We start from the raw sequence: 252259 nt of genomic DNA on the forward strand, positions 1-252259 counted from the left end.
TCCTAAGAGTAAAAATTTTCTCAAGGGAGGTATAGCTTCCTGACTTTGAGGATATTAAAATTAAGACAGGGAGGATAAGTATAGATAGAAATAGTATTGCATATAGACAACAGGACAAGCATGAAGATTAAAAAGTATGTGAGAGAACAGAGAGAGACCACATCTGAATAGTTCTAGAAACATAGCAGTATTAAGACCTTTATTTTCACTCTATTTAAAAAATAGATTAAGTTTAAACTTTAAGACCAGTTTCTTGGAGTTGAGTACATACGTGAAGAATAGAATGGGTAACAGATCCAACAAAGCTAGTAATATCTCTTTTATATGTAATCTCTGAAAACTAGCATCAAAAGTCTCTTGCCACCGCCGTAGGAAATCTCAACAATCGCTCTAATTTACAGAATATCTAGGATTTTGCTTACCTGAATTGTCATTTTGTGGTCTCTCTTCAAATCTTTTTGAGATTTCTCCTCTTTGAGTAAATGAAGATTCAACACTGTGAGAAATTTCTTTTGGCTGTAGCAATTCTCAATGGCCATCTGCTATGTTACTGAGGGGTTGTACTGGGAAAGATATTCCTCTCAGTCAAAATTGTGAAATGTTGAAGTAATCTGACTTCACATAAAAAAATGTTTTAAACTTTTTATTTTTAGACAAACTTTAAAAGTATTTACAACACTGTGAATTAAACTGGCTCTTAACTTTTCATTGACAATGAATGATTTACATAATAGGTACTCAATTAATACTTCTTGTACTAAACAGGTAAGATGATAGAAGACTACTGGGGTACATCTAGGAAGGTCCTTGGGGATCTGAAATTCTTGGAGAGTTTGAAGACCTATGATAAAGATAATATCCCTCCCTTGATCATGAAGAGGATCCGAGAAAGATTCATTGACCACCCAGACTTCCAGCCAGCAGTCATTAAGAATGTATCATCAGCTTGTGAGGGCTTGTGCAAGTGGGTGAGGGCCATGGAAGTATATGATCGAGTGGCCAAAGTGGTGGCCCCCAAGAGGGAAAGATTGAAAGTGGCAGAAGGGAAGCTGGATGAACAGATGTCAAAGTTAAATCTAAAACGAGGAGAGTTGAAGCTGGTGGAAGATCGTCTTCAAGCCTTGAATGATGAATTTGAGGCCATGAACTTGAAGAAAAAGGCATTAGAAGACAATATTGAACTCTGCTCCCAGAAGTTAGTCCGGGCAGAGAAACTGATCAGTGGCCTTGGGGGAGAGAAAGACCGATGGACAGAAGCTGCCCGGCTATTGGGGATTCGTTATACTAACCTAACAGGGGATGTATTGCTGTCCTCAGGCACTGTGGCTTATCTGGGGGCCTTTACAGTAGATTATCGCACTGACTGCCAAAAGCAATGGCTAGAGTATTGCAAGGCAGGAAAGATCCCAGGCTCTAATGACTTCAGTCTTAGTAACACCTTAGGAGATCCTGTAAAAATTCAAGCCTGGCAGATTGCTGGACTACCCATAGACTCTTTTTCCATTGATAATGGCATCATTGTGTCCAATTCAAGACGATGGGCTTTAATGATTGATCCACAGGGGCAGGCCAATAAGTGGGTCAAAAATATGGAGAAATCCAATAAACTCTCTGTAATCAAGCTTTCTGATGATAACTATGTGAGGGTACTGGAAAATGCTATTCAATTTGGCACTCCAGTCTTACTAGAAAACATTGGAGAAGAGCTGGATGCTTTCATTGAGCCCATCTTACTCAAGTCAACATTCAAACAGCAAGGGGTAGAGTACATGAGATTAGGTGAAAATATTATTGAATACTCGAGAGATTTTAAACTTTATATTACAACCCGTTTGAGAAATCCCCATTATCTCCCTGAAATAGCTGTGAAAGTCTGTCTCCTCAACTTTATGATCACTCCTCTGGGTCTCCAAGATCAACTTCTTGGTATTGTTGCTGCCAAGGAAAAGCCAGAGCTAGAAGAGAAGAAGAACCAATTGATTATTGAAAGTGCTGACAACAAGAAGCAGCTGAAAGAGATAGAAGATAAGATCTTAGAGGTCCTCTCCAAGTCTGAAGGCAACATTTTAGAGGATGAAACTGCCATTAAAATTCTGTCTTCTTCTAAAGTGCTGTCTGAAGAAATCTCTGAGAAGCAGAAAATTGCCTCAGTGACAGAAACACAGATTGATGATACAAGGATGGGCTACAAGCCGGTGGCTGTTCATTCTTCCACTGTCTTCTTTTGTATTTCTGACTTGGCTAACATTGAACCAATGTACCAATATTCTCTGACCTGGTTCATCAACTTGTATGTACAGTCCCTGGCCCATAGCCAGAAGAGTGAGGACTTGGAACATCGTATAGGGAACATCATTGACCACTTCACAATAAGTATTTACAACAACGTCTGTCGTTCCCTGTTTGAGAAGGACAAGCTACTTTTCTCTCTCCTCCTGACTATTGGGATCATGAAAAGGAAAGGTGAAATTAATGATGAAGTCTGGCGCTTTCTTCTGACAGGAGGTGTAGCTCTTAATAACCCCTATCCCAATCCAGCTCCTGAATGGTTGTCTGAAAAGTCATGGGCTGAGATTGTCCGTGCATCCCAGCTGCCCACTCTTGGAGGTCTGAAAGAGGATGTGGAAAGCTATGTTTTGGACTGGAAGGGGATCTATGATTCTGCCAAGCCCCATGAAGAACCATTCCCTAGGAACTGGGAAGTTCTTTATGGATTAGATCGTTTGGTGGTTCTCCGATGTCTGCGACCTGACAAAATTGTTCCAGCTGCCCAGGACTTCATTGTTTATAACATGGGAAAGACATACATTGAACCACCTACATTTGACCTTCAGGGATCCTACAATGATTCTAACAGCTGTGCTCCATTGATTTTTGTGTTGTCTCCAGGTGCTGACCCAATGGCAGGTGAGGAAGCCAAGATTAGGTGGTAAAAAATAAATTTTGCATTCAAGTTGATAACAAAAAAATAGTTCTTTTGCACTTGCCATTAGAAGAGAGTTCTACACAGTTAATCTCTATTTTCAGGATTTTTGAGTATTCCTTTTATATCTCTAAGTGGGATATTTAGGAAAGAAATTCAAGAGGAAAACCAAGGAATAATAAAGAGAATTAGGTAAGGGTCAGAGTATTCAATATAATTATATACATTATAATCACAGAAGCTGGATTGAATTGTTACAATTACACATGTGCTGTACTGAGCACTCAGAAGAGGGAAACTTAAAATCTGAACATTTCTATATATAGGAGAAAAAGCAACAGAGGCTTTAACATTAAACACAGGTTTAACATTAAACACATGATACTGATATCTCAGCATAAAGGCTTATTACTAATTACTTTTGAATACTTTTATATATATTATTATAGAGTATGTAGTTATCAAAAGATAGAGGGAATTGTTGACTTTAGCCCTTGAGATGATCATACCAAGAGTAGCTTTCTCTGTGAGAGTTAGGTGAAACTATTTTCTGAAGAGCTTTTTATCTTGTTGACACCATGGGGAGAATTTTTTTGAACTCTTTTCACAAGGTGCTGGAATTTTAATTTACGTCATTGCTTTCATGGGATCATTTTAAACTCCGCAGAGTCATCCTGGTCTCTTCTAAAAACTCCATTGGCTCTGCTCACAGGTCTGCTCAAGTTCGCAGATGATCTTGGCATGGGAGGTAGCAGCATTCAAACGATCTCCCTTGGCCAGGGCCAGGGCCCCATTGCTGCCAATATGATTAACAGAGCCATCACTGAGGGCACCTGGGTGGTCTTACAGAACTGCCATCTAGCAACCAGCTGGATGCCTACTTTGGAGAAGATATGTGAGGAAGTGATTATTCCTGAGAACACCAATCCAGCCTTCCGGTAAGAATCTACCCGGATAGTTTCCTATTTCTTTGTTTAACCCTTATTTGTGCAGGTCCCTTTTTTATTTTTATTTTTGAAATGCCATGAAGTAAAAATGAAACAAAATAAAACATGTTGATTCACATAAATAATCCAATTGTCAGTTCCTATTATCTTAGTTTGCCCAGTTTCTGCATGACAGAATCATAGAATCTTAGAGTCTAAAGCGAGAAAATATCCACATTCCCTCTTCTGTGAGTCAGCGAGGTGGTGCAGCGGCTAGGGTTAGACTTGGAGTCAGGGAGACCTGAGTTCAAATCTTAGCTCAGACATTTGCTAACTTCATGACCCTGGGCAAGTCACTTAACCTCCATTACCTCAGTTTCCTAATTGGAAAAATAGGGATAATAGCCTTTTCCTCCTTGTCGTGAGGAACAACTGAGATTACGTATGTAAATCAAACCTTAAAGCATTATATAAATACTACCTATTATTATTAGAAGACTGCTAATTCAGTGGTTTCTAACCTTTTCAAGTATGAGGACCCATTTTTAGTGTCAAAAATTTTCATGAAATTCTATATGATAGTAGTTGTACTATTAGTATCCATTAATTGAGAAAATGCATAATGATAAGCTCCTATGAGTTTAATTGTTGCTTTTATATGAATATATGTTTTATTTATCACAATAGTACCTAAAGACTTGTGAGAAATAGTGAACATATATGTGACATCATTTGTTCCATCTATAGAAAGTATGTTTACTGTTTTCTATGCCTTATCAGAGCCTGGAGGTGAGCCTGGGTTCTCAAAGTTACACCATTGCTCTCATAAATTTTACAAGGCTGGAAAGGCATTGAGTACAATCTTAAAAACAAAACCACATCTGTTTTCCAAGGACAAGCCTAGCTAAGGGCAGAGAAGTTCATGAACAGTAGGCTAGCCACTTACTGTGAATTCTTTAGTCATAAAAATTCATGTAATGAGATGGTGCCTTTGCCATAAGTATCCCTACCCCACCTTTTGCTTCCCCCCCCCCAAAAAAAACAGTTCATGGCTCACAGGTTGGACTATTGATCTAATCCAGCGCAAACTTGAAATACAAATTCCCTCTCAGATATCTCCAGAAAGTAGTGGTCCAGTCTCTACTTGAGACCATCAATGACAGGGAGTTATCTTCTCCAGAGTTAATGACCTATGGTCCGTGAACTTGTTGATTTTTTTTTTTAGTATTTTGATAACTGTTTTCAATATAATTGGTTTCCTTTGTAATCCTACATATCTTATTTTATACATTTAAAAACATTCTTCTGAGAAGGGATTCATAGGCTTCACCAGACTACCCAGTGGATCTATGACACAAGAAAGGTTAAGAGCCCCTGTTTCCTGAGAGAGGCCATTGCAGTTTGGGATACTTCTTTCTAATTGTTAGAAAGCATTTCCTTATGTCAAACAGAAATCAGTCTCTGCATTCACGTCGAATGAACTATGTTCAGAGCAGCCTTAGAAAAACAGTTCCTTGTTCAGGTCTGATTTTGAATGAATTTATGTTTGTAAAGATGAGTCACTTTCCTTCTTTTATAAAATGACAGCATTCAAAAAATATTCTCTCAGGTCTCTTTCACCTCAAACTATTACTGGCTCTGAAGTAAAAAAAATTTAAAAGGAATGTAAATTCTATTCATTTTTGCTATTTACATACCTCTTGAGAATGGGAACCTATTGTTAAATTTATTTAAACTGTGTGACCCTGGGCAAGATAACAGGTAGGCAGTCAAACAGGATGGCAACATACATTTATTAAGTGTTTAATATGTGCAAGGCACTGTGCTAAGCACGGGGAGACGAATGCAAGCAAAAGAAAGTCCCTGCCTTCAAAGAGCTGACTTTCTAATGGGGGAGGATAACAAGAAATGAGCTGAAAAGCAGGGGGGATAGGGTAAGTACCCACACAAAATTTGGAGAGTCAGAAGCAGAAGGGCTTCCCCAAAATAAAGGCTCCCAGGAATAACTCACTAAAAGGAGAAGAGGGCTTTAGCAGTGGAAGGATGTTTCCAGGTAAGATCTTGAGCAAGTCGCTTGACCTCTCTCAGCCTCATTTTCCATACTGTAAAAGTAAGTCTAATAATAGTACCTACCTCACAAGATTGTTGTGAGGAGCAAAGGAGTAACTAACATATGCCAAGTGCTTTGTAAACCCTAAAGTGCTATCTAAATGCTAGCAATTATTATAATTATCAGATTTCAATAGGTAATCAAGTCTAGTTTAGGCCATAAGTCATTTTTGTCAGTTCTCAGATCATTTAAAACAAAGAGAGATTTTTTGCAGAGGTCTGGGGATTTCTAGGAATATTTTTTTGGCTTAAGGTGATAAATTCACTTTCAGCTAAGCAAATGAATTTCACTTTTCTCCTTCTAGGCTGTGGCTAACCAGTTATCCATCAGAGAAGTTTCCCGTCAGCATCCTCCAGAATGGAATCAAAATGACCAATGAGCCTCCCAAAGGTGTCCGAGCCAATCTGTTGCGCTCCTACCTCAATGACCCTATCTCAGATCCCCTCTTCTTCAACAGTTGTGAGAAAGCCAAGATTTGGCACAAATTGTTGTTTGGCCTCTGTTTCTTCCATGCCATTGTTCAAGAGAGAAGAAACTTTGGACCCCTAGGTAAGTTCTGGGAGTCTCCACAAATTTCTTTTGAAAAGAGGATTAAAAAAAAGGAAAACAAAAGATAATGAAAAGAGGATCTTTAAAAGATACGCACACATATTTTTTAAAAATTGGGACAACAGGAGATAAGTAAAAAAGAGTGGCATACCTCTATAGGAACAGTGTCAGAAGTGCTAAAGCAATGAATGCTAAAGATCAGATGAGCACAGGATTTTTTAAAAAAATAGAATTTTATTGTCATTTTTTGTTTTTATATTACCTAAATTTTACTTCCTCTTCCCCTCTCAGAGAAGGAGAGAGAGGGAAGGGGAAAAAAGGGGGGGGGAGAGAGAGAGAGAGAGAGAGAGAGAGAGCTATCCCTTGTAACAAATACATTTTTATTAATATATTTTGTTTTCACACTGCCTAGATTTCCCTCTTTATCCTTCCCCACTAGCATGATAACGATTTTTAAAAGAAAAACAAAAAGAGAAAATAAAGTTAGCAATACCGATCAATACATTGAAAAAAATCTACATTATATGCAGTGTTCCATAACCATAGAACATTCTCTCCCCTGACCTCTACAAAAGAGCAGGGGGATGATATGTCTTCTTATATTTCTTCTTTGGGGCCAAGCTTATTCTTTGAAATTTTGCAACATTATTTTGTGGTTTTGTTCTTCCCGTTGATACTGTTGTAGTCATTGTACATATTGTTTTCCTGGCTCTGCTAACTTTACTTTGCATCAGCTCACATAAGTCTTTTCATGCTTCTCTGTATTGATCATGCTCATTGTTTCTTACAACATAACGGGATTCCATTGCATCCACATACCACAATTTGTTTAGTCATTCTCCAATTGAACAGGAACATAGGATCTTTATGTAAGGGACTTTAGATATACATTAGTCTAATCCAATTTTCTCATTTTACAGATAAAGAAACTGAGGCCTTGAGAGATTACCCAAGGTAATCCTAAGGTCACATAGGTGGCAATAAATGAGGTTTTTAAAAAAAGGCTAGGGGGCAAGAAAGGATGTATATTTACTTCTTGGGGTAGAAGAGATAGATGCCAATAGATGATATAGAAAAGACAGACATATTCAACTCTTACTTTGATTTTATGAGTGAGCTTCAAACCAGGAAGGACAGAATGAAAACAATGGTTAATAGGAAACTGACATAAAATAGAAAGAAATAGAAAGAAAGCCCCTGGATGCTCTCAATGAACTAGTTACTCAAAGTCACCAGTTCTAGATAAACTAAAGTGCAAATTACTGTTAGTGGTCTCTTAAAAGTCATTAACATTATTATTATTTGAAAAAAAATGTTTGAAAATCATAACAGGAAAGATGTCATAAGACAGAAGATAGCCAAATAAATCAGTTATCTCAAAATAGAAAAGGCTGCATTCTTCAAATTGTATACCAGTGAGCTGGACTTTGTTTTTTGGCAAAATGCTAGAAGGTATTATTATAGGGATTATTTGAGAGCATTTTGAAAAGGAACTAGTAATCACTATGAACCAGAATAACTATATTTTAGGGATGTGTAGGAAATGTGGTTTGTGGGGTGTCATAAACTGCTGTATGAGGGAGACAGAGATCCTGGGACACCATGAACAGACACATGTGTACCACAAGTAAACTGCTGGAAGACACTCCAGGGAAGAACAGGTATACCATCTGGCACCTTCCTATTTTAACGAATTACTCTCATTAACTAGGTGTTTTTATTCATACAAAGCATCCAAAAAGCCCAGTTACTTAAGGAAGGAGAGGGAGATGGGGAAGAAAGTAGGTAACATAGCAAATAAATAGATGTTTTGGTGAAGGGGGCTGAAAGAGGGCTTGAAATCACATGTGGGCACAGACATACAGAAATGACTTGCTCAAGGTCATTCAACTCTTTCTGAAAGTAAAACTGAGGTGGAGTCAGATGGAGTACAAATCTCTTAGACTTGCATAATTTTAGAGCTGGAAGAAGCTCAAGCAATGACCTTGTCAATTTTATAAAGGAGGGGGAAAATAAACAGCCCAGGCTTCCAAGCAGTGATGGTACATGAAGGCAGAAGGGAATGGTGGATGTGCAGACCATTGGCAACCCACAGCCCTGTCTACCCTACTATAGATTGGATCAGACTTGGGCCCCTGCTCCCAAATTCCCATGGCCCAAGTGACTGCCACTTTTTTGGTTCCAAATTCACCCAAGTAAATGAATTTGGAACCAAAAAAGTGCCCCTGGGAAGAGTTAAGAGCCCTTCTTTAACTTTATTATTGTACTAATTTTGGAGGGTTTTGTTTTGTTTTGGTTTTGTTTTTGTTTTTTTTGCTATAAGAAAATATTTCAACCAAGATAATTAATCTTCCCTTCACAAATCTCAGCTTTCTGACATCTACCAATTCAGTGAATGGTAAAGAAATTAACTTAGAACCAATGTGGTCAAAGGTAGAATGGTTCCCATACTGACTAGAAACATCAGTGCAGATTTTATTTTTTCCTCTGGAAGAAAGATGCTGATATACCCCATGATGGCACTTCACTCTCCTGTATGTGATCAGTGAATGGGAGCACTAATGTCTATATTTCTCTGACTCTGGCAGGTTGGAATATCCCCTATGAATTCAATGAGTCTGACTTGAGAATCAGCATGCGGCAGATCCAGATGTTCCTGAATGAATATGAGGAAGTGCCATTTGAGGCTCTGACCTACCTAACAGGTACTGAAAGAGTTTAGTGGCTGTGGCAAATATTTATCTTCTACACCACTTCCACCTGTTCTCTTCAGCCACCTAAAGAGGAAGCATGCTTCTTTGTTGCCTAATCCATTAAACAAAATATTTAAAAATATTTACTGCTGACCTACTATGTGGAAGGCTGTTAGGAGCTGAAAGACACATAGTTCCTGATCTAAAGAAACTTACCAGGGGCAGCTAGGTGGTACAGTAGATAGAACACCAGCCCTGGAGTCAGGAGGACCTGAGTTGAAATCCAGCCTCAGACATATAACACTCACTAGCTGTGTGACTCTGGGCATGTCACTTAACCCCAACTGCCTCACCAAAAAGAAAGAAAGACTGACAGAAAGAAAGGAAGAAAGAAAGAAAGAAAGAAAGAAAGAAAGAAAGAAAGAAAAGAAAGAAAGAAAAACTTAACACGTAGTTAGGAAGACATGAAATTTTGACTAGCAATACAAGGTACTGTGTAAATTCTGGATGAGTGATACTGATAGGGCAGCATCCCTACTAGATTCTTGAAGGGTTAGGATACTGTTTACTTAAAAACAAACAAACAGCAGCATTTTCAAGAGATCATTCCAAAGCTACCTCTGAATTCCTTCTTAAGGCCCATGTGCCATTAGTTTTTCACCCTTGAAATCCAGTACCACCTGGAATAGCAAAACCTCCGCAATAAGCCAAGCACATTCCCATGTCCTCCTCCTAAGCTCCAGACATCTCACATTCTACATTTCTAGTTGCAGACTGGTTAGCTTTCCCTTTGAACTCAACTTGTCTTAAATCAGACTCATCCTCTTTCTTCTGAAATCTGTGCCCCTTCCTGATTTCCTATGTTGCCATGGATACCCGAGCACTCCTTAACCCTCTGGGGCATGAGTTTAAATGACTTGCCCAGTGTACATAGCTAAGTAAGAGTTGGGACCTGCACTCAGATCTCCTAATTAATATAATACTTCAGCCATAGCTGAACAGATGCTTTACTTTGCAAGGGAATTAACATTTGCATGCCTATCACCACTTAGTGTGCCTTTGTTTCCCTCTCATCCACCTTCAGCTTCCTTTTACATCTTACTTTCCCTCATTAGAATGTCTTTTGTTTTAATTATATTGATTATAAATATGTATGTTTATATTGTATTCTCAGCACTTAAGTGCTTAATAAATGCTAGTTGACTGATTGTAGTTACCTGAGAGATGGATGGCAGGAGCTCCTAAGGGCCACCATGAAATCCCACTTCATCATTTCTCTACAAGTGAGTAACTAATCATAAAAGAAATATTATCTGAGATTTGCTACCAAAACCCATTAAAGATAGACAATTTTAAAAAATACATAAATGCTAAAAAATAAAAAAAATTAAAAAAATACATAAATGCTAGAGACACTGTTCTGCAATCCAAGCTATAAGAAGTTGTGGGATTAATTTTTCTTGTAAACAACATATTGTAGGATTATGGTTTTTAATCCATTCTGCTATCTGCTTTCATTTTATGGGAAAGTTCATCCCATTCACATTCACAGTTATGATTACTATCTGTGTCTTTCTCTCTATCCTATTTCCCCCGTTTAAGCTTCTTTAAAGTGGTTTAATAACAATACAGTTCTCAAGAGTTACAAGTATCATCTTCCCTTGCAAGTGTCATTGCCTAGGGATGGAAACAGTTTGCCCTTATTAAGAACATGTTGGTTTTTCTGTCTCGTTTACCTTTTTATGTCTCTCTTGAGTCTTGTGTTTGAAGATCAAATTTTCTGTTGAGCTCTGTTCTTTTTATTGGGAAGGTTTGAAAGTCTCCTATTTCGTTGAATGTCCATCTCCTTCCCTGAAAGATTATACTCATTTTTGCTGGGTAGTTGATCCTTGGTTGTAATCCAAGCTCCTTTGCCTTATGGAATATCATGTTCCATGGCCTATGGTCTTTTAATGTAGAAGCTGCAAGGTCCTGTGTAATCCTGACTATGGTTCCATGATATTTAAATTGTTTCTTTCTGGCTGCTTGCAATATTTTCTCTTTGACCTGGTAATTTGGGAATTTGGCTACTGTATTCTTTGGTGCTTTCAATTTGGGATCTCTTTCAGGAGGTGATCGTTGGATTCTTTCTATGACTATTTTACCCTCGGGTTCTAGGACCTTAAGGCAGTTTTCCTTGATGATTTCCTGAAAGATGCTGTCGAGGTGCTTTTTTTCATCATGGTTTTTCAGGTAGACCAATAATTTTAAATTGTCTCTCCTGGATCTATTTTCCAAGTCAGTTGTTTTACCAATGAAGTATTTTACATTTTCGTCTATTTTTTCATTCTTTTGTTTCTGTTTGACTGTTCTTCACTCTCTCACAGAGTCATTAGCTTCCACTTGCCCAATTCTAATTTTTTTTAATTAAAAAAAATTTTTTTTTAATTTTTAGGCAATTGAGGTGAAGTGACTTGCCCAGGGTCACACAGCTAATATGTGTCAAGTGTTTGGTCTGAGGCCGAATTTGAACTCGGGTCCTCCTAACTTCAGGGCTGATGCTCTATCCACTGCGCCACCTAGTTGCCCCACCAATTCTAATTTTTAACAAATTGTTTTCTTCCATTAGATTTTGTACCTCCTTCTCCATTTGGCCAATTGTATTTTTTTAAGCACTTGCTTTCTTCAGCATACTTTTTTTCCAGTTGGCCAATTTTATTTTTTAAGTACTTGTTTTCTTCAGTTAATTTTTGTCCTTCCTTTTCCAAGTTATTGACTTTCTCTTGCATACCTCTCATTTCTTTTCCCAATTTTTCTTCTACCTCTCTTATTTGACTTTTAAAATTCTTCTTGAGCTCTTCTAAGAAGGCTTTTTGGGCTTCAGACCAGTTCATATTCCCTTTTGAGGTTCCAGATGTGGGTTTGTTGACAATGCTATCCTCTTCAGAATTTCTGCTTTGATCTTCACGATTCCCATAATAAGAATCTATAGTACGTTTCTTTCTGCTCATGGTGTTTGCTTATTTCCTGGCCTTTAAAAAGATTGAGCTCTCCTGCTGGGGAGCTGGGGGTGCTGACCCAAGCTTCTTGTGTTGGGAGCCTGGGGCCTGGACACTGGCTTTGTATGCTGGGGCCTCTGATGCTAGCATTTGGAGGCTGTAGGGTTCTGGCAGCTTACCTGGTGTTGGGCTGGAATCAGCAACACTGGGACTCTAGGGGTAGGATTGGGTAGTCTGGCCTCTGGAGGTTGCCTGTCACCTGGGCCTTTCCTTCCTTTCACTTTCTTCGGCTCCTTTCAGAGGGATGTTTCACCTGCTGTGGGATGTTTCTTTGCCTGGGGGGAACCCTTGGAGCACTTCCCAGAGTTTTGCTGAGGCACTGGGAGACTTGGTTGCCATAGAATGCCGAGGCACGTGGCGGTTTTTTGAGCCAATTTCCACTGGTTCCCCTACCCTTACTGAGGCACTCAGGGGTCCTGTTATTAGTGTTTGCCTGCTCCACCACCTGGGGTTCAGGATCTCCCCCAGTATGCTGAAGTAGGGCTTTCGGCTAGCTTGCTGGGACACTGCCGGTACTGTACTGCTCCCCTTCCCCCAGGGCAAGAAGGGACTTTCCCATTAATCCCTCAAGCTACCTGGGCTACTGGACTGCTGCACCCTATCTTTCTACTGGTTCAGCTGTTCCAAGGTTTTTCCTGGGGTGATATTTTCTAGGCTTTCAAAGGTTAATAAGGGAGGGTGAGAGCAACTTACTTCTTACTCCACCATCTTGGCTCCCGGAAGCGGAACCTTGGATTAATTTTTCTTAAGCATGACTCTGATCATGTTACCCCTTGTTCAGAAACCTTTGATGGCTTCCTATTGCCAACAAAATAAAGTTCAAACCTGATATTCAAGGCCCTCTATAATCTAGCATCAACATATCATTCCAACCTTATTTCCCTTTACTCTTTATATCCTATGCTTTGATCAACCAGACTAGTTGCTGTTCTTCAAACTTGTCCCTAGGTTTCCCACCTTTGTCCCTTGACTTATGCTATATCCTTTCCCTGGGACACCTTCCTCCCCCGGTTCCATCTAATTTTTATCTAATCCTTTAAGACCCATCTTAAATACCATTTCTTCCATGAAGCTTTCCCTGACCTCCCAACCCCTCCCATTTCTGATTTCTGCTGCTATCCATAGCATTTATTACATTCTAATTTGTTATAATTATTTGTGTAGATTTCTCATTCCCTCTATGAGACTATAAGTTATTTATTTATTTATTTATTTTAGGCCATTGGGGTTAAGTGACTTGCCATGGGTCACACAGCTAGTAAGTGTCAAGTGTTTGTCTGAGGCCGGATTTAAACTCAGGTCCTCCTAACTTCAGGGCCGGTGCTCTATCCACTGTGCCACCTAGTTGCCCCCTTATAAGTTATTTTCAAGAGCAGAACTTATTTTTATTCATTTTTGTGTCTCCTACAATACTTAACCCAATATCTGAGACGCTCAATAATTCCTTTTGAATGAATGATAACCAAACCAAAGTCCGCCTTTCTGCCCAGTTTCTGTTGACTTTCCCCAGGTGAATGTAATTACGGTGGCAGAGTGACTGATGACAAAGACAGACGCCTCCTCCTATCCCTTCTTTCCATATTCTACAATAAGGATATAGAAATCGACTATTACAGCTTGGCTCCTGGGGGCATCTACTTTGTTCCACCGGATAGTACATACTTGGTAAGATGTTGCTCCAGGGTTTTATCCCACATTTCTCAGTACCTTTCTATTAAGATAGAGTTCAGTGACTCTCGTTAGCTCTGAGGCATGCAAAATGATGGGAGTTCTGATGCCTGCCTGATCTCGGGAGGCCTGAATATATAAGCATGGGAGAAGGGAGTAAGGGAGAAAACAAAATGAGATGGGACATGAGGACATGAGGTGGGAGGAAGGGAAGGAGAGAGAAAAGGACATGGTAGAGGGCTTCCAACAATTATCTCAGCTCTTCTTCACTGGCACTACCCCCCTCATCCTCAGTTTTGAAGTTTGGTTTGATTTGGTTTTCTGCACAGAGGCTTGGTACATGGATATGACTGTGTGAGTAGTCTAAGGTTAACAGCAGACTAGGAATATGCAGTAATGTCTAGGGTTTATCTCCACAGCTTTCCTACAAAATTACAAATACGGATATTAGACAGTGGCAAATGATCTCTACAGTCAACCACTTGAAATATACTGTAGTTAGTGCTTTGGTTGCCACCCATGTTTATCATGTTTTGGTGGGAGATAAGTGCAATAACTTGCTTGGTATCAGTCATTAGGGTCTCTCACTGGTCAGTACTTTTTGAAGATCTGACCCATCATGCCATGCCTGATCCATGTGGACTCTAAGTTTGCCCCCCCCTTAATTTTAGGTTTTATTTCCAGGCCTACATTGACTACATAAGGAGCTTGCCCATAGCAACCCACCCTGAAGTTTTTGGCCTTCATGAGAATGCAGATATCACCAAGGACAACCAGGAGACCAATCTACTGCTTAATGGAGTATTATTGACACTCCCCAGGCAAAGTGGGGGAGCTGGCAAGTCTCCTCAGGTAACATTGATATGAGATGATATCAAAACCCTGCTCCCCTCCCCTCCCCCAAAAAAGGAATGACATTGTTGGGTAGCATCAGTTTCTAGATGGGGCTGATTTGGAGGGTTGGGAAGAAATTATCTAAGATATTCTCTGTGACTAGAGAAGACCTACAATCTGTAGAATGAGGAGGACTTCAGAATTCTAATCATAGAATGTAAGAACTAGAAATGGAACCTTAGAGGTGATCTCATCCAAACCTCTTGTTATAATAATGCCTTGCATTCATTTAATGCTTTGTATTTTCCTTTTGTAAGATTTTATTGATATCTTTTTTTGGTATATATTTATTTTGCTCTTAGATATCTTTTGTTTTTAAAACATCTTTATTTCTGAAATATTCCTATTCCCTTCCCTCCCTAGCAAATCATCCTTTGTTATAAAATTTGCTCAAAAGAAATAGAAAAAAGTTCATATTTTTCAATGCACTTTTATTTCTACTGGGCCTTTTGAATGTAGAATAAACCTCTGAAAGATGAAGCAAATAACCTAAGGAAACACAATGAGTTCATGACGGAATTGGAATTAGCAACCAATGTCTTGTGGCTCTCAGTTTCTGCTCTACAACATGTTGACTCCCTTCTCATCCCTAGTTTGACCATTTCTAACTGCATAGTTCTCATTCATTCAGTGTTTGAAATATGTCACATAATTGGCTATGAGAGCATTCCTATATGATTCTGCACAGAGTAGGGATGGTGTCAGTGTTTCTCAGTATAGGGGTGCTGATGATTCCCCCAACACTGAAGAGGAAAGATTGTAGAGACCGAACTTCCTGCTTTGCAGGACTTTTCTAAGACTGAAGAGGCCATCCTCCTTCTCTCTCCTCTAGGTTTAATCACCTCCTCAGCAGACACTACTCATCATGGGCTTTTCTGTTTGCCAGAGGGGATACTGCAAAGGAATAAGTGAGGGGAGGAAGGAAGGGAAGTACTAGGCAGCCAGATTTGCAGCTAACAGAGTCAATGAGTGAGAGGAACCGCTGAGTAAGGTGATCAACACCATCAATAAATGCCCTGCAGAGGTCCAGCCCTAGAGTCCCTGGGGACCCCACAGGTGGAGACTCAGGGATGATTCCCTTGGAAGAATGAGAAATTCTCTGATGACCAGTGCTAATCTCACCTTATTGACCCACTTGGCCAAAAAGCAAGCTTGTGCCTAGATCATAGCCTTTAATATTAGGGCCAGATTTGTGGATCTCACTGCCTGCTGTGAACCAAAAGGTTATGATTTTCCTACATATGCTTTCTTGCAGTTAGGGTAGATAGAATTCACACAGAGAATGGAAGGGGGGAATAAACTACATAAAGAATGGAAGGGGAATCCATATGGTAATTGGTTTACATTTTATGCCCTGCAGATGATTTCCAAAGAAATTCTATGAAAGCATATTTAAAAGGACTTTCTATTACATCTTAATTTCTTTTTGAAAAGCCACCGCTCAGAAAGCTTATTTCATATTTGTTTCTCTGCCAATTTGAAATTTAAGGAAGTGGTTGAAGAGCTGGCTAAGGATATCCTATCCAAACTTCCTCAGGACTTTAACCTGGAAGTGGTTATGAACATGTACCCTGTGGTCTATGAAGAGTCCATGAACACTGTCCTGAGGCAAGAGCTCATTCGATTTAACAGGTAGGATTGGTCCTTTATCTCTGTGGTCATGAGAGCTGCTAGGCAGCATGTAGTATATGGAGGGCTGGCCTTGAAGACAAATAGACTTGGATTCCAAGTTCTGTTTCTGATCCATACTAGATATGATCCTAGATGAATTACTTAATCTCTCAGTGATTTAGGCAGCCCTCTATAAATTGATGACTAGATAGCTCAGTGTGAATAGGACTCTGGGCCTGGCATCAGTAAGATCTGAGTTAAAATCTGGCCTCAGATACTAACTAGTTGTGTGACCCTGGGCAAGTCATTTGTCTTCTATTTGCCTTAATCCACTGGAGAAGGAAATGGCAAACCATTCCAGTATCTTTGCCAAGAAAACGTGGACAGCATGGGTGTGCTATGGTCCATAGGGTCACAAAGTATTGGACACAACTTAATGACTCAACAACAATAATAAGTTGTAGAGAAGGTGATGGCCTTCATTGATAGAGAGGATATTTCTTTATCCAGTAATTCCCTATACCGATCAAATCATAGGTCCAGACCAGAGGACTTTCAGATTAGTGGGAAACTATTCCAGCAGACACAGGGGTATTTGCCCTTTAAAAGGTAAAGTGATGGAGCAGCAACTATTTTGCCTGGTATAGATAAATAAAACTCTAGGCATCTCTTCCCCAACCACTTCCCACAACTTTTGTGTTCTAGTGGAATAAAGTTAAGGTGAACACCAAGAGCAGCCTTGAAGACTGTGTATGGAAGGGAGGGAAAGAGAAGTTCTACCCCTCTTTCTTGGTGATAGTGGCAAGGCAGGAACATATTGGATTAGTTTGGGACATAGGAGGCTCAATTCATTATTATGTTTGTTAGTTTTTTAACCACACGGTAGCAATAATTCTTCCTATCCTAGCACCCCTTTCAGTAGGGTTCAGGGCCCTAATTTGCTTTATTCCACTGATGATTCCAGCTTTGAAATGCTAAGAAACTAGACACACTAATATAAGCCAGATGTGGCAGTTCCATAGGACCTTGGAGACAACAGACTGTGCCTGTTGATACCTCCTTGGGCATTTTCAGTTTGTTTCCAGTCAAGTTTAGGTCCAGGGGATGGGTCTTGGGACAAAGAAATCCTTGTTGTCTGGGCTCCCTTGAAGTAGAAAACTTTTCTGTGGATTTCAGCAAACCTCCCTGAAATATAGCAAAGCTCTTTAATTTCTCTCAGTCCAACTTCCAGTCACCTCATCTATTGTGTTTATTATTGTGCCAGTAAAAAAAGGAAGGTATCTGCCTAAATACACTTGGGACAGGAGGAGGAAGTGATCCTTATTTAGAAGTATATGTTGAGTTTGGCTTCTATCCCCCACAGACTTACAACAGTGGTTCGGAGCAGCTTGATCAACCTGGGTAAAGCCATTAAAGGCCAAGTCCTAATGTCTTCAGAGTTAGAAGATGTCTTCAGCAGTATGTTAGTGGGAAAAGTGCCAGGCATGTGGGCATCTAAGTCCTACCCATCACTGAAGCCGCTAGGTGGCTATGTGGCTGATCTCCTAGCACGTCTGGCCTTCTTCCAGGTAATAGAGATCCAGTCTAGTGTAACACCCAATAGCTTTATTTGGGCGGGAGAAGACAGCAAGACACTAGATGAATGGCCTTGGGGCTAGCAACCAGCTAACCAACAATATGGTCCCAAGACCAATTGTCTACAGACCATCTTTCTTTCATGAGTTGGGTAGAGGGAGGGTGAGGTTAAGAATAGAGAGAGATTATTTATAAAGAAATAGAAGGCAAGACAAAAGACTAGGACAAATCCACATGACAAAGATATAATTTGAATTATTGCCCAAAGAAATGTCATCAATAATATCAATATAGAATGGGTAGTGGAATAATGAAATGATTGGTGGGCTTGTTAAGGAAATACTTTGTAGAGGAGGTGAGTCTAGAACATCCAAACTCTGCTACTTCCAGGCTTTAAAAGGGGAGGATTTTTTTTTTGAAGAATAGAAGCAGTAGTTTAGTGGGTGTGTGTTTAAGAGTCTTATTTGCCCAATATAAGCAAGCTTCTCCCTGACCTAGGCCATTTTCCCCCTGTGCAAGTATCTGTGGGTTGATTTTATTTTGTTCCTGTGCTTCCTCAGGAGTGGATCAATCACGGAACCCCCAGCGTGTTCTGGATCTCAGGATTCTACTTCACACAGTCCTTTTTGACAGGCGTTTCCCAGAATTTTGCTAGGAAGTACTCCATTCCCATTGATCACATTGGATTTCAGTTTGAGGTAAGGGTGGGTTCAATGGCTCAGTTCAAGGGCCAAGGTGAAAACCAGAATAGCTGATGATCCTAGGATCTCTTCTTGTCCCGTCTCTTTCACTTTACTGAGCTAAAAAGATAGATGATTTGGCATCTTTTCTCCTGAAAGGTGGCCTAGCTTGCTATTCCCATTGGAATCTGACTATTCCCACGATTTTCACTGTGCATTTCTAAAGGGAAAAATACAACTGAAATATATACTGCCACCTCTATACTAAGTGAAAGCAGTAGTCTGGCTGTGAGTTCTAGGCATGCCTATACAGTCTGGTGGGGTCCATCATTCTGGAGAATGTTACTATTTAGCTTTGCATCTGAGTATGATAAAGTATTACTTTGAAGCTCATGGCAAAGGTAAATGAATATATTACTGTAGGTCAAGCATTGACCTAACAAAGCATATAGAGGAAGGGAGCAGAAAAGGCATATAATAATCTTACAACAGTAGAATATTAGAGCTAGAAGAATTTTCAGAGATCACCTAGTTTAATACATTTGTTTCACAGTTGGGAAACTTGGGCCAAGGGATGGTTTGGAAATTAATGTATCTAAGGTCACACAATGAGTTAAAGGCAAAACCAGAACTAACTAGAATCTAGAGTTGTAACTAGAACTTTTTTTCACCTGGGGCAAAAACAAAACAAAACAAAACAAAAAAACCAGTTCTGTAGGGGTAGCAGTGCTGTAGAAGACAATTTCATGGCTGGTGTAGTCATTTCAGTAGAAGGTACAGATTGTCCCTGGTACCTGTATGGAGGGGAACTGGACCTATTAGAGAGAAGGCAGGACAGCAGGACCTGAGGGTGGCAGTTGTATTGCATAGCCACGTGAGCTAGAGGATTTTTATAAGGGTAAGATGAGGTGAATGGAGGGAGATCACCATTGGGAGGAAACATCTTGCCTTCCCTCCATGTCTAGGGGAAAAGTCTCATTCACTTTGTGCTATATATAGCTCTCCTAGAACAAGATGTCCTGATTTCCAGTCCAGTACTGTATTTGTCACACTATTCTATCCTTATTAAAAAAACAAACCAAACCAAACAGGATTATAAAAGACTGACCAGGATTAGAACCTGGGCTTCCCAGGGGATTGGGGAGAAGTCTACCACTTAACCACCCATACAAAGTAGTGCTGTATAAAACACTCCTGAGTCCAGGGGTCATTATAGCCAGGAAGACTTGTTGGTACAAGGAGAAGTAGCTTTCTGGGCTCCTGAGAAGTTAGCCACTCAAGAAACCAGCGGCAGAGCCAAGATGGCGGAGTAAAAGCAGTGACTTGCTTGAGCTCTTCCCCTAAACCCCTCCAAATACCTGTAAAAAATAGGTCTAAACAAACTCCAGAGCAGCAGAACCCACAAAAAGAGTGAAACAAATTTCTAGCCCAAGACAACCTGGGATGGTTGATTGCAAAGGTCTATTGTGCCGGGCTGGGAGAGGAGTGCAGTTCAGTGTGGGCCACACCGGTAAAAACTAGGCCTCAGAGAACCTGGAGCAGTCCTCAGGGGATTGAATCAAGGGGAGCTGTGGTGGTTTCCAGACTTCTCAACCCACAAACACCAAAGACAACTTAGAAAGTCAGTAGGAAAAGTCTGTCTGACCCAGGTGAGAGAGGAGCTTGGTTCAGCCCCAGTCCCAGTGCAACCCTGGGGCAGTGGCCGCTTCTGGATCTCTGGGCCCACAGATGGAGGGGGAATTGAGTGGCTGATCAGATGGGGATTGCAGGGATCTCTTTGCTGGTGCTGAGGTAGGATTCTCTTGCTTTGCCCATGCGTGGATTTGGGTCGCAGTTCTGGGTGGCGGTGCTGGGGTGAGGAGGAGTGCTGGCCAGGTAGAGCTTGTGGTGGCAGTGGAGAGGGAATCCTCCTCACAGTTCCAAGGCAGAAAAGAGTGCTTGTGGTCACTCATACACCAGAGCCCAGGCCAAGAAAGGAGTAAACACCTCACCCTTGATCATACCACCTTGGAAGAATGGAAAATGTATAGGTCTCTAGAAGTATCTCTGAAAACAGCTACACAAAACCCCTGAAGCTTGGGACAGTATATTCTCCACACTGGAAGCAGACCCCTACCTTAACAAAGAGTTTAAAACTCAAGTAATTGGCTGGGATCATCAGCAAATAGCACAAAAAAAGTCAAGCCATAGAATCTTACTTTGGTGACAAAGAAGATCAAAACATACAACCAGAAGAAGACAACAAAGTCAAAGCTCCTACATCCAAAGCCTCCAAGAAAAATATGAATCAGTCCCAGGCCATGGAAGAGCTTAAAAAGGATTTTGAGAAGCAAGTAAGAGAAGTAGAAGAAAAACTGGCAAGAAAAATGAGAGTGATGCAAGAAAATCATGAAAAACAAGTCAACAGCTTGGTAAAGGAAACCCCCCCCCAAAATTGAAGAAAATAACACCTTAAAAAATAGACTAACCCAAATGACAAAAGAGGTCCAAAAAGCCAATGAGGAGAAGAATGCCTTAAAAAGCAGAACTGGCCAAATGGAAAAGAAAGTCCAAAAGCTCACTGAAGAAAATACTTCCTTAAAAATTAGAATGGAGCAAATGGAAGCTAATGACTTCATAAGAAATCAAGAAATTGTAAAACAAAACTAAAAGAATGAAAAAATAGAAAACAATGTGAAATATCTCATTGGAAAAACAACTGACTGGAAAACAGATCCAGGAGAGATAATTTAAAAATTATTGAACTATCTGAAAACCATGATCAAAAAAAGAGCCTAGATGTCATCTTTCAAGAAATTATCAAAGAAAACTGCCCTGATATTCTAGAACCAGAGGGTAAAATAGAAATGGAAAGAATCCACCAATCACTTCTTGAAAGAAATCCCCAAAGGAAAACTCTTAGGAATATTATAGCCAAATTCCAGAGTTCCCAGGTCAAGGAGAAAATATTGCAAGCAGCAAGAAAGAAACAATTCAAGTACTGTGGAAACACAATCAGAATAACACAAGATTTAGCAGCTTCTACATTAAGGGACCAGAGGGCTTGGAATATGATACTCTGGAGGCCAAAGGAGATAGGATTACAAGCAAGAATCACTTACCCAGCAAAACTGAGTATAATCCTTCAGGGGAAAAAATGGATATTCAGTGAAATAGAGGACTTTCAAGCATTCTTGATGAAAAGACCAGAGCTGAATAGAAAATTTGACTGTCAAATGCAAGACTCAAGAGAAGCATGAAAAGGTAAACAGGAAAGAGAAATCATAAGGGACTTATTAAAGTTGAACTGTTTACATTCCCACATGGAAAGATGATATTTGTAACTCATGAGACTTTTGTCAGTATTAGGGTAGTTGGAGTGAAAAAATACGTATAGATAGATAGAGGGCACAGAGTGAGTTGAAGATGGAGGGATATCTAAAAAATAAAATTAAGGGGTGAGAGAGGATTATACTGGGAGGAGAAAGGGAGAGGTAGAATGGGATAAATTGTCTCACATAAAACAGACAAGAAAAAGCTTTTATAGTGGAGGGGAAATGGGGGAAGGTGAAAGGGAATGAGTGAATCTTACTCTCATCAGATTTGGCTTAAAGAGGGAATAACATACATACTCAGTATGGAAATCTATCTTACCCTACAGGAAAATAGTGGGGAAGGGGATAAGAAACGGGGAATGATAGAAGGGGGTGCAGATTAGGGGAGGGGGTAATCAGAAGCAAACACTTCTGAGGAGGGACAGGGTTAAAAGAGAGAACAGAAGAAATGGTGGGTAGGATAGGATGAAGGGAAATATAGTTAGTTTTCCACAACATGACTACAATGGAAGTGTTTTGCATGACTACACATGTATAACCTGTATCAAGTTGCTTGCCTTCTCAATGAGGGTGAGTGGGGAGGGAGGAAGGAAGAGAATTTGGAACCCAAAGTTTTAAAAACAATTGTTAAAAATTATTTTCACATGCAACTGGGAAATAAGATATACAGGCAATGGGATATAAACATGTATCCTGCCCTACAGGAAAATAGAAGAGGAAGGGGATAAGAGAAGGGGGGTGATAGAAGGGAGGGTAGATTAGGGGAAGGGATATTCAGAATGCACCCCATCTTATGGTACGGGGAGGGGTGAGATGGGGAGAAAATTTGGAACTCAAAATCTTGTGGAAGTGATTGTTGAAAAGTAAAAATAAATTAATTAATAAATGTTTAATATAAAAAAACCAAATAAAATGAACAAACATCCAAACCCTCAACAAAGACACAATAAATAAAAATATGGATAAGGAATGGATCTGAGATTTTGCTGATATAGGGGATTAATGGATGGAAGAAACTCTATTTAATGAGTCTAGTTAGTATCTACTCTTCAAGCTATAGTCTTAAAAGATTGACAAGAGCACTGAGAGGTTGTGACTTGCTGAGGATCACAACGCCAGGACATGTCAGAAGTAAGACTTGAATCCAGGATTTCATGACTTTGAGATCTGCTCTCTATATACTACTCCACACTCCCTCTGATCATCATCCTCATCACCACCCTCATCATTGTTAGTGATAATGGTGATGAGGGTGATGATGATGATAAATTTTATCAGAACTCATGATGAAAAATGCTATCCAGTCCTAGAGAAAGAACCATGGAGTCTGAATGCAGATCAAAGCCTACTGTTTTTCATTTTCTTTATTTTCTTCTTATTTTTTTATCTGTATTTTCTTTCACAATATAACCAATATGGAAATATGTTTTGCATTATTTCAAATTTATAACCTACATCAAATTGCTTACTGTCTTAGGGAGGGAGGAAGAGGAAAGAAGGGAGGGAGAAAACTTGGAACTCAAAATTTTAAAAAATGAATGTTAAAATTGTTTTACATGTAATTGGGGAAAAATAAATGTTATTTTAAAAAAAAATTAGTCACTCATTCACAGATGTTCACACGCCTGCTGTGTATAAGAGCCTTATTATGTGTTCAGGGGAAGGCACAAAGTTTAGATATGGCATAATTCTTGCCTTCATGGAGATTACAGTCAAATAGAGAGAAAAGACACAAAAAATGACTATTATACACAATATGACATGATAGATGTGTTAAAGGTACAAAACAAAGTGCTATGTGAGGTCCAAAGGGGCACGTTGTTAGGGGAGGCTTCATAGAAGAGTTGTGCTTTAAAGAATATATATGATTTCATAAGGCAGGAAAATTCTGGCCGGGAACAATATGAACAAATGCATAGAGACAGGAGAGTGCTGGGTATGTTGATAGTGATTGATGGTGGATAGAATAGTTTACTTTGTCTGGAACAAAGAATACACGGAGAAGAGTGACATAAGATAAGGCTGAAATGGCTGGGCAGTGCCAAGATGGTGTTCTTGCCAGGTCAAATACAGAAGGTTCAATACTTTGTGAACAACTGTGAGCCACTTAAATTTTTTGAGCAGAAGAATGACATGATCCGATTTTACATAAGAAAAGATTACTCTGGTAGATGACAGATAGATTGTTAGGGGCAGATGGTGAAGTTAGAAAGACCTACTAGGGGATTATAGCCCAGGCAAGTTGCAGTTAAGACCTATTTTAATGGCTATAGCCCTGGGAATAGAGGAGGGAATAGAAGCCAGGATGGCGTAGCTATAGAATTGATGAGACTTGGCCACTGATAGATGTGAGAGGTGAGGGAAAGAGGAAGTGTTAAATAACCCCAAGCTATTTTCATGTATGTGAATGCAACGCCATATGAGATAAATGTCCCAAAGGATAAATGCTAAAACTATTTTATACATTCTTCCAGGTGATCTCACAGGAATTAACAGTAGAAGAGAAGCCAGCAAATGGGGCCTATGTCAAAGGCCTTTTCTTGGAAGGAGCTCGGTGGGACAGGATTGCAATGCAGATTGGAGAGTCTTTCCCTAAAATCCTTTATGACCCTCTTCCCATTATTTGGCTCAAACCAGGGGAAAGTTCCACATTCCTGCCTCAGAGCATTTATCTGTGTCCTGTCTACAAAACAAGTGCCCGGAGAGGCACCCTGTCCACTACAGGCCACTCAACCAACTATGTTCTTTCCATTGAGCTCCCTACATTCCTGCCCCAGAAGCACTGGATAAACCGTGGAGTGGCATCACTGTGCCAATTGGATGATTAAAAAAATAATCTACTACTTACTCTCTAGTATACGCTTAACTTTTCTTCCCTTAGGTAAAAAAAAAAAATTGGGCCAGGCCAGTGACTGTGATCTCATAAAAGTAGAGATTATAGGGCCATAGTTTTAGACCTGGTAGGGGACTTCAGAAGTCCCATAGTCCATTTTACAGATCAGGAAACTGAGTCTCTGCAGCCTAAGTAAAGAAACTACCTTTACTAATTGTTCACAAATGTCCTACAATGTATCATCTTAATTAAGAGTTGCCTAAGTCACAGAGCTAAAGTGGCTTACTTAGTGTCACACAGGTAATACGTATCAGATACAGGACTTGCGATCTGGTCTTTCTGAGTCTGAGAATGCTAGATCCACTATGTCATGTTGCTTCTTCTGGGTTACTAATATGTTAATATTCACTTTTTTGTATATTGTTTTGCTGTTTCTATACTTTGTGTTCCACTCACCTCTCTGCTATTCTACAGTCCTGCTCAGATGAAGTCAGGAGAGCAAACAAAGCGGTCAATCTGGGTAGTGTTGTAATAGAATTTTCTCATACTCTCTTCATTTCTACCTTCCTCCTATGTTGATATATAAGCCAGGCCAGATGGGTAGGAATCTGAATATGGACAAACCTTCCTCATGCATCTGCTGTATCCCAAAAGTCAGAGGATATGATCATGGAACATAGCTTTTGAACTGAAAGAGACTTTAGGGGTCATCAAATCTGACTCCATCATTTAACATTTAGAAACTCACCCCAAGAGGTTGGTTATATGACTTCCCCAAGGTTACCAAGACAGTAAAAAGCAGGACTAGAATTTTAAACTTAGGTCCTCTGACTCTGACTCCCAATCCTTATTTTTCAAAGTTACATTAACCAACCCATATTTGAAACAAGTTGTCTCACTAGGTTTCCACATCCCCTCCACCTTTGTCATTTTCCTTTTCTGTCATGTTAACCAATCTGATGCCTATGAGATAATACCTTAGAGTTGTTTTAATGGGTATTTTTCTAATTTTTAGTGATTTAGAGCATTTCTTCATGTGATTATTGGTACCTTTGATTTCCTCTTCTGAAAACTACCTATTCAAATCCTTTGACCATTTATCAATTGAGGAATGATTTATTTTTATAAATGAGAACTTTATCAAAGAAACTTGTCATCAAATATTTCTCCCTGGTTTTCTGCTTTCTTTCTAATTTTGGCTGTATTGAGTTTCTTTTTTTAAATGCAAAACCTTTTTAATGGAATCAAAATGATCAATTTTACCTTCTGTGATCCTCTGTCTCATTTGGTCAAGAATTTTTCCCTTATCCATAGCTCTGACAAGTAATTTTTTTTAATGCTCCCTTAATTTACTTATTATAGTATCATCCTTTATGTTTAAATCATTTACCCATTTAGAGATCATTTTGGTATATGATGTGAGATGTTGGTCTATGCCTAGTTTCTGCCAGCCTGCTTTCCAGTTCTCAACAGTTTTTGTCAAACAGCGAGTTCTTGCCCCAGTAGTTTGAATCTTTGAGTTTATCAAACACGAAACAACTACGGTTACTTACTTCTGTATATTATATATCTCAGCTATTCCACTGATCCACCACTCTACTTCTTATTCAGCACCAGATTGTTTTCATGATTATTTTTTTGTAAAAGTTTGAAATCTCATGCTACTTGACCACTTTCCTTCACTTTTTTTCATTGATTCCCTTAATATTCTTGACCTTTTCTGTTCTTCCAAGTGAGTTTTATAATTTTTTCTAATGCTATAAAGTAATTCTTTGGTAGTTTGGTATAGCACTGAATAAATTAATTTAGGTTAATTATCATTTTTATTATATTGGCTCGGCCTACTCATGAACAATATTTCTCTAATTGTTTAGATCTATCTTTGTATGAAGAATGTTTTGTAATTGTATTCATATAGGTCCTGTGTGTGTCTTGGCAGGTAGATTTCCAAGCATTTAACACTGTCTGTAGTTATTTTAAAGATAATTTTTCTGTCTATTCCTGCTGGGTTTTTGTTGGTAATATTTAGAAATGTTGATGATTTATGTGAGTTTATTTTATAACCTGAAACTTTGCTAAAGTTGTTAATTATTCTGATTAGTTTGTTAATTGATTCTCTAGGGTTCTCTAAGTATCATCTGCAAAAAGTGATATTTGTTTCCTTGTTGCCTCTTATTCCTTCACAATTTCTTTTTCTTGTCTTTTTGCTAAAGCTCATTTTTTTGTGCAATATTAAATAATGGTGATAATGGACATCTTTGCTTCACCCTTGATCTTATTGGGGAGACTTCTAGTTTATCTCCATTACCCATAATGCTTGCTTAAAAATTATTTAGATACTACTTATTGTTGTAAGAAAAGCCCCACTTATTCCCATGCTTCCTACTGTCTTTAATATGAATGTTGCATTTTGTCAACAAATTTTTCTACATCTATCAGCATAATTGTATTTTTCTTGTTTTTGTTATTGATATGGTCAATTATTCTTGTAATTTTCCTCATATTGAACCAGCCCTGCATTCCTGGTATAAATTCAACCTGGTCATTAATATATTATCTTTGTGATGTATTGCTATAGTCTCCTTGGTTGTATTTTATTTAAAATTTTTTATGTCAATATTCATTAGGGAAATTGGTCTATAGTTGTCTTGTTTTTGCTCTCCCTGATTTAGGTATCAAAACCATATTTATGTCATAGAAGGAATTTGGTAGGACTCCTTATTTTTTTCATATAGTTTATATAGTATTAGACTTAATTGTTCTTTAAATGTTTGCTTGTAAATTCATCTGTACTTTGGGAGTTTTTTCTTAGTTCACTTATGACTTGTTCAATTTCTTTATCTAAGATAGGGTTATTTAAGTATTCTATGTCCCCTTCTGTTCATTTAGATTGTCAGTTTTATTGGCATATAAATAAGCAAAATAGCTTATTATAATTGCTTTAATCTTCATTGGTCATACATTTACCCTTTTCATTTTTGATATAGGTAATTTGATTTTTCTTTTTAATCAACTTAACCAATGATTGATCTGTTTTTTTTTTCATAAAGCCAGCTCCTAGTTTTATTTATTAGTTAATTTTTTTTCAATTTTATTAACTTCTCCTTTGAATTTTCAGGGTTTCCATTTTGTTTAATTGGGGGTTTTTCTTCTAGTTTTTTAGTTGCATGCCTGATTCATTGATCTGTTTTCTTCTACTGATGTAAACCTTTATTTATTTATTTATTGCTAGGCAATGGGGTTAAGTGACTTGTCCAGGGTCACACAGCTAGTAAGTTTTATGTGTCTGAGACCAGATTTGAACTCAGGTCCTCCCGACTGCAGGGCCAGTGCCCTATCCACTACGCCACCTAGCTGCCCCTGATGTAAACAGAGATATAATTTCCCCTCTATGTGCTGCTTTGGCTATATCCCACAAATTTTGGTATGTTTTCTCACTGTACTCATAATCTTCAAATTATTGTTTCTGTGATTTGTTTTCTCAGCCACTCATTCTTTAGGATTTGATTATTTCATTTCCAATTAATTTTTAATCTATGCTTCAAAGACCCTTAATCAAATAATTTTTTTGCACTACAGTCCAAAAAGGTTACATTTAATATTTCTGCTTGTTATGCCTACATACATGGTGAAGTTTTGTAAAGGTGCCCTGAACAGCTGAGAAAAATGAATACTATTTTCTAATCCCATTCAATATTCTCCAGAGATCTATCATATTTATCTTTTCTAAAATTCTGTTCATCTCCTTAGCTTCTTCTTTTATAGTTAGACATATCTAGTTCTGAGAGGGGTAAACTGAGATTCCCCACTAGTTGGTTTTTGCTATTTTTTCCTGTAATTCATTTAACTTGTCCTACAAGAATTTGGATGTTATGAACTTTGGTGCCTATGTTTAGTATTGATATTAACTCATTGTCTATGCCTGCTTTGAACAAGATGTAGTTTCCCTGCTTATCCTTTTTAATCAGGTCTATTATTGCTTTTTGCTTTGTCTGAAATGATTGCCATCCTTGCATTTTTTACTTTTACTTCAGCTGAAACAGTAGATTCTGCTCTAGACTCTTATTTTAACTCTTTCTGTTTCAAGTGTCCCTTGTAAAAAACATTGTTGGATTTTGGTTTCTAATCATTTTATCTACTTCCATTTTATAGGTGAGTTTATCTCATTCACATTTAGTTAGGATGGCTATCTGTATTTCCCTCCATCCTATTCTCTTCTATTTATCTCACTTTTTTTTTAAACTGTCCTCTCCTTAAATGTCGATTTTGCTTCTGACCACTACCCACTTTAATCTACCCTTCCTCTTATTAACCTTCTCTTAGCCCCATTCTCTCCTACTTTCCTGTTGGGTAAGATCAATTTCTATATGCAACTGTGTGTATACACACACATATATATTTATTCTTCCCCCTTTGAATCAGTTCAGATGAGAATAAAGTCAAAGTCTTGTCTGTTCTCCTCATTGTAAAAAACTCTTCCTTGTCTTTTATGTGAGATAATTTTCCCCATTCTTCCTGTCCCCTCCCTCCTCTCAATATATTCCTCTTTCTCACCCTGCCATCTTTCTTTTGAGATCACCCCAATTGTGATAGACACATCCATGCACTCTCTAAGTAGACTCCTTCCAACTGTCCTAAGGATGATAAAGTTCTCAGGATGTTAACATGTATCTTCTTCCCTTCTGGTAACGTACACACTTTAATCTTATTCAGTTCCTTATGATTTCTCACTCATGTTTGCTTTTTATGCTTAAATCTATGTTTGACTGACAGATATTCTACTCAGCTCTGGTCTTTTCATCAGAAATGCTTTGAAGTCCTCTATTTCATTGAATATCCATTCCCCACACCCCCACCCCCAGCCCAGTAGCATTATATTCAGTTTTGCTTGGGTAGATTATTCCTGGTTGTAATTCCAGCTCCTATCTTTCAGAATATCATATACCATGCTCTCCACTCCTCTCTCATGTGGAAGTTGCTAAATCTTACATGATCCTGCCTGGCTCCATGGTGTTTGAATTGTTTCTTTCTGACTGCTAGCAGTTATTTCCCCTTGACCTGGGAGCTCCTCAATTTGACTATAATATTCTTGGGAGTTTTCATTTTGGGATTTCTTTCAGGAGGTGGTCAGTGAATTCTTTCAATTTCTAGTTTGTCTCCTGATTTTAAAATATCAAGGCAGTTTTCCTTGATAATTTTTTGATAATGTTTAGACTCTTTTTTTCTGATTGTGGCTTTCAGGTAGTCAATTCTTTTTGTTTGTTTTTAATTTTTTAATTAATTTATTTTGATTTATCAACAATCACTTCTATAAGCTTTTGAGTTTTAAATTTTTCTCCCCCTCCTTCCCCAAGATGATGCACAATCTGATACAGGCTATACATATACATTCCTATTAAACGTATTTTCACATTAGTGATGTTGTAAGGCAGAATTAGAACCATTAGGAGGAACCAACAGAAAGAGGAAACAAAACAAAACAGAAGAAAAAAAACAGCAAATAGTATGCTTCGATCTGCATTCATATGTCATAGGTCTTTCTTTGGATGTGGATAGCATTTTCCATCCTAAGTCTTTTGGAATTGTCTTAGATCTTTGCACTGCTGAGAAGGGCCAAGTCTATCAGCGTTAGTCATCGCAGTGTGGCTGTTACTGTGTAGTGTTCTCCTGTTTCTGTTCACTTCACTCAGCATCAGTCCATACAAGTCTTTCCAAGTTTTTCTGAAGGCTTCCTGCTCATCATTATAGCACAATAGTATTCCATTACATTCATATACCACAACTTGTTAAGCCATTCCCCAATTGATGGGCATCCCCTCACTTTCCAATTCTTTGCCACCACAAAAAGAGCTGCTATAAATACTTTTGTACATGTGGGGTCTTTTCCCATTTTTACGCTCTCTTTGGGATACAGCCCTGGAAGTTCTATTGCTGGGTCAAAGGGTATGCACATTTTTTAAAGCTCTTTGGACACAGTTCCAAATTGCTCTCCAAAATAGATCATTTCACAACTCCACCATTAATGCATTAGTGTTGCGATTTTCCCACATCTTCTCCAACATTTATCATTTTCCTGTTTTATCATGTTGGTCAATCTGATAGGTAGTCAAATAATTCTTAAATTCTCTCTCCTTGATCTACTTTCTAGGTCAGTTTTTCCAATGAGATATTTCACATGTTTTTTTCCAGTCTTTTGATTGTTTTATTATTTCTTGTCTCATGGAATCACTAGTTTCTACTTGACCAGTTCTAATTTTTGAGGAATTTTCTTCAGGGAGGATTTGCACCTCTTTTACCATCTGGCCAACTCTCATTTTAAAGACGTTATTTTCTTCACTTTTTTTTAATACCTTTTTACCAAGCTATGAATGCCCTTCACATAATTTTCTTGCATTATTTTCCTTTCTTTTCAAATTTTTCTTCTACCTCTCTTTATTCTTAAAAATAATTTTCTTTCTGCTCTTTTTTAAAAATTATTAAGCTCTTCTGGGAATTCTTATTGGGCATATGTCTAATCTTCATTATTTTTTTCCTTTGAGGTTTTCCTTCTAGATGTTTTCAAGTCATTGCCATCTTGCGTTTGTGTCTTGAGCTTTTCTGTCACTGTAGTTGCTTTCTATTGTCATTTTTTTTTTGCTTGTTTGTTCATTTTTCCTATTTCTTGACTTTGGACTTTATTTGGGTTCTGCTTACCTCTGGGGGGAGGAAGGGTGGGACTGTCCCTGAACTTCAGGCTTTTATGTCCTGTTGTTTTGACCGCTAGGTCCAGAGGAGCCTGTAAGTTTTCAGTGCTCTTAAGGTAACATGATCTAGGGAAAGGTATGGTCACTGCCTCTTGATGTGCACTCTAGTCCATAACCAGGTAGGGCCCCTGTTTGAACTGGGTAATGGGCAGTCAAGTTGCCAAATGGCACCTGGTCCAGTGTCTGGTACTAGCACAGAGGTCTCCTGTAATTTTTCTGACCAGGTGTTCAATCCTCTTATTCTTGCTAGTCCCAGCATCACTGCTACTGATGCCTCCAAGGCCCAAAGCCAATGTATCTTCCACCATGCCAAGGTCCTAGCTAGCCTCCAACCCCAGTGTCTGCAGACTACTTCTTCTGTCCTCCTAACCTGTTCTGGGCTAGAAAAATGACTTGACTTTTTGTTGGTTATGCCACCTAACATTCAATTTGACAAGTTTTTGAAAGTTGTTTAGAGGAATGTTATGAGAGCTTGGCAAAAATGCTCACTTTACTCTGCCATATTTTAATATTTTAAATATTTTTCATGCCAGAAAATTTTGCTCTCTATGGTACTTTGGGATAAACCAGGTTGTGTGTATTATAGTGAACATCCAAAGCCCCCAGTGGATAATGGACCTTATTTTCCAAAAAGAGAGGGGGATATTTTATAATTTTTGAAATCTGCCCAAGATACACAAACTGTGACAGTTATGGCTATAGGGACAAAAAGTCCTCCTTGTCTTGATAATGGGTTGATGTTGCCTCAGAAGACATAATGAGACTAGCAGGTGAAAGGTATAGTGATGAAACTCACTTTAAAAGCATGTAAAACCACTGCTTTGCTTCATGGTTGTAAGGGATAAAGGGCTCCATTCAAAGAGCAAGTTCTGAGGAGTTTCGTACCTTGAAGCAAATTGCACAGAAATAAGCTATTAAGGATTTGCTAAGTGAACAACTGTATTAAAACTGCTAAAATGAGCATAAAGCCCAGCCTCTCACTTAAAAGTAAAAGGGGAAAGGGAAAGAGGGTTATTTCCCTAAAACCACAGGATGTCAATGAATAATTTTTGACTTTAAAAATCTGAAAAGATATGTTGCCTAAAATTCATTATTGTTATATTTGTATCCATAAAGCATGATTGCTTACTCATGCACAGAAGCAATATGCTCTCCTGAAACCTTGGTGAATTAGAGGCTAGCATCTCTGAGATGGTTAGTGATTAGGTTGGTGAAAAGCTGTGGGTCTGTTTTACAAATATCCCAGCAGATGACTGATCATGAATTTAGAGCTGGAAAAGATCACAGAGGGCACTGTGCCCAACCCTTTCATTTTACAGATGAGTAAACTGAGTTCCAAAGAGGTTAAGTGACTTGCCAAGGGGTCACACAGCTAGTCAGTGTCTGAGACAGATTCAACCTTAGGTCTTCCTTGATTCCAGGTCCAATGCTCTATCACTCTGTCACCAACCACCTCTGTGAGGAAAGTATAAGCTTACTTCTATCTCATGATAGTCCTCATCTGTAAGGATACTCTCTTATTTCCAAAATTAGGATAATGAAGATTGCGGCAATATGAGTCAGACAGCCCTATCCTAACTAGAAAGCTTCTTGATTCCAAATGCAGCACTCTTTCTGTTACCTAACTAAAATCAATAGACTATAAACCTGCTGCAAAGTAATTTTAGGAATGGGTACAAACAGTAAAGACAAACATAAACAATTTTTATTGAAGATTTTCATCATCTTTGAATACAGAACACTGACTCATGTACAGTGACTTGGTTTATCACAAAGGCACAGTCCTTTCTCCTTTTGATCTAGATTTTCCTTTTCCTATTTGTACATAATTTCAATTCAGCCTAGCCTTGTAATTTATTCCACATATTCTTCTGCTTGTGAGATTCCAATTTGGTCAATTAGAAATAGTGATTATTTTTATCTATTGTAGTATGTTTGCAGTGAGGCTTTGAGGCCAGAATTATAACTCACATGTTTTAGAATTTGTTTGTATAGAGTATGCATTTAATGGACAGAATTACATACACCAATTCTTGAAAATTTAGAAAAATTTCCCTCCTCCCCAAAATTTCCCTGAGATACTATGATATTTTCCACTAGGTTAAGGGGATGGGATGATGGGATATGATATGATGAACTCTGCTAGTGTGGTAAAGGAGAAACTTGAATATTAATACTTGAATATTAATGAAAAGTATATCTTTGAGTAAATTGAGCCAAAAAAAGATATCAGTAGAACAACTAAAACATAAAAGGGCTTATTTTAAATATATCCATAACTTAAATACAAAACAAAATAAAGTCCACAGAGATTTACAAGTCTGAGGCTAGTATCTGATTGCCATAGTAATTTTTAGAACTTCCAAGAAAGCTGCTAACAGGTACTGCCATATCTCTACTCTGCAGCTTCCTCTGTGTATATAGCTACATTATTTCCACAAAAAAAAAATTATTTTTAAAATTTAAATTTAAGCCTGATTCTTGCTATGTTCAGACTTTGATCTAATGTTACTAAGATCATGATTAGAAATGATCTTTGGGAGCATATTTCTATCTAGTAGCAACACACTGATACTGATAAATTCAAGGACATTAAATTAGTGTTACTGAGAATAAAGAATCAAATTTTTGAGTGCTTAAAAGAAATTACAGCAAAGACTCTATATTTTTTGTCCTTCCTTTATTTAACTGGACTTAAGTAGAAAAGATTCATCATCTAGTTTGTGCTCAGTTCCTGCCTGGTTCACAGTTGATACAGAGAACCTATTTCTTAGATTAAGAAACTTCATTGTGAGACTTGAGATACAGTGGTTTGGAAAACTTTCTTAGCTTCTCCTGGGTTTGAAGTCCACGACTCTGTAGGGGAGTGAGGGCCATTGGAGGAAGGTGAATCTGCACAAATCAAAAAACGCCTTTGTGAAAACCCAGAGATTGTGATTTCCCTTTTTAAAAAACAACAGTGTATGGGCTAGGCTCCCCACTATGAGAAAAACAAAAGAAATAAAAGAACTTTTTAAGAGGGTGGTAGTAATGCTACTTCAATTCCAAAACATTCTGCAAACGTCCCTTTTCCCTTCCCTTCCCTTCCCCCCGTTTCTGATCAGACCATCTCAATCTAGAGCAGAGGCTCTCAATCTGGGGTCCATGGACCACTCTACTCAGGGGTTCACAGGTAGATTTCAGGGAGTTAGTGAATTTAAACAAGAAGAAAAATACATCTTAATTTTCACTAAATTCTAAATGAAATTTAACATTTTCTTTAAATGAATGTAGGAAAGAGACAATTTGAGAATGGGTCCATAGTTTTTACTAGACTGTCAAAAGAGTCCAAGACACAAAAAAGGTTAAGAACCCCAGATCTAGAGTCTAAGTTGTGTAAATTGCCTTTGCAGCAGTATCATGCTTCCCAGAAACCACTAGTCACATGAGTAGGAATGCTCAGAAATTACCAGGTTTGGGTGATGCAGTGGTTTAGTACCAACAAGTGGAGATTGAACTGAGACTTACTGGCCTTGGATATGGGATCTGATAATGCAATCCAATTTCAATTCTTGCTGTGCATTCATCTATGCATTGTTTAATTAGTTCTGAATCCGTAAGCTGTTAGAATGGGAAAATGAGTTTAAAAAAAGTGTTAGCATATTTTAATGCTTCATAAAGTACTTGCCTATTTTTAAAAAATTTCCTTACAGACACAACCAATAAATTCAATATTGATAATGGAAAAGTAATTTAGCTTAAATTTTACTGCTTGAGAAATCCCACCTGAGAATGATCAGAAAGAAAGTAATTTCTGTCAGGTATTCTAGTCTGAAGGCTTGAAAAGGGGACATTTCAAATTCCAAAAATTGTCTATATGTGGTCCACAAAGGCAGTTCAATTTCAAGGAATGTAATGAATGGTGGTGTTTAAAAAATATAAAACTAAATAGGAAAGGAGGGAGAATTATGATTCTTACACAAAGTTTACACTGGGACTCTGAAAAGAATTCAATTTGTATCAGCCCACCAAAGAACCTCAGAATAATTGTATGGTCTGTGTCCTATGTCTGTCTTGGACACTCCAAAGGTCCTCTTATGCTCTGGTACTGACTGGATTGGTGGAAGACAAGTTCTGAGATAAAAACTCAGGATAAAAACTTGGCTTTCTTTCTCTTTTGAAGACGAAAGGCAAGGCCCGGTAGTCTCAGTTTCCCTATTATGAGAAACTGTTATTCTGTGACATCTATTTCAGTAACAAATTGCAAAATTCTCACCTGTCCCTTGGGATTTTATGCACTTCATCAAATGCCTTTGAACTAGTCAGTTTTCAGAGAGAAATGGCAACTCTTCTCACATGAGTGAAAGGGGTTATACGGGGGGAAAAGATAGCAAATATATCTAGTAAATATATTGTGAAAAGAGGTTCCTTAATGCTAAAAGGCTTGATGGCTCCTCCTCCTCCTAATCAACAGTCCATCAGGTCAATGGTTCCTTGGACCAATCCAACTTGGACAACCCCCCACCCCCCCCCCCAAAACATACTTCCTGAAAATGGAAAGGTCAACTTAAAACCTTAATTCAATTTAATAAGCATTAACTTAAAACCTGAACTTTCTCAATAAATCAATAATGACTCTACTATGTCACAACATTAATGTTATTCAATTTATTTTAAAGGCAATTAGGGTTAAGTGACTTGCCCAGGGTCACACATATAGTAAGTGTCAAGTATTTGGTCTGAGGCCAGATTTGAACTCAGGTCCTCCTGACTTCAGGGCCGGTGCTCTATCCACTGCGCCACCTAGCTGCCCCTATTCAATTTAATAAATGTAATTTAAACCTTTATTAAGCAACAACAATGTTGCGAAGCATATTACAGGTGCTGTATAATAAAAAAAAAAAAATAAGGCATCAAGGTTTCTGCCCTGAAACAGTTTACATTCTAATTAATTCAAACAACTATTAAGCACATAATATATGTAAGAAAATGTGATAGGAGGGGCAGAAGTCAGGAGGCTCTGAAGTCAGGAGGACCTGAGTTCAAATCCGGCCTCAGACCAAACACTTCACTTACTAGCTATGTGACCCTGGGCAAGTCACTTAACCCCAATTGCCTAAAATGAAAAAAAAAAAAAACAAAGCCAAAGAAAATGTGATAGGGATTTAAATGACTTAGCTAGACTCTGTCCTCCAGAAGCTTGTGTTCTTCTGAAGGATGGAGGATACATGAATTTAGTATGTTGGGAAAGGGAGAAGAAAAGACAACACAAGGTGCTCTGGGAAAATTTGAGTGGAGGCTTGAAGGAACCTGAAAGATTTTGAAAGGCAGAATTTAAGACAATGAATTTCAGGCATGAGGTATGGTCTATGTCAGACAATGGAGCGCTTTATATGCCAAACTAACATTTGTATTTTATTTTAGAGGCAATTGGAAGGCACTTAAATTTTTTGTGAACAGATAAGTGATATGGTCAAACCTGTGTTTTAAGTATATCAGTGTAACAGCTGTGTGGAAGATGAAATGGAGAAGGTGCAGAGAGAGGTGACAGGGAGATCCATTAGGAGGCTGTTACAGTCGCCAGGTGATGAAAGCCTGATCTGGATGGCTATGTGAATGGAGAAAAGAAGACACGTGAGAGATGTGAAGGTAGAAATGACAAGCCTTGGCTATGGTGGGTGTGAGAATAAAGAGTAAAGGATGAATTCCAGTTTACAAATCTGGGTGAATGGAAAGACTGTGTTAACTTCAACAGAAATAGGAAAATCTGTCAGGAGGAGTTTTGGGAAAAGTCAGTGAGTTTTATTTTGGACTTGTTGATTTGAGATGCCTATGGGATATCTGTGTACAGATGTCCAAGGGCAGTTGGTGATACAGGACCAGAGCTCAGGAGAGAATGTGGTGCTAAATCTATACATTTGGCAGTTATTTGCTTGGAGATGACAGTTGAATTCATGGGATCTTATGAGATGACTGAAATAGAAAATAAGAGAGCCTAGGATAGAGCCTGAGGTGAGACTTGATGATCCTGAAAAGGAGACTGAGAAGAAATGGTCAAGCAGGTATGGGGAGAACCAAAAGAGAGCAGTCTCATGAAAACAAGAGAGGGGAGAGTAACCAAGAGGAAAGGGTGAGCATTAGTGTCATAAGCTGCAGAGAAATCAAGAGGATAAGGACAGAGAAAAGAACACTGGATTTTGAAAGTGAGAGAGGTGGAGCCAAGATGGTGGAGGAGAGAAGTATTCAGATGAGCTCTCTCAAATTCCCCTCCAAACAATTCTAAAATAATGCTTCAAACAGAATTCTGGAGGGACAGAACTAACAAAAGGTCAGTTGAAACAATTTTCTAGCTCAAGAAAACTTAGGAGATTGGCAGGAAAGGTTTGTTTCACTGCAGTGGTGGTCAGGACTGGAGCAGCACAGACCAGGTAGTGCAGGCTGTGTTGTGCTGCCGGCACTGGGCCTTGGAGGTGGCTGCTGTGGTGGCAGAACCAGCTCTGGGAACTCCCAACCCGAGGACAGGTGAGGGGAGGATTAAGGGGCTGGACAACTGGCTGGAAGGAGATTGCAGGGGATCCTTTGCTGGTGCTGGGTTCAGGAACCTGTTGCATTGCCCATAAGTAGTTCTGGGCTGCAGTCCAAAGGCCAGAAGGAGCAACAAGAGCACTTGCAGCCTCAGGGTAGCAGGCGCCATAGTTAAGGTTCCAGGAGGGAGAGGAGTGCTTGTGGTCATCTACAGTAGGGCTCTGGTCTCAATTCTAAGACATAGGGGAGCATGAGCAATTACTGCTGCATGAGAGGAAAAGGACATGGTCACAGTCCTAGGGCTGTACAGGAGGGCTAACACTAGTGACTACAAGGAAATAAGGTTCCTTCATAGTTAAAGACCAGAGCACAGACCAGGAGAGCAGTGATCATACCTCTCCCTAGGTCTTACCACCTTGAAAGCACCAAAGACCTACAGAACCTGAAAGCTGGCTCTGAAGACAGCAGGAAAAAAGGTCTGAAGCTTGGGACAGTGATCCTTAGGAAGAAAGACCAACTTTAACATAGGGTTAAAAGTCAAGAAATAGGCTGGAAAAATGAGTGAAAAACAAAATAAGAACTTGAACATAAGAAGTTACTATGGTGACAGGGAAAACAAGACACAAATGGAGAAGACAATGTCAAAGCAGCTACAAGCAAAACCTCTAAGAAAATGTAAATTTGACATAAGCTCAACTAGAATTCTTGGATGAATTCAAAAATGATTTTAAAAATCAAATAGGAGAGGTGGAAGAAAAACTGGGAAAAGAAATGAGAGTGATGCAAAAAAAAAGAGTTTAATAAAAGCACCAGAAAAAAAAAGCACCAAACCAAAAAACAAACCAAAAAAAACCAAAAAACAAACAACCAAGGAAAATAACACCTTAAAAAATAGAACTGGCCAAATAGGAAAAAAGGCACAAAAATCCACTGACAAGAAGCATGCCTTAAAAAGCAGAATTAACCAAATGGAAAAAAAAGTTACAAAAGATCACAGAAGAAAATAATTCTTTTAAAAATTAGAATTGGGCAAGTGGAAGCTAATGACTCCATGAGAAACCAAGAAAACAAAATTAAAAAATGAAAAACATAAGAAAATGTGAAATATCTCACTGGAAAACAAATGACCTGAAAAAACAGATTTAGGAGAGATAACTGAAGAATTATTGGACTACTTGAAAGCCACGATGAAAAAAAAAGAGACCCTAGGCATCATATTTCAAGAAATTATCAAGGAATACATATCCTAGAACCAGAGTGTAAAATAGAAATTGCAAAAATCCACCAATCACTTCCACAAAAAGATTGGAAAATGCAAACTCCCAGGAATATTACAGCCAAATTGCAAAGCTCCCAGTCAAGAAGAAAATACCCATAAGCAGCCAGAAAGAACCAATTCAAATATCATGGAGTAACAGTCAGGATCACACAAGATTTAGCAGCTTCCACATTAAAAGATCAGAGAATTTGGGTATGATATTCCAAAAGGCAAAGGAGCCAGGATTATATTCAAGAATAACTATCCAGCAGCAAAACTGAGTATAATCCTTCTGGGGAGGGGTGGATGGGCATTTAATGGATTAGAGGACTTTGAAGCATTCTTGATGAAAGACCAGAGCCGAAAATTTGACTTTCAAATACAAGATTCAAGAAAAGCATAAAAAGTTAAAGAATGACAGAAAAACTACAAGGTAATCAATGAGGTTAAAATGCTTATATTCTTGTATAGAAAGATGAAAATTTTAACACCTAAGAACTTTATCATTATTAGGGCAGTTAGAGCATTGACAGAGAACACAGGGGTGAGAAAAAGAAATGTAAAATTCAGAGGTGAGAGAGAGGGATGGGATTTCTGGGAGCCAAGATGGTAGAGTAAGAAATAAGTCGCTCTCAGTCTCCCTTTCTAACTTCTGAAAGCTCAGAAAATATCACCCCAGGAAAAACCCTGGAATGGCTGAGTCAGTAGAAAGATGGGGTGTAGCAGTTTTACAGCCTGGGAAGTTTGGGGGATTAATGGGAACCCAGGCCCCTCTTGCTCTGGTGGAGGGGGTACAGGACAGGAGTCACTGCAGCAAGCCAGCAGCAAGCCCCACCTCAGCAAACCAGGGGGGAGATCCTGAGCCCCAGCATGGTAAAGCAGGCAAGTGCCAACACCAAGACTCCACTAAGTGCCTTGGCACAGGCAGGGGAACCGGTAGACTCCAGGTTGGAAAACCACCATGTGCCCTGCAGCAGCCAAACCTCCTCATGCTTCAGCACAACTCCAGGAGGCACAGCTCCAGGCAAGCAAGTGTCCTTAGGCAGGCAAGTGTCCTCTGGCAGCCAAGCCTGCCAGTGCTTCAAAGCAGCCTGGGTGAATAGGTATCCTCCTCCAAGAGTCAGACCCTCCCCCGCCCCCCCCCACACCTTGAATTTTTGAATTTATTTATTTATTTTTGGCTAGGCAATGGGGTTAAGTGACTTGCCCAGGGTCACACAGCTAGTGAGTGTTTTGTGTCTGAGGCTACATTTGAAATCAGGTCCTCCTAAGTCCAGAGCCGATGCTCTATCCACCACACCATCTAGCTGTCCCTCTCACCACACCTTGAGAGCTTCAGTGTTGCTGATCCCAGCTCAGCACCAGGTAAGCTGCTAGACCCCTAGAGCCTCCAGCTGCCAGCACTTGAAGCCCCAGGACACAAAGCCAGGGACCAGGTCACTGGCCCCCAGCACAAAAAGCTGGGGTCAGTGTCTCCTGCGCTCCAGCAGGAGAGCTCAACTTTAAAAGCTAAGAAATAGGCAAACATCATGAAAAAGCAGCAGAAAAAAACACTGACCACAGATTATTACTATGGGGACAGGGAAGATCAAAACACAAATTCAGAAGAGAACAACATTGTCAATATATCAACAACTGAAACCTCAAAGGGGTATATGAACTGGTCTCAAGCCCAAAAAGCCTTGAGGAAGAACTGAAGAAGGATTTTATTTATTTATTTATTTATTATTTAGGCAATTGGGGTTAAGTGAGTTGTCCAGGGTCACACAGCTAATAAGTGTGAAGTGTTTGGTCTGAGGCCGGATTTGAACTCAGGTCCTCCTGACTTCAGGGCCGGTGCTCTATCCACTGCGCCACCTAGCTGCCCCTCAAGAAGGATTTTAAAAGTCAAATAAGAAAGGTAGAAGAAAAACTGAGAAAAGAAATGAGAGGTATGCAAGAGAGAGTCAGTAACTTGGAACAGGAAGGATAAAAATTGACTGTAGAAAACAAAACCTTAAAAAATACAACTGGCCAAATGGAAAAAAAGTACACTGAAGAAAACAAGTCCCTAAAAAATACAACTGGCCAAATGGAAAAGGAGGCACAAAAGCTAACTGAAGAAAACAATTCATTAAAAATAAGAACTAGGCAAATGGAAGCTAATGAGACATGAAGAATCAGTCAAACAAAATCAAAAGAATGAAAAAATAGAAGAAAATGTGAAATACCTCATTGGAAAAACAACTGACTTGGAAAATAGGTCCAGAAGAGATAATTTAAAATTTATTGGTCTACCTGAAAGCCATGATGAAAAAAGAGAGCTTGGACAACATCTTCCAAGAAATCATCACTAGGACTAGAACCAGAAGATAAAATAGTCCTCGAAAGAATCCACTGATAACCTCCTGAAAGAGATCTCAAAATTGAAAATGCCAAGGAATATTATAGCCAAATTCCAAAATTATCAGGTCAAAGGAAAAATATTGCAAGTAGCCAGAAAGAAACAATTTAAATATCATGGAACCACAGTCAGGATTACACAGGACTATGCAGCTTCTATGTTAAAAGATTGGAGGGCTTGAAATAATGATATTGCGTAAGGCAAAGGAGCTTGGATTACAACCGAGGATCAACTATCCAGTGAAACTGAGCATAATCTTTTAGGGTAAGAGAGGGATATTCAATGAAATAGGGGACTTCCAAACCTTCCTGAAGAAAAGACCAGAGTTCAACAGAAAACTTGATCTTCAAATAAAAGATTCAAGAAAGGCATAAAAAGGTAAATAGGAAAGGGGAAAAAAAAACCCAAAACAAAACCATGTTAAAAAAGGGAAAGGTTTACATCCCTACAAGGTAAGATGATACCTGTAACTCTTGAGAACTGCATCTTTATTATGACATTTAGAAGGGGTATACATAGACAAAAGGCATGGATATAAGTTTACTTTCATGTGGTGATAAAAAAACTAACAAATTAATCTAATTAATCTAAGTGGTGAAGGGAAAAAGGAGGCAGAAAAGGGTAAACTACATCACATGAAGAAGCACAAAGACCTATTACAGTAGAGGGAAAGAAGGGAGGGAGATGAGCACTGTTTCATCAGATCTGGTTCAAAGAGGGAATAACATAATCAGTTAGGTATAGAAATCAAACTTACCCTAGAGGAAGTAGGAGGGGAAAGGGGAAAGAAAAGGTGGCGGGGGGGGGGGATAGAAGGAATGATAAGAAGTAATAAGGTAAAAAGGGAAGAAAAGAGAGGGGGCTGATAGAAGGAAAGGAAGATTGAGGGAAGTAGTGGCCAAAAGCAAAACTCTACTGAGGAGGGAAAGGGAAAAAGGAGACAGAAAAGCAGAAAAGCATAAATGGGGGTGGGGTGGGGAAATAGGATGGAGAGAAAGACAAAGATAGTAATCATAACTGTGAATGTGAATGGGATGCAGAGTGGATTAAAAACCATAATCCTACAATATGTTGTTTACAGAAACACATTTGAGGCAAAGGGATAAACATAGAGTAAGGTAAAAAGCTGGAGCAGAATACAGTATGCTTCAGCTGAAGTAAAAAAAGCATGGGTAACAATGCTGATCTCAGATCAAGCAAAAGCAAAAATAGATCTAATTAAAAGAGATATAAAAAAATAAAAGAGATAAGGAAGGAAACTACATCCTGCTAAAAGGTACCACAGACAATAAAGTACTATCATTGTTAAACATATATGCACCAAGTGGTATAACATCCACATTCTTAGAGGAGAAGTTAAGTGAGTTACAGGAAGAAACAGACAACAAAACTATGCTAATGGGGGACCTCAACCTCCCTCTCTCAGAACTAGATAAATCGAATCACAAAATAAACAAGAAAGAAGTTAAGGAGATGAATAGAATTTTAGAAAAGTTAGATATGGTGACCTCTGGAAAAAAGTGAATGGAGACAGAAAGGAATATACCTTTTTCTTGACGGTATATGGCACCTACACAAAAACAAACCATAAAAACCTCACAATCCAATACAGAAAGGCAGAAATATTAAATGTACCCTTTTCAGATCATGATGCAATAAAAATTACATGTAATAAAGGGACATGGGAAGACAGACTAAAAATTAATTGGAAACTAAATAATCTAATCCTTCCTAAAGAATCAGTGGGTCAAACAACAAATCATAGAAACAATCAATAATTTCATCCAAAAGAATGACAATAATGAGACAACATACCACAACTTATGAGATGCAGTGAAAGCAGTTCTTAGGGAAGGTTTTATATCTCTCAATGCTTACATGAATAAAATAGAGAAAGAGGAGATAAATGAATTGGGCATGCAACTAAAAAAGCTAGAAAAAGAAGAAATTAAAAATCCCCAATTAAGTACCAAATTAAAAATTTTGAAAACCAAAAGAGAGATTAATAAAACTGAAATTAAGAAAACTATTAAAAAAATAAAACTAAGAGCTGGTTTTATGAAAAACAACAACAACACCAACAATAAAATAGATAAACTTTTGGTTAATTTGATTTAAAAAAAGAAAATGAAATTGCCAGTATCAAAAATGAAAAGGGTGAATTCACCTCCAATTAAAAGGAAATTAGAACAATAATTAAGAGCTATTTTGCCCAACTGTATGCCAATAAATTTAACAATCTTAGTGAAATGGATGAATATTTACAAAAATGTAAATTGCCCAGATTAATGGAAGAGGAAATAAAATACTTAAATAACTCCATTTCAGAAAAAGAAATTGAACAAGCCACCAATGAACTCCCTAAGAAAAAATCTCCAGGGCCAGATGGATTTACAAGTAAATTCTATCAAACATTTAAAGAATAATTAATAGTAATACTATATAAACCATTTGGGAAAATAGGCAAAGAAGGAGTCCTAAACCAAATTCTTTTTATGATACAAATATGGTGCTGATAACTAAACCAGGAAGAGTCAAAACAGAGAAACAAAATTACAGACCAACTTCCCTAATGAATACAGATGCAAAAATTTTAAATAAAATATTAGCAAAGAGATTAGAGCAACTTATCTCCAGGATAATACACTATGACCAGGTAGGATTTATACCAGGAATGCAGGGTTTGTTCAATATTAGGAAAACTATTAGCATAATTGACCATATTACCAACAAAACTAACAGAAATCATATGATTATCTCAATAGATGCAGAAAAAGCTTTTTTTTTTTTTTTGGTGAGGTAATTGGGGTCAAGTGACTTGTCCAGAGTCACACAGCTAGCGAACGTTATGTATCTGAGGTCAAATTTGAACTCAGGTCCTCCTGACTCCAGGGCTGGTGCGTTATCTACTGTGCCACCTACTTGCCCCCAGAAAAAGCTTGACAACATACAAGAACCATGCGTATTAAAAAAAACCAGAGAGCATAGGAATAAATGGAGTCTCCCTTAAAATAATAGGTAGTTGTGTGATTAAGGAAGAAAAATGTGGTTCGGATTCGCTCCTACAATAAGACACACTCCCAGAGAAAGAAGTGAAGGTAGCTTTAATTAAGATTATAATATAGGTACAGAAAAGGTAGATTATTGCAACATACAATTAGCAATACGACTATAGTCAGGCTAAGAATACAAAGGATAGTAATAACATAAGAAAACATCACCAATTCAGGGAAGCACCAACACCTGAAGTCCAAGCTGGGGATTCCCGGGGTACAGCTTTCAGGGTCCTGATTGGAAAAGTCCCAAGCAGAGCATTCTCTCCATGGGTGAGAATCCAAAGATGGCTTTCCCAATTAGGATTTAAATAGGGCCTCTTACATAGAAGGCCCCGCGCCAGAGATGTCCATGATTCTAATAGATGTTTTTACTTGGTCCAGGAACTGGCCAAGTTCCTGGAGCAGGCAAAACATCTTAGAATGTTAATTAACTTGATATGTTCTGATGAACTGGCCAGGTTCCCAGAGCACATCTTCCTGAGAACTGGCTAAATTCTCAGGTCAACATAGATAACCACACTCTGGCTTATAGCCCAATGTTTAGAGTCATACAGGGGACATGGAAGATCTTTCCTTTTAAGATTTATTGATCAGTAGCATCTATCTAAAACCATCAGCAAGTATTAAGTGTAATGAGGATAAGCTAGAAGCATTTTCAGTAAGATCGGGGGTGAAACAAGGGTGTCTATTATCACCACTGTTATTCAATATTGTACTAGAAATGTTAGCTTTAGCAATGAGAAGATAAAGAAAAGAAATTGAAGGAATTAGAATAGGCAAAGAAGAAACAAAGCTATCACTCTTTGCAGATGATCTGATGGTATACTTTGAGATTCCTAGGGAATCAACTAAAAAACTACTTGAAATAAAAAACAACTTTAGCAAAGTTGCAGGATATAAAATAAACCCATATCAATCATTGACATTTCTATATATTACTAATAAAGCCCAATAGCAAGAGACAGAAATTCCATTTAAAGTTACTGTAAACATTATAAAATATTTGGGAGTCTACCTGCCAAGACAAACCTAGGAATTATACAAACATTACAAAACATTTTTCACACAAATAAAGTCAGATCTAAATAATTAGAAAAATAGCAGTTGCTCATGAGTAGGCTGAGCTAATAAAAATGAAAATTCTACTTAATTTACTTCATCAGTGCCATACCAATCAAATTACCAAAAAATTATTTTATAGAGCTAAAAAAAAACCCCAAAATTCACATGGAAGAACAAAAGGTCCAGAATATCAAAGAAATTAATGAAAAGAAATGCAAGGGAATGTGGTCTAGCTGTATCAGATCTTAAATTGTATTATAAAGCAGCAATCATCAAAACTACTTGGTACTGGCTAAGAAATAGAATGGTGGATCAGTGGAACAGTTTAGGTATGCAAGATACAACAGTCAATGAATATAGTTATCTACTATTTGATAATTCCAGAGACTCCAGCTTCTGGGATAAGAACTCACTAACAAAAACTGCTGAGAAAACTGGAAAAGAATATGGCAGAAATTAGGCACAGACATCTTACACCCTACACCAAGATAAAGTCAAAATGGATACATGATTTAGATATAAAGGCTGATACTATAAGCAAACTAGGAGAGCAAGGAATTAGTTTACCTTTTAGATCTATGGAGAATGGAAGAATTTATGACCAAACAAGAGAAAGATAACATTATGAAATACAAAATGGATGATTTTGATTACATTAAATTGAAAAGTTTTTTGCACAAAGTCAATGAAACTAAGATTACAAGGGAAGCAGAAAGCTGGGAAACAATTTTTATAGCCAGTGTCTCTGGTAAAAGCCTCGTTTCGAAAATATATAGAGAACTGATTCAAATTTATAAGAATACAAGTCATTTCCCAGTTGATAAATGGTCAAAGGATATGAACAGGAAGTTTTCAGATGAAGAAATTAAAGCTATTTATAGTCATATGAAGAAATACACTAAATCACTATTGATTAGAGAAATGCAAATCAAAATGACTCTGAGGTACCACATCACACATATCAGATTTGCTAACACAACAAAACAGGAAAATGATAAATGTTGGAGATATGGGAAAAATAGAATGTGAATGCATTGTTGGTGGACTTGTGAAGTGATCCAGCCATTCTGGAGAGCAATTTAGAACTATGCCCAATGGGCTATAAAATGTGCATACCCTTTGACCCAGTAATACCACTTTTAGGTCTGTATCCCAAAGAGATCATAAAAATGGGGAAAGGATCCACATGTACAAAAATATTTATAGCAGCTCTTTTTGTGGTGGCCAAGAATTAGAAATTGAAGGGATGCCCATCAATTGGGGAATGGCTTAATAAGCTGTGGTATATGAATGCAATGGAATACTACTGTGTTATAAGAAATAATGAGCAGATGGTCTTCAGAAAAACCTGGAAAGATTTAGTGAAGTGAGCAGAACCAGGAGAACACTGTATCCAGTAATAGCCACATTGTGCGATGACTAACTTTCACAGATTTGGCTCTCCTCAGCAATGCAAGGACATTGCATTGTTAAGACAACTCCCAAAGTCTCAAGATTGAAAATGCTATCCACAGAGAAACAACTATGGAGTCTGAATGCACATTGAAGCATACTATTTGTTGTTTTTTTTCTTCTGTTTTGTTTTGTTTCTTCTTTCTTGTGGTTCCTCTTATTGCTTCTAATTCTTCTTTACAACATGACTAATGTGAAAATATGTTTAATATGAATGTATATGTAAGCGCCTTTATCAGATTTCATACTGTCTTTGGATAGGGAGGGAAAGGGAGAAAATTTAAAACTCAAAAGCTCCTGAAAGTCAATGTTGAAAAACAAAAATAAATACATTTTTAAAAAAAAGAAAAAGAGAGGGATTCATGGGGAGGAGGAAGGGAGAGGAAGAATGGGAGAAATTATCTCACATAAAAGAGATGCAAAAGGACTCTTCCTTTGCTGTTACAATAGAGGAAACGACAATGGGGGTTAGGGGTGGACAGCAAGGTTTGAACCTTACTCTCATTAGATTGGCTCAAAGAAGGAATATCATACACACTCAGTTGGGTAGAAAAATCTATCTTACTCTACAGGGAAGTAGGAGAAGAGGAATAGAGAAAGGAAGAGAGGCTGACAAAAGGGAAGGTGGATTAAGGGAGACAGACTTTTAAGGAAGGACAGGGTAAAAAGAGAGAGAAGGATAAATAAGGAAAAAAATAGAATGGAGGGAAATATACAGTTAATAATCATAACTGTGAATGTGAATGGGATGAACTCACCCATAAAATGGAAGCGTATAGCAGGATGGATTAAAAACCAGAATCCAACAATATGTTGTTTACAAGAAACACACTTGAAACAGAGGGACACACATGGAGCAAAAATAAGGAGCTAGAGCAGAATCTATTATGCTTCAGGTGAAGTTAAGAGAAAAAATAAAAGCCAGAGTAGCAGTCATGTTCTCGAACAAAGAAAAAGTAAAAACAGACCTAATTAAAACAGAAGCAGGGAAACTACATTTTGATAAAAGGTACCATAGACAATGAAGTAATATGAATATTAAAATAAATACATATGCACCAAACAGCATAGTATCCAATTTCTTAAAGGAGAAGTTAAATGAGTTATAGGAGGAAATAGTAAAACTGTAGTAGTGAGGGACCTCAACTTTCTTTTATCAGAACTTAGTAAATTTAGCCAAAAAATAAACAAGAAACAAGTTAAGGAGATGAACAGAACTTTAGGAAAGTTAGATATGATAGACCTCTGAAGTTTTACCTTTTTTTTCAACTGTACATGGCACTTTCACAAAAACTGACCATGTATTTGTGCATAAAACACTCACAAACAAATGCAGAAAAACAGAAATATTAAATGCATCCTTTTCAGACCATAATGCAATAAAAATTATATTCAACTATAGAAACATAAATTAAAAATTAATTGGAAACTAAATAATATAATCCTAAAGAATGAGTGGGCCAAAGAACAAATCATAGAAACAATAAATAACTTCACTAAAGATAATGACAATACTAAGACAATATACCAAAATTTGTGGAATGCAGTCAAAGCACTTTGGGGAAAAGTTGTATTTCAAAACACTTATATCAATAAAACAGAGAAGGCAGATCAATTAATTGTGCATACAACTAAAAAAACCTAGAAAAAGAACAAATTAAAAATCCCTAATTAAACGAATTGGAAATCCTGAAAATTAAAAGAGATTAATAAAATTGAAAGGAAGAAAACAATAGAACTAATAAATAAAACTAAGAGCTAGTTTTAAAGAATAAAATAAACCATTGAATAATTTGATTTTAAAAACAGAAGAAAACCAAATTACCAGTATCAAAAATGATAAGATCAAAATAAAGTAATTATCAGAAACTATTTAGCCCAATTATATGCCAATAAAGCTGACAATGTAAGTGAAATAGATGAATATTTACAAAAATATAAACTGCTCAGATTAAGAGAAGAAGAAATTGAATACTTAAATAACTCTTAGAAAAAGAAATTGAAAAAGCCATCAATGAGCTCCCTAAGGAAAAATCCCCAGCACCAGATGTATTCACAAGTAAATGCTACCAAATATTTAAAGACCAATTAATTCCAATAATATATAAACTATCTGGAAAAACATGTAAAGATGGAGTCCTTCCAAATTTCTTTTATGATACAAATATGATGCCAACACCTAAAACAAGAAGAGCAAAATCATCAGAGAAAGAAAACAATAGATCAATTTCCCTAATTAATATTCATACAAAAATTTTAAATGAAATATTAGCTGAGATTACAGCAATATGTCACAAAGATCATACACTATGATCAGGTGGGATTTATACTAGTAATGCAGGGCTGGTTCAATATTAGGAAAATTATCAGTATAATTAGTTAATAGCAAAAACAACAAAAACCTCAATAGATGCAGAAAAAGCTTCTGACAAAATACAATATTCATTCCCATTATAAATACTAGGAAGCACAGGAATGAATGGAGCTTTCCTTAAAATGGTAAGTAGTATCTATCTAAAACTATCAGCAAGCATTATCTGTAATGGGGACAAGCCAGAATCCTTTCCAATAAGATCAGGGATGAAGCAAGGATGCCCGTTATCTCTACTATTATTCAATACTGTTCTAGAAATGCTAGCCATAGCAATGAGACAAAAAAAAAAAAGAAATTAAATAAATTAGAATACACAACGAGGAAACAAAACTATCAGTCTTTGCAGATGATATGACGGCAAACTTAGAGAATCCTAAAGAATCAACTAAAAAACTAGTTGAAATACTTAACGACTTTAGCAAAAGTTGCAGGAAATAAAACAAACTCATGTAAATCAATAACATTTCTATACATTATCAATAAAGTCCAGCAGAAAGAGATAAAAAGAGAAATTCTATTTAAAATAACTGCAGACAGTAATAAAATACTTGGGAGTCTACCAGCCAAGAAAAACTCAGGAACTATATGAATATATTTACAAAAGACTTTTCACACAAATAAGGTCAGATCTAAACAATTGGAAAAATATTAACTGCTCATGGGTAGGCTGAGACAATACAACAAAAACGATGATTCTACCTAAGTTAATTTACTTATTCAGTGCCATACCAATCAAATTACCAAGAAATTATTTTAAAGAACTAGAAAAGATAATAAAATTTATCTGGAAGAATATCAGATCAAGAACATCAATGGAATCAATGAAAAACAAAAAAACAAAAAACAAAAAAAAACAAACCCAAAATGGGAAGATGACTTAGTAGTACCAGATCTCAAACTGTATTTCAAAGAGGTAATCATCAAAACAATCTGGTACTGGCTAAGAAATAGAGTGGTGGATCAATGGAACAGGTTACATATACAATACACAGTAGGAAATGACTATAGTAACCTTGACTAAACCAAAGGTACGAGATTTTGGGACAAGAAGTCACTATTTGAAAAAAAAATTGCTCAGAAAACTGGAAAACAGTTTGGCAGAAATTAGGTACAAACCTCTCACACCATATACCTAGACAAAGTCAAAATGGATATATGATTTAGACATGAAGGGTGATATCATAAGCAAATTAGGAGAACATGGAATATTTTACCTGTTAGATTTATGAAGAAGAGAAGAATTTATGACCAAAAAAGAGATAGGGAACATTGCAGAATGTAAAATGGATCATTTTGATTACATCAAATTAAAATGTTTTTGCACAAACAAAACAATACAGCCAAGATTAGAAAGAGAACAATTGTAAAAAAAATTTTTTTACAGAAAGTTTCTCTGATAAAGGTCTCGTTTCTCAAATATATAGAGAATTAAGTCAAATTTATAAGAATATACGTCATTCACCAATTGATAAATGGTCAAAGGATATAGACAGTTTTCAGAACAAGAAATAAAAGCTATAGTCATATGAAAAAATGCTCTAAATCATTATTAAGAGAAATGCAAATTAATGTTATCCACCTCAAGAGAAAGAATTGAGAGTCTGAATACAGACTGAAGCATATCTTTTTTTACTTTCTTTATTATTCTTGTTTTCTCAGGTCTGCATTTTCTTTTGCAACATGTTTAATATAGAAATGTTCTGCATGAATGCACATGTATAATCTATATCAAACTGCTTGCCTTCTCAAGGAAGGGGGAGGGAAAGGATGAAGGAAGAGAATTCAGAACTCAAAAATTAGAAAACAAATGTTAAAAATTTTTGTTTAAATGTAATTGAGGAGAAAAAAAATAAAATAAAAAATAAAAAAGAGAATATTGGTGACCTCAGAGAGACGAGTTGCAATTGAGTGATGGGGTCAATAAGCCAGATTTCAGGAAACAAAGTGTAGACAAGTATAAACAGTTACTTCTGGAAATTTATCACGTAAATATAGGAGAGATATAGTAGGGTCAAGTTATTTTTTTAAACCATGATGATGATGATGATGACAGCTAACATTTATATATTGCTTACCATTTGCCAGGTGTTATGCTAATAAGAGCTTCACAATTATTATCTCATTTGATCCTCACAACAACTCTGGGAGTAGGTGTTATTATTATGTCCATTTTACAGTTGAGGGAACTGAAGTAAACGGGTTAAGTGACTTGCCCAGGTAAGTGTATACACACTAATAAGTATCTGAGGGCAAATTTGAACTCTTCCTGATTCAAAGACTAGCACGCTTATCCACTGAGCCACCTAGTTGCCTTGTGGCAGCTAGGAGATACATGAGAGAGATCTGTATAGGGAAAAAGAAAAATATTCAGTCTTACACTTAAGTTGAAAAAATCAGCTTCACAATTATAAGACTGGGGATGTGTGACTGGATAGCAGTTCATCTGACATAAATCAGGGGAGTTCACTTGCTCAAGCAAGTCAACAATATGATAATAGCAGCAAAAGAAAAAAAGATAATGTGATAGATATTAGATTTATACTAAGAGGCAATGTTCAGGACTAAAGAGATGACAGTCTCCGTGCGCTGTCCTGTTCCCACCATATGTAGAGTTTTGTGTTCAGCTCTGGATATATTTTAGAAAAGACATTGATAAGCTAGTGGAAATCAGGATATTAAAGGACCTTGAGAACATGCCACAAGATGATCAATTAAAGGAACTGTGAACGTTTAGCACACAGAACACGAAGGGCTATCATGTGGAAGAAAGATTAGATGTAAGGATCCAGAAAGAATTTTGGAAAAGTTAAAAATATGCTACATCTCTGGCGATGACTGAACAGTGACAAAAAAGATTTTTCTTTTTTTTTTTTGTATTTGTAGCCTAGAGACTAACAGTACCTGGCACAGAATAGACACTTGATACTCTCTTCTCTCCAGGTTTTTGGAAAATTATTCTCTCCTGGTTCTCCTACTTATTTGACCACTCCTTCTCAGTTTCCTCTGTTGGATTGTCATCATCCAACTTACTCACTAACCTTGGGTGTCCCATAGGGCTCTCTGAGCCCTTATCTCTCTCTATACTAATTCATTTGATGAACTCATTAGTTAAAGTGACCTCATCAGTTCACATAGAATCAATTATCTCTATGCTGATGAGTCTCAAAATCTACTTATTCAGCCCTAACCTCTCTGCTGACCTCCAGTCTCAGACTGTCTATTAGACATCTCAAACTGGATGTCACATAGATATCTTAAACTCAACAGGTCCAAACCCAAACTCATTATCTTTCCCCAAAAAACTTTCCCCCTTTTCAAACTTCCCTATTACCATCAACGTAATAGGACACTGGTTGCTTGTTGTCCTTCATTCTCAAAGAGGACCAAAAGGACATCACTATGTTAGAGTCAAGTTACAATGCGCCTGACTATGGCTGATCAGACCACTACAGGGTCTACCACAGATAGGGCACAAATAGTCCATAGAACATTTGGAGTGGATTCTCTAAATTGGTGCATCTCATTTCTTTTGAGCTACTTTTATTCTTCTTTGCTTATAGAGCACAGCACCTTCTCTGATGAGGGCACGCCACACTGGGTGGTGCTGTGCCAGTGTCATGGTACACAATCAATTCTTGAGAGAAACCTTAAGAGTGTCCTTGTATCACTTCTGACCACCATGCGAGCGCTTGCTCCGTGTGAGTTCTCCATAAAATAGTCTTTTAGGCAAGCATAGATTTGGCATTTAAATGTGGCCAGCCCATTAGAGTTGCACTGTCTGCAGCAGAGTTTGAATGCTCGGCTGTTTAGTTCAAGAACAGACCTCAGGGTTTGGTATCTTATCCTGCCAAGTGATCTTTAGAATCTTCCTAAGAAAATTCTAATTGGAAGCTATTCTGTTTCCTGGCATGGCGCTGGTATACTGCCCAAGTTTCACAGGCATACAACGACGAGGTCAGCACAACAGTCTGTTGACCTTCAGTTTGATGGACTGTCTAATATCTCTTCTCTCCCACACTTTCCTCGGTTACTCTCAACCTGGTTTATCCTGTCTGCTGAAACATTTCACTGGGGTGTTGCCATTGTGCATGCTACAGCTTCTTAGAGCCACAGGTGAGCATTAGATGGATCAGGAGGACACCACAAGTAGAAAACAGCCCTGAAAAGAGCTTGGCAGCCCTCACTTCAGAGGTACTAGTCTCCCCTGTACACAACCCTACACCCCTACTATCCTACCAGTCCCCAAGGCTCACAACTTGGGTGTCATCATGACTCCTCACTATCTTTTACCTCTCATAGTCAATCAGTTACCATGACCTATCTATTTCACCTTTGCAGCATCTTTTGAATATACCCCTTTGTTTCCTTTGATACTACCACCATTCTGGTACACGCCCTCACCTCCTTATGCCTGAGAGATAATAACCTAACCGGTTGGTCTGCCTATCACAAACCTCTCCCAACTCCAGTCCATATTTCACTCAGCCACCAAAGTGATATTCCTACAGTGCAGATCTGACCAAGTCACCCCCCTACTCAACAAACTCAAGTGGCTCCCTATCACCTTCAAAAACAAATATAAAATCTTTCATAACTTAGTCTCCTCCTCCACATGCAGGCTTTTTATTACACCACTCCTCACTGGCCCAGGTGCTCTGAGATCCAGTGACACTGGCCTCTCCTTGCTATTACTTGAACAAGACAAACAAGACATTCTAATTCTCAGTTCTGGGGATGTTCACTAGCTGTCTCCCATGCCTAGAATGCTGTTATGTGCTCATCTTTACCTCCTGGCTTTCCTGAAATCCCAGCTAAAATCTCACCTTCTACAAGATGTTTCCCTATCCTTCTTAATTCTAATACCTTCCTTCTGGTGATTATTTCCTATTTATCCTGCATATAGCTTATCTGTACACATTTGTTTAGGGCAGCTAGGTGACATAGTGAATAGAGTGCTGGGCCTTGAGTTAGAAAGACATCTTCTTGAGTTCAAATTGGGCTGCAGATACTTACTAGCTGTGTGATCCTGGCAAAGTCACTTAACCTTGTTTGCTTCAGTTTCCTCATCTGTAAAATGTGCTGGAAAAGGAAATGGCAAACTACTCCAATAGCTTTGCCAAGAAAATCTCAAATGGGGTCATGAAGAATTGGTCATGACTGAAACAAGTGAACAACAACATATTTGTTTGCATGTTGTCTTCCTTGTTAGACTGTGAGCCCTTCAAGGGCAGGGATTTCTGCTTTACTCTGTATTCCTGGCACACTGTAGATGTTTAATAAGTGCTTCCAGACTGAACAATTGCTTACTGATTGACTGAAGGAAATAACTAAAGACTATAGCCTGAAGACGAGAAGACCGGGGGGGGGGGGGGGGGGGGGGGGGGGGGGGGGGGGGAGGAGTGGGTAGATGAGGGCGAGGAATGTGAGCTGATTCCAAGTAATTGAAGGGTTATAAAATAGAAGATAGATTAGACTTCTATTTGGCCCCAAAAGGCAGACCAAGAACAGCAGGTGCAAACTCTAAGAGTCCAAATTTAATTTCAGGCTTATTGTATGGAAAAACTTCTTAATATTTAAATAGCTATTCATAAACAGAATGGGCTATCTTGGGATGTATTATGTTCCCCTTCACTTTAGATCTTTTAAAGCAAAGGCTGGATATGTCTATTTGGTATATAGGAGAAAGGATTCTTTTTTCAGGTATGGTTGGACCAGAGGGCCTCTCTCTGGTCCTTTACAATTCTCATGTTCTGTGACTCTACGGCTAACTGTGCCATGGGGAAGGTGCTATTTGAGTAGGGTTTTGAAAGAATGATAGAATTTACAGACAGAGAAAAAGTAAGGCATTGTAAACTTTGAGAGAAGCATGAACAAAGGTAAGGACAGGTCATTTATATGATCTAACAGGAGAGCAGTACGTGGGACAGTGATAAAACAGAAAGAAACAATAGGTTTACTGTGAAGTAGTAAGAGATTGGTAAGCAGATGACGGTGTGCCTTGGATGTCAGTTTAAGGAACATGGAATCTATCCGAGAGGCAGTAGAGAAAGTTCCAATTAAATCAATATTTTAATCCAGTTCTGCCAACACTGATTAAACAAACAGGTACAGGGCACACTGTGTAAGTGCCAGGGGAACATAAAGTTTAGATAACACATGGCCTCTGCCCTGCTGGGGCTAATTGGTTAGTAAGGGACATAATACACACATAGATAATCATAATCCAAAAAGTCATCTCTTGTAACAAAAATATTTTAAAAGGAAAAAAAAGCAGTCGGTAAAGCCAAAAATACACAGTGATGGTATGGAATTCCCACCTCTGCAATGAAGTGAAGGAGAGAGGTATATTTTTTAACTCTTCTCCAGGACTAAGCTTGGTCATTATAATTATGTATCATTCAGTTTCATTTTATTCTTTTCACACTGGTGTAATCATTGTATATGACATATTTTCCTGGTTCTGCCCATTTCACTGTGCATCAATTCATACAACTTTTGTTATGTTTCTCTGAATGGCTGGACCACTTCACAACTCTACCAAGGGGATATCAGTATGCCTGTCTTCCTTCCAACATCAATAATTTTCATCTTTTGTCCACTTCACTAATTTGCTAAGTGTGAAGTTAAAATTCAGAATTGTTCTGATTTGTATTTCTATTGTGATTTCTCTTTTTAATTTTCATATCTCTCTTTATCTACTTGCTCCTTCCCTATTGCTTATAAACATGCTCAACTGTCCAAAAAATTTTAATTTGATACTACCATCCCCTCAACTCTTTCCTTTTTTTCTCCTCCCTCTCACAACCAAATTTCTAGAAAGAGCTGCCTACATTCATTGTTTTTACTTTCTCATCTCACTTCTACTCTTACAATCTGTCTTTAAACCTCCTTACTTGGTTACACTGTGCAGCAGAAAAGGGCACTGGAGTTGGAGTCAGAGGACATGGGTTCAAATATTGACTCTGTCATTTTACTATTTCTGTGACTCTGGGCAAATCACTCAACCTTGCTGGGTCACAAAATGAGAGGTCTGGGTTAGATGCTGTTGAGGTCCCTTTCAGTACTATGATCCTGTGAAACTGTTCTCTCTAAGGTCACCAATGATCTAATTGTTTAATCTAATGGCTTCTCACAAATTTCTCAGCATGGGATGCTGAGAATTACCCTCTCTCTCTAGGATACTCTTTCCTCTCTGTGTTTTCATGACAGTGCTCTTTTCTGGCTCTCTCTACTACCTGACCATCCTTCTCCATCTTCTTTGCAGGATTATCATTCATGTAACAACCCACCAAGTGTGGGTATATCCAAGGGTTCTTTTTCTCTCTCTTTTTTGATTTCATAGGCTCCCACAGGTTCGGCTATCACGTAGAAAATGTCCATATCCATACATTCAAACCTATGTCACCAACAACCAATCTGGACCCTTCAATCTGGATGTCTATATATATTTCAAATTCGGCAAGTCAAAACAGACAGACTCATTTTCTTTTCCTCTAAACTCTTCCCCTTTTTCTTAATGTTTCTATTTCTGCCAAGGACACTACCATCCTTCCAGTCACCTGGGTTTGCAACTTCAAAGTCATCCTCCACTCTTCCCTCTCTCTTATCCCCACTATCCAATTAGTTGCCAAGCCTTGTTGATTGTATTTCTACGATATCTCTTGTATGTGTTCCTTTCTCTCTACCACTCTAGTTACCACCTAGACTAATCCAACAGCCTCCTAATTGGTTTTCCTTATTCCAGCCTCTTCCCTTCTTCAACCTCTCATTGTCAAATGGATATCCTTAAAGAAAAGGTCTGATTATGTCACTCTGCTGCTCAAGAAACTGCAGAGGCTCTCCCTCTCCTTTAGAGTAAAATACATTAACCTCTTTAGTGTTTAAAGCTCTTTACAATGTAGCTTCAACCAATCTTTCCACGTTTACTCAATGCTACACTCCTTTATGCATTCTATGTTCTTGTCACAGACTTACTTGTTGCTATCAATACACCTGCCCACTCCTGTACGCACGCCTTCATACATCTGGTCCCCCTGCCTGTGGTACACTACTTCCTCTTCAATCTGCCTTATTTTCTTCAAAGCTCAGATCAAACGCCACCTCCCACAGGAAACTAATTCTGATCTCCAATTAGCTAATGTCCTTCCCCTTGGAAGCTATTTTGTATATATTTTGCCTGTCCCTTTCTATGTATGTATCTCTTGTAGAGTCCCTTCCCCAAGAAATAAACACTGTTCCTCGAGGGCTGGCATGGTATTGGTTTTGTCTTTGTATCTTCAACATCTAATGTTTAGCACAGTGCCTAACATAATATACATCTAATCATTTTTGAAAGAATAAATGAAATCAAGCCTTTTGGAGGTGAGTCCTGAGGGCTTGCTCGGTGCCTGTCTGGGTAGACTGGTAAAGACCGAGTCAGTTTGAAATGTACTTTATGAAGATTGCCCAAGCTTTAACCCTTGTTCTAATCCTGTGCTCTCTCTCCTACCCACACCTGATTGGGACTATTGGTAGAGTTTTACAGTTCATTCATTCAATAATCCTTCATGAACTACCTACATGCTAAGTGCTGAGGGGTGGAAGATTCAAAGAATTTAAGGTCATAGTCCCTACCCTTATAAGGTAGATGAGTTCCACTAAAAATTGACTTGCCTGAAGATAGGACACAGGGAGTTATTCCGAGGAGGTGTGTGACTCACCAATAGTGCCCTGAAATGCTAGAAAAAGTAAAGAGTGATGTCAGTTCTTCCCTACAGAAGCCACATCAGGCAATTTATAACCCAAGTCCTACCAAAAGTCCATTTCTACCAGAGCTGAGGGCAGCTAGGTGGCATAGTGAATAGAGTGCTGGGCCTAGAGCCAGGAAGACTCATCTTTCTGAGTTCAAATCTGGCTTTAGACACTTACTAGCTGTGTGATCCCGGACAAGTCACTTAACCCTGTTTGCCTCAGTTTCCTCATCTATAAAATGAGTTGGAGAAAGAGATGGCAAACCACTTCAGTACCTTTGCCTAGAAAACCCCAAATGGGGTCACAAAGAGTTGGACAAGACTGAAAAATGACTGAACAACAAAACAGCAGCTGAAGCTACAACTTTGGCCTGACCTCTTCCCCCCTCTCCCACACCCAAATCCTGGAATATGAATTCCTCCTCCTCCTCCTCATTATTTTCAGGAATAAAAAGACATGAAGAAAACACTACAAGAACTGCTTAGTTCCTTGAGAAATATCAATGGATCCCACTTACATTTTTGTTTTTCTGGAACAACATTCTGGCTTCATTTATAATGTACTGCTTTTCTCTGATGGTGTCTTCCATCTGCCCTGATGCTGCATGCCACCTCCTTGCAAGCCTGAAAATCCTTCGGTACAGGTTGAGAACTTCTTGTCGTGTTGCTGCTGTCATCTTCAGAACCCCCAAAATAGAAAAGGAAAATTTTGTGTAAAAATTCAATTTGAAAGTAGGCAGCCAGGCAGACACACATTTTTCACAAGCTCTTTAATTAGTCTAGAAATAATTGCTCTTTCTAAACAGATTTGCATGGTAAAGTTACCCAGAACTAGAAAATCAAGAACACCAGTTACTTCCCAAACATTTTTACTTTATGTTTGGCCTACAAAGTGTCAAGAGGTTGCTCAACGATAGCCATGTTTCCATGTTGGAAACCTAAACTCTTTGGGAAACAGCTGGTTTGAAAGCTGTACTCAAAATCCATTTTCTGGTGGATCACTTTAAAGTAAAACCCCTTTAACTTCAATACTTAAGGCCTTGGGTGTTCTGGATAACTGAATTTTCTTGTTGGTGAAAAGTTAATCTTTTAAGCATAACAACCCTTTCAAAAAAGTTTTTCTTAACATTAGTTTACTTTTTTGCCCTAATAATTAGCAAACACACATGAATTTTTCTTTAATGACTGAGGCTCCTACAGGGCCTTTATCTTTAACATTAATTTTTCTTTTTAAATACTCTGTATATAGGAGACTGGAATGAAAGTGTGTGGACCTAAGGAATTAGGCCACATCAGGACCTTTAATTTTAGGGGGCAAGAGAGGAAATGATGGCAGGTTGGGCAAAATTTCTTTGGGTTTATGTTCTCAGTATCTGCTTCTGTATCTACAGAGCAGAGTTCTGTGGAAAAAAAAAATCTGGTTATTAGAGGACTCCAGTTGGTTAGATTTCAGCTAATAGAGGATTTACTAAACTAGGTCTCCTTTAACAAATTCACACTCCATTACACCAAATAACAGGAACACAATAAATAAACTGCAGGTCTAGGAATAGCACCTATGACACCTACCTCTGAGTCCCTCCTGTGCTCTCTCCAATCCTCCCTAAACAGGATCATCAGGATTGTGAAGTAGACTGATCACTTCTGTTAGGGAACATGACCCATTCTTAACACATGAAGAGGCTTAATACCTGGAAATCAGATACCTGGGATGGTACTGAGCTTACAAGAATTTGTTCATCAAAGAAAGCATATTTGAGCTGGAAATCCAAGTGCAAACACACATTCTTAATTCAAAGCCTACTTGCTACAGAAATTCATCTTAAAGAGTCTCTCTCATCCTAGGCAGACCTTCAGGAATGATTCCTTGGGCTCTCTATAGATCCTGACTATAGTGACCTTTCTACAGTTGTAAAATTTCCCATGATGAATAAACCATGTTTAACCAGTTAATTTAAACACTTTAAAAGTTTTATACTGTAAATAGTCAAGCACCCTGCTACACACACACTCAAAGTCTCTAAAGTCCATGATATTCCAAGTAACAAAATATTTAAGATGATTGGGGGGAGCGGGAATGCCAAGAGGCAATTTTACAGTTTGTGGTTCCACAACTGCAAATCAAACCCAGAAAAAATGATGTCACTTCCCCCCCCCCCCTTGGTAAAGAAACTGTTTCTGAGTTTCTGGCTCTCTCAAAACTCCATGGTTTCATATGAAAAGGTGTGAGTCAGTTCATGTGAAATACAGGGAGTAACTGACTTCTACTTAGTGATTACTTCATTTTCCTGTGATTAAAAGACAAAACTTCCCTAACTGAATGACACACAAGCATGGAAGTGAGAAAGGCTGGTTGGCTGAAAGAGAGTTAAACTTCACCAAATACCTAAGGTGTTAATAGCAATACTAAGAGATGGTATTTAGAATTATTTTAAAAGTCCTTTATAAAAGATTCAACCCCCCTCCACTGATACATATGTATGTATATGTACGCATACATGGATGCATATATGACTACACAGGGAAGTAGACCACAAGAGAACAATATGCTTGTCCTGAGTCAAAAGGCTCACTAGTAATGAAGTTCAATCCCTATTTTATGGCCTCACCATAAGGTCAGGCTTAGCATTCACCCAATTATTTGGAAAAAAGCTCATGTCCCAAGAGCTCCAGCACCAGCAACTAAAGAATACATATTAACTGTCCCTACTAAACCTGTGAAAGGCAGCTCTGGTATAATGGATCGAGCTGGCCTCAGAGCCAGGAAGATTCAAGTCCCACATCTGACACTACTGGCTTGTGATCCTAGGCAAGCCCCAGAACTTCTCAGTGAGTTAGGCAACTCTTAAAGATTATAAGTTGCAGAGAAGGTGCCAACCCGCATTGGTAAAGGTAGAGATACCTACTACATAAATTCTGCAGATTATGAACCAATAGCCCTATTTACTCAGTCCCCCAGAAAGAGTCTATGAGAGAGCCAGGATTAGAAGCCAGGAATGCTGACTCCTATTCTCATGTCCTAATCACATGCTCCTCCTTTTGTCTTTTCAGAAAGTAAGCAACAGAAACTCAAAAGCACTGGATAGCATCTCTACAACAGCAAAAATCACCATTGTCTCTTCAGCTGTTTGCTGAGTTTGGAATATGTTTGAAATATTCAGAGGAAAAGTATAAGGAATTTTCATATATAGTGTTTCTCCTACCCCAAATACCACAACATCCCACCTCACCCCAATCAACCAAAAGGGTTCCATCTCTCTTTTTGTAAACTCCTCTAGCCCTTTGTATTATCCATGCCCATTATGCTCACACACTATTGTCTATTACGTTTATTTCAAAATTTAAGAAATGACAAACTTGTGCACAAATCTTATTTTCTCTTACTACCCTGGAAGCAGGGTAGTAAGTTGGGAACCCAACTTATGGGTCACTGGCCCTAAAGTGGTTACAAAGATTCTGTTAGGTATTCAACTCTGTTAGGTATTCAACTCATTAGGTAACTCAATATAATAAACTGGAGAACTTATCTCTTGATAGGTGAATAAATATGCCTTGTACCACTATTTTAGAAAGTAGACAATGCCCCAAGACTCTTAATGCAGTTTTAGGTTACTAAAGTTTAAAAGATGGTGCTAAAACTTCTGGGGCATTCTTTGTAGGTATCATTGTGATTAATACAATACACATTAACTTCCTGAATTCAAAGCAGCTTTTTGTCATTAAAGATCTCTCATAAAACCAATATCATGTAAGAATCCATAAAACTATTCCTCATACTCAGAAAATTTGGAACTACTATTCTACCAATTATCTCTAGGGTAGTAACTAATTTCATATTTTTATTACACTAAGCACTTCCCACAGGTTCTTGCACATAGTAAGGCAGGCTCTCATCAAGTCTCTTCTGGATTACTGCAATAATCTAATTGGCTTTCCTGCCTTTAGTCTCTTGCCTCTTGTATCCATCCTCCACACAGGTGCCACAGAAATGTTTCAAAAGCACAGGTCTAACCATGTCATTTCCCCACTCAATAAACTCCCTTGACTCCCTCTTGCTTAATTCTAAGGGTTAAATACATACCTCTCTAGTATTTAGAGTCATTCACAACCTGGCTGCAATCTCCCTCGGCAGGCTTACTCTTCTGGCCTTCTTGATGTTCCTTGTACACAATATTCCATCTCCCATTCTAATGTCTTTGCACATGCTGTCTACTATGCCTAAAATGCGCTCATACCAACTAAATTACCCTGTATATATTTTGTACATGTCAACAAAGACAAGCCAACAAGTCAACAAGCATTTATTTAGCACATACTATGTGCCAGGCACCATGCTAAATGCTTGAAATATGGCACAGTAGACAACACTGGATTTGAGAGTGCATCCTGGAGAAAAATGAAGATGTGGCTGACTGGGCTATTGCACATTGCCTCCCCTGAGAAAATTTCATTTTTGTCTATCACCAGCACCTAACACAATGCTTGGCATAACCATATTCTATTACATTCATATACCATAACTTGTATACAAGCCAATGCCCAACTCATGGGCACTGCCTTAGCTCCTCCCCGCCCCGTTCCCTTCCCACTTAGTTTCTGAGTTTGTTTTTGTTTTTTGCCACTACAAAAAGAGCTGCTATAAATATTTTTTTGTACAAAGAATACATTTTCTTCTTTATCTTTTTGGGGGTAGAGGCCTAATAATGGTACATCTGGGCCAAAGTGCATGCTCACTAACTTTTGAACATAGTTCCAAACTGCTTTCCACAATGGCTGGACCATTTCACAGCTTCACCAACAGTGAATTCGTTGTGTGCCTATTTAACCCTCAGACATTATTTTCCTTTTTGTCATCTCTGCCAATTTGATGAGCATGAAATCAAACTTCAGGGTGGCTTTAGTTTGCATTTCTTTCATTATTTGTGATTTGGACCATCAAAAAAAATTTCTCTAGATAGCTTGTTTCTTCCCTTGAGAACTGCCTTTTCATATTATTGGAGAAAGATTTATCATTGGATTTATCACTAGAGGAAGATTCTTATGGAAATGGCATTTTTGATGTGGCAAATAATACTTCTGGACCTTCTGTAAAATCAGATATACAAATACCTAGTATTTAATCTAAGCTTGCAGAAGCTTTATGGACTGTGTTACTGAAACTTCACCAATATAATAAACATAGAGGAACAAAAAGTCAAGAATCTCACAGAAAATAAATTATTTTTAAAAAGTGGGAAGGAAGGGGGGCTAGCAATTCCAGATTTCAAACCATATTACATAGCAGAAGACATCAAAAACTCAGTAAAAAACCAGAAAAGTTGATCAGTGAAACAGACTGAGTACACAAGATCCAGAAGCAAATGAACACAGTTGCTCAGTGTTCAATACACTCAAAGATCCCAAATCCCAGGGTGATAAGGACACAATGTTCAGCAAAAACTGGAAAACTGCCTTGCAGAAATTAGGTTTAAACCAACATCTCACAGCATGTACTACAATAAGCACCAAATAGATGCATAACCTAGAAAACAAAGGTCACACTATAAAAAAATTAGAGGAGCAGGAAAGGAGATATCTTTTACAAATACACATAGGGGAAGAGTAGTTGACCAAACAAGGGATATAGAGGATTGCAAGACATAAAATGGAAAATTTAGATTACATCAAATTGAAAAGCTTTTACATGAACAAAATCAGTAATGATCAGAAATAAAAACAGTTAATTGGGAAAAATTTTTGCAGTAAGATTCTCTGATAAAGACCTAATATCCAGGTTACAAAGAGAAGTGCTATATTGATATATTTGTAACATATCGACGTGTTGATATGTTGAATTGATACATGTCAGTTTTCTATATATCATGAATATTAGGCCTACATATCTATATCTATAATAAAAATAAGAACAATTCTCAATTTGGAATTTATATGCCAAAAGTTATTAAATTGTATGACTCTTTGACCCAGCGATACCACTATAGGCCCATACCTCTAAAGAGGTAACATAGGGAAAGGCCTTTCAAACACAGAAAATTCTTTTAAGTCAGATTTATAATTATCAAACATTTTCTTTTTCCTCCCACCTTCCCCACCCACTAAAAAAGAAAAAAAGAAATACAGAACTCCTGTATCATATAAGCATAAACAAGCGAAACAAAATCCCACATTGGCGACATCCACAATGCATTTCTTATTCTGTATGTTAGTGCATCATCTCTCTGTCATGAGTTGGTCAGTGTTTTTTATCAGTTCTCTGGAATTATGGCTGATCATTTGATTTATAAGTTTTTCATAACTGTCCCATTTTTGCAATGTTGATTATAAATTGTTCTTCTGGTTTTGCTCACTTTACTCTGCATTAGTTCATAGAAGTCTTTCCAGATCTTTTTTGAAACCATCCTTTTCTTCATTTCTTACAGCACAAGAATATTCTATTACCTTCAAATACCACAATTTGTTTATCAATTCCCAATGTATAGGGATTCCCCATCTCCCCCACCCCTCCAGTTTCTAGTGTTTTGACACCACAAAGAGCTGCTGTAAAAATGTTTGCATATAAAGGACCTTTTTCTCTTTCTTTGATCTCTTTGGGTACAGGCCTAACAGTGATATTGCTGGGTCACTGTTGACCCAGAAACTCCTTGGGCATAATTCCAAACTGCTTTCCAAAATGGTTACATCACTTCATAGCTCTATCAACAGTGCATCAATGCAACTGTTTTCTTGCAATTCCTCCATTTGTTTGGGTTTTTTTGGGTCATCTTTGCCAATCTGATGGGTGTGAAGAGGAATCTCAGAATTGCTTAAATTTACATTTCTCTAAGTATTATTGATTTGGAGCATTTTTTCATAAGACCCAAGAAGAAACACAAGCGTTTCTTCCCCTGAGACATGCTTGTTCACATCCTTATACATTTTATCATTTGGTGGAATGGCTCTTAATTCTTATAATTTTGAAACATATGTCTTATGAGAACTTTAGCAGTGAAATTTGCTTCAACGATTGTTTTGCAATTACCTATTTGTTGTAGCAAAGAACTGGGAACTAAGGGCATGCCCAATTAACAGGGGAATTGCTAAATAAAATATAAGAAAGTATTAGAATATTAGTTTGCTGTAAGAAATGACAGAAATGGATTCAGAGAAACCTAGGAAGACTTGTATGAACTGATGGAGAGTTTAGTAAAACAGAAATTAGGGGGAAGAAGAGGGGAATAATATAGCATGTGCCAGACACTGTACTAAGTGCTTTTACAAATATTATATCATTTGATCTCCACAACAACCCTGTGAGGCAGATGCTATTATTACCCCCATTTTACAGATAAGGAAACTGAGGCATACAGAGGTTAAGTGACTTGCCCAGGGTTATACAGCTAAGTATACTGAAGCTACATTTGAACTCTGGTTGTCTTGACTCCAGACCCAGCCCTTTATTCACTGCACCAACAGCTACCTCCAGAGAACAATTACACAATGTCTACAATATCGTAAGGAAAAACAACTTCAAAACACTTAATAACTTTGATCACTGCAAACGAACCAGCACTCCCAAAGACTAATAATGGAGGATGCTTCCCACATCTTGACAGAGATATAATGGACTCAAAGTATAGTATATGATGTCTATTTTCAGATACTGTCAATGTGAGGATTTGCTTTTTTGACTATGCTTGTTTGATATGACAGAGGGGAGAAAGGAGCTAATGATACTGAGCCCCAAGAAAAGAAAGGTGTCAATGAAACTTTTCTAAAGGAATAGTAGAAAGACTTTAAGAGAGAAGCAAACAGAATAGCTTTGTAACTAATCCACTGAATTTATTATATACCTAAGAAAAAACAAGTTGTGTGTCATAGTTGAGGAGTCATACATGAACCTTTTTTTCTGTTCTTCGTGTATTGAAAATGTTCGTGTCTATGAAGTTCAGAATAACAAAAAAATTAAAATGCCAAAAAAAAAAACCAAACCCAAAAACCTGTTGGCATGAATAACTTGGTCCTGAGTACAGAGAGGAAAAATTCCTCTAAATAATGAGATTTACAGAAACATGATTTTAGTCTCCGGAATGCCAGAATTCCAAGGACAAAGCTCTCTTAAGGCTCTTCCATCTAGTGGAGAAATTGTTACACAATACTAACAAGAAAATTAGAAAAAGCCAAAGGCAATCACAATAAAAGTGTAATTCGCTATTTCCTAACTCTGGATGAGAAAAAAGGTGCATCAGACAAAACAAAACTAAGAAGCAATTATAAATGAAAGACTCTAGGGAGCTCTTCTCCAAGAGGTTATTTTTTTTCCCCTAGTAATTTATGACAAAACTACCATGGAGCCAAATTTCTATCTAATTTGTTCTTAAAGGTTTTGAATATCCTGAAAATAGTGGGAACTGCACCACGAAAACCTGTTTAAAAAAACAGCCCATGTTTATTAAGCACCTATGTGTAAGGCACTGTGCTGGGCAGTAAGTTTAAAAGATGAAAGGATAAAAAGTCCTGGTCCTTGAGAAATTTACATTCTACTGGGGCATACAGATAAATTTACACATGATATTTTGAACAAGAAAGAATAAGCATTAACAACTTAAGGCCAGGAAAGGCTTCCAAAATGACATAACACATAAGAGCAATTTCTCAGGGGACTCCGCACCCTGCTATACCTCTAGTTTTTTGGCTCTTTTGAATTGAAATGACTTAAACAGATACTATCAGGAAAACTCAGAAATGTAGAAAAATGTTTCAAAAAATTTTAAATGGTTACTAATAACTGGTCAATTACATTTGTATCACAGGATACTCATGATTGTTAATCATGGAACATTAGCTACCAGAAAAGACCAAACTATTTTAAATACTGATTAATCCTTACAATGCCTTCCATGGACATGAGGACCCAGAATAATGAGCTACAGATTCAGTATTGTTTTAGTAAGTTTCATTAGCAGGCCCTACATATTAAGGTTTAATTATAATATAACCAGCAGTACTCATCCTTCTGTGCTTAGGGAAAGTATTGCTTGCCCATTGGTGATTTAAACTAAATATAAATTCTTTTTTAAATTTTTTTTCATAAATTCTAAAGATAAACTGTTTCTATCATTATATAATATGCATTATTTGGAACAAAATATAAATGCATACCACATAGAAAAGTGTGATACATTTCTTTTGGAAGATAAGATTCAAGGGTAACTGTTGAGTTTATAGCATTCCGCATACCTTCACAAATTCAAATATCAAAGTAGTCAAAGAAAGAAATTAAAATTTTTATTGATGACTCCCTGTGTCTTACCTCCTCATTTTCTTCACAACTTTAAGGAACTGTTGTAAGTATCTGCTAGTTGAAGTAGGTAACTCCTCTTTATCTGAGATTTGTCTAACTTCTCATAAGGGCAAGAGGAATCTGTTGCTTGCTAGTGAATTTACTGTTTGGAGGTGTTACCAAGCTATACCAAAGCTGTTGTTCTCTGATCACTAATAATACCCATACAGTAGAGTTCTATTGTTCTTCAGGGTGAGTAACTCTCAGCTAGACACCGAGCTTATCTACATACAACAGTTCCCCATTCTTACTGGAAATATTATAGTTTGCCAACACCAAATGTATCACCATGCTTCCATTCCTATTCTTCTTTATCTCTTCCTCCCATTCATCTCTGTGTATTCCTTTTTTCCAAATGTATGCTGCTCCCTTCTTTCTGGTGAACAGAGAGATCATATTAATTTCAGTCCTTAAGCATGAGCACACACACACTCACAAATATGTGCATAGAAAAAGCAGTGAGTTTTATTAATCTATGCCACCTATACTTCCCCTTTCTCCTACCTTTGGGACTGGACTTTCTATTTACTGCAGCAGACAGATCTTGGTTATCATAAACTAAAAAGGGAAATTTCATGTTGTATATTTGCTGTACAAATAATGGGGAAAAGTATGATATCCTTGTTTATGCCACGATTATTTTATGTAAGAGTATGTCTGGCTATGCAAAAGGCAACTGGAAGGAGTAAATGTTGGGAACCTAATGTAAAAAAAAGAAAAAAAAACATCTTGTAAACACATCTTGTTTGCTTTTCTACTTCAAATTAAAAAAAAAAAACACAGGTCCTTTATAACAGTTCTCAAACATGAAATAGGAATGGGACTATTATTACCTAGGAATTTTCTCAAAAGATACATCTCAACCATAGCAAATAAATGGACCAGTTTCACTGTTATGGATTTCTCTACTACACGCAAAGGACTATGCATATACTGGGGAGTTCTCCAATCAGGCTACTGTAACCATGACAGTAGCTGATCTTCCCAGAGAGAGAAACTGAAATTAAAACAGCACCTAGGTCCCAGATTCAAAATAAATGGAGTTGTTATTTTCCATAATGGAACATTACAGGAAAGAAAAAGCAGCAGTCAGGTGTGAAAAGTTATCCTGAATAGAATACGGAATTAGCCATCAACAGATGAAAGCTAGGTCAAAGTTAAAGATCAAACCCATTCACTTCAGAACTAAAGAAATGTACTGTGATTTACAGCATATAATTAATACTGGTCACATAAGAAAGGCTTTCTATGAAATCTAGGAAATATAGATAGGAAGTACAAACACTAATATAATTCATTTGCAATGATTTGTCTAACAAAGTTACTAGATACTAGAGTTAGGACTTTTTTTTAGCAGTCAACTCAACTTTCTAATACAGCTGAGGGATTACATAGTTTCTGCCATTTCAAATAGATTCCTTAAAATTAGCTTATAAATTCCAAACATGTTTGATTCACTAAATGCATTTTAAGTGAGTTCTGTCTGCCACATGATGATAAAGACACATACAGACTGACCATAAATCACCACCTGATGAGCCTTGCTACTGACCGACAGGAAGCACCAAACTGTCTTTCCTGGACTCTCACAGTATTGTCACAGGTGGTACCAACAGGACAACAATGTTCTCATGGGCTATGAGGCTGAATTTAATTGTTCAATGAGAGGATTCTGCTGCCTCCTCCCCCTAGGGGCCAAAGTTTCCAAGTGCCATGTTCACCCTAAACAAACATTTAAGTGCCTACTATGTGCAAGGCACAGCCCAATGGTGGGGATGCAAGGAAAACAACTTCCTGACTTCAAGGAGCATTCTATGGAGTGGAAATAACACAAACACACAAAGTTAATACAAAATAAATTCTAAATAAATACAAAGTATGAGGCAGTGAAAGGAAGAGCAATTATAATTGGGGAAAAAATTAAGAAGCGGAGGAGATGAGGGGCCTCTCAGATTGAAGCTTGAAGGGACGTAAGAATTCAAAAAATTGTCATTGTAAAGGGACAGCACTTTATCCTATGCAAAAGTGGGGTTAGAAACCTTAGCTTACCAAGGAGTTAAGGAATGAACAGTGAGGAAGCAAGCAATGAGTATAGATAGCTTTGTCTATTATTCCATTAGATTCATCATATCACCGACAAATAGAAAAAGCAGGACCTGCTATCACAACTCTCAATCTATAGAGAACGAATAGGATCAAAAATTAAATCACTAACTAGCAACACCAGTAAAACAGCACTGGCCTCTTGATTTCTAGTTGACAGATGAACTAAAGTATTCTACCTCTAGGAATAAACAGTGCTGTGGCCATTCCTAGACTAGGCCCATAGGATGAAGTCTTGGAATCTCCCTCAGTGTATACACTGGCTTCAGCTCCTGGGGAGTCTAGAATTGTGACTGTAGGGGATGGAAGAGAACCAAATTAAAGTTTCCAGTCAAGACCATCTAAAATATTCAGTCCAATCACTCTCCTGACCTGCCCTCATATTTTACAAATGCCTTCTGGATATCTCTCTTTGGATGTGCTGCACCATGGCCCCTCAAGCTTTATGTGCTCAAAACTGAACTCTGAACTCATCTTTTCTCCCCAAAACTGTTCCTGCTCTGAACTTTCTTATTTCTGTTGGTATGGTACCATTTTTCCAGTTACCTTGGAAGAATGAAACTTTTGAAGATGTAAGTCACCTAAAATTCTTCCCTTCTCCCTCATCTTCTATTCCCAATCAGTTGCCAAACATTGTCCAATCTTACCTCCACATTCCTCACATCTATGCCATCTTCTTCATCCTGTTTATAGATCTGCAGTCAAAAGATCTGGGTTAGGGGGCAGCTAGGTAGCACAGTGGAGAGAGGACCGGCCCTGAAGTTAGGATGGACCTGAGTTCAAATCCGGCCTCAGACCAAACACCTGACACTTACTAGCTGTGTGACCCTGGGCAAGTCACTTAATCCCAATTCCCCCCCCCCCCAAAAGATCTGGGTTCAAATTCTGATTCTTTCATTATCTGTGTGATGCAAGTCACAAGCCCTCTCATAGTCTAATTTTCCTTATGAAGGGATCACCCTACAAGGGTTTAATCTGGGGTCCAGGAACTTTTTTTTTAATGTAATAATTATACTTCAACATAACTGGTTTCCTTTGTATTCTTATATCTCTTACTGTATGCATTTAAAAATATTTGAAAAGCGTTCTGTAAGTTTCACCAGATGGCCAAAAGGGGTACAAGAAACAAAAAAGGTTAAGATCATCCTGGCCTGGATGATCTCCACAGTACTAAGATTTTAGGATTCTAGTTTAGGGGTGCTCATTTTTCAATTAGACTATTATAACAGCCTTCTATTGTTCTTCCAATCTGCAATCTTCCTCCCTTTCCCATTCTCCCCCTTCCAACTGAATCTCATCAAAATCTATCTTCCTAATGTACAAGTCCCATACACTCTGTGATCTAGTGACATTGGCCTTCTTACACTTTCTTGGACACAAGACACTCCATCTCCTGATTTCGTGCATTTTCATTGGCTGTCCCCCCCAGCCTGGAATGCTTTCCCCTCCTGTCTCCTTTCCTGGTTTCCCTGGCTTCTTTAAAGTACCAGCTAAAATCCCAACTTCTTATAAGAAGCCTTTTCTTATCCTCTTTAATACTAATGTCTTCCCTCTGTAGACCATCTGCAGTTTATACTGTATATATCTTGTTTGTTCCTTGTCTCCCTGATGAGACCCTGAGCTTCCAGAACTGGGGCTGTTTTATTATTTTCCTTTGTATTCTCAGCACTTAGCACAGTGAAGGTGCTTGATAAATGCCTGTCTACTTGCCTTTGGAGACAGGTTGTACTTTCCAAATTCTACACAATTGTGATTCTCCCGCCAGTTGAATTCCTTCTTTCCTTCCCTTCAAGGCTCAACTCTGGTGTGACCTTCACAAACCCTCACCTTGCCTAAAACACTTTGTCTGAATCTTTCATTCCCGGACCCCCCCCCCCCATTATTTCCAACCTTGTAACATACCTGTATATTTTGCTACCTTCCCCACTTCCCATCTCCAACAGCCTGTAAACTCCTGGAGGGCAGAACTGAGACTGTACTTTCCAAATTCCACACAAGTGGGATGCACTCTTATTCTCCAATCAGTAGAATTCCCTCTCCCTACAAGGCTCAACTTAGGTGTGGCCTTCCCTAAAATTCTGAAAGAAGCATTTTGCTTCTTTCATTCTCCACTCTCCATCACTCCCAAGAGAAACTAAGCTGCTGCATCGGGACTCTGGAAGACCCGAGTGCAAATTCAATCTCAGTCACTTCCTAGCTGTGTGACCTGGGCGAGTCACTTGACCCTGTTTACCTCAGTTTCTTCATCTATAAAATGAGCTGGAGAAAGAAATGGCAAATAACTCCTGTATCTTTGCCAAGAAAACCCCAAATGGGTCACGAAAAGTCGGACACGATTGAAGGCACTCAACATCATTCCCAATGTTGTAATATACTGTGTGTATCCTGCTGACCTCTGCATCCCGCAGTGGCCTGTAACCTCCTGGAGGGCAGAACTGAAACTGTGCTTTCCCAATTACACACAATTGGGATGCATTCCCAGTCTCCACCCAGTTGAATTCCTTCTCTCCCTACAAGGCCCGGCCAGGTGCGACTCGCTCCCCAAACCATTCCTGAGGCTTCTCAGTATAAAGTTATTCCTCCAGTGTCCCATTAACTTCTAGTGCTTGGTTAACCCCTCCCCCATCACTCCCCGCCTAGTAATATATTATTCATCAAGAGAATATATACAGTACAAAGCCACAATCCCTCCGTGGAGTGGAAGCTCCCGGAGGGCAGCCGCTCACGTCACTTCTCTCAAGTGTCTCTAATACCCAATGTCCCGCACCTACGAGGCGAAGAATGAGGAAGAAAATTGGAGGTCCGACGCCAGGGTGAGATACCTCCGCCTCCCCACCCCCACCCTCACAAGGGGTGTTCGGTTGGATTAAATCAACGCAGGTAAATGGCCCCGGGGAAATGGCGGCCGTGACTCATACGAGGGGAGCCCGAGCCCACGGGCCACTAGGGATTTAGGGGGAGGGGCAGGACACACCACCACGTATCCTAGCAACGCCGCACCAAGCCACGGCTTCCTCCCCACTCCCTGCCTCCAACCCTAGCGAGCCAACCGCGCTCTCCATCGCCCAGAGTAGACCACCTTCATCTCTTAGGCTCACACTGTGTCCATCACGCCTGCCCCCCCCCCAACAGTGCGGAGGAGAGAAGGGAGTGTCGGGAGTCCTGTGGAACCGATGAGGACAGAGAGGGGTCTGGCCCTGTACGCCAGGTCGGACCGAACCACCTGAGGAAACATAGGTGGGGAGCATCATTAATAGAAAGAGGAAGCTTGAGTCTCAGACCTCAACCCGCCCCGAAATTTACCTTTCGGCGTATCCGCTAAAAATACGGTCAATCTCTTCACCTCCCTTCTCTTTTCTTTATCCCACTACCCGTCTCCTGTTTGCTCCCACCTAACCACGCTGTGGTTCGGCCCAGTTCCGCCTAGGCGATTTCCTCTCTACCCGCTCCCCCGCGGGGTAGAGGAGGTGAGAAGGTCGGGCCGTTGCCCTTACTTGGCGACGGCTTCGCACGTTTCTGCGTGCGTCACTCCGCAGTCCGCCCTCTTGCTCCCTTGGCCCTCCCTCCCAGAGCCGCGGGGTTACCGGAAGTGATGATGCAGGAGGAGATGGAGGAGGCGGGGCCTCCGGGCGACCGCCGCTGGTGGTGTTGCAGATGAGGAGGAGGCGGCTGCGGTGTTGGAAGAGGAGGAGGCGGCGGCGGCGGTGGTGTGGGGAACTGGAACGCGAGCGGAGATGGTAGGTGGTTTGGACCCTCCGGGCTGCCGTCGTTTCCAGAAAGGGTTTGGCTGGCTGGGCTGGAGGAGCCTCAGGAGCAGCTGTGAGTTGGGTGGAGTGAGGAGGGGGAGTAGTGAGGTAAAGCTGAGGGGGGGGGCGGGTATGGGGTGGGGAAATGGGTCGACGACTGGTCCGAACTGTTCACCCTGGAGGTGGCTGTGAGGAGAGCGTTGTGTCTAGTCACCTGGTGCTCGGGAAACTTACCTTTTACTCATCCCCTTCTTCAGATTACCCCCACCAGCCCCCACCCTAAGGCTTTGGGCGGGGTGGGGGGGATGGGGAAAGGGGGACGGGACCATTTGGGGTGGGGTGTGTGTCAGGGAACTGGAGCTGCGGGATAAATGTGCCCCAGGTAAGAGCATTGGGGTCTGTGCCTCAGTGGGGGGTGGGGGTGGATGAATTCTCCAGTCTCGACCTCCTCCCCACCTCCGAACTCTATTCGTAAGCTGTTCCTAGTGTTAAGGAGCTTGGACCCGAAGGCCTCTCAGCACCTTTGCAGTAAATGATAAACATCTGTGCCTAGGATAATGGGACTGGAGTCTTTGCCTATATCCTGTGTAGGAAATGAGATGTGGTGACAAATATTATGTCGGCTTTTTTTTTTCCATTCCCATTCTTTTCCACTATGATCCCATGATCCTAGCTAATGTGTCTGGGTGACTATCGTTATTATTTTATAAAATGACACTGTTAGCCTGGTGCCAGTAGTCAACCTTTTTCAAATTTGGTGTTTAGCCTTTGGTTTTAATCACTCAGAACTGCAAGCTTTGTACCAGCGGTCATAAGCTCAGTCACACAGGGAGCATCACTCAGTGCCTAATTGCTTCAGATTATAATGAATACTTATTCATTTGGAAAAAATCTGACCTCAAGGTTTCAGAGTTAGGGTGATTCCTTATCCCGTGCAAGGATTTAAGTGGCATCTTAGTCCAATAATCAAAGTCTGGTCTAAATACTTTGTATATGAAGAATTTACACCTTGTCAATTATTTCTAGAATGATTTGGTGTTTTTCTAATTCTAGATTCTCTTTCTCTCCACCCACACTTGGTGATGCACTTCAGAGAGCAGAAAACCCCATATTACTTTTTTTGTTTCCACAATTGGACAACAGCTCGTTATTTTTTTTTAATGTGTTTGGCACACAAGACTTTTAAGGCACATAGAGCATATGCTGATTTTTTAAAATTTTATTTATTTAGATGTGTACATAGCTAATCTTAAATCTGGTTTTGTTTTGGAGAGGGGAAGCGCTAACTTATGTGAAAATAAAAAATAGATGTAAAGGCTTCTGTTGGTATCTTACTGTATTAAAGAGAAAATAAATGAGGATGTAGTGCCTTCATTTGGATTTTGGAGTGAGGTGCTAGCCTCAACTATTTAAAAATTCCTATTTTGACACTAACATTGTATTCATCTGGAAATATGAACTGTGTTTTTGGAAGACTTTAAGAATCTGTGGCCAAACTTCTTGCTATTTTGATTGAAACATTTATCCATTTAACTATATGCTTCTGTTATAGGACTTGGGCACCATATTTTTTTTTAATCTACATCTATGTATAATATCTTCCTGATGAAGGGGATCCTACCCCCAAATCAAGTCACAAAGGTTTTTGTAGCTATAATAGTATTGTGCCTCTAGTCATAAAGTACTGTATTAGATACTGTGAAGAAACATGGCAAAGGAATGACAGAAATCTGGAGGAGGGGTTTGAACCATAATTTATGTGAATATAGAGTGTTTTGTTTAGTCTGGATAAAATAAATAAGCAGTCAGGATAGTGAAATGTGACAAGTTCTCTTATATATTTCCATTATACTCCATCATTGCTCAGACAGGCTTTTTGACTTTTAATTAATTTTTTCTTTTGGACTGTTTTGGACTGTTATCAGAGACTAATCCTTTGATGAGGGTTAAGTTAGAAGTAGAAGTCACCTTGGTTTTTTGTAGCTGATGAGTCTTCCATTCTTCATAATTAAAATTCAGTAGGATGTTAATTTATATAGTCTTTTTGTTAAGTCAGGTGTTTATATAGAATTTGCTGCTATTTTAAATTATGAAAAACCGATATGCCTCCTAGTATAGGAATTCTTGACAGCTATTGTATAATTTTGTAATAGTATTTTTCCAAGTAATATGTGCTGTTTTAAAATACTTATAAAGTATAGAAAGATGGCACTACTGACTTATCATCAAGAAGATTGGTGCTCCAAGAATTGGCTTTCTTTTTGGAATGAGAATGGTTCAGTGTTGACACAGTCTCATAGTCTTCACCAGGCACCTTTGTAACTGAGGGACATAATACCTAGGCAACACATATGTTTCAGTATTCTGCTGGATTAAAGGCAGGGATGTGCTGGAGCAAGCTTGGACTCAATGTAAGAACATTTACACCTTGGAAATTGGCAAATGATACAAATCAGGGCTTGATTGATTGTTTTAGACTTAAAGTGATAGAGAAAATGTTAGTATTGCAGATTAAATTTAGAAGTGTGTTGTGAGTACATTTTTCCCCCACAAGAGAACTGGTTGTTAAACATTTACCAGCATACCACTGACTAAAGGAGATCTTTTAGGAAATGAATCACCTGTGCTAGAGGTCCAAACTGTGTCAGTGGAAGAGCAAAGTTAATTGCCCAGTTTGGGGCTTGAGCTAGAAAGGCAACATGGTATATAGTATGTGGGACTTGGAGTGAAGAACACCTAGGTTTGAATTCTGCCTGCTACACTTGCTAGTTGTGTCATTGTGGACAAGTTATTTAACCCCATTTGAGCCTATCTGTAAAATGGGGTTAAGAATACCAGTAGTAGCCACTGAACAAGTGAGATAATCTATGTAAAGAACTTCATAGGCCTTAAAGAGCTATATAAAAGCCAGCTATTATTACTAGTTATCATTGGAACCCATGACACTTAACCTCTTGAATACCATTCTTTTGACCATATGAAACTATTAGCCAGATATCTACCTTTTCCTTTTGAGATCACTAATTTCTCATAACTTTATGTTTTGGGCTCAACAAAACAGTCCATTAAAAAGAGGCTTCTATGATCCTTCTTATTGAACTAAAGTACAGAGACATGTAATTGGAATTACGTATCTCTTATCTTTGAAACATATCTTCACTGGAGGCCTTCTCTCAATACCTTATGCAGTGGAGGTGCTTCTGCTTTCTCAAAAGCTGTGCCATAGGAGCATGGACTGTGACATTTCCTACAAAGCTGAAAGGCTTCAGGTAGAGACCCCCACCACCAAATGTTTGTCCTGACAATAACAGCATAGCTGGGTTTAGAGAGGCTCCTTACGAGCTTGGCTCTTTAATGATGAATTTTTCTATTAGTTGTAAAGATGTCTGATTTGAGAGATTTTGATACCTCTGTAGCAGGAGTAACTCACTCATTGGATCTTTCAAGTATTAAAAAAAAAAACGGTGAAAAGTATTCTGGGGTATAATGGTCTGTTGCCCTGTAGAATGCTGAAAAGTACAAATGTTGTTTAGGTATTTGTACCATCACACAGAATATCACAAATGCTCATTTAAACCTTTTAGTGTTTCGGAAATTGTGTACCATTTTCAAGTGCTATTATTTTGGTAGGTTTTACTGATTATATGCCAGAAGCTCCAGATTGTCCCAAGCACGAAAACCTTTTGGATGACAGGAGGAGTATGAGTCTTTGCTGAATCTAATGAATATATATATACACATATTACCTTGCAAATTACAAAAGTGAATAATTAATACCATGCAAACAATTCAGTTTTTCCCCCCTTGTTCCATAGAGTAGGTCATTCTGAGAAGTGGAGAATTTGTATTGATATGGCTTTTTTGGCTTTGGCCCAGGTTAAAGAATTTTGACTTACTCTATATGCTAATGATGCACTTAAAATGCTCTTTCCAGTGGGCTGTCAGGCTTTCCACTATTCATCCTTATTTCAATGGTTTATTATAACTCAAGTATGAAAATATCCTGTGGGTTGAAATTTCATCAGTCACTTTAGAGACTGGTGGCTTTTTTTCTTTCACATTAAAAAAAGTGGAAAAAAGTGTTAGATACTGAAGCCAGTGGTATCTAAATTGGTTAGTTGTGTTTTAGAAATGAACCTTGCACCTATCTACATGAATTTTAATTCCAAGTTTTTATTTTCTGTCCAAGTTGCCAATGGATATGTTTCTTAAACTCTGGGGGCCTTCTGGGGAAAAAAAAAAAACCAAAAACAAAAAAACCCCCAAAAATTCTTGAAGTAATGGGAGACTCAACAGGGCAGTTTAGGCCACTGGACTATTGGAGTTGTGATTAAGTGGTTTTAAATTTCATCAGATGACTTAAAATTTAATCTGATTTTGATGTTGTTTTTGATTTACATGCTGTGGCAAGGAGAGTTAATTGCTTACTGACTGTTGGTTGTTTTGAGGTGAGGACATGGTAACTCAGATGAAACAATGGTAATTACATGGTAACTCCTGTTACCCTGTCTCTTGATAACTTACAATTACCTCTATGTATTTGTTTACTGATGTTGAGCTAACTAGTTGAGTACCAGTTCTCCATGAAATTCGTGAAAATGTTCAATAGCCTTTTGTACAACATAACAGAATGTTTATATAAGCAGCCGTTTCTTCAGTGCAAAACTTGAACCAGTCAGTTCTCATGTTGTTCTTCCCAAGTGGTAGGTAAGAAGAACACTTTTTTTCTTTTTTGGAGGCAGTGATGGGCAGGGAAGTCAGTTGTCTTATATTATTTGATATCTTAATTAGTAGCTCCCAGGTAGTGTGGTAGAGTAGATAGAGCTTACTTTGGAATATGGAAGAGGCCCACCCTTAATATGTATTAGCTTTGTGATTTGAGCAAATTGCTTAGTTTCTCTGTGCCCTAAGCTATATAACTTGCAGGGCTTATATACCTTGATATAGAGGAAGTTTACTATTGGGAAGTCCTTATACCAGTGAAATCGCAAGTTGGGTCCAGTTAGTCAATAATTACAAAATAAGGCTTACACCAAAATTTATTTCAGTGGTGAAGTGGTAGTTTGAAAGTTCCCAAAATTTAGCCTGGAATCATATACACCTAACTGAGAAGATACTGGGAGGAGAGGAAGCTCTTTAGGATTGTGCATAGATGTGAGTTTAGCTGAAAGGAAACACCTCTAGCATCCTTGTTCTGCAGAGATGAAATATAAAGCTACTCTTTAGTTGTTACTGAGTAAAGTGCTTGTGACCACCATCTACCGCTACCCTGATGCTACTTTGATTACTTGAGAAGGTTGAGCTTGTGTTAATGACCCATTCTTCCTTTTAAAGGCTTTGACTCTACTTATTCAGCTACACTGTCCAGTGCTTTAGCCTTGCCATATTGTGTTATTTTGGATTGAATTGCAGCATTGCCTAAGGAACCTTGATCTTACAACCCTGTGAATTCTGTCCATCTATTTCATCTATTTTCTTCAAGATTTCGACTCTAGGATCACTGTGATCATAAATTCATTCTACTGTTTTCTGTTGTAGGCCCATTCCAAGCTTGGTACCAGACTTGAGTGAGATTAGACAACATTTTTATGTAGTTAGTATTTAGCACTTGTACTTTTTCACTAGTGTTTAATACTTTACTGCTACTGTGTTCTGCTAGTCAGCCCACCTGATTGTATGTACTGATTGTTAATGTATTTTAAATACCTCCTCATCTAGTAGTGCATCATCTTTGTGTCAAGATAGCAGAGTTGTGGTAGCTTTTAGCTCTCTGCAATTAATGAATGTTTTTGGCTGGGTGTGCATTGTTTGCCTAAAGTGGGATGGTATGTGACCTATCATTTTGAGTCTATACAGGCCTTGAGTCACAGCTTTTATAATGTTGATTGCATTTCCTATATATACAGTTTAGGAAGAAGGAAAAATAGATACTTAAATTTTGCCCATAAACTTCTTCCAGGCTTCTGGTTTCCTGTTTATTCCTACCTTGCTAAATTTTGATTCTTTATTTTGGAATTTGTCAGTTCCCATAAATGTTTTGGAGGTAAAGGCCTTTTGTAATATGTAAAAAAAAAAAAAAAAGTGATTATTTCACATGACGAGACAATTATCTTCTTTGACAATGGAACAAATGTTTAGGTTGTAAATGAGAGAGAAATGTTCTAAATATTTACAAAATTTGGGGGAAGATGAACAACTAGATTATATTAATTAGGAATTAAGGCATTATTTCACGTTCTTAAGTGAAGTTAATTGGAAAGCTACAGAGAATATTATTTTAAAATGCTCAGACTCAGTGTCTCTTCTCAGTGACCTTCCCTTATATCTGAATTATATATGTAGTCATATGAATGTGGTCTAAATGGAGAGACATATGACATTGTAGAGTTAGCAGAGTAGGTTTAAAGCAGGGGATGTTGTTCAGAGAGCTGCGTTTTGCTTAGCTTCTCTGTGCACTCTGATGTGAAATGAAGCCTAGGCCTCTGGTCTCAAGGCCGCAGGTTCCCCACCCCTGGCCTAGGCCATTTGATACAACCATTTTCCCAGCTATGGTAATATTTTGCTCCTTTTAAGCAGAGGAACAGTTTGGTAATAAAGAATGACACTGGATAATGTTCCTTGGATGAAATAGACTGAATCTTTAAGTGAATGATTTCTAGGGCTATCTTTCCCATAAAGTGGTTTTCCTTTGAAGCAAGTAGTTAATTGTCTGATCAGATATGTACTGTCTTTTTGAAAAGATGAAGTCAGCATGTTTTACTCACAGTAGAAAAGAGCCTAACTTGGGGTTGCCAGTCTTTGCAATTCAACAAATATTTATTAGGCACCTATTACACAATGCTGGATGATGGGAGCCAGGAAGGGACTATAAAAGTGAAAAAGGTCTGTGTTATCATTATCCTTATTCATATGGAGTTTACAATCTAGTAGATTTTTTTTTTAGTAGATTATCTTTCTGCAGAACCTATTGTTATTTCTCTCAAGTCTTAAGGTCAGCAGTAAATAATGAAAGGGGGAATGGCGGAAAATGTTACTGAGAGGTAGGGGTGTGGAAGAGGAGTGTGATGGCTGATACTGGGAAGGGTCAGGTAAAAGGTTGTTGGTGGATGCTCTTTAACTGAGCATAGAGGGTAGGACTTGTAAGTGAACACAAACTATGTCCCCTTTTAGAGTTGAAATGCCTTTGAGCCATGGGGAGGAAAGACAACTTCCAGTCTTGTGGTTGACTAGGTTGATCTTCAAGACTGACTGGTTAATCAGGACTTAATGGTTAGGAGAGGTCATCTAATTTTTCAGAGATCTTTGTTTCTGGGTTCTATGACTTAGTACTGAAGCAATAATATTTACTGACTGTTGCTTCAGTACTAAGTAATAGTAAATTCAATAAATACTAGTGAATGAAATGTTTCTGAATCTAAATTGTAACTTAGGTTTGAGCACTTTGTGGTGCTAACACTAGGTATGACTGTTGTTGGTTCAGTGTGACCTGCCCTGAATGAAAAGTACATTTTAAAAATGTACTGTTGGCTTCTCTCTCCTCCAGAGAAGTTATTTCATAGAAAAATGTATATACTCATATGTATGTATACAACTTTATTCTTATATTCTGCTGGAATATAAGAACTAAGTACCACATCTTTGTAGCTTTATTGTGAATAAATTTAAGACAATGAAGTTTTTATTTCTTAAAAATCACAAACTGCTTGACTTGCTCATGGGCAGTCATACTGTGATTAGTTAACTCATTAGTTATAACTTCCCTTTCTCTCTTTATTTTTGTTTTAACAGGTGCCCTTGGTTCTGCTCAGTAGGGTCAGAGTTCCAACTAGTGCTGCAGACACCCAGCATGTGCTGACCTGGTGACAACCATAGTCACCATAATTAGTGATTAGATATCACTCAACAAAGTGGCTTCTAAGAGAAAAGTAAGTAGGTTTTAAGAGGGTAGGATGGGGAACAGGGGAAAGAAGGAAGCTATTCTTTTAATATCCTTAATACTCTTCAAATTTGATTTGGATGGTGGACATCTACTCTGATTTGTTTCAATCTACTCGTCCAGATGCTACAGACTGAATGAGCTTCAGGTTCCAAAGCGCAAGCTCCAAAACTTGAAATCAGTATTGGAAGGCATCCCAAAATTTGATCATTTCTTCACCTCCTGGTGGAACTTCAAGAGGTCCTAGCTCTATGTTTTGCTGTCCTAGCTGCTAAACTTATTTACACCATTATCAGGGACACACTTTTGCTTCTAAATAACTCTGAAAGGGCCTTGGTTGAATAGTAATCTGGTGAGGTGTTCCCAGTAACACATCATAGGTTGTCAGCTTTTTTTGTGTGCATGTGAGGCAATCAGGGTTAAGTGACTTGCCCAAGGTCACACAGCTAGTACATGTCAAGTGTTTGGTCTGAGGCTGGATTTGAACTCAGTTCCTCCTGACTTCAGGGCTGATGCTCTATCCACTGCGCCACCTAGCTGTCCCTGGTTGTCAGCTTTTATAAGGTATTCTGCTGGCTTTGTGTTTTATCATGTTTCATAGTTATGTAATGCAGTAGTATGTACCCAATGGGCTCCAGTTGTTAATGGTTTGAAGGTAAAACCCTGCCCACTAGGCATCTTAAATGTGTGTAAGTGACTAATTGAAACTTACTGTGCATTTCCAGTTCTTTGTGGAGATGAAAAATTCACACAGGACCTTTATTACAAGGCCTTATAGAATTTGAACAAGGGTGTTGGGAGATAGGTTGCTGGGCATGGAAAACTGATCCAGGGGACATAGTTAGTTGGACATAACCATGTGATGTTTTGGGGAGTAAATACCGGGATAGATTCTATAACATCAGTCTTACCTGCTCTAACAGTTTCATAGTGAGTCAATTGGCTAGCTCCATATTGTTGTTACTCCCTCTCAGAGGAAGCTAAGAGCCTGACTCCGAGTAAGTTGAAAGGGACAGGTTTACTTCCATATGAAGTTAGCTCATTAATGTATACTCTTGGAGGACAGAGACTTTTTTGATGTGGCCTGGTGTGGTAGAATGAGCCCTGGCCTTAGAGTCAAAAGACTCAGGTATGAATTCTGTTTCAGCTACTTACTGAGTGACCATGGGCAGGTCATTTAACCTCTCTGAGCCCCAGTTTTCTCTTCTGTAAAGTGATACTACCTTTCTCACAAGTTTTTGTGAAGAAAATGTTTTGTAAATTTTAATACACTATATAAATATGAATAGTTAATAATTCATGATTATTGTGAGTACTCTTTATGTTGTAAAGTGCCATATGAGAAAGGTGTCATTACTTTAATGCTTAGCAAAGCAGGTAGTATAGAGACACATCCAAGTAAACAGTCTTTTTCATGATGACTAATAAAAGGAAAGTTCCAGAATGTATGAATATTATTGCTTAAACCAACCCAAATTGACCCAAACTTTAAGTTTGTTTTTGCATTCTTGGAGGAGATGTTAGTAAATAGGTTATTAAAATGAGTAACCAACACTAGATCCTATGATTTTTGGAGATATTCATTAAAATCTGTTCCAGATTGTTTTTGCAACTTTTTCATTGCAACAGAACTTCCATTTATCACTGTTGTCCTTCACCCTTTAATGTAGTGGCTACCTCTCAGTTAGAGACATAATGGATAGAGAGCCAGCTTCAGAGTCAGGAGGACCTGAGTTGAGTTCTGGCTGTATGTTCCTGGGCAAGGTCCTTAACTTCTCAGTGCGCTAAGCAACTTCAGAGCAGGTGTCAATCTATCTTAGTTACACCAGTGAAATCACAAGTCGAGACTGAAAAAAAGAAATGCTCATGCTGAGAAGGGAACATGCAGCTAGCAATCATGAGCCTAATCAAGAGTTTGAATTGAGGATCCTGGAAGAGTCAAGGATCAATACAAGCTGGCATGTTGCCCCTCACCATGCCACTCCCAAAGACACTGAGTCTCATTCTATTTAATGTTACTTTTCATTTCTTATTTTGTTTCTTGTAGCCCAAAACTTTGGATGAGATGCAGACATGAGTAGTAGTGGAACTGATGTAAGATTGTTGTGGGAAAGGGTTTCTTTTTTAGTTAGCCCTGAGATTAAAAACCAGAATCTCAACTGAGTTACTGCTTCCAGATGAAAAAATATACTTTCTAATTAAAACATTACTATTGCTTCTTCAACATTTTTTTTTGCAGATCTTATACTGTAGTATTTCACTATATGTGTATTTGTTTATTGATCTTTTTTCAGCTAATCTTGTTCTGTAATTAATTCAGCATGAAAGACTGTAGGGCTAATCGTTTTCTTGTAATAAAAATGTAATGTGTTTTCATATTACAAAAATGTTTTCCAATCTCTTTTCTCTTACTGCCACTTTTATTGTGGTAGTTGTCTTTGCTTAGATTAGTTTTAAAAAGAACAAAGTAGTGTCTTTTTTATTTTAGCCTCTGTCACACCTTATCAATAGCACAATCCAAAATTTTGCCCTTCCATTTTGTTTAATGTCATGCCTAGACATGATCTTTTAATGAGAAACTGTCATACATTTCCAGATTGTGGTCTATACTTGTGTGTTAAAGTTTGAAAAGTAATGATCTGTCATCTCACATTAAGTGTCATCTGATATTTAGATCAACTGTTCTGCTAAGAAGTTTTCTGAGATGTTGGAGATTGGTAGATAAGGATCTCTTGATCAAAGCTCTGTTATGCAAAATTAAAGTTCTACTTTTCATTTCTGATTTTGCTTACATTTCTATTTGGATTATGTACTTCATGAGTTCTAGCAGATTCTGAAAATATTAACTTCAGTTGAAACAAACAAATTCTACTACTTTCAAAAAAGTAGTCGGTTGGAAATTTCAGGGAAGACTGGACTTGCTGGATCACTTCATTGTGGCACTTGTCTTTTTCCATTTCATTTGTGAAGTTAATTCTGTCAAGAACAGATAAATTATCCAATGTGGGGAGTGTTACAATTGTTGTCATTTTATAAGTTTGGTTTTGCAAAATTAGTAACCCATGAGGGTGTTTGTTTAGTTTCTAGAGAGTTGGCCTGCAATTAGGATAAGCTGCCATTGGGTATAAATAGTGGTGCCTTGGTTATTACCCTGTGATCTGGACAGCTAGCAAGCTTTCTATAGGCATTAAGTCAAAGAATATCACATTTTCCTTCTCAATTATGCTTATTAAAGTTTATTGTAAAAAAACTTCATGAAAATCGCATTTATTATGTCATGATTGTCATTTTGCATGTGAAACAAATATTTATGTGCCCAGGGAATAAATGTGCCACATGTTTTCTTGCTACTTTATAATGGAATCATAGCTACCATTCATATAAAAAATCAAGTCAGAACTTTATGGGGGGAAAATTGATGATGGTTCATTTCTAGGTTTTTGTTTTTAAAGTTTTAGTTTGGTAGTGGTTTTTTGTTTTGTTTTGTTTTCTAAAGAGAGAATAGATTTGGAGCTCAAAGGGAACTTAAAGGTAAATTAGCCCAACCCCTTCATTTTACAGATAAGGAAACTGAACCCTATAGAATTGAAGTGACTTGGCTATGGTCACCCAGGTACCAAATCAGCACTTTTTCCACTGAATCATTCTAAATGATTTTTTTCTCTGCCTTGAATACTTAGTCTGGTTTTAAAAGAAAGTGAGATGGTACAATGAAAAGATTTTACCTTTCTGCTTGAGTCCTGCTTGGTAATTATATTTCCCTTCGATAAGCCTGTTGCATTGAACAGTTCACTAGTGAGTGCCATTTAGAATGGTCTCTCAGTCTGGTCATCATTGTCTGTGTTGAACCTTCCTATATTGTTTGTTTGTAGTGTTTAACTTCTTAGGAAGCCTCCTTCTCAGTGTCTCTTTTTGATTTTTGCTTTGATGTGAATGTTTGTTAATCAGAAATTGGTGTGTGAAATCCAGAGCTACTTCAGTTAACGATTTGTTAATAGTTTTGGTGTTAAAACTAATTTAATTCCTAAAAGTGAAGCATAGTTTCAAAGTTACTTCTATAAATAGCCTGAAAAATAGGTTTATTACTTTTTCCACTTTGTAAAGTACTACTACAATTTCACTTGTCTAGGATTACTGCCCCTGGTCCACAGTTCAGACATATGTATGAGAGAAATCAGTTTGATTTCATTTAGCATTGATTAAGGGGACTTCTTTTTAAATCAGTAGAAGATGGCCATGTTTAAATAATCTTTCACTGTTTTGTACTTCATGGAGAAGTCACATTATCTATTCTCTCCCCTTCACCTCCTAGTTTTCCCAAGCAATTTGTAATCAACTTCAACTTATAATCTTCAATGTATTGTGTTAAAGTAAGTTTCTAATTTTGTCTGGTTTTTTTTCTGCCTTAAGCCTAAAACTGGAAGTGATATTTATAAAATGTCCTACGTGAGTAAAAAAGTTGCACGTGTTTTGAGTTGTTCTCTACCCTGAATCTTTCACTGGAGTTAGGGCTGAGGAACAGTAGCTGATTTTTTGAGATGGTTAAAGCACAGGCAGAGAATATCATCCCTGTGAGCCCTCCAAGGTGAAAGTTTCTTTGTATTTTCATGGCAAGTATTTAGGTCTACTTGGATATCTAGGTCCCGAATTACAACTTTACTTCCAGATTTCCCTAAACCATCATTTCAGGTCAGTTGTCTTCACTTCTTGGTCTTGCTTAGAAGAACTAGAAGAATGACAGTCAGCTCACTTTATCCTTCTTAACAAGATACATGTTTAATTCCAAGTTAAAAGCCACTTTGTCATCAAATGAGTTTTATGAAATAGCATACAAACATGAGATTGAATACTAGAAGAATAATACATACTGTGCTTATCATTAACTTTGCTTTCATCTTTTAACACTTTAAATCTTTTTTTAAAAAAAGCAGTACTCTTACCTACTGTAACTGTTATTTTGCTTCATCTTCAAATGCATTAAACATGTGACTCATTTATAGGAGCAAAGAGAATGCTGTTCAGTACCAGAGGCCATTCAGGTTTTCTTTGAACTTCTCCCCTTTTCTTCTCTCTGCCTCCCCATCCCTACTCCTGCCCGAACTTCTGAAGCTCTCATTCTGTTGTTTTATATAATCTCCCCTCAAATGAACATTTTGGGATCTTGCTTAACACTTAAAGGGGGTGAGGAGGTAAAGCTGGTAGGCCTTTAAAGGGCAGGAGCATTACGTTAAGAGGAGACCATGTAGCTCACATAGAGAAGAGAGAATGGATATTTTCCTAGTTTTGACTAAAGAGTATAGGAGAAAGAGAATTTATAAATGTAGTGTTCTCTTCATATTACCTTAGGAACTGATAAGTTAAGGAATAATCTGAACACTAAAAAATTATTGGCACTTCAGAGTAGGTTTCAGGATAACAGTCTAAGAAGAAATTTCTTTAGCCTTTCTTTGTCCTTCTCTGAAAGTAGTATGAAGGCCAGAGATTCTATATAAATTAGTCTTTTGGAATCAGTTTAGAAAGTAAATTTGGATATCATGTCCTTGGGGAACATCTCCCCTTGGACTTCTGAGCATATGCTGTAATGCTGGCATGACTGCTATACTACTCATGTATGAGCTAGGTTTCTGCTGCTTATTCTTAGATGAAAAGAATAGGTGTGGCTAATGCAATACTGATTAAAGTAACTTGCTTTAATCAATACTGATTAAGGTAACCTTTCCAAGAAAGTTACATATAAATTTTTGTAAATGGAATTCTTCATCCCCTTGAGTTAGAAAATTTCAGAAATGCTCTAAGAATGTTTTTATTGCTGTCTTTTGTTTTTATATCACCTACATTTCCCACTGTATAGTTCTCCTCACCTCCCGGGAAGCCATCCCATATAATAAAGAATAAAAAAGAGGAAGAACAAAAAAGTTAAATGAAACTAACCAGTGTTCTCTATCCATTGACTTCTAGCTCTGCAAAGAATTTGAGGGAGGTATCTTCTAATATCTCTTTATTGGGTCTAAGCTTGGATAATGCCTTATCCTCATTTCTGATTCATTATCAATAAACACTGGCTCAACATTTTAGTCTTAAATTTTTCTGCCTCATTTATAACATTTCTTTTAAAACTTTTGACAAAGGGCAGCTAGGTGGCGCAGTGGATAGAGCACCGGCCCTGAAGTCAGGAGGACCTGAGTTCAAATTGAGCCTCAGACCAAACACTTGACACTTACTAGCTGTGTGACCCTGGGCAAGTCACTCAACCCCAATTGCCTTAAAAAAAAACAAAAAAAACTTTTGACAGATTAATAATTGTTAAAAACAGCATAAATGATGAAAATGATATTTGGTGAGTACTTATTCATTTTATATTATGAATATATGTAAGTTAGACTTACAATACTGGTTTTTCTTAAAGTAAGGCTTACCTGTTTGGAGAAAGTTATAAAAAAAAAACAACAACAAAAAAGTTATTGCAATGGCCACTAGGTGGCAGACCATCAGTGGCTGTTAAAATAAATCAGAATGGGAAAATAAATAAGGAAATTGGTCACAGTTCATTCAAATTTTGTTTTATACCCCTCCCTTAAACCACCACCATAACTTTAAGCAATTAAAAGACATTCTTGCTGGGGGGATGGGAGGGAGAGTTGGGAGCAGTTCCAGTATAATTACCTGCATATTTTAATCTCTGTTACTCTACCCCAAGGTCTAATGACATAATGAAGAATTTAAAAAATAAATGTCATAAAACAGAATTTAAAATTCTTGGCCTCAAGTTGAAAACTAGTAGAAATGTTTTCCACTAAAGCAGAATAATCAAATGAGTTTGATATCAGTATCTTCAATATCCAAAAAACTCGAATAGGACTTTAATTATTTCAGTGGCTACAATGGAAATGAGGTGAGAAATAGATCAGTTTCATAGGACACACCTTAGATAAAAGGACTGTGTTTCAGTTGGTGCAATATATATTCTTTCATGGCTTCACATTTTTAAAGACTTTAGTAAAACTAAAAGTTGACACAGAGTTCTAACTTGGAAGTATAAAGATGGTGGGAGTTGTGAAGTAGGTGCCTATAAGAATAAATGATGCTATCAGTATACCTCATTGAGGTCTAGCTTCTTACAAATTGAAGTCAGGAAAGGACCTATTAAAATACTCAGTAGTTCTGTAATTCTTCTGGTGTAGAGTAGCTCTACCATGGAGAAATAATGTCTGGTACCAGTTCACTTAAGAAGTGACCAGGCTGTACTTCAGGGAGTATATTTCTTCTCTTTGGCTGAATTGGCTCTGTGCTTACTAGGATAAATCTGTGATTGAGTCAGTTGTGAGTCAGGAAGTCTTGGGTGTTAGTTCTATTTCTACACTGAATGAAGTTGACCTTTTTTTGTGTCACTGGTACTTGTTAGAATGATACCCATGACTGTAATATAGCTCTGGAAGGGCATAACTTAGTCAACAGAAACAAGAAAGGTAAAAGGAGGGAGAGGAAGCATTGTATATTAAGAAGCTGTATTCATGTGGGACAATTTAGGAATCAGGTGGAAAGCATGGTGGAGAGCACTATTGTGAAGATGGAAGTAGAAGTAGAAGTAATATTGTCATCAGCATAATTCCAGACTACTTAGAGTGAAAGAAAATAGATGAGAAGTTTGGGAAACATCATAAGCTGAGGGCAGAGGTATGTTCTAGTCATTAGAGAGAGGAGTGTGTGTGTGTGTTTGTGTTTGTGTGTGTGTGTGTGTGAGCATAGACATCTCAAACTCAGCAGAACTTGGTATCTTTCCACCCATATCCTCTCCTGAGGTTCCTATTTCTAAGGCACCACCCATTTTTCTAGGTGTTATCCTTGCCTCTTCATTCTCCTTTATCTTGTGTAACCAGTTAGTTGACAAAGCTTGACATTTCTACCTCCGTAGCATCTCTTGTAGCAACTGACTTCTTTCTACTCATATAGCCACTGCCTTAAATCAGGCCCTTCTCCCAGAAGATTGCAACAGATTGATTTTCCTGCCTCAAATATTTCTCCGTCTATCCTTTACAGAGCTGGCGAGTGCTGGATGACTATTTGTCATATTTTTTTTTGTAGAGGGGATACTTATTTGAATATGTCTTAGATTAGGTAGCCTGTGGCGTTCCTTCAAATTCCAAGATTAGGTGATTTTAGAAAACATCTTTTTTGGGCTTGAGGCCTCCCCACTGTGTAAAATGCACCGCTTGGTACCTCTCTTCCTTTCTCAGTAGAGCCTTTATGAGTATCTCCACAAGATCTTTTCAAATTTAATGTTATCTGTGAGTCTTAAGTGGGATATCTGTATGGTCCATTTAAAGAAAAAAATTTATACATACAGTTTTAACTAGAGTTCATCAAGTCCACTGACTAGCCCAGTGAATATTTTCAAATGTCCCTCACTTCAGTCTTGCATCTGGCTCAGATTTTGGCTTTTGTGGTAAAATCATAGGCCCTCTGGAAGTGGTATTTGGACTAAATCTGTCTCATGGACCAGAACTTGCTGCCCCCTGATATTAAGCCACAAGGTGGGTCTGATGTTCATTGAACTCGAGGCAGGAAGGATCTTTGATCCTTTCATGGGTGTGTGTATGTGTATTCACGCACATGCTCATAAAGCAGAGGATCAAAAGAGTTTTCCTGTGAATGTTTGTGTATGGAGGAAGGCATATGTAAATGTCTGTAAAGGTATGTGTTCATATATATCTTAATTCTTTTAAGACTTTTTGTCAGAGGCAGGCTGAGATGGAGACTTCAGTTTGAAATATTTAGCACATGGTAAAGACAGTTAAAAATCAATTTAGTTCAACAAATGTTTGTTAAATTCCTACCATACAAAAACGAAAATAAATAGCCCTTCACCTCCAAAAGTATACTTTCCACTGGGGAGATACAATATTTATATAGATAAGTAAATACAAAGTAATTTCAAGAGAGTATTAACAATTTGAGAGAATCAGAAAAGGTGAATCCAAAAGAGCCTCATGTTGGAGATAGCATTAAACCTGTGCTTTGAAGGAAGCTAGGAATTTTGCTGCACAAGTGAGGAAGGTGTGCATTCCTGCCATAGGGGATGGACCACTTGTGCAAAGACATGGAAACAGAAAGATGATGGAATATCTTGTACAGAGAATAGCCATAATGTCAGTTTGACAGGAATGGAAAGTGAGTGAAGGGGAGTAAAGTGAAATAAGAAAGAAAAAGTAGGTGGGAACCTACCTTTGTGGAGAATTTTAAAGGGTAGCCTGGTTAAGAACAGATCTTGTTTTGAGTGTCAGAGGTCCCATCATCCATCCTTTCTATTTTCTCAATAATTAGGGTTCATGACGACTCTAGAAAACCATTGATAAGTGTGGTTTAATGGATTTGACCTTTTTCTTTGTTTTAGAAAAAAAAAAGATATTTTATAGTAAAACTGGTAGCTACTTAGAGAAAGTATGGTTCCAGAAGCCACATCATTAGACATTTTTGTAGCTTATGAATGCTTTAATACAACTAAAGTCAGCCCTTTGTAATCTTTATATGAGTTCCTTCTGTAGTCTTTCAGCTATTTCCATAGTTTCCTTTGTGTCCTGTTTTCCTTAGAAGCAAAAACCTAATTTCCAGTTAGCTGTTGTTCAGTCAGTAAGCTGCTGAAATAATATATCCTTTGAAAGGTGATTGAAAAGTGAATAGTTTACATGGTAATTGAGTGTTTGAGCACTAATCAACTATAATTAGATCTGTGGAGTAGCTGGTATCTATATGCTGGTTCAGGAGCTCTGGGAATTAGTGGTTTACCCTCAGTACAGTTTAATCCCAATTGCTGAACCTCAGGGTAGAGAAATAAGGACCTACAAGCTCCTCTACAGCTGTGGGTTGGAAAAAGTGTGATGGTCACTATATAATTCATTGCAGTGATACCTTGGTTTTTTGGCCATATTACTTATCCAAGATGGCTCTCTAATTTTAAGCAGATAGTGGAAATAATTATCCACTGTTATCTATGTAGTCAGGTGGTTCAGTAGCTAGAGCACTGGAACTGGAGTCAGGAAGATCTGAATTCAAATCCAACATCAGACACTAGCTATGTGAAGTGGGGCAAACTCTATCTCAATTTCCTCATCTGTAAAAATGGGGATGATGACAGTACCAGTTACTTTCTAGGTTTATTGTGAAGATCAAATGAATTAATATTTATAAAATGCTTTTGCAAACCTAAAAAAAATGCTATTATTGTAACTCAAAAGAATAAAGCAGAATGACAGAAAAATGAATGGTCAGCCTAAAATTTCCAGTCTTCTTTAATGTGTGTATACTACACACAAAATTTGAGTTTAGAAAAGTGTCAAGCAAAATTGTCCAGATCACTAGTGACGTGGAAAAAAATTTCCAGTGTGAGTCAACATAAAATATGTGGCTCTTTTTAGTTATTTTGAGCCACCAGGGATTAAACTAGACCTGGAGACCAAAAAAAAAAAAAAAGCTTCAACTTTTGGTATTCGGACGCATTTTAAAGTGTGTGTTTGTTGGCTCAATTGAATTTGGCAAGTAGAAGTGATATGAGCCAGCCCACAGAACACTGTCTTCAGGCCCTAATTTAGGTATTGGTATATTGGGTTACAGAGTAAAAATGAATGAATACACTTTTTTAAAAATCCCACAAAATCATTTTTGTGCCAGGTACGGTTCTGATGGCTGGGTTTGTTCATGTGTCCTGAATTTATTTTACTTTAACATACTTGCTGATGAATCTTTCTGTTTTTTTGGAGTTAAAGGGAGCTTTCATGATTGGCTGAGAAGGAGTCATGCGATCAGGCCTCACCCAAACTAAAGATGCTTTAGCCTTCTGCTGCAGTACATTTTAGGACAAAAAGTCTTAGAAAAGTATGAAAATAGAGACAGCCATGTTTAGTTTGCTTTGGAAAAGGGGAAGGTTTTCCCTCTCAAGTTGCTTGCTGTGGGACCTTATCCCAAAGCTGCCTAAGTTTATTTTTCTGCATATACACCAACAATCACTCTCAATATTAAAAGATATTCTCACAACAGTTCCCTTTCTTATTTATGAAAGCTTACTTTCTAGGAAGTATGTTTTAGAGTTTGATGCCTCTGATTTCCAGAATCCAGAGTGATTGGAGCAACTTGAGGTTGTTGTTTGAAAGCTGTTATAGGGGCTTTAGCTGGAGATGTGTTCTTGTGGCTTTATCAGTTTTCCCAGGGGGAATAGATGCCCTCCCTTTGGAAGCCAGCCTCTGCTAATATAATGTTCCTGTCTGGCAGCTGGAGAAAAGCTGTTTAAGGAATTCATGCATTAATGTTCTTTGGCCTTTTGGTGTCTGGCATCTCTCTAAAAATATGTGCACAAAACCCTGCAATGATACTCGTGCATTTAAGTGGCATTGTGGATTATTTAGATGAAGGCTGAAAGGGCAGTAGGCAAAAGAATAGACATCAATGTATATCCATCAATGGTTTTCTTGTTACTTAACATGAAATTGATTGGTGGTGAGTACATTTTATAATGAGAGCTAGAGCTATAAGAGAAAGTTGTGGGGTTCAGGGGAGTGGATTTGTGGTTGTCTTTAAAAGTTTTTTTCAATTAATAAGCATTTGTTTTATTTTTCTCACTTCCCTTCCACCTCCCTCCCACCCCCTTTGGAAAAAAAATGAAAACTGAAGCCCTTGTAACATATGCATAGTCAACCAAAACAACTACTCACATCTTTGCCTCTTTTTAACAAAATAATAGATAGGAAATAGGTCTTATATGCCTTGCTGGCATATTGGATTCTCCAGTTTCTTAGTTCCTTGTCTCAGAAAGTTATTTCTTGGGTGACATATTACCAATCAGCAGCCAGAACAGCATAACACAAAACTAGCACCCTGACCTATCTGACTTCAGAGGCAAGCCCATATGCTGCTCTTCTGCTGTCCCTGCAGAGATCAAACATGATTGGGAAAGTAAGGCTTCCGTGCTATCAGCTACTATTTAGATTTGATTAGGGCAGCTTTTTTCTCTCCTTAAAAAAAGCTTTTGCTACACTCTGATAGGTTTGGTCAAGAGACAGGTTTATGAGATACCAGCTGCTCTTTAAGGAACATAAAGTTTGGAACTCCAGAGAGTTGTGACTTCAGATGCCATCCTCAAACCCCTCTCCCCCACTGTGTTGGAAAACCAAATGCTATATGCTGATTGGGACATGGCATAATTGTTTGAAGAAATCGGAGAGGTTAGAAAGCTCTGGACACAAGAGTTCATTGATAGCCAGGCTACCCTTCTACCTTAGCTTCAAAAAGCTTGCCAGTCGTTTCCCTAGGAGCTGTCACCACTGTCAGTAGGGCAATGGGTAGGAGATGTGAGAGAAGAGAGAAAGGGGGAAGAACTTGAGTTGGGGTTGAAGTAGAAGTTGTAGGAGAGAAAGTAGTTTGACCTTCACCTGTATGTCACCAAGAGTCTCTAGTCCTTCAGGTAAGGGTGATGGAGACTGGACCTGTGAATTTATTAGATTAGGGAGCTCTTCGGTGAGCCATCTTCTACCCAGTGCAGGTCAGCACTTTCTCTGAAATTTTGTAGTTTTAGAGTTGTCTCGAACATTTAAGAAATTTAAATACCTTGCCCAGGTTCTCATAGCCAGAATGTCTCAGAGATGAAACTTGAGCCCAGAGCCTCTAGAGCAGTTAGGTGGTGTAGTGAATAGAATGCTGGGCCAGGAATCAGGAAGACTCATCTTCCTGAGTTCTGATCTGGCCTCAGATACTTACTAGTTGTGTGACCCTGGGCAAGTCACTTTACCCTGTTAGCTCAAGCAAACCACTCCACTATCTTTGACAAGAAAACCCCAAATGGGGTCACAAAGACATGACTAAAAACAACTGAACACACATACTTCCTGGCTCTGAGGCTGACTCTATTACACCAGACTATGTTTTCAAATATGTAATTAAACAATAACCTATAATAGAAATTGTTTACAAGTTTTTTCTTTCAACTTATCCCTATCTGCTCCTCCACTTTTCTTGTTAGAATATGCCACTGGTTCCAAAGTATGCTGAATATACCGGTTTTTTTTTTTCCGTTTTAGAAAGCCACATAATGATCCAGCTGATTGGTGCAGCTTGGGCTCGGAAGCTAAAGGGAAAAGGGATGTGAGCTTGGTGCAGAGGCTTAATAGAATGAGAAGGGATTGCCAGGCCTTTTTCTCCATAGTATTGGGGGAATTTGAGTTTGCTGCTCTGCAAAGAGCACTGGATTAGAAGTCAGGAGATGTAGCTTCTAGAATTTAGCTCTGTGACCTCAGGGAATTTATGTAATCTCTTTATGTCTAAGTTTATTTATAAAATGGGACTGTTTCCTAGCTATGCAACAGGATTTTATGCCTCTTTCTCTTTTATCTGTCTTTATTGGCTGATAGATAGCTATAGATAGAAATAGATATCTGTATAGGTATATATAGATAATAGATATACATATATAGAGAGATATGTAGTTATAGATACATAAATAAGATAATACTGTGGGATTAGAAGGTGGTATTTATTAAAGTGGCCTTGGTGCCTAATATGTACTCAGGGTCTATGTGTTGGGAACATGATAACTGTGGGAGGAGAGAGCAAGAGGGTATTGAATGGAGAAATGTTGTAAAAGAAGAGAAATCTAGAGATCGTGGATTTGCAAGTATGGAAAAGTTTCCTACCTCCTAAACTTGTTATTTGTGGGATAGAGTGCTATATTAGAAGTGATAATACTTTCATTCTTTGTTAGGCACTTACTAAGTAGTTTTGTTTTTATTAAGTAGTTTTCAGTTGTGTCTGACTCTTCATGACCCGACATAGGGTTTTCTTGGCAGAGATACTGTAGTGGTTTGCCATTTCCTTCTCCAGCTCATTTTATAGATGATGAAACTGAGGGAAATAGGGTGAAGTGAGCTGCTCAAGATCACACAGCTAGTAAGTGTCTGAGGCCAGATTTGGACTCAGGAAGATGAGTCTTTCTGACTTCAGGCCCTGAACTCTATTCACTGTGCCACCTAGCTGCCTTTTGCTGAGCAAGGTTCCCTTCTAAGCGATGTATTATATCTGTTTTGGAAAAATATGCTTTGTGGTATAGGCCTAGTCCTTACTCGACTGTCCAGTCTCCTTTATTTAGCTGCTATACTTTGGGTTGGATAATTCAGGCTGTTACTCTTGGTATATATTTTTTGATGCATCAAAAGAACCTTTTTGATATTTTCTTGGAAGACATTAAATAAGAATAGAGACTATCTCACTTAGTCGTAGGTGGTCTAGCTTAGCCACCATGGCTTTCTGTTACAGAGGGCAGTGTGTCTATTGCTCTTTCTTTCCCTTTCTCATCTTAACTCTTTCCTCTTTCCTCCCTCTTTATCCCAGTCTGGCTCTTTCCCTGTCCCCATTCATCTTCTGTTTTGTTTTTTTTTTTCTTCTGTGCCCCCCCCACCTGATAATGGGGTAGAGGTACAACCAAAAAAACCCCATCCTCATGGACTCTTTTTATGTAATTAAATGACTAAGCTACCTTCGTGATTGTAGTGTTCTATTTCAGACAATACAAATGGTATTTGTAGATTAAATGACCTGGGGACATTAAAATAACAAGTGCTGCAAATTTATGTTACAATTATACATTACTTTATAGTATACAAAACATTCTAACATTATCTCCTTTGATTTTTGCCAACAGTTCTGTATAGTAGACAGGAAGGTATTATTCCCATTTTACAGGTGAGGAAATTGAGATTTACAAAAGTAAAGTGACTTGCCCAATATCATGCTCCTAGTGAGTGGAACCCGGTCTAGAATAAAGGTATCTTTATTTATACTAATGTAGTTTAATGAAATCTTTCTGGACTATGTTACTTTTCATTTAAAAGAAAAGGCAGAACTTGGTAATGCTTCCAGTTAAGGCCTGGTCAATCAGTCGAACATTTATTAAGTGTCTACTATGTTCCAGGCACTGTTTAAGCTGGGAGTACAAATACAAAAAAAGAAAGCCAGTCCCTTCCCTCAACGAGCTTATGATCTAATTGGGGAAGATAACACACACACAAGGAAGCTGAAAGGAGGTGGGGGAGAGTGGAGAAGTTCCAAATAGGGCAGCCACAGGAGAAATGAGAAGATGTTCTGAGTAACCTCCACCCTCCAACATTAGAGACCGAAGGTAATGATGAGGTGTGGGATGCCAGAGAGTTTTTCCCAATAATAAGCAGCTTGGGACATGGTGGAAAAGTTAGAGAAGTCCCAAAGTAGAACAGCTGGAGAGAAATGAAAGCTTGACTGTCATCTGAGAGCCAACTAGATGGGAGTTATTGGTGTGCTTTTTCTGAAATAAGCAAATTGACCAGCATTTAACTATATTGATCCTCCCCCCCATCTTTTTGGACAAACTGAAAGGTTTCCAGGTTTCTGGTGGTTCCACTGCAGTGGGCTGCATAGCTAAGGTGCTTTTATACAAGGCCCTTTGGGTCAGTTAAGATTAGGGGATTTTTGGAGCCCATTTTGCTCAGTCCCCACCTGAAATCCGTATTTTTTGTCTGATGGCAGGGTTTTGAGGAAGTAGATAAGGTTTCTGACCCAGATGAGAAAATTGGGACCTAGGGTGTATTAAATAAAGGCAGGAAACCCCTTCTTGGGTGCTACAAGCTTAGCTGCAGTAGCAGGAAGAGAGCAGTATATGCTGGTGAGTCAGAGGGCTTGGAAATTAGAGTTGTCAGTTTGTGAGCATGTGGGATTTGTGTAAGTTTACTCCTTTTGTTTCTTTCAGCAATACTCCAGTCTTTGGAAACACAAATCTGGCAACCAGACCCTCCACATGGTCTAATCTCTTGTGTTTTGAGTTGACAAGGCAGATCTACCAGTTGCCTCCCATGTGTGATATATGCTCCCACTAAACAACCTCAGATTTCAAAACTACTCAGTTTCCAATCTAATAGTGTTTGTATGCTGTACTTAACTACCTTCTTCCCATGCCTCCACCCCACAAAAACAAGGCTTTCTACACTGAAAAATGACTTAGTTTTTTACTCTGACTTCAGAAGCCTAGGAAAGATAGAACCCTTTCAGTCATCTGGTAGAAGACATGTATAGCCATATTTCTGATCTTATAATTTCACAGCAGGAGGATGGAGGAGACACCTAGATGTGATTAACTTGGAAAAAGTTATTCTAGTCTTTATTTTAAACTTATTTTGTATTTAAGAAAGCTATCCACAAGGAATACAAATAAAGCTGTGTTTATCCAGCCGCTTCTTGAGGAGACTGTCTTTTCAGGAAATAATGAAGTTATAATCTTGTGCAGAAAGTAGGTTTTCCTTTTTTGAATCATGTTGAAGTTGAGGGCAACTAGAATCCTCCTTGAGCTTTTTCTTAGGAATAGTGCAGTCATTTTGACCCTGGAGGAAGATTGAGCTAATTTAGATGCTAATTTAGCTCTAATTAAATGGACTTCCTCCTTTTTCACCAGGTACCTGTTTGTTCCCTGGCCAGTTTAAAAGAGCAAGTTCTAGACATGGCATTCTGAAAGTGATGTTTTGAGTGGCTGCATTTAGCACAGAGGTTGGTACCTTTTCAGAAGTGGGGTGTATCAATTACTGGTACCCATTCTTGACAGAGTAGGCTAGGAGCATAGAGAAATTGCCCCTCTCTCACAGGTCTTGCCAGTTGGAGATACACATGGATTAGCTAGTACCCCTTTAAAAAAAAGCAAATATGCCTGAAGTGCCTGGCAGGGACTTCATGTCAATGAACATGATGATCTCACCTGTCTGAACTTATAAATAGCCATATTCTGTATCACTGTAGACAGTTCCTTTTTCTTCCTTCTTCCTACCCCCTCCCAAAAGAAAGAAATACAGAATATTTAAAGAGCCTATAAGATAATCCTTATAGTTGAAATCTTTTGGACTTTTTGTTACTCTGCAGGCACATTAAATTTGGAGTAGACTTCCTTGATGAATTCTACACGTGAATCAACCTCTTTGTAACCTATGTTACAGTAAGAATTTTAGGAATTTCCTTTATTAGTTCTTCTGGTATACTGTAGCCACTGAGAGAACTACATTTACAAGGTAAAGCGGCAAAGCTGGCCTGCAAATAGATGTGGTAACTGGTATAAACAGTATTTCATTTAGTTGCTTATTAGCTTGTTGAGGAAGAACAATACCAATTGAGATTCCATGTGGGATGGTCCTTAGAATACTACATGTCTTTCAGATTTTGTGCCGTTTTTCCCGTACATAGAGACAACTGACTCTTCAAATTGTTTCCAGGTGGTTTGTTTCCTGTCGATGGAATGTTGAGGCAAGCTGGCCAGCATCAGAGAGGCTGTCCAATCAGAAGGGGGCCGCTCTAAAGGCTGGGCCACCTGCACCATGGGCCAGTGTGTCACCAAATGCAAGAATCCATCATCTACGTTAGGCAGTAAAAATGGAGATCGGGATCCCAGTGGCAAATCCCACAGTAAGCGCAGCGGGAGCCACCGAGATGACCATGCACCAACTTGTGGGAAGCCTGGTGGTGACATCCTTGTCAATGGGACCAAGAAGGCAGAGGCAGCCTCAGAGTCTTGTCAGTTTTCAACATCATCTGGAGATGCCAGGAGGGATCTGGAGTCCAACACTGAGGAGTCCTCCCTACAGAGGATGGAGGAACTATTTAGGCGTTATAAGGATGAGCGGGAAGAGGCGATTTTGGAGGAAGGCATGGAACGCTTCTGTAATGATCTGTGTGTTGATCCCACAGAATTTAAAGTGCTGGTCTTGGCTTGGAAATTCCAGGCTGCTACCATGTGCAAGTTCACAAGGTTAGTTAGAAGTACTTTATATTTGGGGTACAGGGTGGGGAGGGTGAGAGGAGGGTCTAAAGGGAGCAGCTGTAGAGAGGCAGAAGAAAGAACTGGAATGGGATGGGAGAGATCTGGATTCAAATTTGGTTCTTTACTTCCTGGCCATAGGGTCATGGGTAAGTCATTTTACCATTTTATCTCAGTGATTTCCTGAAATTGATAAGAGACTTAGGAGTGAAGATTTATAAACTCATGCTGTTCTCTCCAAAGCAGATACATGCATCTTACCCTTTAAAGTTTGATAATTCATAAGTGCCTCAGATAGAGATTCTCAAAGATTAAGCCAGCAGAGTCTAATTTCTCACAGGTCTGCAAAGATGGAATGGTGCTCAGTTCTGTGCTGGTATTTTTCTCAACTGACACAATTTTTATTTAGTGTTCTCTAATTGTGAGCAGTTAGTGGAAATAACTATATCATCTGTGCAGCTAGATGGTGCAGTAGATAGAGTGCTGGGCCTGGAGACGTGAGGACTGGAATTCAAATCTGGCCTCAGACACTTATTAGCTGTGTGTCCCATGGCAGATCTCTTAACTGTAAAATGAGAGTAATAATAGCACCTATCTCTCAAAGTTATTGTGAGGATTAAATGAGATAATAATTATAAAGTTCTTAGTACAGTGCCTGGCACATAATAGGTACTTAATAAACCTCCCTCATTCCCTTTCTTCCTGTCATTTCCTACTTCCCTCAAACTAGATGACAAGGTCCCTGGACTAAGGTCTCTTTTAGCTCTTAAATCTATGATCTAAGAATGAGTGATTTATTTGTAGTTACTCAAAGGGTGAATGGCTGTGTATTATTCTCTAGTTCTGGAGATTATTTCTCCTGAGAGCTTTCACTGGTGGTGGTAACTGCAGAACGACACTCTCTATCCCCAGGATATCCATAGTAGTTCTTGCCGTGCTCTCCTGTTTGTGATATTCCCATGGGATATGAGACTGTTCAGAGAGTGTACCTCCCTGTACTAAAGTGTACTGAAGGACTTCACTCACAATACTAATTCCATACCTACTCCTTTAGGGGATCTAAATGAAAATGCAGAGTCATTCCTTTTCACATCAGAGGCCCTGAATTAATTGGTCTTTGGATTGCCAGGGAGCAAGCACCCAGCAAACAAGATCTTGGTCATTGTGGCTCTTCTGACCATCTCCTTGTGATGGAAACCCACTACCTATCTGACTTTTCTTCCTAGTTTCTTTAGCCAAAACATCATCCATGTACTCTCCCATTTGCTTCAGTGGACCTCAGGCTTCTATCTTAGTTAGCCTTGAATAGTTAGCATGTCCATTCAGATAACCCCTGAGTCTACATAAGTAGCCTTTATCTTCTTCTGATCTCCAGACATTTCACTGTATTTTAACTTTCCTATTTATGTTAAGAATGCCACTGTCCATGTCACCCAGGTTTGAAACTTTGCTCTTCACTCTCCCTCAATCCCCATATCTAGTCAGTTGACAAAACCTATTGATGTTACCTTTACAAAATCTCTCATATACGTCCTTTTCTGTCTATTCACACAGCCACTGCCTTAAATTAGCTAGTCAGTGAGTGCATCTTTGATACACCTATATGTATCAGGCCTTGTGCTAAAGCATTGGTGATTCAAAAAAAGCAAATAATAGTCCTTCTTTTCAAGAATCATAGCCCTTAATGACTTCTTGCCTGAACTACGCAATACCCTCCTAATTTATCTTCCTACCTTCACTTTGTCCTTTCTGCAATTCATCCTCCACACAGCTGCTAAATTGATCTTAAAAATGCAGGTGTGACCATGTCATTCCCCTGCAGAAGAATCTTCAGCAATTCATTGTCTCTAAGATGAAGTAAAAATGCTTCTGTTTGCCACTTAAAGCCCTTCCCTATCTGGCTCCAACCTGTCTTTCCAGGCTGATTTCATGTTACTCCCTCTCAAGCACATTATATTCCAAACCAACTGACTCACTTGATACTCCTCATACACAGTATTCTATCTCCCATCTTTGTCAGACTGACCTCCACTTTGGGAATGCATTACTTTCTCACTTCTGCTTTGCAGAAACCTGTAATTCAGTGTTTAGTTTTCTTGATGCCTCCAGTTGTTAATTTTTTCTACCTCCTTCCCCATTACTTTATATTTGTTTTGTATATAATTTGTATTTGCTTATTATCTATGTATATATTGTTTCTGCCTAATGTGGAGGGCAGGGACTGTGTTGTTTGGATTTTGTATGCCCATCCTGTCTTGCTTAATAAATACTTATTGTATTAAATTGAACTCTGTCTTGAATTGATTCTTTAATGGAAAATCTGAATATGTTTTGATGATGCTTTTCTTCTACTTCCCTTTATAGGAAGGAGTTTTTTGAGGGCTGCAAAGCCATAAGTGCAGACAGCATTGATGGGATTTGTGCTCGGTTCCCCAGTCTCTTAAATGAAGCCAAACAAGAGGATAAGTTCAAGGATCTCTACCGCTTTACATTTCAGTTTGGCCTGGACTCTGAAGAAGGGCAGAGGTCACTGCATCGGGAAATAGCCATTGCCCTTTGGAAGCTGGTCTTTACCCAAAACAACCCCCCTGTATTGGACCAGTGGTTACACTTCTTAACAGAAAATCCCTCGGGAGTCAAGGGAATCTCCCGGGACACATGGAACATGTTCCTAAACTTTACTCAGGTGATCGGACCCGACCTCAGTAACTACAGTGAAGATGAGGCCTGGCCTAGTCTCTTTGATACCTTTGTGGAATGGGAGATGGAGCGAAGGAAAAAGGGAGAGGAATCAAAATGTCTGACAACTTCAGACACAGAGAGCCTGTGTCAAGAGGAGCAGACTTACCAGTATGTGTGAGCAGCTGTGACAGAACCACCTGCTGTATATTGTCCTTCAGCCAGTGGAGAACTTGGAACTTTCTGGAAATTACTGAGGATCCGGATATTTTCTACTTTACACCTTTCTCTGCCTTGTATTTGAAAGGGCTCTAAAATGCTGTATCATGTTTTAGGCACTTTCTTCATTTTTAGTTATTCTTTTTAAACATTTTTTTTTTGGCCCTGAAATATTTGACCCTGGCTACATGTGTAATTTTTTTAAAGCCTTCAGATAGAGTGAGTCTGCCATTTCTTGCACAATTTAGATTTTTTGAGGGGTGGGGAGGGTTAGGTTGAATTAACATTACAAAATGATACAGTGCCAGATCTCAGTTTTGCATACTACATTTTTCAGGGCAGGTCTGTACTGTGTGTAGTGCTGTTTACATGGTTGAATTTAGGTTGTAATAATTATTTTACAAGATTTACACAGAGTTGAATAGCAGTGTTAACTGTTAACCACTTTGGGTTAATTCCCAGACAATTTGAAGTTCTGAAAACAAAGGAAAAAATTTGAAGTCTGGTGAAATCCTATTTTAAGCTAATTCATTAGAAACCCTAATATTTTCTTCCTGTTCATTCCTTCCTTCACCCATTGCATTACATAGTTTATTCATCGACATGCTGTGCCTGTCATTCAAGTGAGCGGTTTCTAATACATTGTACTGAAAACCACTTAAGCATCAAATGCAGAGAAAGCAGTGCTACCTCAGTTTTGCTGGAAGTAGACCTCTTTGATAGTTTTCTGTCTTTGATGAAGTTGCTGTATTTTCATGTTCTAAGTGGAAATACTTTATTTTTATTTGACTCGGAGCCAAAGGTTCTGTTCCCCATGGTTGGCAAACTCCATGCCCACTGGCCAACTAACTTGAAGGAAAACTGTGGTATGGAGCTCTGCTTGAATTTTATTTTGATCTCTCAAGTATCATCAGCTTACTTGTCTGGCAAGTGCAGGAAGCCTGGGCTGGCCTCAATGCTGCCAAACAAATGTTTGAAAGTGTGTTTAATGGTTAAACTCTTATGCCCTCTCCCTTCTTGCTGCAGCAATGTTGTCACCTGACCCAGTGAGTTATTTATTATCTTTTTTTTAATGTCTGGCTCATTTGGGGTGATGTGATGACTGTTTAGGTTTACATAAATTTCCCTCCCTCTCCTCTGAATTTCTTAGGTTCATTGCCTGTTTAAACTGGTTTGTAAAAGGGAAGCAGCCTTTAGGGTGCAGTGAGTAGGGGGAGGTGGGAGTATGGAATGAAGGAGGCTTTTCAAAGCCTGTTGATGGAGCCTTTGAATTCTGGAATCAGAATCTGGACCATTTTCATAAAAGAGGGGATGGGTTCTTGTAGCTTTTTCCTTGCCCAGAACATAGTACTGGTTGATCTTTATGATATATTTGGATACACTTTAGGGTGACTGATCTCCCAGACTGGACCATGAGGAGCTGGTTTCTTGTCCAAACCTAATCCCAGTGAAGGGATCATCTGTTAAATTTTGGTTTTAATAAATTAGTTTGGTAAGGAAGAGAGGATGGCACCGGGGACTTAACAACAGTGTACAAATCTGCTTCTGATGCTTTTGAACTTACTCAAAAGAGAATCTGTCAAGTGAAAACTTTTTTATGCCCTTTTATAGTAAAATTTGTTTCTTAATATTTAAGCCCACTTTCTGCCCATGTGCTGCACATCCTTTGGTTTGGGCATGGTCTGGTCATTTCTAGCTCTTGCCTCCTTTACTAGAGAGCTTGAACTTACATCTTTGCAGGAATGATGTTTTGTGGAGTTTCTGCAGTGAATGTTTTTCTATTGAACTTAAACCCATTTTGTATTGAAACTTTTTAAAGCCCTGAACTTGACGAGTTTTCCTTTAAAAAAAAAAAAAGAGGAAAAAAAATCTACATTTTAAAACTACCACAAAGTAAATAGATGATATTGGAGTACTACGGTAAGACTGAAGGGTATTTGGCTGATTTCCCTGGATTAGCCACAGCTAAGCCTTGTGGCTGCTTAGCTGAGGCCAGCTTCACTGAAGGCCTTCGGTTGCCCCAGCAGGTTTAATTGCAGTTTTAAAACTGAAAAAGTACTTCCTTTGCCTGAAAATACTAGAGTGAAGACCAGAGGGCTCTTCTCATTTCAGCTTGTTTTACAGTCCCTCATTCTTGAAGCGAAATCTCAGGCATTGTTTGGGCAGGCAGACACGGTTGCTTCTAGGGGAGCAGAGCTCATCACATCCCATAAGCAGCAGTCCAGTTGAAAAGGGGGTGAGGGAAGCCATAAAAATCCTCTAGATCTTAGAGGGGCTGAATTCCTTTCCTAGCCTAAAAAGAAGGCATTCCGTATAGATGTACTGTAATATGGGTTTGGTTTTTGTTTATTTTAAATAAAAATAAGTTTTTTTCAGAGGAGCCATTTAAAAAAATATTTTTAATGAACCATTCGTTATAAAAATGTAACACAAAAGCAGTTCAGATTGCAAATGAGCCAGAAAATGGAGTGTTAAGTCAAGTACGTGCTGTTCCTACCTCCCCATTTTGTGTCCCTGTTGTACAGCAAGGAGTTAAGATGTGTCTGTAATAGCTCTGGATTGATTGTGGTCATGAATAAAGTTAAGCATAGGCTTTGATGTTAACATCCCTTCTTCTTGGAGGTGTGGGTTTGTTGTTCGTGCTTCTTGGAAATGAAAAGTTCATTACTATTAACTCTAACATGAAAATGAGCTTGTATAATGGCTGAGTTGTTTCTGTGGAATAAGTAAAAAAATATAGAGAGTGTGTATATGCACAGCTTTGGGGTGCTGCAAACACTGAGATACCTTTTACTTTAACAGCCACAGCCAGAAGTTGATGTAAGATCATGGTATTTTGGAAACCCTTAGGAACTTTTGAGTGTGGCTAATTACAACAAATTAATACATGTTGGGAACTTGCTTTTGGCAAATTGCTTATGAGCTAGTGTTTCCTTAGTTTACTAGGACACTAGAATAAGAGGAAGCTTTGGCATTGATTATTCTTTATCTTTTGTCCTGAAGAAGTGGGACACAATCGGAATACATTGCCACCTGGGTAATAAAATACTACTCATTTTAGGCCAAGCAGCCTGGCCTTCCCACCTTATTCGTGATAGTTGTGCCCACTTATGTGACTTGAGACCAGACATCCACACCTACTAATTCTGATAAAGGAATATGTTTTAACCATTAGTGATTGGAAGGTGAAATGCTTGTGTTAGAAACAAATTGGAATTAAGTGGAAATACAAATGTGCAACATAACCTTGACCCAGAAAAATCTCATTGAGATGTGTTGGTATTTTCAGTGTTATGCTTACTTAGGAGAGGGATACTCTAACCTCCTTTAAAAAGGAAGGGTACAACTGTGCAGTATTAGGCTATCTCTGAAATGTTGCTGACCTGTCCCAGGTGGTGGTGCCAAAATTTGTTCCTGGGTACAAGGTGCTGGTAGGAGTGAGGTCTGGTTGATTTGTTTTCACAGCCTTATGTTGTATATCCAGTTTTCCTGGAAAAAACAGCTGACTCTGAAGTTGAAAATTTTATAGTGCATTTTAGTTAATGGCAAAAATATCTACTGGGAGTGGTGACCAACCCTGAAAGCTCCTTGCTTGAAAACAAGACAGATCCTTGTATCCTGGAGAAGAGCAGTGTCACTGATTTGCCATATTTAAAAGTTGGGTGCATAGATCCATGGCCTCATTGTTGGGTGGAGGAGTAGAGGACAACACAAAGGTAGACCCAAATGTAAGATAAAGGCTGGGAGCTGATTTTTGATCCATTATTTGCTTTGCTGTTTGTCCTATTTCTTTTATAACTGGCAGTATTGTTTTGAATTAGACTGTCAGTACCTGACATAGGCCTTCCCCTGTCTTGACTGAGAAGGATGATGAGACTAGACTGCTGAAATATGTTCATCTAAATCCATCTGATCCCAACAAAGGATTACTCATTTTTATCCATCTTGTTTGTGGACTCTATAGAAGCTTTCCCATGATGTATCTTCCTTGTTATGCTGTAATTGGAGCATTCAGTCAGTGGGTCTCAAGTTGGCTTGACCTCCAGGGCTGCCTTTCTTTGAGGAATTGGCAGCTTTTGCTTTGAGTGTTTGGAACAAAACCTGATATTGGAGCACCAGTTGTTGCAGAAAGGTGTGAACAGGATTGAGGTAACCCTTGGGTCCTGTTTCTGATCCAGATGCTGAACTATCATGGTCTTTTTACAGGCCTGCCTCTGCTTCTCTGAAGCCTACTGTACATTCCATAGATGATATTCTTGCCCCCTTACTCCCCTCCTACAGAAGAAAAGATAAAACTCATCAGAAAAGAAAAATCCCCACAAATCTTGGAAATTTCCAAAGGATGCTACTTTGCAGTTGCTGTTCATTCCTGATAAATACATGATTTTTATTTTTTTGAGAAATTCCTTCCCAAAGCCATTGCTGTCTTACCCATCTCTGCCCTGCCACACAAATCCCTTGGGTCTATATGGTCACTCACTTCTTAACCTGTTGCACTAATGGGCACAGTTTTGTGTCGAAGGGAAATTTGAAGCAATAGGCAACAGGGCTTGGACGGATTAGTCCTGCAAACAACTTGCCTTAATCTGTTGGGTTAATTAGTTTATCACTAATGTTGTAATCCTCCACCTTTATGTATTTTTAATGGTTTTTTGATAAATGTATCCTTTACTTCAAGGTTGTATAAACTGTTGAAAAGCTACCTTTTGTGTTTTCTGCATTGTTGCACTCTTCAAATGGCCCCTTTTTAATATGTTTGTTACCTTGTTACACATTTTGTCTTTGGTGTCTACACTATTTTTCCCCTTAAATGTATTTTATTTGAAGGTTACCTGCTGTTGAATTTAATAAATTTGTTTACTTGATCATTGCCATTAATGCAGAACAAACAGTAAAGTTGTGTTTTGAATTCTGGGCTTACAAAAAAAAAGGAGCCTGTGGGGGAAGGAGGGGAATGGCTAGCAGCTGTTAAATCCTTCTAACTTCAAGGATCTGTGGCTTTGAGTGTGTTGGTCTTCCCAAAGGTCATAGATTTAGAGTGGGAAAGGACCTTAGAGGTTGCCTAGTTCTGCTCCCTCATTTTACAGAGGAAACCAAAACTCAGGTAAAATGATTTTTATCAAAATTCACATCTTTTGACTACAGATTCCGTTTTATTCCATTTTCTTCTTTCTGTTTTCTTTTGTCCCATTGCTGGATTGCACCCCTCTCTGAATTGGTCAGTAGGCTTAGAGAATTGTTCTGAGTGGAAAATTCATCTCCCTGTGGCTAATCTAGAAGCAATCATTTTAGGGTGAAAACCCAGGATCGACTCAGTACCATGATTTTTAGACTATTGTGGGAGAGGTAGCAGTTCATATACTTAAGAAAAATAGTCCTGTTTATGGGGGGTCCTTTTGGACTCTGGTTCCTTTACAATGAATGAAATTGCTCTTAAGTGTCATCACCCTGGCTAGCCATGTATAGTTGCCTTGGTCACCTCTAGTGGGTGGTGGCTATATAGAGTGTCATTCTTGGAACTCTATAGTCTTGGTGGAAGGTATATGTTTCTTTTTTTGGATCGGAGGCCAGACTTGGCCCAAACCAGATTAAAATGTAATTGGGAAATAGTTAACAAAATAAAAATACAATAAAATATAGAAAACATTATATTTTAAAACTAAGTCAATATGCTTCCTGCAGGGATCCTTATGTACAGATTAGTGGCCCCCATTTCTGTTTGAGTTTGACACTAGTGGTCCAGACAGGGAAAAGCAAATGGCGTTTCCTTTGTTGGACTGTTAATATGGAACAGCTGAGTTCCTCCAGTTTTTTTGGGGGGGGGGGATGAAGGGGGAGAGGAGTGTTGCCTATCTACTCAGTTCAGATCCTGCCCTCCCCTAAATACTGTCTTTCCTGTATGGTGCTCCATCTCTGCCTCATAAAACTGAAATTATGTAGTTTTAATGGGCTCTGGAGTTAGGGACTAAATTTTCTCTTTAGCCACAGGGTTGGCATTAGTGTTTCCTAACATGAGAACATTATTAGTGGGCTGCTTTTTCCCCATGTGACCTTAGTTCCCTATCCCCTTACATAACCCAAATTCAGCATCAACTAGAAGCCTCTTATAGTTTAGTTTTTTCCCTCTAGTTGAAGATGTTGCCTGGAAACTTTTTCTCAGTTGGCTTTTAGACTTGAATCTGTTTCATAACTCTGGCACTTCTGTTCCTATAATATTTGTGAGTAACAGCTACAGAAACCCAGGGCCTTCACTAGAATAAACAGACGCTTGCTTCATGTTGAACTGGCAAATACCATTTTCAGTGTTTTCCTAGCACAATGGAGGTAATTCCAAGATTTGTTACCATACTGTACAGATTATTTGAAATTGTAATCCAGTTTAAATGGGAGGGGGGAAGAAAACAAGCAATTGCCTTCCTTGATTAATAGCTGACCCTAATGACATTAATATAATAGAACACTTCTGGACTTTTTTCAGCAAGAAATAGCCTGAGGGTAAGCCTTGGTTATTAGAAGGGTCAAGCCCACAGTGAATGGAAAGAATCTCTTCCCCTATATCTAGGGAGCTTTCCTAAGTGGATAGCTCAGTAGGCTCCGAACAGCAATCACTTGGCCTAGAGTGGAAGGTGAGGCAAGAAGGGATCTTTGTCCTATATGCAATAAATTTCACATTTGTTACCAAGTGATTCAGCGATGAGATTTTTGTCATGAGAATGACTTTGTCTCGAGTTATCATTGGTCCTTCTATAATAATAAAGTTCTTAGATCCAGTTCTTAGATCTAGAACTGGAAGGGACCCTAGAGTACTTCATTGTACAGGTGAGGAAACTGAGGCACAGAGAGAGATTAAGTGATGTGTCCGAGGTGGGACATGAACCTAGGTCTTTTTGACTCCCTAGATAATAGCTGACATGTCAGTCACTTCACAGCTTACAAAGAACTTTTCACATTGTTTTCATTTGATCCTCTAAACATCCTTATGACTTAGTACAGATGTTATTTCATTTTATAGATGAGAAGACAGTTTGAGGTATCATGACTTTGACCCTGATTTTGGTGCTGTGGCAGGAACTTGCCACTTGCCTTTCAAGCAATAGACACACCTAGCCAATGGGCTGCTAGTTAAATGTCCCTTCACAGGGAATGCTCTACCTGCATGGCATCTGGCAGTGGAGGAGGTGCAGCCAAACAGCAACCACTTTGTTTACTGTTTGTGTTGAAGAATTGCCGTGGGGACCATGAGCTCATAGGTAAGTCTGCCAGGTGCTTTGGCAAATGGGCAGATCACAGCAAACTTGGCCACTCTACTGACTTTGATGATAGTACAGCTTTGACTAACTTAGATTCTGCTACTTAGGTGCCAAATAAATAATCTCTACAGCTGCACCTTTCTTTTTACGTGCCCAAGGCCATATGCTAGACTTAGAAAACAACAAATACCAACTCATTTGGCTTCTCTAGTCAAATATGGAGAACAAGGGACTAGATAGAGAAAAAATATTTATGCACAGGGCCTCCAAAAGTTGTCTTCCCCACCCAAACAAGAAGCTGGTTCTATCACAGCTGTGTTGGCTAGGACTGACTGCAGAGCCTTGGCTTTTTTGAATTGGTTTAAAGGGCGTGGGAGGGAAAAAGGAACACAACTCATTTGTGAATGGAATGTGCCTTTTTGAAGAGTCCAAGTGGCAGTTTTGGCTTCTAAAAGGTGGGATCTGCACGGAACAGACTATAACATTAAGGCCCCAGTCTAGAAGGCCCTAAGCAAGGGATCTGATCAGTCCCTGTAGTTTTGAGATGCAGGATTTTTGTTGCTTCCCTGTAAACTCCATGAAGATGACAGCAGTTTAATTTTTGTCTTTGTATCTCTATACTTGTTACAGTGCCTCATACACAGTAGGTGCATAATAAGACTTGAAGTAACCCCAGACCATCCCTCACTGGTCCCTTTCCCCTTAGTTAAGTTAGCTCAGTTTTAGCTCCTTACCTGACAAACCCTGATTCAAACTGCAGGTCTAGAACTACCTTGGGCCAGTAGCTTTCTTGCAGTGTTCCCAATTCTGACCATGATGAAATACCGTACCCTGGACCAACTTGATCATGGGCCTGGTTAGATTTCCCTATTCTCTTCTCCTGCCTTTCCCTGCCTCTCCCCACCCCACCTCATCCATGAGAAAAAAACATCCCTCAATGGTCCCTGCTCTTCTGTCCTTGTGTTTTCTCATACTTCATCACACATCCCTTACAATGGGATTCATCCTACCTTTTTTTTCCCATTTTCCTCCAACCTCATCCTCCTTGCCCTGTCTGCGCCGATGACACTGTGGACCACCCTTCTCCTCTGGGCTTTACTCTTTCCTTTCATCTGGCTCTCCCCTCGTATCTTCTGCTAGCTCATCACACCTGCCGACTTCTTTACAGAAGCAACCCTAAACCTTTTCTTCCTCTCTCCAACCTCCCACTTCTTCCTTCCCTTGAGTACCCCTGCCTTTACTAAAAAAAAAAAAAAACACCCAACACAAGATCCCTCTCCTCCCATTCTCTTCATCTCTAAAGACTTCAACATCATCTTCCACTTTTTCCTTAGTCTGTGGCAGGTGGCCCTTCTTCCTGTACAGGCCAACCCTTTATACTTTATATGTGCACATCTCCTCCCATCTCTCCCCTAAATTATTGTAATAGCTTCCTACACTCCTATGTTGTAACCAAAGTAATTTCCCACAGATCTGACCATGACTCCCCTAGTGTTGTCAACTTCCTTGGCCTGTTCAGGCCAACCCAAATGCCTGGAATGCACTCCCTCCATCCCTTCACCTCATAAAGTCACTCTCTTCTTTTCAGATGCAGCCGAAGTACCATCTTCTATTTCTAACCTAAATCTTCCCAACTGCTAGTGCCCTCCCTCTCCTATTACCCTATATGTAATGTGTGTATCTGTATTTATTCACTTTATATCTATGCTATAGTCACATAGTTCCCTGTTGTCTCTCCCATCTGAATGTAAGCACATTGTGAGCAGGGACTGTTTCTTTCTTTGTACTTGTATCACTAGTACCTAGCATAGGTGGGTGGCTTGGTGAATAGAGTGACAGGCCTGGAGTCAAGAACCAAGTTCAAATTTGGTCTCAAACACTTATTTCGCTATGTGGCCCTGAATAAGTCAATTAACCTTTGCCTGCTTTGGTTTCCTCAAATCTAAAGTGAGGATAATAAGAGTACCTACTTCCCAGGGCTGTTGTGAGGATCAAATGAGTTAATAATTGTAAAATGACTGGCACACAGTGATACATGTTAACTATTATTATCATCATACAGTAGCTTAATAAATGGTCATGGATTGAATAAACATTTGTGCCTATTATGTGCAAGGCACTATAACAGAAGCTCATTTTATTGAATTTCCAATTTAAAGAATTAAGTAAATAAAGCAGACATTGAGGTTTTTTTTGAATTGACCTGATACAAACCTAAGAAATTTTCAGGATGAAGATTATCAGGTGTTAGATCAGAAGTCTTAACTTTTTTTTGTCACTCACCTCTTTGGAATTCTGATTAAACCCACAGACCCCTTCTCAGAATGTTTTTAAATGCATAAAATATGATACAAAGGATTACAAAGGAAACCAAAGTTAGCGAAAATAAAGATGTAATTTTTTTTTTCCATCCAAGTTCACAGATCGCTACGAGGTCTGTGGATCCCAGGTTAAAAACATTTGTGTTAGTTGGAGATACCTGCTAATGAAGTGGAATACTGTAGCCCAAGTTCTATTGGAAACTTTAAATAGACAAAAGAAGGGATCATAGAGAAAAAGGGAAAAAATCTTTTCCCATGTCGGGAGATTTTTATCACCCAAAGATGGAGATGAGGTTGTGCTGAGTTAGGAGAGAATTGCTAAAGCATTCTTATAGCACAGTGTGCCATGGATGCCTTGGATCTGGCCACCATTTAATACTTTCTTCTTCAAAAGACATATGTATCAAGTCTTTTGGATTTTTTTCCCCCTTGGAATAGATACCCAATTTCATGAAAGGATCTGCTTTACAGAAATCTGCTTTATAGCCACCATCCTACAAAATACATGTCTCTCACAAACTGAGAAATAATCGATGTTAAAAGGATTTGCCTGCTTTTTACAGAGACCCCAGTTTGTGCCATCCATGTGTATGCAACTGGCAGCTGAAGATCAATAGATGTCATTTTCTTCTTTTCCACTGTTGCTGAGGTGGTGCTACAGAATGGGAAATAGCAGGAAAGGAATTGTCAGTCCTGGCTGGCGACCCACTGAAGTACTTCTGGGGTGGCACTTTTCATATCATCATCATTTACTGATATTAGCCCTAGGCCAGTTGATGATCCACGAACACTGCAACAAACAAGAAAAATTGCAAATTTTAGTCCGAAGGAAGCCTGATCTTCTCATAGGACTAGACAGCTTACATTAGTACCAGTAAGCCTTCAAAAATCATTTCACTGATACTAAGGCCTTGTGGCATGAAGAGTGCAAACTTCACCTGGTGAATGGAGGTAGAAAAGGTAAATTGGTTATCTGGGTTCTGGAAGACTAATAGCTAAAGAACGATTGCTGTGCACACAACAGATGCTCAACAAATATTTTTAAAATCACATTAAAGATAGAAAATGTAGGAAAACCTGACAGATGGAAAAAAAAGGGAGGGTTGAGAAAATAACTTATTGTTCAATCAGAAGATGAGAAGTTTCTGAAAACCACTGTGGAGGGAAAGTACACAGGATCCCAGGGGATAAAAGGATCAAGGGTACCAGCTGGGACTACAAAGGTCAATGTCCAAAGCTGGTGCTGTGTGCCAGCTGAGTGGGTGGAGAATGATATTCCAGGTAGATCCAATTTCAGTTTTGTCTCTTCTGACCTGTGTATGATATACTTGGCCACCAAGAAAGCTCCCTCTGGGTGAATGCTGAGAATTGAGGCTCCTTAACAGTTTGGTTCTAAGGTTATGCTGGGAGAGGGCCAAGGGGCTCTAATTAACAGCAAAGCAGAAAACGGAGAACAAGGCGAAGAGGAGAGTCACTCTGAGTATTTTGCTTTCTAAAGCCAAAGGGAAATCTGGGTTCTGAATAATCTGTATTCACTTAGTTGTGGGTGGAAAAAGAGCTGCTGCTGCTTCTGCTAGCAGCTTGAAAGGCAAACTCAGCTCTCTGCAAGAAGAGTCACTATGCTGGTCAATCACCAGTAATTACCGAATGCAGACTCTGGGCCAGTACTGTGGCATAGACCTTTAAAGGCTTTATATAGAAAGCAGGGAAATGATTTAAAAATTGTGATTAGTGTGATGTGGTGGAATATTATAGAATGTTTTCTCCAAGTGTGATATATTAAAAAGGTCAAAACCAACCAGGAAACAGATCTTTGCATAAGCTAGTGGCCTAAGCCTGATCAAATCATTTTCCTCTCTGGGCACCATTTATAAAATGGAAATAAGGTCCATCCAGTTCTAAGATGTGTAATTAGAACATTCCTGGGAACCAGAAAAGGCAACCAAAGGCTGAAAATGGCAAAAAGTTTCCTTAGGCAAGTGGCTTAATTTTTATTTAATCCCATAAGGTCACCTTAGCCATGTGATATGTTTTGTGTAACTTTTGTACATTTTTCTTAATATATCTTCTTCCTGTCCCTCCTTGACAGCTGTAGCCTATTTAAAGTAGAACATCAGTCTAATTTTTCAAAAAACATCCTATGTAATACTTGTTTCTACTGTATATATGCAGTCTGAATTCTACCAGTCCAGCAGGGATCATGAGCAGACACACAGAACTTCCCATAAGGATCACAGGTATAGAGATTAAATGGGCCTCATACGCAATGTAGTCCAACTTTCTCACTTTACATGAGGTTAAATGACTCATCCAAGGTCACACAGAGAGGGACAAAGGTGGAACTTGAAGCTAAGTCCTTTGACTCTAAATACAGTGTCTTTTTCTGTTGCACCACAATAAAAATCTGAAACTTTGTACCAACCAGGCCACAAAGAATTTTTATCCTCCCAGTTAGGAATGAAGTAGTAATAGGGATTGAAAAGATGAAGAATGACTTAATTCTTTCTTTCTAAACCTGGGCTGAGTGGCAGCTAGTTGTCTATGCACCATGCCATCCAGTCTAGCTAGAGTCACTCCAGACTGTGGGACATGCTGGGTCCTGCACCCCTGCATGAAACACGGCATGCCTGGGACCTTGCAGACCTTGTCAGGATGGCCAATCTGGCAAACTTAGGACTGAGAAAGAGAAGCTGTATATGAATGTGAACGAAGAATAAGTTTGGGGGCTGACGAGGCCTGAGTGAGGCTGGAAGGTGCTTTTAGAAAAAGGAGAGAATGGGACCTGGATGGGGACAGACTGCATCAAGTGTGGCCTGGGGATAGAAAACAGGAGTATTCAACAGGAAAACCTCCATCCCTTTCCCACCTTCCTAGAGGAGAGAAAACACACACACACACACTCTCTCTCTCCCTCCCTCCCTTCTTCTCTCCTTTCCTCTTTCACTCACACAAAGCACTCCTGATACGCTGTGAGGGGATGGTGCTCTCTAGTGGTCAGAGCAAAGGATCTGGTCCCATCCAGACCCTCACTGTTACCAACCTGGCTGACAGTTCAGGAAGGAACCTCAGAGGCCACTGAGCCTGGCCCTTCTTAACTAAACAGGAATCCCTTCTAGAGTAGTCTCAATAGCTGGCCATCCAGCTTCTGCTTGAAGACCTACAGTGTGGGGGAACTCCCTACTTTCTGAGGCCTAGGGGGAAAAGAGGGGGTATTTTTTCCCCCTTCATCACCTTGAAGAATGTGAAGAACCTCTGCCCGAGGTTTGAGATGCAGGGTCAGGACCTTTGTCTTTAAATTGGGAATAAGCTACGTCTCTGAGGGAAGAGAAAAAGCCCCTGAGTGTGGGGCCGTTTGTAGAAGTTTAACTCCCCGGTAACAGGGTGAACCTTCTGTCTTGAGATGGAGAAAACACCACCCTCAAATCCATTTACATAAGATGAGCGATAAAGGATGGCAATCAGCTTCCTGAAAGAGCAACGAATTGGCCTTAGGAGAACAAGTTCTCTGCTAGGTTGAGGTTTTCTTGTCACTGACACCCAGCCTCAGTGCCTCTCTCTCTCTCTCTCCGTGCAGGCCTGATGAAAATCTCCTTTGCTGGATCATCTTCTATAACATGCTCCCCAATTGTGGTATGTACCCCAAAGCTCTTCCCTGGCCCTCTTCTCTTTTCTCTTTAGGGGACCATATCTCCTCCCATGGATTTAATTATTGTCTCTATGCAGATGACTTCCAGCCTAGCTATCTCCTAAGCATCAGTCCCACATCTCTATCTGCTTCCTAAATCTTTCATGGTGAATGTCCTGCAGTTATCGGACATGTCCAAAGCTGACTTCATCCTCTTAGGAACTTTCACATTTCTGACAAGGGCACAACCATCTTTCCACTCACCTGGGTTTGCCACTTTGGCTTTATCCCTGACAGCTCACTCTCCCTCAGGCCACATACCCAACCAATGGCTGAATCGTGTATTTACCTCCAAATACTTGTCATGTCCTTCTCTTTATTCCCATGGTGCTCACCCTGGGTCAGGCCCTCCACATCTCTCACTTGGTCAACTGCAATCGCCTCCTAATCACACATCGTAACTGCCAGAATGATCACTTCCCTATTTAATAAACTCCCTATTGACTCTAGGATCAACTATCAGTTCCTTCAAACCAGGCCCCATCCTGCCTGTCCAGCTTTACTCCACATGGTCCTGCCTTGCTTGTGGCCTTGTTGCTATGCCCTCACATGCAACACTCCATCTCCTATCTCCTCAGCTGTGTACTGGCAGTCCCCCATGCCTGGAATGCACTCCCTCTTATCCCCACTTCTTAGAATCCCTTATTTCTCTCCAACTGCTCAAGTGATCCCTTTTCCATGAAGCCTTTCCTGACTCCCCCATCAGTGCCATGCTATCTCCACCCCCTCCCCACCAAATTTACTTGTATCTACTTTGTATTACTTTGTATCTACTTATTTATGTACTTGTTATCTTCCCTGATAGAATGTCAGCTCCTTGAGGGCAGGGGCTGTTTCATTTCTTTGTTTTCACAGTGCCCAGCTCTGCCTGACACCCAGGAGACACTTAGTAAATGATGGACAGGGGCGTCAGTTGTGCCTTGGTGGTTCATCCATCGAATAGGGTTTCCCAGGCCCATTTACCTCTCTGTTCCTGGCAGGAGGACGAGGCACAGAGTGTGGGGTGGCAGCCTCCCATGGAGCTTTGCAATCCTCTCATCTAACCGACTCATGGCTATCTTCAGTTCTTCTCCCTGTGGGGACTGGGCAAGCCCATCAGAAAGAGAGAGAAGTTCTGGGGTTTAGGATGCCCCATCTAGTTAGTATGAAGTCTTTCCCGCAATGGCAAAGGGGAAAAAGAGATGGAAACACTGTGTATGGGCAGAAGAACAAGGGTGTCAGGCCTTTCTGAAGCTGAGAGACCAAGAGGGTCTCTTCCTCTTCTCCCATCTTGGGCCAGTTTAGGATCACTTCAGCCTGCACATATCACAGGCAAATCAGGATGGGAGAGAAACTAGCAGAAAATTTTTATGCATTCTTTATGGTGAAGCAGAAAGCACTGTTTGACTAAAACAAGAAGACTTAGGTCCTGGTCCTAGCTGTGAAACCTTCCATGAAACCCCCACCTCTCTCTAGGTCTCACTTTCCTTATCTGAAAAATGAGTGGGGTGGACTAAGGGTCCTTTGGGCTTTAGTATTCTATGACTTTTACTCTGCAAACAGAAGCCTATCAACTTTCTTCATTCTTTCACGGGCCGAGATCAACAACAGACGCACTGAAGGAATACGATGGGAAGAGAAGAAAATGGGGAAATCAGTGCCACTGGGAGAGAGAGGCATAATGAATGAGGACAGGTGCAAAGATATGAAAATAATGGAGGGGCCATTCTAGGATACAGAACAGCTAAAGGTAACTGAGTAGGATGTCTGTGATCTGATCTGTAGCAACTGCATTTAGCTGGGTTGCAGATGTGACCCACCCTTGAAAAGGCTAACCAACAGAACACTAGGGACATCAGTGACTTTATTTACCAAGGGAGACTTTTCCTTTGAGGCTAGTGGGACAACATCAGATGCTTGTGGGCTTCTTGGGTCAGGACAGGAGTGACAGATCCATTCGTGGAGGTGGCTGGGGGTCAGGGCTCTCCTGCACACCAGCTTCCAGCTGAGGCCAGTTGGGCCATGCAGAATTTTCAGGGCATTCTGGGCACATTCAGAGCTTCTAAATTCTAGAAGTAAAAACACAATATATTAACAGCAGCCAGAAAACACTGGCATTCAAGAGGCCAGAGTTCATCAGGTCCAAACCACTGGCCTCTGTGTGGGTCAGGCTTCAGTATGGTTCTTTGCCTTCCATCTACTGACCTCTTCCCCTCAATCAGACACACCATCATTAATATTCTTCACTCCCTCCGTCCCTCCTCACATCCCTGACTCCCTCCAAGGCCAAATGAAGTGATAGACACTCACTCAGGAAGCAATACTTCTTGTGTTTTTTGCTTTGAGGATCCACAGGCAAGAAGACAGCTTCCAGACTGGGCAAGAGACTAAACTTCTGGGACATGTCCTCTTCAGTATAGCTCTCCTTCATTCCATTCACGTAGATGGTACTTTCGTTCTCTGGGTCTGTCTCCAGGGTACTCACCATAGTGTCACAGTCCAAGGTGAGCTCTTGCACTGGCCTCTGCACCTGGAGTGGAACAAGATGAAGGCTGACATATTAATTTCACCTATTTACCCATCAGACTTAAGCAATTTTCAAAGGCTGCCCAGCTGACCCTACTATCTTCTATTAGGTTAGAAGGGTAAAGAGGGCCACATCTGGTTCTTTCCATCCAATCAGAAAGAGCCACTCAGAGCAAACTGTTCAGGGCCCTAACAAGTAACAAGGAAGACAAGTACATATTCAACCTCGTAATTAGTAATAATAGCTGATATTTTCAAAGTACTTCCATTTGAGCCTCACAACCACTGTGAACTTGATCTATAGCTAATATCTCCATTTTACAGATGAAAAAACTGAAATTCAACTTAAATGACTTGCCCACAGTCCCAAAGCTGGTAAGTATCAGCAAATAATAGGTACTTAATAAATGCACACAGAATTAAGTTAAACCAGGTATTCCTGACTCTAAACCCAAAACACTATCCACCAGGACTATGGTAACTGATCAAAGACTCCATTTCTGAAGAGGACTGCTAATTTTCTTACTCTACTGATATTTTTCTATGGCAGGAATGGGCAAGATACCTATTCCCATGTATGTTCTGTGTCTTCACACAGAACTGACCTAGTATTAATGAGCACCACACTATGTGAGTCACTGTGGCACCTGTAGTAGCAGTGTGCATTCCCCAAAACTGGCTCTTAAGGACTGCTTAAAGAATGCATGCAGGTAGGTCTTGTTTCCCGTTTTCATTCGGCAGTTCTCATGTGCTCTCTACCTTGATCCGGACCCCTTGGACACATGCACCATTCAAGGTCTCTATGGCCAGCTGGGCAGCTTCTAGTACTCCATACTGGATGCAAAGATAGGGCTGCAAAAAGAGAAGACACTCAAAATCAACTTTGCTTCTAGGCTTCAAATGACTGTCCCTCCACTTTTCACTGCAGGAACTAAGGAAAGAATCTAGGTGAAATCATGTCAATGAAGAACACCAAGAGCAACTATAAGTACTGTAATATTATGGGCAGAGCTTGATAGTTTTTCTGACCTGCTTTTGATGGGGTCATCATACTCTACATTCTGGGTCTTCAACTCTATAAAACCCAGTTTTACAGACCTGTATAATTCTACTCAGCCATGACTAAAATTTGGGAAACTGAGTCATATTAACTAAATTTGAATGAGACTAATTTATGAGTCAGAATGCAAGTTTGCTAATCCTCAATGGGAAATAAACCATGGCAGAATAATTCCCTTCCTGAAGGAAAGCTCCTATCAAAACATTGCCCAAGGAGCAGAGAAATGAGTGGGAAACAAACAGAAAAATAGTTACTGTCAAAAAGAATATAGGGCAGCCTGGTGGCACAGCAGATAGAGCACCGACCCTGAAGTCAAGAGGACCTGAGTTCATATCTGGCCTCAGACCAAACACTTGACACTAGCTGTGTGACCCTGGGCAAGTCACTTACTTAACCCCAATTGCCTTAAAAAAAAAAGTGATATAGCCCAGTGCTGGCCTTCTCCCATCTCGTTACTTCTGTCTGATGCCCAGCTTCAGGGTTTCCTCTCCCCATTCACTAAAATGCTCACAGTCCTCCACTCTCCAACTGTCATCTTTCAGCATCATTTATTTAGCTTCCATCCTTAAAAATTACCTTGTGATAGTGCAATTTCAGATCATTTTTTTTTTTGTTGTTGTACACTGTCTGGTGGACTTAAGTCATTGTCACCAAACACGGGCCTAGCTGAGGTCAGAGATGGACATCCCTGGTGAGGCCACAGGAGTGAAAATTGTTTACTAAGTTGTAGAGGGGGTAGGGTTTATGTTGATGAAGGCGAGGTATTCACAAGCACGAAAGCAAACATTTAAAAATGCTTGAAGCTGAAGAAGTTATAGTTTAGCTTGGCGGCTTCCCAAGGTGGTAAGGGAGGTTTTTTTTCTCTCTATGTATATATGTATGTATGTATGTGTATGTATACACACATGCCTAGCACACAGTAAGTACTATATAAAGTTAGCTATTATAATTATTATTTTATTTATGAATCATTTCTAAGGGTGAATTATTTTTTTCAAGGGTTTTCAGAGATGTTCTATGAATTCATGGTATACATAAATTCTTGTTATCCCAATCCCCAGCTTTGGAATCTTAGCTCTTCTAATCTTTATCTTCTGATCCTGAGAAGTTAGTACCAGAAAGGGTGTGTGGCACAGGAAAAGAAAATTACAATTGGAATCATGAAATGTGATGAAAGTCTGAGTCCTGGCTCTGCCCTCTAATTGATGTGTGTCCAACTCACAAAATCTGTTTGCTCATCTGTAAAATGGGGATAATAATACTGACATGATGTTTCACAGGATGATTATAATGACCAGAATGAGATAATAGATCTCAAAATGCCATGCAAATATAAAAGCAATACAGACTCGAATGCTACTCACAAAAATGATCAGGGGCCAGTGGTCCTGGCACAGCTACTGTAATCCTTTAGTCTTTGGCAACTGCTTTTATTGCAGGACTACAGTTGCTACGGCTGCCATCAGAAAGGAACATTCTTGGCTTTCTAAATACCTCTTCCTGGCTGTATGGAACTTTTCTACCAAATCCCCAAATGTCACTGATTCTTTGTAATTATTCAAACTGCTGTTTCTTCTTCCAATAACAAAGACAGTGGTAAACTACAGAGAAAGAGGCAGTGTAGTGCACTAGATAGAGCTGGACTTGATTGTTAGGGAGACCTGGATTCAAATCCTACCTTGGACTCATACTGGCTGTGAATATATCATTAATCTCTCAGTGCCCAAGGCAACTCTCTCAGACTATGTAAATTACAGAGCAAGTGACAATCTACATTGGCAGAGGAGTGTTTTTACACCAATGAAATCATGGCTCTAATACAAAAATCCAAGGAGATTGACACTTTTGTGTAGCTACCATAAAGCTAAGTATAGCAAGTATAGTCTGTTCTCAAGGCAGGAAAGATCTCACTCTAAAGATTATTTTCAAAACCCTTTTTCTTTTTCCATTTTCTCCATAATAAATTTGCAGAACTATAGAGATGGAAGGGACTTCAGGGGCATCCAGTTCAATCTATACCCGAATGTAAATGGTGATCTAGCCTTTAAATATTGCCTAGTGAAGTGGGCAGCACCTACCACCTCTTGAGGTAGTCCACTCCACTTTTAAATAGCTCCAGTTGTAGGGAGGCAGTTATGTTTAACACTCTAGATGTGGTTTGACTTGATGTCATAATGGGATCTCTTTTCAAAGTATGGAATAACAAAAAAAGTGGCAAAAATTTGTTCCTTGTAGTCTAGCTACATTAAACCTGCATCATTTCATCTTGGATATACAGAAGAGAAAAGCGAAACCCAAAGTCACTTCCACCAAGATCACTGCTTCTTATCTGTGAAAGGTACACAGGTCATCTCCATCAGAGATTTCATTTTGTGGCTATCAATCTGTTCCAGTAGTGGCTGAAGGGCAACTCTCTTGGCTCTTTACCTCATCAGTTTCAAGAATAACTGCCAACGAATGGACAGGGCCAAAGCTTGCAAACAACTTCTTCAGAGGCTTGAGGCAGAAACTTCCCCCAAATGGCCCTGCATAGACAGTTGACATTTCTGCCCACTTGACTTTCATCTATAGGAAAAACAAGATTAAAAACACAAGGGGTCAAAGTGGGGAAGCAAGAATACAGAGAGAATAAAGCCCCCAAAGTCACCCTCAGAAGATGCATCAGTTCATTTGATGAGATTTTAGCACCACCAGAGTGTGGTTCAGCATTACCTTTTTATGCATCTCAACAGTGAGGCTGGGTGGAAGAGGATGTGGCCACTGTGAGAACTGGATGACACTGAAGGATGACAGAGGGACCTCCGCTTGGGCTTGCTCAAGAACCTGTAAGAAGTATAAGGCACTGGGAAGTAGGGAATAGGGGAGATGGGTCAAAGGACCCTGACCATTTTTTATATGAGATGAAATGTCCAAGGTTTTAAAAAGCAGTAATACCCCACGGTAGCAGAGTCAATCCTCTGGCTTATTTTCATTTCTCAAATCCCCTAGATGGATAGCAATGGCTAGTGTCTACTTTTGCAGTCAGAATTATAAGTGTTCTCATATTCAACAAATTCTTTGACACATATTCTGGGACAGCAGAGCTAAAAGAAATATACTTAAGACCTGGGTGTTGACATGAAATCTTCCTTCATGTCACCTTAACCACTTTTCATGGCCATATCACTATCATTGACAGGGTAAAAAGCTGCCTATCTGAATACATACATACATAGAGAGGAAATGTGGGGGAGTAAATACAGTACTGGGCTTTGAGGCTAGAAAGGCTGTTTGAATCATGCCATGCACAGGCTGGGCAACCCTGGGCAAGTCATGTAATGTCTCTGATCCTCAGTTTCCTGATCTGTCAAATAATAGCACACACCCCATAGCGCTGTCATGAGAATCAAATAAGAGAGTCCACATAAAGCATTCTGGATGATTTATCATCATTCTCATTACGATACATGAGGTGTTCTGGGGGAGGTTCTCACTCTGGAAAAGCTTCATTTCTTTTTTTTTTGTTTTGTTTTGTTTTTGGGCAATTAGGGTTAAGTGACTCGCCCAGGGTCACACAGCTAGTATGTGTCAAGTGTTTGGTCTGAGGCCAGATTTAAACTCAGGTCCTCCTGATTTCAGGGCCGGTGCTCTATCCACTGCGCCACCTAGCTGCCCCTGAAAAGCTTCATTTCTAACAAGGAGTCCACATCCCTTACCTCCTCATCAGAAGTACACAGAATACTTCGGCAGAATCTGGAAGACATAAGTGTGCTGCCACCTGCCTTCTGGGACAGGAAGAGGAGTTTCCGACCAGTCAAGTCCAAACACTCTAAAATACTAAGAGAGAAAGAATAACAATGAGATAAGGAGGAATGGAATATCCCTTTGAAGCCTTAATCAGCTCCCAGAAAGTCATTTAAGTTACTGCGTGTATCAAAATTCCTTGCAAAATATGAACTGACATATATCTGCAATCTAGCCAACATGACCAGGGCTAAGGCAGACCCGATTATAAGGAAATGAGGCTCCTGGGAAAAGAGCATTAAATAATGCTGCTGCATGGCCAGTCTGGTTTCTTACCAGTTTTTCTTTTGCCTTTATACCAATGCATTTGAACATGTAACTTTCTGAGTAGGACGTAACTTGGGAACAACCATTAGATGTCAATGGACAAAGTGTATCTTAAAACACACTCACTGAACTAACATTTTTACTGATAGCTTTTTTATATGGCAGTCATTTCTGAATACATCTCCACCTCCTAGAACTGAACCCTTTCTTGTAACAAAAGAAAAACAGTTAAGCAAAAACGACTGATGCAGTGATGGTGTCTGCCACTTTGTGCAACATTATGTCCCTGTAGCCCCCTACCTCTCTGATCAGAAGATGACAGAGGTATGTTACAGGACCTGTTTTGTCTAGGGCCAAATTGATGAATATAGTCACTCAGTTTGGCTCTCTTTTAGAATTCATTTACATTATTGTTGTCATTGTTCATTTGTCCTACTGGTTCTGCCCAAGTCATTCTGGATGAATTTGGATGATCTTTTAAGAAACTATTTCCATGAGGTAATGACATTTTAAGTACCCTGCAATAACTCTATGGGCATAAGATTTAAAGCTGGAGATCATCTAGTTCAAACCCCTTATTCTGCAGATAAGGAAACTGAGGGCAACAAAGGTGCCCAATGTCACAATGCTAGTATATAATAGAATCAAGATGTCAATTGAGTCCATTAATTCCAAATCCTGTACTCTTTATTTTTTTCAATTAATATACATCTTTCCACTTGTTCCCTCCTTCCTCCCATTTCTTCCACTGGAAAAGGAGAAAAAAGAAAAAGAAACCCTTGTAACAAATATGCATAGTCAGGTAAAACAAATCCCCACACTGGCCATGTCCAAAACCACCTCCCTGTTAGGAGATGAATGGAATACTTTATTTGTGGGTCCTTTGGAATCAGTGTGCTTTCCACTACAAAAACCTGCCTCTCAACACATTGGAAAATGACATGGAGGAGAAGGCAATCTGCACCCTCATTCTACCACTTCCCATTTGCCTAAGGATCAAAAAAGTTACCCTGAATTCTTCTGCCATGTTGCATCTGTTGGAAGTCTTGCTTCTTTATGGGGTCCACTGGGGCACAAGGGCAATGTGTTTTTCTGTTTTGGACTTGCCAGAAATTGTTGGGAGTTAACTGCTGTATCCAGCTTCATCTCTGCAATCTTGAGGAAAGAAAGAGTGGGAAACCCACCAGTTTCTTGGGTGTTTATTATAGAATCATTTTCAGGTAGACAGGCTGCATTTTTTTTTTAAGCAAAAAAGAAAAAAGAAAAGGTGGTGGTGGAAGTAGGGTGGGAGGGAAGGAAGGATAAAACAAACTAGAAAGGTTCAATGGATGCTTCTCTTTTTTCAGATGCTGGGCTGACAACTTAACAGATGGTTTCTAATTTGCCTAACTACAGATGCCAATCTGCCTCAAGAAGCCCATGCTGTTACATATGTAAAGGAAATGCCAATGTAGGGCTCAGTGAAAAGGGATGCCAATTTTGGCTGGCTCATTCATTACTCTATAGTTAGTCACTTAAAGTGTATTTTTGCACTGAATGTGCAACCGAGTCTCTGGGAGAGGAAATGGCTTCTCTTAGAAAACGTATTGAAATCCTTAGTAGACTCATTTTTATAGCTTCAGAAAGAATTTAAGTAAGTCTTATTTTGTTTAGTACTAGAAATGCCACTCTGTCCATTTATAGTATTTAAAACTTATCTGTTCTTGGCAGTTACTTTGAGATACAAATTTGTGTCTAGCCTAAAAATTTTCTGGATTCCCAAACTCCCATTCTTAAAACTTTATTGGTATCTTTCATTTTTATATCATCCTTTGCTTCTGAATATATCCCTCTCTCTCCAGTGAGCCATTCCATGAAATAAGGAAACAAGAGGGGAAAAAAGCAGCTCAGAAGAACCCAACATTATCAAGCAAGCCTGACAGTATATACAGCATTCCACCTCTATAAAGAAAGGCAAGGTTAATTTTCTCATCTCTTCTTGGTCACTAAAATACATTATCACAGAGTTTGGCCAAACACCTATTCTAATTGTTATTAGTTCTCCTCATGCTGTCAGTCTAATCTTGTACTGAGGTACAGCTTGGTTTGACAAGGAGTCAGTGGGGCATAAAGAGGATAAACTGTCTACACAAAAGATGTCCCCATATGAGGAATGGAAAAGATGTAGGTGCCCAGCTGGGTAGTTTAGAATCTCCCTCTCAAAAGTCAGCATTGAAACACCTTCTGGCTCTATGTGGAACACAACCGTGGACTCTGTCAAATGTGTTTATTTCCTGTACAAGATGGAGCATCATCATAACCTGCAATGTTACTTTCCAGGTTGGTCTTATAGGGTGTGCCCGCACCTCCTGCTCTTGCATCAGTAAGACTGCCTCATAAGGCAGCCTCTTGTTACCTGATTCAACAAACAACAGGAGCATCCTCCCATTCTGTCCCTGTATCTGATGGGGGGGGGGCTTCACCTTATTTTTTCTTAGGACCAGGCCTACATGACACTTCCTCACCATACTGTTTCCCCTTCGGTCATTACCTTCAGCTTTCCACCACCACAACCACCTGGGACTTGGCCCCTGGTCTCCTAGCTCTGACAGATGAGCTGTCACCTTTTCCTGCTCAGAACCAGCCTGCCATGACACTTTCTGAGCAGTTCAACTCCACTTCCATCCACTACCTAGGCTTCCTTTGAGTCCCGATTAAAATCCCACTTCCTACAGGAAGCCTTCCCCAACCCCTCTTAATTCCAGTTTCTTCCTTTGGCTAATTGTCTATTTTTGTGTAAACAGTTTGTTTTGCATATATGTTTGTATGTTGTCTCCCCTATTAGATTGTAAACTCTTTGAGGACAGAGACTGTCTTTTGCTTCTTTTTGTGAACAACAACACCGTTAAAACAAATGACTCTGAAAGACTTAACATAAGAGCAGCCATGATGAAGCATACTCCCTACCTCTTGACAGAGAGGGGATGGAGAGTCAAGGGACAGACAGACAGACAGACAGACAGACAGACAGACACACACACACACACACACACATTTAAGGAAGGAGGGGGAATGGCCAATGCAGGAATTTACTTTGCTTGACTATACTATTTGTTACAAGGGTTTTATTTTTCTTTTATTTCAATGGAAGGGCAGGTGGAAGGGAGAGAAAATAAATTTTTGTTAATTAAAAAAAAAAGTACTTGTGCCAAGACCTGGGATTTACAGAGACAAAAATGAAATACTCTCTGCCCTCAAGTATATCCTATTAGGAAATGTAGAGAAGAGTTCAACAACTAAACAGCTCTGACTGATCTGTCTTATACTAAATGCTACTCCTGAGATCAAGAAAATGATCCTGAGGTTCCTGAAAAATGCTTAACGACAGATTTTGTGGTTAACATAAATCACCTTTTCAAAATTCAATCCTAGTTAAAAAATAAAGTTGATGAAACAGACATAGAGGCAACACAAAAGATAAAACTGATCATTTCAATTACATGAAAATGCAATATTTTAATGCTAATAAGATCAATGCAACTAGAATAAGAGAAGTTGAATGGGAAAAATATTTTCATCAAATATCTCTGTAAAAGTCTGATACCCAAGACATATAAGAAAAGACCTCTAGGTACATATGTATACACATACACTACACACACTACACATAACACATATATCCACATACACAACACATACATGGGAGAGAAAAGGGGGAGCGATAGAGCTAGCTAGCCAAGAGGGGGTCACTTTCCCTTCCCCCGGACCCTTAAGTTACACTTTCCTGTCCACTGCCCTTTTCTATTGTTCCTTACCAAACACTGACCCTCCATTCCACCCCATGCCAGAAGGAACCCAGAATCCCAGTTCCACTGGCTCTCAGATCCACTTCCCACTTCTCAATGATGGCAGTGGAGCAGTCCCCTCCAGGATAAGGACTCCTGGGACTTTTAGTTGACCTACCATCCTTTCTATGTACCTCGACTGAAAATTCCTTATATGTTTTTGTTGTTGTTGTTTATTTTTTGCTAGGCAATGGGGTTAAGTGACTTTCCCAGGGTCACACAGCTAGTGAGTGTTATGTGTCTGAGGTCAGATTTGAACTCAGGTCCTCCTGACTCCAGGGCCAGTGCTCTATCCACTGTGCCACCTAGCTGCCCCCAAATTCCTTATATGTTGTTTCTCTCAATTAGAATGTAAGCTCCATGGCTGTCTTCTTTTGCTATTTGCATCCCCAGTTCTTGGCACACAATAAGTGCTTCACTGATTAATTCAACTAACACAAATCCATAAGACGAAAAGTTATTCCCTAATGGATAAACAGTCAAAAGAAATGATCAAAGAGTTCTCAAAAGAATTAAAAACCTTTAAAAATCATATGAAAGACTGCTTCCAATAACTAGTAAGAGCAATGCAAATCAAAACAATTCCATTTTAGCTTACACCTAATAAATTGGCAAAAATAAGACAGAAATAGTCAATTTCAGAGGGGTTATGGGGAAAAGAGCAAACTGATACATTGCTGGTAGAATGGAACATTACTCTAACCATTTTGGAAAGCAATTTGGAATTATGCTAAGAAAGTGACTGAAATGTCCATACCCTTTGAGTCAGGGATCTCAGTGTCAGGTATATACTCCAATGAGGCCAATGACAAAAAGAAAGATCCTACATATGCAAAAGTATGTTTTGTAGAAGCAAAGCATTAGAAACAAGGTAGTAGTAGTGGTAATGGTAGTAGTAGTAGTAGTAGTAGTAGTAGTAGTAGTATAGAATTAGAAAGTGGAAATAAAGAATTGAAAACACAGTAGCACTTTTTGTTGGGGATAAAGAAGTAGAGAGACAGTAGATGCCCACCAAGTGAGAAATGGTTAAACATACTGTAGAATATGAATGTAATGAATAGAATCTGTGATTCAAGAAATCATGAATATGCAAAATATAGAAAACACTGGAACTGATGCAAAATCAAGTACAACCAGGAAAACAATACCTATGACTAGGACAATGTAAATAGCAAGAACAATCCCCCCAAATCAAAACTGAATGACATGTAATTATAGCAACCAACTCTGGCCCCAAAGTCAAGATACAAGAATGCTCTTCCTTCCCCTTTTTTTTTTCCAGAGGTAGGAGACTATGGGAGTGGAACACTACCTAAAATTTCATATCTGGTTGACATATGGATAATGTTTGCTGAATTGTTTTTCCTCTTTTTGGTAAAGAATGGTGCTCTGGGAGACAGAAGAGAAGGGAGGGAATATATCGGTAAATTAAAGTGACATAAAATCAAAACATGTGCACATCAATTTTTAAAAAAAGAGATAATGATTTACAATTTCACTCTAGTTTAAAAAGGCATGTAAATATTAGTTAGACTTAAAGTACTTTATAACTACTAACCTTCTTTGGGCCATGTTTAATAAAATACTGAGCCAGTTCAAGGGTTGCAACAGCATCTTCTGTAGAATCATGGCCAACCCTGTCGGGGCACTGTATTTCCTTCCTAAAGGAAGTAAGAGTAAAAGACAGCTTATTAACTCAGGAATCACAGGCTAACACTTGGCATAAAAGGTCCATGTCTGCGTAGCTCTCTCCGGCTGATGTTTTTTCCTGTGTTTTCTGGCTGCATGTAGAATCTGTGATTCAGAAAAAACTAAAAGGGCCTACATCTACAGTGGGCATGTCAACAGATGCTGCTTGTCACAGTTTAGGGGCTGAAAATGGTGGGATTTTGAAATGTTTTGTCAACTTTGATACTTTTTTTCCCCCATCCAATTCAATCACAGTTTAGTTCCTTGTTGTCTACCCTACAGGGCTTCTCAAGAGGTGGGTATGACACTAAGCATAAGTCACAGAAAAGATAACACAAATTGAGAGGTGTATATTTCCAATTCATTACATGAAGCACATTGTACAGTGGACAAAACACCAGGGCTAGAGTCAGGAAGACTTTGGTTAAAATGCTGCCTCAGACACTTACGAGCTTTGTGACCTGGGCAAGTCACTTAACCTCTATAAGCCTCAGTTTCCTTATGGGTAAGATAGGGATAAAATTAGCACAAGGATTAAATGAGATAATATATGTTAAAGCACTTTACAAACCTTAAAGAGTTCTAAATTTGAGCAACAATCATGATTAGAGATATTCTGCCCTATTTGAACATGTCAATACAGGGAACTACTGTAGTGTAAAAGAACTCAAACTGTAATAAACTTACCCTAAAACAGCCTTGGCTAAGAACTTGAGCTTAAATCTTCGTCCCAAATTTCTGACAAAAAGCAACGAAGTGTCAATAACATTGGGATGTATCATCTGTAGAGGGAAAATAAAACCCCTTTTCAACTTTCTAAAACAATGGATAAATGGAGGGGTCAGGGAGGTGAGAAAGGTAGAGGAAAATAAGAGGATATAACAGAAAAATGGAGTCCCCATATAGGTACATACTTGTAAGGCTTGAAGGTCTGCATTTAAGGAATGGCCTACTAACACCGCATCTGGTGGGAGCAGCTTTTTTAACTTGGCCTGGACATCTCTGAGTTTTGTGGTCACAGGTTTAAGAATCTTCCGTGTGATACCTGAGAACCTTTCCATAAAAGCAAAAAGATGGAGGCTGTAAGAGTAGCTGGTTCCATTTCCCCAGCTCCAATCCTGAAATGTGTCCTAAGGAAAGCATTATTACCATAGGGACTGTACTTAGAAAGAGAAATGTAAGTCATTGCAGTCTAATTAAGAACAGTTAACAAGGCTGCTTTTGAAATTTTAACTGTTGTCTACTCTTACATATTGGATAGTCTTTTGAAACACTTGGCTCCCTTGCTTTCATGTTACTACATGGTTTCCATCCTACCTCTCTGACTAATCACATTTTCTTCACTGCTTTTGTTTTTTTTTCTTTCTATCCCCTAAATGCAGGGACCTCTCAAGGCTCTGTTCTTCGGCCTGCTATTCTCTACGTACAATCTCAGTCTTCATGATCCCTCCCATTTCCACAAGTACATCTTCAATGAACAAAACAACAAAAACGTTTCATTGTCCACTTTCTTTTTGAGAATGCTTTAATAATGACAAAATTAAGCACATTATGTGGCACATGCCTCAATATATTAATTCAGAATCTTTGAACAGAAACACAGACATGTATTGATCCTGGATATTTTTGGTGAATATTTGTTTTTTTCTAACTGACAGGCTAAGCTTTAAGATCAACTCAGCAATTGCATGCAATCTGATGAACTTCAAATTTCTAGAAAAGGAATCTTGTTAGATGGCACAGCCCCATTTAATGTGATCTAGTGTTAGAATGACTATTATGAGATCCCATGGCAAAGATGCTAGCAATTTCCCACTGGTCTAAGTTCATAAGAGATATAGGGAGAAAAGTGTAAGAATGTTACACATCTGAAAATGAGCCAAAGCACTTCTGGTAGAGAAATGTAACTGACATGGCGCAGTCCAAATTTCTTCCCTATGGACTTTTATATCCCAGCTAGCTAAATCATGCAACTCCACAAAAGCTCCAGGCCTCTTCCTATAAAAGTTTCCATCAATTTCAATCTGACCTGGGTTGGGAAAAGCTACAAGTCAATTTGCAGGTATTCACCTGGTGAGGTAGTTCAGAATCTTGTTGTCAGGTTTGACAAGTTCATCCATGACACAATGACCTTCTGCATCAACCAACGAGACTCGTGTGAGTTCATTCCCATTTGGTGTAAGGCACTGAAAAACCAAAGACACAGTCAGGCTGCTGTACCCATGTGGGCCACTGTTTCCTGCTTGTTTAAATATGATAACCTGTTCTACTTACTTTGTGGGTATCAAGGTAGGAAAAGTCAAATCAAGGAAGGGTTTCTGAAAATTACATTCATGAAAACGAGCATGACACAACTTCACTGTAAAGGCTATGTTAGAGAAAGAATAGGAAAAAGAAGAAGAGATGCTATCTCCCCACCAGAGAAAGCAGATGTCTGGTCTATAATGGGAACTGGGGACACACAAAGCCATATACAGAAGGGTCCAAGACTATTTTCTACTCTTCATTCTGTAGTTGTAAAAATGTCTTCTTGCAGTAATAACAGAACAATAATAGGCACTTGAGGTACTTTATAAAGCTATTTCTATTCAGGATTTGAACTCAGTTCTTCCTGATTCCAATGCCAGCACCCTATCTACAATACTGCCTCACTGGCAATTGTGTAAAGAGATCATAAAACAGAAAGCCCTCTGTCAAAAAGATAAAAAGAAATAAATATGGTTCTTGTGGTTATATGTAAATAATTCATGTGTCACAGAAATGATAGACAACTAATGTAACTTGTAGACTTAAGTCTGGGGGCGGCTAAGTGGTGCAGTGGATACAGCACCGGCCCTGCAGTCAGGAAGACCTGAGTTCAAATTCCTTCTCAGACCAGCATCCCACCTGCCCAGGCTCAAATTCCTTCTCAGACACTTACTAGCTGTGTGACCCTGGGCAAGTCACTTAACCCCAAGTGCCTCACCAAAAAAAACAAAACACAACAAAAAAAAAATACCCTTAAGTCTGCTGGAAACCAGCACCAAGGTGGTTTGTTTTTATTTTTTTTTAAGTATTAGCATTAGTAATAGCTTACAATAGCCCCATGAGGTAGGTAGTATAAATATTAATACCCTTACCTATAAAAAAGGGAAAATGAGGCTCTCAGACTTGCCCAGGGTCCTATAACTAGTAAGTGGTGGTGTCAGGACTCTGAGTCGGAAGATTTGAATTTAGGTCTAGTGCTTTTTACCATGCTGTGACCTTTGTGTTTCTGGTACCCAAGCCCCATAAACACAGATTTTGAAAACCCAATTCTTTGCATTAAACTTGAATTGATCAAAAACGCTATGTTTCACTCTACCATAAGTGAATTCCTGTCCTTGAGGATGGCAATATCTATTCTGAGCAGCCATTATAATAATGAGATTCATCTCATACCATTTCACAGTCTAGGCCAAAAAGGGGGCTGCTGTCGCTTACTGGACCAACACATTCAGTAGAAACAAAGTTTCTACAGTTAGCCAAACCTGGAGATGAACAAACAAACAAAAACTATGTTTATACAAAAAATGACAGAGATGATGATGTTCAATTGTCTAGAAGAGGCATATAGAATTTAGCAAGGACAACTGGATCCTGTATGCTACAACTGGTGTTACCCTTAGTGCTCTGAAAGGTCACTTTACATTTGTCCATTATGGCATTCTACCTGATTTCTCATCTGCAACATTTTGGTCACGAAAGCATCATATAAATCACTTACTCCTGGAATAAAATAAACAGTGGCTTCTGGGGAAAGTCTGTCCATCTTTTAAAAACACCAACAGAAAACATAAACATTCCCCCTTTATTTAAGAAACCACCGGCTAGCATACTTTCTCTGGCCATTGTCATTTGTCACCACAGTGAATTTTTATGCTAGTATTCACAGAAAAGGAATAGTCTATAAAAGCACTTCTTCCCAAAATAAAAGACTTAACACAGACTAAACAGGAACAGGAAAAAATGTTCAGGGTTTAACTTTGTTCCATGTCCATATGGACTTAGCTTTCATGATCCATTAAAGTACCACTATTACTGAGAAAAGAGAATGGGTAGAGATGGACAGTGGTTAAGAAGATCAAACACCAATGCTCTAGTTTTTTAAAATAACTTTCTTATTTTTATATATTTCTACTACCATGCCAATAGTAATCTCAACCAACCTTGGAGTGGAAAGTCAAATTTTTTCATCTCTTCTTTGGTCAACAGGCATCTAACCAAACCCACTTTTTCAAATCCATATTTCTGAATGATGGGATCATTTTGCAAGTCTGTGATGGCTTGTGGATTGGCAAGAGAGGATGATGACACTGAAACAAGTAGGTCCAGAGTTGATGTGTTAAAATGTGCTTTTAACAGAGCATTCCCAATGGCATTATCTCTGTTGGATAGCTTACTAGAGCTCTTTGAAAATAATTTTCTTATTACTCAACAATGATTTAGTGAAGCATTTAAGGTATGGCATATAGGGATAAAGCTACATCCAAGATTTCTTTGATATAGGGAACATCCTAATGAGAAAACTCCCTCTACTAATTCAAGTTGACACCTTCTCTGTAACTTATAGTCTTGGAGAGCTGTCCAGAGTACTGAGAAATTAAATTATTTGCTTATAGCCACAGAGGTGGTACATGTCAGGCATGAGGCTGGGACCCAGCACTTTCTGGATCTGAAGCCAGCTCTCCATCCACTACCAGAGGTATAAAACTCAAACAGAAATGGGTCCCGGTGGGCTACATGTTGACTTAGAAAAACCACAAGTTAACATTATCTACGCTATATTTTATTTTGTTAAAAATTTCCCCATTTCATTTGAATCTGGTTCTGGCAGCACTCATGAGCTGTGTGCCCACCTGGGCCATGACACTATACCACACTGTATCTAAATGCTACATGCAGATATACAACTAAGAAGGAGGCATAACTTTTTCTTTCATGGATCTAATATCTAGATGTGGAGACACTGGTCTGTTTACTTATTTATGTCTTAAGGGACAGAGATAAAAAGTGGTGTGATTTCAGAGGAGGGAAGCATCACTTCAGGCAGGGTGTTCAGGGAAGGTGTCAGGGAGGTAGTGAGACTTAAGCTGGGCCTTGAAGGACTGAGTGGAATTCACATGGGTGGAAAAGGAGGAGGAACACGGCATTCCAGGTAAGGAAAACAGTGTGCACAAAGGTGCAGAGGTAGGAATGCACTGGTAATACACCAATCTGATTAAAGCAGAACATCTGTGAAGGAGTAATAAAGCGACATAAGATTAGAAAAAGAATGTCGTGATAAGATCATAGAGAGCCCTGAACCCCAGACTTGGGAGTCTGATCTTTATCATGTAGGTAAGGGGGAACCATTTGAATTTCTGGAACACAGTAGTAACATGATCAAAATGGTATTTTCAGAAGATGAACACAGCATTAGTATACAGGACTGGTTTTGGTTTGGAGAGAAGAACATTTATAAGTGGGGAGAATATTTAGACCCATTATAATAAGTGCAGATACAAAGTGATAAGACTTGAACTAAGGCAAAGGCAGCAAAGGAAGAAGTATGATACAGAGAGGAGAGAGAAATAACAGGACCTAGTTATTAATCAGGCCTAGGGGTAAAGGAGGGGAGTAATTGTAAGGTTCTGAAGGCTCAGGCAACAGGAAGAAGGGTAGCAGTACCATGGACAAAAATAGACAAGTAGAAGGGGAAAGAGACTTGGGGATATTGAGAACTAAAAATAGATTATATGAGATTTAAAGAAATGAATGGGAAGTGAGGAAATGAACACAGACCATTCATTTAACACTGGCAGTAAAATAAAGGAGAGAAATAGGACAGTACCTAGGAGCAAACAAAACCAACGCAGTTAAAATTATAAGGGAAATATTTAATTGGGAGAAAAATCTTTGCAAAAAGATTTTCTGATAAAGGTCTCAGATCCAAGATATATAAGGAACTGAAAACTTATAAGAAAAAGAGTCATTCCTCAAGATATAACCGGTCAAAAAATATGAACGGGCAATTCTCAGAGAAGAAATATAATCTATCAACAACCACATGAAGAAATTCCCAATCACCAATAATTAGAGAAATATACAATTAAAACAACCCTGATACTCTGCCTCATACCTATCAGACTGGCACAGATGACCAAAAATGGAAAATGGCAGTTGTTTCACAAAAACAGGAATATGAATGCCTTGGTGGCAGGGCTATAAACTAGTCTAGCCAGTCTGAAAAGTAATTTGGAGCTACATCACTAAAGCCTATATATTCTTTGACCCAGCAATAACACTACTAGTTCTATACCCCAAAGAGATGAATTAAAGAGGAAAAGGATGCCTACATACAAAACTATAGCAATTCTCTTTGTTTTAGCAAGAACAGGAAGTTAAGAGGATGCCTATCAATTGGAAGAATCAATGAACAAATTATGGTATAGTCATGTAATGAAGTATTATCTCAATGTAATAAATGACGAAAGGGATGGATTTTCACAAAAACCTAGCAAGTCAAGTCAGGAAACTTTGTTTAGTATTTACTATTTTTCAGACACTGTAGTAAGCACTGAAGATAACAAAGAAGAATGAAAACAGTCTCTGCTCTCAAGAAGCTCACAATCTAACGGGGAAGACAACAGATAAACAACTTTGTCCAAACAAAAGATACGTAGGATAACTTGTGGTACTTCCAGAGGGAAGGGACTAACATTGAAAATGACTGGGAAGTTGGCTTCTGGCAGAAGATGAGACTTTAGATAGAGATTTGAAGGAAACCAAGGAAGCTAGGAGATAAAGATGAAGACGGAAACAGGGGTAGGGAAGAGGCAGTGAAACTGAACACAGCTGGAAGATGGGAATGTTTTCTGTAAGGAATTAGCAAGGAGGTCAGTGTCAATCAATCGATAAACATTTACTAAGCATTCAGTATGTGCCAGACAATGTACTAAGTATTGGGAATAAAAACAGAGGCAAAAGTCAGTCCCTGACCTCAAGGAGACAATAAGTAAACAACTATGTTGTTTACAACAAGCTATATACGGGTTACATAGAAAAGGCCTCTTGTAGAAGATGGGATTTTACCTGGGATGTAAAGGAAGCCAGGGAAACCATGAGGGAGATGAGAAGATAAAGAATTCCGGGCATGAAGAACACCTAAAGAAAATGCCTGGAGAGAAGAGATGGAGTGTCCTGTCTGTGGCCCTGTCAATGGACTGAAGAATACATCACGGAGTAAGGTATAAGACTATAACTGTAGGAAGGGGCTGGGTTATGAAGAGCTTTGAATGCCAAGCAGAGGATTTTATATTTGATACTGGATGTAAGAGGGAACCAATGGAGTTTACTGAGTAGGGCAGCGACATGGTTGGACACGGCTTTAGAAAAATCACTTAAAGTGGCTGAATGAAGGATGGATTGGAATGGAGAGAGACTTGAGACAGGTAGACTGACCAACAGATTATTGCAATAGTCAAGGTATGAGGTGATGAGAAGCTGCACATGTCATTGTACTGCAGAGTTTGTGGAGGTAAGGGGTAAGAAGACTGGAAAAGTAGGAAGGGCCAAGTTATGAAGGTCTTTAAAAGACAAAAGCATTTTATATTTGATCCTTAATGTAGTAGAGTCACTAAAGTTTACTGAGTAAGGGGGTGACATGGACAGACCAACATTTTAGAAGAACCACTTTGGCAGCTGAATGGAGGGTGGGGAGAGACTCAAAGCAGGAAAATCAACTAGAAGGCTACAACTGTATTAGTTATTATCATAGCACCTCAGGGGATGAAGGTCCACACTAGAGTGATGGCAGTGTCAGAAGAAAGAAACCCCCTTCTATGAGAGATGCCAGGAAGGTAGAATTGACAGTACATGGCAACAGATTAAATACTGGAGGTGAGAAAGAGAAGAGTTGAGGATGATACTTATGAAGACTTGTATGAACTGAACTAGAGTAAAGAGAACCAGGTTTCTTTCTTCAAAACCACTTTCTTCAATAATAATATTGTGAAGACAAACAACTTTGAAATAACTCCAATCAACGCAATGACCGATCATATGATTCCAGAGAACTAATGATGAAGCATGCTACCCATCTCCTGACAGAGAGGAGAGGGAATCACGTTGTACAATGAGACACACATTTTCAGATACAGACATTGCAGGGATTTATTGTGCTTAATTGTGAGTATTTGTTACAAAGGTTTTGCTATTTTTTTCTCAATTTTTTTTTTTTGGTGGGCAGGGGGAGGCAAAGAGTAGGAAGGGAGAGGAGAGCTAGGGAAACGGCGCCTCCAAAAAGAAAAAGTGGATCACTGAAGCATTTTCTTTTAATACACAAAAGTGGACAAAAGGAATCACAAACAAGCAGGGCAACTTTGAAAATGACACTGAATTTATTATATACTTAAAGAGAAAAACAAGCTATATTTAATAAACATTTAGTTTCATGTACAACACTCTCTATTCTATTATGTATATGGAAGTGCTCACTTTAGTTGATGCCTGTTAAGTTCAGAATTTTTTTTTTTAATGGGGGAAAAACAAACTATGAAAAGGTGTCAAAGCTCAACGTATAAACAAATAAACTAAAGTCAGATCATTAAAAAGTCAGTGGTTAGGAAGGCCAATTGTATGGAGAAAAACACTTTCGAGAAAGTGATCTGCAAATGATTGCGGGCAGAAGGAAAGATGCCAATGGAGAGGTCATAAAACAGAAGGAAGCTAACGGAGGCAACCAGGTCCCAGAGACAGCAGGAGGAGATTATTAGGTAAAATAGCATTTACAAATTGTTTGAAATGTTCTTAGTTCATAGAATTGTTCTCTTTCTATGTTTATGTTTAACACAAACATATTCATCACATCCTTCTGAATGAGCAAATCACTGACAAGATTTATATCTCTACCTTGCATGGCACTGGGTGTAGGCAGGATTCCTTCTTCCTCTTTATTTCCATTAGGCTGTTCCCCAATAATGTCTGCGAGAAAATTGGCTGATGGAACCGGCAAACGGAATCTCTGTACAAACAGTGAGTAAATAGGAACAGATTTTCACTACCACCCCTGAAAAGGTAATGAGATAATACCACCCAAATAAAATGTTTGTAAAAATTAGGCAGTTTTTAAACATCTAAATTCTTAGGTTCTCAGTATTCATGCATTCTTCCTTGGATCTGACTTATTTGGGGGCAGTTCAGTCTAACTGAGCCAGGAGTTCTGCTTAGCAACCTATGAGTATATTGATAAGGATCTGAGTATCAATTGTCTTAGTTTCAACTGAACAAACATTTATTAATATGTAACTAGGTGCCAGGCAGCATGCTAGGCACTGGGGTGACAAAAACAAAACAAGATGTAGTCTCTGGCCTCAAGGACACTTACAATAAAAGTGGGGACAGAATGATATAAGATAGATGACAATAAAGTCAAAGGAAAAGATTTAGAGAAAGTGTTCTAAGAAAACTGGAGGAAAAAAAGATCACTTCTCTCTGTAGGAAATCAGGGAAGAGGGCGAAATAGATGGCACCTAAACTAGGACAAGAAGGAGAGAGTAGGTTGTCAATAAGTGGAAATGAAGGGAGAAATGTCTACATTCTGGGCCAATGGAGGGGCAGAAAACAACATGGGCAAACTGGGAAATAGCTAGCAACAGAGTTTGGCCAGACCATTGAATGCATGAGAGGGTGAGGTAATATGAAAAACAAAAAGGCTTGAGTGATAAAGAGGCATCAGATTATGGAGAGTCTTAAAAAGCTAGCTCTACATTTTACATTCTATCCCTTAGGTAGCTGGGAGTCACTCAAGGTTTCTGAGCAGGGCAGTGAGGGACATGACCAGATACTTGTGCATCAGGAAAAGTATTTCACCAACTGTGTGATGGATGGGCAAGGGAAATGACTGAAGGCAGGAAGAACACTAAGAAGGTTACTACACAGCACAAAGGAGAGGTGATGAAGGCCTAAGCTGTGTTTTACTGGATTAACCAGGCTTTATCTCATGTGCATTTTGTTTACACATATAAAGATGTGTAAAAACTCCTTCTCCTTAAAGGAAGGCTTTAGTTTGGGATAGCAAGGCTTAGCATGAACTAGGAGTTTGGACAATCACCATTTAATTAGGTTCAGCCTTTTCACACAATAGTCCCAAAATAAATTGATTTTATTTAAAAAAATTTTTTATATTATTTTTAATTGACTTAGCTGTGCATGTACCGAAAATTTAAGTTCCTTTAGACCAGAGACTGTTTTGTTTTTGTCCCAAAATCAATTGATATATAATGATGGGAAAACCTCACACAATGTTTCAATGCAGGCTACATGTGGAGACAGCCCTTTTATAGAGTTTAAACACCTAAAATGTCACATACAGAGTGACCTGTGCAGTCCCTGGAATAGTAGTCTCTAGTAGGATTCTCCACAGCCAGGTGTCTGAAATAGAGAGGAAAGGGCAATACATGTATTTGCCTGCACCTAGGCAAATCACGCTATCTTTTCTCAGGCAGCTTCCAATTTCACCCATTCACATTCATTCATTCATTCACCCATCAAGTTAATTCCTAGAGTCCTGCACACTCTAAGCACAATGTTAGGTGAGTTGAGGTATACAAAGAAGTATGAGGCATTGTTCCTGCCTTCCCTGAGCTAATTATCTAATAATCTAATTAAAATGTTCCTTTATTTCTTTATTCCCCACTCCACCACACACCTTTTTTGCTTCTTTCTCACCTTTCAAATATTACTGACTCAAATTCCTTTCTCTTTATCACAAATTCTTAAACATTTCTTTGTCCTCAGACAGTCCAATAAAGGAAGAAGAGGGTCAACAAAAGCCACTAGGAACTCGTACTAGAGCAGAGTCTGGTGAACATAGCCTCATAAGCCACTCTGCATCTGTATGGGGCACTGCACTTTTCAATCTAGTATCTCATTTAATCCTCATCCTAGATAAATCAAGCTGGTGCTAGTGCTCCCATTTTACAAGAGAGGAAATGAGGAAGCTAAATGAGAAAGCAAGTCAGTGATACAGTCTCTCTCTAAGTCTAGCCCTGAGCTATCCAGACCTGGCCACTGGAACAGAATGGATTCTTCAGGACTGTAGGAAGAAAGGTACATTGTGAGACAGCGCATCAGGGACAAAGCAGGAAGGTTTGGTTTGGACTACTACACAGGAAGGCCTTCTCAACTTACATATCTGAATGCCTTTCGTAGGTGTTTGAACTGCAAATAGAACTTGTAGAAGAGCAGCTGACTCACTTCCTGAAGAACAATAACCACCACACCGTTCAGATGCGTTGGGTGAGAAAGATGGCACCAGCTGCTGAGAAATCAAAGCAACATACAGGCAACAGCCAAGACCCCAAAGTTAGCTTCAAATACACAGTGAGGAGGAGGCGTGCAGAAAAGCAATTAGCAAGAGCTAACAGATAGACCCTGGTGTCTCACATGGGTGATGAGGCCAGCTGTCACCACAGAGTTCAAATAAACATCAATGAGTTGTGCTGAATAGTCACAAGCCAAGCAATCTGGAAAAAGTGAAATTCTATGTATCAAATCCAATACTGTCCTGGCCTGGCACTTTAAACTGGAACCCAGCCTTCTTTTTAAAATGACTGTCTACGGGAGAATGGGGTTTCCTTTTCTATGCAGGGAGCAGACCCTCTGTCCTGCTTCCCTTCTATTGATGCAGTCCTCCCTTAAGTGGGAAAATACATGTGTGCTTGGAAGGGCCATCCTCCATGTCAATCAAAAAACTGCTCCACTGTTATTTTGCACATGCCAATAGAAAGATATATATATATGTATATATATATACATACACACACTGATGACAGCTTTACAACCATAGGCAAAACACATATATTACAAGGCATCCAACAGTCTCTTTGGTCATGTGAGTATAGCAGAATTCTCAACACACAATATAAAGTAGATTAGAGTTTGTGCCTACAAACAATGGCCACAACTCATTTTGTACCTTGGCTCAGCTCAGGAGTTCTTAATCTTTTTTTGTGTCATGGATCCCTCTGGCTGAGTGAAGCTTATGGACCCCTTCTCTGAATAATATTTTTAAATGCATAAAAATTTAAAAAATATAGGATAACAAAGGAATCCAATTATATTGCAATACATTTATATATAATACACGTATAAAATCCAAGTTCACCCACCCCAGGTTAGGAACCCCTTGTTCCGTGGATTCGTGTTGTTTTCCCAACACTGCAGACTTCAGCAGCTGATGTAACTGGTCATGGCTTATTTCACAGTTCTTAACAAATAACTTGGTGGATAAGCGGGCTTTCTGAAAAGACAAAGATGGGAAATAGTCACTCATAATCATCAATAAGTTTAGATAAAAAGCAAGGTAAATAATGTTTCAAAAATAAAAACAAAGTAATAATCTATGTTTGGATCCTATCAACAGGTGTCCAAACAGCTTTCTGTTTGGCTGAAAAGAGGTATCCAGAGTAGAGTACTAGGCTTAGAATAAGAAAAGACCTGAGTTCAAATCCAGCCTCAGACCCTTACTACCTGTGTGACCATCAACAAGTCACTTACATCTGACTGCCTCAGTTTCCTCAATCATAAAATAGGGATGGTTGTGAGGATGAAATGAGATATTTGTAAAATGCTTAGCACAATGCCTGGCTCACAGTAGGCACTTAATAAATCCTGGTTTCCTTCCTTCCTCTATGCTACACTGGAGGCTACATAAATGGGGAGGCAGCATGACAAATATAGTAGTGGATTTGGATTCAGGGCATTTGGATTTGATTCTTGGCTCTGCAATTTGGTATATGCATGACAAGGGGCAAGTCTTGTTAAGTTTGGACAAGATGCCCTTTATGGTCCCTTCCAGTTCTAAACCTATGCATGATCCATTCCCATAAAGAATTTGTTTACTACGGTAACACAGACATAAACATTAAACCAATGCCTCCAGAGAGAAGGCCTCAAACTACATAAGAATATACCAACCAACTAAGTGTTTCTTTCATTTGTCTCATGACATTGCAAGGCTTGTTCTTCAGCTCATTTGGTACAAGTATTTCTGGAGTAGGTTGGGAAGAGAACAGCGTACACACAGTGGGGGGAGTTGCTTCCACTGAATAGTTGGTACTTAATATTTACATATTGTCATTATTACTACATAGTGCCATCCTCTCCCGCACTATAATAGTAGTACTTACTTTCCACTTAGGCTGACTCTCTTCATCATCGGGATCCCCATTGGCTGTACCTTCCCCAGACCCTCTAAAAAACTTATTTTGTATCTGCTTCCTCTTTTTGCTTTTCCCATCTAGGGCTGCATCCATTCTTCTTCTTTGTGGTGATCCTTTTCCCCCTGGCAACAGATCATAATCTACATCAGAATCCTTTGTGACTTTTAAGACCCATGTCTACAGACTAAGCCAGGCTCCTTCAGTAGTACCACCACCCTTCCCCTCTCCCTCCCCCAAATGTCCAACAAATGGTGCAATGGCTTAGGGGGTGGACTAGGTCAGTCTTATTTCAAGGTTATGTGAGTAGCCCCCTTGGTGCAGTAAAATTTGGATTTCTTCATTTCTTCTGTATTGTTAAAGCAGAGATCTGTATACCATACAGCTTTCTCTGATCATCACAGATGATCTTAACTATGTTAAATTGGAGTGGGGTGGACTAAGGATATGAGGCTCCTTTTACCTCTAAAATTCTGTAGTTCTGTGCTCTACACATCCTTGAGCAGGGGCTTCTGCACCACAGAGAGGGAATGAAAACTTTCCCCATATAACACTGGAAGAGATCCAGCTCATCCTGCCTGTTTCCCAACTTTATGTCCCATAATAATTTTCAACTAAAAACAATGAAAAGAGGATTGCAATGGGGTTGGAATATGAGAAAGTGATAGCAATCCTCCTCCTTCAATTTAAAGATTTAAAGATTTTTTAACAGGACTGCAGAGGTCATCTAATCCAAATCTCTTATTTTTACTGATGATAAAATTGAGACTCAGAAATTAAATGACTTGCCCCGGCAGAGTTGGGATTTGAACCCAAGATCTCTAACTGCAAATCTAGCACTTTTTCTATGGTACGACATTTTCAGTCTAGTCCTCTCACTATTCTAGTTGCTTCCAACCAAGATGCCCCACCCTGGCCCCACTAAACAGCAGGCATGTACTATTTTAACCACACAATCTGGTTTTAACCACACCTCAAGCCCCCAAATTCAATCCTGCCACTGCCCCTAACTAGCTACTGCCCCCACATCCAATTCACATATTTGAACAGGTGTGTCCTTATACCCAACCACAATCACACCATCCACTTAGCCCAAGACAGGACCACAATACTTAACTATCCCATCTTGACCAGACAGGAATACAATAGCTAGCCAATCAGAAAGCAGCACCACCAGGATGTTTGACCATCGAACCACAGAAGAGACCCCTTCCTGTTATCTAATCCCTTAACAAATCCCTCCTGCCTTTTTAATATTCATAATTTCTATTGTGTAATCAGCATCATTACATTATAAATTTTCCTGTTGTCTTACTAAGCTGCTGGTTCCTCTTGGAGCCTAGCCTGCTTCTGAGGGGTGTCAGTCCTCAATAAATGCCTGTACCTGGATGAGAAGTAGTCTGATTCTAATTCTTTGAGATAGTGCCATGCCACACTATGAAACTGCAACATCTTCAGTTTTGTAATTGTATCCTCAGTGCTTAACAGTTTTTTGGCACAAGGTTGCCCTTAATACTTTTTCATTCTTTCACTCACATAGCTGCCACCCTTCTTCAGTCCCATCACCTTGCTGTACTGCACATAATAGGCCCTTAATGAAGGTGTCAAATCAAAATGCATGAGAAGATATTTTCCACAATGATAACAAGGGTCCTTAACTTGGGGTACAATGACTCCCAAGGGGTCAGTGATTAGATTTCAGGGAGTCCATGAACTGGAATGGGGGGGGAGGGAAGAAATCATGTTTATTTTCACTAACCTTTAACTGAAATTGGGCATTCTTTTCAACTAAGAAATTTTTAAAAATTATTTTAAGAAGTTCATAGGCTTTACCAGACTGCCAAAAGGGGCTGAGACAGAAAAAAGGTTAGGAATCTCTGGTCTAGAGCTTGGAAGGGATCTCAAGGGCTAGCCCAAGGTAACACAGATAGAAAATGTGAGAGGCAAGACTGAAATTTAAATCCTGACTCCAGAACCAGTGGTTTTCTTACCTGGTCTATTGCAACAGCTTCCTAACTGGCTCCCTACCACTCCCTCTACTGCAACCCATATTCCACCAAGCTACAACCACTAATAATCTTGCTAAAACAAAGGTCTGGCAATATCACTTTGTTGCCCAACAAGCTTCTGTGGCTCCCCTGTGCCTTTGAAATAAAAGGCAATCTCCCAAGCTGGCATTTAAAGTCATTCCCTTCCTGCCTCCAGCTACCTTTCCAGGCTCATTTCACATACTGGAATATGTGCCATTTGCCCATTCCATTTCCAGTCTCTATTCTTTGGTAAACTGTCTACTATGCCAGGGTCACAAGACGGTGTCCGTGGCCAGATTCAGTATGCCTGGATTGGATCCTACTCTTAGATCCATCATTTACTAGCTATGTGACTTCAAGTCAGGTAAGTCACTTAGCACTGGAGCTAAAAGCCTTCCCCTCTGAGATTACCTTGCATTTACCATATATAACTTTTAGGTACTTAGTGTTGTCTCCCTCATCAGAATGTAAGCTCATTTTGAGGCAGTATTGCTTCATTCTTTATACTTACATCCCCAGTGCCTGGAATATTGAAGTGATTAATAAATATCTGTTAATGGACTGACTACATAGGCTACTCCTTATGCTTAGAATGCTGCCCTCTCTTGGATTCAGTCTTTTAAAATCCAAAGCTACCTTACCTGTCACCTTCAGCTGGAAGCCTTTCAAAAACTCCTTAGTTCTTAGTAATTTCTTCCTCTCTAATTATTCTTGCATTTCCTTATATTTACAACTTGTACCCTGCCCCCCCCATCCTCCCTCCCTCCATGTCTGATGTAGTTAATTTCCTTGAGGGCATTCTTGGCACCTAATGTTAAAAAAAAAAAAAAAAGCACTGTGCTGTGCTATATGCTATAGGGATACAAGTACAGAGAATTCTCATTAGTGGAATCCTGGAGAGGCTACTTAGCTCTCTCTTCTCTACCTCAGTTTCCCTATATGTAAAAAAAAAGGGACAATAACAGCACAAAACTCACAGAGTAGTTATGTGGATCAAATGTCAGAACATTTTTTAAAACTCTTTTCAAACTTTTAAGTGCTATATAAATTCAAGTTGTTACAACTGCTCTCTCAACCTGTTTCCTCACATGCAAAATGGGGGATAATAGCACCTAACTCACAATGTTGTTGTGAAGACCAAATGAGATGATAGATGTAAAGTATACTGCAAACCTTAAAGAGTTATAGGTATCCCAGAAAGTCCTAGCAGAGTTTTAAGCTCTAACAACTTAAACAGACTAAATAGGTCAGAGGTGCATCTGTGTACTCCTAGACTTGCAGTCAGAAAGATCTCAGTTGGAGTCCTGTCTCAGAGGTTTTCCAGCTGTGTGCTTGGGGACCCGTCCCTGAAGCTCACTTTCCTTATCTGTAAGAGGAGATAATCTGTCTGGGTGCATGTTAGGATCAAATGAGACTGACATATATAAAATGCTTTGTAAACCTTAAAGCTATATATTACTACCAGCCTTCCTCCATCCACCTTCTATAAATAGCTAGGATTTATATAGCACTTTAAGGTTTGCAAAGTGCTTTATAAACATTACATTTTATCTTCACAAAAACCCAGGGAGACAGGTGCTATTATTAGCACCATTTTTCAAATGAGGAAACTAAGTCAGAAAACGCTAAAGTGTCTTGCTTAGGGTCACACATCTACTTTGAACTGTAACAGCTTAAAATTGCACTGAGACTTTTGGGAAACTCCCCAAATATATAAATACTAAATAAACAAATAGTGGAGCAGCTATTATAAATAGCAGCTAGCACAATAAATGAAGAGTAAATAAATAGTGGCTAGTAAAAATACTAGCTGTTGCTGCTGTTCTTAGTAACTGGGTCCCGTAGTACAGTGCCAGTTCAAATCCAGCCTCAGACATTTACTTAGCTGTATGACCCTGGATAAGTCATGTAACCATCACTGCTTCAGTTTTCTCATCTGTAAAATGGGTATGATAATCACCCCCACCTCCAAAGGTGGTGATGAGAGTAAAATAAGATAACATAAAGCCTTCTGCAAACCTTACATTATACATGTATATATGTATATATATTTTCTTCATTTGAATGACAGCACATATGTATTTACATATGAATATATGTTACATAATAATGATAACACGTATGTCTTAACATGTATGCTATCATTATTCTAAATCTAATAAGGAAACAAATACCCATTTAGGCTGTGAGCTCCTTAGGGGCAGGGACTGTCTTTTGCCTCTTTTTGCATCCCCAGAACTTAGCACAGTGCCTGGCACACAGTAAGCGACTAATAAATGCTTCTTGACTGCCATAAAATACAGACAACATAATGCTAAATAAACGCAACAAAGTCAATCAATACAAATGTATACAAAACTGCTGAAAACAAGGCGGGGGGGGGTGCAGGAGCATTGGTGGGGGCGGGGCGGGGGATGGGCGAGGAAGGGCCCGAAGGCGCTGAAGACACCCGCGGACGGAGGAGGGGACGGAGGAGGGGTCGGAGCCCGGAGCCCCACGTCCCCCTCCTCCTTTCCCTTCTCACTCGTCCTGGCCCTGCAAAGGAGTCCCTTCCCAGAGGAGGCCTTGGTGCAGTCGGGTCGCTTCTCCCCCCGCCCCCGAAGCCGCGCCGTCCCCTCCCCGCCACTCTCCCCTTCCCCAGGCTCCCCTCCCCCCCTCACCTCCTCGGTGGGCTGCCGGTCCACGCGCCAGCACGCAGCCCGCGACGCGGCCCCAAACTAAAACCTCGAAGGAAATTCCCAAGGCCTGGCCAATGGAGGAGCGGAAAACATCGATTCGCCGGAAGGAGCAAAGCCTGGCGGAAATGACGCCATCAGAGGCCGCGGGAAGTTCGAAACGAGGGGAAGTTCCTTCTTGTCGGCTTCCGAGGTGGACCAACTGGGAATGGAGAGCCGAAAACGCTGGGGAGGCAATGGCCACCAAGCAGCTGGCCCGGTATATTTGTGTGTATGTTGCGTATGCGTGTGTGTCCGTGTCCGTGTCCGTGCGTGTGCGCGCGCGCGAACCCTGAGGAGAGGGAGGGCGCTTTGGGAACTTTCGGGCCACCTAGAGTACTCTGTCTGGGCGCAAGCGTGGGCGCATGCGCACATCTGTGGAGAGCGTTTGCCGGACCTAGGGCCGGCCCTGGCCGGCCCCGAGCAAGTTAGAGGGTGCTGGTCCCCGAAGGAAGGAGAGCTGTTGCCAGAGCGCCAGAAAGGTCAGGGCAAGGCCAGGGGTGCGTCTGTATTTTTCTGGACTCGAGTCAGGAAGACCTCGGTTCGAATCCTGTCCCAGAGGCTTACTAACTGACCTGGAACCTCTTGGATCTTGGAACCTCTCAGCCTCAGTTTGCTCATCTGTAAAACGGGGATAACCGCACCTACCTCACCGCATTGATGTGAGGATCAAGCGAGACATAAAACGCTTTGTAAACCTCAAGGTGATGTTACCTGCTGTCCCTTCCTAGCACTTTATAAGGTACTTTAATGTTTGCGAAGTCCTTTACAAATACCATAGTTTTAGCCTCACAACAACCTTGGAGATAGATGTTATTATTAGCCCTATTTTACAAATTGGGAAACTAAGTCAGAAAGAGCTAGTGCCTGAGGCTGGATTTGAACTAGTCTTTCTGACTCCATTCAAACATTTATTTTTCCCTACTGTGTGCTGGACACTATGCTAGCAAAGTGGATCGAACACCAGCTCTGGAGTCAGGAGGACCTGAATTCAAATTTGTCCTCAGACACTTGACATTTACTAGCTGTGTGACCCTGGGCAAGTTACTTAACCCCAGTTGCCTGGTTGGGGGTAGGAGGAAGACACTATGCTAAGCTCTGGGGATACGAAGAAGGTCAAAAGACAGCCCCAGCTTTCAAACAGTTCAGGGTCTAGTGAAGGAGACAATATGCAGACAACTGTGTAAAAACAAGCTATAGACAGGATAAACTGGAGATAATTAACACCAGCATTAAGGCTTGTGGGGGATTTTAGTTGAGATTTGAAGGAAGCCAGGGAAGCAGAGATGAGGAGAGAGAGCATTCCAGGCAGTGAAAATGCTTGGGTGGAATTGTGAAGGAGGTCCTTGCATAGTTTATTTTATGTTTCTTCAGTAGCATTTTGAGACTTTCTATTATTAGGCTACAAGATGGTTGGGGGTGGAGATCCCTATACTGTTAATCCATCAAGATGTTGAAAAATTATTGTGGTTCCTCTCTTCCCCCCATGTAACAGTCACCCAATACTTAACTGGATGAAATACACACATACAAAGGCAAGAATAATAGTGTACTTCTATAGTGGTTCATATTTGACTTCAAATACGTATTTTGAATTTGACACAATGTAGTAGGTGCTAGGGATACAATAAAAATGACAGTCTCTGATTTCAGAAAGTTTAGATTCTGTTTGGAGTAACTGGAGAATATGACATGTATACAAATAGTTGTACTTCAGGGTTAAGAGTGATAGGATTAAAGAAAAGAGACATGTCCTAGGAATATTTGAGGAAGGGGTGGGGGATGGGGATCAAGGAAGCCTTTTTTGAAGAAGTTGGCTCCTGATCTGAGCCTTGAAGAAAATTAAGGATTCTGAAAGGCAGAGATGATGAGAAATTCCAAGCATGGGCCTTGCCTAGGTGAATATATAGAGGTGGAAGATGGCATGTTAAGTTTGGGGAAGAGCTTAATTGTCCAAATTGACTGAAATATAGACTATGTTAATGAAATATAGACTATGTTAAAGAGATATGTGAAATGATACTGTAAAGGTAGGTGAGGACCAGATTGTAGAGGACTTTAAATGTCGGGGTATAAAAAGTTTTGTGCCGGGGATCAGACTTTATGCCTCTGAGAGATGATTTTGTCAGTTTTCTGAAGCATGTATGATTCCAAGTCCAGGACTCTTTCCATTACCATTTCAACTTTATTCACATTACTGCAGCCATTAGCCTCATTTTGCAGTTGAGGAAAATGAGACTTAGAGAGAAGAAGTCACAAGAAGAATCCAGTCTCCTGACTTATTAGTCTTAATAACAGACTATACTACATTAATGATAATTTTGCCTTCTATTCAAGCCTGTTTTGATAAGGATTACACAAGCAATTTTGTGGTAAAGGAGCCCCAGAAATAGCTATGGTTCTGCTCATTTCACTCTTCATTATTTCATGCAAGTCTTCCCATGTATTTCTAAAATCAACCTGCTCATCATTTCTTATAGCACAATAGTATTCCCTCTGCTGTTCATTTTCATAATGTGTAGCCAAAGAAAGATCCAGTATACTCCTTTAATGATTATCTTTGATTTACATTTTTTAGGCAACTTGGATTAATTAGGAGGAAGTCCATCAGTCCGGCTAATAAGGATAGTCTGGGTAGAATCAGGTCAAGTAAGTTGTTTGCTTACTTTCATCTTATTTTGTAGTGCACTGCATTTTGAGTACTGCTAACATAACCATAATTTGGTCTGTTGCAGAGCAGTTATTCGGCTACTTAATTATCATTGATTTTGAGTCAACATGCTGGAATGATGGGAAACGCCACTATAGCCAGGAGATAAGTAAGTCTGAAACAATATGTCAAAAGCTGTGTTTAATTAAGGTTGAAAACTAGATTAATTTGAGTTTATATTTTGTAGAGGAAATAAAACTTAATAAATGTTATGTATGTGACTTGCACCTTTAATATGTGTTCATTGATAATGAATAACTTTAGAATCTAACACTAGAAATGTCAGCTGTTTTTCAAAGTAAAATATATTATGTATTGGTGTGTTGTTGTAAAATTAATCTAATTTAAATAAAAGATTGAAAAAATCATTCTTATACTAATTCCTAAATGTATTAATAAAGAAAATTCTACATTTATATGCCAGTTACTTATAAAAGAATACTGATATTCCAGGTAATGAATAAATGATTTACTGAAGGAGGAATCAATTTCTTCCTCTGTAAAGTGAGGTGATTGAATTAAATGGCTTCCCAGGTCTGTTTTAACTCTAAATGTGTGATCCTGTAATCCTATGAATGAAAACACTCTCACCACTTTTTCTGTCTTCATGCTTAGCTTAGTTGATTAGTATAGTCAAAATTTTATTTTGAAGAGAACAAATTATATGATCTCAGGACTTTCACCTGTGATAGAGCCTATTATAAGAACCATATCACCTTGCACCATTCTTTCTATCCTGACTTACTTGGAAATACAATAATAGTATTATGTTTTTAAATTTGTGGTAGTTACAGTGCTAATTTAGTAATTCTTTTTTAACATGTAGTGATCATTATTTTTTTTAGTTGAGTTTCCAGCGGTCCTTCTAAATACATTAACTGGAGAGATTGAGTCTGAATTCCAGACCTATGTCCAGCCTGAGGAACATCCAATTCTTTCCAAATTTTGTGTTGAACTGACAGGCATAAGACAGGTATGGCATAAATACTAAAATTTAGAAACAGAGGAAACAAACTAGAAAGCGAAGGCCTTTTGGAGTTAAATTTATGAAAACTGAGAAAAATGTCTTTTTTCCCAAATATCTATTAATGCAAGTGTATACATGCATGTATATATGTAGTTATTTATTGGTATGTGTATATTAGAAAAGGAATAGGCTTGGAGGAAATTAATATCAAATACTATTATGGAAATTAAACAACAAAAACTTGTCTTCCATCTGAAAATTCTGGAGGAATTATTTTTGTTGTCATAATCTTACCATATGGTTTTAGTTTTATTTATCCCAACTTATAGTTTGTGATAGTAAGGTCCAGTATGCTGTAAGGGGCTGATTTTTACTGCCAGTCTTTCCGTTTAAAAAACTCATATGCACATTTCTAAACCTGTTAATATCTGAATGTGTTTTTATGGTATTATATTTAGGCTCAAGTGGATGAAGGAGTTCCTCTGAAGATTTGCTTATCACAGTTCTGCAAATGGATTCAAGTGATTCAACAGCAGAAGGAGATAACTTTTGCTCCCAGTGTTACAAATAATTCTGCTTCAGAAGTAAAATTATGTGCATTTGTTACTTGGTCAGGTACAGATAACTTAGGTTTGGGATCAGTATTGAATTATTGTAAGCATGTTCTTGTTAAGGGAAGATATGCTGTTCAGATTAAACTGCATAATAGGGGCTTATTAATCATGATGAAAAGCACTATTTCTGATTACTTTTTTGTGCAGGAAACTTGTGGTTACTCAGTAATTCTTGGATCAGCTCCTCCATCCCCCAAATAGAGTGCCTGGTGTCTGTTAGCTCAGTTAATTAAATTCATGTGTCTCTAAATTTCATCCTATTGAGAAATTTTTGGACCGTTTGTCTTCACTCTGATAATTTAATGCAAAGGTGAAAACTTCTCCATCCACAGACCTGAATAAGGAGAGGCCTCACTTCATGTTTGTGTTCTGAAATTCCCGAGGTTGAGAGATAAAGCAGGCTCTTTTTACTGTGTAGCAGTGGTTTGGTATAATTGGGTATCTTCATTTGGTAATAATATTTGAATATTTTTCCTATATCATTCATCTTTTCAACATGCTTATTAAGTAGCTTCACTGTGCAAGGCATTGTGCTGGGTGTAGTGGAGTTAACAATTACCTCAGTTCCCAAGGAATTTATAATTTAGCCCAAACCATTCCCTATTTCTGAAATATGTATCTCTGTTCCCTCCTTTAAGGTACATCTATCTGTTTATTAAAAACTTAACTAACTTTTAAGGGCCAGCTCACATGCTGCCTCTATAAGGCCTCTATGAAGCCTTCCTTGCTCTTTCAGTTCTATAATGATTCTTCCCCTGGCCTTCAATTTATGTAGTGGTAATAGATGTGGTTGTTTGTAGAATTTGCTAAACCTCATTTTGACTTAGCTGGCCCCTTTGGACTGTGGATTCCCGTTTTTGAGCTCTGCCTTGAAGGATGGATAAGAATTTGAAAGGCAGCAGTGAGAGAAAGGACATTTTAAAATGAGCAAAGGCACGGTGGCCAGAAAGAGTGGAATGTTATAGGAATGATGTGTAGTCCAATTTGGAGCATTGGGTACATTAAAGGGAACAATGAAGTAGATAAGAGAGGTTGGAGCAAAATTATAGAATACCTTGACTACCAGTCTATGGAATTTAGATTTCATTTGGTAGACAATGTGAGCTCTTTGAGGTTTCAGAGTTTAGAGTGGAGGTGTTTAGGTATGGGGAAGGTCTTGATCAGAGCTGGGCTTTAGGAAGATCTATCTAACAATCCTATTGGAAGATAGTTTACAGAAAAGAAGGAATGAATAGGAAACCAGACAGAAGTAACTGTAACATGCCCATAACCAAATTATTCATCTTTCCCGTTAAACTTGAACTTTGATATTTCTGCAAATTGCACTGCCATTATCCCATTCACCCAGATTTAAAACCTTGGAGTCATATATGCCTCCTCTCTCTTCTTTACTTCCCACACTCTTATCCCCATATCTAATCACTTGTTCATATTCCTCTACAAGATCTGTCACATCTATTAACTTTTTTCCATTTTCTGTGCTACCTTCATTTTTCTGTCTCCATATAATTCCCTACATCTGGGATTACTCCCCCTTCCCCCCTTTTTGGTAAGGGTAGAACAAAATACTGCTTATCCTTAAAAGTCCAGCTCTAATTTATCACTTCCACTCAGATCGCTCTGATCTTTTATACCAGTATAAAAGTATCGTTTCTTCTGATTTCCCATTGCACTTCATATGTCTCATGCACTTATCATAGAATCATGAGATTTCAGAGTTGAGAGAGACCTGAGTAGTCATATACTCCAACCTATACCTGAACAGATATCTCTCTACATCAGTGGTTAGTCTAGTATGATCTGTTGCTAATGAAACCATTATGACTCTTTGTGAGCTCTGCTTCCTTTTTTAAATATTCACAAATCCAGGGACCAATCTTAATATTGGCCCTGGAGAATTGATTTAGATTCTATGGGAACTAAAGATGTAGAATGTGGTACTTACCATCAGACTTCCAATGGTGAAATGATTTTTTTTGTTACAAGAGAGGGTTGAAGGTAGGAGTTAAAGGAAAGGAGCATTTACAGAGAAATGATATGATAGGTATGGAGGAAAAAAAACCATCAATTGAACTTTAAAATTTTCATAAATCATTCTTTGATTCCCAGAAAAATTCTACAACAAATTATTAAAGTCAAGCTCATTGGCTTATAGTTTGCAGGTTCTACCCACTTCTCTTTTTCAAAATTTAGGACATTTACCCCTTTTCAGCCCTGTGGCCCTTCTTCCATTCTCCACAAGTTTTCAGCACTTGCATTGACCAGTTCTTTCGGTACCCTGGGCATGGTAAATGGAATTCATTGAGGACAATTAGGGTCTTACTACCCCCTTTACTTATCTTGGATTTCAACTCCCTGTTAAGCATTTTTGTTCCAACCTTCCCAGTCCAAAGATCCTTTTTTCTTGGTAGAGAAGACAGAAGTAGAATAAGATTGAGAATTTCTGCATTCTTCCCCATTTTCATCACTGCATCCATCTTTAGGAGCAGTCTTATCCTTTCTTCCATCTTTTTCTTGACTCGAGTATTGCTTAAAACCAAACCAAACAAAACAATCCTTGTTGTCTTTAGTGTTCAGTGTACCAGCCTCAGCTCATTCTGAGCTTAAGAACTCCAGCTTTTTGTTTTTATCTTGTTACTCTTGCTTCTTTTTTCTATACAGTTCTCTTTAAGTTGAGGTTAACTGGTGCATTCTTATACATCCACACCAGTCTTTTTTCTTTCTCATTGGAGTCAGCCATATTCTGTATCATGTTAAAAGTACTTATACACGTCATTTCCCATTTTAAGCTCCTTAAGGGCAAGAGCCATGTCTTATTCATCTTTTTATTCCACACAGATTCTTGTACTACAGCCCTTTGTATATTGCAGATGCTTAACAGTTATTTGTTTTGCTGAATTGACTTGGAGTCATTCTGCTCTGTTTTGTGTCTTTCTCTAATAACCTTGGTCAGTCTGTGAGCAGTAGAGCTGAAGATCATAGACTGATCACTTAAGTTTTGAGATTGGCAAAATGGCAGATATAGCCAAGGGAGAGGAATTCTAGTGTGTTAGTGAGAACATTACTGCAATGTTTCAGGATGAAGGTTAACTGGGATAGATTTGAGGAATCCAGGAGCTAGAAGTCGCAGTGAGGGAACAGAACAGGAATGGTGCAAAAGAAGGAGTGGGACATGTCGTTGTGATTAGACAAGGGAACTATTACAATTTGTGGTTTTGGGGGGAAACCAGTTTGAAGTCCATGATGTGTCTGTGCTTGTGAATGGTTGAACCTGGAGATAAAGCTCATTACAGTTTAAGACACTAAGGAACTGTGAGACAAGAGTGTTGGAATACTATATTAACATTTACCTATCTGAACGCTTATAAATTTTTTAGATGTAAGGTTTTTTTTTTCTTCTCTTCTGAAAACATTTAGTTTGTCTTATTTAGTGCTTAAGAAATTCTATCACATCAGGCAAATTTCTTAAAAGTTAGCTACATGAAATATGACAATTGTATTTTAAGATGCAGTAAATTCTTTGATCTTGTAAAAAAAAAAAAAAGGATCTCATTCACTAGCACTGACCAGTGAGTTATAATTTTATTATGCTTTATACCAGGGGTGGGGAACCTGTGGCCTTCTAGGTCCTTGGGTGCAGCTTTTTGTCTGAGTCCAAGTTTTACAGAATAAATCCTTTTATTAAAGGGATTTGTTCTGTGAAGTCAAAGAGCCTCACTTGAGGACCTAGAGGGTCACATGTGGCCTCAAGGCCACAGGTTTCCTACCCCTGCTTTATACTCTATCTTCCAGTATTTTTTTATGGAACTATAAATATAGCTGGTGAGAATGGAAATAAACAGTGATAACATTTTTGCTTTATTTTACGTAGACTGGGACTTGGGAGTTTGCTTGGAATATGAATGTAGACGGAAACAATTGAGAAAGCCTGTATTCTTGAATTCTTGGGTAGACCTCAGAGCAACTTATAAGGTGAGAAAATCATTGGTAAGAATCAAAATATGTGCACATGTTCATGTTCCTTAAAAGATATTTCTCTGAAATAATAATAGCTTACATGTATATAACTATTTAAGGTTTTCAAAGCACTTCACATACTTTATATCATTTGATCCTTAATAATTCCTGTGAGGTAAGAGCTATTGTTATCCTCCTTTACAGATGAGGAAACCTTGGCTGAGAAAGGTTTAAGTAACTTGCCCAGGATCACACAGCTAGTGTCTGCAGCCAGATTTGAACCCACACTTTCCTGACTCTTGGTCCACTGCCCTATGTAATATACCATACTACTTCTCTTGGAAAGTTCTTATATTTCTAATATATTTAGTACTATGTTAGATACAAATAAATAATTTTCTAAATGTATAAATTTTCTAAAAACAATAAAAAGAAGATGCATGTATTAAATCAGAGCTAAAAATCAGGAAAAAAAGTTGATCCTTGGTCAAGTAAACAAGTATTTATTGAAGGCAGAGCCAAGATGATGGAGTAGCAGGAAGAAATACGGAGTTCCTACCAGCACTCCTCTAAACAGATCTAGAAAATGCACCAGACTGAATCCTAATGAGGCAATCCAAGAAAAAGTCTAGCCCAGAGTAGAATAGGGGGAGAGACATAGAGGGCTGTGGACACTGGGGACAGTGTCTGAACAGAAACATTCTGAAGAGTACTTCAGCACAGGGAGAGGCTGGATACTAGGGCAAGAGGAGGTCCTAGACCCATACCTGGGCACCTCGGTCCCCTTCAAGGTAGAGGAGTGGGAACCAATACCAAGTACCAGTTTTGTTGCTCACTATCCAGGGCCTTGGGGTGGCATTCTAGATTAAGTTGTGCAACTGAGAGGAGCACGTTTAGAAGCAAGCAGCAGTGGTGTGGCTCAGACCCCAGGGCCAGAGCCGGGTCTTAGTTCAGCTTCTTGTGCAGGCTTAAACCTGCATGGTAATGACCACGGCAGGCATCCCAGACCAAAGAGAAGACTGCAATTCTGTCACTCTGAACTAGCTGAGTTTCCCAGCTGGCATGTAATAGCTAAGTCCCACAACAGTCTCCTGTTGGTTAGACCCAGCCCACTTCTTGATTTTCTTTTTTGTTGTTATTTCATTCTCAATTATGGGGGAAGTTTGGGGATGAAAGGGAGAGAATATGGATTTTATAAATGGTACATATATATGTATATGATTTTTAATTCTTAAAAATCCAAGCATTCATTAAGTGCTTATGCCATGTTAATAGCTGAGTATACAAAGAAAGGCCATAAAAATCCCTGCCCTCAACGAGCTCACAATCTGATGGGGGAGATAACATGCAAACAATTATACGCCAACAAAATGTATTCATGATGAAAGTGGAGATGATCTCAAAGGCCTAACATTAAAGCATACTGAAAAGTACTTCTCGCAAAAGGAAGGATTTCAGTTAATACTTGAAGGAAGTTAGGGAAGCGGGGAGGTTGAATCGAAGGGGAAAAGCGTTCTGGGCGTGGGGTGCAGTCAGGGGATGGAGCGCCTGGTATAAGGAGGAGCGAGGAGGCCAGCATCGCTGGGCTGTAGAGGACATGTATGGGAGTAAAATACAAGAAAAACGGGAAGAGGCCAGCATTACACGTGGAGGGTTTTTTAAACCAAACAAGGTTTTCTGTTTGATCCTGGAGCTGATATAGGGAGCCACTGGACTTTATTGAAAAGGGAGAGGACGCGGTCAGACCTATACTTTAATCAGTCACTTTGACAGCTGAGTGAAGAATGGACTGGAGTGGGGAGAGGCTTGAGCCAGGGAGGCCAACCAGAAAGCTGTTTCAGGACTCCAGATTTGAGGTGAAATAGGCCTGTACCAGAATGATGGCTTTGTCAGAGTAGAGAAGGAAGCACATACGAGAAATGTGATGAAGTAGAATTGACAGGACTTGGCAGAAGACTGGATATAGGGAAAGGAGTAAGAAGCTGAGGATGACACCTAAGTTTTGATCAGGAGGTGGGGGGGTGGGGGGTGAGGGAGTATAATTGGAAGGATTGCATACTCTTGATAGTATTAGGGTAGTTAGGAAGAGGGGAGGGTTTTAGATAAAAGAATGTTCAATTTTGGACATGTTGAAGGCTGTGGGCATCCATTTTAAAGATGTCCTTTTGGTCTTCATGGTATAAAGGTTAGTAATCTGTATCACTCCAAGTAACTGTCCTGTATTTATAAATACATATCTTTTTATCTGATTAGCTTTTCTATAGGAGAAAGCCAAAAGGGCTAAGTGGTGCGTTGCAGGAATTGGGAATAGAATTCTCAGGACGAGAACATTCTGGTGAGAAAGATCTAAAAACTGATTTATTTTTAGCTAAAATATAGAGTATATATTGCATTTGAGATAGCTAATATGTATTTATTTACAATTTCTTTCAAATGCTGAAAAAGATTTCATATGGGTAAGTAGAATGATAATGATAGTAATTCTTTAATGGTTCCATGTCCTTAAGTCATAGGAAGTAAAATGCTACCATCTAGTGGTTATTTTTGGTCCTTGATATGGGAATATTGCATTGGAAGTCTAAAGTGAAGTAAAACATGTTCAGAGCATGGTGATTCAGTGAAGAATTGGGCAAGGAAAATGAATTGGGTACAAATAAATATTACTTCAAAAGTTTTGGTGAATTTTTTTGGCCTGTTGACTAAATTACTATTGACTCTTTAATTAAAAAAAATGGGAAAATCTCAGTTTTCAATAATACTTCAATAGTTTTGCATAAGCACTAAGTTTATGGTTAAGAATTATCAAACCATTATACTGTTAATATGCTTGGTTTACATTTTTAAATTTCTTTTGCATTTCTTTATAGTATCACAAGGGATAATATTTGGCTCTCTCTTTCCCTAGGATTAGATGATTCTCGTAATACTGCCCATCTGGCTTGGCACATGATCAGAGATGGTTGCATAATGAAAATTACTAAATCTTTGGATAAAGTTAGTGGTATCTTGCTTTCTTTTTTCTATCATTTAGATTATAAGGGTGGGGGAATAAATATAGATTCATTAAATAAGCAAACAATTTAAATATAATTATTTTAAGGCAATCAGTAATGTTTTTCTTATTTGTCATACAGTATAATGTAGGAACTGTGATCACCTAGTTTCCAAAGCTCTTGGATTTGTCTGTGAAACTTATAGGTACCACATTCAGAGAAGAGTCCCAATTGTGTTGCCAGAGTTTTAAATCTGAATCAGACTGAAGATACTCTTGGACATAAGAATGGAATCCAGACTTCAAGCATGGATGATTTTTGTGATGGTGAAATTAACATCAGTAAAAATACCACAAATCCTAATGGAAAAAATCATCTAAAGTCAGTTTCCAGGAGTTCTTTTTTAAAGATACATCAAGATTACTTACCATTAAAGAGCACCAGAAATCTCGGTGAGGTTAAAAGTTGTTTCTCAGTTAATGAATCTTCTTTTCCTTTTGGGAAATTGCAGCCACCCAATTCTAATTCACCAGGGTACAGCCAAAACCAAATAAAAAGTGAATACCTTACCCATAATCCTAAATATAATTCTTCAGCATTGGGTTCAGGATTAGTGCTCGTCTCTACCACCATTTCATCCGTTAACAATATCTCTGATACAGATACAAGTACTAGCCTTGACTGTTTGCCAATGCTTGCTGATTGGGAGGATGTAGCTTTACTGCCAGCTTCATGGCCTGAACAGAAAATAGACTCTGTGCCTCCCACTGATATCTCAAACTCAGGCACTTCATTGGACCCTGGGGAAAAGTTAACGATTTTAAAAAAACAAACAATGATAAATTGCGCAGACTTGGGAAGTTTAGGAAAAGCATCACAGAGCCCTGAAATGTCAGGGTCTGTTGTTTACAGAAGCCCTCATACTACTATTTATAATGTAAAGGAATCCCCAAAACAGCCTTCAAATGTTGATACTTTTAAGTTACCTAACCTAAAAGTAAATGTATTGAGCAGATCTAAGACTACTTTGTCTCCTCCCTCAACATTGGGGGAACCACAGACTCCTTACTCTGTAGTCATTAAAAGAAAGTCTTCTAGTCCCCAGGCTTTCCCCCCATCAAAAAAGCAGTCGTTCACCATACATGAAGAAAAGCCTACATCATCTCAATGCTCGCCAGTGAAAAATTCACTTCAGAAGGTGACACCTTCTGTCTTAAAATCCATTGTCAACCTGAAAGAACCTTGGAAGAGTGGGAAAATGACACCTCCTTTGTGTAACTGTGGCCGAAGGTCTAAAAGACTCATTGTTTCTAATAATGGACCAAATCATGGCAAAGCCTTCTATAGTTGTTCTGTTGGGAAATACCAAAAGAATGGAAAGAACTGTGGTTATTTTAAGTGGGAGCAAACACTTCAAAAGGAGAGAACTAGTGGCATGGATTGCTCTCTTTCCACAGTAGGGATCGATTTTAGATCTCCTGGAACTTGTAGTTCCTCTAGAAATTTAATCTTTTCTCCTGAAAAATGTTTGAAACTCAGGCCATCTATGAGAACTTGAATATCATCTCTCTTTGTTTGCAAACCTTGCTTTAATTTAAATGGGTTTTGAATGCAACAAATGTAAAAGATATGTAGTACTACAAATTATAAGGAAACTCAATGGGTATTCCTGAACCCTATAGACTAGAATGTGCCTGCTTAAGTCTAAAACATTAAAGAAGTAAATTTGTAAAGAAATTTGTTTGGAAAGTGCTTTGAAAGACCCAACAAGGTCTGGCATTATATTTGGCTTTATAATTATTATTTTTAAAAAGAAAATTAATTTTATAGTATATTATTCAAGATAGTCTGAACTTTAGTCGCCAACACTAACTGGACTTCAATTATCATCTTACTCTATGGTTGTTAGTTCTTCAGTACTGTGCCTATTTCTTCATCTATAAAATAAAATTTCTCAATTTTTAAAGCAGGATGATGTCTAAACATATGCTATTTTAGTGCCTTTTTTTTTTTGCACGAACTCTTCAGCCAGGTATTATGTAATTGTCGAAGAAAATCATAAATGAAATGTTTTGTAAAGTATCTTTGTAGGGTACTTTTTTTTTTCAAATGCTGTGCTGGGACATGTAAACCCTTTTAAAATTGAATTAGAGCTTGAAACGGATTTTTAAATTATTAAATAAAAACAATGATAATGTTTACTTTGTTTTCATTCAGTGGTATTTTTACTTCTAGAAACATGCTAATAATCCTGTGACTAATGTAGTAAGTTTTTAAAAAAAGTAGTATGAGCTAGCTAGTTAGTATTTAAAAGAATGAGCATTTGAAGAGCTGGACTAACTTGTAAATCTGTATATCTTATTAGAATTATAGTTCTGTGTGTGTGTTGAATTCTTGGGCTGACCTCAGAGCAACTTAAAAGGTAAGAAGGTTATTAGTAAGAATCATTTTCTTACCATTACTTAAACATTTGCAATGGGTGAAATCTGAAATAACTGAGGAAAGAAAGGTTTGAGTTTCCAAGCATATTGATTTAAGCAATGCATGCCAATTGCATAACAGATTGGGACTAGGACTCCTAAGCTTGGCACTGGACCCAAATACAGGAGAAGACAGATTTTTATGCATTAAAAGAATTAACAGGATATAAACCAGGATACAAGATTAGGTAATCTGATTTCTAATTGGAGGAAAGATTATGGATTTTCCAAGTTGGGAAGAGTGAGTTTTGGTTGAGTTGGGAGGGGGTGAGTAGGTTTCCCAGAATTGAGATGCTAATTAATTGCATCCCCCTGGCATTTTATACTATCTGTAGTATATCATCTTACTATGGATTATGCCATCTATCTTCCCATGAGTGATTTGAAGAAAAACAAGATGGAGAATAATACATGTAACAGCACAAGATGGAGTCATTGTTCATGAGATGAAATCCAGTTGGCTCTCTTAATTCTCACATCAAACCAACTCCATATTGTAATTGGCCTTCACTGTTTCTTCACATCACTATTTTCATGATTATTTCTTATCTTCTCAGCTATAAGATGCTTAAGGACAGGAACCATGTCTCATACTTCTCCACTTAAGCTGCACCCTACTTAGTGTGGTTTCCTTATACATACTCAATATTGAATATTTTAAATACTTGAAGTTTCAAAATTGATAACTACTAAGAACCTAATTTGTCTGCACTACAAAAATAATTCTTTGCTTTACAAAAGGATTTATTTTAGGCCTCCTTTTAAGAAAATGGTGACATTAAGATTATTTATTTTATCAGAATTAAATTAACACATTTTTAGAAGCATTTTTTGTTCCTAAAATAAAATACAAATCTTTCCAGTAAGATAGCAGTTAGGAGAACTAGCCAGTTGTCCTGTCCCGTGGAGGTGGGGAATGGCAATGGCACTTGCCAGGCCCCAGTTAACACAACTGCAGAAGCCACTGCCTTGACCCACTTCTGCAACTTCCATATCCTTTTCAGGCTGTTTTGGGGGAGGAATTGCCCACGGCATTACCACTTCCAACCTGGGGCTGTGGGATGTGAGGGAGTCAGCTTTGGTCCCAGGACATGGCACAATGTCTTAACATGTAGTAAGCTCTTTACAGATGCTTGTTAACAGACTGACAAATCACAGAGTCAATCACAGAATATTTTATTTTACTTCAGAATTCTACTTCGTAACATTGCTACCACAAGATGTTCATAAAACCATGAATCCATGAAGCATCCATTATTTATTTCATCTTTAGGGTTTAAGTTCCAGAAAATATATGGGTTTTACAGGTATTATGGTATTATGTAATCAAGTAAAACTAGACTTTTCCCCATTCTTTCTTCCGCAATTCATTTCTTTTTATTTTTCCACTGATGGTCTTTGGCAGCTCATGAACAAATTGCACCTATTGGTATCAAGGTGGGAAAGTGTTATTCTAGCATTCTGCACTTAATAACTAAAATAAATTGTACTAAACAAATTTCATATATGGTACAGATGGTAAAATCAAGGTCTTAAATGCCTAGTACTAGAGTAGGAGAGCACAGAGCTTGGAGTGAAACTTGGGTTCAAATTACAGTTCCAACACAAGCTATCTGACCATAGGAAAGTCACTTTAGATTCTCTGAGCTTTAGTTTCCTCACCTGTAAAATGAGGAAAATTAGAATAATCCCCATTTGTGTCATTCTTTAAGGTTTCCAAAGCATCTTATTCATCACCATGTATCTTCCTTAAAAGAATGTTGATTAGGTAAGTTTAAAATCTATAAAGTGTTTTATAACTGTCAAACACTATTAAGGTTCATATTTTGTTTGAAAGGATTTGGTCTCGAAGCTTGCTACAAGGCCAGTGAGCCGAATGGTATGGCAAATTGGGGTTGGGGAATGGGGAATAGTTGAACTATAATGTTATAGATGTTAATTCCAACCCCAAGTTCTTGAGAATCAATTTAGGACATTGCAAAACATATTTGAGCATTTGTTGTTCAGTCATGTCTAACTCTTCATGACCCCATTTGGGATTTTCTTGGCAAAAATACTGGAGTGTTTGCCATTTTCTTCTCCAGCTCATTTTAAAGATGAGGAAACTGAGGCAAGCAGGGTAAAATAACTTGCCCAAGGTCACACAGCTAGTAAGTATCTGAGGCTGATTTTGAACCTGGGTCTTTCTGACTCCAGGCCCAGTGCTCTGTCTGCTGCATTAATATTTGAGCATAGTGCTTATTTAAAAACAAAAACAAACAAAAAACAAGTCCTCTTTCCCAAGACCATGGGACAGAATATCAAGTAGCCCTTCAATCTAATTCAAATACTTGCCTTTCTGGGATATTTGTATGGTGCCGTCATTCTTTTGACATGTTCCTGAAGCTCATTTTTCATTTTTTCTGGGTCATGTGACTTATAGTCAGGCTTGAGAACCACAAAGGCCTTTACTACCTTAAAAAAAAAAAATAATTCTAAGAAACATGAGATCTGCTAGGTACTTGTGATCCTGCCTTGGGTTTACCTTGTTTTCATTGTCTCTAACCGGAAAATGTTAGCATCTAATGAATTGTGACTTTCTAGTATAGATTTTAAGTAGTTTACACTTTATGCAAATAAGTTGTATGTACCAAGTGGTATATGGTGGACTGTCTTGGAAGTAATCCTGCAAACCATGTTCACATAGGAATGGGAGAAAATGGACACTTAAAAGATTCTAAAATCTAGCCTCTATCCCACCATATAATGCTGCATTGGAGTTAGGGATGATGAGAGGGCTGCAGCTCTGTTGAAGACTGTTTGCCCTTTGTTGTGAGTCTTACTTCTTTTTAAATAGAGAAGATTTGCAAAACCAGATCTTAAAACCCAACCTGGTCTCTAACTAACTTGAATTTTTAACAAATTAATCCCGTTAAATTCTGCTTAAGGGCAGTACATTATAATACTGTTGGAAAGTGTGCAGTTTGATAGTTAGATGCAAAAGTTCCAAGGCTAAGTGGATGGTGTTCTTTTACCTCTCCTCTGATTTGGTCTGGGCTGCTGACCACTGCTGACTCCAGGACTGCTGGGTGCACAGCTAGAGCATTTTCTATTTCAAAAGGACCAATTCGATATCTGAAAAGCAGAGCATTTGGTAGCACTTGATATACTGCCTAGGGGAGTGGTAGATTTATTTGTGTATAACAATGTTCAGTCTAAATAGGACATATAGAGAACAGAAAGGAAAATTACCCAGAGGATAAGATAATATCATCTGATCTTCCAGTAAACCAGATATATCCATCTTCATCCATATATCCTCTGTCACCAGTCATGTAGAAATCCCCACAGAACGTTGCAGCTGTTTTGAAAGGCTCATCCTGGCAAACATTTAAATAATATTGTATTAACATTATTGTGAATGTTATTGTTGAGTTTGGGTAGGTTTTAAAATATTCAAAAAAGGGGTGGGGAGGGGAAGACCTGACCCATTCGAGAAGTCTCTGGCAAGAAGATGCAAATGATCAGCAAGAGTTAGCTTGTAAAATAGAAATGAACCCCTGAATGTTAACTGCAACCCCAAATTATTTGGAATGAAATGAAAAAGGGAGAAGTCATGCAAAAAAAAAGGATTTTTTTATGTACATTTCTACATTTTGAAGCATTTTGAGGAGTAAGCCATAGGGTTAATTATCAATAAGAGACTAAGTGCTCAGAACAACAGGTCAAATAAGGCCTTTGCTGGGAGAAATTTTAAAAGGTTTTCACCATGGCAGGGAAAGTCAGAACAGTGAAGTTTCTGCCTTATGAAGAGGGTAATAAGGAGGCAATAAGCAGGTAGAAATAGGATCAGAAGGTAAGCATTAATTGAGAAGCAATCTCAGTCAGGGCAGGCCTATAGGAAGAGATTTAGTTAAGTACTATTTGATAGAGGGAAGTTAGCAAGGATACTTGACTAGTAGTAGTTAGGTGTGTTGTTTTGAATCTTATTCTGTTTTGTCACGTAATAAACTAGAGATTAATCAAAATATGCTTTAATGTAATGAACTTGGCTTTAGTAGTTGAATGAATCACCTACTATATTCCTACTTTTACCCACACATAAACATCCAACATCTGCCTAGTGCAATATTAACCAATTAATAGGAATCAGTATAGAATTTATCTTACAATCATCTGGCTTAAATGACATTGGACATCACATTTACTCCTTTGCAATAAGCAAAATGAAGTTCTCAGCCTCATACGCAATTAATCTGCCAACAACAATTTGTTATATGTTTGTTATGTGCCTGGCACTATGCTACATGCTAGATAGCAGAGAAGGGGATTCTCTGTTATCCAAGCATATAGAAAAGTCCTCCAGGCTGGCAGCCTAGGTGTCATCCTTGACTCCTCAGTATCTCCAATTTGTCACCAAGGCTTATCAGCATCTCTCCAATATGCCTCCTTTCTAACCCTGCTACCACTAGTGCAAGCCCTTACCACCTCACACCTGGACTACTGCAATAGCCTGCTGGTGTGTCTGCCTGCCTCATCTTCCCACTCTAAACTCCAGCCATCCAGTAAAGTGATTTTTCAAGTGCAAGTTCAACTATTGAAACCCCCACCTCACACCCACTCCCATAAAATAAAGTCCATTGCCTTCCTTTCACTTCCAGGATCAAATACAAAATCCGCTGGCATTCAAAGTCCTTCATAACCTAAACCCAGCCCTTTCCTTTCCAGGATTCTTATATTGTACTTGATGCCACTTACTTTTTGATTCAGTGACACTAGCCTCCTGGCTGTTCCACAAACAAGACACTCCAGGCTGTCAACTCCTGGCATTTTCTCTGGCTGTCTCTCATGCCTAGGATGCTCTACCTTATCTCTATCTCCTGGCTTGCTTCAAGTCCCAACTAAAATCCCACCTTCTACGGTTCTTCTTAATTCTAGTGCCTCCTAATTATTTCCTATTTATCCTGCATATAGCTTATTTTACACATTTGTTTTCTTTTTGTCTCTGTTAGATTGTGACCTTCTTGGGAGCAGGGACTGTCTTTTGCCTTTTTTTTGTATCCCCAGCACTTAGCACAGTGCCTTGTGCCTGATGATTATTGACTGACTTATTGACTGAGGAGATTTATCAGAGATATTTATTCCAGAATCAATGCGAAATGTGTCCTGTAAGGGGCTTTCTGTTTAAATTACTTTCAGACTATAACAGCAGTGTGAAGTTTTTTAGCCATCTGCAGCATGGTACTACAGGCGTAGGATTTGAGTCAGAAGACTTGGATTCACATAGTGGCTCTGCCACTTAATATCTCTGTGGACTTAGGCAAGTCATTATGCCTCTATGCCTCAGTTTCTTCAGGCTGTGAAATGTGGTTGGACTTGACCTCTAAGGTCCCTTCTAGCTTAAATATTATGCTCAGATGATTCACAGATGCCGAAATATACCAAATAACTCTCATCCATTGCATTAAGGGTCAAGAGTATCATGGTGAATTCTACCCATCGATCCTGTTACTAGAATCATAGCAATAGCCAATAACAAAACATATTTGAGTTTCCTCTAACATCTTCTTGAAGAGATGCTAGTTACCAGTGAAATAGCCAAAAAACATAGAGAAGAATGGGCCCAAATAATCATAGAAAGTTGAACCTAGAATTCCTTCATTTTACAGCTGAAGAAACTGAGGCTCGACAAGATGAAAAAACTTGCTCTAGTTAGTAGCAGAAGCAGATTAGAACCCTGGTCTATCAGATCCTAGGCCTGTGTTCTCAATGCCACATCCTTCTTCATCCACAAACCAGATCATTTACCTCAGAATACTCGACCATGTGCTATGAGCATGTTAGTTAAATCCAATTAATCAATCGACAATATTCTCAACCCTCCAAATAACCTAATTTTTAAACTTTCCCCACTTCATATTCTTACTACTTATATAAACCTGATAAAGATATTTTAGTTTAAAATAAATATGCAGTATGTCAATTACCCTCAGATTTAGCAAATTTCTAAATATTGCTAATTCCCGTTGGAGGCAGGGAGTGTTGTGAATAGTAGGAAAGGATAAATTGAGGGCAATTAAATTAAGATAAAACTTGTCATTTAAATATCATTGATATCAAAACACATGCCAATATGTCACGACTTGAAGAGAATGTTAGAGATTTATCTATTCTAATCCTTTGATTTTACAAAAGAGGAAGGCTCCAAGAACAGAAGTAATTTGCCCAAGGTCACATAGCTAGTTAGTGGCACAGCACCGACTAGAACCTAGGTCTCCTGAATCCCAGGCTAATATTCTTTCTGGCACACTGAATTGCATATTACAAGTAGTTGAGGAAAATAGTTCACATAACAATAGCTAGCACTTCTTTAGCATTTTAAGATTTGCAAAGCACTTTACAAATGTCTCATTATTTTAGGCTCATTTGAAATATACAAATTATATTAGTGCTAATAATTATAATTAATATGTATATTGTTTTATTTAGACTTTGAAAATATTAAAATCATTAAATAAAATATTCCTTACAACATAACCAGCAAATAAACCAAGTGGTCGGTTAGGTAGAACTCGGATGCCAATAATTCCTTCTTGTTTAGGGGGCAGGATACTGCCATTTTCATCTATAATCTTGAAAAAAAACAGAATGGTTTATTAGCTGAATGCTTATATAAATTGTCATATTTTAAGCCCCCTTTGCTTTGAAAATACTTAAACCGTATAAATATTATGTGCTGGGGAACAGAGTCCTTCAGAGCCCCAAAGGTGTTCAGCTGTGCTGCAGGAAGGTTGGGATGGATGTGGTTCCCCCAAACCTTTTTTTCAGGTCCTGGGATTGTGAGAAAGGGATTGTGCAGAGAATAGAAGGGAGAGGGATGTGTCCGCAGGGAGCATAAGGAAAAACTGCAGTAGAAAGTGATCAGTAATCACAGCTGACTCTGATGCTTTATACCATATTCCTCTAAATTTTTCCAGGCTTTGGAGAGGGTTAAATTGTTTCCCTATGTTGACCACTACCTCCAGTGGCATTCTCATCCTCTAATTAAACTGACTGAGCCATGAATATATCCCATTCTCCATCACTTAATTCCTATGAAATAAGATTAGAATTATTATAAAATAGGAGGAAAAAATGGGAAAGTGGAGGGAATGTTCCAAGAAAACCAAGTAGTTAGGTTGGAACTGAGTAGGAGTTAGAAACATAGGGTTTTATGATGCAGTGGTAGATAAAACAGACTTGGAATCAGATTTGGAAGGAAATTAAGTGGCCACCCAATCCAACTTATATCTGAACAAAAATCCCCTCTATAACATACCTGATAAAGTGGTCAGCCAGCCTTTGTTTGAAAGCCTCCAATGAAGGGGAACCCAACCTCTCCCAAGACATCTCACTCATTGATACCTTTTTAGGTGGAACTGGAAAGGCAGGCTAGGCCCAAATGGTGGAGAAGCTTCAATGCCAGGCAAATGAGTTTGGACTTGGCCTCTGTTCCTTCTGATTATAATGTTCACTTCAAAATGTAAAAATCTAACAGCCTATAAGACTTACATCCTATTAACTAGGACTCTGGTGTGGGAAACCTGCAGTCTCGAGGCCACATGTGGCCCTCTAGTCCTCCAAACTTCACAGAACAAATTCACAAAACAAAGTTTGGATTCAGTCAAAGAGTCATACTTGAGGGCCCATGTAGCCTTGAGACCACAGGTTCCCCATCCCTGAACCAGATGCTCAGCCAATATTTACTGATTCAATGCCCAAACATATATTACACCTTCTTACCCCCATGCCTTTGTAGATTCAGTTCACTGATACCCTTTCTCCTCTCCTCCCTTCCACTAGTCTACTCATTCTTCAAAACTAGTTTGTAAGCCTCATAAAACCAGTTATTACTATTTGTTGTACCTCCTTTTTTGGCCAAAAATAAAATAATCTGTTTTGATCACCCACCTTAATCACCATATTATAGAGACTGTGACACTTAGTAATAAGAATAATTATAAAAGAAGGGTTAAATTCAATTTCCCTGCTGCTTTATTATATATATTCTTCCAGTAAAGGATGTGTCAACCTTAACATCAAAAGCTGGAGAAGGCTTTCCCATTGAACCATTTTTAATCTTCATTCCTTTGAAAGTTCCACAGATTAGCACCTATATTTTAAAGAAAGGAAAAAATAGGACAAACCCATATATTTGATTAAAAAATTATCTTTACAATGTTAATTAGTGCTTAATCTTTTCATGTCATGATACTCCCTCTCTACCTCCCTTTAAAAAAATACATCATTCCATCATTATGTGAGGCTTCTAGAAGTATGAACTGCATACTGTTGTCTGGTTTATACTTGGGGAGTTATTTCTAAAGCAAATTAAAAAAAAACAAGTTTCTCACATTTTTAAAAAATAGATATATTTTCATTCAAAAACATTTCTGGCTACATAATGCTTTTCCTTAGGCTTTTTTTTTTTTTGGATGTTTATAGTGCCTTATTAAAGCTAGGTTTCCTTAGTTTGTGGAGCAGTTTTTTTTTTCTCATCCTTCAAAAGATTTCATAGATAATTTAGATCTCATTATTTTTGCCTTGTGAGCTTATAGTCTAGTAGAGTCCAAGTTCCATAAGGCAAGGGTCTTGGTTAGCTAGGTGGCTCAGTGGAGACCCACGTTCAAATCCAACCTTACCAGCTATGTTTTGGGCAAGTCATTGAACTTCAGTTTCCTAATCTGTAAAATGAGGATAATAATAGTATCTACCTCCCCGAGTTATTGTGAGGACTATAATGTGCTTAGTACAGTGCCGGGCATATAGTAGGCACTTAATAAATGTTAGCCATTATTTATTATTATTATTAAACTCTGTATCTTTCCTGAACTTGTACTGTATAACAAAAAAAAATTTAATAAATTGTTGTGCAACCACACCACATGTAAATATGTGTACCGTTTCTGTCTGTCCATATCCCTCATAGATGTCCAGCCCCGTCCTGTTTTTCCACTGCTCAGACACTTCAGGGTTCATTGGCTCTCCAGCACTCACACAATGCTTCAGACTTTTGAACTTATATCTTCATCGAAAGAAAATGTATGAGTGGAGGGGAAAAAAAAAGAATTAGGATTGTTTCTTATGCACTTTCAAAACAAGGTATATCATCTCCCTCCCTCAAACAATAACTTTAAAATATACCCCGAGTGCCAAATTGAGTATTTTTAGGGTTTTGAAGTAAATAATAAGTCACAATTAGTAGCAAAGAAATGGCATGACATAAAAGAAAAAGAAATGGTGGTGTAAATTCAGTACAAAACATTTACCAAATCACTCTGTCCAGTAAAATCTATAGTAAAATAAATCCAAGCATTCAACACGTATTAGGTACCTACTATATACACCAGCATTCTTGTCTATGTGATTGGGATCATTAGTTTCTCTGAACCAAGTAGGCTAGTGTCTTCTATTTGGCAGGCATTATCAGTGCTAAGACCCTTCTTATATATTCTATGCTAGGGGTTATAGTGTGAGTTGTACAGAATGCAGTGTGGTCACTGCTATGTTACTTTTAGGAGAAAAAGGGGCCTATTTATCAACCCATTTGATGGTGTAATCCTTGTTAGGTATTTCATCACCACTTACCTGGACTCCCAATTTAGCATAAGCATCCGATAGGCAGTTGGAGGTGAACAGAAGACCGTAATGGGAAATCTGGATAGGGTCTAGAATACAGAATTAGGAAGAACCATGTAACTTCAACTTCTGTAAACATTTAAGTAGTTGTTTTGTGCATGGCACAGGGCAGCTCAAAAGCATGTTTAATGGCAGATCCTGGCCTGATATAATGGAAAGAGGAATCCAGGGAATCAGAAGGAAAGGGAATAAGCATCTATTAAGTAAATACTATGTGCTTGGTACTATGCTAAGCATCTGACAAATATTATTTATTTGATTTTCACAACTACCCTGTGAGATAGGTACTACTATTATTTCCATTTTACAGCTGAGAAAACCAAGGCAGAAAGAGGTAAGTGACTTGCCTGTGGTCACACAGATATTAAGTATCTGAGGCCAGATTTTAATTCAGTTCTTTCAGAAGATCTAAGCTTCAATGCCAGCTGCATCCCCACCCCCCAAAAAAAGTTAGATAACCTTAGACAAGGCACATGGGCTTTTGTTTCTTCATCTATAAAATGAGGGGTTTGGATTTGATGATCCCTAAATGATCTCTGATTGTAAGCTTATTTAAGAGATGAAATGTGTTATACAAATACCAACAGCAAGAGAGAAATTCCCCCAGAACTCTGAACACCCTTGAGAGCATTTTACTTCCTAGATCTGAAATGCAGGCTCTGATAGAACAAGGCCCGGCATGTTGATCTCTTGGGTCCCTTTCAGCCCTAGCATTCCCCGGGTCTTTCTTTTTGTTAGCCTTACTTTTAAGATGGAGGCTGGCTCAAAACGTGGCATATAGCTTACAAACACACAAGCTCCTAAGCTCCATGGAGAAAAAACACCACTCCAAGCTGATTTTGCCCAGCCTGTGTCTGCCATATTCCACATTATATCGGAAGGGGTCAAATCCAGCCAGTACCTGAGAAAATAAAAAAAGAAGTTGTACTGTGAGGGACAGGTGGGAAGATGAGCAAAATGGTTCCAACACTTTTGTTATTTAGACAATGCTCCAATACATAGAAGAATGAAGTACCTTCCATTCATCGATAATCCTAAACCATAACTGCTGTGTGTGTGTTCTGTCATTTTAGGAAAGCCAGTGGTCCCACTAGTAAAATAGATGGTCATTGTTTCATCGTGTCTGGTCTTCACACAGCTGTGGTCATCACTTGCATGTCTGAAAAGGATAGCCAAAAAGAGTCTGTAGATTCAGTTTGGGAAATCTTTTCATTTAATCGTGAAACCCTCCTCCACCCCATTATTGTTAAAGTATCTTTTCTCATCTAACTGAATTGGACTGGTATCTCAAGAGCTGAATGCCGTAGCTTTGCATCATACAAAGGGAATGTTTTTGCATGTTCTTGAAGCCTTAAATATTAATTAAATAAAAATCAAATACAAATTCAATTAATTACATTAATTAAATGAGATTAAATAAAGCCTTAAAAGTTCTGTCCTTTTTTTCCTTCTTGAGCCTACAGGCTTTTTTGATATATTCTAACCACTATCTGTCCCTATGATAAATTACTTATCCCCTGACCCCCACTGAGGGCCTAGAATATGATGCTTTGTAGTACAGACCTCCACAAAAATCACACTTTAATAAGACATCATAACATGGAGGTGTGCCTGGATTCTTGAAAGCTATACTAGTAGAATGTAAGTTCCTGTAAGTCCTAGTATGCTAAAAGTCTTTGAAAGGCTATAAAGATAGAGAAGTTATTATAGTATTATTATCATTATTGTTATTATTTTGAGACTTGGTCTATCTTGCCCAGGCTGGAAGTGCAGGGGCTACTCATAGGCCTGACCTCACTACTTACCAGTGCAGTTTTGACCTGGTCTGGTCCTTCCCCTTTTAGGCAGCTAGGTGATACTCAGGTCTTGAGGGCTCAACCATATTGGTGCTGAACTTAGTGAAGACACTCAATCAGCTTAGCTTAATACAACTCAGAACTCCCAAGCTCAACTGACCTATCAGCCTCCAACTCTCCAGGAGCAGGGATTATAGGCATGTGCTATCACATCTGGCTACAGGTAGAAAATTCTAAAAATTAAGATCCTCTAAAGCAATTCAGCATGTATGTTGATGCTCAATAACTTTTATGTGAAGGTGCGTATAAGGGATGATGGGGAAAAAAAAGTATGTTAGAAGCATGAGACTAGCAAAATGGTAGTATAATTTTCTGCCAAGTAATCCAAACCCAAAACTTACACACACATGGAATTATGTGCCATAGAGTAATTAAAGTTGAATTTACAAAATAGAAGATGAAAATAACTTACAAGGTAGAAACCTCATCAAATAGCATGCTATAGCTTAACTACTTGATTGTCCCAATCATATCCCTATCACCCAATCCCTTCCACAGACTACAGCCAGGAGTTTTTAACTTGGGGCTCATGAACTTGTTTTTAAAAATGATAACTATACTTCAATATAATTGATTTCCTGTGTAATATGATGTAATCTTATGCATTTAAAAAACATTTTGAGAAGGGGTCATAGGCTTCACCAGACTGCCAAAGGGATCTAGGACACACCACAAATTTAAAAACCCCTGGATTAGGCACAGGCAGCACATACAATCACACAGGCACACATTTCAAGGTTCAAATGTGGGCATGCCTTACCAGATCCTCCAAGGTTAGAGACTTAGTCTGAACTCTCTCTCACTTGACAAAAGTTATCAAACATCCACTCTGCTCAACCATATAAAGGTCAGAAGAACAAACAGTTTGTAAACAAAGCTGCACAAAGCCCATTGCAAAGGAGGTGAAGGTGGAAAAGAGCTTCTGTACCTGAGAAAATGGGGAAAGCCATCTGGGATAGGTATTCCCATTCCCTTAAGAATTCCCTAGGCTGGGCCCCCAAGTCCCTTTACAAGGAGGCTAAGAGTGCCTAGTGGAGGGGGAGAGGAATTGGGAAGTCCTGAAGAGTGACTGGGAACAAAGAGTCTAAAAGACCAAAAACTTCCATGGAGAAAGCCTGAGTAAAAAGCTAGCTCACAAGCAGAAAATACAGCTCTTATGAGATGAAAGAAAGAATGAATAAAAACTAAAAGACATCAAAGCATCATAAATATTATACTATAAAGGAAAATGAAACAAAATTCTCCAATGAAGAAAACAAGTGCTATGGATTCTCCAGGGATCACAGACAACAGTAAGAAACTCCAGAATGGTTCAATAGGGAAATAACACTTTAAAAAACCCCCAAGATATTAAGATTTAAATCAGGTCAGAAATCAGTTCTTACAACACAGAATTCAAAAACACAACCACCAAGGAAGAAAAAAAAATTAAAAGCCATAATGGATAATCTTTCCAAAGAAGTAGAAGATCTGAAAAAGAGAATGAAAATTTTGAAACAAAAATAAAGAAGTAGAACATAATTTTCAAAACAAAAGCAAAAGACAATGACTTTAAAAGAACAAATGAATCCTATAAAAGCCATATTTATTGACTTTTTAAATAGAATGTGCAGAGATAAGGATTACAGGTCTCAGAAGAAATCGTGACTCTTAAAGCTGAATACCATATTGCAGAAATAATGTAAGTAAACTGTCTAGAACTTCTGAATAGAGATAACAAAGTACTGATAGACTGAATCCATAGATTACTGTCAAAGAAAAAAAACCCACGCTTAAAATTCTAAGGCATGTAGTGGTTAAATTTCATAATTTTAACAATAAAGCAATCAGGAGAAAGACCTTAATGAAGGATTGCTAATTAAAAAAAAAAACCACGATAAACTTCATTATAAATGAAAAAAAGTGGACTTTCAACAAAAAAATAGCATTTCTGAAAACAAAAAAATAGAGGTGAGCAGAATATTTAAAAAAACAATCATGCAAACAAGAGAAATGGAGGAAATGTAAACAAATTATCCAGAAAAGACTAAGTAATGAAATTAATTATCTCTTATTTATAGATTACTGTTTAAAGAAAAGATGAAAAAATGAACTGACTATATAAAAAATAAAGATGGATAATCAGGGGTCGAGAAGGTTCTGAAGAACTACAGATTCAAGGGGAGTTTAAGGCTTCAGGAGAAAAGGAAGGGCTGAATTATTATTCTGTGGACCAAATCTCATTATCCCCTATGTGAATTCCTATCTTTATGGAAATTATGACAGGGGAAAACTACATAATGGAGAGAAGGGAGATGAAAAACAGAGGAGGGCTAATGATGCACTTCTCCCCAGTCTAAAGGTGAATAGAGAAGGGGTAGTCATTCTTTTAATCTCTCAGTGAGAGCAGGCACTGTGGAAAAACAGGATAAAAGCAAGAAAAGGAGGGACTAGGATAAGGGAAGTCTTGCTACAGAAGGGGAAGGAAACATTCCTAAAAGGAGAGGTATATTTCTATGATAAAAGATAACAATCTTAGAATGGGTTTCATCTGAAGGGAATTTACACACTGGAAAGTCACGGGCTCCCAGAAAGGGTTGTATGCTGTGGGACCGCACCCTACCCCCAGAGAGGTAGGTGGCCTATAAGTCCCCTCTGGCAGCCAGTATACAGGGTACAGGTAGGAGGGGATGGTGGTGGTGACAGAATCAAAGACAGATAGCCTGGCCTTAGCAATACTAAATGATAATGAGGATGGGGTAGGAGCTAACCTCACAACTCAGGACACAGAGTGACTCCCACTACATGACACTATTCCACTTGGTGCTGCTGTCTTCATGGGAGTGATACTTCTAAGAGTGAGGCACAGCAGGAAAAAAAAGGAGGAGGGATTAAGATCTACAAATGCAAAAACAGAAATAGGGCAGAAGTGTTTAGAATCGGTACTCCAAAAAACTACATTCTCAAGGGGAATGCAGAATTAAAAAGGAACAAATGAGGGTGTAGCCTTTGATTTGGATAATAAATTCAGAATATACTAGAAAGGAATAGAAATGAGAAGAAAAAATAAAAGGGACACAAAAAACCCAACTTAAACTAAGCGGTTAGGGTAGAAAAGATTTTGAAAACCATGTGTAGCTGAAAGGGAAAAGAGAAGGGACAACTAGGTGGCGCAGTGGATAAAGCTCTGGCCTTGGAGTCAGGAGGACCTGAGTTCAAGTTCAACCTTAGACACTTGATGCTTACTAGCTGTGTGACCTTGGGCAAGTCACTTAACTCTGACTGCCTCACCAAAAAAAAGAAAAAAAAAGAGAAAGGTCAAAAGAGGTGAGGAACATAAATAAAAGAAGGAGAAATTAATAATTTAAGTAATTTCAATGAACTTGGGACAAAAAGGTACATGGAAGTTTGGGGATAGAGAATGAACCTATGGGAATAGATTAGCATCAAAATAATGTAAGCAAAACTAACCACAGGGGCAAGGCATTGATTTAAAAGAGAAGTGAGATAAAATCGATTCAAAAGAAATAAATGGAGGAAAACACAAGTCTGTCATAACCTTAAATATGAATAGCTTAATCCAAATAAATAAAAGGGATTGGCAGGATAAATAAGAAAGAAAATAAGCCCTCCAAATTTGCTGCATACAAGAAATATGTATGAAAAATAAATATATACATACAGGATGAAAATAAGACTGAAATAAAATTTACTACACAGCAGGTGATTCCAAAAAAGCAGAAGTTGCACTCATGCTATTAGGAGAAGCAAAAATAAAAATTTACCTTAAGAGAGGCAAATAAGAAATTATATTATGCTCAAAGGTATAATAAACAATGAAACAATATCAATACTAAACATACTGCTGAGTCCAGATTAGTGTGAATAATTAATCATGTGAAGTGGTTGCATTTATTCAAATGCATACTTTTTGAAATTAGAATTATGTAAAATATGGTAATTAATTCCAGCCCAATGGAAATATGCAGTGCAAATTTGAATAATGTGACTACTTCACAGGATTCATTATTCACACTAATCAAGACCTAGCTGTATGCACTAAGTGGAATAGCATCTAAATGCATAAGTTAACTGATACGCAAAAAGACATATAATAAGACAATAATTGTAGGAGACTTTATTATTTCTCAGAACTAGATAATCATGGATAAAAAGGAAAGTATAGAACTAAATAAACTATTGAAGAAGTTAGATCTAAAAGACTTGAAAGCATCTTCTGAATGGAACATTAAGGAATATACATATTTGTCAGCTCCATTTTACAAAAATAAGCCACGTACGAGGGCAAAGAGAAATTACACATAAGTATGAAAAAGCAGAAATACTAAACATTTCATTCACAGATCATAAAGTAATAAAAATGTCACACAGAGTATACAAAGAAAACAGAGAGACCTAAATGGATACAATTATGAGTTGGTCAAAGAAAAAAAATAATAGAAAATGTATAAACATGTAAGAGAAATATAATAAGACAACACACCAAAACTTAAAAAGCAAATAGTTCCTATGCTATGCAAATTATTCTCAAAAACACACTATTAAACTTTTGAAAGACAAGTGTTATGACCTAATACTTAAACCAGGGAGGAATAAATTTTTAAAAAGAGAACTAAAGGCCAATATCACTAATGAATATTAATATAATTTTTTAAAAGACTAGCAAAAGGCTACAAAAATATATACAAAAAATTATTCCTTATAAACAAGTTGCATTTATATCAAGGATGTAAGGATGAGTCACAATTAGGAAAACCATCATCATAACTAATCATATTAAAAAATAAAAGACCCTCAAAAGTCATGATTGTGTCAATAGATTCAGAAATAGCTTCTGATAAAGTACAACACTCATGCATTTAAAAACCCTAAAAAGCATGGGCATAACAAGGGCATTTTAAATAAAAATAAAAACTATCTTAGAACCAAAAAAGCATCATTTGCAATGAGAAAACACTAGAAATTTGCCTATTACATACAGGAGTAAAACGAGTAATTCTCCTTTCCTCACTATTATTTGACATAATTCTAGAAGGGCTGACTATAGCAAGGAGAGAAAGAACTTAAAGGCATAGAGGCTGGCAAAAAAGAGAGACAGAGAATATTATTTATTTTTCATGATATTTATTTAGAAAATAATTTTTCTAATTTGGTTAGCCTAAATCAGGTTTATTTAGAAAATCCAAGAGAATCAGCATAGAAACTACCTGCAACAATTAAAACCATCATAGTATCTTAGATCCAGAGCTAGAAGGGATCTCAGATTTAGGGCTGGGGTTAGAGACAAAATGAGAGACAGACAGAATGAGGGTTAGAGTTGGGGTACTGGGTATTTTATTTCATGCACTTAAAAACATTCTTCTGAGAAAAGTCTGCAAGTTTCACCAAACTGCCAAAGGGGTCCATGATACAAAAAAAAAGTTAAGAACCTCTGCTCTGACAACTGGGTCAACCAGAAAAGTAACTGGCCTCTCTTTGAATGGTGTCCTCCATTCTAAATTATGATTTAGCATTTCCATGCTCTCACCACCAGATGGCTCTCTTGCTACCTGCTGTGATAGCTGTCTTCCCTTTGGATCTTGATTAATTTTGGTGGGGATTTTGCTTAAGTTGTGCAATAGTTAGTTTTGTAAAAGCTATGGATACTCACTTCATCAATTCTTTGAGGTTTATCCACCCTTCTTTAGGCTTCTCAGAAACAATTAACTTGGACATCAGAATTGTACACTTTTGGGCAACGGAATCCACTGTCGTAGCAAAAGTATCATTGGTAATAATGCACTTTGCCATGGAAGTTTGTAGCCTATACAGCAGATCATTTTCAGTCAGCTGGGTGGTTCCAGGAATTAAGACAGTGCCTAAGGAAAAGGGAAATGTTTAACTTTTACCTTTTCATATATGTAAGGATACTATAGATTACATACCCCCTTTCTCAACTAGGATTGGTTGTTTTTATCAAGTTCTGGGAACAAGACTTACTTGAACTATTCTGCTGTTGCATAACATGAGATTCCAAACACTTAGACCCTTTTGTCATCATATGATCACAGGATTTAAGAGGTGAAAGGGACCTATTGATTATCTAGATCTTCATTTTACAAATGAAACTGAGGTCCAGAGAAAGGTGAGAAAGGAACCTCTATTTGTAGACTACTGCTTGTATTAGGGGATTAAAGGGATTTTTGATTATAAAGTTCAGGTCTCACCAGATTATAATTACTACAAATATCTTATTAAATGTGAATTATTTAATATAAAAACTGAATGATTGAGACAACATAAAATAGATCCTTACCTGTTTTGTCATTGGTAGATTTTTTTTCCTGTAGCCAAAAAGTTTTAGGATTACATGTTACTTCCAATGAGTTAGTGAATGGCCATGAAGGATTAGTCAAGGGACTGGAAATAGGGTGGTATACAGAAAAGAGTATACTGCAGATCAAGGGATTTAGGTTATCTCTGCCTATCTCTGGCATACAACTCAGCTGAGTGACCTGAGTCAAATCACTTCACTTGGTTTTCTCATTTGTAAATAAGGGGGTTAGCCTAAATCAGGAATCTTAACCTGGGGGGCCAAAAACTCTTAAGAGACCCATGGATAGACTTCTGGGGGTCCATAAACTTGAATGGGGAAAAAAAATCACATCTATTCTCATTAACCTCAAGCTGAAATTTAGCATTTCTTTTAATTGTTTTAAAACTTTCTTCTGAGAAGAGGTCCATTGGCTTCATCAGAAAGCCAAAGGGGTCCATGGCACACAAAAGGCTATTTAAACCTCATCCTAGGTGTGACATTCTATGAAACTCCTTGACAAAGACCTGTGATCTAGGGCTAAAAGCACTATACAGTTAGTCAAAAGGCCCAGCCTCTATTTTTCTGCTCTAACAGATTGTGAGATGCCTTTGGGCATTGGTGCTCAGTAATTACTTACTGAATGAACTTGAAACAAAAAGTTTTTAAAAACTGGTAAATGTTACTTAAAACAAGGGACCAATTGTAATGGAATTTGACCTATAAACAACGAGGAGCTTTATAAGTTCAAATACTAATAGACAGATCTCTCTGTGGGTCAACACTTGATCATGACCTTCTCTCATTTAATATATGTATTTCCAACCATTTTAAGAGTCTTTAATGAAGACTTTCCAAATATATGTTATATAAAAAGCACAAGTCCCCATAGATATTTCATGTTACCCCTAAAGATGATCTTGGCCAATACCTGTGTATAGGGAATAGCTACCAGGAAATTAATTAATAGAACATTAGAGCTGATTAAAAATTAAATTAAAACTAGTTTGGCCTCATTCTTTCATTGAACACACAGGGAAACTAAGGCTCAAAGTCACAAAGCTAGCCCAGTCTTCTTTCCTCATCAGTGTTTCCATTGTGAAGGACAACTCTGTTAGCTTAAGATGACCCTGGACCTTCAGAATTAATATTCAAATATGAGATACACGTGTGTATGCATATGTGCACACATGTATATGTATATATGATTTGTATATATGTATATAAAATTTGAGCATATTACATATTATTGAAAGGTAGCAATTATATTAAATCAGAGATTTCAGTCAAATAAGCAAAAGGTTACAACTGACAACAGAAATGTAAATATTAATTTGGTAGTAGTTATTCCCTATTTATAGACAGTAGGTCAAGGTTGCAATAAGTTTAAAATGTTAAACTTCATATATTTCTTTAGTAGCATCTTTCCAATAAGTTTATAACCTCCTACGGGTGAGGGCAGAGATTGTATTTTTGCATTGTTGCTCTTAGGGGAGGTAGGTGGTACAGTGGATAGAGTGCCAGACCCGGAGTCAGGAAGACTCATCTTCCTGAGTTCAAATCTGACCTCAGATACTTACAAGCTGTGTGACCCTAGGTAAGTCACTTCACCCTGTTTGCCTCAGTTTCTTCATCTATAAAATGAGCTGGAGAGGGAAATGGCAAATCACTCCTGTATCTTTGCCAAGAAAATCCCAAATGAGGTCATAAAGAGTCAAACATGACTGAAAAAAATGACTGAATAACAATTGTTGCCCTTAATACAGTATGTACCTTATACATATCTCTTGATTGATGTGTGATTTATTAAAAATCAAATAACATTAATTTAGAATTTATGAATCATAAAAATTAGGGACTAAATGAATGTATTACCAACCTGTTCGTAGACATGCCACATTTGTTAGCCACCATTCTGGAATTGCAGGTAAAATTACCATTACCCTGTCTCCCTTTTCCAGACCACAGGATTTGGTAAGGACATTGGCCAATTTTTTAGACAAAGATCCCAGCTCCTGAAAGTTCCATCTCACTTCCTCTACATTATCATTTACCCACCAGAAGGCTGGGTTGGATGGTCTCTTTCCAATCTGGTAGACATGAAAGATCATATATACATATTTTATATTTTATATATTTTAAATTAAATGTTTTGTTCAAAATTTAACATTAAACATCAGTAGAAAAATTAAATTTGTTTGCTGACTTGTTTCACTAAAATTCATTTCAATGTACAAAAGTATCTTAAGACTTTTTCAGCCCCTTCAAGTCCCCATCAAGACTCTCTTCATTCAATCTCATTCACTTATGTTCATATGACTCATAGTTAATGTGTACTCCATTATAGGTCTGCTTTTTTGACTATGCATTATTTCAAAAAGGTCTTCCTAGATTTATCTCTATTTCTCATACTTATTCATCTTAATTGCAATATAGTAATCAAATATATAAATCCTATTATTACCTCTAGGATGGGGGAGGTGGGAGCCAGGGCAATTTTATATAATTCAGCTATGAGAATCTTTGAACAGATGGCCATTGTGGGGGGGGGGGGGTTAATAATACTGATAGTGTATGTTCCCAATGATGGAATCATTTGGTCAAAAGGTATGACCATTTTTATTAACTTTTATTGTGCACTGACAGATTGTCCTTCCAAAAATTTCTACAAGTTTAAAATTCTACCAACAATGAATCAATGTACTTATTCCTCCACAACCTCACCAACACTGGGTTTCTTTTCTTTTCTTTTCTTCTTGAGGCAATTGGAGTTAAGTGACTTGCCGAGGGTCACACAGCTAGGAAGTGTCTCAATCAAATCCTCCTGACTTCAGGCCAGTGCTCTGGCCACTGCGCCCTTCCAACACTGGTTTCATTGCTCTTGATGATTTGCCAATTTGATGGGTGGGAAGTAATATATTAAAGTTGTTTTAATTTTTGTCTCTTTGATTATTAGTGAAGGCAAACATTTTTTCAAGCAATTATTTACAGTTTTTGTTTCCTCTTTTGAAAATGATGCAATCAAACTTTGAAATCATTGCAATGTAATTACAAAAGACCAGCGATGAATCATGCTACTGACCTTCTGACAGAGATGATGAACTCAAGGTACAGAATAAGACATACATTTTTGAACATGGTCAACATTAGAATTTGTTTTGACTGACTACATTTCTGATACAAGGATCTTATTTCCATTTCCTTCAATTAAGGGGAGGCAGGGAGAACTGGGAGAGAAAGGAGGGTTAGTTATGGGGTTACCAAAATGAAAAAAGAAGTTAAAAAAAAAGATGGACATTTGAGCCTTCTAAAAAATACATAGAAGAGAACAGAATGAAAGTCAATAGGAAACACATACAAGCAGGGCAGCTTTGAAACTAACCTGTTAAATTGATTATATGCTTAATGAGAAAGATCAGCTGTTCATAGTATAGATTTGCAGTTATGTGTAAAAAACAAACAAAAAAAAGAAAATGATCTGTTCATATCCTTAGACCTGTGGCTTTTAAGTATTTATTCATATTTCAGATGGCAAGTTTTTATTTGTCATATTTGCCATAAGCACTTTTTCTCAATCTTTTTTTCTTTTGATTTCCATTACATTGTTTTTATTATATGGAAAAATTTCATTTTAATGCAGTTACGCACATCTATCTTGCCTTCAAAATTCCTCCTGTTAACTGTATAAAAAAACTAATCTTCCCTCAATTGTGATAAATATTTCATCTCATTTTCTTCCATCCAAATGATTATGTATTTGAAGGCTATTCTATTTCAACTTAACTTAAAAAATGTCCAAACAAGAAACTGCATATTTGGAATATTCTTTGAATTATGAGAAAATCTTCATCTTTGAGTTCAATATCCATGACAATCATCTCTCTTGGCCTGTTGAATCTTCCATTTCCTATGTTTCTTGCCTGTTGCCTGTTCTCTTCTTTCTCATAAAGCCCAAACTTTGTTTTTCCCACTTCTGACTCTATCCCTTCATTTCTACCATTCTTGATGGTTAGGGCAAGCATCTATTTTATAGCCACCACACTTCCTTCTTCCTAAAAATACAAAGAGCAAAATCTACCTCAAATCCCACTTCTTCCTGATCAAGAAGTAGCATGTAGAAGCACAATAGGCTTTACTCACACCTTCAAAAACAAAAATAAGCCTAAGAAAGTTAAATAGTTTGTAATTTTTATCCCCTATGGGAAGGCATTATGCAGATGGGCTCCCACTTGAACAAAACTGAGGGAACATAAAAATCATATTCAAATTTTGAAAAATGGAAACCTATTGCTAGAGTTTACAGAAATACTTTCAGTGCCCCTCTAGAATATACTCTCTTCGCCAAACTCTCATTCAGAGGTTGGGTCCCCTGAGAGACAACTAGCCAGATTCAAGTTACTCTTTGGGTCTGCTATCCTAAAACTATAGCTGGTGAGGCCCCACCATTGTGCTTACCTTTTGATTCAGCCAAAAGACAATTAGTCAAAGCAAAGGCATTAACTGTAACTGCAAAACATCTCCCCAATAAAACTGGGGCATACTTTCATACTACTATACCCAAAGTTAGTGGAATGAGGAACAAATAAAGTTCACAAAGGGAGAGGCACACATAAGGAACACATGTGGCCAAGGCAGCTTACACCCTTGGCACTAGAGAAGTCTCCATTGTCTTCTCATAGTGTATTTGCCCTATTCCTCTTGAGGTGAAGCATTTCTGCTGAACTCAGTTGATCAGATTTCCCTGATGAACTTCTTTCCCTTTGTCTACCTATAACATACTGCATGTATGTTGTAAAGCTAATTATGTAAAGCTCGGTATATACTGAATTTGAAGATAATAAATTGGGCACAGGGATGTACATGTTTAAAAGAGAATGTTTCTAATCCAATGGAACTTAAGAGGGAAAAAACCCATTACAATTCTTTTCTCCTTTTAAAACCAGACTTCTTAAAGCCCTTTCTGATAGAATGGTACGATTATTCTAGGAATGTTTCTATGGGCCATATTCAGGGCCATGAAAACAGTATACTTAAATAATATTCCTCTTTGTTAGCACTTATTTCCCCTCCCCCTACAAGTGTGTAATTTTATATTTGAATCAGTAACTGAATAAAGTCATAGATATTAGTGCAACTCGTAATAGATTTTAAAAATTAAGGAGACTAACATTTCTCTAATACATTTGTCAAGACTTTGTTTTATTCTGCACCTTTGAGGGAAAAGTTACCAAAGGGGAGAGGGAATCCTCTATCTGTGTACATGCAGTATGAGCTGCAATAGCCATTTGTCTTTGTTACTTGTTACTGGTTTGTTAAGGTATTTTAATATCCATTTGAATTTTTGTCTGATTAAAATGGACATAGTGGATAGAGATGCTGGACCTGGAGTCAGGAAGACTCATCTTCCTGAGTTCAAATCTGGCCTCAGATACTTATTAGCTATGTGACCCTGGGCTAGTCACTTCACCCTCTTGGCCTTGATTTCCTCATCTGTAAAATGAGCTGGAGAAGGAAATGGCAACCCACTCCAGTATCTTTGCCAAGAAAACCCTAAATGGGGTCACAAAGAGTTGGACATGACTGAAAAATAACTGAACAATAAAAATTGTACAAAATGAATGGAAATAACTCTGTTCGGTTCTTTGCTTGAAAGACGAAGAACATACAATAAAGTACAGCTTTGGCATTTGTTACACAGAATTATTTCCTATACAGTAGATTATATCTTTTTTGGGGGGGGAGTCTAGACCTATGATTTAATTATTTCACAAGCAACTGTTCTGTAATATATAGTGTTAGAGAATTGCCTAGAACATTAAGAAGTTAAATGACATGTCTAGGGACACATTATCAGTATATTTCAGAAGGGGGATCTGAACCTAGGTCATCTTAACTCTAAGGCAAGCTTTCTATCTATTTTGCAATGGAATTTTTCTAATAATAATATTTGATATTTATATTGCTTTTTAAAGTTTGCAAAGCACTTCATATACGTGCTCTCGATCAAACTAATCCTGGGAGGTGGGCACTCTGTTATTATTATCCTTATTTTACAGATAAAGAGAGGCTTAGAGAGGTTGGATGATTTGCATATAGCCATATAATTAAAGTGGTATTTATACCCAGATGTTTTCTAACTACAAGACAAAGTGTTAGTGCCACCTTTTCTGGGAAGCCTTCCTGGACCACTCTAAACTCTTGATATTTCCCTTCTCTGAGATCTCATTGTAGCATACTCTTTAATATTTTGCTAAGTCTTCCCTTGTTCTCATAGTCTATCATATGCCTTAGTCTTGTCTTCTCAACTGAATTATCAGTCTATTGAAGGCATGAAGCATGCCTTATACTTCCCTTATATTTCCCAATAACACTTAGTCCAGTTGTGTGCAAAAGACACTCAATACACACTTGTTTGGATTGTTAATACTTAGCATCCAAATTGCTTAGCCTCACTATCTATTTTTACCTAAAACAATATCAAAGAAAGACATACAAGAACCATTTTACCATAATTATTCACATCCTTCCCTCCATCCCAGGGGTACCATACCTTCTCCATCTTGGCCCAATGATCCAAAACATCTTTAGCAAAGTTGAAATACTCCGGTACCTCTATTTTGAAATCTCGTTTAACAGATTCATAGTTTGAAAAGTTCTGAGGGGCTGGTACTCTGTAATCTTTGTGGAATGCTCTCACGGACACCTTGAGGATCTTCAGCAATTGGGAGCACTGCATTCTGAGCAAAATGTTAATGGAGACAAGAGATGGTATCAGTCCAATTGAGCGACTTCGTATTTAGGACGTCTCTGATGAGGAATCTGAATCTATCTATCTGAAAAGACAAACAATGCAATCAACATTCACTGCTGGCCTGAGGACAATGAGACCCCCAAAATAGCTGTTACTGATCTGATGAATTGCTGGAGAACGAAATGGCAAACCATTCCAATGTCTTTGCTAAGAAAACCCAAATGGGGTCAATTGGACACACTGAAGTGACTTAACAACAAAAACATTCTACAATAGCTTTTACTTTCAATATGAGGAAAGGTCTGAGACTAGCTATAAAGTAATCACGGTAGTTTTCCCATGTGGATTTAAAAAACCGTTTACCAATGTTGTAAAAACTTTCAATGATAGATAACCTACAAATAAAGAATCTGAGAACAGCCCAACATGTAATTATGATTGTTATTAAGTATTTATATGTAGCTACAATTGATTATAAAGATTTTATGGTTTCATAAGCAACAAAGTAAGAATATATCTCAAGGTTTTCACATTCAGGTTAGTAACCTACACTACTTTCCAGGGCAGGCTTGGGCATGTTCATCTTTGATTGAATTTACCTGAGAGTTAATAATGATAGAGCTGTGAAACTATTCTTAAAACTCTTAAGAACTTAATAGGAAAATCCCCAAAGGAGGATTAGGTCCTTAATGATTCAGGGGGAAGAGTAGAAAGTATTTGTCACTACCCTTTTCCCAGCAATACCACTACTAGGTCTATATACCAAAGAAATCATAAAAAAAAAAAAGGTAAAGTGACCTACATGTACAAAAATATTTATAGCAGCTCTTTTTGTGGTAGCAAAGAATTGGAAATTGAGTGGATGTCAATCAATTGGGGGATGGATGAATAAGTTGTGGTATATAATTGTGATGGAATACTATTGTGCTATAAGAAATGATGAGCAGATGGATTTCAGAAAAACCTGGGAAGACTTACATGAACTGATGCAAAGTGAAGTGAGTAGAACCAGGAGAATATTGTACACACAGTGTCACCAACACTGTGTGACAATCAACTATGAATGACTTAGCTCATCTCAGCATTATGATGATCCAAGACAACTTGAAAGTACTTATAATGGAAAATGCTATCTATATCCATAGAAAGAACTGATGTAGTCTGAATGCAGATCGAAGCATACTATTTTTACTTTATTTTTTTCGTGTTTTTTTTTCTTTTGGCTTGTTTCTTTTTTTCACACCATGACTAATATGGAAGTATGTTTTACATGATTGCACATGTATAACCTGTATCATATTGCTTACTGTCTTAGGGAGGGAGGAGGCAAGGGGAGGAAGGGGAGAATTTAGGACTCAAATTTTTTTTAAAAAAAGAATGTTAAAAATTGTTCTTATAGGTAATTGGAAAAAAATATTTAAAAAGAAAAAAAAGAAATCATTTGTAACTTATTTTGCCTAAGTTGTAAATGTGACCCTAAAAAATAGAATTTTGAGTGCCTTTTAATGAATAATAGTAATCATAAAAATATTATCACAAGCATTTATATAGTGCTTTAAGGTTTGCAAAGTGTTTGGTCTATGCTGTTTCACTTGGTCTTCACAACTCTGTGACACAAGTGTTAATTAACAATGTCAGTTCATGCTTACATAGGATGTTAAGATTTATAAAGTAGTTTTCATACAACCACGGACCACTAAGTATCACAGTGGATAGAGCACTGGGCCTGGCGTCAGGAAGACCTAGTTTAAATCTGGCCTCAGACACTTACTAGCTGTATGACCCTTGGCAAGTCACTTAACCCTGTTTGCCTCAGTTTCCTCATCTATAAAATGGCCCAGAGAAGGAAATGGCAAACCACTCCAGTGTCGTTGCCAAGAAAACCCCAAATGGGGTCATGAAGAATTGGACATGGCTGAAACAGCTGAAAAACAACAACACATTTCACATAACCACTCTGTACTACATCGACTCTGGTATTTGCACAATGTTAAAAATAACCATGCAACTGGCTGTATAATAACAAGTCTAGCTAATTAACAAGTTGTTTGATTTCTTACTATAATAAATGTTTGGATATCGTGGAAACAGTATGGTAGAGTGGAAATAGCACCAACTGTGGAATCAGAGGACCTGGATTCAAATCCTGCCTCTAAGACTTTCCCACCAGTACAAGTACCAAGTTTCTTCATCTTGCACCAGACAGTTTCTAAAGTCCCTTCTAGCCCTGACCTATAATTGTGTGGGAAAAACAAAGTTTGTGACAGAAAACCAAAGTTCTAATCTTGTTTTCTTTACTGATTTTCTGAGTGGTGTAATAAATCAATGAGCCATAGGTTCTCCCAAGGTAAAATGAAGGTAATAATAATAATAATAACAGCTAGCTTTTTTGTAGCACTTTAAGGTATGCAAAGGGCTTTCCATGTGCTAACTAATTTGATCATAACAACAACAAAGGAGGTAGATGCTATAATTAATCTCCATTTTACGGATGAGGAAACTGAGGTAAACAGAAGTTAATGACTTGCCCAGCATCACTCAGTTAGGGAGTATCTGAGGCAGGATCCAAACTTGGGTTTTCATGATTTCAAGTCCTTCGTTTTATGAAAACATAGAAATTAATATTACCTTAATATTTTTACTGTGTTGATTTTACAATGTAATTGATTTTATGTTTATTGATTTTTATAGTGGTGAGCATCTGCCTGAACTCACCCTGCTCAAAAATACAATCTTTCCCAGGCAGAACTGGTGTAAAGATGTGGGTGAAAAGGAGCGTTGCTATAAGTCTTGCAACTAGCCCTTGGGACATGTTTGCTAACCAGTTTAACCTGGGACTTCAGTTTGTTTTCATTAAACATCAACTAGTTTAAGCTGGAGTCCCTCCAAGCTATCGGGGGTGGTTTGATCTCCCCCAAGGGAACCACTAAGTGGATGGTTCAGATGTTCTAGCCAAGAGGTCTTCAACGCCCATAAAACAATGAATATTCCCTAATTGATAGAGAGCAGTGTGATCAGCCTCACCAGGCCAGTCCACTTTCCCTAGATGTAGTCATTCATAAGATCTAAGCCCCTCCCTTCCTACTTCCTTTCTCCTCAGGTAGCTGACCGTATGAGAGGGCCAGAATGACCCACTTTGTTAATAGTTACATGCATTATTGTTAATAAACCAATTCTGCTTGGAGAAACATACCTCAGTTTCCCCTTGTTTCATTTTACTTGCCACAGTTCCATGCCACCTGGTTGCCTGGACATATTAATACTGTATAACTGGTTGTTGTTATTCAGTCATTTCAATCATGTCTGACTCTTCATGATCCCATTTGGGGTTTTCTTGGCAAAAATACTGGAGTGGTTTGTCATTTCTTTCTCCAACTCATTTTACAGATGAGGAAACTGAGGCAAACAGGGTAAAGTGACTCACCCAAGGTCACACAGCTAGTAAGTATCTGAGGCAGGATTTCAGGGCTGGAGCTCTATCTACTGTGCCACTAATTGGAGGTTCATGATAATGCTGCCATCAATTCTCTTCTTTGGGATCATCTTGAAGATAAGAGCATATTATAAAAATGTCATGTTGTTGTTGAAAAGGGGGCAGTAGGCCAAATAAGTGTGGGAACCTCTGTTCTAAAGCATAGGTCAAACTATGTCACTACCCTCCTTCACAAATTATAGTAATTCGTTACCTCTAGGATCAATTGTTAACTCCCCTGTTTGCCATTTAATGCCCTTTACAACCTAGTCTGAAGCCACCCTTCCAGCCTTATTACACATTATTCCTCTTCACACACACATTGGTCCAGCCTTTGTGGTGTCATACTCAACTCCAACTCCTCTCTCTGAATCTTTGTACTGAAGGCAGCCAGGTGGCTCTCAGGTGATAGAGCACTGGGCCTGGAGTCAGGAAGACCTGAGGCTGGATTTACTAACTGTATGACCCTGGGCAAACCATTTAACCTCTGTTTGCCTTAATCTACTGGAGAAGGAAATGGCAAATCACTCCAGTATCCCCCATATGGGGATGTGACTGAAACAACCTAACAACAAAAACAATGGATACTAAATAAAGTTAAAAACAAACAACACACAGAGTAGCTAAACTCCAGTTAACTTGGGAGGGGAGTGCACTAGCAGTTGGGAGGGAGTCAGGAAAGATGTCATGGAGAGATGGTGCTTAAGCTTCATCTTGATGATAGAGATGAGGCTCTATTAGGGGAAGGTAAGAAGGGAGTATATTCGAGGCAAGTCCAATCAGTTGCTTAGTCCTATTTATTCTACCCTTGCCAACATATCTTACATTAATCTCCTCCTTTTCATTTTTATTGCCATTATCTTAATGTAGGTGCTGGCTTCTTGCCTGTACTACTGCAAGAGTCGCCAAACTAGTAACATGGCTTACAGTTTCTTCCCCCGACAATCCAATTTTATATATCACGTGCATCTTAATCTTATCTATTTAGGGATCTGATCATGACATTCCACCAATTAAACCCTTTCATGGCCTTCTTAATAAAGCCCAAATTCCTTAGCTTGGAATCCAAGGTTTCCACAATTAAGGTTCAATCTTCTCTTATCCTACCATCCTGTACGTTCTTCTCTGAAATATAGTCCAGTGGTCTCCAAAGTGGCGGGCTGTGGTTTGACATGTAAAGATAACCCAACTGGATGGTAAGAGAGGTCACATTCAGGGTTGTTCTGGAGCCAGCTTGGACCTACTTGTGAGATAACTGTTAAATGTTCAGTGTCAGCATTTTATACCTCATACTACAAATCCAGGAGGTAAAAAGGGAGAGTATTCCAGGTAAGTCCAATCAGTTGCTTGATTTATTTTTTTTTGTTGATTGTCTGAACTTTAAAAAATGTTAATAAGATAAACTTCTTTTCCCCCCAGAGAGCTGGTTGTTAAACATTTACCAGTATATCACTGCTCATCCCACAATCTCCTCGATAGCCAACTGCAGGGCTTATCTCTAACACAACCCTATTACCCCTTCACCCATCATGGCCTGACACTTGCCCACTTGAGTCCCTCCTGCTGCTGGCCTCCTGTGGCTGGGCAAGCTCCCAGCATCTCTCATGCTCTACTAGACTCTTTAGGTGATGACCACCTTAACTTGGACACCTACAGTCAATTCACTCCCCTCCCAAGCACACCTACATCCTGTCACCCAGATTACTTCCTGGCTAAAGTAGGTACCCCTCACCAGGGCAGTAGTCAGTGAGTAACAGTGCCACCCCTTCCTTTTAATTTTAGGTGGGATAAGTGAATTGCACAGGGTGGGCAGGAGAGGATGGGTTTCAATCTGTACTGCTGAACTCATTATATTATCTTTCCCCCAAAATCTATCCCTGTCATGAACTCCTCCATTTTTACATAGGCCACCATCATCCTTCCAGTCACCCAGGGTCAAAAACTTGATTTCAATCAGGACTCATAATACATTCAGTCAGTTGCCCAATCTTGTCATTGCTACCTCCACAATACTCTTACATCTGTCCTCTTCTCTCTGCTTACATGGCCTAGTTCAGATTCTCATCATCTTTTACCTAGTCTACTGAAATGGCCTCTTAATTGATCTTGCCTAAAGCCTCTTCTCAGTCCAAACTGCTGACAAAGTGATTTTCCTATCACCACCACCCCACCAAATGTCTCTTCAAGTCATTCTTAACCTTTTTTTGTATCATAGACCACTTTAGTGGTCTGGTGAAAACTATGAATCCCTCTCAGGCTAATGTTTTCAAACGCATAAAATACATAGGATTACAGAGGAAAACAATTATTCTGAGATAGTTATTAAAATATTTTTAAAAATCACAGACCCCAAGTTAAGAACACCTAATGATTCTAGGATCAAATATTACTATTTTTTAGAATCTAATCCTTTTTAAATTTCTATTTTTATGTAAGACAGTACATAGAAATCATTAGTACAGTGACATACACACACACATAAGTTACAAATTAAACAATCTAGTTAACTAGACCACTGTCTTCCATAACTATTTCTCTTTGCTTACATTCCATTCATTTAGAATGCCTCTGCTCCTATATCCCCAAAGACAAGCCTTTTGAAACACTACCCACCTTTCAGGATTCTGTTCATATGCCACCTCCTTACTGAAAACCTTCCTCAATCCTTCCGGTTGGAAATGACCTTTACTTCAGCAGATTTAAATGGCTTGTGCAATTCTTATGTAACACCCTCATACAGGTGTTGAGAAAGCACAACTTTATTAAACTGTAAAGAAATATTTAATTCAACAACAAGCACATCTACTTTCCACCTGCTTTGTTACAGTACTACACTACAAATTACAGTTATCTGAGGACATGTTTTATTTCCAACTAAATTAATTTCTTTGAAGTAGATGGGTGGGAAATTATTTTATTTAGTCTTTGTATTGCCCTCAGAAATAATAAAGAAAGCATCTGCCTTGAAGTCTGGAAGACCTACGTTCAAGTCTTGGCTCTTATATAGGCAGGTTCTGTACCCCTGGGTAAGTCACTTAACTTTTCAGTGCTCTCCAAGCAACCCCCTAAAACTCATGCTCTGCCTTGGTAGAGGGAATTTCCTCAGTGGGAATCCGCTATACCAATGAAGTCGCAGGTCCAGCCTCTCCCTTCTCCCCAATCTCTGGAAATGCCTAGAATGTTAGTTTGAATGTAGTAGGAGCTTAATAAATGTTTGTTGAATGTTGAGTGTTTTGGGGCCATGTGAGAAGGTAATGGGAAACACAGATATTTGGTGGAAGGATGATTCAGACAGTTTTCCATTCTATTAATGAAAGCACCTCAATGCATTTTCAGCCTTCATCGCAATGCTCTGATTCTACATAGCAAAAAATATGTAAAAGATCTGTGATTTTGTCACAGGGAATTCCTTCTACCCAGGAAGATAACAGGATTGCTAGGAACCCTTCCAGCTCTAAGTCTCTGACCCCAATTTTATATGATTTAGTATCAGTCAATTCACAAGCATTTATGAAAAGTATATTAAATGTCAGGCACTGTGCTAGCCACAAGGAATACTATACAAAAGCAAGACATACCCTTCAAAGGGCTTACATTCTGTTAAGAGTGCAAATAGTAAATTAAAAAAATGAATACAGGGGCAGGTAGATAGCCAGTGGATAGAGCACTGGCTCTGAAGTCAGGAGGACCTGAGTTCAAATGTGGCCTCAGGTCAAACACTTGATACTTACTAGCTGTGTGACCCTGGGCAAGTCACTTAACCCCAACTGCCTAGCAAAAAGAAAAAAAAAATACAAAGTGATTTCAGAGGCCAGGAGCAACTAATGTGGAAAAGTCAGGTGAGACCTCCAAAAGGAGATGGCACTTAGGCTGAGCTTTGGAGGAAGCTCAGGGTTCACAAGGCAGAGATAATGAAAGAGCATTCCAGGACTGGAGGAGAACAGTGTGCAAAACTATGAAGGTGTGAAATGTAATGATCAGTTTGCTGTAGCACTGAGTATTCAAAGGAGAGTAATTTATAACCAGCCTAACTGGCTGAAGCCAGATTTAAAGGGCTTTAAATAAATGCCTGAGGAGGGAAGCTATGGTAGAGAAAGCACTGGGCTTGGAATCAGGAAGACTCATTTTCCACAGTTCAAATCCAGTCTCAAACACTTACTAGCTGTGTGACCCTAGGCAAATCACCTAATCCTGATTGCCTCAGTTTCCTTATCTGTAAAATGAGCTGGAGAACGAAATGGCAAACCACTCCTGAGGAGTTTATATTTTATTCTAGAGGAAACAGGGAACCACTGCTGTTTCTTGAGCAGGGGGACAACGAAGTATGACCTGTGCTGGTGGGGCTGCCTGAGGTACATAATTGCGCTCCACAATTTGGGGCGAGGGGACCTGATAACCTATTCCTCAGTCAGGAAGGAATAGGTTCATTAGGCGGTTCATTACCAACCACCACACAAGTGTCAACTTCTCTGGTCCAGAAAATGAGAGGGGGTTGGATCAAAGGACCTCTCAGATCCCTTCCAGCTCCACAACCATAAAGGTTACAAAACCAGTCACATGGCAGAGCCAGCAGTGGAATCCAAGGCTTTTGTTTCTCAGGGTTGTCTCCCCGCTGGAGCTGCAAGAAATGGGAAGTGGGATGGCTTGAGCATCATTTCCCTGAGGTGAGAAGGAAGTGGGACGGTTTAACCACAAGCAGTGAGCGAAAACGACCTTCTTCCTGGTAAGGGAATGATCACTAAGTCCAGCTTCACGAGCACCGGTCACGCCCTACCCCCTCACCCCTCCCACCCCCTCAACTCCCCATTACCCCCCCACCCCACCCCACCCCACCCCACCCCGTCACACCTGGAAAGGGTAGGACAAAGAACAAATCCCAAAGGTACAGAGGAGAGTGTAAGGAACCTCACTATCCAATCAAACAGCCGAACTCTGCCTGTTGTGAACACCTAGCCCCGCCCCCAAATTCTTCCTTGGCCAACCAGGCTGGGTTCTTTCGCCCGCACTCCACGAGGGGGGAGGGGGACGGGAATTGGAAGGAAGTATTAGCGCAAGATTTTGGCGTCATAATCCCGCGCCCCCGCCCCACGGAGGAAGCACGTGGTTTGGAACTGCTGCCGCGTGCTTTCCTCCTTTCCTGCCCCGCACAGCCCCTCTGGCCAACGCCCCCCCCGTTCTTCATGATGGCCGCATCCGGGGAGCAGCCCCCACAAGCGGGCGGGGTGAAGCGAAGAGGAAAGGCCCAGTACGTGCAGGCCAAGAGGGCCCGGCGCGGGGGTGGCGGCGGCCCGAGGCAGCTTGAGCCCGGCCTTCAGGGCATCCTCATTACCTGCAACATGAATGAGCGCAAGTGCGTGGAGGAGGCCTACAGCCTCCTCAACGAGTACGGGGACGACTTGTATGGGCCTGAGAAGGTGAGGGGTGGGGTGGGGTGGGGTGGGGGCGGGGTCTGAGACTGAGCTCGTCCTCCCAGAGGCCTGGGGTCTAGCTTGCCTGGAAAGCTTGGGTGAGGCCGCGGATCCAGCCTGGATCCTGCCTTCCCCCGGACCCCCAACCCCAGTGGGGGCAGCCCGAGCTGGAGATGGGGCGTGGCCGCCACCTCGCTCGCCCGGCCCGTGTTTTCCCTTTGAGCCTTCTTTCTTACAGCACGCACCTGCGGTGATACCTGAAATATGTTTTTAAACCAACAAAAATTGCTAGCATATGTGGTGTTTAAAGTTTGCAATGCTCCATGTACATATATACACACGTGGGGCGTTCAGAAGTTTTAGTGTATATGTATTTATGTATATATACACGTACAAGTGTTCCAAAAGTTTTAGTTTACTTGTATGTATACTCGTGTGTGTGTGTGTGTGTGTGTGTATGTATATACAGGTGTTCTGAAAGAATTCATTTACTTGTATAGGTGTATATGTATATATACATATGTACAGGTGTTCCAAAAATTTTAGTGTACTTGCATGTGTGTATATATACACATGTAAGGGTTTTTTTAATCATAGCATGTATATACACATATGTACAGGGTATTTTAAAGTCTTAGTGTACATGCATATGTGTACACATGTGTAAGGGGTGTTCAAAAACCCTAGTGTATATGTATACATATATATGGGGTATTAAAAAAACTTAGTGCACTTGTACGTATATGTGTATGTGCATATGTACACAAATGCAGTATACAGGGTGTTCCAAAAGTGTTAATGTACTTGCATGTATGTACGTATATATACACATATATACAGTATTTACCAAAAGTTTAGTTTACTTATATGTGTATGCATGTACTTATGTGGGCATACATGTATCTAGTGTTAAAGTCTTAGTGTACATGTACATGTGTATATACATCCACAGATGTACAGTGTTCCAAAAGTCTTAGTATACTTGTATGTGAGTATATTTCTATGTCCACATATATATGAGATGTTCCAAAAGTCTTAGTGTATGTGTACATATATATGTGGTATTCTGAAAGTCTTAGCATATTTATATGTGGGTTTATGTGTATCTGCACATATATAAATTTGTATGTATCTGCATATATACATGTATGCATACATTTATATGTGTGCATATATACACATGTGTAAATACATATATAGGATGTTCAGTCTTGTGTACATATGTCTATACATGCATGTAGTGTTCCAAAGCTGTAGCATACATATATGTGCACATGTGTGCACAACATACATGCAAATGTACAGGATGTTCCAAAAGTCTTACTGTGTATATTGTTGTTGTGTTGTGGGGCAGCTAGGTGGTGCATTGGATAGCGCACAGGGCCTGGAGTTGGGAAGATCTGAGTTCAAATCTGGCCTCAGACACTTAACTACCTGTGACACTAAGTCATTTAGCTTATGTTTGCCTCAGTTTTCTCAACTGTATAATGGGGATAATATTAGAATATGCCTCTCAGAGTTGTTGTGAGGATTCAATGAGATAATACTTATAAAAAGTGCTTAGTACAGTGCCTGGCACTGTTTGTTCATTTCGGTTATGTCCCCCATTTGGGGTTTCCATGGTAAAGAAAATGGAGTGCTTTTGCCATTTTCTTCTTTAGCCCATCTTACAGATGAGGAAATTGAGGCAAAGAGGTTGAAATGATTCATCCAGCTCACATAGCTAGTGTCTGAGGCTGGATTTAAACTCATCTCTTCTGAGTACAGGCCTGGTGCTCTATCTATTGTGCCACCTAACTGCCTGGCTACTAATGCTTTAAGCTACGCTGGCTGTTGTGACATTGTGTGTGAAGGAAAAGAGGATTCTGGAATAAGGTATAGTGTGTGTATGTATATATGTATATATACACACACACACATATATATAAATATGGCAAATAATATGGTATACACATATTTCAAGTTCTTCTTTCTTCTGTTTTCATATGTATGTGTACATATGTGTATATAACACATATCCATACGTGCATCTATGCCCTAGAGCAAGTAACTGTTCCATTGTTGAGGAGTAGGTAGCTTCTTTATCCCAGGACCTTTGGCCTTCCCCTTCTGTTCTTCTCAGGAGGCTGAAGGCTCAGGATGGGCCTTGAACCTTCCTGACCAGCCCCATCCCTTGAAAGACAATGCCAGGATCTCACGATTGAGAGCTTCACAGGACCTTAGGGATCATTTAGGCACAACTCATGAATTTTAAAGATGAAGAAACTGAGGGCCAGAGAAAGGTAGTGACTTGTCCAAGGACTGTATAAAGGGGTCCCTAAACCCAGATAGAGTTTTTCATGCTGCAAAATGAAGTTTTGGCTCCACTTGGGCTGGTAATAACAGATCCAGACTTGGAAAGTTCCAGGTGATTGGGGGGGGGTGTCTTAACCTGGGGTCCATGGATGGATTTCAGGGATCCTGTGAACTTGACTTTTTAAAAAATCTGCATCTTTATTTTTCACTAATCTCAAATTAAAATTTGGCATTTCCTTCGATTATGAATGTAAGCAACAAAACCGTTATTCTGAGAAGGTGTCCATATACTTCATCAGGTGGCCAAAGGGGTCTATGACACAAAAAAAAGTCAAATGCCTACTGAAGGGGATTCTGTATATTTCTAACATAGCAGAAGATCATTGAATCTAAAGTTGGGTGAGACTTTAGAGGTCAGAGTCCATTTTACAGTTGAATCTGAAGACCACCCAGAAGGGAAAGTGACTTGACCAACATCACTCATGGAGTAACTAGCTTAATTGAGAGCCAGGCATGGCTTCACCTACTGGGGGATTCCCAGTAGGTACCCAGACCCCCTTGGCAGTTTCACTGTTAGAGAATGCTATAAATAGTTGTTCTAACTTTCTTTTTAAGAGGTTAAATTAACTGCTAAAGCCCTAGAACATCTACTTTTAAAAAAAGAAAACAGGGCCCTGAAATGGTATATTTATTTTGTGAGAGGGAGCACACATGTCCTGGTAAAATAAAATTCAGTGAATATAAAATATTTGAAATTTTGAGGGAAAAGTATTACATAAAGTAGGGATGTATTCTGCAGTTGAGAGGGTGGGGCAGACAATATATTAAGTCTCTGCTTCCCAAAAGTAGAATTCTTCATACCAGCAATAAAAATTTTGTTGCAGGCCGTTTACTGTACACTACCCAGGATTTTCTGTGCTTATTTAATTACTGCTTTTAAATCTGGGCTGGTACCTTTATTTAAGCTTTTCAACTTAATGCAAACAGTTTGTAGACAAAGATAAGCAGCCATCTGGAAGTGAGGAGGAAGAGGAAGATGATGCAGAAGCCGCCTTGAAGAAAGAAGTCAGTGAGATTCAGGCCTCTACAGAATTGAGATTAAGACGATTCCAGTCATTGGAAAGTGGAGCAAATAATGTGGTCTTCATCAGAACACTTGGCATAGGTATGTGAGCCTTAGACTTCTTAATGTAACAAATTTACATGAGTTCATGATATTGGCCTGCATATCCCTGCCTCAAAGTGAATGACTCCATGACTTGAATATGATGACTTGGCTAATGATGTGAACATGTCATCTTTCTAGATTTTTATTTTTCTGAAGAAAAGTTTGTATTATAAATGGGTAATATTTTACCAGATGACACTATGGCAGTGGAATAATGTGATAATACTGGTGGATGATACAGATCTCCATAAACATAGAAATGTTTACCAGCATATAAAATTTTTTCTGGCTTTCCTGTTAGTCCATGTTTTCACCAAAATAGTTGCAGTGATCTAGAGAAGTAATGTATTTCTTAGTATTTTATCTAAAATCCTCTTAAACTTTGAAGGCTCTGTTAAATTACCTTATTGAATTAAAAAAGGAAAAATTAAGATGTTTTAGAGAAAATTTCTGAAATACATAAAAATTTGCTTTTTTTTCCGTAATAATTTTTTTTTCTTTTCTCTGTGAAGAACCTGAGAAACTTGTACATCATATCCTAAAGGATATGTACACAACCAAAAAGAAGAAAACACGAGTTATTCTGCGCATGTTGCCCATATCTGGCACATGCAAAGCTTTCTTAGAAGATATGAAAAAATATGCTGAAACCTTCTTGGAACCTTGGTTTAAAGCACCAAATAAAGGGACATTCCAAATTATTTACAAAGCGCGAAATAATAGTCACATGAGCAGAGAAGAAGTTATTAAAGAGCTAGCAGGTATGTTTCAGGTAACATGGAGGTGTGATACAGCTGTGGAGTATTAAGGTGCTTTGGAAAGAGGTTTGGAGTTGAGCTGGGTTTCAGTCCCAGGTCTGCTAGTTCTTTTTAACCTTGGGCAAGATGTATAGCCTCTTTGGGTCTGTTTCCTCATCTGGATAAGATGGACGAGATGTCTTATACAGTCTCTTACAAATCTACAATTCTGTTATAAGAATCTATGATAATTGGTCACATTATTCTCAAGATCTGAGGTATTTTCCCCCTTAGAATTAAAGCTTTTGCATATTGAACTAAGTGCTCATTGGATCAAAGATTTAGAGGTGGAGGAGACCTAAGAGTTCATGGAGACCGGCTCCCTTATTTTAGAGATAGTTTTGGGAAACAAAACCCAACCTCAGGAACCTGAGGCTCAGTGACTTGTCCAGGGTCAGCCACATAACTGGTAGTCATTTCCAAGGTGGGATTCAAACCCAGGTATTCTAATTGCAAGTCCAGTGCTTGTGTCCACCATATCAGGCTGATTCTCTAGTAAATCTATTAAGACGTTTTTAAAATACATTGTAATAATCCTCACATTTCTGGTTTTAAAGAAGTTGTGTTCACTATAGCAGGTATGCTTTTTCTGGGTTACTGAGGTGAACTTTTTCAAAGTTGAGAGAAAGTTACATCAACAGGTATCATAACACCTCATCCTAATTGTTTTGCAGATCTGCAATGATTTTTAAGTTTTATTTGAATTTGTTATTCCAACAAACTAGAAATACGAAAAGAAGGGGGTGGGGTGGGTACATGCTTAAGCCTGTCATATTCACAGCCTAAGTAGTTTGTTTATCTCTTTCTGTTGCAGGCATAGTGGGCTGTCTCAATCCTGAAAATAAGGTCGATCTTAGTAATCCCCAGTATACCATTGTGGTAGAAATCATTAAGGCTGTCTGTTGCCTGAGTGTTGTCAAAGATTACTTGTTGTTCAGAAAATACAACCTTCAGGAAGTGGTCAAGATTAACAAAGAGGGGTCTCAACCAAACCCTGGCCAGGATGCACAAGTAAGAAATGGAAACAAGGCAAAACTGGAATTTGGAAACACAGACAAGGAGAATCTCAAGTCAAACGAAAGTGACTCTGCAGAAGAAAAAAATAATCCCTTGGTGATGGTAGAGGGTAGTAAAGAGGAGGGGCTGCTTTCTGAGACCCAGGTGGAAAGTGAAAAAGGAGACAAATCTGAAAATGGAAGCCAAGTTATGGAAGGTTCAAAATCAAATGAAAGCAACCTGGTCTCGGAGAAAAATTAATCAGTTGAGGCAAGGAGTAGTAAGAGAAGAGGCATATTCCAAAGATGGGCACAAAATAAGCTATCGAAGTTGAAAATGTTATTACATAATGAAACTTGCCCTGGAGGTGAGTTTAATCAAAAAGTTTTCAAAGTTGTGGAAGTATTAGAAATACAATACCGTATTTCACTAGTGGACAGAATAGTGTGGTCATCCTCCTCATAGGGAGTGATTAATTGGTTAAAATTCTTATTTACCCCCAAAAGCATTTTTTCATCATCCAGTCTGGAAATAGCTTGGGGACAACATCCTAAAATTCCTAAACGAGAATAGGATTTTAGTTTTTGGACCACTGTTTAAAGACAGGAAGGTTAAATGTGTTAGAACTTTTCATGTATGAACAAGGTTTAACTTAGAAGTTGTTAGATTCTTAGAACATCTGCTTTTTCTGGATTTGTGTGGAATGACTTGAAGGAACAATTTATGCACATTATTAACAGTATAACTTAGGGAAATAGGGGGAAAATGCTTTTTATATAAAGTTCCAGCTGATGCCCAGATTCAAGGAAGAAGGTAACTTTAATGGTGTAGAAGCACCAGACTCAGGATCCCTTGGAACTTAAAGATATCTGAGCACATAAAGACAGCCACATCCATCTAGAGTGTACTTTGACTCTTATATGTTGCCACAGAGTTGAGTCTCCTTTACGTTTTAATTTTGAGAGCTCCTCTAGAAAGATAATTTTTTTTTTTTCATTTTCAGGAGTCTTAGATCTTTCATATTTATTTCTGTGGTTTTGGTACTATCTGAATGTGACATTTTTCATAAGCAACTCTTCCCCAAGTTAGTCATTGGTACTGCATCAAGCTTTGGGATAAACATTTTAAGGTTTGTTTTCAGTTTTATAAACTGTTTGCTCACAATGACATTTCACTTTTAAATGTCAAAATTCCATGGTGCAAAATTGATACGCTCAGATTATCTTACCATGTAGAGAAGAGGGTAAACTGTGTGTCTTCAGGTAATGTTTCATTAATACTAATGTAACTATAATTTTAAATGTGCTCAGGGCACAATTCTTTTCCTTACTATTTTGGTTAAATACTTGACTGTAACCCATAGCAAGATAATTTTGTTTTTCATTGATACTTTTTCAGAAATGCAGAAGTAAATTTCTCATACAGAAACCAATGTTTAATCTGTTGGGGTTTTTTTGTTTGTTTTTGAGGAGATGGGAGTGTGGCATATGGGAAGGGGGTATAGCATGGGCTAGGAGCACTTAGGTGGTGTTGAGTCCCCTTTACATTTTAATTTTGAGAGCACCTCTAGAAAGATAATTTTTTTTTTCATTTACAGGAGTCTTAGATCTTCCATATTTATTTCTGTGGTTTTGGTACTATCTGAATGTGACATTTTTCATAAGCAGCTCTTCCCCAAGTTAGTCGTTGGTACTGCATCAAGCTTTGGGATAAACATTTTAAGTGATGGTAGAGGGTAGTAAAGAGGAGGGGCTGCTTTCTGAGACCCAGGTGGAAAGCAAAAAAGGAGACAAATCTGAAAATGGAAGCCAAGTTATGGAAGGTTCAAAATCAAATGAAAGCAACCTGGTCTCGGAGAAAAATTAATCAGTTGAGGCAAGAGCATAGAGCATTGGGCCTGGAGTCAGGAAGATCTGAGTTCAAATCCAGCCTCAGACACTTACTAGCTCTGATTTTGGGCAAGTCACTTAACCCCTGTTTGTCTCAGTTCCTCATCTGTAAAATGGGGACACACTGGAGAAGGAAATGGCAAACCACTTCATATCTTTGCCAAGAAAACCCCATAGAGTCACAAAGAAGCAGACACGACTGAATGACTCAACAACAACAAAGAGCATGGGCTCTTAGAATAAATATAAATATATACAAAACCAGGGCCTTCCTCATTTTAATGTGACAGTGATCTTTGGTTCTTAAAGGCTGTACTCATAGAATATAAGTGAAGGTAGGTCTTATCAAGCTGCACAGGCTTTTGAGTATGGACCCAGCAGTGGCCCGAGGTCTGTAGACCAGCCTACTGAAGTGTGAAAATGTGGCTGTAAGGGTAATTCATTTTTTCAGCTGTAGCAACCTCCAAGGATGATCTAGTAAATCATAGAAAAGTTAATGATCTTTGTCAGGTGATAGAGTATTTCTCCCCCTATCCCCCAAGGAAATCACAAATTCTTGAAATAGATATGAAACTGTGTGGAAAGTTAATCACTACATAAAAAGGATTAAGTGGAGAGTTCCTTTTATAAAGCCAAGAATATTTAAAAAACAAAGTTAATCACCCCTAACCTGTTTTGTAAATAGGGATATTTTAGTTAATTTTCTTTAAATCAAAATGTTCTTGAAATTATATTACAAGCTATGAAAGTGAAACTAGGAGAAAAATGTAGCCAGTAACTATGATAATTTTGATGAAAACAGTACTTAAAAGGTAGCTGAATTCAGATTAGGTGGAATGACCAGTATTGGTTATGGAGTACAGATGGTCCCTTTCCTGAGGAGTATAGGGGTAGGGGGACTGTGGTCATACGGTTGCTATGTCTATTGGTTTTGATTATTTGGTGTAAAATATAAAAGGCATCAGGAAATCATGTTTTTTAAAGCTTGCTAAATCCATTTTTTGGAACTATTGAGCTTCTAAAACTTGGATTAGATGCTTTGCCAATTTAAAAAATAAACCTAACCAAATATAATATATAAAGAATGGAAAGATGTAGTTTTTCTCCGTGAAACATTAACTTCTGAAGTTCTTAGCAGTTTTTTTTTAGCCAGTAAGATACAAGACAGTTGAAATACAGTTTCAATTTTTGGCTCTACAGGCTAAAATATTCCCAAATTTTTTGGACTATCTTAGAGCTTAAAAAAATATATATATAAGGAAAGTAAGGATTTAACATTTTGGTTTTTACTGTGAGTTGATAGTAACTAGTCAAGATTAGCAGAAAGCAAAGGTAAAAGCAGACAGAAGAACTCTGTGTAAGTTCTTAAGTAGTGTCTCGGTGTTCTGGTCAGGCTAAGCCCGTCCCCACTCTTGGTCCCTTAGCACATTTCGCTTTATTTTCCCAGTGATTGTCTTTGGGAGTTCTTGAACAAATTCCACCTAGCAAAGAGAAGCATACCACAGAACCATTAGTAGTATCTTTTCCATGACCCTGCTTGATTCATAAGATCTATTACTCCAAAATATACCAGTTTCTCTGATTCATGGGCTTTAAGACTTGAAAGACCATCAGCATTAGGTGTTCTTAACCTTGGGTCTATAAAATTTTTATGTTTTGAAAACTTTAAGTTTCTTTTGTATTCCAGTATATTTTATTCATTTAAAAACATTATCCTGAGAAGAGGCCCATAGTAGGCTTCAGCAGGCATCCTCAGGGTTCCAAGACACAAAGAAGGTGAAGAAGCTTTGATCTAGTCCAGCCCCTCTCCAATACAGTTGAGGAAATAGTCTGAGAGAGGAGAAGTGACTTATTAGTTCACACAGGTGCCTGGTAGCATGAAGCAAAATTAGTGGGCAGTAGGATAAGTATAGGTGGGTGGTGGGATGGGGGAGTCATGCAGAGAGAAGGTACAGTTAAACTCCCCTACACTTCCTGGAGACTAGGAGCTCTATTGTGCTAACCAATTGAGTATTGCTTTTTCCTAGGCACGAAGAGTTATCTTTATAAGCAGTATCTATGTGACACCAGAGTAGTGATTGATTGGTGAGTTGTAATTGGGGGGGCGGGGGGAGCCAAACTGGTGGATGGATTGAATTGACTAATTGTTTCCATATATCAGTCTATTCAGCCAAGGTCTTATGTCCTGGGAGAGAGAGTCAGTGAATACTAATCATAGAGTATTGAAACCCTCAAGGGGCCATAGGGTGATTTAATCTCTATTTCTAGGCAGAACTACCCTTCCTAAATCATTTTAAAAAAGTAACTTTCTATTTCATAAGATCCTCCACAAAAGATTCCAGTCTTTGTTTTATAATATAGCATTATTGCTTGTAACCCTTAAAGTCTGGGAAAGTTCTTTGACACATTTGTTACAGTTAGAGTTTAGGAACTAAATTAGAGGTTCTGTGCCAATGTCTTCAAGCAAATCACACGTGTTTTCTATGTTTCAGTTTTGTCATTTGTGAAAAAATTCTGTCATTACGAAATGAGTTACTACTATATATTTGAATACTTTACCAAACTTACATTTTGCTAGTCAACAAATAAAGACTTATAGTGAAAGTAATTTCTGCAAGACATTTTTCAAAAGGAACTTCTAGTTAAGGTACTACATACATGAAACAATCAGGAACCTCTTATTAGTAAGTTTTCTACTATATGAGGGGCACGATAAGCAGGATAACTAGCAATAATAAGAATAGCTAGCATTTATATAGCACTTTTAAGTGCTATTTGCAAAAATTTCATTTTATACAACCACGCTGAGAAGTAGTTGCTATTATATGTTATTACAAATAGGGAAACTGAGGCAAATTAAGTGACTTATTGAGGGTCACAGCTGGTAAGGATCTGAGGCTGGATTTGAACTCAGATCTTAAGGGCTTCAGGTCCATTACTCTAGCCACTATACCACCTAGCTGCCTCTTCAGATACATTTCTTCAGAGGTGTCTCTCCTAATAATATAAGTAAAGATAGGTTGGGTGAGCTAGGGGCCTTGTCAACTAAGACCTTTTTAGAGTCTCATTGTCATTGGACCCTTTTAAAGAGTATCAGTCTGCTATGATTTTATTAGTCTTAGGCATCACCTTATTAAATGCATGACAAGAATGTAAATGAAAAGAACAAGAATACAACCTGAATGCTATTCAGTTTTAATGATCCATCTTGGCTCTAGAAAAGAACTAAGAAAATACACCTTGCTCCTTTCTTTGCAGAGGTGGGGGATTATGAATGTACAATATGCTGTCAGATTTGGTAGATGTCTGTCAGTTTTGCTGAATTACTTCTTGTTGTTTTTCATTCTTTGTTACCAAGAATGGCTCTCTCTGTCTCCGTCTCTCTCTCTCTCTTTAGGAGAAGGGGAAAAAGCATTTATATAGTGCCTACTATAGGTCAGGTGCTCTATAAATATCTAATTTGATCTTCACAACAAACCCTGGGAGATAGGCTCTGTTATTATCCCCATATTACAGTTGGGAAAACAGGTCAGGCCCAGGCCCAGGATCACATAGCTAGTAAGTATCAGGCTAGATTTGAACTCAGGTCTTCCAGACTTCAGGCCCTGTACTCTATTCAGTGTACCACCTAGCTGCTGCTTTTAAGTAGAGGAGGGTTAGGAGGGATATATTTGGAAGTAAATTTTTAAAAAAAGATCAATAGGGTGGGACAGCTGGAGCAGCACCTAATTAGATGAAGGTGCTGTTTTCTTTCAAATTCTCCTTTTAAGGAAAAATTATGAAAATGACAAACATCAACCAACCTTAACTTCACATTTACAAAGAACTGTGAATATCTATTACATACTCTTTTTTTTTCCCCCCAAGTAAATACAAATGTTAACACAGTACTCATTTTATTTTTAAGTACTTGCCTTCCTGGGATATTTGTAGGGTGCAGTTAATTTTTTCACATGATTCTGAAGCTCGAGAGCCAGTGTCTCTGTATTGGCAGATTTAAAGGGCGCAGATAGAACCACAAAAGCTTTCACCACCTGCAGGAAGAAAAATCCGAATCTCTCTGTTACAGTGGTTTTCTTTTTTTTTTTATTAATTTATTTTGATTTATCAAAAATAACTTCCATAAGCTTTTGAGTTTAAAATATTTCTCCCCCTTCCTCCCCACCATCCTCCCCAAGACGGCACACAATCTACAGTGGTTTTCAAACTACATCAAAGAATAGCCCCATTCTAGAAAAAGGACTTTTTTTTTTTTTTCATTTAGAAACCATAGTTAAGGTAGAGGTCCCAGCCAAACATCTTCGACTTCTTCAGCCTACCACTCGGAACTTTATGATAGAAACTTTGAGAGAACCTTGTTTCTGAAGTCAGATCGAGGAGTGTCAGGGAAGCAAACCCCAGGGCTAGGTTCCTAGGCAGCACTGACCTCTGTATGCGCTGGATTCCTGAACGCGGTAATAAGTCACCGTTTATATTATACTGTAAGCTTTATTAAGCAGTTCTTTAACAAACAGCCCTGTGGAGGTAGGTGGTGGAGGTAACACTCTTACCTCACCTTTGCCTCCAGGGTTCATCTCTCCCTTCAAGAAGGAGTTTGAGCATGAAGTCTTTCCAGATCACCCCCAGCCTCCAACTGCTATTGCCTTCTCTCCCAAACTACCTTGGACTTAACTACTTTGAATATATTCCCTTTATTCTGTAGTTGAGGCAGCTAGGTGGCTGGGCCTGGAATCAGGAAGACCTGAGTTCAAGTGTAGCCTCAGATACTTCCTAGCTATGTGACCCTGGGCAAGTCACTTAATCCTATCTTCCTCCATTTCCTCATCTGTAAAATGATCTGAAGAAGGAAATGACAAGCCACTCTAGTATCTTTGCCAAGAAAACCTCACGTGGGGTCACAGAGTTGGGCACAACTGAAACAAGAACAACAAAATAGATGTGAACTACGAAAAGTAAGGTTACCTGTTCAAAGTGACACACAACTAATATTGATCTAGGATTCAGACCAAGGTCTCCTGACTCCAAGACCACTCACTATTCTATCTGCTCCAGCACCCACCAATTAGAAATTGATTTGAATCAACAATTTTTTTTTTTTAAAAAGGTACGTCCCTTATGGGAAGGTTAAGGACTCTCATTTTTTCATGAAGTTTAAGTTCACAGACCCTATGCTAAAACCCTTGGTGTAGAGAGAAGTGGGGGGCCCAGGACAGAGGAGGGAAAATCTCTAAATTAGTTCATCAGCTGTTTCTAGCAGTTCACATTAAGAGAACTATATAGGAATTTCAACTGAGGGAGGGTTGTTGCTTTGGGAGGGTTGCAAATCCCAAAGTAAGCTTGTAGTAATAGGGGAACTTAGGTCAGCATGTGAGTCCTTGGAAGCTAAAGGAGAGCACCAGAAGATTTGGCAAAGACAATTTTACCTGTCTTACTACTTCTTCCATGGTCAGCTATGCACCAAGCGAGGAGAAATTATTGTTATCTTCCCTCTGTCTCTCTGTACCACATGAACTGACTCCCAGTTCAAAGAATTAAGGCTAGGAGTGTTACAGTAGTTTAGTTACATTATAAATTAGATAGGTTTTTGTGGGATTGCTTGGGGACCTCACCACCTTATCTTGTGTATGTGTTTATATATATGTGTATATACATAGAACATGTACACTGATGTAATAAACTTGAAATATAACAATACACTTGGAAATAACAAATGTACATAATAGATCAAATAATAAACAGCAAATGTGCAAAATAAACAAAAATGATTCTTAATATGCTCTATACTGCATCAGATTCTGTTCCATTATTAATGTATATATATTATACATATCATATATGTATACATTTGTGCAGTCATTTTCAATCGTGTCCAACTTTTGACCCTATTTGGGGTTTTCTTGGCAAAGATACCGAAGTAGTTTGCCATTTCCTTCCCCAGTTTATTTTACAGATGAAGAAAACTGAGGCAAACAAGGTGAAGTGACTTGCCCAGGGTCACCAGCTACTAAGTGTCTGAGGCAGGATTTGAACTCAGGAAGATGAGTCTTCCTGACTCCAGACCTAGCACTCTATCCCATGCCCCACCTAGCTATCTCAAGGTCTCTTTTAAGAATTTTGGAATCGATTGTGTGATGTGGGAGACACTGGCACAGGACCGCTCAGTATGGCATGCCCACATCAGAGAAGTTGCTATGCTCTATGAGCAAAGCAGAATTAAGGTAGCTCAGGAGAAACACAAGATGCACAAATTTAGAGAATCCACCCAAAATATTCACATAGACTATTTATACCCCGACCTATGGCAGAGAATATTCCGAGCTCATATTGGTCTGATCAGCCACAGTCAGACATACTGTAATTGGACTGTAGCATAATGATGTCATTTTGGTCCTCGAGAACCAGCCAACAACAACCAGTCAACCAACCAACATTAATGTAGTATATGTGCATATGTATTAATGTGTTCTGTATATACACATTAATAATATGCATTCTCATCTGGAAAGAGCTTTATAATATTAAAAGTAAAGTTACTTGTATTGATCCCTTGATAGCTTTATCCATATCTGTATTTATATATCTATCTAGTACTTTTACATAGCTGTAATCTGTAAATCACAATTCACAATACTATTTTTATTCTGAGATCTAAACCATCAATTTACAAATGAACTTTGGAGAGTAACCTGTTTGTAAATTAGTGTCTAATATTCATTCACACACATTGCTTCTTGACAAGAAGAGACTGCTCTGTCAATTCCATCTTTTAAAAGATAATTGTGATAAGGCATTTTTCATCAAGTTGCTATTCTAATTATATCCATTTTACCTCTCCTCTGATAGGATCTGGACTGCTGACAACAGCAGATTCTATAACAGCTGGATGCTCAATTAGGGCACTTTCAACCTCAAATGGTCCAATTCGGTACCTGGGAAGAAAAATCAATGAGCCCCTTAGACATAGCTTCATTTAATCCCATTCCTCCATTTTACAAATGGGAAAACTGAGGCCCAGAGAAGTTGAGTGACTCACCCAGAGCTACACAGACAGTACATAGCAGTCAGGCGTTGATCCCAATGCCTCTGATTCTAAATCCCAACTGCCATCATAATTTCTGAATTAACTTTTAGGAACTTTATTTTTATTTTGTAAACTGTTATTTTCTATTTTTTTTCTTCTACCTATTTTGACTACTTCTTAGTTTTTGGTCCTAGATCAACACCTGTGTCCTATTCCCTAATATGTATGTCTTCCAAGCTTCTGTCCTGGACCCTCCATTTCTCTCTACACCAAGGTTTCTTAGAATAAGGTCTGTGAACTTAAATTTTTTTTAATAATTGTATCACAATATATTTGGTTCCCTTTGTAAGATTGTTGTTGTTCTTGAGTTGTTTCAGTCATGTTCGATTCTTCGTGACCCCTTTTGGGGTTTTCTTGGCAGAGATACTGGAGTGGTTTGCCATTTCCTTCTCCAGCTCATTTTACAGGTGAGGAAACTGAGGCAGACAAGGTTAAGTGACTTGCCCAGGGTCACACAGCTAATGTGTCTGAGGTCAAATTTGAACTTAGGAATATGAGTCTTCCTGATTTCAAGCCCAGTGCTCTCTCCATTGTGCCACCTAGCTGCCTTTGTAATATTATATATTACATTTTATTCATTTAAAAACATTATTCTGAGAAGAGATTATAGGCTTCACTAGCCTGCCAGAAGGTCCATAACATAAAAAAGGCTAGGGACCCCTGCCATTCTTCTCTTGGTTATTTCATCAGCTTTCATGGATTCCATGATGTGCATATGATGTCCAAATCCTCTCTCTATGCACAAATGACATCCAGATCTACATTATCTGACCCTTTCTATCTCCTGAACTCTAGTCCTATGTCATTATGAACATGTCTTTTGAACATACCCTCCTGGATATCCCAAAGGCATTTCAAAGTGAACATGTCCAAATGTGACTCATTCTCTTTCATATTTCTAGTCATTTGGCCTCACACCCTCAGAGTCATTCTTGTCCCCCGCCAATATCCAATCAGTTGTTAAGTTTTGTTCATTCTACCATGAATACATCTCTCTAGTCCCTCATTACCTTTCTTGTGACTCATATTGTACCATCCTAGGTCATCATTTGTCACCTAGACTATTTCAAAATCAGCCTCCCTCCTAATCTCTCCAGTACTTTCTCCACAAAGTTACCAAAATAATCTTCCTAAAGCAAAAGTCTGATTATGTCACTCACTTGCTTAATATTCTTTTTTTTAAAGAAGCTGTACCATTATATTTATTTTAAAAGTTTTTATGTTCTAGTTTTTGTATTCAGACTTTTATTGAAAAGTAAATTTTCCTTACTATGCTTAAGATTCTTGAGTGGCTTCCTATTACCTTGAATATAAAATGTAAACAATTCTGCTAGGCATTTAAAACCCTTCACAATCTGACACCAGTCTACTTTTCCAGATTTATTTAACATTATTCCCCTTCATACACTCTTAGGTTCTAGTCAAACTGGTTTACTTAGCTGTTCTCCAAACTTGGTATTCCAGTTTCCACTTTTGTGTCTTTGTACAAACCCGTCCTCCATGCCTGTAATGTACTCCTCCTCCTTTCACCTCTTAGCATCCCTAGAATCCTTTAAAGCTCAGCTCACATGCCACCTCCTAATCCTCCCAATGTTGGTGTTTTCTCCTTCTTAAAATAAGCTTGTATTTATGTATCTGCTAGAATGTAAACTCCTTGAGAGCAGGGACTGTTTTCTGTTTCTGTCTTTGTATATCCTCCTTTGTCTTGCTGCTTACATATCCCGGCTTTGTGTGACTCTGGGCGAGTCACCCAAGCACTCAATGCTTAGGAAATTCTCTAAGACTTTAGTTTCAGAGAAAGTGCAGACCTACATTGGTAGAGAGAGTTTCCTCTTCCAGAAGTTCCCTACAGTAATGAAATCCCAGATCTAGTCCTTGTCCCTATCTTTGGGGGCTAGCTTAATGCTTTGTTTATATTAGCAACTTAATAGATATCTTTTGAATCAAAGTTTGTCACGTTCTGTATAGCAAAGATGCTAACCCGGATGATATGATGACATCATCAGCTCTCCCAACAAACCAAAAATAGCCATCACTATCCATTATCCCTCGGTCTCCAGTGACATAAAAATTCCCCCTGATGGTGGCAGCTGTTTTTGATGGATTATCCTAGAAAGGAGAAGGGAGCAATTCTAAGATTAATTTGATCCAAATAGTGATAAGTTCCAAATTTTGGCGCATTTTAGAAATCTTTTCAAAAGCAGCCCATCAGATTCCAAATTTTCGTACCACATATTCCGAGAAGAAACAGAATGGTCTTGTAGACTTCAATCTAAGAGCAATTTCCCCTTCTTTACCAGGTGGCAGAATATTACAGTTTTCATCTATGATCTAGAATGAGAAAAACACTTTGCTTGGCTGTTCAGATTGGATTCTCATTGGAATGAAAATAAAGACTTCCCTTGATATAAAAACCCATCATTTTAATACCCATATTCTTCCAGAGAACATCACAATCTCTGAAGAATCAAAGATGTGACTGACCCAACAGCAAGATATAGAGGGAGAGAGGGAAACAGAAAGAGGGGAGAGAGAGAGAGAGAAGCATGCTAAGCATCAGTTGACTACAAAACATTTCTAGTTCAGAATGACGTGCAAGATGCTATTTAAGGGATATTATCCAGGAAATGTAGGATAAGAAAAGGATGTGGTCTTGTCATGCAAAAACAAAGGATCTGAGGCTGAGTGTTGCCCAAGCATCCCCCACCTCTTGTTGGGGAGGATTTCTGGGGGGAAATGGACAAGAATCACACAGTATTAAGAGGTGTGCAATCTGGAAGAGATCTCAAATCCACTGAGGTATTGGAATTAAGAGGAGTTAAAAATAAAAGGAACCTAAATTGAAGGAAATTTTCTATCTTTGTCAAACCAATTATATTTCCTTGACCTACCTGGACATCGTAAGGTGGCACTCCCTTTCCCATTGATCCAGGTTTAATTTCGTTTCCTTTCTGATTGGCACAGATTATTCCCTGTCAAGAGGAAATGTCTTTAGTGGCATGCTAAGGTATGCTTTCTCTTCTTCCAGCCCTCTCCAAGAGAAGAGATGCATAGTTGGACAGCTAAAAGGTTGGCCTCAAAGTCAGGAAGCCCTGGGTTAAAGTCCCATCTCTGGTACATACTGGCTGTATGACCCTGGACAAATCACTTTTCCAATTAGTGCTCCAGGCAACTCTCTAAGATCGTCCGTTGCAGAAAGGGTGTTGATTTGCCTTGGCAGAGAAAGTTTCCTGAACCGAGTTCCTATGCTAATGAAATCATAGACCCAGTCCCTATCCCTAGGATAAGGCCTACTTTTTTCATCCTCTTATATATAATGACATAGAAACTTCAGATATTATATTGACAGACTTTCCCAATGATCTCTCCCAACTTATTTTATGAAGCCCCTCCTTATGTTCAAGATGCTTAGGGCAGTTAACTAAATCATACTTCATTGTTGTTGTTGAGTCATTTCAGTCATGTCTGACTCTTTGTGACCCTATCTGAGATTTTCTTTTTATCCCTTAAAAGTATTTTATTTGTTTTTTCCAATTACATGTAAAGATAGTTTCCAACATTTTTTTTGTAAAATTTTGAGTTCCAAATTTTTCTCCTCCCTTGCACCCTCCCCAAGACAACAAACAATCTGATATAGGTTATATATGTACAATCATGTTAAACATATTTCCACATTAGTCATGTTGTGAAAGAAGAATCAGAACAAAAGGGAAAAACCACAAGAAAGAAAAAGCAAACAAGAGAGTGAAAATAGTATGCTTCAATCTGCATTCAGACTCCATAGTTATTTCTCTGGATGTTGTTAGCATTTTCAAACAAGTGTCTTGGATCTTGGATCATTGTATTGCCGAGAAGAGCTAAGTTTATCATAGTTAATCATTGCAGAATGTTGCTATTGCTATGTACAATGCTGGTTCTGTTCACTTTACTCAGTATCAGTTTATGTAAGTCTTTCCAGGTTTTTCTGAAATCTGGCTGCTCACCATTTCTTATAGAATAATAGTAGTCCATTACATTCATATACCTCAACTTGTTCAGCCATTCCCCAATTGATGGGCATCCCCTTAATTTCTTATTCTTTGCCATCACAAAAAGAGCTGCTATAAATATTTTTGTACATATAGGTCCTTTTCCCTTTTTTATGATTACCTTGGGATACAGACCTACTAGTGGTATTGCTGGATCAAAGAGTATGCCCAGTTTTATAGCTTTTTTGGCATAGTTCCAAATTGTTCTCCAGACTGGTTAGATTAGTTCACAACTCCACCAACAATGCATTAATGTCCCAATTTTCCCATATCTTCTCCAACATTTATCATTTTCCTGTTCTGTCATGTTAGCCAATCTGATAGGTGTGATGTGGTACCTCAGAGTTATTTTGATTTGCATTTCTCTAATCAATAGTGATTTAGAGCATTTTTTCATATGGCTATAGATAGCTTTAATTTCTTTATCTGGAAACTGCCTGTTCATATCCTTTGACTATTTATCAATTGGGGAATGACTTGTATTCTTATAAATTTGACTCAGTCCTCTATATATTTTAAAAATGAGTCATTTATCAGAAACATTAACTGCAAAAATTGTTTCTGAACTTTCTACTTTCCCTCTAATCTTGGTTGCATTGGTTTTGTTTGTGCAGAAACTTATAGTCTCAAAATTATCCATTTTAAATTTCATAATGTTCTCTATCTCTTGTTTGGTCATAAATTCTTCCCTTCATATATCTGACAGGTAAACGAATAGTTGCTTGCTCTCCTAATTTGCTCGTGGTATCATCCCTTATATCTAAATCATGTACTCATTTCAACCTTATCATGGTATAAAGTGTGAGATATTGGTCTATGCCTAGTTCCTGCCATACTTTTTTCCATTTTCCCAGCAGTTTTTGTCAAATAGTGAGTTCTTATCCCAGAAGATGGAGTCTTTGGGTTTATCAACTGCGTTGACTACTGTGGCTTGTTCACCATAGTTAACTAAATCATACTTTATTGTTGTTGTTGAGTAATTTCAGTCATGTCTGACTCTTTGTGACTCTATTTGAGATTTTTTTTGGCAGAGATGCTGGAGTGGTTTGCCATTTCCTTTTCCATCTCATTTTACAAATGAAGAAACTAAGGCAAACAGAGTTAAGTGATTTGCCCAGAGTCACATAGCTGGTAAGTGTCTGAGGCTAGATTTGAGCTCAGGAAGAGTCTTCCTGACTTCTTCAGGCCTGGCACTCTATCAACTACACCACCTGGCTGTCCAAATCATACTTAAATGAACGATAATGAATTGCCTTATCTTAAACTTTCATCCCTTTATATCCTTTCCTCCAGTTGGGGCAATATCAGATTAGAACAGGGAGAATATTGGAATGATTATATAAAACCACAGAAGCAAGCCCAGATTTTTTTTTCCCATGGAAGTTAAAGCCATCTGTTTCATGACCCAAGAGAGCAGGCCTTGAGAGGAAGGATAGGGACCAAATTTATGATTTCACTGGTATAGGCAGAGGTGATCTGGAGCCAGCTTGAAGGGCTTATAGAGCCAATTGTTAAATTTCCGGGGTGAGCATTTATACATCAGAAATTGACAAAGGCTACAAATCAAGACTTGTATTATTTTTGCTTTTTATTGTCTAGACTTAAGAAAGTGATGGAGAAATGTTAATAAGACAGATTAGATGTAAAAGTGTGTCATCCATACTTTTTTTTGGAGACATTGTTGTTAGACATTTACCAGTATACCGTTGCATGTAGGGAATAGCCAAGGGAGTGAACTCCCTCTTCTATTGCAGGTTATCACTTTCTCTGAAACTTATAGTCAGAAAGGGCCGCCTAGAGCACTGAGAGGGAGTACCAGATAATTAAAATGATTATTTACATGATTTGCCCAGAGTCAGAGGTGGAATTGTAACCTAGGTGTTCCTGGCATCAAGGATAGCTCTCTCTCTCTCTGCTACAACACATTGTCTGATTTGTCAGAGGATTAAAGAAGGGGAGAAGAGGGAGTGTTCTTACTTTCCATACCATATGAAAATACAATAGAGTTTCAAGGGCTCTAGCAACATTTTTTCCCTGCATGTGGAGAAGCTCTCAACGTGACCTAAGTCATTTGCACATACCACTTCGGTCTGTCCATAGCCTTCATACAGCTCCAGTCCTGTCTGGCTTTTCCACTGTTCCCTCACTTCTGGGTTAAGTGGCTCCCCTCCAGTCAAGCAGTGCCTCAAAGTTTTGAAGTTATAGCTTAAAAGGCAGAGAAATTGTATAAGTTCATCTGGAAAGATGAACTTATTTAGTTCATTAGTTGACTATTTCAATTAAGTGCAGTGAAAGAGAGAGACAGAGGGGGGGAGAGGGAGAGAGAGAAAGGGAGAGAAAAGAGGGAGTGGGAGAAAGAGAAAAAACAGGAATGGAAAACAAGAGAAAGGGGAGAAGGAAGGGAGAGAGAGGGGTGAGGAGGAGAGAGAGAGAAGAAGGGAAAGAGAAGGAGAGAGAGAGAGAGAGAGAGAGGACTTGGGAAAATTTCCTAAAATGATTTGAGATTGTGTGAGACAAAGGACTGAAAGATTTACACATATGATACAGCATTACCTCCACTAGGCATATATCCCAAGGAGGACAAAGAAAGAGGGAACATATCTCAAAACACTAATAGCAGCACCTTTTGTGGTATCAAAAAACTGGAGGTAAAGTGGGGGCCTAATGATTGAAGAATGGCTGAGCTAATCATGGTAAACAAATGTAATGAATTATTATCACATAGTAAGAAAGTATGAATATGAAGAGTTCAAATATACCTGTTAAGACTTGTATGAACCGACGCAGGACAAAGAAGGCTGAACTGAGAGAATGATGTAAATAATGACCACAATAATGCAAAGGAAAGGATGAGGATAAAGATTAGCCCTGAGATTTCACTGGTTTAGAGAACTCCCAGATGAAAGAGTTCTCAACCAATGCAGGTTAATGCTTTCTTTGCACCTTATGGTCTTAGAGTGTTGCCTTGGGCACAGAGGTTAAATGACTTGCCTAGCTTCACGAAGCCAATATGTGTGCCAGATTCTGGCAACCAGAAGAAAGACTTGAGCCGAGGTTTTCCTGGCCAGCTGTCAATCCATTATACTATGATGTCTCTCAAATGCGAAGGAAAACAGCTCCAAGAGACATTAGAATTCAGATTAATATAATCACCAACCTTGACTCCAGAGGTCCAAAGTTGAACTATGCCTCCCTCCTCTCAGTAGAGAGGTGGTGGCCTATGAGTGTGAAACTCTGTATACATTGTTAGACATAGCCAGTGTATTGCTTTGTTTTGCTTAACTGTTTTTCTTTTTTATGGGTGGGGTAGTTCTGTGGCAGGGGTAGGGTAATATTCGGAAGTCACATTGATACAAAAAAAAAAGCATCATTAAAACATTAAAAAAATTTTTTGAAAGAAGAAAATACAAATTTCCTACCTGAGAAGAAAATGGCTGGGGGTGGGGGTGACCAGGGATGTCTGTTATGGAGCTTGTTTTAGAGCATTGGTTTAGAAAATAGTATAATTCTTAAGCTTCAAGATAAGTGATTTTGCCAAACTAGAAGTTATCAGTTTTCTGCCCCCAAGGCAATATAGAAAATAAAAAGAAATTTTTTTTTCTAAGATACCTCTTAAGGTCTTTTTGTATAAGCATCCGGTATACAGTTGGGGCACTGCAGAGAGTGGTTATGGGGTAGTTGTTGAGCGTCTAAAGAAATTATAAAAGAGACATCAAAAGTTAAAGGTCAAGAAATCAGATGTTTTAAGTTTCTAAATACAATTGTAGATTTAGAAATAGAAGGTACCTCAAAGGTCATATTAGTTCCAACTTCTCATCTGACAGGTGAAGAAACCTAGGCCCAGAGGAGGAAAGTGACTTACCTAGCTGGAGATAGCTGGGTGGTATGGTGGATAGAATGCTGGGCCTGGAGTCAGGAAGACCTGAATTTAAATCCTGCCTCAGACACTAAATGTGTGACCCTGGGCAAGTCACTACACCTCTGTTTGCTCCAGTTTCCTCATCTGTAAAACGGGGATAATAACAGCATCTACCTCCCAGGGCTGTTGTGAGGATCAGACAAGATAATGTTTTTATAAAGTACTTTGCACAGTTCCTGGCACATAGTAGGGGCTTAATAAATGCTTGCTTCCTTTATTCCTTCCATAAATCTTTCAAACCCAGGTCATCTGACAACTCTAAATCCAATGTTCTTTCCAGTGAAAAGTACTGCCTCCTCATCTTTACTAATTCCTTTAAAAAGGTCTATCCATTGCACATCACAAGACTAAAGAAGCTTATTCATTGACAGTGCATTGATTATATACTATAGTATCACCAAATGTTGCAAACAAAATACATTTTATATTATAGATACCTCCCACATAAAGTTCCAACTAGTTATATTTCACTGCAGAAATAACTGATCACCCAGGGTATTTTACTTGAAATCTAACTTCCTCAGCAAGATCTCATTAGCCCTTCTTCTACATATTTACATAAAGTATAATTTCTATGCAAATATACAGAACAGTGTTGGTACATGTGAACTGAAACAGTAGGAACTCTCTTTTCCTAAGAAAATATGATTCTTTTAAATGAATTTATAAAATGTAAGAGTACTACAGCCTTTAAGTTTTTCAAGTCTGCTTCTACTGGATCAGAATCTAATTTTTTAATATCACTGTAATTAAAACAATTCTGATATACCCATTAAATTGACAAAAGTAATTAAAAATTTAATGTTGACAGTGTCTGGTAGACTAGGAGATGAGTTTAGCTATGACTCAGAGAGAAATCCAGAAATTTCTAGCTTACTAAGAACAAAACATGTATATTGTCTTAAATGTTCAAAAAAGTAATTAAAATTTTTATTATAAGCTTAAGAACCATAACACATTTTTATATTCAAATGCACAAACAGCTCCCAAGATAACAGCTGCACAGGAAAGCATACTTTTTGTAAACTTACATGTTAACTTTAACAAGATAATAACTAGATCATCTTATTTATTACTTTATCTTCTTCTCAAACTGTTTTTTCTCCTACTGTGTATTTTTCTAGACTCTGTTGATGATATTATTATTATATACACCTGAAATGTACATGGTTGTCATAATTTTCAAATACTGCTGTTTTGGTCTTGCTTTCTTCATCCTGAATCGCTTTAAGATTTTGTAGCATTCGTGTTTGTCATTTCTAATGGCACAACAATAATCTATTGCATTCATATTCCACACTTTGTTTAGCCCATTTACTGATTATTGGACAGAGTCTGGTTTTATGTTATTACAAACAAGGTTGCTATGAATATTTTTGTACAGGGAGATCTTTTTGTCTTTAGGATATAGTGTAGGTAGTGGGATCATCGAGTCAAAAGGTATTGTGTAACACCACAGTGCTTTCCAAAAAGATTGCACCAATTCATGGTTGTTGCAGCAGTGAAAAATAATGTCTCTGTTTCTTTCTTCATACCCACATGGTTCAGCCAAGAGTCAGTGCAATCAAACACTCAAAGTTTAGGTATATATATGCAAGCAGTAGCTTTACTGAGATACAGAGGATTTTATTTTTAAATAGCAGGGAAGAATAAATGGTTGAGTGAAAATTCCCATAGTGCTTCTATTCCCCTTTTGAAGAAGGTTGGTTATTCTCAGTAGAGGGGGCCTAAAGGGAACCAGGGGCCCTGTCAGGTCAGAGAACCTGTAGGATGGTCCTTCTGTGCTCCTTGAAAGTCCCCTTACTAATGAATAATCACTTACCTACCTAAGGGCCCACACCTCTGTTTTAGGTCACCTCCCTGGAAATATTTCCTTACTAATTTGATTTAGCTGTGACTCCTCTGTAGCTTCCTTTTCCTGAATTTCTAGCTGAATAACTGAACTCAACTCCTAGCCTACCACACTCTGCCAACATTAACATTTTAATTAATTTTGCCAATTTAATGAATGTAACGTAGTAGGAGAATTATTTTAATTTAGATTTCTTTTTATTAATTTGGACACTTTTAAAATGGTTATTGATAATTTGTTACTTCTTTCAAAGTACTTGTTCACATCCTTTTACTATGTGTTTTCTGGGTTATGGATCTTGCTCTTAAAATTTATTTCAATTTCTTAGGGATTTTGAATATCAAACTTTTTTTTAGTAATATTTATAGGAATTCCCCCCCCAATTTGTTTCTTTTCTTTTTATTCTGGATGTATTGCTTTTTCTTGTGCAAAAGCACACACTTCTTTCTCTCTCTCTCTCTCTCTCTCTCTCTCTCTCTATCCTGCCCTCTCCCCCCCACATATATGTACATATGTATATATGTACATTATAGATTTTGTGATATACATGTGTGTACATACATGTATTGTAGACATACATATATGTACATGTGTTATCAAATCCATTTATTTTTCCCTTTTGTAAATCTCTCTGTTGAATAGCAAAGAATTTTTCTATCTCATCCCTTTACTTTTATAAGGAAATTCAATCCATATTCTTGGTTATATTTATTGCATGTGACATCCCTGTACTGTGCTTTCATTTAATTTCTCATTTTTTTTTAGAAAGGAATACAACCTTCCTTATCTCATTGGTAATAATTCTATCTCGACCTTAACATACTCACATTGCACTAAACACAGTCACTATATTTTATATCATTCATTCTATAAATTTTTTGAAAATGTGATTTCCCTGGTCTTTTCCTTGTTTGAGATAGGAGTATCACTTTGGGATTACTTTTCTCCCGCAACTCCTCCCTTTTAGCTATACTCATTTTTTGGTTGTTTAAAAAAAAATCTGTGGCATCCTAAATCAACCTATTTCTCTCCTTCACCTTTCCTCTGAAAGCATTTTTGTTTGAAATGTGGTGCTTTCCTTTTCGATTACTTGTAAAATCATTTCTTTGTTCTTGTGTCCTGAAGTTTGACAGTATATTTGGCTGAGTAGAATTAGGGGTTCATTCTTGTTGATGTTCTATGAATTCTTTTAACTTGGAGTCTGTTCTTCATTTTCAATATTTCTGGCAAAATTTCCCATATGATTTCCTGAAATAGTGTATCGTGAGGTTCTTTTCTTCACAGCTTTTGGGAAGCCTTTAGGCATTCTTTAATTTAATTCTTTAGGCATTCTTTAATTTTCCATTTTTGGCCTGCCTTCTCTATCTGTTTTTATCTGTATAGATTCCAAATCTTTTAACAGTTGTTTAATTTATTAGGCAATTTTTTTTCTGTATTCTCTGTTGTTTTTGCAACTTTCCCTCCAGTGAAATAATTTTATTTTTTATTTATATTTTTGTGAAAATTGTAATCTTTTTATTGTTTGATATAGTTATAATTATAGGACTCCAACATGGAATCACTTAGACCAAGTGGTCCTAATGTCCATAAAACAGATGGCAAAGATAATCAAGGTTGTACTTTTTGTTGTTCTATGTTAACCCTATTTCAAGCAGTTAATGCTTGCAACTTCTGATTGGATAAAACTCAGACCCTTTCCCAGCTTCTATTCCCAATAAAGAAATTCTCCCTACCTGAGTTTCACCCAAGTGCAATATCAATAAGTGACCCTGAGAACTTCACCACTTCTGGGTCTGATTAGGAATGTCCCCTCTCACATCTGACAGGAATTACCTATCCTCCACCAAGCCCATTTTTAGAGAATATAACTTTTCCACCTGAATTCCTACTTTATGTCTTTTTTTCCTACATATCTATCTCCTCTCACCAGGAAAGTTTTTTACAGTGGAGGGGCAGGGTAGGTTGTGTATGTGTGGGAGAATTTCTGTCTATACCTACTTGCTTGCTGTGCATATAATGATAAAGCTCTTGTTTATATCAGCTTCTCGAGTACCAATTTCCATAAATTTCCTAACCCAGGTTTTTGCTTTAACTTCATCTGTTAGGCCAAATAAAGTAGTTTTCCATAAGTACTTAAAAATTGTTTAATTTCTTCTTTATTATGCCTTAGATTTTCAAATTCTTTCCTTTATTTCACTTCATGATTTTTGTTGTTGAATCGTTTCAGTTGTGTCTCACTCTTCTCTACCCCATTTGGGGTTTTCTTGGCAAAGATACTCAAGTGGATTGCTATTTCCTTCTCCAGCTCATTTTGTCTTTTTTTTTTTGTGAGGCAGTCAGGGTTAAATGACTTGCCCAAGGTCACACAGTTAGTACGTGTCAAGTGTTTGGTCTGAGGTGGGATTTGACCTCCAGCTCATTTTGCAGATGAGGAAATTGAGGCAAACAGGGTTAAATGACTTCTCCAGGACCACACAGCTAGTAAGTGTCTGAGGCCAGATTTGAACTCAGGAAGATGAGTCTTCCTGACTCCAGGGCCAGCACTCTATTCATTGTTCTACTCAGATGATATTTTTGCTCATTTTATTTCTTTCTTCAATTCTTTTACTGTATCCATTATCTATTTTTTTGTGCCTCAATGAAATTCTTGTTCCATTTTCCTTGTTGGTCATATTTGAATTGTTTTTCTTCAGGTATTTCTGCTTTCATTTTTCTTAACCCATAATGTTTTTTCATTGCATTATAATATTTCTGTTGTCTATTCATTTTTTAAAGTTTTTTTTTCTAAAAATAATTTTCTTTTGAAAGCATGTAGTAGATTTGTTTCATTTTGATGTTTCCATTGGTTTTTTGAGGGAGTTATTGAGAAGAATGAGACCTTTTACTTTTCCATCTTCTTATAAGTCTTATGTTTTAAATTTTAAGAAATATTAGATTTACATTTAAATAATTCTTTCTGAAGAGGTCTTACTGCGTCAGTTAACTCAGTGGTATTTTGTCCTATGTAAAAACACATGATAGAGTAAATGAATGCTGAGATATAGATTCATAGACTGTTAGATCTGGAATAGAATACTTAGATTCACCTAATTCAAGCCTTCACTTTGCAGATGATAAAACAGGTTTGAAGGGGCAAAATAATTTTTTGAAGATCACACAATTTATTGGTTGAAGAGATAGAATCCAGGATGACAGCATCATAGATTTAGAGCTGGAAGGACCTTTTGTGCTAGAAGGAACCTTAGAGGTCATCTAGTCCACTACCTTTTTTTCCTTTTTTGGTTAATAGCTGAGGAAACTGAGGCCCAGATAAATTAAGTGCCTTGCCCAAACTCACAGAGGTGCAAAGCTGGGATTTGAACCCAGGTTCCTTGACTCCAAATCCAGTATTCTTTTCATTTTACCTATATCACACTAACCCAGGTTTCCTGACCCTAAATTCCATTTCTTTTCTTTGGTGCACCTACTCTGTTCTTTATTTTTCTCACCTCTGAATTTTCATTCGTTTCATGTTTCATCTTCTTTGATTTTCGGGTGAGATTTTATCCTGTAGACATTTGGCTCGCTAGTTCTAATTGCTTTGTATATGCTGCTGCTGTCTCATTCAATAGGTGTGTACTCATTAAGATCACACAGCACATCATGGTGAATAGAGCCCTGGGCCTAGAATCAGGAAGACTCATCTTCCTGAGTTCAAATCTGATCCCAGACACTTATTATCTGAGTGACCCTGGGCAAGTCACTTCACCCTGTTTGCCTCAGTTTCATTATCTGTAAAAATGATCTGGAGAAGTAAATGACAAACCACTCCAGTGTCTTTGCCAAGAAAACCCTAAATGGAGTTATGAAGAGTTGGACGCAACTGAAAAAACAACTGAACAACGAAGGGACCTCAGAGGTCATTATCTAATCCCTCATTTTTCTGGTGAGGAACCTGAGGCTTGCAAAGATTAGGTGACACTGGCCTCCCTGCTATTCCTTTCACAAGATAGACTCCCGGCATTTTCTCTAGTTGTCCTCCATGCCTAGAATACTCTCCCTCCTTATTTCCACCTTCTGGCTTCCCTGAAGTAACCGCTAAAATCCCATCTTCTATTTGTAACCTTTTCTTATCCCCCTTAATGCTAGTTCCTCCTGTGCATTGATGATGTATTCCGTATTTATCTTGTTTGTACACAGTTGTCTTCCCTGTTAGACTGTGAGCTTCCTGACAGCAGGGACTGTTTTTTGCCTTTCTTTGTATCCCCAGTGCCTGAGGACATATTGTTGTTGTTGTTGTTGTTTAGTCATTTCAGTCACGTCCAACTCTTTGTGACCCCATTTGGGATTTTTGTGGCAAAGCTACTAGAATGGTTTGCCATTTCCTTCTCCAGCTCATTTAACAGATGAGGAAATGAGGCAAATAGGGTTAAGCAACTTACCCAGGGTCACACAGCTTGTAGGTAGGTGTCTGAGGCTGAATTTGAGCTTGGGAAGAGGAGTTTTCCTGACTCCAGGCCTAGCGTTCTATCCACTGTACCACCTAGCTGCTTTTGGTACATAGTAGGCACTTAAGAAATACTAACTGACTGACTTGCCCAAAGTCATATAGGTGGTGACAGTGCTAGGATTTGAATCAAGGTCATCTGACACCAGTACCAGTGGTCTTTCCATCAGTTCATCTTCTATTACTGATAAACCATAGCAAATACAGTTTGAAGCCCTGAGTCGTATACTGACTGACTTACCTCAGGTCACACAATGAGGCAGGTATAGAAGCAGGCAAGGTCCCAGCTTTTCCAGAGTTTAGACTTATATTCAGATTCCCAAATCACTCCACCTCAACAGGTACCACCACCCCTAGGTCACATAGAGTTCTAATGCGTTTAATGACATATGGTGGATTCTACTTTTTAAATGTTCTACAAGGGAAAATAACTGCCCTTCATCACATTTTTCTAAAGGTCAATGAAATCTCAGCCATCTAATACCTTAGTCTAGCCCTTCTTACCTGAGAAGAAAGAATAAGCCTGGTGTTTGCAAAGCAGTATCAAATTCATGGATTAGCACAGTGAGAAGGACAGAGAGTGGGTGTAGAAAGGGCTGCTCTGGGGCAAAGCACCCAGGATCTTGCTAGACCTAGAGGTCTACCTCTGCCACCCATTGTCTTTGATTCACTGAAGCATAAGCAAAATACTTGTTTACACTTAAGACTCCTTAGTTGATTGCTTAGAACAAGACCCTTAAGCTGCCATGGATTATGGTGATATTAATAAATCTTAAGCAATTAAATGTGGTTAGATTTTATGCTTGAGAGAGCTGTGGGTGTTCCCTTGTTAGGATATTAAGTAAATGCATTCAACAGTGAAGCCCCTAGAGACTTCACACTGTAAACAAGAGTAAATTCCATAAACCCAAGAAACTCTGTTTACTGACTAATCACTTATTTGTGGTTATGTGGGTGACATGGCAGAGCTCAAAGGGTTTGTGCCAGGAGGTTGGTGGGGAGGCTGTAACATACATCTAAGAAGACGTCCGTGTCAAACTGGGCCATGCGGTGCACAAAGACGCAGGCTCCTTGAAGCCAGGTTGAAAAGACACTACCAATGGCAGCTTTCACCCAGCCTGTATCAGCCATGTTCCACATGATATCTGAAGGTTTCAAGTCCAACCAGTACCTGAACAACACCAAAGAATAAGAAAAAAAAACCATGAAAAACATCTCCATGTTAATAAAAAGCAAATAAGCATCTCCTGAGATGCTGTAACATTGTAAATCTAAATCCACGTAGGCAACCATGGTGTAGTTCCAAACTATACCTTCCACAAAGAGTGTACCCAATACCAAGGCTACTCTGGGAGTGCTGGGCCATTTTGGGAGAGCCTGTTGTCCCACTGGTAAAATAGATAGCCATCGGTTCATGGCTTGCTGTCTTCACACAGTTATGTTCTTCAGAGGCTGACCTGTAAAATGTAGCCGAAGACAATGACTGAAGTTGAGGGATCAGTTTAATGCTGACACTCTGGTTTTGACATTGATAAATTGTGATAACTTGTGCACTATGTACAGTTTATGAATCACTTCTCCATATATGATGTTATTTGATTTTCACAGCCTGGCATTTACTTGACATTGGAGGTGGCCCCTGGGGTAGAACTGACCTGGCTGATTATTGGTGGGTCAATAACTCAACGACGTTTCACCCCTATGTAAACAGTCATTTACTACCCCCTCACTTTGACCCTCAGACACCATCAGGCTTCTGTTGCTCATACACCTCCCTGTTGTATCTTGTTCAAGAAATAATAATCATATTAACATTACCATTGCTAGTGTGAAAGGCATGACAAATTTGAAGCAGCTGGGTAGTTTAGTGAGTGGAATGCTCGATTTGGACTCAGGAAGACCTGAATTTGAATCTTGCCTCAGAAACTTAGTAGCTGTGTGACCTTACTGAAAAAGTAGGTTCGGGACCAGGCTTTAAATGTTAAACAAAGGAAAGTCTTTTCTTTTCTTTTTCTCCTCAAAAATAATTTTTATTTTTAATAACAGTCACAACACACATCAATCAAATAAACCAAATGAGATATTTCATCTGGAAAAAGCAAACAGACAAACAAACAAAAAGCCATAAACTTCTTCCATTTGATAAGTCCCAAAGGTAAAAATTGCAAAAAAAACAAAACCTTATTGCTCAATGTCTCCTGCTTTTTTTTCAATGTGAGTACTTATAAAATTTTCTTTTAAACAAGAGGAATTTGTATAGGATTCCTTGTTTTGCAGAGAAGACAACTCAGGCTTAAGTGAATTGTCCAGAGTCACAGAGGTAGTAAGTGAAGTGGTACATTAGATTATAAGCTTCTTGAGGGCAGGAGCTATCTTTTGCTTCTTTTTGTATCCCCAGAGTAGTACCTGGCACTATCGATTGATTGATTGAAATAGTACTCAAACCTAGGTTTTCTGCTTCCTGGTCCATTGTTGTGTTAACTTTTGAGGATACAAAGCCAAAAAAGAAAATGGAAAAATAGTCCTTGCTCTTAAGGACTTAACATTCTACTGGGGGACACAGTATATTAAAAATAATTAAATGAAAGATAATTTGAAGAGGGAGAGATCACTAATAATTAGGGAGAGCAAGAAACATTTCCTAAAGGAGGTAATACCAGAACTGAGCCTGGTAGGGAGCTAGGAATTTCAAGAAGCAGAAGTGAAGGAGTGCCATCCAGGAATGGGGACCAGCCTGTGCAAAACACAGAATTCCTAGTTTGGGGAAATGCAGGCACATCAGTTTGCACGGGAACAGAGAATACATAAACAAGGGCAGTAGAAATCTAGGTAGGTAAGCTGTTGTTAGATTGTGACGCTACAGTGCCACCTTAGCAGTTATTGTCCCCATCTTACAGATGAGGAAACTCAGGCAAACAGAGGTTAAATGACTTGCCCAGGGTCACACAGCTAGTAAGTTTGAGGTTTGTTTTGAGCTCAGGGCTTCCTGCCTCTAGGCCCAGCGCTCTATCCACTGTACTGCAGAACTACTATAATTTCTCCTATCTGTTCAAATGCACTTTAAATATAAATAATTAGAAGTATACATTATGATTTTATAGTTTTACTTTGAAATACAGTTTTTTATTCTATTGTTTTTCTTTGATTTATGGATTAAAAAAAGAGGGAATACTACATTAATTAATGCAATTTAGTCATTGGAGGTATTCTTAAATTCTGGTCCTTAAGGCTCTGCTCTTGTGCCACCTTCATACAAGAATCTATTCTGATGCCAATAGTTCTAGCACTGTTTTCCTCCTCAAATTATCAGAAATATACTTGTGTTTTTACATATAAATAGTAGACTGTAAGCTCTTAGTTTCCTTCAAAGCTTAGCTTAGGCTCTACCTTCTACATGAAGTCTTTCATGATCTTCTCAGCTGTTAGTGACTTCTCCCACCCTAAATTACTTAGTATTTATTACATATATGCACACATATAATTATAATTATGTAATTATAATGTAATCATATATGCACACATTCACATATATGTATAAACACATAGGCATATATATGCATGTGTGCATGTACATATGCTATCTCCTCTATTTTAGTATAAGTTCCCCGGGGAGCAGAGATTATTCATTTCGTCTTTGTATCTCTGGCTTCTGGGACAGTGCATAGTAAGATTTTGATAAATGCTTGTTTACTGATTGAACAGTTGTAAATCCTTAATAAATACATTGTGAATTACATTGGATTAGAAGGGAAGGGATGGAATCTCTAACCCTAGAGTTCAAAGAATCATAGAATTTCAGAGTTGAAGGAATCTCAGCAGTTAACTAGTCCAATCAATATACCATGAAGAAACCCCATCACAACATATTCAATTGGTCAGACATTCTTTACTTGAAAACATACAATGAAGGGAAAGCCATTCCCTCACAAAGTAGACCATTCTATATGTGAATAGGTCTAATAGGGCATTTGCCTTTACATTAAACACAAATTTGCCTCTTTCCAAATGCTCCCCATTGCTCCTGGTTCTGTGCTATGGAGCCAAACAGATCAAGTCTAATTGGTCTTCCACATGGTGGCCCATCGAATACTTGAAAGAGTCCTTCCAAAAAAAGGCATCATAGACCTAATCCTATTTGCTTTTCTTATGTATGTTACTTCATTCCTTTTCAATTCAATAAAATCAAATACCTATTATGCGGAAGGCACTGTGCTAAGAAAACAAACAAAGCTATCTGTCCTGGATGGGTTGTATACTCTCCTGGTTTGTAAGATTTCTTGAGCTTCCTCCTTTTTTTTTGTGGTTCAATGGATTTTATCATATGGCTCAGGTAAGGATCCCCAAGCAAGTTAGAGGTTTGACAAATCAGTACACACAAGGGAAAATCTTTTAAATTCATTCTTGCTCAGGTATTTGTGGGTAATATAAGGTAGGGTCAGAAAGTACTCACTCAAATAACTCGTTGAAGTTTAGCCATCCACTGCGGCTATTTTCTGACACCAGGATCTTGGTTTTAAGAGCAGGGCAGTTGGACACAATAGAATCCACAGCTGGGGCTACCTCCTCACTAGCCACAATACACTTGGCCTTGGATGCTGTTAGCCTGTAGAGAATGTCTTTGGCTGTCAACTGGATTGTCCCAGGCATGAAGACAAGTCCTGGAAAAACCAGAGAATTCACATGCAAGTAAGGGACTGGAATCATCTTAACTTTCTCCTAAGTATTTGGCTGATTTGAACTATTTCAGAGAAAAATGTTAGAAGAAGTCAATTGTTGAGCTTTAGGGAAGGGAAGTAGCCACTAAACTGGACCAGAAAATCAAGTAACAGACACTGAATGTCAAAACACTACTAGTTAGGAGCCTTGAAATGAATTGGATAGGAGAACTTGGGTTTAATTCCTCAGAAGATTCTGTTATATTCTCTTGGAATTGAATTAAATTAATTATAATACCAAATGGTTATGGTAGAATCAATATATTGTTGATGAACATGAAGATGGAGTAAGAAAATACCTCAGAGAAGACATCTCTCCCTTCTCTTGCACAGGTTGGGGTCCACAAGTGTGGAGCACTGCATATATCAGATTTTCTTGATGTGTTGATTGCTTTTTTTTTTTTCAGAATTTTTTCTCTTTTCTTAAAAAATATTTTTCTTATGGGGGATGGCTCTTTTGGAAGTGAGGGGGAGAGTAGGAGGAGGGAAATATAAACAATGTAAAAACAAAAGTAAATCCCAAAATATATTAAAAAATACCACAGAGGATATGCATACCTGGGAAAATATAAAATTAATTATTATTCAAACTAATTTTTATTTAATTTAGATATATTTATATTTAACTTTGGCCTTACTAGCCAAAGAGATGACAATAATTAATTATTGCTATAGAAATGGTTGCTGTATGGGACCATAGGATTACAGAATCATAGATTTAGAGCTAGAAGGGATGAGCCCTTTCGTTTTGCAGATGAAGAAAATGAGGTCCAAAGAGTTTAATGACTTGTCCAAGGTCACCCAGGTAGTGAGTGAAAGAGCTAAGATGAGAACTGAATGCCTATAATACCCGAGATAGCACCTATACTGCTATACATGCTGTTTTTCACTGACATTGGCCAATTTGTGACTATGATAGTGCAACCATCATAGAAACCAGTATGATGGAGTGGAAAGAGAATAAAACTTGAAATCTGAAGACCTATTCATCCTGTATATAGATATTTGTTTGCATGTTGTCTCCTCCATTAGATTGTAAATTCCTTGAGGGCAGAGACTGTCTTTTGACTCTTTTTGTATCCCCAGCACTTAGTACAGAGCCTTGCACATAGTAGGTGCTTAATAAATATTTATCGACATCTGAGACATTGGACAAGTTATTTAAACTTCACTTTCATCATTGTAAAATATGAGGGTTAGACTGGAAGATCATATATTAAGAGCTAGAAGACAGCTTTAAGGTTATCTAGTGTAGCTCCCTCACTTTACAGTTGAGGAAATTGAGGCTTAGAGAGTCTAAGTCACTTGCCCAAGATAGTAAGCGGTCAAACTAGGATCCAGACCCAGGGCTGATCCTAGTTACTTGCAACTCTATTGTTGTTCAGTCGTTTCAGTCATGTCTGACTGTTTGTGACCGTATATGGGCTTTTCTCCAGCTCATTTTAGAGATAAGGAATGAAGGCAAACAAGATTAAGCCACTTACTCAGAGTCACACAGCTAATAAGTTTCTGAGGTCAAATTTGAACTCAGTTTTCCTGACTTCCTGGCACTCTATTCACTGCATCACCTAGCTTCCCAATTCTAAAACCTTCAATTGAAAATCTTATCAGATTTTTAATTTTAGCTTGAAATTCTATTTACTAATAATAACTGATATTTATATAACACTTTAATGTTTACAAAGCACACTTCTCACAACAATCTTGTGAGATGAGCAATGCAAGTGCTATCTCCACATTTTATTGAAAGAGAAACTAGAAGTTGAGTGACTTACCCAAGGTCACACATCTAATAGACAGCACAACTGGGACTTAAGTCCATGTTTTTGGACTCTGTCCTTCTCCCTTTCTACCATACTATAGCTGCATCCCCATTTAGTATATAAATTATTTGACTGTGCAACACATAATAAGCAAGTTTATTATAACACGGATTTTATAAAGGGACATCCATGGATAAATTCCCAATTTCACAACAAGAATATTGGCCATTAATTCAGTAATATCTTTTATATTTCCCTGACTGGAATGCCTATTTTTTAAAATAATATGCTATTTGGTTATTTGAAATATCACCTTTTATTGATTCCTATTTGTCTAAGTTGGCCCCTTGACTTAGGAATGTTAACATCACTGACCTGTTCGCATACAAGCCACATTGACCAGCCACCACTCTGGAACTCTGGGTAGAATCACAGCTACTCTCTCTCCTCTTTGGAGGCCACATGACTTGGAGAGGGCATTGGCCACTTTGCAGGATAAGAGGCCCAGCTCCCCAAAGTTCCATTTCACCTCAGCTCCTTTGCCATTAATCCACCATAATGCTGGGTTGGGGGGACGCTCTCCTTTCTGGTCAGTGAAACAAAAGAAAGGAATGTGAAGGCCATATGCCTAGGGTCTGTGATGGAACCTTTAATAATAGGAACAGGGAATCAGGGCTTGGTATATTATTTTGTTGATTGTCTAGACTTAAGAAAGTGATGGAGAAAAAGTTAATAATGAAGATTAAATTTAAAATGTGTCACACGTACTTTTTTTCTTCTTCTGGAGATCCAATTCTTAAACATTTACCACCACATCCCTGAATGAAGGAGACAGACACCTGCACTGAGACAGCCTAGTCCAGCACAGAAGCAGGGAGGGGGATTTAATGAACCTCGGAGAGCAGAGGTATCCCTGGCATTCTGTGATTCTGTGAAATGACTCATCTAATACTCTGTAACATCAAAGAGAACCTTTGAATCTTTGAGATGAAAGGAATCTTAGAAGCTGTCTGGTCCCATGTCCCACACAAAATGCAATAAAACCTTTTGTAACATCTTTGATGGGTTGTCACTTAATTCTTCCTTGAAGTGAATGTTACCCACATAACTTTGAAAGCAGAGGCTTGGTTTAAACTGACAACTTTGTATTTATCTTCAATCAACCTCTGAGGGGCTCATCAATAGATAATTTATAAAAATCATGTTTGCCTGTATAAAGTTCTTATAGGTTTGAAAGAATTGAGAATTATGAAGATTCTAAGACACCAAGGAACATTTCTGATTGTGACTCAGTGTTCAGATATATTACATGTCACTCTTCATTATGTGCTCCCAACCCCATCTCCAGAACTGGAAGGAATTAGATGAACTTAAGCTAATCATATTCATAAAAGAATAGCAACGACTGTTCATTGGCTTTATTTTTATTATTTTAAAGCATTACTACCAATAGTACCTTTTGGGATAATCTATGACCAGGAGACCTTCAAAAATTATAGTTAGCTGAACAGAGTTGCATGGTACCCATAATAAATGAAGTTATAATGTGAGAAAAGAGAAGGCACTAGGCAGAGGTGGAGGGACTGTAGGTGGAAGGGGGCTACTTTTATTTGAGAAGGAAATTTCTTTCCAAAGGGGAGAGTAGAAAACTGGAGTGTGAGAGGCTTAGAGAGATAGGAGATTGAAGAACAGAACTGTGACTAGTATGGGACAAATAAGGCTTTGCCCCATGTTATTGAACTAGGAGCTTTGCTTTCTCCTTGTGGTGACTGCCATCTCTATGCCAAGCCCTTCTTTGCAGTTCTCAGCCACCATGTGACACAATCACCCTGGGTCACCCCTAGTTTTCTGTCTCCATGGCATTCCTGTCTTACAATCCACCTTCCTCCCAAGCTTGTCAAGGATGCCCCCTCTCCTGGCATAGACTGCACCTATGGTCAAACTGTGCTTCATACCCCTGTCTCCTCTTCCCCACTTTCCTTAAGTGAAAATATTCCTAGTTGTGGCTGTGTTGAAGAATGACTCATAGGATGATAGAAGGGACCTCAGAAGCCATTTGGTCCAACCTCCTCATTTTATAGATGAGGACAACAAGGCCGTGTGAAGTTAAATGACTTCTCCAGGATAATAGGCAGTAAGTTTCAGCGCTGAAACTTGAACCTGGATCCTCTGGCTCCTGGATCAGGGTTCATTCCATTGGAGTCAATGCTGAGGTGGACAAAAGTTATGCTATTACAAAGTAAAACATCTCTTACCTTTTCAGCCTGTGCCCATCTATCCAGTACATCCCCAGCAAAGTTAAAATTCTCTGGTAAGTCCCGTTCACAGCGATTTATAGCTTCAAAATCAGAAAGACTCAGAGGAGTCAGAACCTGGTATCCTTGATGAAAATACCTCCTAGGAAACTTAGGACTCCAGATGAACCTGAACATCTGTAACTGTAATAAAATCTTCATGATGGCAAGATGGATTTTTTTTGACAATTGAGCCTCAGCAATAGAATATCCTGCAAGAAGAAGAATGGAGAGAATATCAGTCCTCTGTTTATCTCATGCAATGTGTTCAGAGGTGTCTTATGGTTCCCATAGGTGTTGAACACCATACACATCCTTTTCTTCTTTCTTGAGTTTGGAAAACCTGGAACATGTCCAGACAAAGGTAACTAAGTTAGTGATGGACCTTGAGACTATGCTATATAAGGATCAATCAGTCAATATTTATTAAATACTTACTACGTATGTGCTAGGTACAAAAAGATAGAAAAGCCAGTGCCTGCCCTCAGGGAGCTTATAATCTAACAAGGGTGGCAACATGCAAACAAATATATACAAAGCAAGCTACATACAGAATGAATAGGCAATGAATAATAGAAGGAAGACACTAGAATTAAGAGGGGTTGGGGAAGGCTTTCTGTAAATAAAATGGGATGTTAGTTGAGACTTAAAGGAAGCCAGGGAAGTTTGTAGGCAGAATTGAAGAGGGAGAGCATTCCAGGCATGGGGACAGTTAAAGAAGATCCTGGAGCTGAGAGAAGGATTGTCTTGTTCGTGAACAGCCAGGCGGCCAGTGTTACTGGATCTAAGACCACATGTCAGGGAATAAGAGAACTGGAAAGATAGGAGGGGGCTAGGGTATGAAGGACTATGAATGTCAAGCAGCGGATTTTGTATTTGATCTTGGAGGCAATAGGGAGCCATGAGGTTCATTTCAAAGAGCTGGGAGTGGTAAAGCATAGAGAAAAAAGTTTGGGAGATTTATGACAGTTGTCTTCAGGTGTTTGAAGGCTGTCATATGAAAGAGGGATTGGACTTGTTTTGTGTGACTTCAGAGGGAAGAATAATGACTATGGAGTGGAAGTCACAAAGAGGCAGATTTTGCTTTGATGTAAAGTTAAATTTAACAATGAGGACAATCCCAAAGTAGAAAGAACTACTTTGAAAGGTAAAGAATTGCCTCTCCCTTGAAGTTTTCAAGCAAAGGTTGAAAGACTCCAGTAGTTGTTGGGGATGATGTGGAGGGTATTTTCATGAAGGTATGTGTTGAATCAGATGAAATCCCTTCTGGTTCTAGCATATTGTGTTTCTGTAACTTTTGCGGTAAGTTTCTATCTCGTCCCTCTGCTTCTAGTCTCTCCCACCCTCTAATTCAACCTTCATTCCACTTTAACACTGACCTTCCTAAAACAGTGCTTTGCATTTCTTTCTTTGCCTTCTTTAGCCTCACAACTTCCTTCTATCTATCCCTCCCACTAAAATAAACTTTCTTTTTAAAAAAATTATTTATTTTATTCTGAACTTAAGAAATGAAACAAGCATTTCTATAACACAGCAGAGTAGGAAAAAAAGATGATTGTACATGAAATTGCAAATCTATTATGTACAACTTGCTATTCCTTTTTAAGTTATGTGACTTTCTTTTTTCCCTCTTTTTTTCTTCCCTCTCCTCCTTCCCCTGCCTTAGAGATGGCTACCATTAGATACAAATATATGTGAAATCATTCTATACATACTTCTATTCATCAGTTCTTTCTTTGGATGCAGATAATGTCTTCCTTCATATGTCCCTTGTAGTTAATTTGGGTATTTATACTTGTCATTCAAAGTTGTTCTTAAAACACTATTGCTATTATAAACAATGTTCTCTTGGTTCTATTCATTTCACTCTTCATTATTTCATGCAAGTCTGTCCATGTTTTTCTAAGATCATTGAACTCATCATAAAATAAACTTTCAATGTATTTCCACTACAGGATAATATCCAAATTACTTAGCTTGACATTCAAGACACTCCATGAACTGCCCTCTACCTCCCTCTCCAACTTTATCCCACCTCTATTCTCCTACACAAACTCTATGCTTCCATTCTGAGCAAATGTATCAACCCTTATCATGTTGTATGCATCCTCCTTGATTCCTTCACTCTTTTCAGAAGGCTCTCCTCCCTTCCATTTGTGTAAACTCTATCCTCCCATCAGTAATTATAATAGCTCAAGTTCCTTTTTCATTAAACTTTTCTCAAATGATCTACTCTGAAATCATAGACTCATAGTATTTTATAGTTGGTAGGATCCTTAGTGGCTATTTTATCCAATCCATGTCCAAACAAGACTATCTTTTTATACCAGACAAATGGTTGTCTATTCTTTATGGGAAGATCCCCTGTAATGGGGAGTCCACTTTGTCTTTAGGCAGCCCAGTCTACATTTGGGTAACTCTAATTGCTAAGAATTTTTTTCTTTTTATCAGATATATATTTGCATGTCTGCAGCTTCTACCCATTGCTCCTAGTTGGTGGGGAGGGGATTAGCAATGGCAAAAAAAATTGAGTCTAATCCCTCTTACAGTGGATGACAATCCTTCAAATACTTGAGCACAGCTACCATGTCCTCCTCGAGTCTTCTCTTCACAAGGATAAAAGTTCCCAGTTCCTTTATTTTCTGCAGGGCATGCACTAACAATCCTTCACCATTTTAGTTGCCTTCCTCTGGATACTCTCCCACTTACCAATTATCTAGTGCCTGTAGAACTGCGCACAACACAATTCACACAGATATGCTCTGAGTAGAGCAGAGTATGTACAGTGGTACTATTGCTTCCTTATTCCTCAAAGCTATACCTCTTAGAGAAGCCCAAGCTCTCCTTTGTATTTTTTGGGGAGGAGGGTGGGCTGGCATACCACACTACTGACTTCTGTTGAACTTGCAGTCCACTAAAATCACCAGATCTTTTTCAGGTAAGCCATTATCTAACTGTGCTTCTCCCCCCCCCCCCATGACCTTCTCAGAACTTCTGTAACATTTATAACTTGTACAGCTTATTTGGTATTTTGTTTATATTGATTCTTTTTGGTGAGCTTTTTATAGCTGTATCCTCTCCCTTACTCGACAATGATTTCTGGAGGGACAGGGCAAGGACATGCTTTAAACCAGTATGGTACTCATTGAGCCATTTGTACTCAGTATTTGTTGATAATAATAGATAATGAAAGGGCTTCCTTAATGGAATATATGTTTAATACACACATTGTTTCTCCATCATCTTGTGCGGAATGGAAAATCTCTTCTAGGAGCAGATGTGCTTGGGTTGTCAACAAAATCGTGTGTGCAAACACCTAACAAAGGGTATAGTTTGCAACATCCTGTGGAAATGATGCCACTGCCCAGAGCTGCTTGTTCCAGAGTGGGGAGAATTGAGAGCTACATTTGGCTCTATTAATAGTCACAAAAGCCAAATGATGATAACTGATGGCAGTTATCTTTATGATTAAACTTTCACTAATGCTGTCATAGAAAGAGCACTCCATATCTAAGAAAACTCTCATTCAGAAAGATGGGGAAGAGAAGAACAAGAACAAAGAGAAGAAAGTAGAGAAAAAAAGGCAAAAGGGTAGCATATTTATGACTTAACTTTCTGCTTGACCTTTCTTTGGACACAATGAGTTAAAATTGGATCTGTGATTGGGAACACTGACTCTCTGGTGTCCTGAGGGACCTCCCACCCCTACAGCAAATAATGACCAGAAATAAGCAGAGGGATAAACTAGATAAATGTTGACACTTCCAATGTAATAAGACCGAATGGAGTGCAATAGCTCTTTATTTGTATGATCTTCATTAGCCTCTGTCTATTTGTGCTAGGCAGTGCAGTGGATGGAGCCCCAGCCAGCCCTTGAGTCAGCAAGACGAGTTTAAATCCAACCCCAGACACTTACTACCTGTAACCCTGGGCAAGTCACTTAACCCTGTTTGCCTCAGCTCTTCATTTGTAAAGTAGCTGGAAAAGGAAATGGCAAAGTACTCTAGTATCTTTGTCAAGGAAACCCTAAATGGCGTCACAAAAGAGCTGGACATGACTCAACAACAATAACAACAAATCTCAGTGAAATGCTAAATGAAGCTGCCTTCAGAACCCTTGACTAATTGGGAAATTCTCATGTCCTAAGGAAATTGGTGTCTTATTCATTCTAAACAAGAAGAAATTAAATTCACCTGCAAATCTATTTCTTAGTTTTATTCCTCCAATTAAGAGATTGTTAGATGTATGAAACAAAATGCTTTCATTTCTTCCATAAGCAAATGTCACATTCGTTCATGTTTCTTTTCTTACTAAATTGCTGGATTAACGTATCTACATTTCTGGAACCAAATATTCTAGGCTGATCCAAACTGAATTCCCACTTCCCACACACAACTTAATATTTTCCCATAAGTGCTGTGCAAAACAATTATAAAAGTGGCATTGAGTGATTGCCTACATAGACTTTCCAATAACCCAATATGGATTTTGACATTTATACAGTATTTCAGCTGAACTTTAATTCTAACCAGAAAATATTACACTTTCTGCACTGAAGTGTCTAGTTTTCTATTACCTTAATCTCAGAGTTCCCTTTTTATTGGCCATTCAACCAAGGTATTAAACTACTGTCTTCAATTTGCTTGAAATATCTGATTCACAACAGATTAGCCTCAAAAAATGTCATATAGACTTGGAAAAACTAATTTTGAAAGCAGCAGTAGTCAGTCTTTGGCTTGTGAAACCTTGAAATGTGTCAATTAACAAAAATTTCATGATAAACTGGGTAAAGCAAGTAGTTTACTGTTTTATATCAGCCTATTTTTTTCGATAGAAGTTTTAATACAAATAATTCAATGAAATAATTTCTAAAACCAATCAAATTAAGAAAGATAATATTTATACTTTTAAAGTGGGTGCCTTTTAAAAAGGTAAATGCATTTGGAGATACAGGTCTACAGGAATTTCACTAAGTCTAAAAATCTTTAGAAAGGGCCCCACTGCCCTCGTGTGTCTGAAAATCCCTCTTCTAGAAAATAACATGTAATTTTCATATTGTCCTTTGCAAAATAGCAAAGCAGCCTGCTCCCATATTAAAGAGGCAAAGTAACCAGGGTTGTGTCTTTTCTAGTAAGAAGTGATAGCTCTCTAGTATTGGGATACTTTAGATTTAAAGTCCTTTTCATCTAGATTCTTCTATGCATTATCCTATAAGGTTTTGCTTACCAGGAGTTGCTACTGTTGGTTCAAAACAGCCTTTTTTGCCTCCACAAGGACCCTTCTCCTTCACAAACCAGTTTCTTCTTTTCTCTATGTGTTTCTAAATCATTGTAGCCTTGAGCCTCTGGCGCTCAGTTGGGAGGACTGTCCTCTCCTGGGAGTAGGGTTTTTGTTTCTCTGGACAACATGTGGTTAAAATGGCTCATAAGACAAAAAGGTGAGAGCAGAAAGGGAAAATATAGGCCTGGCCTCCCCTTTTGGCTCAGTGCCAAAACATGAATAATCTATTGTACAATAGGTTATTATTTTCTCCATAGAACTGGTGATATCAAAATCCATAGACCTCCAGTGACTTAATAGGGTTTCAAAATAATTATTGTGATAAAAATTATTGTTGATTTGTGATTTTTGGCTGTTCCATATTTAACACAGATTTACCCAATGATGCCCAGTTAAGCCATAATAATCACTCTGTTTATTGATACTATTAGAAGATATGATGGCTTGAAAAGGTATAAATAACTAAACTGCTTAGAGTAATCTAGGTCTTAGAGATTAAAAAAAACAAACAAACAAACTTAATATATTCCCTATCTTCTAATTTCAAATATTAGCTCCTAAAATATAGGAAAAGGATCTTTGTTTTGCAAAACACACCCTTTCGTCCCTCCTGCCCCTTTTACATCTAACCTCTGAGGCAACTCTAAATATTTGTTGGTGATGATAGTAATGTTGTTTCATGGGTTGCATAGAAAAAGAATTCATCACCAATTGGACAGCCCAAGTGATGAACCAGGCAGGCCAAGTTCTGCCTATTCTTTTAATTCAAAGTCATTCCCAACTTTCCCTTCTCTTCCTACTGCCATTATTCTATTTTAGGCCATCATTGCCTTGTATATGGATTAAGTTCCTAACAAGTCTCTCTGAGTCCAATCTCCTTCCCTAGAGTCAGCTAGGTGGCACAGTGGAAAGAGTACTGAGCCCAGAGTCAAGAAGACTTGAGTTCAAATCTGGCCTCAAACATTTACTAGGTATGTGACCCTAGGCAAGCCACTTATCTCTACCTGCTTCAGTTTCCTTAACTTAAAAAAGGAGGATAATAGTAGCACCTACCTCATAGGGTTGTTGTAAGGATCAAATGAGAAAAAAGTACTCTGCATAGTGCTTGTCTCATAGCAGGGACTTAGTAAGTGCTTTCCTTCTTCATACTTGGTTATGTTCATCTGTGAAAAGAAAATAAACTGTTGCCAAGAATGTATTCGAAGTCTTTCCAGATCCTTCCAGGGCTCATATGCCATTGCCATGATGAGATATTGGCTTAGGATTTTGTGGAATACAAAGATAGGAAGGGGAGGGTGGGTTGGATTACCACACTTACCCCCCATTAAAAGAAGTTGAACAGTGCTATTGATGACTCTAAATTTTCTCCTGAAGCAAAGGTCCACTTTTTTTTTTAAACTTCCAGTGGTGCCTCATAACTGCAAGTCATAAAATGCTACAATTTACCAAGAACTGAATTTGAGGGGCACCTGAATCCTCTGCCACTACCTCTCTGCCTCTTAGTGTTCCAGGCTTCCTTCAAGACTCAGTTCAAATCCCACCTTCTGCAGAAGGCCTTTCCTGGGCCCCCTAATGGAGAATGCCTGCCTTTCTCAGAGCACTTTCCATCTACTCTGTATATACCTTGTATGTACATAAACATTTATGTGTTATTTTAGCCATTAGAATGTGTGCTCCTTGAGAGTAGGGATTATGTGGGTTGAGTTCCGCTCTCGTCCTTCTTATTTTGTGTGCTCAGAATTTGGCACAGTGTCTAGCATATAATAAACACCTAATGAATGCTAAGTGACTGACAGAATATCAATGGAGAGAGGTACATGATGGCCATGAGTAGGTGACACCACTTTACTAACTAAGAATTGGGAAGGGAAAGTGTGAGAAAAAAAAAAGATGTATAAGATATGTATTTCTGGAAAAGAAGGTGGGGGTGATCATGCCGATTCTTTCATCTATTTCCCATGTTGAATAGTTTCTTTAAATAGGTGATATTGGATTTGCCTCAATTGTGCTCCATATCTTATCATTTTTTCTCGTACTTGGCATTAATATTGTTCTTTGTTTTTATTTTTTCTTACCTGGGACCAAGTCTCCACATCACTTCCCATCTGCACACCATATTGTCTTCACACCATATTGTCTGCACTCTGTTCATCATCCTCATTCTCTTCCCAACCAAAATTCAGACTTTGCTCCAGGGAAGCTGGACTTTGATAGGTAAACTTATGTCTCATGACCCTGAATAAGGCCTCCAGGTGACTTCCTGGATATCTCTACACCATGCTGCCACATGTATACACTTAATGTGTCGTTTTTCTCTATTAGAATATTAGTTCCTTGAGGGTAGGGACTGTCTTGATTGCTTGTATATATATTCATAGCGTTCAGGGGCTCCTTCTGTGAAGTTTGGGTTTGGTCAAAGGGCTTCACATGAGGACCTAGAGGGCTACCTGTGGCTTCGAGGCCGAAGGTTCCCTACCCATGATAGACCTATCTTCTTGTTGCTATTATGAGTCATGTGGAATATGGGGGTACTGAAGAAAGGTGAAAACTGTAGGAGGGGGAAGGTGGCTTGATTCCCTGTGCAAAAGGGAGAATGATTTTCCTGATGGTCAAGAGACTCAGATAGAAGCCTGTATTTAATTTTTTCCTGGGTTAAATAAAGCTTTTCTATATTTGATGTCTTATTAGCTTGAGTATGTACAGGTGAGCTGAGTGTCCTTTGAGAAAGCAAAAAGGCCAGATACAAGTGTTTCCAGGGTTTTGACACAAGTCAGACAGATTTTGTGGGAATCACCAGCCAGAAAAATTTTGTGGGAGATATAAACCAGATACTGGTGTTCCCAGGGTTTCCTTGAATGAGGGTACAAGTCAGAGAGATTGTATGAGAGAAGAACCCTTCCAAATTGAACATGGATGCATGTATCATGGAAAGATGCTTTGATACCAGTGTTCTATATGGGAAACCATCTGTCTGAGGAAGCCCTGCCTCCAGGACTCTTCCTTCTTAGAATCTCTCTCCACTAAAGCTGCCACCTGGAGAATTTTGGACAAAGGCCATTGAACCTTGCTTACCTAATGCCCATGTGACTGCTTGAGCATTTCTAGGATGTTTCTAATCTTCATTTAAGACTCAAGAGATAGCTGGTCCACACCACTAAGGATACACATAGTCCTTGATTTCTTGCAGAGCTGATCTGATACCCTGTGGGAAAATGTTGTCTGCATTGAAAGCTGAGATAACAAGTCACCACAGGATTGCTCTAGCCATCTAATAACCATTTTAAAGGGATCATGTGCTTCCAGTGACTAGGCTAGTACATCTGGGACCTTGTTATAAAGGAAACCCTAGGGAGAATGTGGACATGTAGACTGGATCATTATTCAGTCCTTTAGGGACTACACTGTACTCCTAGCAAAATAGGAACCAAATTTATTATTATAATTCTACAAGGGGAAGTCAAGAGTTATGACACAGAAGAAAGTTTGTACTTAATCCCTTAGTCCAGTTCCTTAGATTCAATCTATACATGAGAAGTTGTGAATTCTGGGATGATTAGGCATTTCTTGATTGCACCTACCTCTAAACCAAACATTGGAAGAGATTCAGCTTTCTGTTTCTTTGTTTTACCATCTATGAAGATTGTATGTATTGAGGCATGAGGAGCAGACCCATAGTTTTGTTCATTTCAGCTGTTTTGGCTTTTATTTTGGAAAACTAATCCTCTGATTTCAGTTTATGGATTGGAGACATATAAAGAGACACCTATAGAGGTTGAGGAGTGATGTTTTTGATAGTAGCCAAAATGGAATTAGCTAGATTGGTGTTGATTGGTCAAAAGGAGGTCCACTAGGTCAGTATTGAGCTAGTGGGAGGAATCTGATGATTAGGTTACTGCAGACCACATCTTTAAAGCCACACAACTAAACTGAGACATGGAGAGAAAATAAGATTTAGCTGTATCTGCTGTTTATGAACGTTTTTAAAAAAGCATTTGGCTTGATAGAATAAACTGCACCTTTGAAAGTACTCTTCAAATTAGAAATTCTTTATTTCTATGCAAATTATGTGAGGCTATGGTAGTTACTACTCTAGAGATAGCTTTTCTCTGTGATTTGCTGAGTGGAACTCATCGAAGAAAGTGGTATAAAAGGAGATGGTTTGGTGGTATCATAGAGATATCCTGTACATATTCCCTATTCAGATGCTCCTAGACACAAATGAAATACTGCTACTAACATCAAGCCCAGAAAGCCTCCTCAGTGAAATCCACATCAATGTAAAGAGAACAATTTGCCCATCTATATTAGACATGCAAAGTGTATGGAAAATAGATATTGTTTATTATTTATTGATATGTAACTGAATTATATGTATATGTGCATTGTTAACAGGATTTTTACTGAGCCAGTCTGTAACCTGAGAATGACGAAACAGCAGGCCAGAGACAAAGTGCCAGTAATCAAGTAGCAGTTTAATTAATTAATTTCATTATGAGGAACAGATTTGCAAATCAGGAATTCTCCTGATCAGAATTCCACCTTGATGTCATGAAGGCAGAAATTATATATATAAGTCACAAGTGGGAAGGGAGGAGGGAAGATGGATTACAAACAATCGTTTCCCAAGGCTTGAGTGGTTTCCCATGACAAGCCCACAAGTCCCACATTCATTAAGGTACAGGTGTCCTGCAATTGTGTGGGAACAGTATTGTTTCAGGCCCTTGGGGATCATTGGTGAGTCACAGGACCAGAGTTCTGTGATAGGAACAGATTGTACAATCTTTGATTCACTTCACTTAAGGTACACAAGCACAAGAATGCAGTAATTGTGAGAGCATTGTCAAGGGTTTGATTGATTATTTCAAGCTGCGTTGTAAGCTTCTGACTTGCAAGCTAGAAGAGGCAATTCTAAAAATCTAAATTATTAGTATATTCATTATACATATATCGATTAATATGAAAATTATAATTCCCTTCACAGCAAATATATGTACTTGTATATGTATATTATGTGTAATGTATGTATATGTGCATAAATATGTGTATGTCAATCAATAAATGCTTATTAAATACCTGTTATGTGCCAGGCATTGTGTTAAATTCTGGGGATACAAAAGGAAGCAAAAGACAGTTCCTCCCCTCAAGGAGCTTACAGTATAATTGGGGAAACAACATTCAAGCAACTCTATACAAGCAAGCTATATATAGGATGAACAGGAAATAATTAACAGAGGGAAGGCACTGGAATTAAGAGGGGTCAGGGAAGGCTTCCTATAGGAGGTATATAAATAGTTGTTTACATAGTGTCTCCTCTATTAGAATGTGAGCTCCTTGAGGGCTGGGACTGTTTTTGCCTTTCTTTGTATCCCTAGTGCTTAGCACAGTGCCTGGCACCTCTTCATACTTTTATAAATTAAGTTTAATTTTTTTAACTTAAAATTCTGTTTTCTCTCTTCTTACATTCCATCCCTGGTTGGAAAAAAAAAGAAAACAAAACTTTTGTATCTAATATGTATAGATAAGCAAAACAAATCCCCTTGTTGGCCATATCCAAAATCCTGACATTTTTATTAAAGTGGGTCATATTCTTAAATTCATCTTCTTGTCTGCAATTAATTTCTTCTTTATTATATAAATATAACTTATTTGGTTAGTGAGTTCCCTGAGTCTATTATTGGTTTTGTCAGACAAATCCTCTCAGGAATGAGGACAGTGTGTCTTGAAAATTTCCTTCATGAGAGTTTTCTTTCTCTCTTGCTCTGACTTTCCCCAGAGAATTTTAGTTTATGGGATACTATCTATTTTTCCTTTGAAATCTGCTTTCCCAAAATTTAGGGTGCCCTTAACACTATCCCCAGCTTTCCTTTCTTCCAATCACAAACTTAAGGAGGAAGCAATCACTTCTCTGCAACATTTTCAGCATTTATACCACAGCAACTAATCCTGTCAATCAGATCTATTTATTTCATTTTATTTTTGTATGTATTTTGAGTTCTGAGTTGTCTCCCTCTCTCCCAACCCTATATTAGAGAATATGTATGTATTGTATGTAAAATATGTATGATATGTAAAACCATACAATACATACATCCATACATTAGTTCTCTCTCTGGAGGTGGATTTTCCTTCATAAATCCTTTGTAGTTGATTTGAATATTCATATTACTCAGAATAGCTTAATTATTCACAGTTACTCTTCAAACAATATTGCTGTTACTGTGTACAATGTTCTCTTGGTTCTACTAATTTCACTCTGCATTGTTTCATGAAAGTCTTTCTACGCTTTTCTAAAATCAATCTGCTTGTCATTTCTTACAACACAATAATATTCCATCACAATCATATGCCACAACTTATTCAGTTATCTCCCAACTGATGGGCTTCCCCTCAATTTCCTGTTCTTAGCTACCATTTGTGGCTAAGAGTTGCTGTATATATTTTAAAACATATAGGTTCTTTTCCTTTTATCCTGATCATCCTGGGAAACAGACCTAATAGTGGTATTTCTGAATGAAAGGGTATACACAGTTTTATAACTCTTTGGGCATAATTTCAGATTGCTCTCCAAAATGGTTGGATCCAGTTCACAGTTCCACCAACAGTGTATTAGTGTCCCAGTTTTTCCACATCCCTTCCAATATTTATCATTTTCCCCATCTATTTATATTAGCCAATAGATCCAGTATGCTTTATGGTTCTCCCACCCTGGGAAGTATTGAAATTATTGTTAAGGTAAGTTAAAAAGTTATTAGCTGCTCTGTTTTTGGGGAAGAGAGAAAAAGAGAAAGAGAGAGAGAGAGAGAGAGATGACAGACAGACAGACAGATAGACACAAAGAGAAACAGAGAAACAGAAATAGACAGAGACAGAGAGAGAAGGGAGGGAGACAGACAGAGTCAAAGAGAGAATGTTTCAGAATCACATCATTGAAATCCTGTCTCTATTATAAAGTCACCATGGTGGAGTGGATAGAAGCGGCCTCAGAACCAGGAAGACCTGGGATGATGTTTTGCCTCTGAAATATATATTGGCTTTGTGACACTGGGCAAATCATTTAATATCTCAGTGCTATGAACACTTATAAGTCACAAGAAGTTGCTGACCAACATTCTGCGGTGGAGAGTTTCCCCATCTGGGAGTTCTGTACTACAAAATTCACAGGTTCAATCCCTATCCCTATCATTACTGTTTTTTACATATGGTATTCTATCTTGATCTCTGTGCCTTTGTCCCTGACATCTCCCTGCCTGGAGTAACCACCTTTCTCACATCCTCTTCTTGGAATCTCAGATTTCCTTCACCACACAATTCAAGAACTATCCTCTACATGCAGTTTTTCCTATTCCTCTGAGCTGTTCATGTCCTCCCTCTACAAAATTACTTTGTATATATCCTGTATATACTTATATAGGTACAAGTCATCTCTCCCAATGGAAAGGAAGGTTTTTGAGAGTAGGGTGAATAGCATAATACCTAGGACATAATAGGTACTTAATAACTCCTTGTTGATTGACTCGATCTCCTCTGAGTGCCTCAATGGTTATTATCTCAATGTGAAGAAAGTTAGTTCATTGCCATCTAGACAATAATAGTGGAAACACCATGAAGTTCAAGTGTGGGGGTGGATGTAAAGGGAGGTTATATGAGACTTGGCAACTGATTTAATATGGGGGGTAAGGGACAAGAAAAAGTCAAAGATGACTCCAAAGTTGGGAACATGGGTGACTAGCAGGGTAGTGATGCCCTCACTAGAAATAGGGGTCTTCAGAGGAGGAGAAGGTGCAAGGAGAGAAGATAGTGAGTTCTATTTTAAACATGGTGAACTTGCAATGATGACAACATATCCCAATGGAAATATGTAGCAGGTAGTTGTTAATGCAGGACTGAAATTCAGGAGAGAGAAATTCAGATTGGGAAATCATGTCCATCATTTGTATAGAGATGCTAATTGAACTCTTGGGAGCAGATGAGATCACCCAGAGACATTTTAAAGGCAGCTGGGTATGCTTCTTGGTGCTGTTGTCCAGTGTAAAATTAACTGGTCTATAAAAATCAGAACCCACAACTTTTTTTTACCTACCATCCAACTTAAGTAATCCAAGATAGGAAGCACATACTTTATTTGTGAGTTGGCAAGGAACTTGTTTAAAGGATTATAAGAGATAGAGTTAAAAGAGACCTCAGAGATCATCCAGTCTAACTGCCTCATTTCACAGATAAAAAAATTGACCCAAAGAGATGAAATAAGATCACAGAGGCTATGAGTGATAGTTGTTGTTGTTGTTGAGTCATTTTTCAGTTGTGACGCTATTTAGTTTTTCTTGACAAAGATACTGGAGTTTTTTGTCATTTCCTTCTCCAGCTCATTTTACAGGTGAGGAAACTGAGGCAAACAGGGTAAAGTGACTTGCCCAGGGTCATACAGCAATTAAGTATCTGAGGTCAAATTTGAACTCAGGAAGATAAGTCTTCCTAACTTCACACCTGACACTCTATCCACATAGCTGCCCTATGAGTGATAGTGTCAGGATTCAAATCTAGACCCTTTGACTCCAAAGCCAGTGTTTTTCCCATTCTACCACAGAATCATCCTCTTTTATCACCAGTCACTAACTGGGTGGAGGTAGGAGGGGAAGGAAAATGCACAATCCAGATGCAAAGGTGAAAACAGCCTGCTCACTTTTTTCCATTCAGTAGGTAAGTGGACAGGATCATTGTGGTTGTTATCAAAAGCCCCACAGGTGCAGTAAAGGGAGAATGAACCTTTGTTTCCCATCAATGGAAACTGAACACTAGTATTTAAGAGTTTAAACCAATAGAGCAGTCTATGTTTTGGGGCCCCCAGAATGTAGGTTGGGTTACAGTAATGACTGAACTTTATCAATGTCCCATGTGCTATTTAGAACACTGAGATGCTGGTTCTTGGTCCAGTATATTACCCCTTCTCATTTACTTGGCAAACATCCCATTTTAATTCTTCAGAACCTGGGGCTTCTCCCTTCGGTTGTTGAGGAGTAGGGTGGGAAGGAAGGTCTCACAGCCAATCTCACTGTATGCGAAGCCTTCTTTTGGTGTCCCCAATTTTGCCCTTTGCCATTACTTACTCCTAAACTTATTCCTTCTTCCCAAGAAGGGCAATGAGTACCTGAATTGGAGTCATGATGGATGAGGAAAGAATGCTAGCCATGGAATCAGCAGAGACCTCTGCCCAAAGCCTGCCTTGGACACTTATTATCTGTTAGAATGGTCAGGGGCAGATCACTTAACTACTCTAAGCCTGTTTTCCCTTCTGTAAAATGGGGATAAAACCTGTAGTTCCTACTTGTTGGGTTATTGTGAGAATCCAATGAGAATATATGTTAAATGCTTTACAAACTCCAAAGCAGTATATATATATATGTATGTGTGTATGTGTACACACACACACACGCATGTACACATGTAGGTATATATGTATATATAGGTATTATATTTTTTAAAATGTTAGCTATTATTATTATTCATGAGCTTCAAACCATACTACCTCCATTAAGTCATCATCTCTACCTTTTATCCCCAAGGGAAATTAGGACTCCATCCCTAGAATCACGCTGAGATAAGTGAGTGATCTTTTACCTTTTCTTGCCCAGAACCAGGCCTCTGTCTCACTTTTTGACCATCACATCCAAAGCCTCCTGCTGTGTAGCTCCCTTTCTCTCTTCCACTTCAGTTCCTTTTTATGTGTTGTCTTCTCCTAATAGAATGTAAGCTCCTTGAGGACAGGAACTGTCTTTATTTTATCTGTGTCCTTAATGCCTATCACAGTGCCTGGCACACATAGTAAACATCTAATAAACTTTCTCTGTCTCTGATTGTGTCTCTCTCTGTCTTTGTGTGTGTCTCTTTCGTCCCTGATATAAAGAAAGGGAATGAAGGATGAAAATCAAAGTTCTTTCCCATATTTTGTGAAGATTGTTGTGCTTTAAAAATGACTAATACAGAAATGTTTTATATGATTGCTTACTGTCTCAGGGAAGGGGAAAGGGAGAGAGAGAGAGCGAAATAGAATCTGGAACTCAAAACTTAAGTAAAAAACAAATGTTGAAAATTGTTTTCACATGTAATTGGGAAAAATAAAATATTATTAAAAAAAGAAATAACACTAAATTGAAAAAAAGATTGTTATGCTTTGGGAACTTTGGACACAGTTCTGGTGAGCCCTTCCCTTGTTGGTCCCTTGGTCCCCATGGTGGGGTATGGGGACTGGCCACTAATTATGAAGAATTACCCACTCAGTAGACTTCTTCCATTCTTCTGAATGTGGGACTCGTACAGTTCTCCCTTAGACTTCCCATGAGGCAGGGGAGGGGGTTTTCTCTCCTTAAATGCTCACCCCTACCACCCCTGAAGCTCTGGTAGCTTACTCAATTAAAGCAATGAGAACATGTACTGATCTAAGTAATCCTGAGATGGGATCTCAACACCCTGGCTGCCTTTCCTGTTTTGTGTTTCTTTCTCTGACTACGGGTGACAGAATGGTGATTCTTAGATGTATGCTTTTTCCATAGTGGCAACCTTATAAGTATGAGGGGTCAGGAGATCCCGGGTCTGGGTGTCTGTTGCCTAGCAGGTGTTGGCCTCTGAAACAACTTCTTGGAAGATAAAGGCATCTAAGTGTATCTGGATGATGAGCTCGAACAATCCCCTGATTTGCCAGAAGACATGGACCTTGAGTGAACTGTATGGACAATATGGAGCAGTTGTTGTTGAGCTGTTTTAGTCATGTTCAATTCTCCATGACCCCATTTGGGGTTTTCTTGGCAAAAATACTAGAGTGATTTGCCATTTCCTTCTCCAGCTCATTTTACAGACAAGGAAACAGAGACAAACAGGCTTAAATGACTTGCTCAGGGTCACACAGCTAGTAAGTGTCTGAGGCCAGATTTGAATTCAGAAAAATGGGTCTTCCTGACTTCAGGCTGGGCACTCTGTGCACTATGGTGCCACCTAGCTGCTCTTAGAATGGAGCAGAGGTAAAGGTAAAAATGCCTGTTCAGCACTCCAGCATCTCATGTTTTAATACTTTAAATATCAACCTTGTAGGAGTATATAATAGGAGTAATAGGTTACTGTTTCATGTTTAAGTATTTCAATGTGCACTTATGAGTTTTTTTGTTTTTAATGTCTTTTGTAGTGTACTAGCACTGATCTCCTTTGTACATTGAATACTTTTCTAAAAGTGACCCTCTGAGTTCCTTTTGGGAAGCCCCTAGACATGAGTCATTCCTAAGCTTTGCTTTAGAGATCCCTCCCAGTTCTACTCTGAGGTGGGAGCAGAATGAGCCAGAAAATATCAGAAAAGACTTATCCTCTCTATTTGGAGGTTGTGTTCCCTTCGGAACTAAACCAGGTCCAGAGCTAGGGCCCTTTAGTGGGATTACTTTGCTTGTCCAGGATCTCTCATATTCATTAACTTGCTAACAAGACAAGGCAAGAAACATTTATTAAACATTTACTTTGTGTTAGACACTGTGCTAAGCTTTGAGAATATAAATACAAGCAAAAAGAAAGCTAGCCCCTGTCCTCAAGTAACTTGTATTCTAATGGGGGAAGACAGAAGACAAAAAGGGACCTGAAAAGTGTGTGTGAAGGGGTGGGGGTGGGGAGATGGAGTTGTGGTGGAGTGAAGTTTGTGAAATCCAGAAATTCAGGGACAGAACTAGTGTTGAGGTCTAGGGGTGCTGGGAACCCTGAAATTCAAGGGCAAACAAAGCAGGTCTTGCCTCAAATGAATTTGGCCCAAGCTTTCTTTCAGCCAAAGATAAGGTTTATTAGAACACCAGTCAGGATGGTGAGATTTTAAGCATCTGCTCTATTGGCCAGATTTTAAGAATTTGAGCCTTTGTAATGAGAATACAACCAGGTCAGACTCTTAAGGAATGATTTAATGGGGGCAAGATGGACACATATACAGTGGTCATGGAATGGCCAATAGTTTGGAGACTAGGGGGTAACAGAGAAGGACCCAGAAGGACCTGGTGCAGACAGTGAGGGCCACAATGAAAGGGCAGTTGAAAGGATTAACTTGGAAGGGCTGAGTGCCCCAGGCGAATGCCAGGGACCTGGGCCACAGGGGGAAGTCCAGGACCTTTTCCTTTTTAGGGTCCAAATCCCAAAGACATGGTCCTTTCCTTTTAGGGTTCAGATCCCACCCCTATCACTAGGAGGGGAAAACAGATTTCCCCAGCTAGCAATGAGACAAGTGGCTGTCCTGATGGAAGAATATACCAGGGTGAGAAGGCCCTAGGTATTGAGGGAAATTCCAAGATGTTATAGCTGCTGAAGGAGGCTTTTGAAGTCAAGAATGTCAGTGGGCAGATCCAGGAGCAGAGAAGGGAGCTAGCATGCCAAAGCTAGAAACATCCATTTAAAGATCATTGTTTGGTCACCCAGAGTCAGACATAACTGAACAACATTGTCAGTGTCCAAAAAGTATGTTTCATTCTGCATCTAGAGCCCATTGTCTCTGCCAGGGGGTGGATAGCACGCTTCATCATCAGTCCTCTGGAATTGTTGTTGATCAATGCATTGACCAGAGTTCTTTGTCCTTTTCCTTACAATGTTGTAAGGTACATCTTCCTGAGTTCAAATCTAGCCTCAGACACTTGCTAGCTGTGGGACCCAGGGCAAGGCACTTTGATGAGGTAGAAAAGAGTGCTTGAGGCAGATGGAGCAAGCAGGACATGAGAGAGGAGATATAGGATGTGACCAGCCAGAAAAGTGATCAAAGAAGACTATGCTTTGAAGCCCCCACTTATCTGTGGACTTAGCTGTGTGCTTTCACAAAACACACGGGTGGTTTCCAGAACAATTCCAGAACAACTCTTCCCCTCCCTTTTCCTGTTCTCTTTGCTTATCACCTCAGCTGCCTCATATCCCAAGCATTTTGGAGCCATGCTTGCTCCTTCCATTCTCTTGTCCCCTTCCCCCTATTCCATAAAATTGTATTTAAACCTTACCTTTGTCCTGGCTAACCTTTGCCTCCTATAGGAAGCAGAGGACGCTCTGCTCCCTTAGGGGAGCAGGGCCTCCTACTTATCTTGCCTCATGGGGAGCAGGCCCACTTGGATGCATCACCCCAATAAATGCTTTTCTTTAACTTGGAGACTGTCCGAGTGAATTCTTTCAGGATACTAAGACCCGCATGTCTATTCTTCATCATTTCAGGGAGCACCCCAACATTCTTGGGGTCTACCCTGAACTCATCACCAATGGCCACAGAGAAGGTCCAAGGGAATTCTTTCACACCTGAACCATGCTCTCCCAACTCTGACTTCAACAACTTCACCCTGTTTGCCTCAGTTTCCTCATCTATAGAATGAGTTGGAGAAGGAAATGGCAAACCACTCTAGTATCTCTGCCAAGAAAACCCCAAATGGGGTCACCAAGAGTCAGACAAAACTGAAATGACTGAACAACAAGAAGTCAACATATAAATTGTTTTTCTGATTTGCTCACTTATATAAATTGTTCATCTGGTTTGCTCATTTTACTCCACAGTCAGTCAGTTGATCAGTTAATAAACATTAATTAAGTGCCTACTTTGTGGTAGGCATGGTGCTAAGCCCTGGGGATACAAAGACAGGCTCTGTTCTTAAGGATTTCATAATCTGAAGAGGGAGGAAACATGAATCAGTTCATGCACATCTTCCCACGTTTCCCTGAAACTGTCCCTTTCATTGTTTTTATGGTATAATAATATTCTATCATATTCATATACCATCATTTGTTCAGTCATTCCCTAATTGAGGGGCACCCCCTTGGGTTCCAGGGCTTTGACACCACAAAAAGTGCTGTTATGATGTTTTTACCAATGTCTTTTCAATGTAATTTTGTAATTATGTTATTATAATGCATTATAACCAAGTCCCGCCCTCAAGTCAGGCTCCAGTCTTTCAGCCATTTAATCCCCAAAGACCAGCCCACCTCAGCTTTTTTTTTCTTCATTCCCTATCCTAAGTGATTTTTTAAAAATTTATTTATTTTTAGTTTTCAACATTCACTTCCATAAGATTTTGAGTTCCAAATTTTCTCCCCATCTCTCCCCTCCCCCAACCCCAAGATGGCATGCAATTTGATATAGGCTCTACATATACATTCATATTAAACCTATTTTCACATTAGAGATGTTGTAAAGAAGAATTAGAATCAATGGGAGAAACCCACTTCAGCTTTGATTCCTGGTTGGAACTTTTGTTCTTCACTTGGATTCTTAAATATCACAGCTGAGGTCATAGGATCTGTTAAACCTTTTATATAAATAGTTCACTTAAAGGGATTAGCCTCAGAAAGAGATATCATCGATATAATTGTTTCAGCCTTCCGGAACACAAAGGAAAAGAGAACAGACTAAAATACATCTGAATCTTTACTTAATACTTTCAGCTCAGTTTTGGCAAGTTGAGTGGTCATGATTCCATTGATTGCCCAGCTCTTGGAAAAGATTTGGGAGGGTTGAGTGTGGGGTGGGGGAGAATTGTTGCTGTTCAGTCATTTCAGTTGTCTGACTCTTCCTCACCCTATTTGAGGTTTTCTTGGCAGAGACACTGAAATGGTTTGCCATTTCCTTCTCCTACTCATTTTATAGATGAGGAAACCAAGGCAAACAAGGTTAAGTGACTTGCCCAGGGTCACACAGCTAGTAAGTGTCTGAGGACAAATTTGAATTCAGGAAGACTCATCTTCCTGACTTCAGGCCCAGCACTCTGTGCACTATGGCGCCACCTAGCTGCCCCTGGTATGGAGCAGAGGTAAATTATCAAAGGATTTGGGAATTGGGAGTTGAGTTCCTCAGACCATGTAATCACCCAAGTTATAGTCTTACTCTTGCATTCACTCTCAGTTCTCATTTTCTTTGCTATCTCCTCCATACCCAAATTAGGATCTGAGAGTCCTGAATTCCTTACTTACATTCAACTAAATTGATCATAAGGAATAGTGTTTCCAACCTGCTAAACAAATAAGCTCCAGGGAAGCCCAAAAACACCCTGCATCATCTTGTAAGAGTAAGACTACAGTAATGGTTGAATCCCCCTTTCTTCCACTAGAATGAAGTTTGACTATCACCTAGCTCACTTTCCACTGCATTCCCTCCAGGATTGAGTCAGCACCCAAACTGAACTTTGACATTCACCTAAATCTAAACTTCCTGCTTTCCTGCCCCTAAAGCCTGATCCTCCCACACCCAGAGAAAAATACCCTTTAAAAAAAAATCACCAAACTTTACTGGTTTGGGAAGGGTACCTCATTTCTTCCAGGCCCCATTGGGGTGCCAGACCTGTTGGCACCATCTCCACTGACTGCCCTTCATATTGTAAGCATATTCCCTCAATAAAACTGGCTTGCTTTACTGGTCTTGTTGTATGCTCCATGCTTCCTTGTACAGGACCTTGGTATCACAAACCTTCCTATGTCTACATTAAGACTGACGTTTTGCTTTCTAGATGTTCTGAGCTGGGCCTGACTCAGGCCACTGCCCTCATAGTTTATGTTTGATACTGGAGCAAAGTCAGACTCTCATAGGTCTTTCAACAGTTAAGAAAAGGAGATTTAGGTAGCCACAAAAGTGGGAAGATATTCAACAAGGATAAGGTAAGGATACCTGGAGTCAGTCAGCTGAGAGAAGTTCCCTAGTAGCCATGCATCAGAGAGCACCTGGAGATCCTTGGTTACTTTATACTCAAGCAACAAGAAAGTGATAGCAATAGACTTTAATCTCCTGAGCCTCCAGTCTTGAGGATAGTTTCAGTACCTGTTAAGGAAAAATTAGACTAATTTGCATGGGGTAGGGGGTAGGATATTATTCTGCCACACTAGCCAACACAAATATCATATCACTCCCTGCTTTCAATGCCTCTTTTCACTGGGGGAGGGAGGGTGGAGAAGGAGAAGGAGGAGGAAGAGGAAAAGGAGGGAGGAGGAGAGAAGAAGAAGAAGAAGAAGAAGAAGAAGAAGAAGAAGAAGAAGAAG

At 38.6% G+C, this 252259-nt stretch overlaps 8 protein-coding genes across 27 annotated transcripts in view; 4 read left to right on the top strand and 4 right to left on the bottom strand.

Annotated features, from left to right (window-relative positions):
* LOC114052192 (dynein heavy chain 3, axonemal-like) overlaps positions 1–24828 on the top strand; it is a 176229-nt gene extending 151401 nt beyond the window's left edge. The window contains exons 52-61 of the mRNA XM_027874669.1: positions 766–2907; positions 3636–3861; positions 6264–6508; positions 9097–9213; positions 13750–13904; positions 14592–14759; positions 16291–16433; positions 17776–17980; positions 18548–18685; positions 24456–24828. Coding sequence (XP_027730470.1) covers positions 766–2907; positions 3636–3861; positions 6264–6508; positions 9097–9213; positions 13750–13904; positions 14592–14759; positions 16291–16433; positions 17776–17980; positions 18548–18685; positions 24456–24809 — 3893 coding nt within the window. The 3' untranslated portion in view covers positions 24810–24828. The remainder of the gene's footprint in view (positions 1–765; positions 2908–3635; positions 3862–6263; positions 6509–9096; positions 9214–13749; positions 13905–14591; positions 14760–16290; positions 16434–17775; positions 17981–18547; positions 18686–24455) is intronic.
* An 8412-nt stretch (positions 24829–33240) lies between these two features.
* Positions 33241–73269, bottom strand: LOC114052430 (LYR motif-containing protein 1). Of its 10 annotated transcripts, none has more exons than XM_027875026.1 (5): positions 72877–73002; positions 59945–60066; positions 58894–59052; positions 35065–35157; positions 33241–34449 (listed from the first exon to the last, which is right to left on the bottom strand). In XM_027875026.1, exons 2-5 carry the CDS (start codon positions 59990–59992, stop codon positions 34333–34335), a joined length of 417 nt encoding a protein of 138 aa, XP_027730827.1. In that variant the 5' UTR covers positions 59993–60066; positions 72877–73002; the 3' UTR covers positions 33241–34332. The 10 variants fall into 10 exon arrangements, with proteins under 10 accessions (XP_027730827.1, XP_027730828.1, XP_027730826.1 ...); XM_027875027.1 differs by having other exon boundaries at positions 59945–60019; positions 72848–73002; XM_027875025.1 differs by having other exon boundaries at positions 59945–60019; positions 72877–73001.
* Positions 73270–73418: 149 nt separating this feature from the next.
* On the top strand, positions 73419–104781 carry LOC114052402 (DCN1-like protein 3). 5 transcript variants are annotated; one of them, XM_027874991.1, is made up of 5 exons: positions 73419–73534; positions 81332–81468; positions 97939–98030; positions 98744–99276; positions 101650–104781. In XM_027874991.1, the coding sequence occupies exons 4-5, from the start codon at positions 98846–98848 to the stop codon at positions 102143–102145; spliced, it is 927 nt and encodes a 308-aa protein (XP_027730792.1). In that variant the 5' UTR covers positions 73419–73534; positions 81332–81468; positions 97939–98030; positions 98744–98845; the 3' UTR covers positions 102146–104781. The 5 variants fall into 5 exon arrangements, with proteins under 5 accessions (XP_027730792.1, XP_027730788.1, XP_027730789.1 ...); XM_027874987.1 differs by lacking the exon at positions 97939–98030; XM_027874988.1 differs by lacking the exons at positions 73419–73534; positions 97939–98030 and adding an exon at positions 73535–73616.
* Positions 104782–111811: 7030 nt separating this feature from the next.
* Positions 111812–146556, bottom strand: LOC114052185 (RNA exonuclease 5-like). 3 transcript variants are annotated; one of them, XM_027874661.1, is made up of 20 exons: positions 146478–146556; positions 141758–141912; positions 140738–140868; positions 139758–139884; positions 137478–137589; positions 132755–132901; positions 131988–132076; positions 130638–130753; positions 129482–129620; positions 129255–129349; positions 128437–128539; positions 124064–124209; positions 122700–122820; positions 121717–121827; positions 121432–121569; positions 118704–118796; positions 117729–117948; positions 117291–117487; positions 116403–116521; positions 111812–112544 (listed from the first exon to the last, which is right to left on the bottom strand). In XM_027874661.1, the coding sequence occupies exons 2-20, from the start codon at positions 141881–141883 to the stop codon at positions 112442–112444; spliced, it is 2433 nt and encodes an 810-aa protein (XP_027730462.1). In that variant the 5' UTR covers positions 141884–141912; positions 146478–146556; the 3' UTR covers positions 111812–112441. The 3 variants fall into 3 exon arrangements, with proteins under 3 accessions (XP_027730462.1, XP_027730461.1, XP_027730463.1); XM_027874660.1 differs by having other exon boundaries at positions 139758–139887; XM_027874662.1 differs by lacking the exons at positions 140738–140868; positions 141758–141912; positions 146478–146556 and adding an exon at positions 138938–138998 and having other exon boundaries at positions 139758–139785.
* Positions 146557–146569: 13 nt separating this feature from the next.
* Positions 146570–159927, top strand: LOC114052186 (ERI1 exoribonuclease 2-like). The gene is made up of 9 exons (XM_027874663.1): positions 146570–146751; positions 149110–149180; positions 149267–149350; positions 150087–150214; positions 150667–150823; positions 154694–154794; positions 157033–157114; positions 157685–157773; positions 157978–159927. Exons 1-9 carry the CDS (start codon positions 146570–146572, stop codon positions 159328–159330), a joined length of 2247 nt encoding a protein of 748 aa, XP_027730464.1. The 3' UTR covers positions 159331–159927.
* A 1485-nt stretch (positions 159928–161412) lies between these two features.
* Positions 161413–193211, bottom strand: LOC114052266 (acyl-coenzyme A synthetase ACSM3, mitochondrial-like). Of its 5 annotated transcripts, none has more exons than XM_027874802.1 (14): positions 193129–193211; positions 184608–184890; positions 179937–180147; positions 177416–177623; positions 170925–171068; positions 170654–170810; positions 169859–169938; positions 169172–169295; positions 168303–168383; positions 166762–166863; positions 163484–163611; positions 163267–163366; positions 162587–162706; positions 161413–161675 (listed from the first exon to the last, which is right to left on the bottom strand). In XM_027874802.1, exons 2-14 carry the CDS (start codon positions 184791–184793, stop codon positions 161589–161591), a joined length of 1728 nt encoding a protein of 575 aa, XP_027730603.1. In that variant the 5' UTR covers positions 184794–184890; positions 193129–193211; the 3' UTR covers positions 161413–161588. The 5 variants fall into 5 exon arrangements, with proteins under 5 accessions (XP_027730603.1, XP_027730605.1, XP_027730602.1 ...); XM_027874804.1 differs by having other exon boundaries at positions 184608–184794; positions 193129–193200; XM_027874801.1 differs by lacking the exon at positions 193129–193211 and adding an exon at positions 190894–190965.
* Positions 193212–193364: 153 nt separating this feature from the next.
* Positions 193365–200376, top strand: LOC114051914 (THUMP domain-containing protein 1-like). The gene is made up of 4 exons (XM_027874315.1): positions 193365–193694; positions 196971–197148; positions 197664–197912; positions 198763–200376. Exons 1-4 carry the CDS (start codon positions 193461–193463, stop codon positions 199203–199205), a joined length of 1104 nt encoding a protein of 367 aa, XP_027730116.1. The 5' UTR covers positions 193365–193460; the 3' UTR covers positions 199206–200376.
* A 647-nt stretch (positions 200377–201023) lies between these two features.
* Positions 201024–231133, bottom strand: LOC114052464 (acyl-coenzyme A synthetase ACSM4, mitochondrial-like). Its single transcript, XM_027875095.1, has 13 exons — positions 230933–231133; positions 229053–229263; positions 226650–226857; positions 223513–223656; positions 223214–223370; positions 215552–215631; positions 214024–214147; positions 210806–210886; positions 210144–210245; positions 209896–210023; positions 207663–207762; positions 204748–204867; positions 201024–202314 (listed from the first exon to the last, which is right to left on the bottom strand). Exons 1-13 carry the CDS (start codon positions 231131–231133, stop codon positions 202228–202230), a joined length of 1743 nt encoding a protein of 580 aa, XP_027730896.1. The 3' UTR covers positions 201024–202227.
* Between the last annotated feature and the right edge of the window lie 21126 nt (positions 231134–252259).

The sequence above is a fragment of the Vombatus ursinus genome, unplaced genomic scaffold (genome assembly GCF_900497805.2).
Source record: "Vombatus ursinus unplaced genomic scaffold, bare-nosed wombat genome assembly UNPS02014807.1, whole genome shotgun sequence".
NCBI lineage: Eukaryota > Metazoa > Chordata > Mammalia > Diprotodontia > Vombatidae > Vombatus > Vombatus ursinus.

What these genes read in the sequence shown, in the direction of transcription:
- LOC114052430 (XM_027875026.1), bottom strand. Translation starts at nt 59,992, where the DNA reads ATGATCCTGTTTAGGGAGGATTGGAGAGAGCACAGGAGGGACTCAGAG. An exon ending in AGCACAGGAGGGACTCAGAG is followed by an intron (nt 59,053 to 59,944) that starts GTAGGTGTCATA and finishes GGGGTTCTGAAG; the next exon opens with ATGACAGCAGCAACACGACA. An exon ending in TGTTCCAGAAAAACAAAAAT is followed by an intron (nt 35,158 to 58,893) that starts GTAAGTGGGATC and finishes CCATTCTAACAG; the next exon opens with CTTACGGATTCAGAACTAAT.
- LOC114052402 (XM_027874991.1), top strand. Translation starts at nt 98,846, where the DNA reads ATGGGCCAGTGTGTCACCAAATGCAAGAATCCATCATCTACGTTAGGC. An exon ending in ACCATGTGCAAGTTCACAAG is followed by an intron (nt 99,277 to 101,649) that starts GTTAGTTAGAAG and finishes TTCCCTTTATAG; the next exon opens with GAAGGAGTTTTTTGAGGGCT.
- LOC114052185 (XM_027874660.1), bottom strand. Translation starts at nt 141,883, where the DNA reads ATGGATGCAGCCCTAGATGGGAAAAGCAAAAAGAGGAAGCAGATACAA. An exon ending in CAGACCTTCAAGCCTTACAA is followed by an intron (nt 129,350 to 129,481) that starts GTATGTACCTAT and finishes TTCCCTCTACAG; the next exon opens with ATGATACATCCCAATGTTAT. An exon ending in TTATTCTTGAAACTGATGAG is followed by an intron (nt 118,797 to 121,431) that starts GTAAAGAGCCAA and finishes CTCTTTTTGCAG; the next exon opens with CCCTATCTTTGCATCCAGTA.
- LOC114052186 (XM_027874663.1), top strand. Translation starts at nt 146,570, where the DNA reads ATGGAGGAGCGGAAAACATCGATTCGCCGGAAGGAGCAAAGCCTGGCG. An exon ending in CCACTATAGCCAGGAGATAA is followed by an intron (nt 149,351 to 150,086) that starts GTAAGTCTGAAA and finishes TATTTTTTTTAG; the next exon opens with TTGAGTTTCCAGCGGTCCTT. An exon ending in TTACTAAATCTTTGGATAAA is followed by an intron (nt 157,774 to 157,977) that starts GTTAGTGGTATC and finishes TGAAACTTATAG; the next exon opens with GTACCACATTCAGAGAAGAG.
- LOC114052266 (XM_027874802.1), bottom strand. Translation starts at nt 184,793, where the DNA reads ATGCAGTGCTCCCAATTGCTGAAGATCCTCAAGGTGTCCGTGAGAGCA. An exon ending in TGTGGCATGTCTACGAACAG is followed by an intron (nt 177,624 to 179,936) that starts GTTGGTAATACA and finishes CCTTTTCCTTAG; the next exon opens with GCACTGTCTTAATTCCTGGA. An exon ending in GATATTATCTTATCCTCTGG is followed by an intron (nt 163,367 to 163,483) that starts GTAATTTTCCTT and finishes TCTGCTTTTCAG; the next exon opens with ATATCGAATTGGTCCTTTTG.
- LOC114051914 (XM_027874315.1), top strand. Translation starts at nt 193,461, where the DNA reads ATGATGGCCGCATCCGGGGAGCAGCCCCCACAAGCGGGCGGGGTGAAG. An exon ending in CATCAGAACACTTGGCATAG is followed by an intron (nt 197,149 to 197,663) that starts GTATGTGAGCCT and finishes TTCTCTGTGAAG; the next exon opens with AACCTGAGAAACTTGTACAT. An exon ending in AGTTATTAAAGAGCTAGCAG is followed by an intron (nt 197,913 to 198,762) that starts GTATGTTTCAGG and finishes TTTCTGTTGCAG; the next exon opens with GCATAGTGGGCTGTCTCAAT.
- LOC114052464 (XM_027875095.1), bottom strand. Translation starts at nt 231,133, where the DNA reads ATGAAGATTTTATTACAGTTACAGATGTTCAGGTTCATCTGGAGTCCT. An exon ending in ATACAAAAAGACCTTAAGAG is followed by an intron (nt 214,148 to 215,551) that starts GTATCTTAGAAA and finishes CTGCCTTTTAAG; the next exon opens with CTATAACTTCAAAACTTTGA. An exon ending in GATGTCATCATATCATCCGG is followed by an intron (nt 207,763 to 209,895) that starts GTTAGCATCTTT and finishes TTTTCTTCCCAG; the next exon opens with GTACCGAATTGGACCATTTG.